The 260394-nt window shown below is 46.3% G+C and overlaps 12 protein-coding genes across 25 annotated transcripts in view; 8 read left to right on the forward strand and 4 right to left on the reverse strand.

Moving 5' to 3' along the window:
* The first annotated feature begins 8212 nt into the window (after positions 1–8212).
* On the forward strand, positions 8213–20586 carry LOC144129925 (uncharacterized). The gene is made up of 9 exons (XM_077663984.1): positions 8213–8316; positions 8836–9309; positions 10875–11100; positions 11966–12128; positions 14734–14855; positions 16100–16226; positions 17577–17771; positions 19283–19411; positions 20389–20586. The coding sequence occupies exons 1-9, from the start codon at positions 8286–8288 to the stop codon at positions 20584–20586; spliced, it is 1665 nt and encodes a 554-aa protein (XP_077520110.1). The 5' UTR covers positions 8213–8285.
* Positions 20587–22484: 1898 nt separating this feature from the next.
* On the forward strand, positions 22485–32423 carry LOC144130469 (uncharacterized). Its single transcript, XM_077664391.1, has 6 exons — positions 22485–22557; positions 26107–26133; positions 27200–27218; positions 27464–27570; positions 29674–30121; positions 32338–32423. Exons 1-5 carry the CDS (start codon positions 22554–22556, stop codon positions 30090–30092), a joined length of 576 nt encoding a protein of 191 aa, XP_077520517.1. The 5' UTR covers positions 22485–22553; the 3' UTR covers positions 30093–30121; positions 32338–32423.
* Positions 32424–41402: 8979 nt separating this feature from the next.
* LOC144129926 (uncharacterized) lies at positions 41403–73615 on the forward strand. The gene is made up of 12 exons (XM_077663985.1): positions 41403–41439; positions 41581–41607; positions 42008–42029; positions 43549–43664; positions 45037–45423; positions 47697–47922; positions 51503–51662; positions 51769–51896; positions 52680–52809; positions 53638–53835; positions 73075–73200; positions 73359–73615. The coding sequence occupies exons 4-12, from the start codon at positions 43598–43600 to the stop codon at positions 73566–73568; spliced, it is 1632 nt and encodes a 543-aa protein (XP_077520111.1). The 5' UTR covers positions 41403–41439; positions 41581–41607; positions 42008–42029; positions 43549–43597; the 3' UTR covers positions 73569–73615.
* Positions 73616–76498: 2883 nt separating this feature from the next.
* On the forward strand, positions 76499–93644 carry LOC144130470 (uncharacterized). The gene is made up of 12 exons (XM_077664392.1): positions 76499–76565; positions 76952–76981; positions 78054–78095; positions 79037–79140; positions 79630–79722; positions 82068–82320; positions 83377–83536; positions 86657–86784; positions 88950–89070; positions 90182–90340; positions 91077–91202; positions 93256–93644. The coding sequence occupies exons 4-12, from the start codon at positions 79065–79067 to the stop codon at positions 93442–93444; spliced, it is 1305 nt and encodes a 434-aa protein (XP_077520518.1). The 5' UTR covers positions 76499–76565; positions 76952–76981; positions 78054–78095; positions 79037–79064; the 3' UTR covers positions 93445–93644.
* Positions 93645–96889: 3245 nt separating this feature from the next.
* LOC144129927 (beta-galactosidase-like) lies at positions 96890–132489 on the reverse strand. Its single transcript, XM_077663986.1, has 17 exons — positions 131598–132489; positions 130272–130417; positions 122111–122254; positions 119884–120047; positions 118029–118179; positions 114783–114846; positions 113221–113315; positions 110665–110845; positions 108842–109022; positions 107039–107082; positions 104575–104690; positions 103142–103219; positions 101534–101620; positions 100026–100133; positions 99180–99314; positions 97418–97654; positions 96890–97122 (listed from the first exon to the last, which is right to left on the reverse strand). Exons 1-17 carry the CDS (start codon positions 132487–132489, stop codon positions 96907–96909), a joined length of 3039 nt encoding a protein of 1012 aa, XP_077520112.1. The 3' UTR covers positions 96890–96906.
* Positions 132490–133123: 634 nt separating this feature from the next.
* On the forward strand, positions 133124–168199 carry sgl (UDP-glucose 6-dehydrogenase sgl). Of its 11 annotated transcripts, none has more exons than XM_077662427.1 (13): positions 133124–133301; positions 135967–136128; positions 142369–142431; positions 145014–145151; positions 147822–147986; positions 150642–150839; positions 157780–157927; positions 158177–158271; positions 161386–161516; positions 161981–162076; positions 162167–162198; positions 162504–162595; positions 165217–168139. In XM_077662427.1, the coding sequence occupies exons 3-13, from the start codon at positions 142420–142422 to the stop codon at positions 165385–165387; spliced, it is 1278 nt and encodes a 425-aa protein (XP_077518553.1). In that variant the 5' UTR covers positions 133124–133301; positions 135967–136128; positions 142369–142419; the 3' UTR covers positions 165388–168139. The 11 variants fall into 11 exon arrangements, with proteins under 11 accessions (XP_077518553.1, XP_077518547.1, XP_077518551.1 ...); XM_077662428.1 differs by having other exon boundaries at positions 133273–133315; XM_077662421.1 differs by lacking the exon at positions 142369–142431 and having other exon boundaries at positions 133125–133195; positions 162167–162213.
* A 7850-nt stretch (positions 168200–176049) lies between these two features.
* On the forward strand, positions 176050–182392 carry LOC144128763 (thiol S-methyltransferase TMT1A-like). Its single transcript, XM_077662432.1, has 2 exons — positions 176050–176832; positions 180261–182392. Exons 1-2 carry the CDS (start codon positions 176290–176292, stop codon positions 180495–180497), a joined length of 780 nt encoding a protein of 259 aa, XP_077518558.1. The 5' UTR covers positions 176050–176289; the 3' UTR covers positions 180498–182392.
* Positions 182393–182536: 144 nt separating this feature from the next.
* LOC144128762 (cotranscriptional regulator ARB2A homolog) lies at positions 182537–186122 on the reverse strand. The gene has a single exon (XM_077662431.1). It carries the CDS (start codon positions 185956–185958, stop codon positions 184927–184929), a length of 1032 nt encoding a protein of 343 aa, XP_077518557.1. The 5' UTR covers positions 185959–186122; the 3' UTR covers positions 182537–184926.
* Positions 186123–188908: 2786 nt separating this feature from the next.
* On the forward strand, positions 188909–192189 carry LOC144130471 (thiol S-methyltransferase TMT1A-like). 2 transcript variants are annotated; one of them, XM_077664394.1, is made up of 4 exons: positions 188909–189210; positions 189297–189703; positions 191031–191250; positions 191746–192189. In XM_077664394.1, the coding sequence occupies exons 2-4, from the start codon at positions 189396–189398 to the stop codon at positions 192124–192126; spliced, it is 909 nt and encodes a 302-aa protein (XP_077520520.1). In that variant the 5' UTR covers positions 188909–189210; positions 189297–189395; the 3' UTR covers positions 192127–192189. The 2 variants fall into 2 exon arrangements, with proteins under 2 accessions (XP_077520520.1, XP_077520519.1); XM_077664393.1 differs by having other exon boundaries at positions 188909–189703.
* Positions 192190–194951: 2762 nt separating this feature from the next.
* Positions 194952–221966, forward strand: mesh (sushi domain containing 2 mesh). 2 transcript variants are annotated; one of them, XM_077662435.1, is made up of 21 exons: positions 194952–195330; positions 197107–197384; positions 200912–201123; positions 202009–202165; positions 202853–203049; positions 204901–205192; positions 206285–206569; positions 207999–208146; positions 208411–208608; positions 209341–209622; positions 210830–210962; positions 211721–211871; positions 213795–213950; positions 214170–214346; positions 214939–215075; positions 215794–215923; positions 216320–216468; positions 217146–217269; positions 217879–218055; positions 219003–219144; positions 220720–221966. In XM_077662435.1, exons 2-21 carry the CDS (start codon positions 197303–197305, stop codon positions 220796–220798), a joined length of 3408 nt encoding a protein of 1135 aa, XP_077518561.1. In that variant the 5' UTR covers positions 194952–195330; positions 197107–197302; the 3' UTR covers positions 220799–221966. The 2 variants fall into 2 exon arrangements, with proteins under 2 accessions (XP_077518561.1, XP_077518562.1); XM_077662436.1 differs by having other exon boundaries at positions 220726–221966.
* Positions 221967–225326: 3360 nt separating this feature from the next.
* On the reverse strand, positions 225327–234683 carry LOC144128765 (GTP-binding protein 8-like). 2 transcript variants are annotated; one of them, XM_077662437.1, is made up of 6 exons: positions 234325–234683; positions 233054–233152; positions 230529–230659; positions 230252–230351; positions 229986–230107; positions 225327–225601 (listed from the first exon to the last, which is right to left on the reverse strand). In XM_077662437.1, the coding sequence occupies exons 1-6, from the start codon at positions 234667–234669 to the stop codon at positions 225493–225495; spliced, it is 906 nt and encodes a 301-aa protein (XP_077518563.1). In that variant the 5' UTR covers positions 234670–234683; the 3' UTR covers positions 225327–225492. The 2 variants fall into 2 exon arrangements, with proteins under 2 accessions (XP_077518563.1, XP_077518564.1); XM_077662438.1 differs by having other exon boundaries at positions 225446–225601; positions 229991–230107.
* Positions 234684–250369: 15686 nt separating this feature from the next.
* LOC144129928 (cytochrome P450 2A3-like) overlaps positions 250370–260394 on the reverse strand; it is a 17815-nt gene continuing 7790 nt past the window's right edge. The window contains exons 5-8 of the mRNA XM_077663987.1: positions 259093–259208; positions 254610–254868; positions 252762–252952; positions 250370–251477 (exon numbers count right to left, since the gene is read on the reverse strand). Coding sequence (XP_077520113.1) covers positions 251302–251477; positions 252762–252952; positions 254610–254868; positions 259093–259208 — 742 coding nt within the window. The 3' untranslated portion in view covers positions 250370–251301. The remainder of the gene's footprint in view (positions 251478–252761; positions 252953–254609; positions 254869–259092; positions 259209–260394) is intronic.

Raw genomic sequence — 260394 nt, forward strand, 5'->3', positions numbered from 1 at the left:
AAAATCTTGCCTCCAAATGCAGGCGTATTGCTCATTTAGCAGTGGTAATGAGCACCTTCAGGCGTCCTGTATGAGTGGCAAGCCACTCCTGCGTGAAAGCGCATGGTGGTGGCTACCCACTTCTATATTATAATGCATGAATGAGAATGCATCACGATATTTCCGCAACAAAACGGCCTCGAGTCAGAAATCCCAGATTCACCTTTTTGGGTGAGTTTTCTGGCACTGGTTTCATGCCGTGGGCGTTTGCGAAATCACTTGGATAAAAGTGTCCGCAAGCTCATGTGGGAGAGCAGCAGTGCGGACGTCCGATCACGGCTGGACTCGAGTGCGCTCCAGCCCAGCCGTAGCCGCGGAGCTACCCCGAAAGAGCGACATAGCTGCCTGTGCTTAGGGGACCCACCACTGTGATGGCCCTGCGGTAGCCATTGTACTGAGCTCGTCAAGAAAAGTGGATCTCTCAGCCCGAAGGTCAAACGGTGGCGTGGCTCGAAGCGGGGAACAAAGCGACAGCGTAGCGGAAAGCCGTAAAGGAAGCGTAGTGACAGCAGCGAACTTATACTCCGTTTCAAACATCATGTGCAACGCAGTCGCTCTTCTTTGCGCTGTCTGCATCCGCGACCAAAAAGTAGTGCGTTATTTATCATGAGCGAAACATAATAAATGCTTTCCCTGTAGGCTTACTGCATGACACATTTGTCATGATCTTGATTATATGCACTGTTATTGCTGACAATAGGCTGTCGCTTTCTCGTGCCATAGACCATTAGGGCACAGAACAAGCGCGGTGTAACACGCCTCCCTTTGTTTTCCCGTCCGGACTACTTCCGTACCTCTCACAGCGCCGCACCTGATACATGAAACGGTGTACAGACGGCGGCGGAGTAGCAAGTGCACGATGCTCTAAGCAACCACGAGCGCCCACCACCACCATTTAGGTGCCTTCACCCCCCAGAAGCCCATGAGAGGAGCCCGCCATAAATGCACTCCCACACTACAGTAAGCCTCCACCCATTTCCGCCCTACAGCAGCCTCCACGCACAAGAAACGCACGCAGACGCGGAACGAAATATGTGACCTTAAAATAAAATTCAGGCACGCAATGGCGAGGTAACAAATTTAAAGCGAGAGGCAAAAAAGAAAAAACAACCTGCTGTGTCACTTTCCCCGCACAAGTTCGAACGATTGTCCGTGAACTCTTCCTTCAAAGCTGCGTACATCGTCTTCAGTCAAAGCCGTGTACTTTGAAAAGGACAACAACGACATTCATATAATAACGCCATTGAGACTATACCTTTACGCTGCCCTGTTTATATGATTACTTTGTGCTGATATTGTGCGTGTGTGCTGTTTTTTCTGTGTTGCGCTGCAATTCGTCATGGATCACGAACTTGCCCGCGAACTTACCTCGCGCTGGTATTATATACAACAAAACGCTTGAAGAATACGTGAGGAGAATAAGTAGAAACGCTTGGCAATAAGGAAACAGATCACAGAAAAATGCCAGAAAGTTCCCAGATGGTTACAGGCTTTCACTGTTACAAAGTTCGCACTGATCATCTGTTCCCGATTTAGTGAATAAAGAAACGTCATTGGCGTGTTTTCAACGTCCGTCTGTGACCAGTTTTGTCGCTGTGGGCCTCATTAACTCTGGTCGGGACAGGCATTTGTCCTGGATTCAGGTAGGGTGAGACTTTCGAATAATCAGACCGCATCGCATGCGCAGCCAACCAAAGCAGCAACAATTTCAACTGACCCAGCCTGTTCAACTTCCATGAGGTTCCTGTTTCTGTGCTAGACGCTAATATCTCAGAGGAAGGAAATCTACTCCTCTGAAGAGCTTGAGCAGATACTAAAGAGGTCGGATGCTCATGTAAATAACCTTCCTCCAGGCTTCTTTCACATTTTCATCATTATATTCACAAGCATGAAAACGTGTTTGCAAGCGGCAAATAGCGAAGCGAAGAACGAGTTTTAAAGGACGCCAGGGGTCAGAAGTGGATACATATTGTAGACAGTCTTAAAAAGAATGTTTGAAAGTTTATATTTTTTTTATTTGCTGTCCGGTGAGGTATTACATTCTAGCTGTGTTTCTCGTTTTTTATTATGATATTTCAATAAATTCTACTACCAAATCTCCTTTTTGTTTTGCGTTTCTCGTTTTTATGATGGTGTCCGAAAAAACTCCAAACGCTTTTGTTCATTTTATTATGTTTTCCTAAGATATTTTTACAGCACTATCGGTGTTCATGCCGTAATTTTTATTTCTCTGAAACTTGGTGTTTTTCCAATTTTTATTTAATTCTTATACTTTCTTATACTGTGAACATTTTGCATGATGAAAAACACTGCTTTAAACCGCAAAAACGTCATACTCATTACATCAGCTCATTGGTCCTGTCATTATTGCTACGCATTCCCTGTGTTCATTTTCTTGTCACTCTCCTATCCCTCCTCCCTCCCCTACAGTTATATAAGTTGTTCACTGAGCCTGAAGGCCTTTGTCGGATAAGGGCTTTCGTTAGACCAAGGCCCATTAGCGTTGAGATCGTGCTATGGGACGGCTTTCATTACTCCCCCCCCCCCTTCTTGACTTCCTGCTTTGGACAATAGTTCAACGTTTGTCCTGTTAACCTTCAACCTCCCTTCAAGATATATTTGCGCCAGTTGGTTGCAATTATGAAAGAAGTGTGTGCCCCCTTTTCACGACTTTGTCTTTTCGAACTATAGCACGTCGTTACTTCAGCCTCCCTTAATCACCTACTGGCCGCACCTCACCTAGAGCGCTTAGCTTCGGTTTGGATCGCCGGAAAGATCAATTAGCCGCGATGCACCACACCCTAAGCAAAATAATCGGATGTTCTTAATTTAGCAAAGCTAATTCCTTCATTTATGCGCACGATCAGGTGATTTCCTCCACCTCCCATCACAACAAGCCTGGTTACTGCGCGCAAAAGCAATGGGCCCGCTGTGGTCGTCCTGAGGCGATCAACTGCTTTCTCGGGCAGAGGGGAGGAAGAGTAGAAGAGAGCCGTGCGCAGTGGCAGCGGCGTGCATTAGGGTGCCGGCAGCTGTCCCGCTTTTCGCGGCTCGCTTTGGGTGTCGCCGCATCTCCGGCGGCGCGCGCCTTTCCCTTTAAGACGCGGCGCTCGCGGCCAAGGCGAGCCCACTTGGCAGCGGTTCAGGAGCCGCCGCAGCTCCCTGCAAGTGGGTCGGTCGGCCGGGGGGCTCGGGCGCGTGGTTCGACCCTGCCTCGCACTGCGGTTCGAGGTCGCTTCGCCCCCCCCCCCCCCCCTTTACGCGAGCGCGGTTTTATTACACATTCCTTTTTTCTTTCTGACGACTCTTCTTACTCTTTATACCACAGGACCCAGACGCAGAGCGGTGGCTAATGAACCGACGAAGGCGGTGTTTGGACTCCCTGACGACACGTGGTCAGGGAGTTTAAACTTCTTCGTTGCGGTTTCGCTAGCAGCAGCGGCGTCCGGTTATTGAACTCGGCCCTCGACATTGTGCGTTTTGGCTCGCGATCCACTGTCCTGCGCCAACGCGGGAGTGTTCCTTCGGGGGCACTTCGATAATGACGAAAAGCAGGCGGGGACATCGTGCGCGGATTTGGTCGCTCCATATGTTGCAACGAAAGCAGTGGGTTATGCAGCTACAAGGTAAAAAAAAATGGCGTCAGCGCCAGTGCCACTTCGTACCCGTTGGTTATGAATAATAATAAGTTAGGCGGAGAATTGAGAGTTGGTTCTGTGTTATCGAGAATTTTATCTTTTGTTTTGAGCAATACCCGGATTAAATCACCGATTTCGATGCCATTTATGCGCAACTGCCGTTGCCCAATTATTATCTTTACCTATGTGTAGAAACTTAGGTGGGCGGATGAGATCAAGAGGTTTGCGCGGATAGGGTGACCGCAGCTGGCAGAGGAAAAGGTTAATTGGAGATAGGTGGGAAAGGCTTTTGCCCTGCAGTGGGCGTAGTCAGGCTTATGATGATGATGATGATGATTTATTACGCTGTCTGGCATCCCTGGCGTAATTTGGTCGCTCAAGCGTTGGGAGCTACAGGCAAAATTTTAAAAAAATAACTAGTTAGGGTGACTAGGCCTTCAAGCCGCAGTATAGTACGTGATGATGGTCGTCATCTTTTTCACTGCACAGAGGATTGTTGCTTCCTTTACTTTAGTTTCAGTAACCAACTCATTCTAACTTTTATTGCTGGGCTCTATATATGATAGTGTGGCACGTGAAGAAAGCAAAATAACACCAGAAAGTAGCACAAAGGATATGTCGCTGACTGAAGCGAAGTTCTATGGCAGTTTTTTAAATATTTTTTCGAGGACATGCCATGTTTCAATAGATTAGAGTGCTTTTAATGCTACAGTAGGTCGTAGAGGCTATTATCGTCCAGAAACTTGTGCAGACTTCGGCCTTTAGCACTGTCCGTATTCCACAGTGAGAGGGCTTCCTCCCTTGTAGCGTTAGTCCAACTTCCTTTAATTCGTCCTCTTCTTGAGGCCAGTGTTCCGCAGCAGGTGGCGAACATTCACCTCATCGGCCGGCGTGGAATGTTTAGGGCATGTGCTCGGTACTGAGTCTTCTTGAGAGCCCCATCGCACACTATATAGACGCTATTTTTTGAGCCAGAAGAGAGGAGGAAGAAGAAGAGGCCCCAAGATTATCGTTTGGTGCGAACGCCAAGGGATTTGCGTTGGGTTCTATTTGTGGATGGGTTTCTCCACGATTACATAATTTCAACTGTTAGGTTGATGTGCTAATTCTTTTAAAGTTTTACGAGCTCTTCTTTTTTCACCAAAAGGCTGTCTGTTATTTAACTGTCAATATTGTTCTGTTGTTTTTATTCACTGATTTTTCAAAATTCACGATTGGTGCTACACTTTTGTCGTCATCTTCCATGGAAAGTTCTTTGTTTATTCAACTACACCTTGGCCAATCCCCCCACCTGGGTATGTGCCATATACCTGGGGTGAAGAAGAAGAAGAAGAGACGGCCGTTATGGGTGCGTTGAGACTGCTTTTCTTTCATACAATTTTTCGTCGATTGCTACTTCATTTAATTGGTAAAACCTACCCGGTGCCTTGAATACAGTCTAGTCAAATGTTTTTGCTGAAATTCCCCCAATGTGGAGATTTGTAATAGAGAAGTAGCTTCTCATTAGCATCGACCCGGACGCAGCGACACGGCTACCAAGGAAATCTATACAGCTTTCACAGAAATTTCGCAGCTGGAGAAATATTCGTCGTTCTCAGGGGATCGAACCCGGGACCACCACCTGTCCGGGGCAGTCACTCGACCAACCCAGTTAACCAGGGCGGCTTGCAGATGGCACGGCGAGAGCGAATGATCGGGAACTCGAAGTGAGAGCGGTGCTAGCCCAGTGTTTATACGAAATACCTTAAATGGGAATAGACTTGCAATAAGTTTGAAATGACTCATTAGCATCCATTCTGTCCAAAAGATTCTGTGCTAGCTTGTGCGAGCGAAGTCATGCAAGAGAGTCGAGGACTGGCACACTTGTAATCCGTACAATGCACTTGCAGTCATTAACTCATGATTTACGGCACTTGAGCATCGGGTTTGAGATCAGCCAAAGCACTTGCTACCGCGTTCCAGCTTCCAGACGCCGTAAACAAGCAGTACAGGAAAGAGTGGCACCCTACGATTCTTCATTAGTTCTTAGCTCTTCCTACCCTAAAGAGTAGCAACATGCATTGGCTGAACTGACATTGAACGTGAAAGCCTTTTCGCTTGTCATCATACGTACTAGACGCCCGAGTTCTGAGACAATGCCGTGATAGACCATTAAGACTGACGTCAATAGCAAAATGACTAAATTTCGGCAAAAGCTAACATTCCTTGAAATAAATCGAACAAAAATCACCATGTTTGAAGAGAATAGATTCTGATATGCATTTTTTATAATGTTAAACGCACCTGTTTATGCTTGTCGTGACAACAGTGTCCAGTCAGCGGCTCCATAGTAGGCTCCGACAAAACCTTGTCGATGTCGGGTGGTGTACAGCACGCCCATTCAAGTCAGCTTAATAGATAAATCCGTATCGACATTAGAGATATAGTGAACGGTGCGTGTGACACACTCAAGCTCATGTCGTTGTTCCTCATGTAACTACATTAATACGCTGTGACATTCTTCTGAGCACTTTATCCAGCAAGCAAGCTTTTAATTCTTATCAATGAGGCGAAATTATCACGTTCAATACCGACATGTCATTCCATTCCTTCTGTGGAGATATACTTCTGCAACAGACAGTAATGAAAAGGGCTCAATGCAGAGTGGGAAGCTTCGCCGTCTTAGTATATGTAAACGGAAATATTTCGCATTCATGTGCTCGCCAATTGGAATACTATCAGGTTTGGCAAGAGAAAGGACGCCCTCTCGAGTGTGCGCTCTGTTATCACGTTATCCTCTTGCTGCCTGTTTGCAAATCCTAGCCAGTACAGCTCGCGATTGCCACGCCTCCTACGGCAGCGACACGACAGTGTGAAATACGCACGTGAAACCCTTCTCACCTGGCGCAGCGGCGTATGACTCCGAAACTCGTCCCCAGCTTTTCGATGTTGAATGCTTCCATCCATTTCTTTTTACTTTTTCCGTGGTCAGGCGAATTTATTTCCTTAAACTGTGGATAAAATTTACGACGCCAACTTTGAGCTCCTTCGCGGGCATCCAAGTGCATATTGCTCACCAGTTTAACCCCAAGCACAAACTGGAAAATAAGAAGCTGCGCGCTAACCCGAACACGATTTGCAAATACTCCTTCGGGTGCTCTGCCCAAGGCCAACCTTGGCTTTGCAGAGGACGCTGCTATGCGTGCGGGGGAAAAGATTTAGAATAGCTTTCGACATCCCTTCTTCGTTTCTGAGGAGGGCAAGAACTTTTGGCGATACCATTCTTTTATTTGTTTCATCCGCGCTTGACAGAAATGTTGGGCAATGGCAACGCATAGTTACGCGCAGTTCGCAGTTGCGCAGCGACGTGGCACGACGTTCTCAGAAACGAATAAACTCTTTGTTAATATAGTTCGTGGGGTCCCGCATGCCAAAGAATCTCTAGTCCAGCGTCGTGGTTGTTCGTCCCAAGCACAGCTGACAAGCGCACTCAACCATCATCGGAATTGGCATGCCGTGGCTTATGGACAAGCCCCATTTATGCGCGTCATCGTACAGCTCTGCAATTTCCTAGTAATAACACAGATGCGAGTATTGTCGTCCTTTTCGACACTGCGGTTCTGGTCGACCTTCTGGTCCATACTCCTGTGACATTATTAAAAAACTGGAAAGCCGTACGTTCCAGTTCCTGGAGCAGTTATTCCGACGGTTAGACAAACTGCCAACACCGTGGTATGTGAGCAGGATGCCATCGCAAGCGGCGTTGCGCCGAACGGCGATGTGTAATGTTACGCGTCGACCGGCTGCGCGACGAAGTGAATGAACAGAGGACGTGTGCCAGACTTCGGGCATTAGAGAACGGCTTTGCATGTCCTATTTTTTTTTTCCTCGGTGAAGTAAAATTGCGGTTTCTTCTTTCTCGCTCCTCGTTAGATGAGTCGACACTTTTCACCACTGCGCTTTCAGGTGCGTATGTATTTTTGTCTATTTTTTATTCGGCTCTGCAGATTATAGTCGGCTGTAACCACGGTCGTGTTCCTCACGACTCGCAGGACCTCTGTAATAAATGCGCTAAAGTATTCTTTGTGCTTATTCTGCACTCAGAGTACGACCATCAACTTCAGAACATAAAGCCTTCTTTGTTAACTGGATTTTTCACTGAATCGTTAAGTTATGGCATAATATTTTCTAACGCAAAGATACTGGATGCGACGAGTTCCGCTCCTCAATGCGGATAAAGATCAGCTTCAAGATATCTTTCTCTTTTTTTTTCGTAATCGCGTCTAAAGTTCTTCCGTCGTCGGCTGGGAGGCACCAGCAGTTTTTCTTCGCTCTTATGGCACTTAAGGACCTAAAGCTGTTATGCGCTCATCCAGATGAACATTTGTCAAGTTCTCATCATATGCTGATTTCTTTTCCTCTAGAAAAGAGCACGTTACTGTAAGTATTTCATGCTAACATACCAATCGGCTGCTTGGTCTGAAACACCATGCAGAAGACCCGAGCCCATCTGCGAGTTGGTGTAGCGTTCGTGTGAATGCGTTTTGCAGGACACATAGCAAGCAGGAAGGCAAAGCAATCAGGAATCACAGTTTGTTGGCCACAGCAATATTTATTTTGATCATCGGCATGCTCGTTCTCTTCTTTGTTGCTGGCAGAGGTAAGGCTGCGTCGGGGATTATCTACCGTCTCTCTCTGTCTCGTCTTTGCATAAGCGTTGCGTTTCGGGCAAGTTGGTTCTTCATGCTTTTGGAATTTCAGTGCATACAATAGACAGCACATCAAAGGGGGACATAAACAGGCGCAAACTTCACCTGGATTTTATTGTGATTGCAAGAAATATATAACTTTTTTTACAATCAGGATGGTCAGTCAGAAATAAAAGAGACAACTGGAATGCCCCAAGAGCCGAAAACAAAACGCACCCCTGTCGCACCATTTCATCATTCAAGAAGTTCAATGTTTTATCAAGTAAAGCTACTGGCGCGACCAGGGCCATATATAATCATTTTCCTCGTCTCGACAATTTCCTGGGTCCGCTGATTCCTACGCGAGTACAAAATCCGCCCGTCATTAAAAAAATTCAAGGAGGCACCTAAGACGGCTTACGTGAGGTGACGCGAAAGCATTTGTGCTGTGTCACGTGACTGCAGCTATGAATGAATGGCGGTGATTTCAGGCTCTTCAGACCAAAGGAAATCCGAGGAGGAGGCGTCGGAGACCACTGCGGCTACGAATTACATTTTCATGCGAAGGCAAGCCACTAAAAAGCAGGAGCCCGCGACCCGCCACGGTTCCACCGAAGAGCTCCTAACAAGCGAGACCGAGACGCCGCCCACCAAACCCAAACCGTCGACATTTACCGCTAAGAAGCCTACCAGCGCCAGCACGCAGACATTGACCACCGAAAAGGAACTCTCCAGTGTTGCCGAACTCTCTGCAGCCACCACCATTACCAAGGTAGTCAGTGCCACCAAGCCGCCTGCTTCAACAGTGAAGAAGACTCCAGAAGTCATCAAGCCGTCGGCAACTACAACTAGGAAAGTGAGCAGCGTCAGCAAGCATCCGGTGACCAGTACCCAGAAAACTGAAAGAGTTACTCAGCAGCCTGGGAAAATTAACAAGACATTGTCACCGAAAGAACTACACCCCGGTGGGTGCTACAATAAGGGCGCGAATGAGCCGTCAGCCTACTACTCTTGTACTAGTATTCAGAACCTGTGCCGGCGAATATAGCGATGCATTCCCCAGCACAGCGCAAATAGACGAAAGACGTCACGAAAGACATAACTCAGTGCAGTTTATGTGTTTTTTTCTTTTTACACTAGGTTTGTAAAAATTTCATTCGCTTCGATCTTTTCGTGTCGTTTTGTGTATATCTGCGCTCGGCTGGAGAATCCATGCGTAGCGCCTCGCCTAACAGGCGGTGGTTATTCAGTTTATATAATTATGCTTTCTTTTTTCTTTCCTTTATATTCCGCTCTTCTGCGACGCATTAACTGGCATAGCCTGGCGGCAACGGGTGCCTGGCATTGTTTCAGCCAATGAGAAAAGTCTAAAACAAAAAAGAAATGGAATGTATTTGAAACATAAATTTAATACCATACCGGCCCTATTAATGAATACTTCGACAGGTGAAACCCGTGCGACTACTCTGAGCATTTCGATTTTAGTTCTCAGTGCACTGGTGACTACAGTCATGCGACTCAACGATCAAGTTTTTTTCACTCGGTTCCAGACCTGTCTACAAAGAGGAATGTTGTTAATGCTTCGTTCTTGGCGCTCTTTTGCCACGGCAGCTCTTGCGGCATAAAAGTCTGCAATCGTTATGACCATCTTCATCGGTTGTATCCAAAAGCTTCCCGAATCCGTTTCACTTTATTAGCTCGCACAGCGGCCACTGGTCTCGGACGATATGAAAGGGTAAAATACCGCCCCGCGTAGTATGCGCTCTATTATCTAACACTAGAAGCCACGACAGGTGCAGCTGAAAATAGCTCCTGTTTGGCTGCGGAAAAAGTTTCAGACGCAAACGAGAAGATGCGAAAATTTCTTTTTAAAAAACACGTGGCTGGGAAACAATAGACAGAGACGCTGCTAGTTTGTCGATATATCTATTGAGAGCATGTGAACTACCAGCTGGATGGATCATAAGAAGTTATGTTGAACACAAAATTCGACCTTAGCCCTTTTCGCAAGATGTGGCGCCCTCTGGGTAGTGGGAGAAAAGCGGTTGGAAACAAACGCAATAGTGAGATGCAGGCGCTATCCGGTTCCGCGGGGCGCCAAGTGCGCCTGCGCAGTGGCCAGTGACAGCTGCTGCCATTGGACCCCCGTACTTGTTGCCAACATGAACGGCGCATGCGCATTAGGAGCTGACAGTGTGTTTTTAAGCAACGAAGTTGGAGGAAGAGAGGCGTGCATGCGCAAAAGGGACGTAAATTGAGCGAGTTGGTGACCTGGATGCATAGCATAGAATAATTCTCAGCACAGAAGCGATCCATTGATGGAAGTGAGCGTTCTCGTCTATAAGCTCCATCTGGTTTGCGCTGTGCCCAATAATTTTGCTTAACTTTCAATTTTTCATTTGCGCTTTGCGCTGCCTTTGCGGCATTCGCTTAGTGAGCGTCAGCAAACGCTGTCACCGACAATGTAGCGTCGGTCGGATGAGAGATATAGGCTACTTCAACGTTCGTGCCTCTCCCGCTGTGCTCGCAGAGCTCGGGCCTCGGCCCCTGGTGTGCGTCTACGGCAACGGCAGCCTCGCCTCGTCGCCGTTCCCCGAGGACGGCCTGTGCGACGCTGCGCTCTTCGACTCGCTCTACAAGTACCCCGGCTACGCGCTGTCCACCGTGCACGACCAGAAGCTGGCGCACCTGCGGCGCTTTCTCCGTCGCGCCGAGGAGTACGAGCTCACCCGATTCGGCATGGGCGTCACCGCAGGGTGAGTGCGCACCACATACTCAACCAAGGACCTCATCGACTCCGCGCTTACACAAACCCGACGGGGTCGCATCGAGTCGACCTGACAAATTTTAATCGCTCATGTAAACGCCGTCGAGTCAGTTCGGGGAGGTAGTCCAGTCAACTAAATAGCAGGGAGTGGGCTACTGTTTGACGCGACTGGCGAAATGCGTGTCAAGGCTGTCGAGTGAAGAAGGCTCAGAAAAGAGAAGTAAGAGCATGAGTGTCGGCGCCTCCAAGACAGCGGCCTCGTACGTTGCACTGATATGCTCGCAGTGCTCTGTTTGACGCCGGACGTCGCTACGGGTTGCAATGCGACAGTGACTGAGCGCTATGCCTTACTATAGTCGGATACAACTCAAGAACGAAGCGTCAAATGCCCCTCAAAGCAGCACCTCCAGCCAATGATGTCGACCAATTCTCCATCTTGACTGATCCCTTTGAATCTGCTAGCGTGAATTCGCAAGGGGCGATAACCAGGGCTTAATCGGATTAACCACGGTGTCATGAAACCAGGTCGACGCCACTGGCTAGAGGGCGTTCTTTGAGGGGTATCTGGCGCTTCTTTCTTGAGTTGTATTCGACTGCAGTGAGTATCATAGCCCATTGTTCCTTCTGGCGGCGCGGGCAGGGCACTTTATTATCTTTGTCCAAACTAATCTCTGTAGTCAGTATCAGGTATTTTGGTGCTGTTGTGGCGGCGTTATTTTTCTCTATCTCTTTCGGTGTCTCAAGTTTACTTCAAGCAGTTGCTTACTCGCCTAAGCGCGCACGTGATGGTCCAGCTGTTACCGTTTGAGTAATAGAGACTCTCTCTTTTCTGTGCTCTTGTTTTCTTTGTTCAGGGCTGCTGAAATCGCTAAGGCCGAGTTCTCGTCAAACACAGCTGAGAAGCACTACCTGCCGTACTTGTGGAGCAACAATGTGTACGACCTCGGAGTTCTCGATTTCGTGCCTGACGAGAACACGAACGAGGAACAAGCCCAACGTATCTTCGATTTCCTCAAGGTACGTTCGTTATCACTCTTCGGTTCAGTTCAGGCAAGGTCATCTCCAAGGTTATCTGACGCCAACAAGCTTTGTTCGCAGCGTAGTTGATGATGTCTCGAAGAAAACCATTCAATACATAGTGGTGACCTTGTTACATAATGATCTTGTTAAAACTTAATAACAGACTCGATAAATATCAAAAAGTATGGTTGGTTTCGTTTATGGGGGTTCAACGTCCCAAAGCGACTCAGGCTATGAGGGACACCGTAGTGGAGGGCTCCGAAAATTTCGACCACCTGGGGCTGTTTAACGTGCACTGACATCGCACAGTACATGGGCCGCTAGAATTTCGCCTCCATCGAAATTCAACCACCGTGGCCGGGATCGAACCCGCGTCTTTCGGGCCAGCAGCCGAGCGCCATAACCATTTAGCCACCGCGGCGGCTAAAAGTTTGGTGCCGCTTGAGGTTCTGTAGAATTAAATCAAGATGTCTAGCTAGACAAAAGCCCGCCTGATTTTTGTTTGCCCCTTTCATAGCACATTAACAACTTAGCAGTTAGTCTCGTCGGCAATTTGCTGTTTTTTGAATCACAATCCTTTATAGCCCTTCGCGTTCTTTCATGGCATATGCTTTCCAAATCAAGTCGAGTCTGCTTCTTTAATGTTCTCGCAACCACTTGAGCTATAAGCATAAAGTTGTCAGAGGGTTACGGTACGTCAACAGATATTCTGCCCAGCACCAGACCAGTAAATTTAGATGAGGCTCGCAGATTTTTTTTTTCAGAAGCTCTACTTCATTTTGCTTGGAACTAATTTGCAATTGACGTAACTGCGCCTGGTAGAAAAATAAACATGCCATGACTGCACAACAACAAACATTGTGAGCTGCTTAGCTTACCGCAGCGCTCTCACAACCATCAAATGAACAGTCAGCTCCCCGCATGCGAACTAGATGCGCGTGTGTCATCTGTGTGGTTCAGAAAAGCCAACTCCAAGACCAGTCAAGGTTAACCGAAACCCCAAGCATCGCTTACGCTTAGCATTCATGTTTTGATACGACGGAAGCTTTAGCCATGTTTCTGCGTCGCTGTCTGGGCTAATAGAAATTTCTTTTACATGCAGCGTAATATGGTTCATTAGACTTCCGAGTTTGCTGGTGAGCACTTTCCTTGGACTAACACTGCTTGTTTTAGTGAGGACTTGATTTTTATGCAATGGAGTTCTACACAAGACACTTGCACAAGCTTGTGCTCTGGGAGTGTACGCATTTGTTTATAATTTTGCGTTCTACATAGGACGCCCATGAAATATTACACTGCACAATAAATGATGTCCGCTCATATACCGAACGCAGGTAGTGCTTTACACAGGAGAAACATTTAATGACAGGAAATATTTATTTCTGTTTTGTTCGAGTTCCTCGCGGGCCCCTAATAAAACCAACTTGTGTATCATGTCAGGGGGCTAACATAGGCAACTCGGGTGAGAACAGAACAAATTGAACCTCGTTACAGAATAGTAAACAAAACAGCCAACTAAAATTGTAACGAGGAGGAAACACGCCTCAGAACAAAATGTTGCTGATTTTTTCTTTGGAAATAACGGGGTCCCAGAGCTGCACGATGCTGTTGTGAACGCTATTCCAGTAAATAATAGCACGTGGCAAGGCTTATGATTTCAAAGTGGCGTTTCTCGCCAAAACCGTCTGAAAATGAAAGATTACGCAATATGTGAGGTGTCCGACTCGGCTGGGTGAGAGGTAGAGTGAAAGGATGATTGCTGTAAACAATCTTGTTGAGATGCAAGTGCTGTTTTTCTGCAGGATTCAAAAGACTTGAAGGTCAGCGATGGCTTAATGTGTGATGTCAGCTATATACTTGGGCAATAAAACGACCTGCACGGTTTTGTATGCCACCTACGGAATAAACTAAGTAACCTTTACTAGGTATTCAAATTGAAGATGTGTATTCTAGTTGAGGGTGTAAAATGATCGATTACAGCTTGACATTAGCAACATAAATGTTTAATATTCAGCTTGTTAGTCAAGCCTTTGGCTAAACATCGTCTCGTGAGGAGAAAATGTTCTTACGCAAAAAAAAATAAACATTGGCTAAATCACGCAAAGGTAGGCATAAAATGACGTGTTGCGAACTGTACGAGGTTTCTTTTTTTTTCGGTGATGCCGAAGAGATGGTGCCGCCGCTTAGGCCCGAAGTAGACGGCGCGGAGATCGCATGTAATAAGGACGAAGGGATAAAAAATATCGGGGTGAAATGGATGCAGAATGATACCTGCAGAAATATGAATACAAATCTTTATTTCGACGAGTACGTTAATGATCCTCCGGCGGGGCAGTGAACGCTGCATGCTCCCCAGGCCACCGCTTTTTTTGGCTTCTCACAGGATTTACTTGAAGTTTTAAGATTACTTCTAGAATGAAGTATCCCAGTCTAGGCAAAATATGTTCTGAACGACACTGAGGTGCTTAAGCACTTCCAAGTGATCTTCCCTTTGACTAGTTAGCCCTTCAGCATGTGTGGCAAGCATGTGCTACTTGAACACTTAACTTTGCAAAATCCTGCTTGTGCTTGGTGCCATATCTCCATTGTTTCTTTTTTCCAGGAATGTAAACGCCTTCAAGGGCTGATCCTTGAAAAGAAGGGACTAAAGGCATACATCGTGCTTGGAATTACGCTGTTCAAGAACTACGACAACATTTACGAAGCCTTCACTGTACATATGAGGTGATGAATTATTCTAAGCAATTGTCCAAAAATTTGGCACGAAAGAGAAAGCAATGGTGCTGTTGAGTACGCCAGGCTGTTGCCGCCTCGGCCATCTGCTCATATTATAGCAGCCTGGCCCCGCACGGTGGAGGCTTATCGCTACTAAACGAGAGTCAATCCTCGACAGCGAACTGCATAAATATTATTCGATTCACTCTCGCTTCCATATTCGTGGTTTATCTGGAGGGCCGAAATCTACACTCTAAAGAGAAAGAAGTAAAAGGGACTGAGCTATCTTCTAGCGCACACCCTTTTACAAAAGAGTGTGCGCTGGAGGACAGCTTACTTCCTTTTTCCTCCCGTATAGGCGTACTCTTGTTTAGAGTGTATGTACAATGTGTGGAAGGCAATACCTGGTTTTCCTCATTAAATTTTTTTATGTATCTCCCTTCGTTGAAGCACCGGGCACTGTTCACTTTGTTTATTATTCCCAACCGCACAAATGGTTTAGTTTTTTCTAAGTAGTTTCTTCTGGCGGTGAGGCGAATTTTCTCCAAAAGTTTGAATCCTCCATCTCCATCATGTCAATGGCGTGCTACTCTAGGGGTGGTGTTTATGGACACTATAGTCGGATACAACTCAAGAACGAAGCGGCTTTCCCCCGTCAAAGGACCCCCTTCCAGCCATTGGCATCGGTCGATTCTCGTCACCCTGCTTGCGTGACAATGCAGGGAGCGGCACGATAATTCAGGGTGGGGTCCATTCCAGACCATGGAGGGAGATGACTATCCCCTTTCATCTGCCATTCTTTGCATTCTCATGCTAGCAAGTCGTGAGAATCGGCCGACGCCATTGGCTGGAAAGGAATCCTTTTTAGGGTTTTTCTCTCTTTCTTGCAGTGTAAAAGCGCACGTGGATTGAAAACATAAACTAATGCCTCGTGCAGATTTTCTGCACTCCTTGGCTTTCACTCTCATCAAACTCATTCAACGAGGACCTTGAATACAAAGGCAGAAAAGTTTTCATGCCTCCGCGTGGATTATTTGCATCTATTGTTCGTATTAACGAATGGCGAGAATTTTTAAGCACTTATGAGGCAAAGTCCGGCTTTTTTCACAGAAACCACCAGCTTCTTTCCTATCCAATTAAGAAAAGCGGTGTCACATCTCCTCCAACTTGAATCCAGGCGCGAAAAGAACAATGCTGCCAGTCTGATATGAGTCAAAACGCACACTCTCCGTAAAGCATTCGTCTCCTTCCAGTGAGGAGACCGTGGACGTGTTGATACTTCGGACTCACTTCAGTGGGCGAGACGACACACGCACGGACTGCACGATACAGGGCTCCACCTACTGGAAAGGCTCCCTCACGAAGTACCACCCGAGCCTGGTCAGTACACTTTCCGAGCTCAGCACCACCCTTCGCCGATGGTCCCCCGTTTACCTCCCAAGTTTTCGCTCCCTTGCTAAATTCGTGGCGTGCTCAAAGCTGTGGGCCTTTTCAATCCTAACGCGGCACGAATATACACTGTTCTCGGGCATTTCGTTTTATCAGTCAGGTCATTTCTGCATGTACAGTCTCGGTCAAACAACTGCAGGCAGCTGTGAGTAGGACAGGCCGGCTGCACTCCGGCGGCGTTCTTAGCGCCGGCACAAGTTATTTTGGTCTTCTCAAGGTTGCGTCAGTCGCCCATTGGCCAGGCATTTTACCCTAAATAAGCCGACCACCAGCAGGACAGAGGAAAGCTTGTGTCCGTTGTATCACCGGTGGGTACCCGGCGGCAGTGGGGATCGAAACCCGCACCTTCCGCATGTGAGCGTATGCCCAGCCCACTATAGGCAACCGGTGCGGTCCCGGTTCAAGTTCAGTAGACTCTCAAGTTATTGTTCCACATGGTGAAACTGAGTTAACTACGAAATACTCAACTTTCACATTTCAGCTTGCTTCGAAGCACTCCGGGCCACAGTCTAGGAGCCGCCCTCTAACAGATGCGCTTGCCGGTTCGCAGGCCAGCTGGCACATTGTCAGTGGACGCTGAAAGCGTAGCAGAGGCGCCAAAAAGCTGAACGAATTTATCGGAGCACTACTGAGTGGAAATATCCCGCTACCCGTAGTGGCAGTGTTGCCTCGGCAAGTAGCTTGAACAAACCACAAACATCGCAGATTACTGAAAGTACGATACTTCCACCGGAGGAGAAAGACGACGCCACTGGTCATTCACACTGTTCATTTTTTGTCCACGAGCGGTAATTAGAAGACAGTCAAGCAGTTCCGCGGTGTTTGCAACTCAGTATTGGAAGGCTACCGAAGCCTGAAGCGGCAACAGTAGCACGAAAATATTAGCTGAATACGAGTTTGTCCGAGCTGATTGCACAATGTCCACCTGAAAAAAAATATTCTCGCTATTTTTGCAGTTGCAGTCAGTGTAATAAAGTACTGCGTCGCTGTACTCCGACCGTGGCTGATTTCCTCTCGTATTCGTCCTGTTCTGAACAAACGATGTATTTCAGGTATCGAAACCTTCATACACTTGCTTAGAACGTAGGGTTCTTGTCTTGTGTACAGGACAGCTCATCAATGCCACCAAGAGTTGTTAATGAAGCGGTTTGACATCTTCGGTTATCTGTGCCTGAGGTCGCCGTTGGCAGCTAAAACAAAAAATAAGCACAATCGCTTTGAAGAAAACTATCGTGGTATGAGACGGTACCTTCGGTTTCTTTTTCTTTGCCTTGATGCCAGAACTATACGCTGTTGTACATGAGTGAACACCAAGAAACCTTCGAAGATGCGAGGACAGCGGTATCGATGTCCCTGGCTGGGCGGTGGTACAGGTCCAAGAGTGGCGGCAAAAACAAGGCCGCCTACATGGTTGGTGCCAAATGTGAGCCGTACGAAAGTAAAGAATATCTCTACGAGCTGCAGCACTTCACTTACGTGAGTACCAGCCATGAGGTCACAGCCTCGCGAATTTGGGCTTGCAGTTGCACTTTTCATGGCACACGATAGCTCGTACCTTATCTAGATGGCATGCTGCCCATGTCTGTTTTCTTTCTCTCTGTAAATATGCGTCCCTCATCGAGGAGCGTTTCATTTTCCTGGCTATGATTCTGCGTTCCTTGTTATCGTTGTCACGGTCGTCCGGACTTGTTGCTTTTTTGGATCTTGGACAAGCGGTTTGAAAGGAAACAGGGCTTACTGCTGTCCTTTTACTTCAAATCAAACCAAATTATTTCGCATTTTTATAGCAAAAATGCAAAAATGTGAGGAACGAAAGAAAAAGCTTGTAGTTAGCAGCTTCATAAATGTTGCGCGCTCTTCAGCACTTTGAATGTAATAATGAATTTCGCATAGGGATTATCTGCCATGGTTGTAAATTATATTTTGTCTGAAAACCTTAATATTCTTAGTATACTGTATGCTATACAATATTATGCTATATTATACAACATTGCAGTATACTGCACAATACAATATTACGTCATGCTATACTACACTACTGCTCCATATTGCAAGACACGTCGCAATAGTAAAGTGGAGTTGACAACCAAATAACGCAACTGGATGAAATGTCACCTCAAACTGTGACAGCCGAAAACTTCAATAGTCATCTGTATACGTGTGGAGGGAGGATTTGCCTGTTTTCGTTTCTATTATTTGCAGTGGAAGAGTGTACCTGTCTTTTTGATCACCACCTCCTTGAGCTGCATTTTTGTTGTTATCTATACCCCTGGACTTCCTTCAGGGCGTTGTTTTGCGAAGTGAATTTCTGAAGCAAACATAAGTGGCATAAACCAAGAAAACAAATCCACCGTCATAATACACGCAAAAAAAAAGAATGCAGTTTCGTTTCTGTATAACCCGATAAAAGTTTACGCTATGGCTACGGCAATGTACCGCATAATCCAGAGAGAGCTAGAGGTGCTGGAGCTGTCACGCTTACGCAGCAGCAGTGTCTGTTCTAGCCGCCTTTCTCATCGTACTACGTGGCCTGTTCATTCCTGACTATTGACGTCACCCACTTCGCATGGTACAAAAAAAAAAATCCCCACTCACCGATACCAAATGCAGCCGGCTTCACACTTGCCAGCCCCCTGTGCGCATACCCCGCTTGCCCAACACCGTCTAGAACATACAGACCCCAGCACGACCTCTTCTCTCAGGCGCCTGCGTCCCTACTGCGTAACAGTAGTCATGGTAACGTGGAATTGGAAGGACTCATCCATTGAGAGACTGCAAGCACATGCGGGCGCTTGCTTGGTGCACGAGTACCACCCCGAATGGAGCCCGTGTGAGGGTCATCGCATGTGCGCACCTCCTCTCTCGGTTGCGCGTGACGCAGGCATCGCCAAGACCGAGATCTCGCGTTTGAGCCAATAACAGTTCTCAGTGTAAAAGTCTTATGCAATCTGATCTCACGTTTCCTGTTTGTGCTGTAAATTTTGCAGACAAAGGAAAACCCAGCCTTCGGCCCAAAGAACACTTTCCTCGACGAGAGGCGCTGGGTGATGGTCTCATACAGCCCGGATAAAAATTTAGCCCTGCTATTTGACTCTCCAGCCACCATATACATGAAGGTAAGTACAGGCAGCAGCTGCTACTTCCGTTACGCGTGGGTGCTAGGAGCAAGGGTGCGCATTATATTGCATGGCGGGCAATAACTAGCTTACAGAGTAGTTTAAAACCTACAAAGGGAGAACAAAGGCGGGAAGAGCCAAGCATGTGCATCGAAACCACTTGGTGCAGTGTGCCGTAGCATTTCGTTATTGTAATTCTCACTTAAGAATTCTGAAATGCCCAGCCAGTGCCCAGACTAACTAATCTTTGATTGCTATAATTTTTTCATACTCACCCCCACCTCCGACCATTGAGGCTTTAGACAAGGCTCCTTGTCTTTGGCAATAATGTTTCACCTAGTTTTATTCCTTTTCGAACGCATTTGTCTTAACGAACTTCATTAATTTCGTTTGTGAATCTGTACAGCATGTTTTTCTTGACGAAATCCATTTACCTTTTCTTAATTACGTGCAGAGGTCGCAGTAACCTACTGATTGACACGCGTTGGTTACATCATGTCAAAAGAACACCCCCCCCCCCCCCCCCCGCTTCTCGCTGGCGTAGATCATGATGTCAGATTGCTTAAACCGGCCTTTTTCTTCTCTGCAACAACCTAAATGTGTCGCACTGTCTGCGCAATAGATTTGTGCAGACGCTGCAGGCAAATGCCGGAAACACTGCGTTTCAAACTGGTCTATTTGGTTTTCATTCAAACTAACATCTTTACGTTTTCTTTTTGAGACTCACGCTTATTAAAAAGCGGGAAAGCAAAGAACCTCTAATCAAGAAGGGCAATTAGGAGGACGGGGGGTAGGAGATGCTGTAATATTATCACTTTGTTCTATTATCGTTGAGGCTTTAATCTTTGGGACTTCTCCCATGCGGATCTTCTGGACGCTTTTAGGGAGCTCATTTAGTTGCTTCAGTTTGCACAGCTCATTGTTCTCATTTGCATGCACATGTATGCGACCACGAGTAATCGTCTTCACTTCCGCAGATGTGCCTGTCCTACACGAGCCAAGGCAGGGTCCCCTTCGGCCTCGCGTTGTTCGATGCGGAGTACGACGACTGGTCCAAAACCAACGAGACGGCGGGCAGCTTCCCGCTCACCCGCGCGGCAAGAAAGGTTATTGAAGACATCAAAGGCGCCACGATGCGGACAAATTCCTCTCTAAAGTGCACTCCACACGAATAAATGCGCTTTCGTCCGTCGTGAGAATAGCGAGCGAGTTATTCGCAACGTCACTTCAACACCGGTTCCAGGCGTAACGGTAGTATTCGGCCGCAAATCACACGACGGGGACACAGGAATCATCACCTACTGTCTTTTGAGCTGAGAGAAGAGCATTGCCCGAGGACGCAACTGGAAAGTAAAAGGATGTCACAGAAATAATTTGCAAGGGAAACTTAAGCTCCGCCTTAAGGGTATGACACGGCATTTTTAGTGGGTTAATTGTTATTCTCGACTTTACGTTCGTAGATTGGGGTCCCCAGAGTCCTCATACCACTCCTGGTGCAGAGGTGCAGAGGTTAAGTGATGTGCCACTAACCTGCGATGGCAGGTGCTTCCACCGGTTGGACTCGCGCGACCCAGGTAGCTTTTCCCAAGCAACCTCTCGCGACCAGTCATCAACTGGCACTTGCCACAATGGTCAATTTGCTCACAATCCGGTGGGCAGGTTGCGATGAGGCCACAAGGCCCTGGAACCTAGGCGGCCCACCTAGGCTGCTTCTCCGGAGATTTTTCGCGCACAACGCCGACAAATACGTCGCCGAATTTTCCGAAGAACGGGATCGTTAAAGCTGTCGCGTTAAAACAGCAGCTGCGTATAGTTAAGGTTTCTATGGTCATTAGATGTAGATTGTTTTATATTTCGCAGGATAACAAGGTTCTAGACAGCAAACCGAGGCTTCCGGGTCTCGTTCTGCGGCAGCTAGGCATTATAGTGCAGCATTATTTACAAACAAAACATTGAAGAGGCAGCCGCGATGGGGCCACAAGTGAACTTATAGCACGACTTTTAGACAAAGCATCTAGTTATAAGGTTTACCCTGCACCACGCAGAGTAGCATGTCAGCGAGTTTTCATGCCAGCTAAAATCTTGTTTTTCAATAAAGGGTTTTTCTCTCTCTCTCTCTCGTTACATTGGCCCCTTACCAAACTGTGACATAGCTTCAACCCTTTATAATGCGCAAGCTCCACGCATGCCTCGCACGTATACAAATCGCAAAATAGCGCTCAAGGAATTGAATGACATCAGTTTAAAGCCGTTTGGACTGCTTGTTTTGTAGGGCAGAAAGGTACATAGTTGTACTAATTAATTCGTAAACGAAACCTCATGAGTGGCAAGTATCCGTACCTCGGTCTTTTGGACGGATAAGACAACTTGCATCATAACTGCAAATTGTTTCAAAAAGTATTATGAGGCACTTTACTGATGTAAAAGGCTTAAAGTCTCAAAAGCAGAACAATTTTTCTTTTTTCCTTTCTCCCGCTAAGATGGGTCGCGCGAAATATGGCACTTAGGTGCACTGTTTTCGGTTCGCAGGCACTTGAACTAAGAGGGACACATGTACCCCGTGGTCCTACATAAAAAAAAAAGTTGAATAAGAGGAAGTTCAGAATCTTCTCTACTGCAGAGAAATTGGCCTGGAAGGAAATGGCAGCGGAGTATTAACGGAAGGCTCAACATCGCAATGTTACACTTGAGCAATGAGGGACGCCGTAGTGAGAGTTCCGGATTAAGATAACTGGGTGCGCATGTTAAACGCGCACTGGTATCGAACCGCTCCCGCTTGTTTTTAGCATTTCGCCTTCATCAAGTTACAAAAACACGAGGCCGGAATTCGACACAACGGCCTTCATCCCTGCGGCCGAACTTGGTGGCTTGAGCCACCGCACAATGTTGCACGTGGCAGCCAGAACTGATGTGCTGAATCCTCGGTTAAAGCGAAGCGGTTGGAAAAAATACCGTTCAAAAAGCAAAAATTAGAGCGCAAGAATCTTGGCGTGGCGAGAAAATACACACTTGAAAAACGTTAATTTCTTTCGGGCAAAAGAAGAAAAAGAAAATGTTTTCTTGTTCCTTCTGTCCGTTGGCAGTGATTTCCCACCAGAGGTCACTATTAGCCGAAAAAAAAAACGAACAAGGTCAAGGCACCATGCGTAAGCACCCTGTTCTATTCATTTTAAGACCGCCGGTTTTTTCTTACTTCATGTACCGATCGAAGTTCTTAATTGCCCGTGAACTGACAGTGGGAACCCTGGCTCGGGTAGTAGTGTCCTCCAAATACAGCAAGATGTTTGCTTGAGCTACGAAGCAGCGCTTGGCTTGCGTCATCTCGCGACTGCCTCGTCTCGGGAGATTTGTGCCCCGACAGGTCCGATGCGCGGCACATAAACATTAGAGCAAAGACTATTTTCCCCATTCTCAATTCTTTAAGCAAGCCTGTATTAGCCATCTCTGTCGCCTTTCGCTTAAATTGACCAGGAACTACGCCCGACCCTAACGCGACTCAAGCTATGAGGGACGCCGTAGTGAAGGGCTCCGGAAATTTATACCACCTGGGGTTCTTTAACGTGCACTGACATCGCACAGTACACAAGCCTCTAGAATTTCGCCTCCATCGAAATTCGACCGCCGCGGCCGGTATAGAACACGCGTCTGTCGGGCCAGCAGCCGAGCGTCGTAACCACTCAGCCACCGCGGCGGCCGTAAGTAGTAAGGATATGTAACCGCTTTGCGTCATCTCGGAGACCACTAAAGAGTGCGCTCAGCTTGGGCAGAGATTTTTTCGTAAATCTCAGCAATATTCCTCCACCATCCGATAGCGCTGCCTTTTCGGTATACTCCACGAAGGCGCTTGCAATCTTACTGCGAGCGGCATGCAACCTTAATCGCCTCTGAACCTCCTCAAGTGCGGTTTGCATGTGCAGTGCGAACGTTGTTTGGGCGTGTGTGCAGCGTCATACTTGACCGCTGTCTTTGAACATTATCTTTCGGCATCTTTAAGTCATAGCTTGCATATAGAGCTGAGCCCATATGCTCCACTTCTCCCCTGTGCGTTGAATATTCAACAGTGTAACAGAAAGCGCTCTTTGCCTGACAAAATTTTTCAAAGCCTTTCTTTGTGAGATTACAGTATAGCTGTTATTCGTAACTAAAAAATCTTAGCTTATAACTTAGGTTTTAGTGGTAGCTGTCTAGCTTTAATATGGCCCTAGCTGGGCTCTAGTTTTAGGATCTGCTCCAAACTAGAGCCATATTAAAAAGTCAAGTTAAACACAGTCTTAACTGCGGCGCTGTGCAGCTCTTCGTTTTGCTGCCTTCAGTGAGGCACCGGCACGCAGAGGCCCACATAAACTGCTCACGCTGTAATTGCCAGCTATTGAACCGACTTCAATTTAACTTCATTTGCACTACCTCCACACTTCCCAACATAAACTTTCATCCGCCATGGTCTGTGACAACTTGGTTCTACTGGTGTGAAAACCTGCAATAATATCCCCTCTTCAAACCTGCCTTCAACTAGCACTACAAAAGCAGTTAAGCAACTTTTGCTTTCTTTTTAGCAATCCTGATTGCTAGCCTGCCCGTGTGACCGCTTTTAATAGATTTTTTTTTGTTGATTGTACTTTTCATTTGCCAAGTCTTTTCTGGTACCGGATAAATGGCTAGCCATCGACTGTCTAAGAATCCTTGTATCTCTTTAAAATGGTTACTTATGTAAGGTGAAGAAAGAAAGAAAGGAAAAGAAAGAAAGAAAGGAAAAGAAAGAAAGGAAGAAAGAAAGAAGGAAAGAAAGAGAGAAAGAAAGAAAGAAAAAGAAAGAAAGAAGGAAACAAAGAAAAGAAAGAAAGAAAGGAAGAGAGAAAGAAAGAAAGAAAGAAAGAAAAGAAAGAAAGAAAGAAAGAAAGAAAGAAAGAAAGAAAGAAAGAAAGAAAGAAAGAAAGAAAGAAAGAAAGAAAGAAAGAAAGAAAGAAAGAAAGAAAGAAAGAAAGAAAGAAAGAAAGAAAGAAAGAAAGGTTGCGTCGAAGGCTGTCACCTACATAGCTGTCGTGCGTGCCCTGACACCCTTAGAGCATGTGGGTGTAGTTGTTCCTGTCTCAGAGGACATGCTCTCGATTTACATGACAGGCTCAGCCGGAGTCCAACTATCAAGCAACAAAAGGGGGTGGTTGTTTGGTGCCCAGCTTTCGTCAGTCGCAAACCAGACAGTGAGTCAAAGTTAAGAGTTCAAAAAACAAAAAACAAGCTTTATAGATTGAAGAGACGACACAGATTAATTACGAAACACTCATAAGAACAGATGCAAGTGTTAACATTGCACTACATGCAAAACAATATTCACAACAATACCAAACATAGGCTGCAATATAAAAAGATCTTGTGACAACAGTGCTCTAATACTCAAGAGAGTCGAACAAAGGAAACAGTTCGTTATTCGGGGACTGCGTCAGTCCGACGAGCGGAGGACCACGATGTGGCCGTCCTGAATACTGGTGCGAGCTCCTTTCCTGGTCCGTGGCTCGGCGTCAGCGGCGTTGACCCGAGAGTCATGTGGAAGCACTTCTTTGGAGTTAAAACGGCCCGTGTATAAGGGCGCGCCCCGTCTGTTAGTCGCTTCGCGCCACGCAGACGCGCACACGCATATAACGTCTGCATTATGACCGCTCTCTCCCATCCTCCGCTGGGGCACGCGTCGCCATTGGTCAGGAGACATGACAGGTTCCGGAAGCTTCGAGGCGTTTCTTCTCCGACCGGGCGCCGGCACTTGCGAGCGAAGTGGGAAGGGCTTCACTTAAAACGCCCCAGGCTGCGTGCTGTACGAGTGTAATTAGCGGATTTTAAAGCGAAAGCTTTTACTGGCCTAGCGGCGCCGATTTCGCCGTGGGCTGCAGTTTGACCTTCATTTGACCGGAGCTGCGCTTCCGCCGGCTTGGCGCATGCGCTCTCCGCAGCTGTGTCGCCGCGCTGGCCTGGTCAGTGCGAGCTTGTCCATGCATAAGAGCGAGACTGGGCCGTCTTCTCTGAGTGTTGAGCGGAGGCGGGAGGCTTTGAGCCGTCGTCGGAAAGCGGCGTCTGACCACCCCGCGGATAACGCCCGGCGAGCTGCTTCATCGCGCGCGCAGCTAGCGTCAGAGACTGAGGAAGAGCGAGGATACCACAGCTCAACGGCTGTGTCTAACTCTCTGTCAACAATAACTTTGATTAACCAATCTTAACCAAAGCATAATTAAAGCTTTCGCTTGTATATCCAGGCTTAGCCACAGTTAAGCCACAGTCATTTTTCTCTGTCGTTCTCGATCCTTATATGGGGCGCGCACGGTTTCTCTTCGCGCCAGGCCGACTGCTTCATTGTGCTCCGGATTGCGTGACCCAGGTTTATTTATAGCAGGCAATCGTCTCTAAAGTGCATTAAATGACTGCCCGTCTGTGCGTGTGCGTGTTAGTGCGAGTGTGCGTCTGTGTGTATCTCTCTGTGTCTGTCTGCGTGTCTGTCTGCATGTCCGTCCAGCCTGCGGATACGCGCGCACCTTGAGGAGATAGCCGAGAGAAAAGCAGTTTGCGAACATACTGCTCACATGAAGTACTAGCCTCCGACTACTCAGATGTGCATTGAATAAGTGCGGTCACAATGTATATCTTCGTACAGAGCTCTCTTCTGATCGTTTCATCTACACGCACCTAACGGACACCATTTTTCTCGACAGCGTCCGAGGAAGAGGACGAAGGAGATGGTAAGCTACTCTGGCCGCTTGGATGAGCACCGCATGGAACGTTCAGCGTAATGGCCATAAGCCGCACAAATAAACGCCAGAAACGTTATTTAGAGTACAATAACATCTTTATAACGTATCGTGTCGTGTATCAACATACGATCAGTGAGCCTAATAGTTGTTCCTAAATATTAAACACGATGAAATGTCTTACTATATGGTGCAGGCACTGGCAGCTTTCTAAAACATTTTTGCTAGGACCCAGAGCATTACTTTGTATCTTGACGACGAAATTCGTTCAAAGCGCCTGTTCTATCCTCCGCCTGGTCAAGGAGCCTCAGAAAAGAAGGCTGAGAGCTCTCTGAAATAGAACAAATATTTTACACCCTAACTAAAGTGCAGTCTTACTTTCGTGATATCGCATACGCAAAGGTGGCGTTCATTTCTCAATATTTCGTTTTTTTTTTTCAAGGACTTTTAAACCAACTTTACAACGAAAAAAAATGACGTTTCAAGTTTACTAAATGCAGTTCCTAATCGAATTTTCATTTTTTCGAGCTCCTGTTTAAGCGGTTCGCCTCAAGTATGCTTCTCGGAGATAAGCAATTACGAAAACAACTGGGTTAGAACACATTCAGTGATCGCACTGTTTACTAAATATCAATGGGACATGTTGGACGTCTAAAACTGTTGGGCATCTAAAACTGTGGGACGTCTACAACTTTCAAATAGAACTAAATATTAGTGTAGATCAGGAATTTTCTTCGTCATTGTCTTTTCGAATTGCAATCGTACAGTCGTGAGCAACATGACACCGACCAAAGTTTCAGTATTCATTTATTGATTTCTCCATAATTATGTGTCGCAAGCGCAATTTTCCTGTTTTCCAACTAGTTTTCCTGTTGGCCTATGATATCGAAAAGTCATCCCAAATTTGCTGGAGAAATAACCGCAAAATTTACGAATTTTTTGCGAAACGTTTATTTTTTTCACTCACATTTCTCTCGGCTGTAGTAGGTTCCATGCAAGTCGATGCTTATTTGTGGCTGATTGCACTCTCAGTTTAAACATTATACTTCTTTCGCAGTGCCTCCCAAGAAAACCATGTAAGCTCAACATCAATTTCTTTTAGTTCTTTCTTTCTTTCTTTCACATTTTCTTCACTCGTTTTCTGTTTCTTCTTGATTCTTTATCTCGCTCTCCCAATGACAACCATGAACCACCTTTCACGTGCTTATCCTTCTTCCTGCTCTTCCTGAAAATTCCATTCGTCTTAACATTACCGCACTTCTGATTAGAAGCAATTCGCTTCAGAAACGCGATCAACAGTCTCCTGATTATAACCTCGCAGGAAACGGAGCAGTCCACGCTTCATCTCTGGCCGCGACATCACGCTAGGCGTCGTTGGCATCCTGGCTATGAGCACTCTGGCAATCCTCTTCTTCTTCGCCGGAACGGGTAAGCCCCGAAATACCCAGCGCACGTATACCGAGTGTTGTAACATGCGTAGCTCCTCCTAAAACGCTTCTTCTAGCTAAGCCTCTGGATTGTTTGCGCTCAAATTTTGTAAATAAATTACACCTTCAGACGAGTTTTGTTTCATACTGCGAGAGTATGGGGTATTTGCCTGTTTAGGTCCGAATACATCTAGATTCCGCATAATCTGCATCGAATATAACACCCAAGAACAAGATCTCACAGCAGCGGGTTTCGTAGAGCCATCTCTCGTCGGTTGCAGAGGGTTGAGAGCAGAGTACATGAAACGAATGCTATTCTACTCCTTCGGGGCAAGATGGCGCTGCGCAACAAATGCCATTTATTGGTAAACTCTGTTTAGAATAAGCTGGAAGTTTAGCCAGGTGAAACAAATTAGGAAGTTTAGCAAGGTGAAACAAAATAGAAGTATAGCCAGCTGAAACAAATTAGGAGGGTCTTTGCGTGATGCAGCTCCCAGTAGAATACCGAGCGCGGGCCCAGCTACATGACCACACCAGCAATATCTCTTCACGAAATTGTAAGTGGAAAACAAAAAAAAAAGCTATGCAGTGATGTCGACCTCACTACATGCCTGCGCAAAATGTCTACAAATACAGTATGCAAAGCAATTCCGGCCGTCCACACGTTGCCGCCTTTCCACGCGGGTTGCTTACAATCCCTGACTCTCTCGGACAGAAAGATACCTGCACTCGCCTTTGGTGTTGTCTATAAAGATATGGAACTCGCTCCCTTCAAGTATTGCCGTCATTCCAGAATTATCATCCTTTCAAGCAGCCCTCCTATCACATCTAGAATCTTCTAACCTGCACTGACGTGTGTTCTCATCTTTACTATTTTCTTCTGTCGGTCGTTATGTGCTTTGAGAGTTTACACTTATCACATTTTGCGTGACATCCAATTCCGTCATTCTCATTATCTTTTGAAACTTGTGCTGTGCTTGCTTATCTTCATGCACGCGTATTTTTGTTACACAACTTACACTCCTACTTACTGAACTTTGTGTTTCTTTGCGAATCTGTAGGCTTTTATTTGATTAATCCCCGCCATAGGTAACTGCTGCCAAGGCCCTTAGGTGTCTATGAAACGAATTAATTAATAAATACATTGCATAAAACCTGCAGACTTCGTTTTAGCTGAAAAACTCCTAGTGTGTGGTAGGGATTCAAGCTTGTTTCGTAGCATATACGATAAGGATTTACTGGTATGTATAGCTTCTACACGCGCATTTGCTGCATTCTAGGAATCACACAACATTTACCAACCTTGCACATTTGAGAAACGGGGAGTACCAACTGTTCCCGTGATCAGTGGTTGAGTTGAGGTGTCTTTCTTCACGTCATCTCGAGAGAAGTGCTACACTCCTGTTAATTCTGCGGCTGAGATAGTTAAATATTGTTGCATTTATTTAAACGCTGCCGTAACATATAAAAGCTGCTCAATGGCGAACCCCCATCCCGCCGAGTCGACTTGGCTTTCTTTTTCTTTTTCTTTTTCTGTCCCCCTGTGGTATCTGTGATTAGTCAATAGCGATGCAATTAACTGTACTGGCGAAGAGCACCCGTCTCCGTCGCTTTCGCGTTGGAACGCCGCAAAACCGTTCAAGATGCTCACTTGACCTTCATTAATTCGTTGTTCCTGGCAGCGTGCAATGACGGCTGCTTGCACCAGCCCTGCCGTAGACGCAGTGGAGTACCGAGCGCTGCTGACCCCCTTACGTACGCGCGTCAGCGTGGCCGGTTCATTTCAGGCACAGGTCCCTCGTTGTTTGCAATGCTGCTGCATTCCCATCGAGGCATTACCCGCCATAGCCACCAGCTTTTAATAACGCAGCGAATGAATAGTGGTGCAATCGCATTGCTATCAGCCACTGCGACGGCAACCGAAAGATGCTTCACAAATGTGAAACTTTTAGAAACAGGACCGTTTCGCTGATTTAGAAGTTAACGGAATTAGAGACAAGGACTTCAGTAGTAATGCTTGGGCAGTGTATTTGGTAACGATTATTGATAGTAACGATTACCGCATTAAACTAGCGTTGTGACATGCGTGAACTTACCCCTGCAGAACACCACAAGCGCCATCAGATTAATACGGTGGCCCCCCGCGAGGCGTCCGCGCCACCTACGCCTCGTTCTACGCCTACAAACGTCAGTGTGAGCATGACAACGCGCATGCGCACCAAGTCACCCACCAAAAGTACCCGGAGAGGCCCGAAGCGTTCCACTGCCATTAAGACTTCAGAAAGGACCAGAAGTACATGGAGGCGACCGACGCGTTCCACTACCACTAAGCCTGCGGGCGAGACTCGCAGCGACATGCCGAAAAGCAGCACGGAGATGACCGAGATGAAGACCGCGACGTTGGGTTCGAGCATGCTCACCGAGAAGAAGTCAAGCGGAACAAAGGCGAACATGACAATGAAAAGCGCTGAGACCGGCACTACGGAGATGATGACCACGCCGTCTAACTCGGCAGGCCCGTGACGTCAATTCCGGGCGTGGCCAGGATAACGGTAAATGATAGCGCAGTGTTTATTGCATGGCGCATATTGTGGCAAGATATTAGCGCTGTAGCGAAGGTGCATGTGTAGCTGAGCGATGTCCATATTCCTTATGATGTTTTTCGCTAACTATAAAGACAAAGGTCTCCTCCCGCTTCTCTAAAGACAAATGTGCCTAATGTAACTTTTTACTTAGTTTGACTGAACCTGAACAACGCTTACAGAAACAGGCATTTCGGTTGAAACAAGTTTTCCAGTCTTGGTGAAGCCTTTGAAGTGCCTTCCTCATACACCAGATTAGTCAACAATTAACTGTCAATTTTGGTTGTTTTTTCTCAGTGCATTCTCAGTCTTATTCCCTTCCATGCTTGTATATGAGACAACCAAACTTTCTAAGGTGTCAGTTCTCAACGCGTGAATATCGCAAGACGGGCTATTTAATCGCAAAAGTAGCTTCAGTGTGAACAGCCCCAAATTATTCAACCCTTCCATATGATCGGCAGCAAGCTCACAAAACACTGAAGCTCTACTGCACAGGTTCATTTCCAGCAAAACAAAACAGAAATGTCTAAAAGCAGCGCAGGTGAAGCCTGGTGAAGTGAAGCCTGCAGGTGAAGCCACGTGAAGACTGGTGAAGCGCAGGTGATATCAGCGCTTGTGTCTTTCTACGTCATTCGTCCTTCGCGCTGCTTTTCCAAGGCCGGGGTAAACCAATGGAATCTCAGTGAGAACAATGACTGCCAGTCACATGATGCGCCTCGCGAGCACAACCACTCACGTAGCATGTGTTCCCCAATCGATTCTCCAACTTATGCGTTCCTGCCGGCGGAAACGGCGCGCACGCAACAAGCAGTTCAACCGATACGTTCTGTTTGCACGTGCGTTGCTCTAGCTTCCTCGCTGCATCCGTAGAAGTTTATCAACAATCGAAGACTCGGAGGCCGACCTACAAGCAGTAGCCATCAATTTCCATATCGTAATTAGAGTGATACTCTGTCCTTAAGCCCGCTCAACGGCAGAAATATTTCGGGCGAGAAGCACATGAACAGCCTTAGAAAGCGTGGAAAACGCTGACACAGGGCCTGCATGAAGAGGAAGCCACGTGCATAACGAACTTTTAAAGAAATAAACGCCGCCTTTGCATGACTGCTTTTGTCGCTGTGACAGGGAAGGTCCCAATACTACGAACCTCGGATACAGCGAACTCGGTCACCGGGGCCGTTATTCGTTGTAAGAGGGCTCGACTGTAGTCGCTTCAGTGCTACCCCGACAATAGAGGCTGACGGGCATCTTCATTTCTATAGCGCCTGTAAAACTGACTCTATCCACTCAGAGCTCGAAATAGGCCGGTGGAAATGCGGGTGCGTTCCTTCTTCCCCAAAGAAAAGGACTTGAAGGGAAACCATTATATTCGTGTCTCGTGATCCTCTATAACAGTTAGTGCTACGTATGAACCAGAACCTTTCATTTTAATTTATTTTTCGAGCCCAAACGATTTGTCTCTGCCTTATCTCACAGCCTCAATGCTTCATTTAATCCATTCCAACGCTGCTCGACATTTTTAGTAAAATAGTTTTGTTCTGCCTGAAAAGACCCTGCAGGACTCAAGAAAGCCAATTGCCAGCAATTTGAAACGTGGATGGTTATTTTCTGTATAAAATATTTCTACATCGTGCCCCAGTCGTTGAAAATCTTAACTTTGAAAAACCAGGATTTCCAAAGCACTTGAAAGACTATGGGATGTCTTTTTTCTTCTTTTATACTTTTATCGAGAGAGAAAAATGATTATCTACTACAGCGCACCCTTAGAAGAAAGTGCGCTCGCGTAATATTGTCTACGCTATGCAGGCAAAAGTCTACGCCGTGTACACTATTGTGTACCCAGCGCCTGGCACGGCTAATGTCTGCCACTCAGCCAACTGAAGATTAATTAGCCTTAACATTATCAGTAAATAGAGATCAATGGTGACAGGTGCTAATCAGCCTGTGGAAACAATATTTCATTTGGGAAATATCTGAACAAAGGTTCATTTTATAGCTCACGCCTCCAGCAATAACCTACGCGGAGTGTGTTTGGGTCTATGAAATTAAAGGAAGACGATAAAAACAAGAAATCTGTTGGAAATATGTTTGCCGCGAAATATTTTCTCGTCATTTCAGACTGTTTTGTTTGTTTAAGGTCATCGCACTGCATCAGCTGTAATGAAAACTATTCTTTTCCGTTTCAGAGACAGTGAATCAAGACGGCTCGGTTGCAGAGCGAAGAAACGGAAGCCGTGTTTTCGACCCTTTTTTTTCATCCGGAAATGTCTCTTACCTGGTGCCTGTCAATAAAAGTAAGAACAGTAGGTTCGCCGTGTCTGGCACACATTTTCCAATTTGTGTTACAATATCATCTGCTATAGTGCCACATTCTATGTATTTCCACGTCAGCTATAACGTCAAGTGCAGCCTTGTTGTCTTCCGGGAAAAGTGAAGCCGCCTACGTAGTGACGCCAGCGTACGGAGCAACAGCTTCCGGAGAATACTTTGCTTTCGCTCAGCCGTCGTCGTCGCTTGGGCTAAAAGGGCAGCTGCGGTGGCTATGAGATACGCCGCGCCACGGCGGTCGTCACTTCGCGCTCGCCACCTTCTGTCCTCGGGAGGCGTGCTAACCTATCGCGGCCTGCGCATTCCTGGCGAGAAGTAGACAGACTGGGCTCCCAATGCACATGCACCACCGCCCTTTTATCGCCTTCCCCCTTCCTCCCCCCTCCCATCCTAAGCGGCAAACGAGAATATGGAGGCGAGGTCCCACACCCCCTGATTGCAGGACTCGCAGCATGCTCTTTCCTCTCCTCAAGGGGTATTCACACGGACGATGTAATCCATTTCTAAGTGACCGCGGCTGCGTTCATGCCACGCCTTCTAGATTTCTCGTGGCGACGCATCTTCCGGTTTTGCTCCAGCGGCCGCCGCCGACCGAGGAGGGGACCGTTCATTCGGCCAGTACGTTCAGTCCCACCACCTCCTCCTCTCTCATCATCGTCGGTCGGTCGGTCGGTCAGACGGACGGACGGACGGAAGGAAGGAGCGAAATAAAGGACTTTAAGAGCAGGTGGTCGGCATTCTTATTTCAGAATGCTGGTGGCTGCGCTGCTGCCTTGACTCAATCGATGAGCTTGAGTTTATCTTGCGGATCATCGCTGGGGCTACTGCGCCTTTTCTTTCCTCATATCCAATATATCTGCATAGGAAACGCCGCTTCATGGGACCAAAAACTCTGTGAGTGATAGTTGTTCGCGTAATTAATTTCGATCTCTTAACTCTACAGTACCCTAACTTTGAATGTCCCCTCCCAGCCTCCGTGACAACACTTTAAACTGCGATATGGGCTCTAAAGCATCTCAATATGCAGGCTAAAAAGTAACACACATTCAGGAAATACAGTAAATTTGATATTAATTTTACATAATTCTGTTCCCAACAGCACAGTACCCTACGGCCCTCGGCTCATATCGCAGCGCGATTACGGCAACGAAGCATCAAAGATTGCAGCCTAAAAGGTAACACATACCTTCGAGAGACAGTAAATCGTTTAAGGGTTCCTAAATCAGAAAAAAAGAATTTAAAATATTTTCCAACTAGGATATTCCGGCTGCTGTTTTTCGCTGTCAAAGAACCGATGATTGTGAGTGCATTTAATAGCGCTCTTATCCGTTCCAGTCTAATTTCTGCTATTTGCCACTGCAGGAGCACTGAACACCATTCCCTCATAAGTGCGCCTATCCCTGAACCCACATCCATCACAGACGTCACGTTTTCCACGAAGCTGACTTGCCGATGCGTGTTCACAAGAAAATAAACATTACACAGGACAAACACGCTACCTAACCTACACAAACAAAAGTGGATGCATCACGTTCATTGCTGCTCTAACACGTTGGCTCAGCTAAATGCCAAACATATCCTCCCGCGAAGTGGCCGTCAGTCACATACTTTACTTTTGAAGTGTAATACGATTCTGCAAAAGGCACAGAACTATACTTCCGTTTAAACAGTGCCAAAAAAAAAGATGGCATTTCATAACCATAGATTACAAAAGCATTAGACGAGCGGAAAGAAGGCAGACCAAATCCCTGCGGTGTAGTCAAAAATTCCCCCATCGCTATTTATATTCAAAAGCGCTTGCTCCGGCAGCACACACGCCCTATACGATTGACATGAGTACCCGCACACATCTCCTTCCTCCCCTAACAAGGCTGCCCGCAATCCAACCAGAGGATCAACGACCGGGCAAGGGAGCAACATCTTCCCCATTTGCTGAGGACGGCGAGGGATCGCATGGTTTCATATCGAGAAATTACGCTATCCTACTGTATAGCTCAGACCTGCTACCCCCCGGGACACAAATCCCCAACTGAACGTCAAGAAGTCCTATGGAAGCAGCGCCAAGCAGGATCGCTCCCTAATCCGATGCTGTATGCGGCCATATTCCCGGTGGCATACTCCCTCCTACGTAAACTTTGCAGCGAAAAAAAGTAAAAGAAAAGCTTGCCAATTACACATTTTATGTGCATGTCCCAAGGACCGACCACTTCAGGGACCGCAGCTCACTAATACCAAACAGCGGGAGGCCGCGTTGCTAAGCTCAGACCCGGGCACGCAAGACTAGGCCATGTATACAGAAGGAGGTCGTCGCTGGGCTCTTGACCATTTCACCGGCCGTACACCGTTTAGCTTGACATCCAGCGCCGGCGGCCGGAGGGCAAAGCCGGTGGTTATGACTTTCCATCGCTCACCCGTAAAAGTGCCAAAAATGGATTTCGGCTAATGGTAAAGTTATCTTACTAGGACGTGTTTTGTCGTAGTTCTCATTGCAATAAACTCAATACTTAAAATTATTGTTACGTGCAAGACTTGCACCTTTTCGCATTCTTTTCAGTGAGATGGGTTAAAGTCACCCCTCCGCAGTTGAGCCCAGTGCATCGCCGCTCCGGTCGGCAGTAGGGTCTCACGGGCGACTACACGGTCGGGCGTCTCACACTCCTGTTCCGGAGTCTCACAGGCCTGCCCGGTTTGATGTGGTCGGAGAGCGGGGTATTGCCACCTGAGAAGAGACGCCGCAATTATTGGCGGTGTGATTTTTCTATGGGCCTTTGTGGATCGCATAGGGGAGACAGTCGGTAGCACTGGCGGCTTCGAATGCGTCGGCCGAGCCCGTAAAGGCGCGCTCACATTAGCGGGAAACCGCGCAACGCCGGGCGTTTCCCGCGTGCCGCTTCCCGCCCAAGCCGGTTTTTCTCCCGCGGACAGCCTGCTCTCCCGTCCCGCGGAGCGATGGGTTCGGTACCTATTTTTCCCGTGCCGGTGACCAGAACAGCCAATGGGCGCCGACCGTGAACCGTGACGTCGGTCCCAGTTCAGTGACCCCGTCGGCGGAGGCGGAGGCTGCGCGCGTCCGGCCGGACGGCCCCGGCCGGCCGGGCACTCGGCGGCTGCTTTGCCAGGGCGACGGGAGGGGAGCTAGCAGGGTGCGCTTTCCAGTCTTCTCTAGTGTCACGTGACTATCCCCTTCTCTTTCTGCTCGTTCGGGTCCTCCCTCAGCGCCTCCTCTCTCCACATTCCAAGACAACCGCAGCGTGAAAACGCGCACAGTGTGAGCGTCATTCTGAGGAGCTGCGAGGCAGCGTCGACGTTGACGCTGTGCCGGCGCGGGAAGCTTCCCGCTAGTGTGAGCGCGCCTTAACAGGAGCCGCTTGAGCAGCCGTGCCGCGCTGCAGTTGTAATAAATAAGTTGGTTGTTGGGGAAAAGGAAATGGCGCAGTATCTGTCTCACATATCGGCGAACACCTGAACCGCGCCGTAAGGGAAGGGATAAAGGTGGGAGTGAAAGAAGAAAGAGGTGCCGTAGTGGAGGGCTCCGGAATAATTTCAACCACCTGGAGATATTTAGCGTGCACTCACATCGCACAACACACGGGCGCCTTTTGCGTTTTCGCATCCATCGAAACGCGGCCGCCGCGGTCGGGTTCGAACCCGGACACTCCGGCTCAGTAGTCGAGCGTCCTAACCACTGAGCCACCGCGGCGGGTCCGCGCTGCGGGAGCTTACGCTTTTGGGGAGTGCACCGCGTCGTTGATGCGAGCTCTGCTCTCTAAAGACAGCATGCGGGAATGAGAGCAAAGCCGTCTCCTGCGTTTCTGGCCCAGGTGCGGACAGCCGTGAGCTGCCGTAACAGGGTCTTCTGTAATTCCAGTCCCTTCCGCCACGAATGGCAATCAGCTCTCGCATATTAATGTGCTAAGCCACTAAGCTTAGCTCTGCCATTTTTTTTTTCATGATTGAAATTAACTGCGTCCATATCACTTTTGCATGTAAGGTGGCCGCTGCTAGATATAGGAGATAGGTATTTTCTCTGCAGTTTACGTAGCTGGGCTGCTGCTGTTTGTTAATGATGATTATGAAATTGATTACCGTGTTCCGTGGGTATTAACAACAGCAGGTGTGTGTTGGCTTCCAGGTTCGATGTTAAATTGTTTCTGCGCCTATTTTGGCATTTAGAAACGTGTGTGACGTACTGTGAGGCGCAACCGAAAGGTGCGTTCCTGTGCAGTTGACAAAACGGAATGAGGCGTTTTTAGAAGGTAGTGGAAACCAGACCCTGGCAGCGTATTTACCAATCAAGTTTAGCCACCAGCCAGGCATAAGCGCGCCTCTGGGTACACGCATCGTAAAAGTAGCCTAAAGGAGACTTAATCATCTGACCAACGTTTCAAAGAGAGGACTTGTCTTCGTTAAAAAATAAGTACTTTTGTCGGAACATTGGCTAGCGGATGGAGGCGTCCCTTCGATCACTGAACATTTTGTTTCATGCTCTCAAGAATCCCATCTTCCTGTCTTCCCTCTACTGTGAAGAACATCAGGGGCCGTACTCTATAAACTGTCCATTTTACAATGCAATGTTTATTCAACATCTCAGGGATGTTTGGGGCACGGGCAAAAAGCCAGAAGAAGGCTTTACTGAGGTCCGTACCTCAAAATACATGGCAAGCAATGTGCAGCTACATGCTGCAGTGGTTAAAAATAAAGAATGAAAGATGGGGGCGATAGGAGCACACAAGTAAATCATGAGCATACATGAAAATAAATCGCACTGTAATGAAATTATTAGAATAACAAGGTGAAGCATATAAATGCTTCCCCATACATACAACATGATCCAAAGACATCAGCAGTGAAGAACACAGCAAAAAAGAGTAAAACCGCAAACAGTTTCATAGTTTAAAACTCGGTGACATTTAAGTTCTATACATATTTATTGCGCAGGATCTTCAATAAAATATACTCAGAATCTGTATTACTGTCGCTCGCGAAAGCATTCAGCCATGTTGGCAGTCTAAAATTTAACATTTGCCTCAATATCCAGTACGGCATCTGGTCAATTTTCATTCTTCTCGGGTGCGCATTGGGTACATAGGTGTGTGTTTTTCAAGTTTTTCCCGTAACTTCGAGGTGTTATTCCCTTTGGTTCTTTCTAATCTGTACTGTTTAGAAAGTCTATAGTCATACATAGATTCTACGCTGACAATATTTAGCTCATTGTACATCTCCTGTGTGTGGCTTAAGTAGGGCGCTTTGCAAATTATGTCGATGGCACTTTTTGTAGCAAATGAAGCTCATGAATATTGTCTTTCGTAGTGGTTCCCCAAAACGGCCATTTCACGTATGTCTGATCCTCTGTCATTGATCACTCAGAAATACCCGTGGCTTTCAAGCCTCTGTGGAGAGCGACCCGGCCATTGCGTAGTTGGCGACCGGGCCTCCCCATTGGCTGGCATTTACCGCATTAAGAAGCCACAGGTGAGGTCCATTGCAGCGCTCTCTCAACAGCAGGCGACCGGACCTGCCCGCTGGCTGCCATTGGCTGCGACGTGCAGCCAACGGTGAGGTCCGGTAGTCCCCTACCCAACTGCCGGGTCGCTTTCCATAGACGCTTGAAAGCCCAGGTTACCAACGACAGAGGACCAGACGGACGTGAAGTGTCCATTTTAAAATAGACAGCTTATAGAATACGGCCCTAGAACACTTTCAAAACTGTGTAACTATCATAACGCACTGAATTTTCCGTAGTGACGAAAATAGAAACGAGGTCCCTTTCATATTGAGGAAAATAAATACACAGATCCCAAATAAATAAACAGCCTGAGAAGCGGAGTAAACTACTCATCGCAGGGCAGTGGGTATTATTTCCATAGAGCCTTAGCGCCAGAGAGTAGAGTCACCAAAAAATGAGCTTGTCATGGACATGTTAGGACGTGCTGTATCTGCTGGCTACTCCGGAACCCCTCTGCGTACTAACGCTGACTAGTGGGAGGCCGTCCTGCTCAACGAAGGTCCGCAGGGCCAGAAATGGCGCTGGTAAACAATGCCGCCGTAGTAGATTTGACCAGTCGAATCCTGAAATAGGGACTCCTACCACGGTGTTCATAACCAATTTGGGCAATAAGCATATTAAACAACAACAGTAACACCGCTGCAGTCGCCGACAGTACTTGATGTGCGTGGTAATAATAATAATTGGTTTTTGGGGAAAGGAAATGGCGCAGTATCTGTCTCATATATCGTTGGACACCTGAACCGCGCCGTTAGGTAGGGGATAAAGGTGGGAGTGAAAGAAGAAAGGAAGAAAGGGTGCCGTAGTGGAGGGCTCCGGAATGATTTCGACCACCTGGCGATCTTTAACGTGCACTGACATCGCACAGCACACGGGCGCCTTAGCGTTTTTCCTCATTATAAACGCAGCCGCCGCGGTCGGGTTCGAACCCGGGAACTCCGGATCAGTAGCCGAGCGCCCTAACCACTGAGCCATCGCGGCGGGTGGCGTGGTAATCACGAAACCGATTTGCAGGCTGTCCTTCTTCTAAAACCTTCGAAAACCTTCTAAAAGCTTTTAAAACCGCGTGCCACTGAAGGCACGTGGACGAAGACAAAACAGAAGAAGAGAGGCCCAATGACGCCCGTGAGCGATTTACCTGTCACTGCTCCGAAAATGGGTGAGTTTGAATTGTTTCATTGAGGAGACGCTGTGTTAAGTAGCGTTTAGTTCTGTATTGTACACATTCTGCACCAACTAAGCGCGGAAACCGGTTGTTGCTTTTTCTTTCCTTGATCACTGTGAACGACGGTGCATCGACGCGCCATTTGCGCAGTGGCATAGCTGCGCCTAAAAAGCGAAGAACCGCTCTTTCTTAAAGTTGTCCGCCAAGCGATTGACAAGCGCCAGCTGGCATCGTTATTAAATACCTCAGTATACAGCATTTGTATCTTACCGGTACTCACATATGGGGCAGAAACGTGGAGGCTAACGAAAAGGGTTCAGGTTAAGTTAAGGACAAGGCAGCGAGCTATGGAAAGAAAAATGATAGGTGTAACGTTAACAGAGCGGGAGAAGGCAGAGTGGGTGAGGGAACAAACACGGGTTAATGACATTCAAGTCGAAATAAACATGAAGAAATGGGCTTTGACAGGGCATGTAATGCGAAGGCAAGATAAATTATGATTCCTAATGGTAACGAAGCGGATTCCAGGAAAAGGCAAGCGTTGCAAGGGGCGGCAGAAAGTTGTGTGGGCGGATGATATTAAGAAGTTTGCGGAATACGGTGGCCGCAGCTGACAAAGGAGAGGGTTAATTGGAGTGGCATGGGAGAGGCATTTGCCCTGCAGTGGGCGCAGTCAGGCTGATGGTGGTGATGACGAATTTCTTCAAAGCTCTTTTTTTTTCTTTTTTAAGATCGCAGAGCATACAGGCGTTTTTGAATATCACCTCTTTTTAAACGTGCCTGCATTGGTCGGGATTCGGTCCCGCGACCTTTGAATCAGCATCTGATCGCCAAAGTCACTAGGTCACTATAGCGGGTTGAAAAATGAATGGGGGTTAAAATGAAAATCCACCCACGCACTTCGCAGCAGCCTGTTCTGATAAAAGCAGCTTACAGGCTGTCGCCTTGACAAGCGCCAAAAAGAGTGCGAACATTCTTCAAAGTGTTTCAGCCCACGTTTCTGCTAAATCTGCTAGCAGAATCCGGTTTGCTCATTTAAACGAAAATAACTAGCGCCCCAATTAACTCAAGCAGAGGGTGAACGCATGAACTGACAAATTGGCGCACTGCCGCTCTAAGGCGCATCAGCATTGGAACGTCATTGTGAAAAACGTCCCTCCCACAGTGTTCACTGTCGAGCGTTTTAGATGGGCGCTCGTAGCATCCATCCAGTTGCAGTGACCCGGCAGAAGCGGAAACGAGAGGATTGACCGTGGGCCAAAAATGTGTGGCCAAGCAGCTGATCCTGTGGACCGAACACTTCTGACAAAGGTTGCACGTTGTGACATTAGCAGCTTTTGCTTTCACGTTATACAAAAAGAAGACACTCCACATGAGCGAAAGACTGTTTTTGCTCACATAAAGCTACACTACACAAAATTCAATAACTTTTTATTGCGTTAGCATTAGATCGTCCACTATCACAAAAAGTGTCGGCCGTCGACGAGTGAAGCCTCGGTGCGCAGGGCGGCAAGATGGAGGTACCCCCTCTCCACATTTACTGGTGCGGAGGGAGAGGAAACCTGGGAAAAAGAAGAGAGGGAAGAGGTGTCAGGTGGCGAGAGGGACACGGCGGTCGCCAATCAGGCTCGAAGGGTGGGAAGAGTGGAGGGCGGTACGACGTGTCGCTCTCTGATTGCTTGATTATTAGATAGGGATGGTGGAGTAGGGCTGCAGCGTGTCGCACGGAGATTGATGGATTGGGCCGCGCCAACCACTCGCCCGGTCTGAACCCAACAGCTGCTTCTCTGTCCTGTAGTAGCCCTGATGTTAACGCATACTCTTTTGTATGAATCTCACTGATCGTCTGATTTTTTTTTTTTTTTTGCGCAGATACAGCTGTTCTACTGCAGTTCCATGTTTGGCAGGCCACTTTTTCATTTTGAAGGAAAAAAAAACTAGTCTGACCTGAGGTCACAGGCGTGCTCTGTGCCGGGGTTATAAGGCAACGTGTATAGTTCTTTTTTGCGTCTTCATATGCAGCACCTTATATCTGGACAAAATGCAAATCACTCAAAGCAGCACTCCTCAAAACTGCATTATAACACCATTCGGTATTCTCTAGCAGCAAAAGCTGTATTCATGGACGACTTCATTTTGTAACACCATCGTCACGAATTCACGGGGAATATCACTCACTTTCTTGGTTTCTTAACGCTGAGAAATTCAATCACTCAATACTTTAAATACTGACAGAAGTACAATTCTTTTCTTTGTTTGAAGACGAAGACGACTTGGAAAGCGCGGCTGGTAAGTAAGCCCCCTTTTACAGAACAAAAGAAAATTCTGAGTTGCATAGCTAGCTAAAGACAGCCGCAGAAAATAATAAATATTAAATTTAAAATTGTGGGCTGAGTGTGACAAATTTTTATTTTCCTCCGTATCCCGTAGAAGAAGATTCCTCCGACGACTCCGTAGGTAAATATTGCACTTTTTTTCAAGAGCTCCCTCCTACCAATCAAAGTTGCACCTGTGTTATATGATTCAGGTAGAGTTGCATGCTTTTTTCCAATTCGACATGTAGGTATTTTGCATTTTGTACCAACAGTTCTTGGCAATAGGCTTGCTCGTTGCGGAATATATATATATGAATTGATAGATAAATGTGAAATTGAGAATTCCCAAAGCATCCGGAATTGTGAAGACTTGTTCATGCATTCTATTGACGAAATAGATGTATAACCGAACATCTCTGCTTGAACGTGCGAAAACGATTGTGTCACAACTGCGGTACTGATACCATCCCGATCCAGTGCCCAACTGTTGTCTATTTATATCATCATTCTGTAACATTGTTTTTTCTCTCTTCTTTCTTCAGATTTAGTCTCGATACTTAAAGTGTAAGTACAAACCAGATTATGATTATGATGATGATGATGACGATGATGATGAATTCTTATGGCACAAGGGCATCTGTGGCCAAAGAGCGCTATGGCACAAAGTTTTTCTTTTACTCAAGGTTGGGTCAAAGACCCATTTCCCAAGCATTTCACCACAAATCAATCAGCTGATCACCAGACTAGGGGAAAGCATGTACCCGTTGTATCACCGGTGGGTACCCGTCGGCACTAGGGATCGAGCCCCGCTTTGCTTGAGACAAAGAAAGAACCCCTGTGATCGTGCCCTCTTCGTTTCTTGTCGTCGTCTTATTTTACATTGTAGTGTATTGTAAGTTGTACTGCCAGCTCTTTTTTCTTTAGTATGACGCTACCGTCAATCCGGCGGTGCGTCAGCTCCTTATCACGGTACAGAGCCGCAAAACCATTCGTTACTGGTTGGGCAGCCCAAAGAAAATAAAAATAAAATTGGCCTGTTCGCACAGCCCATGGCACAATTTAATATCAATAACGAGGCATGAGGCAATTAAATAGTATGAATACTAGAATACATATATATTAACACCAGCGAAACTCGGAAATGGAGAGCACGCCCACATCATGGCCACATCATGCAATAAAGAACGACAATAAACATGCACCGGTGTGTTCGCTATCACTGGCCCGTGACAGATACAATGCACAGCGGGAGTTGAGTTGTTTGTTAGTGGCCCTGATCTGTTCAACAAACACTGAATTTTCGCATCGACGATTGTGGGGGTTTCCTGCCGGGAGTAGCTGATCTTTCAGGTTTGAGCCGGACAAAGCGTCCTCCCATTGTTTTCCTGTGATGGGTTTTCTATGTTGTGGAGTGTATTAAATGTTGCGTTAGTAGCCCCAAAAGTTGTGATATAGTGCGGCCACATCCCCGCAGAGCGGACGAGCGGCCCTAAAGGCTGAACGCATAGGGCTCGATGCCCATCGCGGCCGTAAGAGCGAGCCGTCGCGCCTCGAGGTCCGGGTCCATTACTGCTAACTACAACAGACGACAAGCAAAGAAACCCGACGCGCGCCGCAATCACGCCGCCGACGCTGCTGCTGGGGTGCTAGGAGCGACAACCGGAAGTTGCAAAAGGAACGTCAGCGGACGACGTATTCATGGGCGGGACCCAGTCCCAGAGCTGTTTTCTTTATTTTTGTCTGGCGCCCCGCGTGTACGAGCTGAGGAGGGAGAGGAGGAGCGTAATTTTTAATCGTCTATATCTTGGTTGTTATTGATCCTAGCTCAAAAATTCTTCCATTAGGGTGACGAGTGATGAAATGTCTATCTCTCGTCTGCTTTACGTAATCTCAATTAACTTATTGCACTGTTCCTTTAAACCCCCATAACTTGCTATATTTCCATTTCCGCGCGTACTTGCTACCTTTGCTATTGAAGTGAGTGTCGTCTGTCTTCTTCGGGTTGAGGTTTATCTATCCTTCCAAGTACAATAATACGCGCACGCTTAATTAGGACGCACTGTCTGACAGAGACCCCATGCAGGAAGACGCCTGAGCAGCCGGAGCCGACCGACAACGTGTGGAGCGGCATCATGGTGGGCGCCGGCGTCCTGGTGGCCGTGATTGGAGTGGGCGCCCTCTTCGTCCTTACCGGAACGGGTGTGCGATCTACCTCCGCATGCTCGTGCAAAGATCATTGGCAAACTCCAACCCTTTCGGACGCTATGTTATTTTTAGCAGTATTTTTCAGTACTGTCACGACAGCAGCGACCAGACGGTCGTTTCGCGTCCCATGAACGACCGCAGTGGCGGCATGGACAAAATTCGCGCATGCGCATAGAGCGCTTGTCAGTTGCACCGTCGTCTGTAACACGATTGATCTGCTGATGTAGCAGAACAGTCTGGCATATATGACGCTACAACTGGCACGTGCTCTGTCTGGTCGACGCCGCTATGACAGTACCAAAATATTTGAGAGCTGCATCTAACTGCGAACGTACTAAGCGCGCAGCTTGTTGTCGGAGTGTGAGCTACCGTCGGTTTGTCTCCTTCAGACAAATTCACCGCTATTCGCATCGCTATTGCGGCTCTTTTTATGTTAGCTAGCGAACCCAGTAGATGATGTTTCTAAAACCAATGAGATTGGAAACATGTCATTTGACGGAGTCCTGTAGACAGCTTTGTCTCATCTGTAATATTGTTTTTCGAAATTTTTAGCGACTCCAGCATCGTTGAACAAAAAAAAATCACCCCACGATCTTTCAAGCGCATACTTCACAAAATCAGGTTTTTCGATGTTACAATTTCTAATAACGGGGCGCTTAGTACAAATTTTTGCACAGACCTGTAGAAAATTGACATTGGCCTTTCGCACTGCAAAACTAATTAGCTCGTTTTCTTAAAGCAGAAGGTCGTTCAGGCGCAAGGAAATATGTGCGACTTGAAATGAAGAGCAGCGTGCGAGTCAATAATTATCTCTAGAAGGTGTTTAAAATAACAGCCAACATTTTTGGCAAGGATGGCCGCACGTTCGCGCTGCATAGTCTCCCGTTGCTAGCATAAGAGTGAACAGTAAAGGGAATAGGAAACAAAAATTCCGATAGAGAGTACTGTGCGGGGAGGATACCTCTTAGTAGAGTTGCCGACTCATTGAGCAGCGTTTCTTAAAAGTCTGCTCTCTTATTACACCCAGCTAAGTTAAGCTGCGTTTGCTTCCCTTGTTATCTTTACTGGCAGTATCATTCAATGAAGCTAGGAACGTTTTTTTCCCCTTTAGCTTACGAAATTTTCAGTAAAAACTTATGTTACTGAAGTTATAAGGTCCAAGTCATAACTCAGGTCATACAGTAGCCGTAAGGTCCGTCGCAGTTCAACGCGAGACATTTCGTTCGGTTATATTCAGACTTATATTTGAGAAGACCACAATTCCTGACTTCTTGGAGGCTGCATTTTTTATAGTTATTTTTTTTTCTTGATGTCTTAGTGCGTCTGATAAATTAAGCATTTGACTCTCTTTCTTTCTGTCCCACAGGGTTCAGAGCCGCCAGGTCTGGCGACTCGAAAGCCGGCGCACTCAGGAACAGTGCCGGCGGCAGCGGCAGCAGCAGCGGCGGCGACGACAGCTCTGGCAAAGGCGTCCACATCAGCGGCGCGACCCGTAGTGTGCAGGCAAGGCACATACAAACTGTAGCCGTCACCCGACGCAGAGCTGCGGCCAAGGCAGGAGCCGACAGCTATTCCCTGAACACCACTAACGAAAACGTCACCGGCAGGCCCGACGAAGAAGAAAGATCTGACAACACCACACAGCTGGCCAGCGGTACACAAAAAGGCAGCGCTTCCAGCGATGGCTCACCGGCGGCCAGAAATGGAACGAGCACGAGGACATCTACGGTGCAGCCGAGTACGACGCCCGAGAGTAAGCATCCAGAAGTGGACGAGATAGGAAAGTGCACACGACGCCCGGACGAAGAAAAATAGGCGCCTTTAGAATACAGTGTACCGTGTTACCGTTACCGGTAACGTAGTACCCGGGAGCCCGCGCGCAGCCAATGGGCATGCTCAAATCGCCGCCAGATGGCGCCAGGTACTCGGCAGCTGCGCGCGCGCCCGCGGCATCGGAACAAATCACCGTTTTCTCAGCGGCAGTGGGCGGGCTCCCGGTAACGGTTGCTGTAATACGGTACATGCCATGTTAAAGGTGTCTAACATAAAGTTTGTGGTCCTTGAAGTGGAGCGGCGACCGTCCGCAGACGAATGGCTTTCAGCGTACCCGATGCGTATTAGCGGAGACGTATACAGTGTTGTGCGTTTTTATCGTGAACACTTGAAAAAATTTTCCCGCCTCAACCGCTAGCTCATTTGCCGTGACACTGCACACAGAGCTTGCGTATTATGGTAACTTTTGTATCGTAGCAAGTTTGACAACGGTACTTACTTAGTTGAGCCGTGCATGATGCGAAAACATAATCGTCTGCGTAGAGACCGGCAACCAAAACCCGCAGACGACGTTTTTTCACTGAAGGGCGGCAGTGGCGCCATCTGTTTTCGGCAGTGGAAAGCGTTACGACAAGGCCGCCGAGACGAGCGTTGTAAACAATATTCTTTGAAAGGTAAAGCCTCGTTAAATCAGCTGTTCTGATATTTTCTCCTCTCAGTTAGCCGAAAATGTTGTAAGCGCTTCAGTTGTAGCAGACGAAACGGCCGGAACGGCATATTCAAAGGGCCCGCGCTTCTTGCAACGCTCGCCTCGGCGACCTTGTCGTGACGCTTTCGACTGCCGAAAAAAGATGGTGCCACTGCCGCCCTTCAGCAAAAAAGCGTCGACTGCGGGTTTTGGTTGCCGATCTCTACGTAGACGATTATGTTTTCGCATCATGCACGGCTCAACTAAGTAAGTACCGTTGTCAAACTTGCTACGATACAAAAGTTACCTTAATACGCAAGCTCTGTGTGCAGTTTCACGGCAAATGAGCCAGCGGTTGAGGCGGGGAAATTTTTTTAAGTATTCGCGATAAAAACGCACAATACTGTATATACCTTTGCCGCCGCGGTGGCTCAGCGGTTATGGCGCTCGGCTGCTGACCCGAAAAACGCGGGTTCGATTCCGGCCGCGGCGGTCGAATTTCGGTGGAGGTGAAATTCTAGACGCCCGTATACTGTGTGACGTCATCGCACGTTAAAGAACACCAGGTGGTCTAAATTTCCGGAGGCCTTCGCTACGGCCTCCCTCATAGCCTGAGTCGCTTTTGGACGTTAAACCTCCATAACCCAAAACCATTTTTGCAGAACCCTTACTATGCACGAGTAGTGGCATGGGTGGGGCCAGGCGCTACCATTGCGCGTGCTCAGCCGTCCTCCGGTAAACTGGTATACGCCTACGCTAATACGTCCCCGCTAAGCTAAAAACGTCTAGATTCATGACGCATACGTCTTTGTTCCGCGCGGAATTTCAGAATCGGGCTAACATTTCTTGTCCTGATTTCTCCCTTATATATGGCAACGAGTCTGGAGTAGCTTGCTTGCTTATTTCCCACTTTTAAGTTCTTGTTTTTCAAGCAAATGAGCTAGAAAAATAATAGCCTTTCATATGCACAGTGTAGAGTTGTTACTGAGCATGCCCTTTTTATTGCCCTCTTGGAAGACTCTCCAATGTACTTCAATATCAGTTTCGTGTACCCTTACATGTCCGACATTCCCGGACAAAATTTCTGATTATTCAAAAATTTTAAGATACTGTTATGGAAATATTGACGATAATGATCATTTTTCTGATGTGTAACAAGATATTTTTTTTCGTTAACGTGTTTCTATCGATAGCATCGAGCAGTTAAGATTGCCACAGTATACCAATGGGGAACACTTTTGACGATAGCAAAACCACTAATAGCCAAAAATATTCGACTGCCGTCGGGTGGTCGGCGGATATACTGATTTTTATACTAAAATCTTACATGATATGAAAAAATTGCGTTCGCCGCTCAAAAATGCTTTTATTCCAGAATTATTTCGTACGGCATTCTCCCTTCTCGTGTCATGTTTTTGCACTATTAGTTTTAAAATTTGTTCTAGCGACTAGCTCAACAGTTTGCAGTTGTTAAATGAGCTTAGGTTTCTTATGTTCCTGAAAACTCCCCTTTGATGTTCGCACGTTTCTTGACTGTTTTACGCGTTGCCTTCGCTGCTCTTCAGAAAAACTGATGGCAAGAACACCGCTCGTCTGCGTGTTCGGCAACCGCACCGACTGGAAGATGCACTTCCCTGAGGACGGGCTCTGCGACCTCGTCTTCTACGATTCCTTGTACGGCCACGAAGCCAACACTTTCCGGAGCGGCAACTTCACGGCCGACCTGCGGCGGGTGCTGGCCGCCTTCAAGGCGTACAACGTCACCCAGCGCGGCCTTGCGGTGACGTCCACGTAAGACTCGGCCTTTGCTCCTCTGTGACCCGATAATTGAACAGTACGACGTATTGGGTTATAAAAAACAAGAACTCTGTGAAAAGGGGGGGGGGGGGGGGGTGACAAGAGAGACGAAGCACACAGGACCAGTGCACAGTACATGCACAGTTCTTGTTTTTTTATAATGTACCAACTAGCCCCTCACCGTTCTCTTCTGGCTTTCGTATTGGGGCCAGTCGGCTAACATGCATATTCCTAATTTAGCTCAACAGAAACGAAAGACACGCAAGAATTGACAATGCGGGAGGGAGTGTTGTTTAGGTTGAAAGTTACTGACCTCTCTTTACTAGTTCTTGATGAGTTCGCATCACTAGCGTCCACATGGAATACAAACGAAGTGACTTCTATGGCATGAAGGGGCGGCTCAGCAAGACTGCACGAAGTGGCCGGAGTGTCCGCTCATATTGAGCGGACTGCAGTGAGTGTAAAGGTTTACTGTACTGTAGTAGAGTGCACAGCGTAGGCATAACGTTTATCTTAATGTAATGTTAATAATGAATGAGTTTATTCGGCGCCCCCAATAGTGACTTTGCGGTGTGCATTCTGGAGCACAGCCGACTTAAAGATAGCAAAAGTAAGGGTACAGAGCAAGTAATACAATGCAGAATAACAGCCTACGAGTGAAATAACATCATCAGACCAAAGACAAATCACGATGAATACAACACCACAACACAGCACAGAAAAAAGCACTTCAAACGAAAGCATCACAGAAAGAGCGTGGGGTCATAAAGTTATTAACAAGAAATACAGATGACGCAAAATCGACATTGAAATTGATGTAGAGAGAGCACGAAGAATACAAAAGAGGAGAAGGTAATCGGTTTGAAGAAAGAGGTAAAGTTAATAGATACATTAGTCAGCTTTTTGAAAAACGGAGAGGACACTTGAAGATGTAAACGTCAGAAGACTGACTGTGTATGAATGAAGTCAGTTACTCGCTCTCTCGAGGTTGCAAGAGTAGCAAAAGAGAGAAGGCGCAACACGAGAAAGTTGCATTAATGTAGCTTGAAAGTCACCCTGCGCCCCTCTGCTGGAGCGTACAACCCTAGCAGCTGATGACCTCGCATATAATAAGAATCCTGGAGGCTAAGGGAAGGAAAGCTGTTACTGAACTAAAAAAAAGTTCACGAGATAGTCTATGCACTTTCGTAGACTGAGCAAAAACGCCAACATTGATCAGGAAAATAAAAGAGTCGCAATAAACAGTGCCGTGAAGGACTCTGTAAGCGCGAAACACGAGTACAGGTTCATTTAAAAAGAAAGGGAACGACCAATTGTCCCGAAAAGAAAAATTTTCTTTAATTACTTCTGCACTAAAAATTAAATGACTTAGATATAATGCAAGAGGAAAACTAGTTAGAAAACGGGAAAAACTGGACTCGTCCCTCGTCGTTATAGAGTAATCGATAACTGAATGAACAAATTTATTCTCTTTCATACTGCAGGGACCTGTACGTGCAATCCAGGCAGGTCGCTTATAAGGACAATGTTCTGCAGGTAGAGTCTGCACTTAATTACTGCAAAAAAAACTTCTAGACCCTTTCTTGAGTGTACTGCTAGAGATATGCTGTACCTGGCTAGAGGAAGTCAAAGTGCAGATGAAATGCACTCCAAGCTCGCTTACTTTATTCGTTTTGTGCAGAAGATCTTCATATATATATACTCGGTAGAGAAATAATAAACGCTGCATTTTCTCGTAAAAGCAACTACTTTCGTCCTCCGAATGTTAAGTATTCGTTTTCTGAAACAGAAAAAGATAAAACATACGTCATTTTGATGGGCTTTGCAGATTTGGGTTTTGCAGATAAAATTATCCCAAATACCTCAAAATATTTTAACATCGTTGGCGTAGGGGAAAGAAGTAGAGTTCTTGATTGCTGACGATGCGAGAAAGCAGAATAAGAGTGAGAAGTCATGTTCATTGCCACATTTACCGCGTGAATTTAGAACATGAATACGTCCTTCCGAAATCCTTCAGAGCCGTCAAAAATACCCCCGAAGTCCACTAGCCGCTGTTGCAAATGGGTCGCAAGCCCCAAGGGTAGCGTTGGCCTGGCGGCCTGGGGCACAGCTGGAAACATCCGAAGGTCCTGGCAAAGGATGAGTCGACTGCCAACAGAACAACTTGTTTATTCTAGCATCGCAAAAGAGCAGCCGGTCAGGGCGACCACGTTACTCGACGGAAGAAATCGAAGTCTCTTCTTGGCGTCCGGGGCAGCTGCCTTTATACCCTCGGAGTCGAGGGCAAGAAGGAACGGCTCGGGATGAGGCGCACGAGACGGCGACGCACGGACATGTTGAAACGTGACGTGACGCGTCCGCCGGGCCGGCGCCGGTCAGACCTCCTCGCCTCCCAGTTGGGGAGCTCCTCTCCCCGGCTGCCGCGCTTTGACAAGCGTGGGCACCAACATGCACACACACGCACACACGAAGACACGTGGCATTGAAACCTGCCTGGACGCGCTTGGCGGGAGGCGTTGCGGCAGCACTGAACGGGCCAAAATGACCGCCACTTTGAACGAAGCCCCGGCGTCCGTTGCATCCGCGCCGGCTATACCGCGCGTCGTAGGCGAAACGTAACACCGCCTACAAATGCTGCGCTTTGCTGTAGAGGCATAATGTGTTTTAATCTGGTCATGCCTGTTCTGAGCTATAGTGTAGGCATCCTGGCGCTCAAGCTTCATGTCCTGATTGTTTCCTCGTTTTTGTGAACACGGTGCGTTAGTTATAGTTTTATGTTCATTATAAAACTAACGCACATTGGGCTGACATATTCCGTAAATCGGAGGTGCAAACCGAGACCGTCTGCACTAGAAAAAGGCGGGAATCGCCACTGCCCGCAGAAGCTGAGTTGTAACCTAACAGTGGAGTTAGTACTGCAATTATTCTGCAGGAAATTGCTCGCAGTACTCATGAATTTCTGGTTGGAACTCGCGCAGTAACATGATATCAGGAGGAGTAAATTAATTTCCACCGTCTAAAGAGCTTTCACATAGCGAATATCAGCTGGAGAGAAAAAATAATTATGATAGCACTTACGTACATTATTTCCCCTCGAAGTATAGGCAATGGTGGAGGCCTGGAGTAGGCTGCGCTTCCAGAGCCCGACAAAACATGTTTTGTTAGTGGCAAAACAAATGTAAGGTAGAACTTCCGAAATTTTAAAAAATTAAATCAGATGTACGCAGAACCTGAATACGTACGTAAACATGAAACACGGCAAAAAGTGTCTTTACGAAAACAATCAACAAGTAAATCTTGTACCTATGTTCATATCCAGCGCTCATAGTGTGAACTGCATCACACTAAAGCTTACTACCCCTTTGCAACTGGTGTATGAGCAGTCTATAAATAACTCTTATGCGGATAACTATCTCGTCTGTTTCGGTTTTCATAGACTCGGCGGTAGGAAGCAACTAACGAGTAGGACCACTTTCTTAATGAGTGTTTTTGGCGTTCGAAGATTAAGGAGTAATGTCATCGATTGTATGACAGCATAATACCCTTTGCCTTTTTTTTTGCGAATTCTTCTCAGGAGCGTCAACAAAGCCAGAAGCGACCTCTCGTCGGCAAAAGGAAAAGCTACTTTCGAAAGGTTGTGGGCATCCGGCATCTACCACTATGGGGTGCTTGACATTGCTCCAACGAACAAAACGAGAGAGAACGACATACAAGTAGCATGCCGTCTTTTAAACGTACGTGAATCTTTAATTTATCTTGTACTATTTTAGGAGATCGGACTTCAATATAGTGTAATAAAATCTGCCCTGTTTTCATTTTTGTTTGTCTGATTCATCGCAGGAGATACGTAACCTTTCTGCCAGCTACGTCGCTAAAAACACCAGCTTGAACCAATATCTGGCCGTGGGAATTACATACCTCAAGACCGTCAACCAAAAGATATACAGGGTTTTTGAGAACGCCACGAAGTGAGTTTAGTTCGAGACATTCTGCAACTTGTTTTGAGTCTAAAAACGCGCTAAGTATATTTTCCTGTTATGTCAATTACTTTACTTCAGAATAAAACAATGACGATTATAAAGCTTTTTTGACTAAGATCTCTCGCTGTCCTAAGGGATGTAGATAATCAGGAGTTTATGTACGTAAAAGGTTACCGACAAAGTCAGCATTATGAGGTAGTATACGCGAACATTCCAAGAATGGTTTTGAGCAAAAGGAAGCAAGCACATTGCTAATATGAAGAAAAAGAGGCTCAGTAGATGTGGAAAGGGTTAACGTTCCGCTTTATTCACCTGAATATTGAAGGAATAAGACATACCTCTGTTAAACAGCTTGTGCACCTTACTTGACTTTCAAAATTTGCACACTCAATTGATTTCTATCAGTTATATCTGCAACAATTCTCGGTTATTTCGTACATGGCGGTGAAGCTTTGACTTTTCTCCTTGTCGGATGAGCCAATGAAGACACTGATATCGTATAGGCTGTCGCGAACTCAGCTTTTTAAACTTTTTGAAGCAAATATTTCCGCCCACACTAAAGTTTTCGCTTGTTTGTTTATAGCATATAGTTAAGCAGTGATGCAACGGCTGCGTAGCTGGATTATGTGCAAGCTGGTTTTTCTCTTCTCTGTTGCTGTGCCAGTTTTGTAAGGGGGCCAGGGCCGCGTCGTTGTTTTCGAAACTTTTTCTTCTGGTTCCATTTTTTGTGCGCGAGCGTGAAAACGAATTAAAACTTGGCCTGACCTGCAGTGAACACCAGATCCCACTGGTCATTCTGCGGACGCACCTAGGACCAAGAGACGAGGCAGGCAGAGGGGAGTGTCGCATCTCGGGGTCCACGGTGTGGGGCAAGCCAGTCGCCAACAGCCACCCCAACATCGCAAGTCCACACATTTTGCCTCTAATGCTTAGTGCGCACTGTGGCTGACGTCATCTTGACCTCGTTGTGCTCCGCCTTTCACGTACCATAATACTTTAGAAATGCTATCGGTGCTTTCTTTGGGAACAATCACGGCAATGTCCAGTTCTCCGAGCGAAATAGTCTAAACTACATCGGCCAAGGCGGTGCAACACAGGAGGTGGAAAGATTTTCAGTTTTTTCAACTTCCTGTGCACGCCTAAATATGTGTGCACAGTTTATTGTCTTCAATTTACCTTAATTTGCTAATTGTTATTTTGCCGAAATACATTTTTTACAGCTTTACCAGATTGTACAATAGTACGGCCTTCAGCCATAAAATTCTGTAAACTAAAAATTTTTATATCATATTTTCTCTGGCTGGGTATTGCAAGGGTAAAGTGCTACGGTCAATATACATCGGATGGTCACGTCCATTCTTGTAATATGTCCGACAAACTGCCGGTGGCTCACAAATTCGACCCACGCTGCGCGCCCTCCCTGAGACGCACCGCGGATTAGTTCTCACGCAGCCAGTAACATCAAAGGTTGTCCTGTGACGTCCCAGTGGAAACATGCCATCAGTTGCTCGTAACAAGCTTTCACAAACTGCGTGCAGTATATTGCCACAGTCGGGACCGAAGTCTCGCCATGTATAGCACACAAAAACATAAAAGTAGTGCTGCTGCGGCGTCGAAAGTACGGTACGCATCTCCACACACCTAGTATCCATATACTCCGGAGATGGAGTATGTGGATATGGAGGGTGTTTGGAGCAATGCCCAAGCAACAGTTCTATTCGGCCCGCAGGGAAACACGCTGGACTATGTGCGGCAGCGGCGATCGTCCTTCGGTCACTACACCAGGCTGTTGATGTCCGTGTCGTTGGCCGGCCGCTGGTACTCCTCTCTGACGGGAGGCAGCAACCGAAGCGCGTACGCCATTGGTGCCAAGTGCAAGCCTCTCGACTTCGGAGCCGGCATGCAGGAAATGGATTCCCGCGTAACTGTGAGCAAACGATAACACCATAATCTGCCCTCACGGTTCTGCAGATGTTAGCGCTAAAGTTATCGCAGGAAAGGTTGCTTTTTGCTTAATCATCGGCGTTGGCATAGCACATCGCATAACCAGTGTGACTCACGTGACAGCGACGTCACCGCTACGAGATCGCTCACGTGGCATGACGCCACATGGCTGATACCATTACGTAAAGTGATGTCATATTCTGTCCATGCTATTCTACTGTTGTCAGTTCAAAAGTTATCGCAGGAAAGGTTGCTTTTTGCCTAATCATCGGCGTTGGCATAGCACATCGCATAACCAGTGTGACTCACGTGACAGCGACGTCACCGCTACGAGATCGCTCACGTGGCATGACGCCACATGGCTGATACCATTACGTAAAGTGATGTCATATTCTGTCCATGCTATTCTACTGTTGTCAGTTCAAAAGTTATCGCAGGAAAGGTTGCTTTTTGCTTAATCATCGGCGTTGGCATAGCACATCGCATAACCAGTGTGACTCACGTGACAGCGACGTCACCGCTACGAGATCGCTCACGTGGCATGACGCCACATGGCTGATACCATTACGTAAAGTGATGTCATATTCTGTCCATGCTATTCTACTGTTGTCAGTTCAAAAGTTATCGCAGGAAAGGTTGCTTTTTGCCTAATCATCGGCGTTGGCATAGCACATCGCATAACCAGTGTGACTCACGTGACAGCGACGTCACCGCTACGAGATCGCTCACGTGGCCTGACGCCACATGGCTGATACCATTACGTAAAGTGATGTCATATTCTGTCCATGCTATTCTACTGTTGTCAGTTCAAAAGTTATCGCAGGAAAGGTTGCTTTTTGCTTAATCATCGGCGTTGGCATAGCACATCGCATAACCAGTGTGACTCACGTGACAGCGACGTCACCGCTACGAGATCGCTCACGTGGCCTGACGCCACATGGCTGATACCATTACGTAAAGTGATGTCATATTCTGTCCATGCTATTCTACTGTTGTCAGTTCAAAAGTTATCGCAGGAAAGGTTGCTTTTTGCCTAATCATCGGCGTTGGCATAGCACATCGCATAACCAGGGTGACTCACGTGACAGCGACGTCACCGCTACGAGATCGCTCACGTGGCATGACGCCACATGGCTGATACCATTACGTAAAGTGATGTCATATTCTGTCCATGCTATTCTACTGTTGTCAGTTCAAAAGTTATCGCAGGAAAGGTTGCTTTTTGCTTAATCATCGGCGTTGGCATAGCACATCGCATAACCAGTGTGACTCACGTGACAGCGACGTCACCGCTACGAGATCGCTCACGTGGCATGACGCCACATGGCTGATACCATTACGTAAAGTGATGTCATATTCTGTCCATGCTATTCTACTGTTGTCAGTTCAAAAGTTATCGCAGGAAAGGTTGCTTTTTGCCTAATCATCGGCGTTGGCATAGCACATCGCATAACCAGGGTGACTCACGTGACAGCGACGTCACCGCTACGAGATCGCTCACGTGGCATGACGCCACATGGCTGATACCATTACGTAAAGTGATGTCATATTCTGTCCATGCTATTCTACTGTTGTCAGTTCAAAAGTTATCGCAGGAAAGGTTGCTTTTTGCTTAATCATCGGCGTTGGCATAGCACATCGCATAACCAGTGTGACTCACGTGACAGCGACGTCACCGCTACGAGATCGCTCACGTGGCCTGACGCCACATGGCTGATACCATTACGTAAAGTGATGTCATATTCTGTCCATGCTATTCTACTGTTGTCAGTTCAAAAGTTATCGCAGGAAAGGTTGCTTTTTGCTTAATCATCGGCGTTGGCATAGCACATCGCATAACCAGTGTCACTCACGTGACAGCGACGTCACCGCTACGAGATCGCTCACGTGGCCTGACGCCACATGGCTGATACCATTACGTAAAGTGATGTCATATTCTGTCCATGCTATTCTACTGTTGTCAGTTCAAAAGTTATCGCAGGAAAGGTTGCTTTTTGCTTAATCATCGGCGTTGGCATAGCACATCGCATAACCAGTGTGACTCACGTGACAGCGACGTCACCGCTACGAGATCGCTCACGTGGCCTGACGCCACATGGCTGATACCATTACGTAAAGTGATGTCATATTCTGTCCATGCTATTCTACTGTTGTCAGTTCAAAAGTTATCGCAGGAAAGGTTGCTTTTTGCCTAATCATCGGCGTTGGCATAGCACATCGCATAACCAGGGTGACTCACGTGACAGCGACGTCACCGCTACGAGATCGCTCACGTGGCATGACGCCACATGGCTGATACCATTACGTAAAGTGATGTCATATTCTGTCCATGCTATTCTACTGTTGTCAGTTCAAAAGTTATCGCAGGAAAGGTTGCTTTTTGCCTAATCATCGGCGTTGGCATAGCACATCGCATAACCAGTGTGACTCACGTGACAGCGACGTCACCGCTACGAGATCGCTCTCGTGGCATGACGCCACATGGCTGATACCATTACGTAAAGTGATGTCATATTCTGTAAATGCTATTCTACTGTTGTCAGTTCAAAAGTTATCGCAGGAAAGGTTGCTTTTTGCCTAATCATCGGCGTTGGCATAGCACATCGCATAACCAGTGTGACTCACGTGACAGCGACGTCACCGCTACGAGATCGCTCACGTGGCATGACGCCACATGGCTGATACCATTACGTAAAGTGATGTCATATTCTGTCCATGCTATTCTACTGTTGTCAGTTCAAAAGTTATCGCAGGAAAGGTTGCTTTTTGCCTAATCATCGGCGTTGGCATAGCACATCGCATAACCAGTGTGACTCACGTGACAGCGACGTCACCGCTACGAGATCGCTCACGTGGCATGACGCCACATGGCTGATACCATTACGTAAAGTGATGTCATATTCTGTAAATGCTATTCTACTGTTGTCAGTTCAAAAGTTATCGCAGGAAAGGTTGCTTTTTGCCTAATCATCGGCGTTGGCATAGCACATCGCATAACCAGTGTGACTCACGTGACAGCGACGTCACCGCTACGAGATCGCTCTCGTGGCATGACGCCACATGGCTGATACCATTACGTAAAGTGATGTCATATTCTGTAAATGCTATTCTACTGTTGTCAGTTCAAAAGTTATCGCAGGAAAGGTTGCTTTTTGCCTAATCATCGGCGTTGGCATAGCACATCGCATAACCAGTGTGACTCACGTGACAGCGACGTCACCGCTACGAGATCGCTCTCGTGGCATGACGCCACATGGCTGATACCATTACGTAAAGTGATGTCATATTCTGTCCATGCTATTCTACTGTTGTCAGTTCAAAAGTTATCGCAGGAAAGGTTGCTTTTTGCCTAATCATCGGCGTTGGCATAGCACATCGCATAACCAGTGTGACTCACGTGACAGCGACGTCACCGCTACGAGATCGCTCACGTGGCATGACGCCACATGGCTGATACCATTACGTAAAGTGATGTCATATTCTGTAAATGCTATTCTACTGTTGTCAGTTCAAAAGTTATCGCAGGAAAGGTTGCTTTTTGCCTAATCATCGGCGTTGGCATAGCACATCGCATAACCAGTGTGACTCACGTGACAGCGACGTCACCGCTACGAGATCGCTCACGTGGCATGACGCCACATGGCTGATACCATTACGTAAAGTGATGTCATATTCTGTCCATGCTATTCTACTGTTGTCAGTTCAAAAGTTATCGCAGGAAAGGTTGCTTTTTGCCTAATCATCGGCGTTGGCATAGCACATCGCATAACCAGTGTGACTCACGTGACAGCGACGTCACCGCTACGAGATCGCTCACGTGGCATGACGCCACATGGCTGATACCATTACGTAAAGTGATGTCATATTCTGTCCATGCTATTCTACTGTTGTCAGTTCAAAAGTTATCGCAGGAAAGGTTGCTTTTTGCCTAATCATCGGCGTTGGCATAGCACATCGCATAACCAGGGTGACTCACGTGACAGCGACGTCACCGCTACGAGATCGCTCACGTGGCATGACGCCACATGGCTGATACCATTACGTAAAGTGATGTCATATTCTGTCCATGCTATTCTACTGTTGTCAGTTCAAAAGTTATCGCAGGAAAGGTTGCTTTTTGCCTAATCATCGGCGTTGGCATAGCACATCGCATAACCAGGGTGACTCACGTGACAGCGACGTCACCGCTACGAGATCGCTCACGTGGCATGACGCCACATGGCTGATACCATTACGTAAAGTGATGTCATATTCTGTCCATGCTATTCTACTGTTGTCAGTTCAAAAGTTATCGCAGGAAAGGTTGCTTTTTGCCTAATCATCGGCGTTGGCATAGCACATCGCATAACCAGGGTGACTCACGTGACAGCGACGTCACCGCTACGAGATCGCTCACGTGGCATGACGCCACATGGCTGATACCATTACGTAAAGTGATGTCATATTCTGTCCATGCTATTCTACTGTTGTCAGTTCAAAAGTTATCGCAGGAAAGGTTGCTTTTTGCCTAATCATCGGCGTTGGCATAGCACATCGCATAACCAGTGTGACTCACGTGACAGCGACGTCACCGCTACGAGATCGCTCTCGTGGCCTGACGCCACATGGCTGATACCATTACGTAAAGTGATGTCATATTCTGTAAATGCTATTCTACTGTTGTCAGTTCAAAAGTTATCGCAGGAAAGGTTGCTTTTTGCCTAATCATCGGCGTTGGCATAGCACATCGCATAACCAGTGTGACTCACGTGACAGCGACGTCACCGCTACGAGATCGCTCTCGTGGCCTGACGCCACATGGCTGATACCATTACGTAAAGTGATGTCATATTCTGTAAATGCTATTCTACTGTTGTCAGTTCAAAAGTTATCGCAGGAAAGGTTGCTTTTTGCCTAATCATCGGCGTTGGCATAGCACATCGCATAACCAGGGTGACTCACGTGACAGCGACGTCACCGCTACGAGATCGCTCACGTGGCATGACGCCACATGGCTGATACCATTACGTAAAGTGATGTCATATTCTGTCCATGCTATTCTACTGTTGTCAGTTCAAAAGTTATCGCAGGAAAGGTTGCTTTTTGCCTAATCATCGGCGTTGGCATAGCACATCGCATAACCAGTGTGACTCACGTGACAGCGACGTCACCGCTACGAGATCGCTCACGTGGCCTGACGCCACATGGCTGATACCATTACGTAAAGTGATGTCATATTCTGTAAATGCTATTCTACTGTTGTCAGTTCAAAAGTTATCGCAGGAAAGGTTGCTTTTTGCCTAATCATCGGCGTTGGCATAGCACATCGCATAACCAGTGTGACTCACGTGACAGCGACGTCACCGCTACGAGATCGCTCACGTGGCCTGACGCCACATGGCTGATACCATTACGTAAAGTGATGTCATATTCTGTAAATGCTATTCTACTGTTGTCAGTTCAAAAGTTATCGCAGGAAAGGTTGCTTTTTGCCTAATCATCGGCGTTGGCATAGCACATCGCATAACCAGTGTGACTCACGTGACAGCGACGTCACCGCTACGAGATCGCTCACGTGGCCTGACGCCACATGGCTGATACCATTACGTAAAGTGATGTCATATTCTGTAAATGCTATTCTACTGTTGTCAGTTCAAAAGTTATCGCAGGAAAGGTTGCTTTTTGCCTAATCATCGGCGTTGGCATAGCACATCGCATAACCAGTGTGACTCACGTGACAGCGACGTCACCGCTACGAGATCGCTCACGTGGCCTGACGCCACATGGCTGATACCATTACGTAAAGTGATGTCATATTCTGTCCATGCTATTCTACTGTTGTCAGTTCAAAAGTTATCGCAGGAAAGGTTGCTTTTTGCTTAATCATCGGCGTTGGCATAGCACATCGCATAACCAGTGTGACTCACGTGACAGCGACGTCACCGCTACGAGATCGCTCACGTGGCATGACGCCACATGGCTGATACCATTACGTAAAGTGATGTCATATTCTGTCCATGCTATTCTACTGTTGTCAGTTCAAAAGTTATCGCAGGAAAGGTTGCTTTTTGCCTAATCATCGGCGTTGGCATAGCACATCGCATAACCAGGGTGACTCACGTGACAGCGACGTCACCGCTACGAGATCGCTCACGTGGCCTGACGCCACATGGCTGATACCATTACGTAAAGTGATGTCATATTCTGTCCATGCTATTCTACTGTTGTCAGTTCAAAAGTTATCGCAGGAAAGGTTGCTTTTTGCCTAATCATCGGCGTTGGCATAGCACATCGCATAACCAGTGTGACTCACGTGACAGCGACGTCACCGCTACGAGATCGCTCACGTGGCATGACGCCACATGGCTGATACCATTACGTAAAGTGATGTCATATTCTGTCCATGCTATTCTACTGTTGTCAGTTCAAAAGTTATCGCAGGAAAGGTTGCTTTTTGCTTAATCATCGGCGTTGGCATAGCACATCGCATAACCAGTGTGACTCACGTGACAGCGACGTCACCGCTACGAGATCGCTCACGTGGCATGACGCCACATGGCTGATACCATTACGTAAAGTGATGTCATATTCTGTCCATGCTATTCTACTGTTGTCAGTTCAAAAGTTATCGCAGGAAAGGTTGCTTTTTGCTTAATCATCGGCGTTGGCATAGCACATCGCATAACCAGTGTGACTCACGTGACAGCGACGTCACCGCTACGAGATCGCTCACGTGGCATGACGCCACATGGCTGATACCATTACGTAAAGTGATGTCATATTCTGTCCATGCTATTCTACTGTTGTCAGTTCAAAAGTTATCGCAGGAAAGGTTGCTTTTTGCCTAATCATCGGCGTTGGCATAGCACATCGCATAACCAGGGTGACTCACGTGACAGCGACGTCACCGCTACGAGATCGCTCACGTGGCCTGACGCCACATGGCTGATACCATTACGTAAAGTGATGTCATATTCTGTCCATGCTATTCTACTGTTGTCAGTTCAAAAGTTATCGCAGGAAAGGTTGCTTTTTGCCTAATCATCGGCGTTGGCATAGCACATCGCATAACCAGTGTGACTCACGTGACAGCGACGTCACCGCTACGAGATCGCTCACGTGGCATGACGCCACATGGCTGATACCATTACGTAAAGTGATGTCATATTCTGTCCATGCTATTCTACTGTTGTCAGTTCAAAAGTTATCGCAGGAAAGGTTGCTTTTTGCTTAATCATCGGCGTTGGCATAGCACATCGCATAACCAGGGTGACTCACGTGACAGCGACGTCACCGCTACGAGATCGCTCACGTGGCCTGACGCCACATGGCTGATACCATTACGTAAAGTGATGTCATATTCTGTCCATGCTATTCTACTGTTGTCAGTTCAAAAGTTATCGCAGGAAAGGTTGCTTTTTGCTTAATCATCGGCGTTGGCATAGCACATCGCATAACCAGGGTGACTCACGTGACAGCGACGTCACCGCTACGAGATCGCTCACGTGGCCTGACGCCACATGGCTGATACCATTACGTAAAGTGATGTCATATTCTGTCCATGCTATTCTACTGTTGTCAGTTCAAAAGTTATCGCAGGAAAGGTTGCTTTTTGCTTAATCATCGGCGTTGGCATAGCACATCGCATAACCAGGGTGACTCACGTGACAGCGACGTCACCGCTACGAGATCGCTCACGTGGCCTGACGCCACATGGCTGATACCATTACGTAAAGTGATGTCATATTCTGTCCATGCTATTCTACTGTTGTCAGTTCAAAAGTTATCGCAGGAAAGGTTGCTTTTTGCCTAATCATCGGCGTTGGCATAGCACATCGCATAACCAGTGTGACTCACGTGACAGCGACGTCACCGCTACGAGATCGCTCACGTGGCATGACGCCACATGGCTGATACCATTACGTAAAGTGATGTCATATTCTGTCCATGCTATTCTACTGTTGTCAGTTCAAAAGTTATCGCAGGAAAGGTTGCTTTTTGCTTAATCATCGGCGTTGGCATAGCACATCGCATAACCAGGGTGACTCACGTGACAGCGACGTCACCGCTACGAGATCGCTCACGTGGCCTGACGCCACATGGCTGATACCATTACGTAAAGTGATGTCATATTCTGTCCATGCTATTCTACTGTTGTCAGTTCAAAAGTTATCGCAGGAAAGGTTGCTTTTTGCTTAATCATCGGCGTTGGCATAGCACATCGCATAACCAGGGTGACTCATGTGACAGCGACGTCACCGCTACGAGATCGCTCACGTGGCCTGACGCCACATGGCTGATACCATTACGTAAAGTGATGTCATATTCTGTCCATGCTATTCTACTGTTGTCAGTTCAAAAGTTATCGCAGGAAAGGTCGCTTTTTGCTTAATCATCGGCGTTGGCATAGCACATCGCATAACCAGGGTGACTCACGTGACAGCGACGTCACCGCTACGAGATCGCTCACGTGGCCTGACGCCACATGGCTGATACCATTACGTAAAGTGATGTCATATTCTGTCCATGCTATTCTACTGTTGTCAGTTCAAAAGTTATCGCAGGAAAGGTCGCTTTTTGCTTAATCATCGGCGTTGGCATAGCACATCGCATAACCAGGGTGACTCACGTGACAGCGACGTCACCGCTACGAGATCGCTCACGTGGCCTGACGCCACATGGCTGATACCATTACGTAAAGTGATGTCATATTCTGTCCATGCTATTCTACTGTTGTCAGTTCAAAAGATATCGCAGGAAATGTTGCTTTTTGCTTATTTGTTCACTTTTAGCTTCATCATCGGCGTTGGCATAGCACATCACATAACGAGCGTGGCTCACGTGACAGCGACGTCACCATCACGAGATCGCTCACGTGGCATGACGCCACATGGCTGATACCATTACGTAAAGTGATGTCATATTCTGTCCATGCTATTCTACTGTTGTCAGTTCAAAAGATATCGCAGGAAATGTTGCTTTTTGCTTATTTGTTCACTTTTAGCTTCATCATCGGCGTTGGCATAGCACATCACATAACGAGCGTGGCTCACGTGACAGCGACGTCACCATCACGAGATCGCTCACGTGGCATGACGCCACATGGCTGATACCATTACGTAAAGTGATGTCATATTCTGTCCATGCTATTCTACTGTTGTCAGTTCAAAAGTTATCGCAGGAAAGGTTGCTTTTTGCTTAATCATCGGCGTTGGCATAGCACATCGCATAACCAGTGTGACTCACGTGACAGCGACGTCACCGCTACGAGATCGCTCACGTGGCATGACGCCACATGGCTGATACCATTACGTAAAGTGATGTCATATTCTGTCCATGCTATTCTACTGTTGTCAGTTCAAAAGTTATCGCAGGAAAGGTTGCTTTTTGATTATTTGTTCACTTTTAGCTTCATCATCGGCGTTGACATAGCACATCACATAACGAGCGTGGCTCACGTGACAGCGACGTCACCATCACGAGATCGCTCACGTGGCATGACGCCACATGGCTGATACCATTACGTAAAGTGATGTCATATTCTGTCCATGCTATTCTACTGTTGTCAGTTCAAAAGTTATCGCAGGAAAGGTTGCTTTTTGCTTAATCATCGGCGTTGGCATAGCACATCGCATAACCAGGGTGACTCACGTGACAGCGACGTCACCGCTACGAGATCGCTCACGTGGCATGACGCCACATGGCTGATACCATTACGTAAAGTGATGTCATATTCTGTCCATGCTATTCTACTGTTGTCAGTTCAAAAGTTATCGCAGGAAAGGTTGCTTTTTGCCTAATCATCGGCGTTGGCATAGCACATCGCATAACCAGTGTGACTCACGTGACAGCGACGTCACCGCTACGAGATCGCTCACGTGGCATGACGCCACATGGCTGATACCATTACGTAAAGTGATGTCATATTCTGTCCATGCTATTCTACTGTTGTCAGTTCAAAAGTTATCGCAGGAAAGGTTGCTTTTTGCCTAATCATCGGCGTTGGCATAGCACATCGCATAACCAGGGTGACTCACGTGACAGCGACGTCACCGCTACGAGATCGCTCACGTGGCCTGACGCCACATGGCTGATACCATTACGTAAAGTGATGTCATATTCTGTCCATGCTATTCTACTGTTGTCAGTTCAAAAGTTATCGCAGGAAAGGTTGCTTTTTGCCTAATCATCGGCGTTGGCATAGCACATCGCATAACCAGTGTGACTCACGTGACAGCGACGTCACCGCTACGAGATCGCTCACGTGGCATGACGCCACATGGCTGATACCATTACGTAAAGTGATGTCATATTCTGTCCATGCTATTCTACTGTTGTCAGTTCAAAAGTTATCGCAGGAAAGGTTGCTTTTTGCCTAATCATCGGCGTTGGCATAGCACATCGCATAACCAGTGTGACTCACGTGACAGCGACGTCACCGCTACGAGATCGCTCACGTGGCATGACGCCACATGGCTGATACCATTACGTAAAGTGATGTCATATTCTGTCCATGCTATTCTACTGTTGTCAGTTCAAAAGTTATCGCAGGAAAGGTTGCTTTTTGCCTAATCATCGGCGTTGGCATAGCACATCGCATAACCAGGGTGACTCACGTGACAGCGACGTCACCGCTACGAGATCGCTCACGTGGCATGACGCCACATGGCTGATACCATTACGTAAAGTGATGTCATATTCTGTCCATGCTATTCTACTGTTGTCAGTTCAAAAGTTATCGCAGGAAAGGTTGCTTTTTGCCTAATCATCGGCGTTGGCATAGCACATCGCATAACCAGTGTGACTCACGTGACAGCGACGTCACCGCTACGAGATCGCTCACGTGGCATGACGCCACATGGCTGATACCATTACGTAAAGTGATGTCATATTCTGTCCATGCTATTCTACTGTTGTCAGTTCAAAAGTTATCGCAGGAAAGGTTGCTTTTTGCCTAATCATCGGCGTTGGCATAGCACATCGCATAACCAGTGTGACTCACGTGACAGCGACGTCACCGCTACGAGATCGCTCACGTGGCATGACGCCACATGGCTGATACCATTACGTAAAGTGATGTCATATTCTGTCCATGCTATTCTACTGTTGTCAGTTCAAAAGTTATCGCAGGAAAGGTTGCTTTTTGCTTAATCATCGGCGTTGGCATAGCACATCGCATAACCAGTGTGACTCACGTGACAGCGACGTCACCGCTACGAGATCGCTCACGTGGCCTGACGCCACATGGCTGATACCATTACGTAAAGTGATGTCATATTCTGTCCATGCTATTCTACTGTTGTCAGTTCAAAAGTTATCGCAGGAAAGGTTGCTTTTTGCCTAATCATCGGCGTTGGCATAGCACATCGCATAACCAGTGTGACTCACGTGACAGCGACGTCACCGCTACGAGATCGCTCACGTGGCCTGACGCCACATGGCTGATACCATTACGTAAAGTGATGTCATATTCTGTCCATGCTATTCTACTGTTGTCAGTTCAAAAGTTATCGCAGGAAAGGTTGCTTTTTGCCTAATCATCGGCGTTGGCATAGCACATCGCATAACCAGTGTGACTCACGTGACAGCGACGTCACCGCTACGAGATCGCTCACGTGGCATGACGCCACATGGCTGATACCATTACGTAAAGTGATGTCATATTCTGTCCATGCTATTCTACTGTTGTCAGTTCAAAAGTTATCGCAGGAAAGGTTGCTTTTTGCCTAATCATCGGCGTTGGCATAGCACATCGCATAACCAGTGTGACTCACGTGACAGCGACGTCACCGCTACGAGATCGCTCACGTGGCATGACGCCACATGGCTGATACCATTACGTAAAGTGATGTCATATTCTGTCCATGCTATTCTACTGTTGTCAGTTCAAAAGTTATCGCAGGAAAGGTTGCTTTTTGCTTAATCATCGGCGTTGGCATAGCACATCGCATAACCAGTGTGACTCACGTGACAGCGACGTCACCGCTACGAGATCGCTCACGTGGCATGACGCCACATGGCTGATACCATTACGTAAAGTGATGTCATATTCTGTCCATGCTATTCTACTGTTGTCAGTTCAAAAGTTATCGCAGGAAAGGTTGCTTTTTGCTTAATCATCGGCGTTGGCATAGCACATCGCATAACCAGTGTGACTCACGTGACAGCGACGTCACCGCTACGAGATCGCTCACGTGGCATGACGCCACATGGCTGATACCATTACGTAAAGTGATGTCATATTCTGTCCATGCTATTCTACTGTTGTCAGTTCAAAAGTTATCGCAGGAAAGGTTGCTTTTTGCCTAATCATCGGCGTTGGCATAGCACATCGCATAACCAGTGTGACTCACGTGACAGCGACGTCACCGCTACGAGATCGCTCACGTGGCATGACGCCACATGGCTGATACCATTACGTAAAGTGATGTCATATTCTGTCCATGCTATTCTACTCTTGTCAGTTCAAAAGTTATCGCAGGAAAGGTTGCTTTTTGCTTAATCATCGGCGTTGGCATAGCACATCGCATAACCAGTGTGACTCACGTGACAGCGACGTCACCGCTACGAGATCGCTCACGTGGCATGACGCCACATGGCTGATACCATTACGTAAAGTGATGTCATATTCTGTCCATGCTATTCTACTGTTGTCAGTTCAAAAGTTATCGCAGGAAAGGTTGCTTTTTGCTTAATCATCGGCGTTGGCATAGCACATCGCATAACCAGTGTGACTCACGTGACAGCGACGTCACCGCTACGAGATCGCTCACGTGGCCTGACGCCACATGGCTGATACCATTACGTAAAGTGATGTCATATTCTGTCCATGCTATTCTACTGTTGTCAGTTCAAAAGTTATCGCAGGAAAGGTTGCTTTTTGCCTAATCATCGGCGTTGGCATAGCACATCGCATAACCAGTGTGACTCACGTGACAGCGACGTCACCGCTACGAGATCGCTCACGTGGCATGACGCCACATGGCTGATACCATTACGTAAAGTGATGTCATATTCTGTCCATGCTATTCTACTGTTGTCAGTTCAAAAGTTATCGCAGGAAAGGTTGCTTTTTGCTTAATCATCGGCGTTGGCATAGCACATCGCATAACCAGTGTGACTCACGTGACAGCGACGTCACCGCTACGAGATCGCTCACGTGGCATGACGCCACATGGCTGATACCATTACGTAAAGTGATGTCATATTCTGTCCATGCTATTCTACTGTTGTCAGTTCAAAAGTTATCGCAGGAAAGGTTGCTTTTTGCTTAATCATCGGCGTTGGCATAGCACATCGCATAACCAGTGTGACTCACGTGACAGCGACGTCACCGCTACGAGATCGCTCACGTGGCCTGACGCCACATGGCTGATACCATTACGTAAAGTGATGTCATATTCTGTCCATGCTATTCTACTGTTGTCAGTTCAAAAGTTATCGCAGGAAAGGTTGCTTTTTGCCTAATCATCGGCGTTGGCATAGCACATCGCATAACCAGTGTGACTCACGTGACAGCGACGTCACCGCTACGAGATCGCTCACGTGGCCTGACGCCACATGGCTGATACCATTACGTAAAGTGATGTCATATTCTGTCCATGCTATTCTACTGTTGTCAGTTCAAAAGTTATCGCAGGAAAGGTTGCTTTTTGCCTAATCATCGGCGTTGGCATAGCACATCGCATAACCAGTGTGACTCACGTGACAGCGACGTCACCGCTACGAGATCGCTCTCGTGGCCTGACGCCACATGGCTGATACCATTACGTAAAGTGATGTCATATTCTGTCCATGCTATTCTACTGTTGTCAGTTCAAAAGTTATCGCAGGAAAGGTTGCTTTTTGCTTAATCATCGGCGTTGGCATAGCACATCGCATAACCAGTGTGACTCACGTGACAGCGACGTCACCGCTACGAGACCGCTCACGTGGCATGACGCCACATGGCTGATACCATTACGTAAAGTGATGTCATATTCTGTCCATGCTATTCTACTGTTGTCAGTTCAAAAGTTATCGCAGGAAAGGTTGCTTTTTGCTTAATCATCGGCGTTGGCATAGCACATCGCATAACCAGTGTGACTCACGTGACAGCGACGTCACCGCTACGAGATCGCTCACGTGGCATGACGCCACATGGCTGATACCATTACGTAAAGTGATGTCATATTCTGTCCATGCTATTCTACTGTTGTCAGTTCAAAAGTTATCGCAGGAAAGGTTGCTTTTTGCTTAATCATCGGCGTTGGCATAGCACATCGCATAGCCAGTGTGACTCACGTGACAGCGACGTCACCGCTACGAGATCGCTCACGTGGCATGACGCCACATGGCTGATACCATTACGTAAAGTGATGTCATATTCTGTCCATGCTATTCTACTGTTGTCAGTTCAAAAGTTATCGCAGGAAAGGTTGCTTTTTGCTTATTTGTTCACTTTTAGCTTCATCATCGGCGTTGACATAGCACATCACATAACGAGCGTGGCTCACGTGACAGCGACGTCACCATCACGAGATCGCTCACGTGGCATGACGCCACATGGCTGATACCATTACGTAAAGTGATGTCATATTCTGTCCATGCTATTCTACTGTTGTCAGTTCAAAAGATATCGCAGGAAATGTTGCTTTTTGCTTATTTGTTCACTTTTAGCTTCATCATCGGCGTTGGCATAGCACATCACATAACGAGCGTGGCTCACGTGACAGCGACGTCACCATCACGAGATCGCTCACGTGGCATGACGCCACATGGCTGATACCATTACGTAAAGTGATGTCATATTCTGTCCATGCTATTCTACTGTTGTCAGTTCAAAAGATATCGCAGGAAATGTTGCTTTTTGCTTATTTGTTCACTTTTAGCTTCATCATCGGCGTTGACATAGCACATCACATAACGAGCGTGGCTCACGTGACAGCGACGTCACCATCACGAGATCGCTCACGTGGCATGACGCTACATGGCTGATACCATTACGTAACGTGATGTCATATTCTGTCCATGCTATTCTACTGTTGTCAGTTCAAAAGTTATCGCAGGAAAGGTTGCTTTTTGCTTATTTGTTCACTTTTAGCTTCATCATCGGCGTTGACATAGCACATCACATAACGAGCGTGGCTCACGTGACAGCGACGTCACCATCACGAGATCGCTCACGTGGCATGACGCCACATGGCTGATACCATTACGTAAAGTGATGTCATATTCTGTCCATGCTATTCTACTGTTGTCAGTTCAAAAGATATCGCAGGAAAGGTTGCTTTTTGCTTATTTGTTCACTTTTAGCTTCATCATCGGCGTTGGCATAGCACATCACATACGAGCGTGGCTCACGTGACAGCGACGTCACCGCCACGAGATCGCTCTCGTGGCATGACGCTACATGGCTGATACCATTACGTAAAGTGATGTCATATTCTGTCCATGCTATTCTACTGTTGTCAGTTCAAAAGTTATCGCAGGAAAGGTTGCTTTTTGCTTATTTGTTCACTTTTAGCTTCATCATCGGCGTTGACATAGCACATCACATAACGAGCGTGGCTCACGTGACAGCGACGTCACCATCACGAGATCGCTCACGTGGCATGACGCCACATGGCTGATACCATTACGTAAAGTGATGTCATATTCTGTCCATGCTATTCTACTGTTGTCAGTTCAAAAGATATCGCAGGAAAGGTTGCTTTTTGCTTATTTGTTCACTTTTAGCTTCATCATCGGCGTTGGCATAGCACATCACATACGAGCGTGGCTCACGTGACAGCGACGTCACCGCCACGAGATCGCTCTCGTGGCATGACGCTACATGGCTGATACCATTACGTAAAGTGATGTCATATTCTGTCCATGCTATTCTACTGTTGTCAGTTCAAAAGTTATCGCAGGAAAGGTTGCTTTTTGCTTATTTGTTCACTTTTAGCTTCATCATCGGCGTTGGCATAGCACATCACATACGAGCGTGGCTCACGTGACAGCGACGTCACCGCCACGAGATCGCTCTCGTGGCATGACGCTACATGGCTGATACCATTACGTAAAGTGATGTCATATTCTGTCCATGCTATTCTACTGTTGTCAGTTCAAAAGATATCGCAGGAAAGGTTGCTTTTTGCTTATTTGTTCACTTTTAGCTTCATCATCGGCGTTGGCATAGCACATCACATACGAGCGTGGCTCACGTGACAGCGACGTCACCGCCACGAGATCGCTCTCGTGGCATGACGCTACATGGCTGATACCATTACGTAAAGTGATGTCATATTCTGTCCATGCTATTCTACTGTTGTCAGTTCAAAAGTTATCGCAGGAAAGGTTGCTTTTTGCTTATTTGTTCACTTTTAGCTTCATCATCGGCGTTGGCATAGCACATCACATACGAGCGTGGCTCACGTGACAGCGACGTCACCGCCACGAGATCGCTCTCGTGGCATGACGCTACATGGCTGATACCATTACGTAAAGTGATGTCATATTCTGTCCATGCTATTCTACTGTTGTCAGTTCAAAAGATATCGCAGGAAAGGTTGCTTTTTGCTTATTTGTTCACTTTTAGCTTCATCATCGGCGTTGGCATAGCACATCACATACGAGCGTGGCTCACGTGACAGCGACGTCACCGCCACGAGATCGCTCTCGTGGCATGACGCTACATGGCTGATACCATTACGTAAAGTGATGTCATATTCTGTCCATGCTATTCTACTGTTGTCAGTTCAAAAGATATCGCAGGAAAGGTTGCTTTTTGCTTATTTGTTCACTTTTAGCTTCATCATCGGCGTTGGCATAGCACATCACATACGAGCGTGGCTCACGTGACAGCGACGTCACCGCCACGAGATCGCTCTCGTGGCATGACGCTACATGGCTGATACCATTACGTAAAGTGATGTCATATTCTGTCCATGCTATTCTACTGTTGTCAGTTCAAAAGTTATCGCAGGAAAGGTTGCTTTTTGCTTATTTGTTCACTTTTAGCTTCATCATCGGCGTTGACATAGCACATCACATAACGAGCGTGGCTCACGTGACAGCGACGTCACCATCACGAGATCGCTCACGTGGCATGACGCCACATGGCTGATGCCATCACGTAACGTGACGTCATATCCTGCCCATGCTATTCTGCTGGTGTCAGCGCAAAAGTTATCGCAGGAAATGTTGCTTTTTGCTTATTTGTTCACTTTTAGCTTCATCATCGGCGTTGACATAGCACATCACATAACGAGCGTGGCTCACGTGACAGCGACGTCACCATCACGAGATCGCTCACGTGGCATGACGCCACATGGCTGATGCCATCACGTAACGTGACGTCATATCCTGCCCATGCTATTCTGCTGGTGTCAGCGCAAAAGTTATCGCAGGAAATGTTGCTTTTTGCTTATTTGTTCACTTTTAGCTTCATCATCGGCGTTGACATAGCACATCACATAACGAGCGTGGCTCACGTGACAGCGACGTCACCATCACGAGATCGCTCACGTGGCATGACGCCACATGGCTGATACCATTACGTAAAGTGATGTCATATTCTGTCCATGCTATTCTACTGTTGTCAGTTCAAAAGTTATCGCAGGAAAGGTTGCTTTTTGCTTATTTGTTCACTTTTAGCTTCATCATCGGCGTTGACATAGCACATCACATAACGAGCGTGGCTCACGTGACAGCGACGTCACCATCACGAGATCGCTCACGTGGCATGACGCCACATGGCTGATACCATTACGTAAAGTGATGTCATATTCTGTCCATGCTATTCTACTGTTGTCAGTTCAAAAGTTATCGCAGGAAAGGTTGCTTTTTGCTTATTTGTTCACTTTTAGCTTCATCATCGGCGTTGACATAGCACATCACATAACGAGCGTGGCTCACGTGACAGCGACGTCACCATCACGAGATCGCTCACGTGGCATGACGCCACATGGCTGATGCCATCACGTAACGTGACGTCATATCCTGCCCATGCTATTCTGCTGGTGTCAGCGCAAAAGTTATCGCAGGAAATGTTGCTTTTTGCTTATTTGTTCACTTTTAGCTTCATCATCGGCGTTGGCATAGCACATCACATACGAGCTTGGCTCACGTGACAGCGACGTCACCGCCACGAGATCGCTCACGTGGCATGACGCTACATGGCTGATGCCATCACGTAACGTGACGTCCCCGCGAGGAGCCGTCTAAGCGCGCTCCACACGTGTGGTGGTGCAGTCTCCCTATTTATTCGCAAATGACAAAAGCATGACTAGGTGGGCAAGAGTCATTGATTTTTGCCGGTGCACTGGTGGATTCGTTATACTGCTTTCCCGCGCCGAGTGCGCCACATCACATTGGGTGTATGTACTCCTTCCAATGAAACGAACCAGTGTACTTAAGTTCACAAGTTGGTACGCAATAAATTAAGACTGACCGCACAAGACCTTTGAAGCCTGTTTTATACCTTGACTATTGAAAGGACGGCCATTTGCTGAACTTAACATGTCCTGGTCAGCTCTTTAGTGCATATCTTGCGAACAACTAAGGATTGTTAGTGAGCGCTTGTGTTGTGCCATGAACGTTTGTCTTCTCATGAGCTGTATTTTAACCTAAAAACATTCGTTCAACACCCGCAGCGCTTGGCCGCTTCAGCCTAGCCTCGGTAGAAGTTTTAGTTTATTTGAGAAGTGACTAGCCTGTGATGATGTTACCAAAAGTAGAGATGGAATGGAGATTAACTAATGTTATTCTGGAGTTAATGCGAATAAATCCACATTAACTCGCGGAAGTTAGGGCTGGCTTTATTTTTATTGGATCTTTTAGTGTACCTAAACAGGCATTAAAGTGAGTTTCGGTTCACGCGGTGTACTGAAGTCATGACTTTGATTCTGTGCCGCTCTTATTACCTGCCCCGTCTAGAGACAGGTCCTCAGTGACGGAGGTATGGAGTCACTCTGGCTGGTGACGAACAGCGAAATAATCAACTCTGGAACTGAACAGATTTGTACATTATCCAAGCCATGGTGACTCTACCTTCACCAGCGCTTATCATGCTCCCATCGAATGTGAATACCTGCGCGTCTCCTCATCTAAACCTAAAATGAGCGGACGGACAGCGGTACAACAACCAAGGTGATGGTCCCATTGCGAGCCGTTAGTGCACGCGGTGGAGCTTTGCGGTAGCTTGCACAATGAAGCACGGTTTTACAGAGCAAACGTGAAGCCAACGTCCACGGGTATGTATGCTGCCCAACTTTCACAGGCGTGCACGGAGCATCACTACGTGGCGAACGCCGTCAGGAACCAGCAGCACGAGGTGATGGAAACCTACGACGACAGCGCCGCCCTGGCCTTTGTGTTTGACAGCGAGGGAACGTTGTTTGCCAAGGCGAGCATTTCAGCTGTCTTTCTAACGCCTTCTTTAATCAATGACAACGGTCGCAGTTCAATCAACTGTGACGCCACAATCGCTACACATGGGGCGCGTCAGGAGGCAGAATAACATTTTGATTCATTCTAGCACGATTGTCATCGTCCGCTGTGCAGGTATGTAAGGCGTGGAACACCGTGAAGAAAGGCGCCCAGCACATTGGCCTCACCGTATTCGACGTTGAATTCGACGACTGGTCCAACACGTGCTCGAGCTGGAACAAGTTTGGCAACTACACACTCGTACGAACCGCTCGCAAAGCCGTGGATGTCATCGCCGCACGTAACAGCACGCGCGCACTGGACTGCTCCGCATTGCCCAAGTGACGGCTCACTGACATCGTGAGCTAATAAAGGGGTATTTTGTTTGTTTTTCTGTGTTGCTTTCTTTCCGAAAAGAAAACAAAGCTTTCTTTACTTAAACCGGAGAGGATATTGTCATTTGTACGACCCATGAATGACGCAAATTATGAAAATGAAAGCAATATCCTTCGCATAACGCTCCTGTTGCTTGCTGTGCTAAATTTAAACTTCATCGACGCCGCTAATACATCCATGACACTACTTTAGCATTACCTGCAGGTGTGTGCCAACGCACGTATGGCAGAGGATAACGCAAATTTATGTGTACGACAAGAGGATAACAGAGGCTTATGTGACGCTCCTTGCCACGCCCCCCCCCCCCCCTCCCAATATCAGGTTACGTCACGCTTTCCACTTCCACGCAGAGCAAGTGCAAATGAGACTCAAGTAAAGAACAGTTTAATAAATAGCTTAAAACTTCAATTAGTACGGTGCGCTTATACGACGAGATGCGGTGATTAAGCATGCAGCAGTCAGAAATCTCGTTCCCGCTGCTGTGTAACAAAGCCACCGGATGTTAGCGTTGGCTTCGGGTCTACTGCAGTGGTGGCGGCTGCAGGCTAAAGTGGCGAGTGCGTGGTTGAAAGACTAGTCTAGTTTGCTCGAATTGAACCGGCTTCGTCACTCAACGACCCTAGTCGGGAACGAAACGGGAACCGTTCTAGTATAGTCAGACCTCGTTATAACGAAACAGTTTATAAAGAAGTAATTTATATAACGAAGGAATGACAATTCCCCTTGAAATCTCAAGCAACACGGGTTATAGCGAAGTAATCGCCGTTTCGCTTAATCTTCAATTCATTATGCGGTTCAACTGTATTAGACACCTTTAGCATACCGCGTACCGTGTTCCCGTTACGGGAGTACCAGGAGCCCCCCCCCCCCCCCCCCCCCCCCCCAGTGCGCACGCGCTGATTGGTCCCGATGCGACAGGCGTGGGCTCCAGGTACTCCGGTAAAGGTAACGGTAACACAGTATGCGGCATGCTAAATGTGCCTATTTATTGCGCCCACAGCGTTTCCCTGCCGGAACGGACCGGTGGGCGGTGCGGGAAGAAAGCTGCCCAAAGCATCTGCGCTCACCTTTTTATGCCCTTTACTCTGGTCGCCACATGAAAAAGTCGCATCACTCAAAGTTCGGGCGAACGGAAATCATTGACTTCATCTACGTACGATCCTTAGCGAGTACGTATTCGCTCTTCCCCTTGCTCTCGGGCTGGGGCTGGAGCTGCGGCAGTCGTGCCGTCCGAAGTGCGGCGAGTGACGCAAGCCATGAGCGTGCGCCTGAGCCGTAAGACAAGCGGCGGGTCACACATGCCATGAGTGAACATAGCTTACGTTCCTGCTGCGTTTTACGGCGTATAGGCACAGGGCGTGTTCTTTTCATCACACCTACTCCGGTCCAGTTTACTGAATACGAAGATAATAGCAGCTGTGCTGTCTGAAAGCCCAGCTGAGGTATTGTGTCCGCCGCGGTTTATTACTGAAAGCAGTATTATTCTGCCACAAATTTAAAGCGCTGACTGTGAGGAGTAATTGCCAAACTGTCAACCTTAAATTTATTCATTATCTCGTCAGTACTAACTTTAATTCAGCCATTTATTTTTAGAGAACCTTAACTATTCCGCGCATCAACGCCCTCAGCACGGTTCCCTTCCTCGCCTTAATCTCGTGTTGTTCTCCGGGGAAGAAAGAAAAATGACGGAGATGCATCGGTTTTATTTTTAATAGCGTTAGCCCTTACTCATCACGTTCCGAGGTTTCGTGGGGTCTTCTACCACCCTTGATGACAGCGCCATCTGTGACAGCCACTACTCATCACGTTCCGAGATTTCGTGGGGTCTTCTACCACCCTTGATGACAGCGCCATCTGTGACAGCCACTACTCATCACGCTTCGAGATCTTGTGAGGTCTCCTACCACCCTGTGATCAAAGCACCATCTGTGGCTGCAACTAGAAAACAGCGCATTTCGCATTTGTAGCACCATCTACAATAGAATTGTAGAAGCAACCACCTGCCTCGTGCCAATTTGACGTCACTGTTCAATATGGTGGATAGCGGAGGAACTATGCGTGGCAGCATAGTTCCGGTTTCTTGAATCCAAGATAGCGGCCATTAAAATTGGTTGTGACCTCTGATCCCTTTCTCTCCCCCCCCCCAAAAAAAATGTCCTAAAACGGGTACGGAAACTGTCCCTTTACTGGACCGCTAAACATGCAAACATTTGTTCCGCTATATATATCAGACAACAACGAGCACCCATTTGGGGACAGTTGTGCACCGAATTTGGTAGGCAAATAAAAGCCTATTGGTTGTGGTATAGAAATAAAACCACAGTTAAATAATAGGTATAGAATGTATACATGCAATTACTAATTGAAGCGTTACCATATCGCACTGCAAGCCGAATTCTAGGCCCACCTTGACCCCCCAAACGAAGCAAATTCCGTTTGGGACATATCTTAAGGGGGTGCAACTAGACAATGGGTAAACATGCATCGTAATTTCTCTGATAGATGGCGATAGGCGGCGATCGTTTCGCTAGGCGGCGTGTGTGCACGCGTAGCCGAGCATGGTGGTAATCCACCCCATTTCAAAGGGTATTAAATTCCGTTTCTCGAGACGAGCGGCGCGTTCCTCTTCGCTTTCTTCATCGAGTAAACCAAACAGCTAACGCTCGTTACTTCAACGTCTTCCAGACGGTGGTGGCCTTTTTTTCTTTCCAAAATTACTCTTGGGGTCCGCCTACTTATTTACTTTAAATTATTCGAGTCGTTTATATTTTGTATCGTGGGCTGTAGACTTTCTTTCCTTGATTTGAGTCGGGGAAATAGCGGCAACAGTCTTTGATAAATTAAGACACACGTTACGTGAAAAAGAGATCGACGAAGCAGAGAACAAAGACGTTCAGCTGTTCTTGATTCACACCCGAACGTTTGTGGGAATCGTCCAAAGAATGAGTGAGTCCTAGCCAAAAAAGGCCCTTTTCTATCAAACTTATCTTTGGACAGGATTATTGCATGATGATTTTGCGGTGTTTTTTTTTTTAGCAACAGCAACATTGGTGCTTGTAAGCAACGGAGTAGGAATTGCAGAGCTATCAACTGTGCCATCGAAACCTCAATAGAGTTACCCGCTTTTCAAGTCTTGTTTCAGATTCGTTGAGACCGCTCGATAAGTTCAAAACTCGACTTTACTAAGAAAAGTGTGGCTGCGTGGGGCAAACAATGCAGTTACAAATCCTTTACTCAATGCGACAAATCTATAGGCCAAGCGGATCTGCGATTTCACAGAAACTTTACGTACCTGATAACCAGCGCAATTTTTTTCTTTCGTCACCTTTTAGCGGAGTCATCCGAAATTGCAATCCTGTCTCGTAAGTACATATAAGCAAATACTGTCGTGAACTGGCTCTTTTCATTACGGTGAATCCGAACTCATCTAGCTCTGAGTACATGGTAAACTCGGGTGCAAGTGTAGGTCTCATACATCAATGCCATGGTAGAGATGTTATCAAAAGTGAACAGACCTAGAAAACCTGCGCAGAACTGTTTGCCAGCGCCATATATGGCGGCGCTTGCCTGTTGTCAAGCTATACGCAATACGCCTTTCTTGATATGTTGTCCTGTTCATAAACGCTTTTTTACCGAAAAGGCTGTAGGAACCACTCCACTTCCGCGGCGGCAGACTGTCTGAGCGAGCAAGTTACGGCACTTTAAACGTTTTATAGGTAATTTTCTATCGCAAACAGTTATGGCGGAAAAACTTTGCTGCAGGTTTTTCATGTGGCCCGGCAGGAATAATCCGTGAACCGCCAGCGCGGCGAAAACTTTCGTGCTGCGCAGCAACTTGTGAGCTAGAAGCAACGATCCGTCCTCCTCCGTTGACTGGCACAGGCAGCGACTTTCACAGGAAACACAGCTCGGCGCGAGAAACTGACTGAATAGCCTCACTCTGCATCATGGTCACGTGACAACAACTACTACCGAGTGGAAGCCGAGGAATGCTCTTAACAGCATGCAGAACCTACGCGAAAACTTGGGCTGCGATAGCAACTTGGGATAGAGAACGACTGATTAAACGGCTCACTCCCGCTATAACTCTCTCGCCTAAGACAGCCTGCCACTGCAGATAAGAGCGGTCCCTGGTGACTTCTGTGTCGAAAAGTCATGTCCTGCGAAAATACTTCTGCGAAAATTCCAGCACATTAAACAGTGCGCACTGCACATATCTCGAAGACAGGCACGCGCCTTCAGGTACCGCTGACAATCAGTTGTGCCACTGTTTCCGTGGTCTACCCCCTTTATCTCACGCCTGTACAACAATTATCTCGTGTGATTGAGCTTGTCGGCTGCTGAAGCAACCAAAAAAAACGCCTCGCAATGGCATTCTCTTTTCTCCAGCCTATACCAAGCAGCCATGCCCAAGGTACATTCCTTCTCTTACAGAGGCAGTGCTTCTAGCCGACAACAGGGAACCGCCACGTCAGGGTAAGCAGATGCGAATTATGCTTTTAAAATTTAAGGCCAATACCACAAAAGAAATAAAACGCTGTTCCGCTAATTCCCCGCTGAATGCTAATAAACTAAGGGATCGACATTTCCCTATTGATTCGAGCTTGGAGATTAAGGAAGTACTAATTATTGTTTATTAGAAACAATATATGCAATCGTATCGCTCATGAGAAATGGCGCACCAGAGTGTAGCTTGGTCGTTTAAAGCGCGCGTCTTCTGAATGAAGGTCGGCAGACCTCAATAATCGATTTACTTCCTAACTTGCTTTGAAATTTTGCCTAACAGCAGAAACAAAGTAAGTACGTACATACAAGACAACCCGGTATCACCATGATTGTGTATAAAAAGGTGATGCATCATAGGAAACATACTTTAAGCCTGTAATGATCGGACATTGAAAGTGGAACATAAAAGTTGCGAGCTCCCAGGATTTTATCACTGGTCCATTCAATACTGAAACGTAAAAGCTGAGAAATTTAGAAAAAAAAAGATGATCACAGTATAATTAAATCTTGCTAATTGTGTTTATTACTGAATATCTTAGAAGGATAAAAATGCACGCAAATACCAAGGCGTGACGATTAAATTAAAAAAATTCTAACGTTCTGTATCACATGCCAGTACAGCATTACGTCTTAGAAATTTCAATCTGTCCTTCCTTTGGGGTTTGCTTTTGCGTGAGTTTGTCCTACTGCAGACCTCTTGCATTTATGGCAGCTCGCACTTAGCCTTTTCGTTCATTAATATGTCTGAAAAGACCAATTTTGCCTCAGCGTTACGAGTTCTGCGGATAAAAATGAAAATTATTCGTATTTTTTCACTCTACGTCAAACGTGATACGCCGGGCATCACGAGGTTAACAATTTCGACGTCATACACCAGCTGATTCTTTTCATTTAAGCTATTTTTTTTTCAGCAGCAAGAGTGCATGGAAGCCTTTCGCCATGTGCAGTGCAGCACTGTTAATCGGCGGTTCTCTGATCGCCGGCGGCATCTTCGTAGTCTTGCGGCAAGGCGAAGGTAAAAAACTCTCATCCCACTGGAAGCCAACACATCGAATGCTTTATTTGTAACAGACTTCAATATCTTCCAGCTGTCCTTTTGGAACAGGTTGTAAATTTTCAGGTTAAACCAATTTTCTCCAGTTCTAATTCGCAACATAAAAAACCAGGCTCAACCAAAGGAGTAATTGCTATTAGCATCCACTCGGGCGCGGCCAAGCGACTACCAAGACTCTCTGCACAGCTTAACCAATCTTAGTAGTTGCAGAAATTTTTTATGCTCTTCCTAAACTCGAGCCCAGGATCACCTCTCTCCTGTGAAGTATATGTTCGAATTAATCTAACAGCGCCAGTTAACGCAAGAAACCACAGCGCATCCTGCGCTGACATAGGCGGGTTGTTTAAATATTATCGTATCGACGTCTTCTGATAAGCCGTAGGTTAGTGGCCGTGTCCAGAACCCTCCCGTTTGCTTTTGTTTATTTTTTTGCTTCCCTCACCTCTGCAGCCACGCAGACAGAACCAGACGTCACGGAGTCCTACCAGGCCCTCATACATGTTGAGCCTGAGGCCCAAAGCGTGACCTTGAACGACGCTCGTGGTAAGGCGCATCGGTAACGCGTTCTCGCGTTGGATGCGCTTGACATGTGGACGTGTTTGGGTTATTTTCGTCTCGCTTACAAATATGTGACGTAGGCATTTGGCGTTACTGAGTGACTGCTTGTGTGCAACGGGGTGGCACCGACAGGAGTCTCCCTGCGCGTAGTCAGCCTATCTGTAATCGTTAAAGCACAGCAACAGAAAATTAGAAAGCGAAGAAAAATAATTCGCAACTATTGCTTTGTTCACTTGCTTCAGTGACATGCTACGACGATTTTCTGGCCGTGTTAGGATGCAAGAGTATGGGGGCCTAAATTTGATCTGGAACATTTTTCTATCGTTTTATTGGTTCATCCCACAATAATCCTGTGTAGCACATACATTGTAAAGTATAGATGCGTAGGGCACGTAATTCTGAGAATGTTATAGCGTGTGCTTACTCACAGGCATTGGGCTGATTGAGGAAACTACGGGAATGACTGATGAAGATTTCTTTGAGCAAAGAAAAAAAAATCAGTCATGTAATAGCAAATATTAATGCCAGTGAGCTTTTACGAGTTAGCAGGATGCAGTGTTGTAAACACATGTGTCAACTCGTAGTTACCGCAAAATAGCGAGTCATGTGATATCTTAACGATGAAGTGAGACATTGAATGTAAATATCGCGAAACCGCTCGCGAGCTCAGTCCTGGCAGTATGCCAGTTAAGCCGACACGTGTCTGGGATCCTTAGACAAGTAATGAAATCTTTTAAGATTTGCGATTCTGATGCCGTGCTATTAAGGATGTCTTGCGTAATAACTTGGCAGTGGCTTAGCTTGGTTAACCTTGGAATTCAGCGAAAAGCAAGGAGGCTTGCTAAACGACTGAAGCTTGTCCATGGCATCTCCGCTACACGCTCGCAACAGCCGTTCTATATATACACCCAAACGACCACGTGGTTATGACGCGGTATCACATGGTCTTGCGACACCCCCATCGGATGTCATCAAGTGGCTTCACATCACCCCATCGGATGTTCTTAAGGTCAAAGGTCGAAGGTCAACCCAAAGGTCACCCAGTGTCAAAGATCACAAGTCAGAGGTCAAAGGTGAAAGAAAGATCATGGGTGAAGGTCAGGGGTCTAGAGTTTGACATCATAACTATATAACATATGGGCATACACAGCTAACGTGGTTGGGCTGAAGGTCGTTCAGGGTCATTATCCGGCCTACGCGACGACTGCTTTGCCTAGCGCGGTAAAGCTTTTCGCTTCAAAACAAAAATGTCGCTCCTGCGTTGTCAAGCACTGGCAAGATTACACTGAAATCAGCTTATGCTTTTAATAATGCATTAGGATTAGAAGGGTGTGTGCAAGCAGAAATGGAGAGTGCCGTCACGAGTATGCCGTTTGACGCGGAAACCTTGTGACGTCATCACAACCTGTCCACCGGATTATGAGTAAACTGCTCACCGTGGTACGTAGCAGTTAAATTAATGACTGGTCGCGAGATGTTGCTCCGCTAGAGCAACCTCATCGCTTAACAGCTGCACCACTACGCCAGGAATAAGCCCACCCAGCGAGATATGAATGCAAAGTGGGAAATGATCAATTCCGCTTATAAGGGCATTAGCTTCAATAGAATCAGCAAGAACAGAAAACGCTAACGCATTCAAACGATCCACCAAGGATCGCTTAAGAGTTTTTTTCTTTCTTCATTCTTTTTATTCTGTTACACTAAAATAGAAAAAATAATGACATGACATTTGTAAATTGCTCTTGTCCATTGCTCTCACCGTCTTATAAATACGACGGTAAACGAACCATAAATGAATAAAAGCTGTCAACGTCTGCGACCATTATATTCACTTTTCTAAAGTTCAAGGGTTGCCTCAAACTGCAACAAACAGGCATCGCTTGTGAAAGATAAAAAAAAAATCGCTAAATCAGCAGCTTGACTACAGAAAGTGAATCTGGTACGAAATATTTGGGCCGAGTCACAGATGTCAGGTCTCGGTGTGGAGGTTTCATTCCGGCTTGTTCTTCCATGTTTGTATGCACTGTATTCAGGCTGGTCGCTATCACATCACGTGCAGTATTTTAATCTCCCTCAATTTTGTTCTAAGTGACTGGTGACGCTTTTAAAAGCAAGAAATTTTAGCGCTAAAGTGCTTCCTGGGGTCCGGCTTTTGAGATTAATAAATTTGACTTTTCATTTTAACGCAGCTCTATTTACTCCTTCAGTCCCTAAAACACATCAGGACCTTCAACTCAGCAAAACAAATGAAGATACAAAAGAGCACTCGACATTGAATGATGAGCCCCAGCTTTGTTTTCAACAGGCATAACTCATCGCTACATTTGCAGCAGCGGAGACCCAGCTGTCGCAGACGCCCTTCGTGTGCACGGTGGGCCTGTCCTTGGACGTCTTCAAGCACGCCAGCCTGCTTCGCGAGGACGGCCTCTGCGAGTACCTCATCTTCCACTCCACCTTCCTGGTAGACAGCGAAGGCAGGGCGGACCTGTGGGACGGCCGAAACCGCACGCGCGCCTTCCACACGTTCCTGGCGTTCGCCAAGGTGTCCTCCAAGACAGCCTACGGCGTGGCGATTGCGCACAGGTCGGACCACACGGCCATTTCTTTACTGTGATCAACGTTAAAGCTGTTCAGCTAACGTTTTCACACTAAAGACCCACGCAGGAATATTACATTAGGAGAGGAATTTACAAACTAAATACAATGATTTCTACAAGGTTTCAACGCGTAAGACGATCTTGCAGATCTCGACAAGTCTGACGGGCAGGCGATAGCCGCGATAATGTAGTAAAGGTATTTTCGTTCTGATGCTGCAAATGGGAAGAAGGGGGCAGAAAATGCTCTCGTCCATATCTCGGCTATATTATAGCGCGATCTTCCGTTGACAGGTGGAAGCGGACAAACGTCCCTGACCCTCTGCTATACGGAGCCCTGCATGAGATTTGCTTGCGTGCTGCAAAGCACTCATACAAAGCACAACGAGTCATACACAGACACAACGCAATGTCCGTGTATGTCCCTTGACTGATTTTATCAGTTCTTAACAGCGCACGGCAAGTAACCAGACAGTCTCCGTTATAACACTGCACCACTTGTGAGCTCCTCCGTCGCGCATATGTTGTCTCAACTTTGCGCGTAATGCCAAATTGTGCGCCTGCGCGTGTCCCCGACGCTATGAACTAGCGCTAGCTAGTAAGCAATCGTATCTCTGCAGAGAATGCGTTAACACAGGTTTATGATACCTCCCCCTACTAACGTTTTCGTACCAATGTTGCTCCCGAAAAAAAAAAAACACGAAATTGAGAATTTTCGCCTCACTGTGACAAGAAGAGGCACCTGTAACTGCCACCATCCCCACGCAAGACACGAAGGAGCGAATACGCACACTTGCACTGTACATATATATATACAGCCAACACAGAAAACATCCTAATGCTACAAAGAATAGGAGGTTATTTGACGGCCATTAAAGGGTCGCCTTGTCTGATGCTCTCGCAGATTTTGCAGCTGCTGACCCTTAGGCAGGCAGTTGTGTTTGTGAGAATACATGAACTGCGGGTTTACGCCCTGGTTGGCTAGAGTGCAAAATGTTATAAGTTTCTTTGTAACCATGCAGCAGTTCTAATTGCGTAAATGCAGAAAATCTGGCGAAGCGCTGCGCCAGCTGGGCACTGCGGTGGGCATAGGAGAGTTCGTGACGTACTGGGCCAACGGCGTCCGCCACCACGCTGTCCTGGACGTGCACGAGCGCTACGTGAAGAGCCCCAGAGACTTGAGGCTCACCTTCGCCCTACTCAAGGTGGGCTGCGTCGAGGCAGGAGCGACTCCTACTTAAACCTAACGTTGCTCGCTTGGGCACAGCTGGTCACTTTTGATGCTTAGTATGTTGCGAACAATCTGAGCGCAGGGGAAAAAATTACTGGCTAGAGTAAGCTACAGTTTCTTCATATCCATTTCTCTCTCCACGTCCCTTCGTTTCCTCCTCTTCTCTTCTTTTCTTTCAGCCTTTTTTTCTTCTTTTCGTTATTTTCTTCCTCTCTTCTTTCTCTCCCTCTCTTGACTTGACATGACTCTTGTTTTACCTTGCCTTGGCTCGCCGACCCTCTTGTGTGCAAATACAGGGCAAGCCTGGGTCAGGAACAACAATGCCAACTACAACTTCTTTCTTCTCCGCTCTTCTCGCTCTTAGTTTGCATTAGCTTGGCACAATACGCCGGACGCCAAGTCAGGGCAAGCCAAACCAAAGCAATCCAAGAAAAAACTGCTACAAAGGGCTTGAGTTGCACGAGAAGTAATGGTGGGATTCCATTAGCAACTCTTGCCTTAATGTAGGACATGTTCTATTTATCTGATTATACTCCACACTCGCTTTTTTTGCGGCTCCGAGGTGATAAGAAAGCCCATTTTTGCTTCTGCATCAACGTGGTAACAATAGCGGTGATGAACCGTATATTCTATGTTCCCTCTTGAAGTTCGGCCTAGCTTTCGAAGCGAGAAAAACTTGCGGCAGACCCTTTCTAGCATGAAAATAATGTTTGTCGCGTGGGTTTTTCACAAGCTGCATTTGTCAAACTTATTCCGTCGGTTGAAAGAACCCCAGAAGGCTATCTATGTTGTTCACCCGAGGTAGGAAATACGTTCACTCAACTCCTGGGAACCGGGGCAATTGTGCATTTCGGTTCAAATCTTTAAGATTGCGGTTGAAAAAGGTGGCTTCCCATGCACAACTCATTTTAGAGCTATAGCCTTTAGTGCGAAGGTGTCATGGAAAAGCGTATTCGTCGTCAGAAAGCATCTGTGCAGCCAAGCCTGAGCGGCAGGAGTTGGACAGAATAGGCTCGGGATGCCACCCGACGGGGGTGCGATCACGGTACGGCTCTGGGCACAGAGCCCGGGCCTTGCGGCTTGCGCTCACTTTTCGAAACCAGAGATCTGCAAAGTCTTCCGGGAAGAGGTACCTTTGTGTTCTCAGTCATTTCGCGTTCATGCAGCCGAGCGTGACCGAAAGGAGGGAGAGGAAGGGATAAAAAGAGAGGGGAGAGGGGGAGACCAACGGGCTTCCATCTAACAGAGACGCGATCCCGACATCCCCCGTGCATATGGCCCATGCCTCACGCTAATCTTCACAATACAAAAGCCGTCCTCATTTGTTCATTTGTGGCAAATGCAACAACTCCATATCACAAGGCGGAACAGCTAGCCCTGATCACCCGCATTACCACAGGTATATCCACCATTAATCTTTCTTTTTTAGTTTTGTACTTCTCGGTCTAAAAAGGAAAGGGGGAAGGGTGGTCGCGTAAAGGGGGCGGGGGGAGGGGGGGGGGGTCGTACCCTCTTAAGCATCTACCGAAAACAAAGCTTGCGCAAGTATTACTCGAGGCGAGGGCACTCAACGGTGTTCTATCACTAATTCAGGCGGCCAATCACATGCATTCTTATGAGTGCGCGATTATTTTGTTGCTTTCTCATGTAAGCTATTTCGGCGTGCAAAGACCGTTGAAGCAGGATAGAAGGAGTGCTGGTTAGATGTTTGGAAGCGCTGCTCGCTTTCTGCACTTTCTCGGCCCGACTTATGTTCTGACTTGACTCCAAACCAAGCAGAAGCCATCACTGGTATTCGCGCTCTCGCCGAATGTTGCGCCCGCTATGACATGACGGGCCGCAGGAGTCTTTGCGGGAAAATTTTGAAAAGTGTGCCGCACGGCAAACAGTACAGTGGCCCCATCTATTGACAGATCTCGTAACGTGCGTCGTCTCGTTGGCGGGAAAAACGGTTTTGCTTTTTTGTACACGGTGAACCTTTCCGTAATTCACCAAGAACCAAAAATTTCCTTCGTGATAAACCTGACGTATTTTCTACGTGTGAAAATGTTTTAATGAATATGTTCAAGAAATAAGTTGGCGGTTTTACTTGATATTTGATCTGTAACGCGTCGACTATCTTTTAGGGTAATAAAAGCAACAGTGTAATCCTCTAGGGCAGAGGGATGAATCTATTAGCGTAGGGTAACCTGCCGCTTCCCTGTATTGTCCCTTAACGTCAGATGTGTTCATAACCCTCCTCTTTTCTATGTATTAAACAAACAAGTCAGCAAGCAAAAATTGGCAGTGGCTTAGCTCAGCTATGCCAGGATATACGTAGCGAAAGCTAAGGCATAGTTTGGTTAGCCTTGGTTAATCTTGATTGCAAGTCCAGGTTAGTCTGGTTGTCTGGCTAGTTGTCACGTGGTTCGTCACGAGGTTGGTCACGTAGCCAGTCACGTGGTTGGTCACGTGGTGTGGTGCGACCACGGTGGGAATGCGAGCACGGTGGGAATGCGAGTTCGCGTCCAATGTAGCTTTCACTACAAAATGTAGGCTATATTTTCTCTGCTTACTGCTCTTCCTTGCTCCAAATATACGCTTATCAGTTCATGACAAGACATCTCATTAGATGCAGTAACAGAATTCGTTTTTAGGACTTATGAGCACCGCTTCTTGCATTCCTTTTATATCAATCTCTCGGAATAACTACCGATTTTTTTCCTTCTCTGTCGTTGTTAGAGCCTAAATTGACTGCTCCTTTGAATCCTGCTGCTGTTTCTTGTTTTCTACGTAAAACAAAAATAACCAGTTTTACTAAATGTGTTCCAACAGACAACGGTCTTTCTCCAAAACTGCTACCAAAGCGCTGTTCAGACTTGCAAATATGCAAATGATCATCTTTAATTTTTGCTTCGTAAACTCTGTAACTTTGCCTTTTTGGTGTGTGCTTTCTTGCGCTGCTGTTTTATTTGTAACCTTTGAATGGCACCAAGTGTCCGTCACTTCCTGTACTTACAACGGCCCGAGGGCAGAGTAACTTTCAGCTGAGGAGACCGCCCAGTGCTGAGCAGAATAAAGATATGAATAAAAGTGTACCGACATTCGTGCACAGGCGTTCAAGTTGCTTCAGCAGGCGCAACAGGAAAACGCCACTTCCAACGCGGCCGTCATCTTCTTCGGCTGTACCTCCGTGCTGCCGAAGAAAAGCTTGCTACATGACGTTCTCAGGAAAGAATTACGGTGAGACATGCCGAAACTTTGTTGCCGTAGCACTTCATTATGGAACGCGTCACGGACTATACTAATGCTCCTCGGCCTCATTCCTCTGCGCCGGCATGGAAACATGTTCCATAACGCACCCCCTTTGTAAAAAGTTTAGAGCGCAGGGGGTTTGCTTTTGAGGCACACCGTGTGGCTTGTAATTTGCATATACAGTTGAACCTCGTTATAAAAAGTTCGAGGCCAGGCGATTACTTCGTTTTAGGCGTAGCTTTGTTATAGCACGTGCTGACCGAGCTTTCAAGGTGAATAGTCATCCCTTCGTTATATCTAATATTTTGTTATAAGTCGTTTTGTTATAAGGATTTTCGGTACAATAATGCCTATACAGTCAAGCATCTTTATAACGAGATAATGGATAACACGAAGACGTACCCATTACCCTTGGTAACTGCCATAGAACCGCATGTACATAAAGAGTGTCTCGTTTTTAAGAACAAAAATTTTCCTGGAAGGTGATATACTTAACCTCAAATGAACCCCACTGCTATCTCGGGCTGCGTATGTCGATTTGAACTGATGCCTTTATTTATAACACTTTCGTACCGATTCGATGTGACAAAGTTAAACAGCCGTGCATAACCTACTTTGTAGAGCGCCGCACAAAACATGTACCTCAAGCAGGGCCTGTATGAAGACTTTGTCTTGAGAACTCGTCAGCTTCTTCACCGAAAATTGGGTACGCGGCGCGCTGAACGATGCCAAGCTAAGCGATGCGCACGACCTAATCCGCCATGCTGCGTCCCGACTTAGTTGCCAAGGCCTTTGGAGTTTTGTGACCTCACCGCCGCACACGACCCATTGCTAGTGCGCACTACCTCTCCGGAGAGTTCCATGTGCTGTTTAATTTCTATTTTCGCAGCATGGTCGCTAAATAAAATATTTTGGCAGTGTGCTTGCTGTATCGACGTCCCATTGGCTTCACAGGACCAAGCAGCGGAACACGCAAGTGAAAAACAACTTCCCTTGAATAGAAGGCGGCTATCATCAAAACCTTCCTACTCGCGTGCGCATTCTTGACAAGACATGTCTGTCATGTGGTGAAGTCTTATAACCCACATCCTCGGGAGCCGTGCGGAGAAGCCAATCAAAACGGGCGCTCGCAATGAAATCGCCACCACGCGCCAATTTTACAACGGTCCGTATCGGCTTCGGCACCTACAAAACGGAACGAAGTATTCTTAACAGAATTCTCCCTCTCCTATGCGACATAACTGTTCCAAAACCCATTTTCTAAACACTAAAACCCTTGTGGGTCGCGAAATAAACGATCGCGCGTTGGCAAGGCTGACGTGTTACGTTGGTGCATGTATGTTCGACAGCGTAGTGGTCGCTCGGTGCGCGTATTGAAGGCTCCCAGAAAGCACATTGTCGGGACACTAAATGTCAGTTATGTCGGCATGAGAAAGTTGTAAGTAAAGTCTAGTATTGTTATAACTAAGCAATGGCTATAACGACGAAAACCGTGGGGTCCCTTCGACTCCGTTACAACGAGGGTGAACTGTTTTCACAACCTCGTGCGAAGCAACGTCTGTCTTCAGAGTGCGGAAAATACGCCGTTGCGTGTTCGCGTTTTACTTTGCCACAGGTGTTCCAAAACCAAAACTGAGCACGAGAACGACAGAAAAACTACATCGCGGTGCGTTCTATCAGCTGCTGCGCATGCGTACAGTGACGGCGCACATGGCACACCTGGCTGACCACTGATACCCTTTCGATGTCGCATTACCAGCAGCAGGTCGAGAGAAGCAGCACAGTTTTCTCCAATTCCTGTGCTTCTTTTCAGCTCGACAACAAATTTTAAGACTTGCGTGTTAGTTTTATTAACATCTGTCCATAACATCGGGGTTTGCTTAGCACTATATCCAGCTCCATTATATTAGTCGTTAATGTTAATATCAATGTTTGTCTGCTTCCCTTAAAACCCGATACAAATGTGTTCATTACTGCGCGCTGTTACTGTTGAAGTAAGGACTGTAGTGATACAAAGAACTTCGTTCCGATAAACCTACCCGTAACCTGCTAAGCTGCAGCTCATTTCTGGCTGAAAATCTTGCGGCCACTTGGCTCTGCCACTTCTGAGCTGATCTGCATCTGAAGCTTGTCCGTTTGATGCTATCCTACAGCCTCCTCCCCGTCGACGTCATGATCCTGACCACTCACGTGATGGTCTCCGAGGACAGCGAGAGGCTGGTTGTTCCGCCCACAGCCCTTCGTGCCTCGGAAGGAGGCTATCCGCCATCCCTCGTGAGTGATTATCTCTGACAGGCAGCTACTTATCTGCCGGAGCGAAAACGCTTGCTCCTGCGTCTCTCAAAGCAATCGCACATGCTTACAAGTAAATTCACGGAAGGAAGTCTTTTCCGCAACTATGTGCGAGCAGGTCCACCGTGCAAGTCGACCTCCGACAGAAGTAGTTGTAGACAGATGTCTGACGTATCTGCAGTGAGGGTTACAAAAGAAGCCGTATGCCTAATATTCGTGAATAATTTATGTGACCAGAATTTAATGTTAGTGAAGCTATGTATGCAGCCAGGACTTAGGTCCTTGAGTGTTAACTACAGCGTATAGCCATAAGCATTACTTTGTGAACAGCTTTGTGCACATCAAGTAAAATATCGATGGTGAAAAAAAAATAGACTGACCCGCTGTAGGTCAGTCAGTTCCTTAGGACAGCCCCTTTCGAGAAACTCCTTATAAGTTGTTTTAATTCAATGCAGCCCGAAGCCATAAAAAATGACATCTTCCTATCGCTCTTCTTGCCGCCCTATCCTGGCACCGCTTAATTAGGCGTTCAATTCTTTGCCATGTGGACACATCCATCTGACTTCAGTGTACACTCGATTCAAGATGTAAGACATGACGCTAACTGCAAACTAAAATGCGGTCACAGGAATTTTCAAATCTTCCGCAAACACCAATTTTCGCGCACGCCAGAAGTGCGCGAGCAACGCATTGCAACCCGTGAATACGACCCCACTTGATTTAATTTGATTTGATTTGATTTCATGGGACTTAATCTAACTAGAACGCATCCAGAGAGCTCGTTCCGTAAGGCCTCAGAGCGTTCCCGTGCCCCGCTGTGGAAGAACACTCGCTCGCAACCCTCTGCGGGTCAATCGATTCCCCAGCGCAGACCTTTCACGAAACTCATCCCCACCAGTTGCTAGCCGGCATCACCTCTTTAGCAGCAGGGAATATCATTTGTGTCAGCGCTGCGCGCGGTGCGCTGAGAGCAAAAGCCGGCCGCGGGGGCTTACGGCAGTGTCCTCTCTTAACCAGTTGCCTGAATATGCTGTGTATCACTCTATGGCCTGTATCCGTATGTGCACGGCGCTCCCATATCTCCTCGCTGCAGCTGGACGTGGCCCAACACGCCGCTGAGGCGGAATACATGAACCAGCCCACTGCGATCGCGTTTACGCTGACCGCGTCGGTACTCGCCTATGAGGTGCCCGAAAGGACCCGCGTGGGAGCGGCCTGCGAAAGGGGCCCCATCCAGGCCACCATGAAGGAGGTGAGTGCCTGTACCCTGGCTTACTCGCGTCTCGTGAACTGACACCAGCGGCAAAATATTTTTAAAAAAAAAAACTGATTTAGTATACATTACAGGTTTCCCAGGGTGCTGGTTTAAGTGGGTTACACACAAATAATAAACACAAAATGTACAAGTAACAAAACACACACGCATCGAACAGGAAGCAGTTACTTTCAGCGCTCATTTATGTTCAAGCACGAACCGAAACCATCCCTTATAAACAGCTGACATCGCCACCGGGACAGCGCAAACGTTCAGAATGGGAGTCTGGCTACTCTGAAGCGCTTGTAAGCGCAACAGCAGTTAATTCGGAAACAGAAGAACCGAGGTTTTGTTGGCTCGTATCTTGCAACTGGAGGCGCTGTCCGTGCCGCTATCGCCACAGGCACATTCGTGTAAAGCGCAGCGGGCGGACTGGCTGCCACTCTGTGGTCAATTGGCTTGCATGCCACTCAATACCGTATTTCTTGTGATGAAGAACTCCCTGGACATTTTTTAGCCAAATGTGAACACCAATAAAACCGAAACTTGATTCTATTCACACAAATTTAAAATGCAGACGGAGCGAATCCTGGCCCAGACGAATGCTGATGTAGAGTCCTCGCGATGTCTAATCACAAGTTGGCAACAAGGGACGCGGGCAAGCAAGAATTACGGAAAGATAACTTCTACTTTCCGGGCTATACCTAGTGTAACTTATTTTATTTTTCCGCAGGTGTGCGGGAAAAGCAACTACCCGGTTTATGTCAAGTACGGAAACAACACAATAATCGGTCGCTCTTACTCTCCAACGACGGGGCGTCTTTACCTTTTCGACACTAAGGAGACGTTCCACTTCAAGGTACGGCCCGATATCACAGACTTACGTTCAGCCATGCAGGTTCTATGCAGGTAATGTCAGTCATTTGCAAGAGCTCACAAATGACTGCCACAGCTAGCACCAGCGCACACTAAAGCACGACAACAGTCTCTTTTGATTATTGGTTTAGACTGTGCTGCTAGTAATCATGTAAGTCAAACGTCCTTTCCTTGTGGGGAATCTTGAAGTGGGTAGCAGCATAAGGTTTGGGAGAGGGGGAGCGCGTGGCGATGAATGATGAATGTACGGTAGTTAATATTCCTCCTCAATAGGAGGGCGTAGAAGTCCGGGAGAGTTACCTCTTTTTGTTCGCGGTGTTAAAGAGCAACTGCATAGAAGTTAGAAATCTATTAGCTGAAAGGTGTTGAATGTGTGCAACGCATGTCTGTAAAGAATGCGGAGTATTTTTGGGCTAGCATTTGAAATGGTGATGTAATCGCCGATTAAAATCGCGACGGCCTTCAAGCTTTTCCGCAGTGCACATTGCCAAATGGGGGGGGGGGGGGGGGGGGGGGGCGCATGATGGCGTCATCGAAGTGTCCGGTACATTTTCAACGCATAAACGCCTGCCTTGAAGGAGAAAAATACCCAGCGGCACTGAAGGCAAAGCCTGCCGAGCGTTGTGTGGCATCACCCAACGAGGCACAGAAGGGTGAGGTTGACTTAAGCGGAAGTTTGAAATCTTACCTTCCATGACGTCACATCAATCTTCCCCACATACCTCTGTGGTTTGAGGAGAAGCCTAAAATTAAATCTTTGATTACGTCTTTATTATAAATGCTAGCGCGAAAACACTTGGCATGTTTTACCTACATCCTATATAGATTTGAATGCTTGAATATATCGTAACTCTCAAAAATTGGTGCAGTCGCCCTTTAAAGAAAGTTTCGGCTGATGCTGGCTTAAAAAATAACGCCTAAGTTATTTCTACCTTCCTGAATTTTGCAATACCTTTCATGGTACGTTCCGCGCCGTTTTCTTGCAACTTGTGCGAAAGTCCTCAGCGGGACGGTGTTTTGTTGCAGCGCAAATGAATTTTAAATTTTGCCTTTTTGGGGCCTGAATCAGCGCGATTTCTACGGGCAACCTTGCGTGCGCGACGTCACAGTTTACTCGTTCATTTATATTCGTTCTGCGTTTGCTGAAGGACAAAATTTCAAGCTTGCTTACGGCCATTTCTGAAAAATAATGATCCAAGCTGTCACAGTCGTCAGTTTAGCCAATCAAACGCACACACGATAGGTTTTGTAGCAATATTCATGACGTCATATATTGGTCTGTTATGACGTCATATTTTAGACCAAACCCAGTTTCGGTTAGTGTTTCCCGGTTTTTGCTCTTTTGCGCTACTACTTCTCGTTACTTTAAGAAACATTTTTTTGTAGCTGAGAAAGGCGACTCTACGTAATGGGATGCGTTTATCAATTGAGAATGTTAAAAAAGAACTCGGAATTGCCCTTTACAGAGAACTGAGGACAACTGTATCTAATTATTTCTCTCTTCATCTTAGCTAATTATACAAATAAGCGGAATTTTAAAAAAATATATATACATTCAGAGGAGCTCGACACGATGGCAAACAATATGTCATTGGCTTCATCCAGCTGCATGCAGTTTACATTCTTTATTTTTTGTTAACTTTGGCTCATGTTATAAGAAACACTTTGTACATGTAAACTCAAGAGGCGTTCCCGCAACAGATTTGGCGAATAACGCTGGTAAAGCATATCGCGAACTTGTTCTTGAAGGCCACCTCTCCTATGTCCGCATATAACATGTGGCTCAGGCCTCGAAGCATAATTTTTTTTATTTTTTTTTCATTTTGACAGCATGCAAACTGTGCATCTTTCGTCTACCACAGACTGGAGCGCTGACGCCGACATTGTCTCCTCCCCAGAAAACGTCCCCTCATATAGATATCACAGTGAAATAAATTAAGAACCTCATACTGACACCTGAGCCGCCTTCAGCGACACAATATGCCTGGTTCCTTGACGCTCCCACTCTTGAACTCGTGCGTTCCCCGTTGCCGCAGATGTGCACCGTTCGCGAGGAGATTCCCGATTTCGTGCACGGCTGGGTCATCTTCAACGTGGATATGGCAGACTACGACGGCTCGTGCAACGGCGCCTCCAGGACCCTCGAGCGCGTGCGCGCCATTCGAGAGACCTTCGACGAATACCGGAAACTGGACGTCGGCCAGCCGCCCGATGAAGCGTGCTGACGCCGTCCGCCCTAAACCCGTAGCTAGAGCAGGAAAATAAAGAGCACATCAGCCGATTTCCATGACCACAAAAACCGCGTTAGCTGACTAAATAAACGCAGCCGCAGCAGGTTCGCTTTTAAGCTTATAACGTTACACTTCCTTGAAGCTCTTTGGGCCCCCTCTCAGTGAAGCAAAACAAATGACGAATTGTCCTACGCATAATTCAAAAAGTACAGACTAGGCAGCCCTATAGAAGAGAGAACACTAGCCAAAAAGATCTAGTAAAATGCGAAATATCGATTACGTTTAAGCCCGACTGCAATCGCACTTCCGACGCGTCGCGCCACGCGCTGGCGCGTTGAACGCCGAGAGAGGTACTCATCTCCATTCTCCGGGAGTTGGCTCTCGCCGATCGGGTTTCGGCACGCGTAGAGTCACGCGCTACGATGATGTTGCTTGCAGCACTTCGACTGCCAAGAGTGGTGAGGTAGTAATTAGAGTAATAAAATGATTTTAAAATGTGTGGGATGTATTTAGTACGCCTTTTCCCTGTGATCCTCTATCTCAGAACTTGCATAACCCGCAGCGCCATCGACACTCGTTCACTCTGTGCTCGCATCATCGCATCTTGGTCGCCTTTGTTTACCGTGGCTACGGAGCTTGGACGTCGAGCGTTTATTGCAGCACCGAGAAGTTGAACTACACTGGCGAGCAATAACTAGCCAGTGAGTGGGCAGGTTGCCATAACACTCTGTTTGGTCTCGTTCAATAATAATAATTGGTTTTTGGGGAAAGGAAATGGCGCAGTATCTGTCTCATATATCGTTGGACACCTGAACCGCGCCGTAAGGGATGGGATATTGGAGGGAGTGAAAGAAGAAAGGAAGAAAGAGGTGCCGTAGTGGAGGGCTCCGGAATAATTTCGACCACCTGGGGATCTTCAACGTGCACTGACATCGCACAGCACACGGGCGCCTTACCGTTTTTCCTCCATAAAAACGCAGCCGCCGCGGTCGGGTTCGAACCCGGGAACTCCGGATCAGTAGTCGAGCGCCCTAACCACTGAGGCACCACGGCGGGTGGTCTCGTTCCGGAAGTCGAACAATCCGTCAGTGCGCGGGAAACTGCGTGTGCAGCGCGCGCGCCAAATATCTAGCGGGGGCAGATAGTAGCGTCGGGGCTCGCGCCTGGCGCCGCGCGCATGCGCAGACTGTTTCTGGCTGACGCGCGGGGCGCCTGGCGCGCGTCAGCCAGAACCAGTCTGCGCATGCGCGCGGCGCCAGACACGAGCAGCGCGAGCCCCACGCTCCGATCTGTCCCCTGTGAGATATTTGGCGCGCACGCTGCACACGCAGTTTCCGGTGCACCGACGGATCGTTCTTTAACGCAACAAGACCAAGCACAGTGTTCTTGCAGCCTGGCCGCTCATTCGGCTTGTTGGACCCGGCCGTGCAGACAATCGCCACCGGCCGGGCTGCCAGTGTTATGGACCTTAGGGACATAAACACTTGAGTGCAGTGGGGTCGTGCGGAGACCCAGGGGCGTGCCCCGACTTCCTCTCCAACAATAAAGTTTTTCTCTCTCTCTCTCGGCTTGTTTGGTTTTGGGTTTTTGGGGAAAGGAAATCGTGGAGCACACGGGCACCTTTGCGTTTCGCCTCCATCGAAACGCGGCCGCCGCGGTCGGGTTCCGACCCGGGTACTCGTTCGTCAGTGTAGTTCAGCGAAGATGGAGGCGATGCTGGACAAAGATTTATTGATTTCTGAAGTGGAAAAACGGCCATCTCTATGGCTGGCGAGCCATAGGATGCGAACGCAGAGTGAACGAGTGTCGATGGCGCTGCGGGCTATGCAAGTGCTGAATACCGGATCACGTTGAAAAGGCGTGCTTAATTGTGTACTGAATGCATTCCGCAAATTTTAAAATCACTTTATTACGCTACTCACTTCCTCTCACCACTCTTGGCAGTCGAACTGCTTCTATAAACATCACCGTAGCGCGTGTCTACGCGAGCCCATACGCTAGAGGCACCAGCCAGCTCCGTGAGAGTGGAGATGCGTACCTCTCTCGACGCCCGACGCGGCGCGACGCGTCGGAAGTGTGATTGGAGTTACTACCGAAGGCGTAACCAAGAGTGAGGGAAGTAAGGAGTGCGAGGGGTGCGTGGGAGTCGCTGTCTCCCGCTAGCGCGTCTCAGCGCAGGGTCTAGCTGGCCCTCCTCTCTCCACTACCTTGTCGAGAGACGCGCGTGGACAAACGTTCGAGAAGGTCCAACCCCTCTCGAGAACACAGGGGGAGGGACTGCGGCGCCTCCTGCCCCTCTCAGCGCGCTTCCTGCTTCTGAAGTTCCCGCGTTGGCTACATAAGAGCTTTTGAGCGTGTTGTATGCTGTTATGCAGTTCTTGGTCAGGCTGCTTCGAAGTAGAGAAGCCCCAGATCTCTACTGGTACCATCGAGTGTTATCAGTCACACAGACGGGCCTTCGCTCAATGGGACAAGTAAGGCTTTCGCCTCAGTAATCACAGCCAGTTCTTTCTGCCGCTGCTGCTAAACGAGCTGCCCGAGCAGAGTCCCAGCGCAGTTATACGCCAGAATCCAGAGGAGCGCGCCGCCGCCGAGAGGACCCTGCCATTGACGTCACCAAAACAGACAGCTGCGCTGAAATTTCGCGTTATGGAGTACCTTAAATGTCTTTATATTTTTTTGCAGCTAGTGTCAACTAGTTTCAGCTGGAATAAACTGTTTGATCCCTTGGAATCTTTTCACCTGAGCCGGATATTTATTAATTACTCCTTTCATTCACTGCTGTCATCCTCATGTCCACGGACCGCCGATTTCTTTCAGTACCACCTTCTACCCATAGAAACGCCTCAAGATCGATTTTGCTCGGCTGATTCGTGATCGCGTCTTGAGCGCACAGCACGATAGCTGCATCGTGCTCGCATTTTTTTGCTAGCCGCACTACAGCCGCCAGACACCGGCGGCAGTATAAAGTTTTCGCACTCTCATCACTCTCATACAGTGAATACGCCAACTACGGTGCCTGTACGACCGCACGGCAAATGCGGGCAAGCACGGCGCAACGGTAACAACGGCCACGCCTTACCCTGTTGGCCGGGCGCGGCTGCGCAAAAGCTGCCTAAAAGAACCGAAATCTGTAGGCACGCAAAATACAAGCACGCAAATCGTCGGTGGTGTGCATTTCACTGTGATCTCTGATGCGCCTGACAACACTAGCTTTTTCGCGTGAGGTTCGTGTCCCTAATCAAGAAAGGGCGATCATAAGTTAGATTTCTTGTGCAAAAAAAAAACTCCGAATTTAACCCTCTAGGCCATGCAGTGCTGTCGAAACAATTCTGGGGCTAAATCGCAGTGTTGCCAGAACAATAAACGTTCCACAAAACGTGTACGTACGCTCTTAACCCAAAGGTCAATGCCACAGGGAAGCGCACTGCGCAGAGGTGAGGGCGAGGTTGTTTATTATAGCGGCCAGCGTACTGGCGCGTCGAAGTTTGGTTTGGATAAGAAGTTCACGCTGCATGAGTCTGGCGACGAACACTCGGTGGATTCCAACTCCAGCAGCACCAAGAGGTTGACTCCGCTCCTGAAGAGAACTCCAGGCACGTACAGCGTGCTCTGTGGGCCAGCGGGATTCCAGTACCGGCCCAAGTTGAAACCGTTGAGAAAGGCAACGCCCTGAAGGTGAACAAGGCGGCCGCTGTCAAAGTCGAACAAGAGGTTGCGCTTCCCATTTGTGTAAAACACAATGATGTCACTATTTCTCGGCGATATTATACCCTGTGCGAGGAAACATCAATCGATTCTCAGTGGGATTGGACTAAGCTTGCTAAGCTTGTACCTACCTGCGAGACTTCGATAAGGTCATGCGGAAATCACGCATATATGCCTTTTGTTAGCGTTGACTTAATGTTAACTGAGGCAGGTTTTGGGCCTCTTAATTACTATCTTGTCACTGCCCCGGTAGGCTTACCTTCCTGAAGTCGTTGAGACGCAGGAAGGTGTCGTAGGAGCTGCCGTCTTGAGGAATCGATATGTTGGCCGCGTACACCGCCAGCCCTGTGCTCGCATTCTTTGGAGAGCCGCCCTCGCGGCGTAACGCAGCCAAAGCCTCGCTGTCCCGAAGCCAGGATGCGCCGGACAGGTCGATGGGACGCATCTCCCAACCGGTCAGAAGGCGGTCGTCCATGGTTACGTTCTCGATGATTCCCTGCGATCACGGAACAGCCGGAAACCTCTTTTCATAAACAGTTCGCGGAATCATTCGACGCACTTATGTGCTCCAAAGGATGGCACACGCTTCTTGACCCTAAATTTTCACGATGGACTCAAATTTTCCACCCTCCCTGCATTCTCGTTCTCCTCAACCAATGTTCCAACATTTAATCACTTATTACTACATAAAGACAAATGACAGCATCCTAAAGCTTGAAACAAAACTTACAGGACTGTTACCGCTGTGTACATGGAGATACAGCGACAGGTACGTTACGGTGTGTCAGTGGTATGAACGGTTACTCTGTCATAACTGCAAAACCACTCTCCAAGTTATGAAAGAAGGCCTAGACTAATCGACTACTCGATTTGTCGATTCAGTGCGTCAACATGCTCGGAAAAATTACTGCGGCGACTTGCCACGTCGTCACTAGTAACTTCACTGCTTTTCGGACAAAAGAGTATGGTTAATCGTACCTGTTATATCAATTCTTAATAAGGGAGTAATTACTGACATCCACCCCAGCGCAGCCATACGGCTACAAAGGAAAGTTATACAGCTTTCTCAGAAACTTCGCAGTTAAAGAAAAATTCTTCCTGCGTGCAGTAGTCAATCGGCGATGCGCGACTATGTGGTGAATACCGGCGAAAATTTTCCCGTTTAATTTCACTGCGACAGCTGTTAACGGCATGTCTCTCGTTTCCGCGGCGTCGGCGTAACACAGCTCCTCACTGACTGGTCAGCGTCACTGATGACGTTACTGCAACCTGTCACGTTGACTGCTCCACATTCAGTGACGTAACGAGCACAGTGACGTCACGGGTGATAGCATAGTGACGTCATGGGCACTCGCACAGAGAGAAAGACAGTTATGAATAAAACAATATCATATTCACGACCAAGAACAGTGGTTGCTGAATGTCGTGTTACACAGTGGTAACTGTCGTGCGTTTTTTTTTCTAATTAATGAACTTTCTTTACCGCGCCGGCGACGGGTCAATTTTTCATTGCAACGAGGGACGAGTTACATTTTCGTGCTTCTCCCGGCTCTCCGTTTGTGCGATCACGCATCCCAAATTTACGACGCTACCCGCGAAGGTAAGGATAGTTTTCTTTCTTAACCCTGCGTCATGTTTGGAGTGGATTAATTTTAAGCGGTTTTAGTCAGTTTCTCCAGAATGAGTGACTTCAAACGCAGAATAAAAGAGCAACCGCACAGGCAGGCAAACTTTTTGTAATTTGTTTCAAAATTTACTTGACCATGGGGGTTTCCTCACGCATAATCGACCAAAATATTTCGGACCTCAAGTCGCTCATTCACTAGCCTGTCGCCAGCTTTGATTAGCTTTGTTGCTACAGTGACAGCCCTAATTCCGTCCCGAATGTTATTTTAAGAATGTTAAGAATGTTATTTTGTTATCTAAGAGGAGCTGAAAAGCATGTGTACTACGCCTAGGTGGTCACATAACGGCCTTCATATAAGTGGTAACTGCAATTAATTCTGCAGCTTGATATCTACCTTAGGGTCACTGATGTAGGGTCCGAAGTTTATGCGTCCTTGATTCTCAACGAGAATTGATAATCGCTGCCCCGGTTTAGCTTCAATGGTGATTTCAGACGTATTTGCCATCCGGGAAACAATGCCTATGAATGTCTGGAAAGAGGTGAAAAGAAAAGCGATTATTGAGGGCGTCATTACTTAGGCGCTTAAGTTCGATCACTCTGTACGTGAAGCTGACGAACAACTAATTCAGCCGACGGCCGGATCGATGAACTGGCGAAGTAAAAACTGCAAAACCGGCCTTATGGTTCGCCGTTAACGTTGACCAACCGGCTTACTTCTGACGCCAAGTCGAGGCACAGCGATCGAGTGAGTCCGCGTTTATCAAACCGTATGGCAGAATGCTCCAGCAGCACACTCGATTGAGCCTGTTACTACGTGCAAGGCATCATAAACTACACTGGAACGGAAACTGAGAGGATATATTTTCAAGTTTTACATAAGCTGCAACGAAGCAAACCACAACCAAGCATTAGATTTGACAACAAAGCAAGTGACGTATAAGTGAAATCAAGATGGGAACAGTTTCTTGTTTGCAAGTGTTGATAGTTGGTCATTCCTCGTACCGACATGTGAAATGTACCATACGCTGTTGCGTATTACGAGACTGGAATGGAATATTCCTGTGACGTCAGGACTGGTATATGCAACTGAATGTAACGAGAAAAAAAATACTTGCCGATGAGATTGGCAAGGCCGAAAGAAAAAATCTAGAGTACAATATACTGTATACATCATTAACGGTATTTCCTCGACTGGTTTCATTACGCAAGGTGAAGAATGAACAAACATGCAAGTACGTACATCATTTACATAGACGTAGCCGCGATCTCGAATACCAGGCACCTTCACGATCGAGGGAAGCTTGGTACCGAAGCGGACACTGGTATCGTAGAGCATAAAGCCATACGCCTGCAGCAGTGAAATAAAGCAGGGACATTGCATTTCGAAAGCGTTTTAATGAGAATAGTGCGTGGAATAAAGAAAAATAAAATCCAAGGCAAGTGCAGTTTGTTTCGCCTGGACAATAATATTTAAAGCTTTAAAATGTTCCAGCCAATTTTGCCTGTCGCCATAGCAGTCAAACGGCGCACCTGCCGTTCTCCAGCAGTTCTAGGCTCTTTAAGAGGAGTGGACGTTAGTCTGTACAGTACCGGGTTAAAAGCTCCAAAGGCGAATGAGTGCAGTAAAATTAAATAAGGTGTCTCGATGCCAACTGTCATGTTTAAGGTGGAGATGGGCACTTCTCGGTCGGGAGACGCCATTTTTGGGCTTTATTGTCCACGTAAAAGAGTGGCTTGCAGTTTCTAAACCTATACCTCAAATAAAACGGCGACGCCCGTCAGTATTGTAAATTGTAAACTGTGAGGTTCACCGTACCGAAGGGACACATTGGCTATGAGGAACGCCATAATGAAGGGCTCGAGATTGATTTAGAACAGTTTTTTAACGTGCGTAGACATCCGCTTTGTACGGTTAGCGCGCAAGACCGAAAATTAAACGATCTATAGTATAATCCAACTGCGCAAAACTACGTCTGGGCACAAGTAGCGGCATATATAGACGAATTAATAATAATAATAATAATTGGTTTGGGGGAAAAAGAAATGGCACAGTATCTGTCTCATATATCGTTAGGCACCTGAACCGCGCCGTAAGGGGAAGGATAAAGAAGGCAGTGAAAGGAGAAAGGAAGAAAGGGGTGCCGTAGTGTAGGGCTCTGGAATAATTCCATAAAAACGCAGCCGCCGCGGTCGGATTCGAACCCGGGAACTCCGGATCAGTAGCCGAGCGCCCTAACCACTGAGCCACCGCGGCTGGTATATAGACGAATTGAGCAGGCCGTTTTCATTTTTTTTTCAGCGTGTGTGTAGACGTGGTGCGCGCACGTGAAACTGCTCCAGTCGGAATGCTAGTCTTTCGAGGCCTGACCGCGATATTAGTATTAGTAATAGCGACGCAAATGTTTCCGGCTGGAGAAAATGAGAAACGCGTGCTTGCACCGCTTTTTCGGCGAAGCGAAACATCTGCGCGTTCTAAAACGGAAGGGGAAACGGAACGAAGAAGGAGCTTCACGGCGAGCGTTAAACGATGGGAGATTCGGCCAAGCCATTCCGACTACGTCCATCCCACGAATGTAAGCAGCAAATTTTTGGAACTGCTGATCATTTTTCGCCGGTTTTCAAGAGGGGAAGTGTATAGAGAACAGGCTTTTCTAACAGACGCTACCAGCGTCATATGGCTGGATGGGCATGAGAATCGAGAGTGGCACAGCCCAACATCTAGCTGCAGCTCCTGAGAGTGCGTCTTACGTGGCCGACTTGTTCGAACGTCTGAGGGTAGGGCGACACCACAATCCGGTCGACCATCAGCTCCCGCAGTTCCTTCAACCCGAAGATCTGCAATGGTACACACGCAATGTGGGCACGGTTACTTTTGCGGTGGTGAGGCACAGCCCACGAAACAATAAGAGTGAGCATTATGGGGCCTGCTACAAAGAGCTACGGTTAATATTCGTGTCTGTAATACCTTTTTATTCCTTTTTAGTCAGCTTTTCTTTAATGTATGTGTGTGTGTGGGGGGGGGGGGGGGGGTGTAGGCGCACGCGTATAGATTTTTTGTATTTAATCGTACTGTAGGCCCTTTTCGGGCCCATGCAGGAGTGTTTGCAAAATACTATTGTGGTAAAGCCCGGAAATATATGCACACACACAAAAATGGATGTTCTCTCATCTAAAAAAACACAAAAAAGGGAGAAGTTAAACATCAAAGTTAATGATCTTAATAAAATAAACAAATTAAGCAATGGAGGTACACTGCGCAGCTTTTTCTGCCAATTTATTCCGATAGGAAATAGCAGCTGGAAATAGAGAGTACTTCTGAATATTTACATGGCTGACTGGTTGATCATTGGTTCTAGATGAGTATTTGAATGGAGGGTGTAAGTATTGTCAATTTGAAAGAGGTAAGAATCTTTGTTTTGAGGGAACCCAATACAAAGGAGCCTTCTCTACAGCTGCTCCACAGGCGCCATGCGGGCCGAGGTAAAGCAGATCCTCGTGATAACAGAATTGCTCGATTCATTTTACAACTTTGTTTTGTAGCGATAGCTACATTACGGTAGCATTTCGAGCCTTCAGCGTGGCGGCGCCGCCACGCTGTCACGTGGTGCGGAGCAGCTGCCGGCGCCGCGGCGCCGTGGCTGATCACGTGGTTCGTCACGTAGTTGGTCACCTGACCAAGTACCACTCAGCCAGTTGTAGCTATCGCGTCACTCCAGGTTTAGCCAGAGCTAAACCACCACCATTTTTTTTTTTTGCTGTGCTATGCCCGTCTACGCAGCATGACGCGCGCAACGAAAATGGCTCTCTCTTCATCGACTTTCTTGCGTATCCAGGGCCGGCTGTGGATACCCGAAAAAGTTGCGCATATCCCGCATTTTGGTGCTGGCCAAACATCAACCATAGTATCAGAAAATTTTCCACCGTGAAGCAGCAACCTGCTGTGATAGGTTGTTAGAAAAACACGAAGCAACCTTCCCACTCCAAGTGAATGGAAATGCGGCTGTGATTACAAGCAAGTCAAACTGAATATCCCTTTATGCTGCAACACTTGCGGACAAATAATTAATCTTCCTGGAAATCGCTTTCTTAGGCTTAAATATGTAACATTTTCAACTACAGCGCCGCAAAAACCGCAAACAGAGGAAACAGTATGACATGCCGGTAAGAGTCCTTCATTTATTTGTCCCTTTAATACATTCATTATACGAATTTTTCACAGATATTCATGAGTAAATTTTCTAATTCAACCGATTAGTTGTTTTAAGCTCGAGGCACAAACTTGTTCAGAGTTAGATATATACGGTGTAAAGGCAAAATAAATAAAAACGAAACTAGAACTGGTATTTCCATGCTTACACGTTTCATGGCAATCTTTCCGAGGGCCATTTTCATCTTCGGGGCTGGGATTTCTCCCTTGACTCGGTGGGGAAAGAACTGTAAAATGCGGTATGAGAGACGGTCATTAAAGGGCAAAAGGCAGCTTGCCCAAAGTCAAATTTATATAATTATAGATTTATATAAACATGTATTACGAACAAATTCCTCATGACTGCCGAATGCGAATGAACCTGCAATTTCAAGTTCCTCGGACAATAACTTAAGCAAGGAAGTTGTAAAGGTTTGGCACCCAACAGGGGTTTGTCGCGATGGTATTCTGCGATCATGTTGCTTTTGTAGACTCTGCCAGTGTGGTGATAGCCACAGGGCAAGTTTGGATGCAATTTTCTGAAGCTGTGAATGACGCATTCTTAGAGTCTTGACTGGTTCGATGTGATGCGCTAATAGAAATATCGGTGTGGCAAATTATGGACGCTTAATTGTGCCGCTGCCGCTACTCATGCCGCTACAACGCGTGAATAAAGCGCAGTTGTTGCCTGAAAAGGGAAGCGAACAGACCAGTATCCAGGTGCCAAAACGTGACGGCACTGATCGAATGGATGCGGGCCTTCCACTACGCCATTTTGCGCAAACAAAGGGAAAACATTGCTGCTGCAAGTCTGTCTGCACAAACAGGATATGCTATTTTGCAGGATTAATTCATTTACTCATTGTCGAGATAATCGTCTAAGGTACACACATATACAATCATAAGGATAGACGAGGCAAAATGCGAGCTTCAACGCCCGACGAGGCCTCCGAACATTAAAATTGCACGTAAAGCTGCAGGCAACAGTATGGCTTTCTTTATAAATATTTTTGGGCCACACTCAAAATCACGTGAATAAAACAAAAACGCACCTCACAGATACAGCAAAATCAACAAAGGACAAGGCGGCATAACTATAAACGTGAAAATTTTCGATTGCACAATTGTGGGCGCTCAAAATAAGCTGCCAATAAAGGAATTTCTGATTAGAGAGGTCAGAACTCTCGAAGCTTACTCTTAATCCTCAAACGAAGTGCAAGAGCCCCTTGAGGTCCGGCCGCTTAACACGCTCTGGAGCCGTCTCAACCGTCGCTAAGCGCTGAACGCTAATGGATAGTTTAATTCATGGCTAAGCCCGCAAAGTTTCTCAATGCTCCCTGCGTGCCTTTTCCAACGAGTGTAACGAAAAAAAACGTTCAAAAGAAATCAGAGGTCCTTATGCCAGCACGTCGGCTTGCTGTTCTACCAACGTTAAGACGAAATTAAAGAATGAGATTTCTACTTTTTAGCAGTGGAATGAATAGCCTCTCGCACATGGAACCTCGCACATGGAGGTATAATTCATTTACAAGGTCCCCCATCCTGCGCGCTCCAGCTGTGCCGGGGCGGACCACTCACGTGCCACCGCAGGTGAGGCACTGACCTCGGCTATGGCGTCCCGGACAGCTTTGAATTTTTCGGTGATGTCGCCGGCCTCGTCTATGGGCGCGTCGTAGTCGTAGCTGGTGAGCTGCGGCCGGAAGCCGGCGTCGTGGTTGGCTGCACACACCAGCGAGCACGAAAAGTTGCGCGGCGCCAAGTCCAAACTGGACAGGAATTGAAGCATATGACCATAGAAGCAGTCAAAACGACACAGTGACTTCGTCAGAATGAAAACCTGAAATTGCGTGCATTCCCAAAGTTCAGTCCCCCACTGCAGCCACAGGCCTGCGCACTTTCACCTGACGAGGCTTGTGCGCATGCGGTTTGGTGGCATCTTTTTTACACCTGCCTCTGCAAAAGGGACCGTTGGTTAGACTGCTGTAACGTGAACTGCAGGACAAACGCCTCTCCCACTAGTCTCCCGCTAGCCCAGTCGTGCGCCACCTACTACCAGGGCTGTCTGATATTACCAGTTGCGAAACTTCCCAACGGATCCATGTATAAAAAAAACAGAAGTCCGAGTTGGCTAAAATTCGAGTGTTTACGGATTGCCGTGACGCCCGTGGTCAGTAATGTAAGCACTGTTCAAGTGGAAAACTTTGGAATTGTTAACGCGCAACCACGTGGAATAAAAATCAGTGAAACAAGATCTATTAGCAAAAATTCTTAAATACAACAGCCCGAGAGATCAACTAAGAGGTAAAAGAAGCAGAAATAAAAAAAAGCTTTTCCAGAAAATATTGGCAATATGGCGACAGCTTTTACTGGCCGCTTCCAGATGGCGCGGCCCTCGAAACTAGTCGCTTTTTGAAGCTAGGTTTCCCATGGTAAAAGAGCTCTGCCTACGACCACCGTGACCCTCCAAAGATCACCATCATCGTCATCAACCTGACTACACCCACTGCAGGGCAAATGCCTCTCCCATGTCTCTCCAATTAATCTTGTCCTTCACTGCAAATGCCGAAATAACTGCAAATGAAAATAACTTCACTGCAAAGTGCCCACCCGACACTCTGCCTCCCCCGCAACGCTTTCCGTCTCTCGTAATCAACTTCAGTATACCTAACGGAACATCACGTATCTGTCGCATTAAACCTGTCACCAATGTTCACTTTCCTGTTCCACGTAGATTGAAGCCTGTAATTTTTCAGCTTCCTTTCTCTTACACTTTGCAAAATAATCAGTGCTAGAATTAAAGCGAAAAACAATACATTAAAGAAAAAGAAAAATAAACCCGAAGCTCGAAACGGATGTAGACGAGCAGAGTGAGCTCAGGCGAACTCAAGCCCGCATTGACTTTGATCGTCTTCAAGATGCTGCATTCTTTAAAGTTACTTTTGAGACTATGTAGCGACCGCCATAAATAGAGAACATGCTTTTACTATTACAAACGGCATTTTGAAAGATTTTTTCAATTACGCATGTCACGCCACACATCCACCGCTAAAAGCTTTGCTAAGTTTTATAACACGCAGCAGCAGCAGCAGCAGTAGGAATATATTAGCAGCAGCAGCCGTGCGCGAGGGTTATGAAATAATGCAAATCTTCACTTATTATGTGTTCGTGTCAGTGTAGACGCAATTCATTCTGGGTAGGTGAGGCTATTAGAAGATGATGTTTGCAGATTTACATTCTAAAAAGCTAGAAAGAAATGCCTCTCTCTGTAAGAAAGCTTCGCTGCCTGCATCAGTCATGACAATTTAAAAAGTTACATAAGTCGTAAGTACTAACTTTTATGAGGTTCGTAACGATGAAAGTAATGCTGTCAAGCTTTGTTTTCTTAAGGTGCCACGATTTTAGGCTAGTAAGCGTCCTTTTTACAAACTCTGTGCAAATAGACATGGACAAAACAAGGCCTCACTCAGTATCTTGATAAAATAAAGAAGATTTATCCCAAACACCATTGGAACGAACGTCAACTAACGCACTATTCGGTTAAATTGCCGAAATCCCCCTCCCCTCTTCTCAGAAAAAAAAACTAATCGCGTACAGAGCAAAATGTATTTCAGTAGAACGAATTTCACTATACTGAAACTTTCACTTCAGCGAACATTTTATGAAGCATTAAGGTTTGCGTTCAAGTCAGAATGCATTGTTTCAGAACACTTACACAGCAGTTTTAGAGGGATAAACTTCGAACACTGGAACTGCGAGACTGCGCAACTAGCGATATTTTGCTTCACCATATTTTCGCTTGCAAAACTCCTGGATTTCATATCCGCTTCAGTTTCGTACGTCTACGCAACTAGCTTGTAGTTTGGGCCGCAGACGAACGTATTCACTAACTGCGCTTGCCTTCCCCTGTCTCAGGACGAAGTCAACTAAAACCTTTCTCGAAGAAAATAACATGAGAATTTTAGCCGGAGGCAGTAACGCGTCATTAAGTTTTGAAAGACTTTCCTAAAGATCTTCTTGAGGGCATGTCACACAAGAAGATAACTTGACCTGGAACCTGCAGCACTTACCCCCAGATTTGAATCCAAAGTTCGTCCCGCCATGAAACATGTACCTGCAAAAAAAGAAAAAGAAAAGTACGTCACATAATCAACTGTGCGAAATTACGTCCAGCGATGACATTCGAATTTGCAGAAGACAACCAGCCGCAGAAGACTCCCATCGCTATTTCGGAGAGCTCGTAACACTGGCATGCACAGTGGAGAGGAGGAGGACGGCACCCAGACCAAAACTTCCCGGCAGTGCAATGCGCTCACACGTTTCCGAAGCACTCGACGCGTCGAACAGGTTCATCGATATATGACTGTGCACTTTTACACACTATCTGACCTCTACTGGTTTTCACCGGCGCCAGGGCTTTCGATTTAACCTTTGGAGAAATAGAAAGCATAAACAAGCAAATAAACAGACTGCTAGTCTAGCTGTTTGTTAAAAGCCAGCATTAAAATTTTTGCGAAGGGCATAAGCTTAGCGAATGTCGCTTCTGGTGCCAGGTGAAGAATCCTCGTGACCTATAACATCAGTGCTTCGGCCTTATTAGTGCGTCCACAGCTATATTACATTATGCCTGCACCACAGAACGCGAAGCTTGTACTCCGAAAGCCAGAGGTTCAAACCTACTTGATTCGCTGTTAATCTCGATACTCCTCACGGTATTAGAACGACTTTTTTCTACATCAGGAACGAATAAATTATGAGTTATTATGCGGAGCTCGCTCCGATTTTCATCTAGACGGTGCCATTAAATTAGCGGAAGGCCGCTTATCAGAAAGGCGTGCTGTCGGGCTAATTGGTGTAGCATAATGTTACAGTATTCCCCTTTCATGGAGATGTTCATATGCAGGCCAAACTGGTTACTGCATCAATGACCGGCTTTAGGAACATGCAAAAGAAAGTGTATAAAAAAATGGCAAAACCTCGAACCTTGCGCTGCATTATTCTTCTTGCGTAAGCAAGGGTAGGGCTCGATTTGAGAACACCAAGATTCTGGTCAGGAGCTTCAATGTAAATGCTCGGCTTCTTCTTCAGGCCTTCAATATCAAAAATCTATCAGGTCGCTTCGCGAGGGAAATTTGCAAATTTATCATACTGAATGTGTTTTTTACCCGCCGCGGTGGCTCAGTGTTAAGGCGCTCGGCTACTGATCCGGAGTTCCCGGGTTAGAACCCGACCGCGGCGGCTGCGTTTTTATGGAGGCAAAACGCTAAGGCGCCCGTGTGCTGTGCGATGTCAGTGCACGTTAAAGATCCCCAGGTGGTCGAAATTATGCTGGAGCCCTCCACTACGGCACCTCTTTCTCCCTTTCTTCTTTCACTCCCTCCTTTAACCCTTCCCTTACGGCGCGGTTCAGGTGTACAACGATATGCGAGACAGATACTGCGCCATTTCATTTCCCCAAAAACAAACAAACAAACAAACACACGACCGACCGACCGACCGACCGACCGACCAATGTGTTTTTCTCAATTTTCTAAAGCCGAGCACCATAACCACTGAGCCATCGCGACGCCTTCAAAAAAAAAAAAAAAAAAAAACATTAGCGCCGCCTTCTGCCCTCATAATTTTGGCGATCAACCTGAGGAAGAATGCGGGTCGGATGCATGTTTCGGCGATTTCGTGATGCGTGTCCCTGTACTGCCCGCCATCTTTGAGCATCCTGATATTTTTTTTTTCATCTTATCTGTTTTATGCCTCAATAAAGCATTTGGAAGTAGTAGCGCTTGTTTATCATCATATGTATCTCCTCTCTTGTCCTTGGTCTCTGTTTCTGCGCTCATTTGTTTACATTGAGGCCGCTTATATGTGTTACTGACAGATTGAAGGATGCGTTCATGGCAAGCAGCTCGCGGATACGGCTCCCCAGCAGTTCCGCCTCCAGTCTGTTCTTGGGCTCTCCCCAGTGGTCCAGCCAGCCCGTGTACATCTCCGAGTTCATCAGGGGGCCCGCTTTCTGGAACTGCCGCTTCACCTCGAACATGGCTTTGGGCTCCGATTCTGCGTGGCCCGAGCGGTAGGGGAGGGCACGTGGCGCGTCATTTTTCGAATCCGTAACTCTATACTGCCGATGAAGAAAACGAGAACTCAAGCATCGCGACTGCCTTGTTTGCAAGGAGAGCTGCATGCCACTGTCAGCTGTCAGCGCCTGCCGGTGTCACGTAAGACCCCAGGTTACGTGCTTGCCGATGACACCGCCAGTAGTGAAGTTATTGTCACGTGACTAATACAAACCAGTCATTGCACTTTTACATTGCCATGGATAGGTCTCGCACAGTAGTGAGTGCCTGAGGAACTCGAGCGGAAGAGGCAACAGGCTCGAAAGCGCAGTCACGAATGTGCATTAACCAGTGTCGCTACCTGTCGACGAAAGACTGTAGAGAGCTCGGAAACTGCGCCTCCAGCTCGCAGCTATTCCTCGTCTGATGCCTCTGATGCAATTTACGCCACACAGTCATCATGAAAATTTACCATCAACAACACCGCAACCACGTACCACTGGTTTAGCCGTCATGAAGGCTACAGCTGTCACAAATAGCCGACGAATTTATTGCTATCTTCCACGCCAAGCTCAACTTTCCTTCAAACAGCGTATTCCCCATGCCAGTGCGTGACTCGTCTCACCTTGTAAGCTCTGCGGCTGCCATTGCGAACTCCATTTACCACCACAACGCCCAGTGCGGAGTGCAAAATTCTTTTCGCATAATTCTGTGAAAGGCTCCCGCGATTGGGGGCTAGCTTCGGTGCTGACCAGCTCTTCTCCAGTTTTCGTTCTCATTCCGCAGAAGACACGCGAACTAATCAACGACGACTCATCAGCGCGTACTGACCTGCCTGATAATGACGGCGCAGGTTGCGCCGTCGCCTGTGGTGCTGCATTCAGTGTGCGAAGCACCAGGCAGCTGTAGCAAACAGTACTGTTTATCGTTTAGTGCTTTCTAGAGCGTTAGCTCTACTCACCAGGGTACAACTTCAGAAAACTCCTCATGCTGGTGCTTGGACCTTCAAGATCAGCTAAGGTCAAAGCGGGACTTAGTAGATTTCTGTGTCTGAGTACAGTATCTCTCACGTGATCCGCCATGAGTCTCGACCATCAGTTTGGACCATTGGTTAATTATGCGGTTAGGTCGACTAATTACTGGGCCAAGTAAATTAGCGTTAATTAGTTCACTGCAACTAAAACCAGAATTTTCGCTATAGCACCCAGTTATATGCCATTGGAAATCTTAGGTCAAATGCATATGCACTGCGCTAGTTAGCGACCCGAATTAACTTGCATTAATTAGTTAACTACAATAACACCAATACCAATCATAACCACAGAGCTAACTCTCTACTAACTAGGATTAACAGAGTTTAACCGTTGCCAATTTTTTTAGCGCTCTTGCTGCTTCTCTTGACTAACGTGGCAGTTCGAGCCCCTTGGTTTGTCATGAGTGGCAAACAAATAAGCCCAACAAGCTTCTCTTGCGCGTTTTGATGGCAAAGCCGCAAGCCCAACACACAACGCCGCACCCAGAGCCCATAAGCAGCTAGCTCACAACCATACTGGCATCATGCCCTCGACGAACAGGTCTAATCCGGCTCTATTAAGTTTGCCGCTGGGGAAATTCGACGCTGGACACCACTCCAAAAGGCTTACGTGCGCTGAAGTCGACGGTGGTGAGCGTTCCACCGACACGACCGCACTTGAGCATTTCGTCTGAACAGCCGTCCGTGGTGAAGAGGACGACATCGCGTCCCAGGTGCGCCCTCGTCATGTCTCGCATGTACGCCATGTAGCCCGAGTCGCACGCGGGGTAGCTGCCGTACTCGTTCTCCACCTGAACAGACAGGCACAAGCATGGACCAACACCATGTTCGCAAACACAGTGGGCACTCACTGGCCTCAGAGGCGTCCAGACGTATCGTCTGCGCCGTGGCCTGGTACACTATAGCGGCGGTCGGCTTCGTTCCTTTATCATGATTTGAGAAACGCTTTCGTGAAGAACTGTCTAAACTTAGTTTCAACAAATTTCATCATCAACAGTTTAAATACGTCCACTGCGGGACAAAGACATCTGCCATTTATATCCAATTAACCCTGTATTTTGCCAGCTGCGGCCACCGTACCCCTGCAAGCTTCTTAATCTCTCATACATGGGTAACGAGCGCAGAAAAAAAGACGAAGACGCAGAGAAGACGACGAAAACACATTTATAGGAAAAAAACAGCAATATGTACATAAAAAGGCGAAAATACAAAAAAGCAAGAGACTAAAGTTCAATGACGCCACGCCAGGAATCTTAATCAGGAACGGATTACACCTGCATCAACAAGAGATGTAAAGCAATGCAGTGAACATCGGCAAGAAAGAAGAAATACACGAGCCAAAACCAAGTGTCATCAAGGAAAGTTGTTTTATGGCTTGCCTGCTAGGGTGACTGAAGTGGTGCTAATGCATTTGTCGATTGATTTTGCGATGTAATACGCTTACTTTAGCTCGCGTGTGAATTGATTATGGTGTGTAAAAAGAACAGTAGTGTTCTCAAATTTTTGGCGCACATCGCTTACGTTTCCCTAGCCGGTTACATTCCCGACAGTGATCAGACCGGCCAGAGCGGTCTTGGTTAAAGGAATCCTTGTGTTCCATAAGGCGTATGTTAAAGCAGCGGCCGGTTTGGCCGATGTAAGCATGGCCGCAGGTCGTCGGAATTTTGTAGACCCCCACCTAACTTTCTGCTGCCGCCTGCAACGCCTGCCTTCTCTTGCAATCCACTCCGTTACCCTTAAGGACCAGCGGTTATCCTGCCTTTGCATTACATGCCCTGTCCAAGCGTTTTCCTTCCTCTTGATTTCGACTATGATGTCATTAACCCGCGTTTGTTCCCTCACCCACTCTGCCCGCTTCCGGTCCCTTAACGTTACACCTATCATTTTTCTTTCCATATAGCTCGCTGCGTTGCTCTTAACTTGAGCTGAACCCTTTTCGTTAGCCTCCTCGTTTCTGCCCCGTAGGTGAGTACCGGCAAGATGCAGCTGTTGTAGCACCAGACAGCGGAAGTCCAGAAGAGCCTCCGGCGTGGGTGCACAGGCGGCGCGCGGTACGCAGCCCTCCTACAGTCACCCAGTAGGCCCTCTTAGGTCCTCTATACAAGAATCACCGTGAGGGCGCCACATAGCGCCACGCGTCGGCGAGGTGGGCGCATGCCTGCTTCATGGGGACCAATCAGCGGATGCACACTGGCCGCACGAAAGTATATCGCTCGCTGTTTCACACGCTATGCTCCTACAACCTAGCACAAAGGCATCGACCACGGTGGAACCTTCCACAAGTGCAAAAGGGTTGAAAATTGGGCGAGTTGGTCTTGCGCATATAACCGTTGGTCTCTCTCTCTCTCTCGCTATATATATATATATATATATATATATATATATATATATATATATATATATATATATATATATATATATATATATATATATATATATATATATATATATATATATATCCTGTGCTTCTAATAAATTTTGTCAGTTGATAGTGAGCACTTGTGTTGTCGCCACTCCGTCTACGTCCTTGTCCTTGTGGTGGCACAGCACTATGGCTTCCACAAGTAATGGTTACAATCGCAGAGAACCCGATCACCTACACAAGCGACAGGCAGGACCTTCACCACGGTAGACGACAGATAGCACAGTCGCTTAAAGAAGCGTAAGGCGAAACATTTTGTCCACAGAAGAACGAGAGCAGAACGCCTTCGGATGCGTTAACACGGCTCAGCACGCATGCATTCCTGCGATAGGATAGTCTAGGCGTAGCAAGGTTTACACTGCTACTTTTTTGTGTGTGACTGCTTCGCGCGTCCGGTTGGAGCCGGGGAAGAATTCTGTGGTGTTCAAGAGCAGCTCGAAAAATTTATGAGCGCAATGTTGAGATAGCAAGGGCTCATGGCGTTCAAACGCCATGAACCCTTGCTAACCTTCAGCCATGAAGTTTGAGCTATTCATGGTGTCAACTGCAACCGGACCAGCAACACAAGATCTCAAAGAGTAATGCTGCCGTCCGTCTTACTCATTGCTTCTAGGCAGAGAGATTACCAGGAAAATCGCGTCGAAGTTGGCGATCATTGTGGTTGTTGCCGGTTTCGACAAAAGCTTGCCTTCTTCTCTAAAATGCGCTTTCAAAATAAGCACCTAGAACACCAGGCACACTTACTTGTACCATTATGATCGGTCCCCCATACTTGATGAGAAGTGGTCTGACCTTCTCGAAGAGCTTGGCCATAAAGCGCTCGGCGTAGAAGAGGTACCCTGAACAAAGGACGACACACGTATGTGATCTCTACGCTAGCCAGCGAGCTTGGTATTAAAGCCATAACTAGCATCACCTCGCTGGTGGTTTCGATCCTGATAACGCGAAATCCCAAGCAATCACCCCGCGCTGGCTCAACGGTCAAGGTGTCTGAGCGCTAAGTGCAAGGACGCTCGGTACGATTTCCGGCCGCGACGGCCTCGTTCCCATGGAAACGAAGGGCGAAAAAGCGTAGTCTATATCTTAGTCGAGAGTAGATGTAAGCATGAAATGCATCGGAGAAAAGGCGTATCACATTCTAAGACGTCCTATAGATGGCGCTCAGGTATCGGCCAAGCTAGAGTGCCTCGATGGCTGAGGCGAGCAAGCATACATCAAGGAACCTCTTTCATCCATGTCTATTCATTGGCTTGGGCAGCGCGCAGAGCCTCCCTGGCTTAATGACATGATTCCGAGCTAGTGGGTGCCATTCCGTGTGTGCAGGACAGCTTGGACATTGGACACGGGCGTATAAGGACAAACAGTACACGTCGCTGTGTCCTGTTTGTTTTTATACGTCCGGGTCTCAATGTTTAAGCTGGTCCGCCCAAACGGACTCCCTGGCTGCTTTCGGGCCTCCGCTAACAGCCGCTTCTCTTCCTACTGAACAGGGTACCGTCGGCTCTAACTGACGAAAGATGACGAAAACTATGAATAAAAGCAGTAGCACGAGAGACAACCAGTTAGAACTTGAAACACACAACGTGAGAGAGGAGACGGCGGAGTGATCTATCGTCGGGAAACAAAGCTGTGCTATTTCCGCCTGCGATTGGTCGGTAGGAATCCTGCTAGGTTTTTTTTTTTTTTTCTACACTGGATACCACGCGGATGGAAGTGTTCGGAGGTTTTCGGATAAGTTCGATTTATGTTCGGTCTCAGTCCGGCTTCACGTTCGGAATGAAGCCGTTTGATCGTTGCTCGCTCTAATTAGTGGAGAATCGCAGCTTAGAGCATCTCACGCTTAAAAAACGCCTGTGCGCTGTGCGAGGTCAGCGCACGTTAAACAACGTTAGGTGGTATAAAATTAATCTGTAGCCCTCCACTGCGGTGCCTCTCTCCCTCTCGCTTCTTACACCCTCCTTCTCATTCTACGCTGCGCGGTTTTCAAGTGCCAACTGAGAGTGAGGCAGCTAATGCGCCTCACCTGGATGCGGTAGACATTAGCTACAGCACACTCTTATCTCCCGTATTAAACATGTGCTGGAAAAGAGCGGATCCCATGAAAACTTGGCGAAATGAGCTCCTGTCATTCTGTTTCTTGAAAGCAAAGTTTCAAATTAGTACTATTATTATTTTGGTGACAGTTCGGTTCTTCCACGCAAATTTTACGCAAATTAAAAGCAAATTACGTCATGCCGTTTACTGATCCACACACAAAAAAGTAATAATAATATGGGTGAAGGTTGCATAGGCTGCCCCGTACTCACTTTTGTCCGTGGTCCGCAGCTGAATATTAGGGTCGTGGCGTAGCAACCAGTATGGGAAGCCTCCCTACAATGAAAAGAAAAAACTTATCTTCAGTGAGTACAAAACGAATTCGGTGGTTTTATTTTTTATAGCGTCGCAAAAGGGAAAATACTCGGGCTGACGTTGGCGCCAGTATAATAAGAAAGTCAGGGAAAAATATAAAAGCTTTAAATTAGTCATGAAGTACCATCGCTATTTTTATGAACACTGCTGAGGCGCAAATTCCACCAGAAATTTCACTAAATAGAAATCCATAGCAGCAATAAATTTAAGATGTTTTTTTACTAGAAGCAAAATTATGTTAACAGAAATCGAGGTTAAAGCAGAAATTTTGTACACAACCATCGGTTTAAGATTCTGATGGTATTTTGTGATATGCTATTTATACGTGTAAAATGAACTACCACAATGTCATCCAGTAATTATTACGAGGGTATTTTTGCAGTTAATTATATCTAAAAATTATATTTTATTCTTACACATGTTATGTGCCGCCGCGGTGGCTGAGTGGTTGAAGTATTCGGCTGCTGACCAGTAAGACATGAGTTCGATCCTGGCCGCGACGGTCTCATTTCGATGGAAGCGAAATGTTAGAGGCCCGTGTATACTGTGCGATTTCAGTGCACGTTAAAGAACCCCAGGTGGTCGAAATTTCTGAAGCCCTCCGCTACGGCGTCCCTCATAGCCTCAGTCGCTTTGGGACGTTAAACCTCAACAAACCAAACAAAACTATTCTTCATAAAACTGAATAGCGCAACCTTGGTTATATTTGGACTTTGGAAACTTAATCCCCGCGGCATGTGTTGTAGTCACTGAGCACGCTAGTCCCGTTACTCCATTGTTCATGATATTAAAAAAAATCCTGCAGCGAATCATGTTTCTATGCTTCCCCGCCATTATTCGGAAAGAGGTTACCCGGAGCTTGCAGCTTCAGCTTTTTTAGAGCGAAATATCTACTACGCGAGGTACAACTACTGATTTAGCGTCGGTTCGTCGCTGTGACCTTTAAAGCCTAGCAAGGTAAAACTAGGACTTAGTCATTCTGCTATAGCCATGATATACAAAGCATGGCATGGAGGTATACCTAATTACCAACTAGCATAGCTTTCCTTTGTAGCCTTATAGCTGCGCTTGGGTGGATATCAATGAGTAATTACTTCCTTATTACCAACTAGCATGACCACTGACCAGCGGTAATGTGGCCTTTGACCTTGACCTTTAGAGCCCAGATTCACATCGCCTGATGTGACTTCATGCGATGACTTAGCCATGATGTCGCACTGCTCTTCGCTATAAATACCGCCGGCTTTGCTTCCGCTCGTCTAAGTTCAGCCGGGTTGTACCACTTCAGCCATTCTTTTTTTGCTGTGGTTTGTTTGCGAAATCCTTGGCACTTAGACAGCGCCACTAATTATTTAATTCAAGGCTCCTCAGTAGTCAGTATTTTAGCCTCGCGAAACACGGCCAGCTTTCAAACGGTGCTGAAGGACCTGATCAGGCCTGGATTCTGTACCTCTCTGCCTAAAATGCGTGCAAAAAAAAAGAGCATGCATAAACATAGCCCCCAATAAAAATGCCGAAACTCATTTAATAATGGCTGGCTACGTACTAAACCATGCGATGTAAGCCCACACAATATGATTAGCCCCAAAATAAAGCGGGTGCATGAAAAATAGGGTTAGAGCCAGCCGTGGACTTTGGCGCTTGGGGAAGCACTCTTGAAGGAACCCAAAGGAGCCACAGAACCCAGCTTGAAAACTCCTGCCTTATTCGTACTTTTCGTGTAGCGTTTGTTTCCCAGATTCTTGGACGCTTCCGTTTATCCATTCATTCGTAGCCACTTGCCTCCATCAAAAATTACTAGCGAGGAAGCCAAGAACGGGAAACAGTAAGTGCGGGGCTCCGTTTGCAAAGAAACGAGACATTCCCGTAAGCCTCCCACTGGCTCGCTACTCTTTCCTCGTATAGATTTGAACAAGCCTTGCACCTGGCTATGTTTACATTCGGAACGCATTCCTTCTAATGGGGCGGTGTACAAAGAATGGCTCATTTTGGCGGACTTCGTGGCTGGCCATATACCGCGTAGGTGCAAATATCGTACAAAAAAAAACCGCCACAGTTTCGGTTTCAACATTTGCCCAGTTTAAAAAAAGAACTTAATTTTCTAATTTTCGTAATTGCCTGGAATAGCTGCATAATTTTTTCACAAAGAAATTGAAATATTTTGTACGTTTTTCGCACAAAACAGTGAAGTCCTTTCCTTCAAAACCCATTACTCTCTCTCCAGAGAACGACTCAAGACAAACTGGCCTTAAGCGTTCTTTTTTATAAACTTCGCCAGAAGCAATAGAATTAGTCAGGATAGCAGAAGAATTTATCGCATGAATAATCCACTGTAGGGGAAAAGGGACATTTTATAACTGTCTTCAATCATTAGTGGGGCAATTATTGATACCACAGTACACTAATCAGGGGTTGCATCATGCATCATTCTCCGAAATTATTCATTCACCTGCTACCATTAGTTGTCTACGCGTGTGTCATCAGGGCTGATAATTATCGCGCAATTCATGCCGCCACCAAAGGTATCAAAATGCCAAGAACTGGCGGTGAAGGTGCAAAAATGGAATCAGAGAAATAACCTTTGCTGCCGGACACGGCCCTTAGTCGCTTAAACTGTCCCGTGTGCAATTCGTATGTGTTGCATTACACGCATCTAAAGTGAACTGTGAACTAGAACAAAGTCCCGAGATAACAATTAATCCCGTTTCACTTGTAGTCTATTTTTATCCCTATTTTCCCTTCTGCACTGCCTCAAACCACTCCGGGCCCCTCACCGCCAGGACCTTTCAGTGGAAATGAACAAATGAATCACTCACCTAGCCAAAGGTGATAGAATTGAGGACTCGGAGCAATCTACGCACGACCACTACACCCCATCTTCTGCATTTAAATACGGGACTACCGCCTGTCCGTCTCTTCGTGAACAAATAACCCGTATACGGGCTCCTAGACGTCAATTCCGTCATCTCTGGCTTAGTAACTGCATTTTTCTGTTCCCATTGTGGTACCGAACCAGAAGAAATTTCGTCGAACTCTCGACAACGGCACCTGTCAGTGTAGGCGAGGGAAATTACGCGCAAGGATTAGAAGATTGGACCGGCAAAGATTAATCGGCATGGTGTGTGGGTGGCCTGTATGCTCACGAAGTCCCGTTCGGCGCAGATATAGGGGCCGGGCCGGAGGATGACCATGAAGCCCAAGGAGTGAGCGATCCACAGGAAGCGGACCAGGTCCTGCTGCCCTTCGAAGTCGAACTGGCCTTCCTCGGGCTCGTGGCTGCTCCATTCAACATACCTGCGCGAGCGGACCAGCCAGCGTTGCTGGAGGGCCATTCTTTGACACACGCGACGCTTACACCACACGCACGTGCGAGTAATAATCATAATAATTGGTTTTTGTGGAAAGGAAATGGCGCAGTATCTGTCTCGTATATCGTTGGACACCTGAACCGCGCCGTAAGGGAAGGGATAAAGGAGGGAGTGAAAGAAGAAAGGAAGAGAGAGGTGCCGTAGTGGAGGGCTCCGGAATAACCTCGACCACCTGGGGACCTTTAACGTGAACTGACATCGGTCGCCTTAGCGTTCTGCCTCCATAAAAACGCAGCCGCCGCGGTCGGGTTCGAACACGTGTGAGTGCTATGTGAGTTTTATCACCGGGTGCATATCTATACGTCGACCTCCTCCCATGCATTATTAGTGTGAAGGCACTCATACGATCACCAACACAGACCAAGAATCTTGCGGGAGATTTTAAATCTGGGTTAGTTGGTACATAGTCTTCAAAAATAAACCAGCCAACAGACGAGGCACACATGCCATCTGGACTAACAAGCTGCACTTGCTTTATTGAAAAGAACACGTCATGTAGGAAAACTATAGTAGAGCATGCGCAGCACGACGAACAACGCACAAAACACGTGCGTTGGTCGTCGAGCTGCGCATGCTCTACTAGTTTTCCTACATGACGTGTTCTTTTCAATAAAGCACGTGCAGCTTGTTAGTCCAGCTGGCGTGTGTGCCTCGTCTCTTCTCAGTCTTCGTCTTTTGGCTGGTTTATTTTTCAACAGTCTTGTCATCGTACGTACTTCACCGTACCTACTATCTTGTGCCGTCGCCTAGTAACTCGGATAAGCTCGCGTAAGTCCGGAGAAGCCACGCGCCAGCTGCGCGAGAGGTTGCTGTGGAATTCAGCAACATGGGCCGCACAATTCCTACCGGTGGCTGCGATAGAAACAGCCACCTGCCAGTGCAGTGGCGCACTGCTTAACCGCTTCGCCACTGCACTGGTAGTGGTACGAGGACCCGCCGCCATCTATGAATGTTAAGTACAGAATGACCAATTCTGCATATATGGGCATTAACCAACCAAAGGTAACACGTCATACCCTTAAGGCGGAGGTTAAGTGCCCCCTACAACTGAAGAATGGCCACCTGCTTTCGCACGTCTACTCGATTTTTAACTAAGTTAAACCCCTGCCAATTTTCGTCTGTCGGTCGTACCGCTGAAAGGCGTGCTTTGTTCACCGCGCCTGCGGCACCTTCCGACTGCCAACGACATGTCTTCAGTGCATGGCAGACGGGGCCGCAGCAAAGGACCAGGCTCAAGTGGTCGGCGGCTGAACGCATTGCGGCTGAAACTGTGCTCACTGCGCTGCAGTAAGAGACAGAGGTTAGTGTGGGCAGAAAAGATAAATAAAAATAAATTGCCCGGCCCGCGCTGTAGTAAGAGACAGACGAAGCAAAAGCTGGCCTATATCTCTCTCATTTAAAACTTTCACGTTTTTTTTCTTCGTATAACGGTGAAAGCAGCATTGAAAGCAAGCTCCAGAAACACTAGAAGAATACGCGAAGCAATCCTCGTCACCTGGCTTTCTGAGATTAGTTTTTCAGTATCTCATGCACTTCCCCCGCTTCTGCGCGCTGTCGCGCAGCAGCGCATATCCTGTGCGATATACGATGAGCCTCACATTCGTGCTGATATGATAAAAAGGCACCGTACGTCTCAATGGTATTCAAGCCGGCCGCCTGCATGGTGGTGAGGCGGTCCTTCCAGAGCTCGGGCAGGACCCTGAAGTAGTGTATGGCACCCGACATTATCTGCACCGGTTTGCCACGCAGCAGGAAGGTGTTCCTCTTGTAGTCAACGGCAAACAGACGACGCTGCTGGAAGAGGAAACAAATCATCGCGCAAAAGTCATTAGAGGCACACAGAGTGCTGCGCACTAGTTGCTATTCGCAGGGAAAATGACAATGTCAATAAATACAGTACATCAGAGCCTATACAATAATGAATACAATTCAAATATTATACTGCGTATACAGGGACCTGCACATTATATGCACTTGTGACATAAAAAAAGAGCGTCAAGGACTCGCGACGAGAATTTCGGCGCATGCGCGGTTTGTCTGCCAGTTATAGTGCGATTTCGGTATACCACACACAAAGGCACCTGCTTGTCTTCCACGTGCATGAGTCCTGTCTCAATTTCCGTACGGTGGCGTAGCCATGTGTTTCGGCGGGCGCTCGTGAACAACAGACAGTCGACGTCATTTGACAGTTTTTGCGAACGGCAGCAAGCATTTGGGGCAGACGAACGTGTCTAAAAGTTGCCAGATGCAAAAAAATGTCCATTTTAGCAGATTAGCTTGCATTTTAGGTGATACAACGCGAGCGTCAAGGGAAGCGCAACTGAGGTGGGCGTGGGGTCAAGTGGGGAACCAGAAAAAATTGACTGGCATCGAGCAGCAACAGCTGTCACGCAGTACAGTGCTAGTTGGAGAACAGTGGGGGAGCTGTAGGCCTTAGCCCGGAAGTTGACGTACACTGTCGGATGATCGTTTGGTTTCGTTTGGTTTAGGGGGTTTAACGTCCCAAGGCGACTCAGACCTTGAGGGACGCCGTAATGGAGGGCTCCGGAAATTTCTGCCACCTGGGATTCTTTAACGTGCACTGACATCGCACAGCACACGGGCCTCTAGAATTTCGCCTCCATCGAAATTCGACCGCCGCGGCCGGGATCGAACCCGCGTCTTTCGGGCCAGCAGCCGAGCGCCATAACCACTCAGCCACCGCGGCGGCCTGTCGGATGACAGTGATGATGTGCTAATTGCAACGCGCGCTATTCTGCGCAGTTATAGCCTGCCGTTCAGAGCGAGAGAAATAACACTCCATATGTGCATCGCTGCATAAGAGGTGAGTGCCTTCACAGGCTTACCTTCAAACAATAGCGCTAAAAAAAGTGCCGAGTGCACGCTTAAGCTCTGCCGCATAACGCGCTAAACTCAACGAAAGCTGCTGCAGTGATGCAGGCCGTCTTTTGCTACGCTGCCTAAGACCTACAGACTTTGTAGCAACTTGGGCTACCAAAACGATTGCAAAGGGCGCATCCATCATATGTACTCATTCTACCTTGCAAAGCGATATAAGCATGACTCGCTTGAAATTCTCCGTACACTTGCTAACTTGACCCCTCAAACACGACACTACAATACACGCACTAATCTAATTTGGAAAATTCCTTACTCACGCTTAAGACTATCTGAACAAATGCTCCGTCATGCCCTACCGACCCTACTAAACCACCTACATTGTCAAGGAATTAACATAAGCACCATTACCAACAATATGCTTAAGTCCTTTGAAACGCGACAGTGAGCGTGTATGAAATTGTTTTATGTATTTTGGAAATTCTCTTGTAGAATTGGTGTGCTACCGTGGCTGCCTCCCTTGTACATACTGACCTTTATTTGTGGCTCAAAAATTAGTATATTATTTTTGTATTGCATATTACACATACTGACGTTTAAACTTTCTAATGTATAAAGATGTATGTTTCTTAATCTTCCACTGTATATGCCTCATAAATAGGGGGCCCGAAGCTCGTCAAGTGGAAACTTCCACTTTTTCTTCGAGCCCTCCTCGTCCTCCGCTAATCTTTTTGTGAGGAAGAAATAAATTTATTGATTGATTGATTGATTGATTGATTGATTGATTGATTGATTGATTGATTGATTGATTTATTGATTGATTGATTGATTGATTGATTGATTGATTGATTGATTGATTGATTGACGCTGGTCACGGGATGACAGGCAACCAGACGTGGACGGTAAACACCGTCAACATCCGCCGAAGACGACCCCTCATAACAGCTTTTGCTGTAAAATGTCATGCAGTGGCATGCAAAATTTATGAAGGAAATTTGTGTCATATGCTGCATTCTCACCGGGCGGGACCTCCCGCATCGCTCCGAGACGAACCAAACGACGAAGACCGCCAAGGCTGCAGTCAGCCATTTTAAGATCGTGACACGTCGAGGCCAATGAGTTAACCGGATCTTCCGCTTCATCCTGCAATTATCACCGTAGCGCTGAGTGAGAACATGGATAGAAAATGAGCAGCTAAACAGGGCTAAGCACAGCTCGCTTCGCCGGCTAAATAACTTAAATCTTAGCCTATAAAAAATAAATCTTAGCCTATACATTAAACCAGACGCATGAGTCGTCCGGCGGTACGCTCGTTCGTAAGAAGCGTCACAGTGCAGGTAAGTGCGGTGGATTAAGGTGGACAAGTCGTCGGCTCGTGAGATCTGTGAGAGGAACAGGTTCTATACTTGTGCTGGTACACCTATGAGCTCGCGAAACTCTATCCGGATCGCTCAAGCCCGTTGTCTTGTGTTTTTTTTTTCTGCTGCACCTACCCTATAAATGCTTCCCTGTCACTTTCACTTTCCCTGTCATTTTTATTTTAATGGTTATGAGTCCAACCGCACCTTTCTCTTCATAAATGTTCGAAGGTCGTTTGCGAGAGTATGTAACCTCAAATTATACGCAAAATTTAAAAGTTGCTAAAGGTCGTCGTATACCCCGCAAATGTAGTGGGTGGCACCTTCAAAATCGTACGTGTTTCGTGGGTCCACCTAGATTTCTTGACGAGCGCCTAACATTGCTGGGCAACCCGAGAAAATGGGATGAGCCGTTATAGGGCTTGGACTGCCTCAGAGATCACGAACTGAAAGGCGCGCGGTATATCGAGCTCCTTCTGAACTTCTTAGAGGACATAGACCTTATGGGGAAGTAATAATAATAATAATAATTGGTTTTTGGGGAAAGGAAATGACGTAGTAACTGTCTCATATATCGTTGGACACCTGAACCGCGCCGTAAGGAAAGGGATAAAGGAGGGAGTGAAAGGAAGAAAGAGGGGCCGTAGTGGAGGGCTCCGGAATAATTTCGACCACCTGGGGATCTTTAACGTGCACTGACATCGCACAGCACACGGGCGCCTTAGCGTTTCGCCTCCACCGAAACGCGGCCGCCGCGGTCGGGTTCGAACCCGGGAACTCCGGATCAGTAGCCGAGCATTCCAACCACTGAGCCACCGCGGCGGGTTGGGGAAGTGGCAGATGACGAAATACATACATTAGTGCGAAAACACTACTGCACGGGGTTGAACCCAACTAAAAACTTTTACCGTCCTTGACCTTGAGGTTGCGGAAATTAAATATTGCCGCCACTGGGTTTCAAGCCAGCGCAGGCGCGAACGGTTCAGCTTCGCTGGCCACTGCACGAGAGCATTATGCTGTCGCCGCAGCCGATCACGCCTCGTGTTAAACTGCAATACACTCTCGCGCTGTGCACTGCATGTCGTCGTTGTCATCGACTTCCACTTGGGGCACGAACAGATAAGATCAGCTTAATCTATATCGGAGCTTAATCAGAGTCTAATATCGTCACAAGACGTGGCGACGACCCAGCAAAGCAAAACCATGAGCCTACCAGGCTAAACGCACGCTTTCGCACGTCTGCTCGGTTCAACGAAGTTAAAACCCTTCCTCTTTTTGTACCGAAATCCACAGGTTATCCGAAAGCAGACGTCATTGTTGCGCCGCACCCTGCACATCGCGTTCCTTTCGACGCAGCTAGCAACAGACGACGGCATCCTGAGGCACATTATCGCGTGATGCCGTTCCCGAGATGATGAGTGCCAATTCACCGCTTTTGACCACCTGGAATAATAAAGAACATACAAAGGCTCCTTACCTGCCGAGACGTGTTCTGCTTCTTCTTCTTCTTCACCCCAGGTATATGGCACATACCCACGCGGGGGGATTGGCCAAGGTGTAGTTGAATTCGCACTCTTCTTTTTTCTTCTTGGGGCACCTGCGCGTTGCACGTGCATTATGCAGCAATGCATAACGAGTTGTTGTGAGGCGCAGGAACGAGAATCTTAGTTTGGGCTTGTCGGTCAGTTTGCAGAGCGCCTGTCCTGCCTTCCTTTGTGTGTTCGCCCTCGCCTTTTCGTGCTGCCCATGAGGAGGAGGACCGCTTACTTCGGTCGCATATACTATTTAAGCCTCCTGGACGTCTACATAGCTTGCCGCGTGAAAGCTAGTAAACGACAATGTTTATGATAATGATGGTGGGTTCCTGGTGCGCTATTAAATTACGACAGCGCGTAATATTCCTTTTCGGCCATTTCGTTCAATGGCTCTTTGCACTTTTCCGAGTCCTGCATTCTAATTCTGCCTGCTTTGGGGTCATGGAAATGTGTGCGTATGGGCGTACTCAATTTTTCCCTGCACGGCCTGATGAACCGCAGCTCGGTGCACGTGTTTTTGTGATATATAGTCGACGGCGTTGTATTGGTTTCAAGAGTGAACCCCTTTGACGCGACGCCGTCGACGGCGACCTGCGTGCACTTCATGATGTCGACGTTGAAGTCGCCAACAACATCATGTGAAGTGCGATCGAAACCGGTGCGGAAGAACTTGATGAATTTCAGGACGTTTTCCTGAAAGGCGCTTCAAGGCGTTTGGCCGCTTGGCCGCGAGGCAAGTGCCATGTTTTAAAAGGAAGAAGAGGAAGAAGTCTCCTGTCTCGATGGACGCCAACGCCGACTACGCGAAACCGGTATGCTACGGACTATAACAGCTAGCGCTGCAAAATGGCAGAGGATATTTGAGGTCACGTGTTGACTTCAGAACAAAAAGAAACAAAGCAAGTTAAGATTGTTACCTAAAGCGCTTTGAAGACTTAGTTTATTTTTCTTTTCTTTTTATTCATGTGGAGCTCTGAATGGATTCTGGCTTTCGCTTATGCGTGCAATCAACAACAAAATAAAACGTTTGCACACGGGCGCCTTTTTCGTTCCGTCTCCATCAAAAAACGGCCGCAGGCTGCCCGAGGACTCGCCATCTGGAAAACAGCTCGGACTTGAGCTTGAGATGATATGCCTAGAGATGAATTGCTCAAATGTCTTGTCATTCGATCGATGTTTTGCGTAATGTTGAAAAGTATAGATAGAGTTTCAACAGCAGCTGAAATGTGTAAAAAAAATGTTCAGAAAAGAGCTAACCCTCAGCCATAACTACTCCAAATCCCACAATACAATGGGCTCTATTAAGGCTGTAATTAATCTCCAGTAACCGTATTTCCCATGATGCACAAGACGTAAGCTGTCGATCTTGCGCCTCATATAAGTGGCAAAGAAGAAGCGAAAAACTATTAGCAAGATGATCCCAGGCTAGCGTGCATTATGATGTTTAGAATTGGAGTGGTGAAATTAATAGGTGCGTGCCTACTTCTCGGGGCTGGATCGCCAATCTTCCGTAGCATTATATAGTTGTTTAGCACCGACGAAAGATGCAAAAGTGGCCGTTTTTGAAAAACTGCCAAACTTAAGTGTGGCTATTGCTAAATAAAAAAGAAACAATTGCTTCCAATTGAGAATCCCAATTTTATTTCATCATAAAACCATATACTCACAGCGTATACTCATATACTCAATTGGTTCCAAAGGAAAGGAGTTAGAAAATTGGATATTAAATCTAGTGGCAATCCAGTTATTTGATTCTGTTGAATTATCCAAGTGTTTTTGCAGATTGGAATTCGTCATTACAAATGGTTTCTACAATTCCAATTGTAGCCTTGTCTCTCAATTGAATAATCTTATTCGGAGAGATGACATCAATTGTCACAAAATGTAATTTTCAAAAACAGTTGCATAAATCCAACAGCTTCTTAGCCAATTGGAAGGTGCGACTGGGTGTTCCAATTGGTTCTATATATGCAACTGGAAGTTTTCCAAATGCCAGGTCAAATTGGAAGTCAATGATTGCCTTGACTGGGACCTGCATATTGCTCTCCTTAACATAGAACAGTTAAATAATTAGGTTTTTTGTAAAACGAAATTAGCAGCTGTATCTGCTGAATTATCTTCCTCATTACCACCACCACAGAGGGCGGGATTAAATGATATAACTTCGCTAAACCGATGAGTGCCACTGGCTTCAGCAGGAGGGTCCCATCAGTGGAGTATATAAGTGGGAGAAAAAGTGTTCGCTGTATACATATGTGTTGAGCTTATGTCTCTTCTGCGTGATGCAGGCTTGTTTGCGTGACTTCACGTTCCTAAAAGCATATGCAGTTCTCATAAGTTCAGTTCAATTATAAAAACGCTGGCAAAAGGCAGCGTGTCCTCCTGCAGCCTGAGAGAAAACGAAATTGGTTCAAGTTGGAACCAACTAATTTCTGCACACCATTGGAACTAACTGGAACCAACTGGATGTGAAACCGATTCATTGCAATTCGCTTTAAACCGAAATTGGTTATAATAGTGTCGCATCCACTTTCAGGGTATGACGCGATATCGTTAATGGGTCCCTTCAGCGGCCTGGGGTACTCTTTGCATATCACTTCGCAGACGCGTGGGCACTCTTCTTTAATATTTTATTGATATTTATATATGTTATTATTTTATCCCTTGTTTACCACAAGAACCACAAGGCTTCCCTTTACCCAAGTCGATTTTTTTTTTATGAGAGGAGCTGCAGCAAGCCGCGCACTAAAACGAGCCTTAGGGCGAGCTGTTTGCATACTTGAGACATAATAGCAACGCAAGAATCCCATTCACATTAATAAGACACACACACGGACCGAAACACACACTTCATTCGTCCCTGTGCATGCGTCCTCGTAATGTGAATGTGGTTCTTGAGCTGCAGTTGCGCCTCAAGAGCCGCACACGAGCAGCAGACAACTTTTCGACGCTTCTGTGCTGCTGCCGTACGTAGGCGCTCCGTCATTGTCGTTCGCAAATGATTGTGCAAAGCTAAACTGCAGAACCACTGCTCCATTCACTCCATTCAAATCACCGCCGCAGCGGTGGTTTAGAGGTTATGGCGCTCGGCTGCTGACCCGAAGTTCGCGGGTTCGATCCGGGCCGCGGCGGTTGACTTTCGATGGAGGCGAAATTCTAGAGGACCCTGTACTCTGCGATGTGAGTGCGCGTTAAAGGACCCCAGGTGGTCGAAATTTCCGGAGCCCTTCACTACGGCGTTCCTGATAGCCTGAGTCGCTTTGGGACGTCAATCTCCCATAAACCAAACCATCCATTAAAAGCAAGCGCGCCGCCTTCCACGTCAGTTAGCAAGGGATGGTGGAAGGAAACTTTCTAGCAAGAGGAAGCTCCGGCTCCCTCGATGCCAGCGCCACCGTACTCTGCATAGAGGCACCCACTGAACTCCACTAGGTGGCTGGATGCCGCATTCCCGCTTCCTGAAGTGGGCGCAAGTGAAGCCACCGGAAGTTGGGTGGCATGTCCCGGAAGTGCTGGGTCTCCTGTACATTTCAATTCAAAAAGTCGCGTCTTTCGCGCCTTCGTTCTCAGTTATTTGTGTTGTTTTCGTGTAATATCTGCTGTTATATGAAGGGAACAAGCGAGAAATGTGAGCATCGTTTGGGGAACCCTGTAATTTCAGAGAAACCGAAGTAAAAAGACATACAGGTATCACCATGCCGCGGCAAAGGTGTACGTGCATTAAACACTATTTTCTGATCTGGTTCTTGTCTTACAAGCGTAATTAGGGGAAGTAGTGGAATGACGATGAGTCTATAGGTCATCTTAAAAACAAATTTTCGTGTTGCTAAGAAAAGACAATGGCGCGGAATCCCTGAAACTCGAACTGCCGCTGTTTCAGTTTCGGGTTGGTGGCGGACGATGTCTCTTCTCATCGACGGCAGGTGATGTTTATCGCTTTAGTGTGTAATTTACCTTCCACACGTGCTTTTAATCTAGCTCAATAGCACAGCCACGTTTCACCTACACAGCACGAGAGAAACGACTGACGAGAAAGACGAATGCAGCAGCGGATGTGACAAGCGCAGTTTGAAGTGAACTCTGCCAAGCATCACACGAATAACAGCCCATTCAGGCATAATTTGCTACAGCACGAAAGAGTACTTGATACGCTCCGTCGAAAAAGCAATACCATATACCTTTTGGACGCGCTAATGCGAACCAGCAGAACACCGACGGAACCTCAACAGATTGTGGCCTCGCCCTCGCTCCGGTTCGGTCTAAACATAATTCGGTAAAATGGTGCACTGCAAAGTCCGCTGCCTAATGAAGGTTTCCACCTATTCATTCTTAACTTTATCCCTCATTGATTGTATAACTTGGCCTTAGAGTGCGACAACGTACATCACAACAAAGAGCAGAGTTGGCGACGCTAGCGCAAAGGGACGACACAGAGCTGAGCAGACGAGGTTCCGTACGTACTGTGTGTAGCGACGTTTTTATCGTCTGCTAGTGCCGTCCCATAGCGATGCAATGGACCCTTATTTTTTAAAAGTCTTTCCCGAGGACTTTGCTGCTCTCCTCATGCACTTGGCGGCGCAACAGGTGGGCATTGCGCATTGCAACCTGTTGATTGCCTCACGATGCCGAACAAGTTTTCAATTTTGTCTTGGCTAAAACGATATGTCATGATATAAGTGTATCCTACCTCGGAACTAAGATATTTCAGAAGCTCTAAAGTGCTGTTGATCGACACTCTGAGGCCTTCCGTTGTTGAGGAACTTAAAAAGTGTTTTGTGTCTGCACGTTTCTACCACTGGTTTAAGAAATCTAAAAAATCCTCAAGCTCTCGTAATTTCGGCGAATTTGGCTTCAGGGCTTCGGCAGGGAAGCGTGACGTCATGATTTCGATCTGCAGTGACTGCATTCTCCTGCACAAGAAAACAAACAGAAAGCATAAATAAAAATCAAGAAGAAAACAGTTTCCAGTGAAAATACCATTAGACTGAAAACTTAAGGATGGAAATCACAGCAATAAATTTAAGTTTCAAAGACACCTTCGAAGCATCAGTTCATATATAGGTATATTATATAAAAATTCGAAGTACAAACCTGAAAATTTTTTGTGTTGCATGAATTTTTCCACAGTTGGTTTCTACTTGTGCCTTGAAGAGCTGAAGGCCTCTCAATGACTCAGAACTGAATAAATGAAAAGTATAGGCGACTCTCATTTTTTCAAAGTTGTTTGGCTCGAAATGTGTCCTAGTTAGCCGAGGCATTGCCTTCATGGTGACATTATTGGAGTCAAGCTTCTAAAGCTTTCCAAAGTGGCTCCAGTGATACCTGAAGTAAAAGCACATACTTAGTAGTTATTAAAAAACTTGCATATTATATGCAACTGATAAAAATGCACAAAATGCTCTTCTCTAATGCAGAAGTATGCATACCATTCCATCTGGTGTGTTGAAGCTTGATTGTAGCTGTCTATTGCGAATATTTTTCACCAAATGAGGAAAATCGGAGAAAAAATGGACGAATCTTGTATCGTCCACTGGGTGCATCCTTTTTCCCGATATTTGCGGTGAATTTCCTTTTATCCCCATTATTTTCCACATCTTGCGGTTCCAGGGTGCCGCATCACAAGTTACGTAATTAACAAATAATCCTGCTTTTTCTGCTAGCATGAGAGCTTCGAGAACGGTTTTTGACAATAAATGTCCTTTCACGTTGGTGTCTGTCGCAAATGTGCCCAAGATCTGGGTCCACCTTCCAGTTAGAGGCACAAACGTCACCACGAGGCCATGATTGGAAAGGACATGCTTTTCTCCTTTTGGTGTGTAGGGCCCGAGATCGACGAAACCAGCAACTTCACCCGCTGTGTCAGCAGAGAGCTAGATGCTCCGCGAGTTTCATCTCGTCAATTACTAAGCCCCCATGGCACTTGAAGGGGTGCATCCCTGATGTCTTTTGTTTTAATGTTTCAAGCATCTTTTCATTAAATCCAAAGCTACCCATGTAGTTTGACGTGTACTTCCGTATTGTCGTCTTTCCTGGAAGTACTAAAATGTTTTGTCTCCGAATGTAATTGTAGAGCTTGGGACTACGCATTTTTAGCAGAATACACTCGAGCATCCATTCCTTGCTGAAATTCATTCCTCGTGTGTTCTTTCGCTTCGCTGCCTCAAAACATTGCCTTACAGCCAGTTGCTGCTTTGGAGACAAGTGTTTAACCTGTCTTGCAGAATTTTCTCGCTTGTGGCTGCAGTTTCATTTTCCATCCTTGAAATGCTTTCGCTCAAGGTCTCAACTTTGGATTCTAGCCTCTTGATCTTCATATTTGCAGCTAGTAGTCGGTGGGATGTCTCGCAACTAGGCTTGGGAACCTTTTTCTGCAGGCGACATTTTCTTGTTTGCAGAGATTTACGTAGATACTTGCAACGTAAGCAAGGTTGCCCTGGAAAAAGACAATGTAATTTTTTAGGTAGGAATCAAAACACCTCACAGACATAAATGCTATGTATTACAAGAGCCTACTCGAACACTTTCGGATCCTTCTCACGCGTATGGGGGGGGGGGGGGGGGGGGGTGCATGTGTGCGTGCATGCGCCCACGTTGATTGTGAGATTGTGTTTTTTTTTGGGGGGGGGGAGGAAATGGCGCAGTATCTGTCTCATATATCGTTGGACACCTGAACCGCGCTGTGAGGGAACGGATAAAGGAGGGAGTGCCAGAAGAAAGGGAGAAGGAGGTGCCGTAGTGGAGGGCTCCGGAATAATTTCGACCACCTGGGGATCTTTAACGTGCACTGACATCGCACAGCACACGGGTGCCTTAGCGTTTTTATGGAGGCAAAACGCTAAGGCGCCCGTGTGCTGTGCGATGTCAGTGCACGTTAAAGATCCCCAGGTGGTCGAAATTATTCCGGAGCCCTGCACTACGGCTCCTCTTTCTTCTTTCACTCTCTCCTTTATCCCTTCCTTTACGGCGCGGTTCAGGTGTCCAACGATATATGAGACAGATACTGCGCCATTTGCTTCCCCCCCCCCAAAAAAAAAACAATCTCACAATCAACGTGCGCGCATGCACGCATGCATGCACGCGCCCACCGCCCCCCCCCATACGCGCGCACATACAAACACATGTACACGCACGCACGCACGCACGCACGCACACACACACACACACACACACACACACACACACACACACACACACACACACACACACACACACACACACACACACACACACACACACACACACACACTCTTCTGAAATGGAATAAAATAAACGGTGACTGCTGCCAGCGAGACTGAGATTTTTTTAAAGCTATTCCAGCTAGACGCAACGCGGAATTATTCTTTACAATTAGATACCTTGACGCATGCACTATAAATGACGAATTGCCTTAAAATTTCACTGAACCTGTTAAAGTCATGTCACAAACTAAGTTGAGCGGTGCTAATTTGACGGCAAGTTAATTCGTTCATATTTGAGGGTGGAAAATTTTTAGCGCAATAGAGAACACAGTGCCTTCGGTATACAGGTCGAGACAAGAGCTGTGTTGCGCTAAATACACTTTTTCTCCCTCAAATTAAACCTTAGCAGAACAGTTGTGCTCAGCTTGTGCTCACCTTCTTTTGGTGCTTTCCCAATGCAGTTCACGCTGAAATAGATGCCTCCATTAGTTTCCGTTTGTGCAAAAAGACCTTTCGTCAATTCGAACGATAACGACGACACTTCTGCTGTTCCGCAACAAATCGGAATGCTAGCTGCCCTCCTTAGGACATCTTCAGCTTGTTGAAATGACACAATATTACTCTCTTCTACTAGCTTGCCCAAAAGATGCACCTTGCACGTCACAGTGCTTTTGTTCTCAGTGTCGAAAAATACTGCTCTTGCGACAGTAATTTCATTCGTCGCAGCATTTAGTGCACAGCACACGTAGCACACTCCGGTAAATCCAGGGAACTCATGCAGCGCCCAAGATTTCGAAGGAGGTGTGAGTCCACGCAGGTCGGCGACATTAACAACTTTCTCCGTTGCGGCAACACCTTCGCATTCTTCGTTGCCCACTGCAACGGCCGCACCATGATCTCTCTCTCGATCGCGGTCCGAGCGGCCAACTTTACATCTGGTATCGCATGGCTCCTCTTGCTGCCGTCTTTTTCTTTGGAGCCCTGGAGTCGGAGTTGTCTTGCTCAAATAGGCGGGCAAGTTCGGGAGAAGGGTTGGAAGTGCATTAGGGGCGAGCTTTGCAGCCCCCCTCGGGTATCTGACTTCCTTTCCATCTATAACGTGGACATAATCCCTCAAAATGAGGTGCGGTTCAAAGTGGAGTTCGCAAACTGCACAATCGGGGCCAAGCGGCCTGTCATGCCTGCGCAGATTTCCCTGCCAAACAAGCCTTTGGGTTTCATCTTCGGGAGCCTTGAAAAGAGATAACTTCCGCTCTTGGGCTGTCCTTGCGTACCCAGTTGTGCAGCCTGGCGCGTAACAGTGGTTTAACCGCCGCTTGGGCGGCATCATCAAGACACTGAGGCAGAATAAGGCACGAAAGAGGCGAGGTGCCGCGACGAAAGCAATGCGAAGCGATGCGCAGTAGCAGACGACGAGCGCGCTCGCTTCAAGTGCGGGCGACGACAGCGCCGCGCTACTTTCTCCCGAAGGAGGCACGCGGCGGTGAGCCGGGCCTCCGCTCGAGCCACTGTATACGTTCTAATTCACTGTAACAGAGCTGTGTGGTGTGTCTGCACACTGAAAGGGCCCGTAGGGCATAGTGCTCTACAGCAACGTCTAGTAAAGTTGAGCAACGTTACTAGATAGGGTTGCTATACAGAGAGCTCCGAAATCACGTCGAATTGAAGCAGACGACATATCTCCCAGCTATGAAAGCAGTCTTCCTTGCGGTCGTCAGCATTTTGAATCACATGTTAAATCTGCTCTAAAATATTGGCAAAGTACGGTACTTTTGTTTATATATTTTTTCTTGAGTTTAACTTTCGTCGCACAGCACTCTCGTATGTCCACTTTACACCACAACCCTAACACAGCGTCTCGGAGGCAAGGCTCATAAAGGCAATGATTTATCCTTTACCGGCACTTTAATAGATGTCAGCAGCTACTTGCCTAAAACAGGGTTAAAGCAACTGGAGCTCACATCGAGCGCAATATGGAGTGATCAACGCAGTCGACGCAGTCGCATTGGCGTTGGATAGCGTTGGGTTTTCCCGCAAGTTTCGACGTTTTGTGTTTTGCTTTTCCGCTTTTCTCATTCAGCGGCTGCTGGCGTGTCGCGGTGGGGTTGCCGACGGAGTCTGACGGAGGTGACCGAAGCGGTAGGGTTGTAGAGGTGCGAAGGCTCTTGGTTCTTGGTTCGTGTGCGTAACGGAATTAACTGATGTAGTACGCGAGGTTAGCGTGGTGCAAGCTGGCTATAATCCGGAGCGACGCGCTGCTGGAGTCCGCTCTAAGACTCACTTTCTAGCTTCGATCACACAGCACCTCAGGAGAAAGTGTCAGTGCGGTAGGCGTAGCGTGCTGCTGTCAAAGCAGCCGATTCCGGTCAGGGCCACGTCGAGCGTTGCGCCACGGTCGTGGCCACATCGTGAGCGAGACGAACAAGAAACTGAACTTCGTACTGCTTGAGGTTTGTCGTGCTAAGCGTCGTGTGGCCTTCAACTAAGGTAAGCCGCTGATCACAAGTAAATCATCTTATGCTCCCGCTCTACGTAACGCTGGCCAATTCTTGGAATCCGCCTTCGTAGCTGCAGCGATGCAGGTCTTTAGTTTCTCAGGCATGTAGCGACGTGAGATGTAAGGATTGTGTTGCGGAGGTGACAGAACGGTTAATTTGATACTTCGACGGAAAGCGTCCGGCACAGTTCGCACTGCTGTGCTGCCTGCCGCGAGCTGTCTGCAATTAACCTGTTGCCAGCATCAAGTGAGCCACGTGCCATGGTATCCGTAATTAAGCACTGCAGCGTCTCCTTCGTGACCTCTAACCTCGTTAGAGCCCCCCCCCCCCCCCCCCTTTTTTTAGGGGATTTTTCTGGTTTCGTTCCCTATTACACCTCGAAGTAGGTTAATCATATATAGTCACTTGAATTTATATCATCGATAAAAAGTAGCTGGCCAACTTGCATGCCATTGGGCTTGCTTCCTGCTGTACAGTGAATCTGATTTAAAATAATTGTGCACCTGTTTCCATACATGATTGTACTTGGTACGAAGTGCAGTTGTATTAAATTCCTGCTGCCTTAGTCTGAGATCTTGCTTGTTTTCTTTTTCCCCTCTGGCCTGTACCCAGGAGTTCTACTTTGTCCAAAGCATTTCATTTTTCTGCAAGTCAAATTTTGTGCTACTGTTGGGCATGGTGAGGCTGGAATCTTTTTTTGCTGTGGAAAGCTATTGTAGCAAAAGGCAGCAGACACAGTAAAAGACTCCACAGCAAAAGGCTGCAGTATATAAGCATATTTTCAGGTTGGGTTGAAGTTATACTGAATATGTTGAATGCCAATATGTGCGGTAAATAATTTAGTATAATGGCCTTTGATCTCTAACCTACTGAGACTAAGTGGCAATGGCTTTTAATGGACTAAAATGACATCTTTCTATGCTTCAGTAAACTTTACCACCAGCTGTTATTTAAGGTGCCCTAGAACTATTTTCAAAGGCTGTTGTCAGTGGATCGTATGTGCCACAATCATTTGATACATGGGTACAGCACATCAAAGTACTGCAAATGGGTGCTTGTTCAAAAGTTTTATGCGAGAAGTTGCTTTCATCAGGTTAGAGTACGGCCATGTTGCACCATTAGGTGGCATCTTCATTTAATTTTGTTTTTCTCCGTTTGCCTGGCACAAATGAATTATTGTAAGCTATGCCTGATGAGCAAATATAATGGTTGTGCCAACAGTGAAACTTTTGACTACTGCACCGAAATGCATATTGTAACCATGCAAACAAACAGGGACATAGGAAAGAAGAGACAGGACCTGTCTCTTCGTTCCTATGTCCCCGTTTGTTTGCGCGGTCGCCTTGTCCTGTCTCTTCTTTCCTGTGTCCCCATTTCTTTGCGTGGTTACAATATGCATTCCAGTACAATCCATCAGCTAACCCACCTGTCCTTTTAACTGCATCGAATATAGTATGAACAAAATATGGTGCTCAGTGAAGGCTTTGAATCCGGTGGCATTTGGAAACCACACATGTTGAGGAGTATTTCAAAATTTGGTGGTGCTCAAGAATACAACATTGTTCATGGTAAAGTTGAGGATCCTAAGGCTTTGAATCCGGTGGCATTTGGAAACCGCACATGTTGAGGAGTATTTCAAAATTTGGTGGTGCTCAAGAATACAACATTGTTCATGGTGAAGTTGAGGATCCTATCACTTGGCAAATGACATAGATGTAGAAAACATTAAGATGCGGATGATAAGTGTCGTGATTTACATACCTGCATAGTGGCTTTTTCAGCATAATACATTCATTGTGCTGCCTTTTGCAGAAACTGCAGTGGCAATGACGCACGTGTCAGTAATTGTATTTTCGCTGATTTTTAAAGACAAAGTTGAGTTTGGGGCTTTTAGCCACTGCTTTGTACATACTATAGCGATCAAAAAGTTTATGGGATGCATGTTCTTAGAGCTGCATTTATCCTGGCGACTCAGTCATGCGGTATTGTTACAAGTGGATCAAGCATGCATGCCGCCTCATACTTAGACACATTTCAGGTGACTCGATTGCGTGACTGCACCGAAATCAATTTTTTATCCATGCATTCCTGTCCCCTAAACTCGAAACAGTATAAACAGTATCGGTTAATCGTTTTTTCTTGAATGCATGCTAGGACGTGTTACTCCCTTAAAGTTCGCTTCTGGGCTTGCTGTTTTCTGCTTCACTGCACTGCGTAGCCTTTAAGCACAAGCTAATCCAACATTCTTTTCTCAGTGGGATTTACCTTGGTGGTTTCTGGAGCCCATCATTGGTGCTTTCGTGCAGGCCATGGTGGTGAAAAACATCTGCTGCATAGGAGCCGGTTACGTCGGTGGACCCACGTGCAGCGTCATTGCCTACAAATGCCCGGACATCAAAGTCGTGGTCACGGACAAGAGTCCCGAGCGCATCAAGCAGTGGAATTCAGATGAGCTGCCTATCTATGAGGTCCGAAAGTCACAATTTTAACAATATTTTACTGCTGCTTTAATGAAACCTAATGCAAGAGTGCATGTGTTCAGCTGTCTTGTGATAAGTAGCTACTGCTATGATTGAGCATACCAGTCTACTTGTTATACTGCATGCTTTACTTCCCTAAAGTTTCTGGTAGTCATTTGTAGAGTTGCACATATTGAATCTATTGTTAGTTCTATCTCCTTCCTTATGACTGGAAAAAGCAGTCAGTAATTATTTTTTTTATTTTGCCCTTATTACTAAGGGTCTACCTAGTATTGAGAAGTGGCTACTCTGATCGGGTGCTTGGCAGTGCTTAGCAGGCATCTTCATGTCACGACCGAACCCCAAACACTTTCTTGTTTTTTTTCTGGATATGTGCCGGGGTACACACTATGCTAAAGTGTCTAATGTAGATAGCTTTTGTCCTGGCGTCCGATTTTTTATGTAACACTGCTGTAATGCAAGGAAGCTGCCCTAGCTGGCATTTAACATGCTGCCGCCATGTGCTGCAGTGCTGTGCGGCGAAACCCTCCTAACTGCTGTGTGGATCTGGAGTTTGCCACTCGGTTTTTTGCTGCCTTGGCAAAGGCGCAAGCGGCTTCGAAGCAATGCTGAAGCTACTATAGAAAAGGTCTCTCCCAGTTGCCGTTCTTTCGCCGACTAAATTTCGCTTCTCCAGCTTGAGTTTTTGCAAAATTTTACATTACGAATTTTGGCTATATTGAATCATTTTACAATTTTTCACCTATTCATTATGAAGAAGTTTCATTGTACTGACTTAACTACACTATTATATGTTGGACATAAGGTTCAATCAGATTGGCACTTTCTATTGATGTGAAGTGGTCACTAAATGCTTTGCAGATATCATCTGGTGACATGTGCATTATATTAATATACGTTACTTTATCCGGAAAATTTTGCTTTGTGTCCCATGGTATTTATTGTGGAAGCTCGAGTTTTTCTATCAGTGCTTTCTGTTAATGAGCCTGATCACTAAAGCAGGCTTTCTTTTGCTGCACGCAGTTTGTTTAAATTTTTTTACGATTCAGAATACCGTCATCTTAATGATGCATTAAAAGGTAGCGTTTTAGTTTTCCATGCATATTGCACGTCTCTTAATGCAGTACAAGACCGAATTCAGTACCCAACGATTTCATGGGGTTTTGTGCTTGGCCTTAACAGAGCAACACAGGTGGCTGCAGACACATCATTGCCTTTGTGCACAGTTGAATAAAATGGTTACAGCTGTCATTAGCTTAGCTAGATCAATATGCAGATGACCAGTCAGTTGCCGTATTTACCTGAATGTAATGCGACCGTTATTGTTGCGCAAGTGTCAACATTACATGCATGGAACAGGGAAAAAAAGTACACATGAATTTAATTCGAGGAACGAGGCCGCAGTATACAGAAAGTTGGGTGGATGTTTACGGACCTCAAAAAACGGCTTTCCTATGACACGTCTACGAGGCTGCCTTTGATGCGAACATGGTATGGCAGTTGCTGCCACCATTACCACGGGACGGTGTCATGTGCATTCCTTCTTTTAGAGCACTAGCTCTCTATGGGAAGGTTCCCAGGAAACATGTAGCATACGTGCTTTCTCCGCTGCCGCACCTGTGTTGTAAAGGAAACAGATATAAAGGAAGTGCACGCAAACACCACATCTAGGCTTTGAATTGAAAAAACAAGACACGGCAAAGAAACATGAACTAAAGCCATAAAACAGTGTGCTGGGCCTTGGCGAAGAAACACCGACTAAAGTCGCAATTGACCCTCTTAATGACCAACGACTCAGCAGGGAGCCGTTTTGAAAGCATCCTGCTCTTTGAAGTGGCCGCCACCCTACAACTGTGCGTACGTCCACCTGTCGACTGCATTGCACTGTCTAAAAGTACTGAACGGGGGCTTCAGGGGTAAGAGGAGGGAGATTCGGTGCAGGGGGGGTAGGGAACAGTCGCTGTTACCGTGCTATCTTCAGTCAGTCTATGTGCACTGGCTTTCATGGAATTTGGGTGCACCATCCCTTCCTTGTTCTATCCTAACCTCTCAGCCCCAATTGCGGGATTGACTGGCCTGGATGGAAGAATACATAAATGGTCTTAACTTGGCCTCTTAAAGTTTTTGTCTGTCTCTCTTACCAAGAACAGGAAACTTGGAGGAAGACCAGAACAGCCTGCATGAGTGGTAGATGATCAGTAAAAGGAATTGAAAAGTGATTGTAATCATCTCCATAGCCAGTGCTCATCATCGGCATTACTAAGAGTGTGATTTCCATTATTTTTTTTAAGGAAGCTGTACAAAAGGTTATCAGAAAGGCCGAAACTTCTCCCAGTCACTCAACCACTCAGCTAGTCATGCCTCCCGAATGGCAGTTATCATTGTTGGCGACATTTTTAAACAAGTCATCTTACATGGCTAAGCGTGGGAAAATTGCCCAAGCAGCATGCGAGTTCCGTGGCGCCGAAATGTGCATCAGGTATCAAAACCAGGGAAAGTGGTGAGAGTGCCTTTTCACGTCGAGCTTAACGTCCACCTCAAGCAGATTACTGCCGTTAGCCTGAGACATCGGCGGCACTGCAGACATTGAGGACCTATGCTAAGCTTTGTAAAAATGAATTAAGATTATTAAGTATAGCGTGTTCTATCGCATTTCTTCCGGACGATTTGTTGAATTGGTATTCAGTTCACAAGTGCGCCATCTCCTCTGAACAGTTTTTCACTGCTGCGCTGCTTCTGCGGTGTGTGATGCACCATGCTGGTCGCCTTAATTGAATATGTACGGCTCGGAGCTTGCATTGGCCGACCAGTTTGTCATTGTAATTTTGTTTTGTGTTCTCTTTTTTTGTTATTTCCCGAAATTGGGGGCCGACCTGCACCATGCACCAGCCAGATGCAGGTGCTGAGCAGCGCCGGAGTACGGTGTTTGCAGTCAACTTGCAAAATTATTTTCTTGGCTTGAAATAAAAAGTATTCCAATTAAACTTCCTAATTTAAATGCCATTGAATGGTACTGTGCAACATACTACCTTTCCTTTTTTTTTGCTAGGACCACCTCACTATGTAATTCATGATTGGATATGCTGCAAAAAACAACTTTTCTCAGATTTACTATTTTTTTGCTGACACAGCTTACATTTTGTAATTTCTGAAACGTTTTTATCATCATCTTTGCCTTCTGGACAACCTAGGAAAATAGTTGGAATGACTACTTTGAGATAAAAATGTGATGTGATAAAAAAATTTAAGGATTGCATAGTTTTGTACCTTTTTCTTTATTATTGTAAACAAAAGCGTAATGTCTTTTAAGCTGCATAAAAAAATTTCATAGTCAAGCATAAATTATTAAATTTTTACAAATTTTCTTGTTGGACTAGGTTTTGCTACCGTTTGCTAAATTAAAATGGAGGCCAGGGCACGAAAAATATTTCTTTGCCAGAACCAAGCCGGGATGATGTTTGTCACAGTAACGCATTAAACCATGATTTCTTTTAAGGAAATTGGAGATGTCTGAGGAGCACAAAGTCTGGATCAGTTTGCACAGAATAATCATTGTGTAACAAGAAACATATTCATAATGAGAGGGAGAATTATGATTTAATAAATGAATATTATAATCACTAATAATGATTATAAAGCATTGTTATATTAAAAAGTACAAAGGATGCATTCAACATTGGTACAGAGATCTTGGGTTGATGCTAATGGTTATCAATACACCCATTTGCAATAAAATCATGGCCCATCTTCAAATATGATTTAACTATGCATTCTCTGCAACGATTCTGAAATTCTCTGTGACAAAACCAACATCATGTAGACGTTTATGCCATATATTTTCGTCAGTATACAAAGCGACACCACTACGAGAAACATTTGAATCAAATCTGTTATTGAGACATTGTGCGTCTAGGTTCCAGAGTTTATGAAGTTGAATATTGAGTCCACTTTTTTTTCTCAAGCTTCTGGCATTGCAATTCAGTAGCACATCGTGTGATGCTATTCTGTGTTTGACTGATCAACCATCGCATACATCTCGAGGATGCTCATTATGACTATTTAGTTGATACAAGCAAGATCATCATTGCAAGTCACACGAACAACGAAACTACCTTTTGTGTTTTTGCACCTTAACCTGGCCTTGATCAGTCCGTACGAACTGCCACCGTTTTTCTTTTTTTGTCTTGTGTCCAGCTCATTTTTAACTGCTTCAATTTCCTGTCCCTAGAGGGAAGCACAAAATCAGCTATTAAACTGCCGTGCCAAGGCTAATTGTAGTGGCATTTTTGATGCTTACTTTTTATGGAATGAACATATACGAGTTTAATGGTGATGATTTCTGTGAGGAAAACAATAACATTTCCGTCTCAGAAGGCAGGGAAGACAGGGGGAACTCATCTGATAAGCCCGGTGAACCTAAAGGTGGCAGAAAAGAGGTGGCCGCAGGTTGTGCAATAAACACTTTGGCCTCCACCCAGAAAAATGCTTTGAGTAATTACATACAGAGTCAAATTATTGTTTAAGTTCCAAAAAATACAAGGATTTTGTACAGATTGTTTTTTTCTAATGTTTTTTTCTAAGCATTAATGCAGGGCAGTAGCATTATTCTGATGTCAAGCTGTGGCTTATTGGTTGGAGTCTTCATTGAAATTTTCAGTCATTGCTGGTGGAGTTAAGTATTTATTTATTTGTTTAATTAGGAACGAAATGAAGCAAGCAGCATCAACGAAAAGAAATGTCTGTCACAATACAAAGCTATGCTGTTGTAAGTCAAAGGCTAAAGTACAAAGTACACAAAACCTGGGCCTTACTCATAGCGATGAAGTTAAAGCCCACAAATCATGTGGAAAGCATTATTATGGCTCCTTTTGTAGCGATAGCTACACTACGGTAGCATTTCGAATTTTCGAGCCTTCAGCGTGGCGGTGCTATGGCGGTGTCAGCGCCGCCACCCTGCGGCTTCGCCACCACGCTGTCACGTGATTGGTCACATGGTGCGTAGCAGCTGCCAGCAGCACGGCACCGTGGCTGGTCACGTCGTTTGTCACGTGGTTGGCCACGTGACCAAGTTCCACTCAGCCAGCTGTAGCTATCGCATAACTCCAGGTCTAACCAGAGCTAGACCACCGCCAATTTTTTTTTTTTCCCCTCATAATAAAGTTCAAATTTTCCCTTGCTGTTAATTCTTTTTTTTTTTTTTTAAATTGTGGCATAATGATTCAAACAAATGCAGTGCACAGCAGCTCTCAAGATTGAAGATTACCTGAATGAGCCCCTCTTTGGTAGTCAGGTAGCTAAACACAGGTATTCATAGCTGTGTCAGAAACTTGAGGTGCTCCTCCGCAGCGGTGGCTCAGTGGTTAGGGCGCTCGGCTACTGCTCGGCTACTGATCTGAAGTACCCGGCTTCGAACTCGACGGCGGCGGCAGGGTTGGGATGGAGGCGAAAGCAAAGGAGCCCGTGTGGTGTGATGTCAGTGCACATTAAGGATCCCCAGGTGGTCAAAATTATAAATTAATCCAGAGCCCTCCACTACATCATCTCTTTCTGCCTTTCTTCTCTCAATCCCTCCTTTATCCCTTACCTTAGGGTGGTTCAGGGGTCCCTGGAGATGTGAGACAAATACCGCGCCATTTCCTTTCCCCAAACACTAATTTTCCATTTTTTTCTCCTCCCAAGGCTACCAGAAGTGTAACTGTTTGCTTGAGAGATGGGGTGATAACAGGAAAACAAAAATATTCTTAAAAATTCTAAGTCTCAAACCAATGTGGCCTTTAAACCAAACCAGAGCATGTCTCAAAACGCACATTCATCTGCGCTGCAGCTTTGCAGAGCACAGTGGATCAAGCAGATTATGCTGCCCATTTATTGTTGAGACCCTGAGTTAAAGTAAAGAGTTCTGAAGGCAATAAATATTCTGTTCACATCGCCACTGCCTAAAAACCAAAACACTAAGATAGAGCTTCATCACTGAGCACCTACCAAACTTACTCACTGGCATCTCTAACATTTTTCAGCTATTCTAATAAAGTATTGCTGAGTAATATACAACATGGATGTCTAGTGCGACTCCGCTGAACATTTTAATTAGCAGCAGTGGTTTTGCTGGTTAGCGAAATAAATGTTATTTTCCCAGTCACTTCAGTTAAGTTTGAGTTGCCCTCTCTTATTTGCTCTACCTTCGTATTAAATGTATTTTTTCAGCCTGCCCATTGCTCTGAAATTTAGGTGGAGTGACAAGAAAGATGGCCATTACTTTAAGGAGGACATGGAAGACAAATGTTACCTTTCGTAAGCCGCGAGTGATTCTTGCTTTCTATTCTTTTAAGAGCTACCTTCTTTCCTGCATTTTTACATCAGTGTTGGTGTTTTGACAGTTGTAGTTGACATTTATGAATGAGCACCATAAAGGCACGCACAGCTGCAACTGCCATCAGTCGTCTCTTTTTCAGCTGTCACATTGGTAATAGAAAGTTTTGTCAGGCAGGCTTTTGAATGGCACGCATTGTTAGTGCGCACACAGATAATTTTCTTGGCACTCTGTGTCCTGTTTTTTCAAGAGTGCAATCCTTACAGGTGCTCTCAAAGTGCTTGGCAGCGTGCAAACTTTTATTTTTTAATGAACGCATCCTTTCAAATCAAATACGCCATACTTTTTTAAGGTTCAACTTTCAAGCCCCAACTTGCAGCTTTTTTTTGTTTTCCAGAAGTGTATCTTATATTGACGACATTTAAGGTAACAGTCTGCACTAGGGCCCTACATTTCAGTTGAACTGGTATGGAACTCTAAATCTCTTAATGTTTCAAAAAACACTTGCAACCATGGTATACTGGCTTTAACCATGACAAAGATACTTAAATGTGATGGGCCCTCCTCCCTTTCTTCGTCTTCCTTTATTTATGAAGTTTCGTTCTTTTTTTTAATGTAGTAATAACAGTAAAACCACTCTACAGCAAAGTCACTTGGACCAGCAAAAATTTTTAATTGACTGTATTAGTGTCTTCTCTACATCAGTTGTTGGAGGTGGCATGGCTCTGAGGATGCTATCTGGTAAATTAGTTATATGCCTACTGAGCACAGTGTTGGTTTACAAAAGAAACGCTTAGAAATGCATCCCATTATGTTCCAATGATTTATTTTCATTTATCAAATTTTAGTATGTCTGCTTGCTTTTAAATTTTTAGTCTTTTGGAAGTACCGTATGTGCACTAATAGAACGTGGCCACGAATATAACGCGACAAGGTGGAGTTGAGTCCGTACGAAAACGAAAGCTTTGTGCAAGCACGGCATCGTCTTCCGTGGCCTCAGTGTCATTAAAAATGTACTCCACTTCTTGCCGAGAGCTTCGTGGTTAGAGCTAACCTGTGCCGCGACCCTTTTTATCTCTTTTCTACTTTTTCTTTTTCTTCCATTGTTTCCTCAGAATACTGCGCCACTTTTTTTTCCACGTTCATGGACAACTTCTCTTTCTTTTTCTTGTGCGTGCCATGCGCCTTATTTCTTGGCCTCAAGTCTTTCAAAAAGTTGGCTTCTTTGGGCAGCTCACCAGCCACAGGGTGAAGCCATCTCAATGAGCACATTTTGTCATCGTCTATATCCATTTACCTCCGACTGTTGGCCACGCGACTATGCCTGTACATGTCTGTTGCTCTGAGATATCCTAGACTGCGTGCGTGTCATGATATCATCATTACGTGCAAAGTGTGTCATCATGGCCAAACGCTCTTTACTATAGCCGTTTTTTTATTAAAGGGCAACTGCACAATTTTTTTTTAGAATTACGCACTATTCAAGGATTTAAATCTATATAGGCTGCAGGTAAAGCATGCCAAGTGTTTTTTTTTGCCAACGTTTAAAACGATGACATAAACGACAATTAAATTTTAGGCTTCTCCTCGTAGCACACCCTACCATCTCTAGTTGAACGCTGCCAAACAACACTCAGCGACCTTTACCTTCAGTCGTGTTGGTTTCTTTTTTTAACTTTTAAGCAAGTGCTAATGCGTTGGAAATGTACTGGTACCGTTGATGACGTCATGATGCGCCCCACACTTGGTGCTGTGCGCTGTGGGGAAGCTTGAAGGCCATCGCGATTTCAATCGATGATTAAGTTAGCATTTCAGATGCTAGCCCGGAAGGACATTGCGTGCTTTACCTGCAAGTTTCTCAGATTCGAACCTTTAAGCTCGTTATTTCTAAAATCTACGCAGTTGTCCTTTAAAGATGTCTTTACTCTCAACCAAAAAAATGTGCAGATGTCTATGGAAGACGAAAAAGGACCACGGTTTCACTTTACTGTAACAAAGTTTACTATAGCGAAGTATCTACTTCTACACATTTGATTTGCATATGTTCCTTAGTAATGAAATCATTGCAAAGCATTAACATAAACAGGCAAACCATAACTAGAGACTTTTCCTATGATCACTTCTCTCTTACAGCCTACACACAACTTGATTTGTTTTGTTTTTATAAAGCTGTGAAAGTTTATGCACCATTATCTTGTACAATGCCGAACACATAAATTGATCACTATGCCTCTTGTAGCAGCTTTGTTGAGCCCTAGTGCTCTGTGCTGACAGTTTCTGTGCTTTGTACTGTCCTGCCTTCTTGCCCTTCTGACCCACCTGGTCATGCACTATGTTTGAGGATACCTAGCACCCATCTCTTTTTGAGCGAAAATATTGCTCATGAAAGGGGGACACATGACAATGCACTGTGCAGAACAGTCTTCCTTAGCACTTCAAATTGTTATGTAATTGCTTGTAGAATTGTGTCTGAATTTTTCATTCTTATTGATATTATGTCTATAATTTATGAATGAGCTGATCGATATTGCACTCATAGTATTCAATGTTGTATTTCATTCAGCCTGACCTGGACGAGATCGTGAAGGCCTGTCGTGGACGAAACCTCTTTTTTTCATGTGACATAGACAAGGCAATTCAGGAGGCTGACCTTATCTTCATCTCTGTCAACACGCCAACAAAGAACTATGGATTTGGCAAGGTAATCAACTTTGCATGCTGCTGTTATTTTGCAGTATCTGTCTCGTGGGAAGCTGTTGGCAACAAAGCAGTGGTTCATAATAAATATAAATTTGTTTTGAGGAAAGGAAATGCAGCAGTAACTGTCTCACATATCTGGGTGGACACTGGAGCTGTTCCATAAGGGAAGGGTTAAAGGAGGGAGTGAAAGAAGAAAGGTGTCATAATTTCCCCGAATAATTTTGCACCAACTGGGGATCTTTAATGTGCTTGACATGGCACAGCACATGGGCGCCTTGTTCATTTCGCCTCCGTCGCCACCAAACCCTGGTACTCTGGCTCAGCAGATGAACGCCTTAACCACTGAGCCACCATGGCGGGTAGCATTGGGTCTCAAGGGCGGTCACATTATTAAACCATGTCCCCTTCAGGCACCAGTTAAGTGTGCTCAGAAGAAAATTTATTTATTTCGTAACCTCAAGACCTGTTGGAAGCAATGTGTAAAAAATTGCAGAATATTTATCACACTTGAGCTCATTTTTTCATCAACATATGTGGACATTGCGCTTACAGCTGTTGCATATAAAAAGCAGTTCAACATGTTCTTCAATTTTCTAACTTTTTATTCGACATTGATAAATGTGTATTTATGGCAGAATAGGCTTCACAGAATTAATCTTTAGTGTAATACTTGTAAAATAGGTAAAAATTGTTTTATGACAATACATGGAAAGTTTCCGCATTTTCTGCACCATGCATGGCTCCTTCATGTGCAGCCGTCGTGTCTGCACTGTTCCGCATTTGGAGTGCTCAAATGCTTGAGGTCATTGATTGCACCCGTCATCACGCATTGTGTTTGTCAGCAGCAGCGTAGAATTGTCAGGCTTCTGTGCGACTGTCTGTGGGCTTTCATTTTTCGCTCGGCCACGCTTCTTCAGGGGTGCTTTCTTGCAGGCATCTTAGCTATTAGCAATCAACTTCGAAGGCGAGTAAATCTGATGTGTAGTTGCTCTTTGTTTGCATCACTGAGATATTCAAACCAGCTGCTGCAAAGAACAAATGAAACAAATTGCTGAATGCTCCGGCCATTTTCTTGTTCTTGTGTGTATACAGGGACGTTAAAAAAAAATCACATGGCATTCACGAGTGTGTAATGCGAATGTTTGGGCATTAGCTGCGGTGTGACAGCAAAGAATGTTTTGCAGACATGCTCTTTCCTTCTTTTCTCACTAAGTGATACAGCTGGGGATGAACCCAGACTTTCACAGGACTGCAGTGATACTCTGATGTGAACTTGTTTCGAAAGATTGCTTACACCAGTGACAGCTAAGCTATACACATCTGTTTAGACACGCTGGTTAGAGCATACCAACTTGAACTTGAACGCTCGTGTGAACACGGTAATACGAACCACCTTTGCAGGATTAGGTGTTCTCAACTAGGCTTGCTGCCAGCAGGGCACAGCGGGGTTTGCAGAGTCTGTTTCAAGTGCGCACTCATAATAAAGATTGGCGCCGGGCTGGGGGACACTTGTACCAACCTTGTCGGGTGGTGGGCTTTGAACCAACCCCACCTTCCACAGCTGAGGCGAATACCTAAGCCACTAGGTTACGTGTCGCCTCCCACCCTTTTCCCTCTCCCACTTTCCCTTCCCTTCTCCTATAAATTTGGGGAGGGGGATTTTCTTCTCTCCCCTTTCAACCTGCTGCCTCCCACCCATGTCCAGCAGTGTGTTTCAAAGGAACTACCTCCTGCACCCAAGGTTGACGGCCAAGTCACTAGGCCACCACTCACATCCCACACTCCCCTAAAAGAGGAGAGGGAAGTTCCCTCTTTCTATGTTGCCACATTTAGCTGTAGCTTCAAGAGATGAAACCACAGGTTTGATAGGTAGGGTCTGAATGCTTACGGCACATAATGAAGCTCACCTTGCAATCATGAATATAATTAGGTTCTGGTCTTATCCACGTTTGTGGATGGCAGCACCTGATTGGGTAGTTTGCGCATTATTCTCATTCCATCAGGAAGTTATATTTAGTTGTCAACTGAGAAAAAGCTCATTTTTGAAAAATGTTATTTAGGTACCAAGCACTATGCAGCTTTCAATGAAGGTATTTCATTTACTGTTTCCAGCTTTGTGTTCAAATAATGTTGTGTGTCATCTGTACTTATGTTCTCAAAAAAATTTTAATCATTTTAGTTGGTTGAGGTTGTAAGCTAGAGATGGGATTATTCTTGGATTAATCTGTTGTCTATTGCTGCACTGCAGCGACGCATTAAATAGCACTTAGATGAGGATCTGTGGTATAGTTCTGTGACCTGGCATATCTCCGTCACCGCGCATATAAGCACCGCAAGAGTCGTCAGTTGCTACTGTTACCATTTGAAGTTCGGTTCAGTGTTCTGAAGTAATTTTAGAAGAAGCTGGGAGGCCTTCCTTCTAATTTTCCGGTTCCCACACAGGTAAACAATGTCTTGCAGGGAATCGCAAGGCACCCCTGCTCTTTTGAAAGAAAAAAGCTGGACCCGCCTCTCCACATTGTGATCTTGGCAGCACATAGGCCTCAAGCAAGGCCAACATAAGCATTGTGAACACTGTAGTAATGCAATACTGAACACATGTGGGTGTTGAGCATTAGAGGTCAGCACGTATGATGCTACAGCTACAGAAGAGCTGTTGCGTTTGGTGCAGGGAAGAGCAGCGGATCTCCAGTATGTGGAGGCAGCAGCCAGGACCATAGCTGAGAAGGCCAGCACACCAAAGATTGTTGTTGAGAAGAGCACCGTCCCAGTAAAGGCAGCGGAAAGCATCAGCCGGATCCTCAAGGCAAACATTTTGCAGGGTGCCAATTTCGAGGTAATTATCAGCGCTGCTCCACATGTTGCCGTTTTTCGAAAAATTGATGGCACACTCCAGCGGTGACGTAAACTAGTCCAAGAAGGATCAGCGCATGGAACAGTGTCATTTTCTCTGTTGCCTGGGTGGTTCATTAATACATTTAGATGTTGTTGTCAGAGTTTTGGTGTGAAAATATGTGAGAATGGTGAATGAATGGTGTGAGAGCACTTCTACATTAATATCTGCAAGCTAAAGAGGTAGAAGAGCTGCTAGTGTCATTGCATGATTTTTCTGGTGCCAGTGAAACAGATAGAGCATGTGGAGCTTTCCACACTGCATTGAAACATTTGTGGCACCATGACAGCACACTTCTCGTCATGCGCCCAGCCTGTATTTCTAAGAAGTTGATTTGCGTGGACTAGCAGGGCCTGTGTGAATATAAAGCTTTGTGTGTTAAAAAGAACAGTGCAGAGCACACATGACTAACGAACACATTTCAAGCGCAAAGAGTTTTTTGCAGGACTGTTTCTGTAATGACAGGCTTAATTAAATGCTGTATGGCGACACTGTGCTCATGAAAGGGGTAGATGTAATGATATCGTTTGAATTTTATATCATTGTGATTATTTTTGCACCTTGATTGCCCAGTGTACTTGCTGTCACTTAGTCAGGTAGACAAACGGGTGGATGACAATAACCTAATGGAATATAATGGATTAATTCTATTGCAGTGGCCTTACGTTCATTGCACACCTTCCATTCATTGCATACAAGCAAACAGGGCAGGCACAAAGTGCAATTAATTGCTCCGAGAAGACAGCACACAGAAAAAGAAAACTTCATTGGCCTCGCTTTCCACTTGAACACGCGATTAGAAGTCTGTACTAATTTATTGTAGCACATGTTAATAAAATTTATGGCTATGAAAAAATGGACAAGGGTGCAGTCTTATCAGTTACTAATAGCCAAGCGACAGTGAGACAGTGACTGCCAAACTTTTCTAGCTTGTTTTGTGCAAAGCGGCATGGCAGATTGACAATCGCTGGGTCTTGCTTGCCTGATGTCCTGGTATTATTATTCACCGACTCTACCAATTCATCATCAATGTAATTGATGTTAAAATGTGTTCAAAGCACACTTTGACTGTCTACCACTACACCTTCAGGCTGCCATTTTCAAATGCCAAACACCAATTTCTTTATTGCGTTCTCATTTATTTCTTTACACCCTTAAAAAAAGAGACTATTTGACTCATGCGATGTTGTTTTCATTGACAAACAAGCGTTAGTTGATCATGAAATTTTAAAACAAATATGATTCCACATAGGTTGACGCCTGGAGCAGTCTTCCATAACAGTGCCATATTGGACTGTCAGCATGTTGCTGACGAAATACATGCCGAAGAAACACATTCCTTTGATTCGTCGCGGTGACAGCGTCGACCCTCGGACAAAACGCACTTTCTCCGAATTAGTAGCCAGAGGAATGCAGACTCCCACGAGAGCTCACCGCACCTGGACATGCCAGAGAGACCCCGCCGGCTCTCTCTTTCCCCCCCCCCCCCCCCCCCCTCCCCTTTGCTTCGAAGGGAGAGAAGACACGTGACCGAAGGGACAAAAAGCACAGACTGGACAGACAGCGAGGGGAATCGACACCGAGTGGACGCGTCAGCAACAGTTCAGTTTGCACAGGCGCGATCTTCATCGAAAGCGTGGACTGAGATCTTTCTAAATTTTCTTACAGCGACCTCAATAAATTAGTTTTCCAATATCCATTGAGTGTCAGCTAACAGGACCAATTGAGGCAACCTCCCTCTAGGTCATGAAAACCGCCATTAGTTTCTGGAAACAAGAAAACCAGCACCAAGGTATATGTAGCTAATTGTAGGCAGACAAAACTGAAACTGCTTTACAGGAAAAAGGTACACTCCTAAAGAATTTCATTTTTAAGCACTAAAGTTAACGAGCACCAGCACCACTGTTAGGTGCTTGTAGGTACAGGTTTAAAGAGGGTGTTAATCTTGAGTTATGTTCATGCATCAAAAGCAGAGAAACTGTGGAAAAAGAAATAGCACACCCTTGCATACTCTCTTAGCTCTGATGGTGACAGTGCATAGGCCATGCCATGTGTTGCAAGATGTTTTTCCTGTGTGTGAAAATAAGCAACCCAGCAAATAATACACCTTTTTGTGTTTGTCTATTCATGTCTATTGCCTGTACATTACAATTCAAAAATATTAAACAGTTGCTCTTGAAATGTGCTAGCAAATAAATAAATAAGTTATTAAAGCTACGTATCTCAAATAAGTAAGCACAGCTCTCTCAGGTTTTGCCGTCTACCAAAGAAAAGTAGAGGCACTGTTTAAGAGAGGTTTTCAAGCACCTCAGGAATGTCATGATGTAACCGTTTCTAAGAGCAACTAGCCTAGAAGATATGGCTGACTGGGTTGCTCTTGGTATCTGTAACTGCATGGGATAGTTATTTTTACTGTTCCTCGCATCATTGATGCACATCATTGATGTTGAGGTGTTGTAATAGATTAGCTTTGCATAGTTGATAGTTCTTGTTTATGCACCTCAAACTTCTCAGATGGCCTTTAAGGCATTGTTATCGATTCTGAACCACTAATTATGGTGGCTTGTATGAAGCTGAGCTGGTTAGCATTGCTTCCAGGTTCTTTCAAACCCGGAGTTCTTGGCTGAAGGCTCAGCCGTGTCAGACCTCCTGAACCCGGACCGCATCCTCATTGGTGGAGAGCAAACTCCCGAAGGCCGGGCTGCAATTGAAGAACTCTGTTCTGTGTACAGGCACTGGGTTCCTGAAGACCGAATCATCACTATGAACACATGGTCCTCAGAGCTTTCCAAACTGGTGAGGCATGCATTGGAATACTTTCAGCTTTTTGCTTGTAATGTTGGGAGATTGAGAGCAGACTGTAGCGAATGTAAGACAGCCTCTAAATCTTCCATCGGGCATTCACGTAACTGCATCAACAATACTCTTTTTCTCTTCTTGCTGACATGATTTCATGTCAACAGTGGTCAACTTAATGCAGTTACAATTAATATATTGGGCTGAAAAAAAAAAATTTCATGCATGAGGTTGCACTAAATATTAGGTTGTGCTAGTCAAAATTTTTTTTTTAGGTGAATTCCCAAAGGTGGAGTAAATTTGTAATAAGGGAGTAATTACTCATTGTCATCAACCCAAGCGCAGCCATACGGCTACAAAGGAAAGCTATACAGCTTTCTCAGAAACTTCGTAGTTAAAGAAAAATTTGTCCTGCTCTGGGGTTCGAACCCGGGACCATTGCTTCACCGGAGCAGTCGCTCTACCAACTGAGCTAACCCCCAGACCAGGACAAATTTTTATTTAACTACGAAGTTTCTGAGAAGGCTGCATAGCTTTCCTTTGTAGCCATATGGCTGCGCTTGGGTGGATGGCAATGAGTAATTACTCCCTTATTATTAGGTTGTGCTAATTGAGTGCATTCAGGGGTTGTGAAATGGTTTTTGACTACAGTGAATAAATCTGCCCAGTCATTTGATCATGTTGTGATGGACTTCTGAGTCAGATAAATCCCAGCTATGCACGTCTCACTTATGCAGCAACAACCACCACTTTATGGAAAATTTTACAATGTTTGTATAGGCACCGCAGCATAGTAGTGACTTGTTTAAGCAGGCTAAGGCTGATTTTGAACAGAATGGCACCTCGCTTGCATGGTCATGCCATGTGTTATAGAACATGCTTGAAAATTCAGGGCAGCCATATAGCAAGATAGTAGAGCTTCTTTTATTTCACAAGGAGGAAAAAAAATGACACATTTTGACAGGCAGGACAGCAGGTGCATTTATTACACAAGTACAGTAATCCCTTGTTATAACAAAGTCAGCGGGACGGCGAAAAAATTCGTTACTAGCGGTAATTCGATATAAGCAACCACCTGAGAAAATCTAAAGCAGTCAAGCTTTAATTGCGCTGCAACTCCGAGGAAGTCAAAATACAATGTATTTAGTGAAGCAAAACTTTATTCAGGTGCAAAAAAGGCAGTGAACTTTGGCTGTTTCAAGTTCTTACCGGGCGCGTGCAACCCTTGCTCTAATCTGACCAAGCATTGCACGAGGCTGCGGTCACCGCGCATGCATTCAACCTTCAGGGTATTTCGAATCGCGAAGGAAGTGGCCGCTTTTATGGTGGGGTGGGGGGGGGGGGGTCAGGTAACGGAACACTACAAGACCATCGCGCTGGAAAGCGCTGCAAATGCCGTGGCTCGAGTCTGAGGTTGTGTTTCACGTGCTCAAAAAACGATTAGCCCCTCATTGTGAGTACACAGCGTGATTGTGAAAACTGAACTGTTTTGCACTAGGGGCTTTGCATGACTAGTGGCAATTTTTTCCCAAGGTGTGCAGCTGTGAAGTTTGCAAAACGAGAGTTTCGGCGAGAATTTTTCGGCACACCGTTGTCGACGACACTGTGCTAACTCTACGGTATGAGTGTCGGTGTTCGCACAGTGTCGCATCTGCGCCGTTGACAAATGTCTAGGAACAAAGTGCAATGACCTTACCACGCATTTAGACTGTCTAGTCGAATGGTGCGCATCGAGCATGACCGGCTCGAGAAAATCGCCGGGGAAACACCATGCCATGTTGACAGCCTGACTCGCCGCTGGCGATGCTCAGATTTTTTGTGTTATGGCAAGTTATTGGTCGATTTGCACCGTCAGATGTGCAACGAAGCCAGGGGCAGTGTTTTATTGCGACACAGGTCGATTATGGCGAACGGCGAATATATTTCTAGACCGGCTTCTCCAAAGTCGTCTTCCCGATTTGTTAACTTAGCTCCTCGCATCGAACATGGCAAAGGGCATGCGGCCAGGCAGCAGCTTGACAACACCACTGTTCACACTTGCAAGCGCGACCTGCGGGTCGCCTGTTTGAAGCGAAAACTCTTGGGAATGACGTTTGTGCACTTTCGAGAGTTTCGTCTGCTTTGGCCGATGTGAAATGGTTAGGCTTAGCGACGACTACGGCAGCCACGGAGCAGCTCAGTTTGTTGCCCGGCGCATCCGCGGTCGGCGTTGTCGCCGAAAGCTCGGCTCGCTCGCGACTCGCAAGTGTGAATGGGCTCATAATCGGAGGGTCACTTGTGCTTTCTGGCACGTTTCAGCACCAGAAGTGCTCTTTAGAGCGGTAAAATTTTGCTCATCGAGCGCACCCCATAGAATGCTGCGGCGCAAGTCTGCCTGCAGTCTTTTGGCCACTTTTCGGAAACCTAGAGAGTGCACTTTTCTGGCATTGCAAAGCGTCAGAAAAACTTTATTTTCTTGTGGCTTCTATCACGGGGGACACCAGCGATGCGATTGCGACCGATTCGGGCACACTGCACTATGGAATTTGGCAGCTTCCGTTCACTCAGCTGTACACAGTTGGGGGCACTTGGCATTCGCTTGCTACCCATTACTAGGCAGGTCATCGATCGTAGGTATGGTACTTTTGTGGCCTTTTCTGTGCCTGCATGAGACTAATTCGTCGGCAGTATTAATTTCACACTGCATGCTCAAAAGGGTCACCTCCGCTCGCTACTTCGCTCTAAGCGGGTCAGGCTCTTCGTGTGCGTCGAGTAATGCAGATTAAAATACATGTGTTGGGTAGGGACCGGAAGAAATTTCATCGAAAGCGATGCTTCGAGTAATGCGATTTCGTTATAACGAGGGACTACTGTACATCCGTTATGCGAGAATCTGATTACTGTCGAACCTGATTATATCCAACTCGGTTAAATCAAATTATTCTTTTTATCGAATTTCTGAGCACTGTACAACTATAATGTGAATGTGTAAGAAAATGTATGACTAATAAGGGAGTAATTACTCATTGGCATCCACCCGAATGCATCCATACGGCTGCAAAAGAAAGCTATACAGCTTTCTCAGAAACTTCGTAGTTAAAGAAAAATTCATCCTCGTCCGGGTTTCAAACCCGGACCACCGCTACACCGTAGCAGTCACTCTACCAACTGAGCTAACCGGGATGGCAAGCTTATGGTAGTGCGAGAGCGAATTGATCAATAACTCGAAATGGGAACAGTGTTGGTCCAATGTTTAGGGGAATCCTCCAAGGTGGAGTAAGGGAGTAATTACTCATTGGCATCCACCCGAACGCAGCCATATGGCTACAGAGGAAAGCTATACAGCTTTCTCAGAGTAATTACTCCCTTATTACAAATTTACTCCACCTTGGGGGATTCCCCTAAACATTTGACCAAAATGTATGACTACATTGTACAAAAATTAGCCCTCACGTCTGATAGGCCTAACTTTGGGCAACACCGGGCGACTCAAGAAGCTGGCTTTCTTTCAGCACATCTTCGGAGGTTAGCTTTTCCGCATGAACCTGCAAGTTCTATGGTGCTTCGCAGCGCATTCGTTGTCACACAGTTTGCACATACGATGCGTCGTGCTGTCAACGGCAATTTCGTATGGTTTTCGTTGTTTCTGTGTGTGCACAATGGCAGCCATGAGATGGCAGAACCTCCCATTTTCTTTGAAACTGGAAATTATCAAGTGAGTTGAACAAGGTGAGAAGAAATCCAAAGCCATCGCAGCGTACAAGATTTCGAGAAGCATGCTGAGCGTCATGATGGACAAGGCTGACATTCAGGTTGGAGCGGAGAAGGGACCTGGTGCTCGCGGTGCCAGACATGTACACACAGCTGCATATGAATATTTTGAGGCAGCTGCATACAAATGGTTTCTTTATGTCTGCCTCATTATAGGCAATGGCTTTGCCCACTGCTGCAGTGCTAGTTTCAGCAACATTGCCTTTCGTGGCTTTCTTTGGCAGCTGCCATAAAAATTCGCCTTTTTTGTACTTATTTTCAAAGGGCTAATGGTCGCTGAAAGTCCGAAGCCAAAATAGTTTATTCGCTTTACCTCTGTAAATCCCTTGTTCTTGAGCTGCAATGATGATCTGTCACGATTGCATTGCCTGTAAATCAGTTTGTTGCCTGTTTTCATATGTATTTTGTGTAATCCCCCCTCCCCCTCCCACCTACTTCAATGCCATTTGTGGCACTGTGGGTATTCCAGTAAATAAATATAACACAGGACTAGCAAGCATAACTAACCAAGCACAACAGCAGACACCGCACCATCTGCTCTTATGCACACTCCGCCCATTGCTAGGGGCAGCTGCTGAGAAAACTAATGCCAATGCAGGCAGTCATGTGGTAAGATCTTGAAACTTTTGCTTTTTGTGTGTTTGCTTCTGTCTGTGGAATCAAGCTGCAGCATTAGTTTTTAAGATGAAGAAACAAGTTTTATGCAAACCAAAGATAGCACCGCTTGGTCATGGCAGTGCAAAGATACCAGGGTCAAAAAATACCAGCATCAAATGCCTAGTTTTTGCCTGTTTAAAGTACCACCACAGCTAATAATAGTTTTTTTTGTTTTTTAGGAGTACTCAATAGATTTCAGCAATGGAACTTCGAGGCAGCATGGAAAACAGGTCATACTAGCAGATACTTGGATTTTTAGAAAACCGAATTTCTTTTTTCAATTTTTGCTGTTTGAAAGCGGCGTCTTCCCTTAACTGAGCAAGTAGCTTAACTCTTTCCTTATTGTGTCAGTTGAATTCATTTTGTTCGAACGGTGCCACAAAATGCCCCATTCTGAGCAATCCGGGTCACCTCTAGACAAGTACTGCCATTTAGTATGTTGCAAAAGGTCTGCACTTCAGTTTCAGAATCGGCTTTCTTGTCAGCCTCATGAGGGAGTATTTTGAAAATTTCTAACATGGAGCAATTGCACAAGCATGACGCCCAGCGTGGCATCCTCTTCTCGCACACCCTGCTCAGCAGCGATTGTGTTCTCGCGATTTCACAGCATCAATACTTGACTCTATAGGTGCAAGCGAAAGCTTTGTGCTAAAAGGTACGCATCTGTCTTAATTTAGTTCAAGTAGAGATGATTTCTCCTCACAGCTGAGACTATTGACAGATGCAAGATGGCCCCCCGGTTTTACCTTGGCACTGCACTGCAGAGTAGCCCAAAGCACCTTGCACGCACAATTGATCTTTTTTCTTTTTTTTTTTTGCTGACTGGAAAGTTTAGCATAAAGATGGTTTATGGTTTATGGTCTATGGGGGTTTTAACGTCCCAAAGTGACTCAGACTATGAGAGACGCCGTAGTGAAGGGCTCCGGGAATTTCGACCACCTGGGGTTCTTTAACGTGCACTGACATTGCACAGTACACGGGCCTCTAGAATTTCGCGTCCATCGAAATTCAACCGCCGTGGCCGGGATCGAACCCACGTCTTTCGGGCCAGCAGCCAAGCGCCATAACCACTCGGCCACCGCGGCGGCGTTTAGCATAAAGAGTTCTGTAACTTTGAATACTCATCTTTGGCATAGTAACTCACAAAACGCGTCTCTAGATTTTTTACTCTCATTGTTTCAATATGTTTAATAGTTTATATGTATAATATGCTTTTATTCATTATGTTTCATATTTTTGTAACTTTTTGTGCAAGTCTCTCAAATGTTGCCAGTCAATTTTTTTTTTTTCATAAGCAGCATATATTGTTTTTTTATTTCTGCATATCATTGAAAAGAGGATTCTGTTGGCTACACTGTGATGTGCTGCAATAAAGAAAAATGTTTTAATTAATTAGCGAGAAAAAATTTTATGCACACTGCCATGAGACTTCTGGTCTTTCTGTTGTTAGGCAAGAGTTCACTGGGGACATACAGGTTACCGCATTCCAATGACAGAGTTTACTTTCATTGACATTTGTGTTCTTCTAAGATAGTGAAGGCAAAAATATGAAATACAGGTGTCACCACTGCTAGCTGTTTTCGCAAGCGGTGTGTGATGATGTTAGAGTAGTATTTTTGCGTGCAGATACCTGAGCCTTGGCTGCACTGCCATTCACTTCCAAGTAGCGATCACAGAGTACTTTCTGGTAACGGGAGTTAATTCAGTGGCATGGAAAAAAAAGTGCTTTTTTTTTTTCAATCCACTTTTCTCTGCAATAAGTGAATATTTTCTGCCAAACAAACATCGGCACAGCTTGGAAGAAAAATTTGGGCGGAATTGTCCCATTTAATCTCGCCATTGTGCTCACAAAATGTTCGCAGTAATTGCTAGCTCAACCATGCAATGGAGCGTGACACTAGTCATAGCGGACTCCTCTCAAGCATGATTTTATGATTACTTTGGAGACATGGACACCAGTAATTTTCCAGGAACAGTCTGACATTTCAAGGTTTTGCTCTCTTCTGGCATGGAAGCACTGAGAATTCCTCTCAGGCCACTGCTGTGTATCCTATGGCTTGCTCTTCCACTTGCAAGCCACACACCTGTCTTTGCTCACTTAGCCATTTCACATTGGGTAACAGTCACTGACATGACAGCACTGGTGTGCGAATGAATTAGTGGAAGCATACTGTTTTGCTACTAGATTTTTTTCTGCAGTTTGAACTATTCCCTGCTTGGCCTAATTCACAATAGATACTGCAAAAAATTCCCCATAAAAATTAGCTTAATGCTTCAAGGAAACAATGCCTGGGTACTTGTGAGTTCATCATTGAAAGTGCTTATGTAGCACTGACAGTTAGCCCAATTGGTGAACGATCATTGCCAGGGAAACTTTGCACAAAATATTCAGCATGTAGGATTTTTTATCTCCTATGTCCTGTCTGTCTGCACAAAGTTTTTCTTGCAAAGTGTTTGTGCAAGGCTCTTCCTGAGAAATTCGCACTACAGCAAAGTTGTTGCTTCTCACTTTGCTCTGGTTCCATCTTTGCAGGCTGCCAATGCGTTTCTAGCCCAGAGAATCTCGAGCATCAACGCAGTGTCTGCCATCTGCGAGTCAACTGGTGCGGATGTTTCCGAGGTGGCCCATGCCATCGGCAGTGACAGCAGAATCGGTCCCAGGTTTCTGCAAGCCAGTGTCGGTGAGCAGGGCATTCTTGTTCTGCCCAGGGAGAGCTTGGATATGTCGTCTTCCTAATGATGCCTTTTTCTAAAGATCGAACACGACTGAGAAAACTTGCAGTGAGCTGTAGCAAACTGCATTTAATTCAGCTGTAGTAGTACATGTGCTCCTAGGCTCCCATGTATGTTTGAACAGCAGATATTTGTTGTAAATTTTGAATAACCTCAAAACTCCAGTTTTTATTTCTGCTTGTCACCCTCTTTCTAAGGTTTCGGAGGAAGCTGCTTCCAGAAGGATGTCCTCAGTCTGGTTTACTTGTGTGAGTGCCTAAAGCTGCCAGAAGTCGCTAATTATTGGTACCAGGTAAATTTTCATTTTTTATTCATATTCATATTAGCACATCCTCTCCCATGTACTTATTCCAAGCAAATAAATGGTCTCTATTGTCTTATCACGATTATTTTCCTCACATATGGAAAAACTGCTTGTATTTTCCATGTCTTTAAATCTGGCAGCAAATTCGAAGTTTCTAACTGAAGTCCCATTTCTCACCTGTGTGCAGCCTTTAGGCTTTCTTAATTAGCTTTATACCAAGTACTTTTCTTCCATCTCAAAAATGTTGTTAATACCTAATCAAGCATGGTTTCATATTGAGTAATTCTACTACAACTAATATAAAAACTTTTGTAACGCTGACTTCAGCTGTAGTGTCTCAGAGAGGTCACGTGGATGCTGCGTACCGTGATCTGGGTGAAGCGTTTGACAGTATTACCCCTCGCATCTGAAAAAGTTTCTACTCTCTGACATCAAGGTGTTTCATTTGTGATCCTCGTACTCAACTATATCTGTAGTCTCTCTGGCTTTGTTAGTAATAATGGACAGACTTTATTTGTCTACACTGCAACCAGTGGAGCTGTGTATTAGGCTGCTTCTTTGTTTTTATAAATGACCTCAGTTCAATGATATTCGCAAAGTAACACATTTTTTGTTCTTGTTGCTCCCCAATCTCTGCCCCATTGAAAACCATGTGCTTTTCTTTTCTACAATTTTACGAATTATTTTTATAGTGCACTTTCGATTTAACAAAGTCCTCACATATCGCATCCATATGCCAGAGGCCTCCTTGACAAGCAGATGATGATAAAAACTTAAGCCGGGACAGGCCATGATTTGCGTGCGCCCTTTTTACACAAATGCTGTTGGTTGGCTTTCAGTTTGTATATTCCTTTTTTTTTTTCTTAATCTAATTTCTTATGTCATTTCAGTATGTTTGCATTGATCCTTTTACTCTAAAGCCACTTTTTGGTGTCTAATCATTTGTGTCATGTTTGATTGTGTGTTGTATGTCTGCATTGATGGCTTTATTCTAAAGCTATGTTTTCTAGTATTATTCCTTAGTGGATGCTGTATGATCTGTACCTACAAATCTTGCTTTTTACTGCTCTCATTCTCTAAGGGACCCCTTTTTCATACAGCAATATTTTCCTCTTATGCTGTTAATTACATGCGAGTATGTTTTTGCAGGCTAGTTGGTGCCTAAGCATTCTGGGTTTTTTGCGCAAAAGACACGACACAAAAGAAACGAGGTAGACAGGACAAGTGCTTACTAACAACTCAGGTGTTTATTGATGGAACATTTGCTTAAATACAGCAGCTGCTCTTATCAAACAAGAAGAGGGAAAGAAGAGCCTTCGCATACATATGGAGTATACATACGGCTTTGGAGTGTGCCGAGCTGAAGGCTCGGCACACTCCAAAGCCGTAAAACGAGGCATTGTGAAATCGTGCCTTTCCAACGCTCTGAGCAAGTCCTGCCTGCATTTGGTAGGACGCAGCTTTGACATCCAGTTGCAGCGCCTTTCGAGCGCAGGCTGCCAGCCGGCCTTGCTGGCATCAACTGCCGAGAACCTGCTGAAGAAACCAGCCAGCATACCCGATCAAATTGACCGGACGAAATTGGCGGTTATTCCGTACATTCACGGAAATTCCGCATAATATTAAGAAGATCGGTGCTAGGGCTGGTGTTAGAGTGGTTTTTAACGCTCCTGAAAAACTCTCCAGGATTTGCAAGAGAGTGAATGCGGAGGATGCGGCCGTCGCTTGTTCGAAGCGGCACCAGCAGCGATTCGTGGCCTGTAAAAAGAGCGTTGTGTACTCGATACCACTTGCCTGTGGTAAGCAGTACATCGGCCAAACTGGCAGGTGCCTTAATGAAAGGCTGAGGGAGCACGCAAGAGATGTCAAGAGCAAGTCAGGTAGCAAAATGATTGACCATATTCGGAATTGCCGCAACTGCACTCCCGCGCTCGAAAAAACGTCAGTACTACGCCGGTGCAAGACACAACTTGGAAGAGAGATAATTGAGGCTAATGAGATAGGAAAATCGGGTAACTCGTGTGTCAGCAATCCTTCAATTGTGCTCTCAAAAAAAGAAATCAGTTATCTTGCGCAGAATTAGAGCTCGACCATGCCTTCTCTCGTGCGATGATGGGATCTGTGCTGATCTGATATATATGTATGCGAAGGCTCTTCTTTCCCTCTTCTTGTTTGATAAGAGCAGCTGCTGTATTTAAGCAAATGTTCCATCAATAAACACCTGAGTTGTTAGTAAGCGCTTGTCCTGTCTACCTCGTTTCCTTTGTGTCGTGTCTTTTGCGCAAAAAACCCAGAATGTTAATTACATTCTTATATATATGATGTGTTTGTGTGGAGGGGGGGGGGGGGAAGCAGAGTTCAATCCCCAGTGCCACTGGGCACGTACCAGTAATGCTTGGGTACAGACTTTGCGTGTGTGTGTTATATCTCCTCATTAGTGATAAAATGCTAAGTATGCATGGTTCCTGTGCACATTAAATGAAAATTCATTATTATTTCTTCAATTCTTATTGTCTTCAGCGTGGTATTTTTCAGATCTTGTTGTCCTCGTTTATATTTTAAGTTTGCTGTGTTCCATTTTGAGCAGTGTGTTATTACATGTAGCTTTGCTTCACTAGCATTATACTTGATTTGTGCATTCTTCTGCCTGTTTAATTTTTTTCTTCTTTCTTATGCCACCTCTACGTGTTTTTGCATTGGGTTGTAACACATTTTTTTTATTGTAGTTTGCTGTAAGTATGAATTGACCTTTTTACTCGGAGGTCTTTTTTTTTTTGTTATCATTCCTTTGTGGATGTTCTTCATGTGATGTGTATGCATAAATCATGCTTCTTAGGGCTTTCATTCTGTGCGAGTTTTCTTTCTTACTCACGTCTTTCTTGCTATTATTTCACTCTTCTATTGGCTGTTATCGCTTGATGTAATATATATGTGTGCATTTTTTATTTTCTCTTTTGTGCTGCAGTACCAAGACTCATGGTTGTTCCTGAACACGTTAAATAAATAAAGAGTTATTTATAATTTGTAAATCTTGATTATTGTACAGCAAACGAGACAGGCATAGAGAGGACATGTTCTTAGATAGTATCCTTAATATTGCAGGTTGTGGAAATGAACAGCTTCCAAAGGACTCGGTTTGCCAAACGAATTATTGAGCGGCTTTTCAACAATGTGGCTAGGAAGAAAATTGCAGTGCTTGGCTTTGCATTCAAGAAAGACACTGGAGACACGAGGTGTGTGCTGTCCTGTGAATTGTAGATACGTACTGCTGTGAGTAATCATCATGAGAACTTGGATACTATATGCGTTGGTGTTGTGAATTTCTGTAATGCTTGAGACTAACATGATGGCATCGATTTTAGAGGTAGTGGAAAATGCTACTGCACAACAAGTGGTTGGCATAGTGTAAGCTTCATTCACTATCATTGAGGCACTCTATGTATTAGTCCACGCTGCTCTCACTCTGCAGTTTTATTCTTTGGCTTTTATCTTCTGTAAAGTAAGGCAGTACCTTACAACATCTTGTGTTATGACCATGTTTGACCCTGTAGAGAAGGCTTGGCCATCTTTTCTGTGGCATTTACGGAGCCTGCATCAATAAAACTTTTGCTATTAGAGGGAAAGTGCAGTTTTGTCCGGGTGGTTTTTTAGGCCATATTGCTTTTTTCCTTCCTTTTAATTTCTTGCTCACGAACAGAGAATCTGCTGCCATCTATGTGTGCAAACATTTGATGGAAGAAGGAGCGTTCCTTAACATCTATGACCCCAAGGTCCCAAAGCAGCAGATCATCAAGTAAGGGTTGCGCTGTGTGCTCAGTGTTCCTGACCTGTGCCATGTGGATTAACTCTTTTTTTACTTCGCTTTTTCTGTGCTTTATTGCAGTGACCTCACTGGCACGGGAGGAGAAGGTGATGGTATGTATGTAACAGGTACATAGCCAGAATTTTTTTTCAAGAGCGTCTCGAGGCAGTTGTATAGGGCGAAGCCCCAAGGGGGTGGGCGTGCCTAATGAAAACACTGCTGGGGGGCAACCCACTCGCCGATAGCGGCTGACAATAAGATCTTGCATCCGGTTGCCTTTGAGGCGGTGTTGCCTCAAGTGCTTTTGCACATCCTGCTCAGTTTAACTATTTTATACTGCTGCCATTTTTTTTATATGTTGTATTGTCTTATTTATGTAATGGAAGTCTTAGGTCATAGATGATTTGTTTCTTTTCAGTGCTGAAGCAAGTGGAAATCTTTCAGGATGCTTACTCTGCTGCCCAGGACACTCATGCCATTGTTGTTTGCACAGAGTGGGATGAGTTCAAGGTAAGTGTGCAGTATTTACGGCCTCTTTCGTATCCCCACAGCCATATAGAGGCATTTTTTTTTACTTCCTGCAATACATTTTCGTCGCTGCGTGCGAACAGTGCTGGTAGCATGCTATTCGTGGCAGGTGTGGTACATCCCCACGTGCAAAAAATTCTCTGTGCATTTCAGGCGTTGTGCATCATAGAAATGTGCACTGAATGTTGCTCTTATGTTGGTCATGGCAGTTGATGTGCACATGTTCATATGTGGCCCTCACATGAAGTTGAAGTGCAGTGCAGGACTAAAGTCAGTTTAGTACCTTACACATCGTGTATAAAATAAGTGGTACTAACTGGAAGATTCATAAACAGAAACCAGTAACCAGAAATCGGTATCCAGAAAGTTTTGTAGGTTTTACTTATACCATGCATTGAATGTTTCTATTCATTTTTTACAACTCCTTTGCGCCATGTTTATGTTTTTGAGTGGCAACTGCATACCATGTACACTCCGACTAAGGGCCTCACTTTTTTTGCAGTTTTGGCAGGATGCGGCCCTTACACAAAAGTAGCATTTTTTCAGTTTTATTTTTTATGTACGCTTTAGGGGAAAATACTTTATTGCACCATGTGGTGTGGTGCTATCCGGTGCATAGTTGCAGATAACTTTAGGGTTCTTTGTCGATAACTGTCGCAACTGATTGGGCCCGGCACCTCACCGCCTTCATAAATGTGTCGTTTTGTGTTCCATCCATTGCATTCAAAATTTCTGCATTTTTAAAACATTTAACAACAACGTCTAAAGGGCACTTGACGCCATGAGTATAAAATCCATGAGCAATGTGCAGTAGTGACGCTCTTCGTAGCCATCCTGTCGGTGTCACTTCATGGTCGGCCATTGTCGTTTGGATAGAGATATGAATTCTGTTGTAAATGGCACACAGCTGCACAGCAGTGCATGCTAGAAGATAATAAAAATAACAGCAGTCAGCTGTCATTGTCTGGAACCTCACAGGGAGTGTATCTTGCAAGGAAATTTGTACACAAGTGAAACGCTGTTGCTCTCCACAGAATATTTTTCCACATTATCGGATCTCAAGTTCAGGGAGCAGCCTATACAAAAACGCAGTCCTCAGTCGGAGTGTATACAGTACTTTAGGCTACATATTTTAGTACTTCATAGAGTCATTCCTTTGCATTCAGTGACTTACAGGTCTAATATTTAACATCACTTGTGACCTTTTACGGTTGTCAGTTGATTGATTAGTATTGCGTATTTTTTTCTTTTGTTCTGTTTCACTACGCTACTGCCACTGTGATACAGTTTACAAGTATTAAAGACTGAAAAGAAAAGACCGAATTCTAGTGGCCTCAAATACAAACAGCCCTGCCCAGAGAGGAGGATCGTACCTACCTATACTGTACAATCTCGATGATATGAGCATGATTGATACAAATTTCGGGATGATGCGAATTCGTAAAATTCCTTGGCCAGAGTGCATTATGTAGAACGTGCAGAATTTTGGATGTTCCAAACACTGTCCCGCTCCACCATGGCCGATATGAACGCGCGAGCTAAGCGCTGCCCGTACATTGCCGGCACCGTGATCTCTATACTCTATTTCATCAGGTGCAATGCTGTGAAAGGTACGGAAGTAGTTTGCATGAAAAAGTGAAAAGAGGCATGCTACTTTGCGCTTGTTCCCTGGCCCAGGGGTCTAAGGCCCGGCAAAGGGAGAGCATGTCACCAGCGCGTTTATTCCAGCTCATGACTAACGTTTCACTTAAAAAGCCTGTAGGCAAACCATTAATATTTCTCGCTCACCACAAGGAATGCACTACTTTTTGATCGCAGATGTAGGCAACACAAACAAGAGTGCTAGCCTTAACAGTATTGCACCTTATGTATGAAACTGGAGTATAGTGGTGCGGCACGCACTGCAAGCAGTGAGTGGCGGTGCACAGCCCGCATAGCCCTGCACATTGCCAACTCTGCGATCGCCCTCGCGTTGTATGCACAGGGAGCAGTGTGAGTAGTAGCGTGGGAGTGAGCAGCAGTGCGCGGCCTGTGCATCACCAACATCGCAATTGCCAGTCGTAGTGAACTGTGGCCGTATGGCCATAAATTCCGTGAGCCGGAAACAGAAATGCATGAATGCATTTCCCCTCCTTCTGCATGTAGATTTTGTTAGTTTTGGATGATACAGACTTTTTCACAATCGTGTTAGGTTCTTATAATCGAGAATCTACCATGTCACAACAAATTTCTTGAATTTTTGCATGAAAAGCAGAAAGTGAATGCTGCTTTCCCATGAAAAATTTCTTACTCAGGAGGTGGATGCACTCTTGTAAATCTGCACTAGAGAGCCTGTCCTCAAACACAACATTAACCTGATGCTGAATTAGTGATTAGGTGCTTCCTGTGTGTTCTTTACATGGCTCTGGATAGATGCAGTGGCCAAGTCAGTAAAGACAGCAATCTTTATGCAAGGCCTGCAGCTCTCTGCAGAGGAGACTTCTATTTTCATGAAACCTTAAGTGAAAGTTGTGGCCTATAGAACAGTGGAGTAGTTAGCATACTTCTGCAAGATATTCAGGACATAGGTGTTTGATGATCGTACTCTTACGCACCTTATGCAGTCTCTGGACTACCAGCAGATCTACAATGCTATGGTGAAGCCTCCATTTCTGTTTGACGGGCGGCGCATTGTCAACGCCGCCAAGCTCGAATCCATCGGCTTCCAGGTTGAGGTTGTTGGCCAGAAGACAGCACGTCAAGGACTCAACCGTCTCTTTGCCAACCACATCTGAAGTGTGGTGGAAATTAGAACCCCACTCCGGGCCACACTGCCAAGTACAAGGCTCTTGCGGGTGCATCTAAGGTCCACCAATGGTTCATGAGTTTTTGGGCTGCATTTTTTTGTTTTCACAAGGCACCAGCTGCTTTATTTTAGCTTACAACCACACTTCAAGTTGAGGTTTAGGAGTAGCTTCCTTCCTTTAACTTGCTCCTGAGATGCATCATACTTTCAGTGTGATTCTTCAGTTTATTCTGCACAGAATAACGTTCATAAACAAAATTTTCATTCTTTGGAATAAAAAAATGTGGAATGGCCGTGAAAAGCCCCATTTCTTTCTGTCTTGCACCACCTTGCAAGAGTGCAGGACATGTATGGGGTTATAATTTGATGTACGCATAGGATCAAATGCCAGCTATGTTCATAGTGTTCTTGAAAGCAGTGTAGTGCTGTGCATGGCTTCTAATAGATTGTTCGCACCATCTAGCATTTTGCAGCACTGGCAGTGTAGTGCTAGGGAAACAACAATACGTATCATACAGATGATGCGCAATCCGCTGTCTTGTGGCTGGTAATCAGAATACGTCAGTCACAAATCAGCAAAGATCTGACTACAATATCATTCCTCACTCTCTGCTTAGACATTATTTAGCTCCTGGGCAGAAGTTGTGTAGCGTAATGTAATCAATTCAAGTGTGTTGCTAGCTGCTTCCATACAGGATGCATTATTTATGTTTACACTTTACAAGCCATGTTGTGTTAGTCTGAATGGCAGGCTTAGTTCGGTACCATGTACTTCTTATTTGTCTTCACTCGCACTTTACAAGGCTTTTATTGGGTTGTGCTTTCCTTGTGTCTGAAAAATGCAGACATTCTCTGTTCCTATATTCCGCTGTGTATTTAGGCATTTATTCTTTACTCAGTAGAGACAGCTTTCACCTCTAGCAACATTGTACACTGAACAGTACCTCTGTTTTTTACATTTTTATGAACCAGGGGGGAAAACTCAGTGCTGCTCATCACGATTATTGGCACAAGCCTCTTGCTGCTGTTAGTGCGAGGCAGGCTTTTTGTGTTTACTTTTTCATTAGATGTTAAGCATTTCTTTAGTGGTCGATGTGTTATTTACTTTAACATTCATATTGTTAACCAGGCAGTACCAGTTCATGCTGGCGCTTTTTTCAATGTGAGTGCATGCAGATGCACCATTCTTTACACTGGTGCAGTGCAGCCTTATATTTTGCATCTTGCTCATTTTTATTTTATTTTTGTTTCTCGCTGTGTGTTCTCAAGTTCTTATTTCTTGTTCACTTCATTTTTCACATGCTATGGAAACCAAATTTTGTGAGCAATGTAGACCAATGTCTTTCACCAGAACAGTGCCATCATGCATGCAAAGGCAGAACAAACTTTGATGTGAGCAGCATATCAAATCTGTTTTTTGTTAGTTTGAGGTTAATTTTAACAAAATGATGTTTTTGTGTATGTATTCTGGTTTCGAGCAAGACGGTGTGCCCACCAGTATTATTCAGCATTAATTCATGTTCAATTTGATGCTTACTTGGAAGTATGCATTTTTTTTTTGCACTGTGATGTTAATGTGAAACATTATTTTACCTTACTTCAGTGTTGTTGGTGCTTATCATAATGTCTTGAGTACAGATTGATAATAAAGTATTAACTGCCAGTTTTCTTTTTTGTTGTTGCTGCATGTAATGCAAATTTTGAGTGTATTTAAGCCAAGTGATAATGAAATTTAACAGTGCAACCAGCCTATTTGGTAACAGCGCAAAGAATGTGCAATGTCACCTTGTTTTAACCTGCTGAAGATAGTAATTTGAACGGAGGCAGTGTGGGGTGATCCGGTGATCTGTGTAACTGGTGGAGTTGTAGGTGCTGTTTAGAGGAGTTTTTATTTCACATGTGCAAGACGATCTCCTGCTGATGACTTTTCTTCTTTTAAGGTGTTATGTTATATATTAAATGTATCAATTGATGATGCTGGGCCACAGTTAAGTGAGGCTAATTTCTAAGAAATTCGTGTTACCCTGAGATGCTCTTTTGAAGTTGCAGGTGAATCGCAGTCATAGTCAAGCTTGTTGATTTTGACACACTGCAGCTGTAAACGTTCTTGTATGCTGAAGGTAACTGTTAGCATTGAAAATTTTCTTTTTGGTTGTCAAGTCCCTCTTATTTTTGGACATTTTTCAGTTAAGCAAGTTATACCTCATGCTTTTATGTCAATTTTTGTATTCCAATGGTATAATCTTATTGTGCTTTGGGAGGTTGTTGCACAACTCACATATTTTGTACACATTTTTAGTGTCTGCTTCCAGCTTCCTATATTATTTCATTCTTCTCATGTTTACAAATTCTGCAGTTTGGTTTATAGTAACAAAATATGGCACCTAATGCAAATTTATCTGCATTAATAATGGGGCAGTTTCTCAAATGTTGATGTGTGTACATGTTTCCTTGTGGCTGCATCCTTGAATTCCTGTTATATATACAAGATGACTGTTCAAGTTGTGGTAGGAAATATGGTTCAGGCTCTCTAAAAATGTACTCTAAGTAAAGGTACAAGAAACTTCAAGTGCCTGTAAACATCGTTCTACATTGGTCACTGCAGTCACAAAGTATGATCTTATCTTTCCCTTTTTATATTGAGGTTTTGTGGTTACGACTGCTGTCGTTAGCGAAGTAGGAAATCATTTTGAAAACATGTAATCAAGAAGCATTGAACTACAATAAATATATTTTTGTATTCCATGTAAGTTTTGTTCATGAAATGTTCTGCTATTTCCAAATTCATCAATTTGGTTCAATGCAATGCACTTGCTTGTTATGCTTTTCAGTATACGTGTATTGTCACGGTGTTGTGACGAGAGGCACACTGTAGAACTTGCGAACAAACTTGGTATCAGTGATACTGACAGGTGCACTGGACTGTTATCAGAATCATTTGGCAGAATCATTTGGCTTGCATCGTCCTGAGCAGCCACAAAATTTGAAATTTTTCAATGTGAATTTTTAAAAAACTAGTGCTTTCAGAACTTTTTGATCTTTAAGCATCCTCATACTGTTATGACTTTACTTGGGGCCTGCCAAGCCTACGATCGTGTGCACAACCCAGAGAGTGCATCGACAGGTAAGCACAAGTGCTTACCAACGATCATTTCAGCGTTACAGTTGTGCGGTCACCTCGGCACCTATTGTCCCTTCTGCGTGTTGGCACTTGTCGAAAGTGCTTCCGTATCACTGCCAGGATCGGCGGTTGAGATGAAATGCTGGCTAGCGTCCTTAGAATGATCGGGAAAGATTGAGGAGCTCCATGTCAATGTACAGAGCTTATTGGCCCCTCCATGAAGCGAAGTGACGAACAAAGCGGCACAAAGCGCAAATGGGCAATGGAAACACGCCTATGCCCAAAGTGCTGCCATTGTTTTGAACACTTCCCTGGGGACGTTGGAGGCATGATGGGGTACCCGTGTTGGAATGCACCTGCTTTCAACATACCTCCTTAGCCCCCCACAAGCTCCTTGTAGGGGCAGAGAGTGCATTGGTCCCGTTGATGGCTGGGGAAGGGGGCAGATGTCATGAGCGCGGGCTGCAGATAATCGAAGCATTCTTCACCGTTTATGCCAGTCAATCCGGCCGGCAGAGGGTGAGAGGTCTGCAGACACAAGTGACACCTGGTAGCCTAAACCCACGTCTGCCTCCATTCGGCACTGCGTGTTCCGTCTGAGGTTGCCTATGGTTGAAATACTGTAGCAGCTGCACTCAAAAATGCATTACCGAGAAGCGTAATCGTTGGCCAACACAGGTACAAAGCTAGAACCCCTGAAAGCGTCTGCTTCTCCCCGGTTTTTTTTTTTTTTCTCTAACGCCGTATCTTCCGTGACATAAGCTTGCCTTTCAGGGTGTCATTTAAAAACCACCCAGCCGCAGTGGCTCATTGTTTATGGCGCTCGGCTGCTGACCCGAAAGACGCGGGTTCGATCACGGCCGTGGCGGTAGAATTTCGATGGAGGCGAAATTCTAGAGGCCCGTGTACTGTGCGATGTCAGTGCACGTTAAAGAACCGCAGGTGGTCGAAATTTCCGGAGCCCTTCACTACGGCGTCCCTCACAGCCTGAGTCACTTTGGGACGTTAAGCCCCCATAACCTCTTCGCTTCCACATGTGGCGCCCTTTTCCACAAACCGAGCCTCCTCAACCCGGAAAAGGCACCCGCATGCTGCGCAACGCCAATGCACGTCCGACCGAACTTTTAACGAGCCAGGCTCGCAATAAGCCGGCTGTCATTTCACGCTCGTACGTTTCCCGGCACTCAGTGTCCAGTTTAAGGCGAGTAGAGCTCGTCCAAAGCATTTTTTTTTTTGCCGACAGATGGCACCACGGGTACTATATGATAATTTTAGGACTATATCTTTTAAAAAAACTGTGCATGCGTTAGGGAGTTAAAGAACCCCAGGTGGTCGAAATTATTCCGGCTTCCTCCACTACGGCATCTTTCTTGCACTCCCTCCTCCATGCCGGCGCGGTTGAGGATGTTACGTCCGCCGGCCGAGAAGTGGACAGTTACTGCGCCATTTTGTTTTCTTAAAACTAATTTTCATTTTTTTTAGCGAAAAGCTCCACTTTTAGCATGCAAAGCTGAAGCTCAAATGACGCTTGGATTTGACCTCTAACTGGAGGCTCGCCGCAGATGTGGCTGACGTCATACCACGTGACTTGTCGCAGCTGTTGCCGCTCGTTCCGCCGCTGCGCCAATCCCTAGGTGGTCGTAATTATTCTGGAGACCTCCACTACGGCACCTCTTTATTCCTTTTCTTCTTTCACTCCCTGCTTTATCGCTTCCCTTACGGCGCGGTTCGGGTGTCCACCAAGATATGTGCGACACGTTACTGCGTCATTTCCTTTCCTAAAAACCAAATTTCATTTTCCCGGGTTCGTACCCGACCGCGGCGGCTGCGTTTCGATGGAGGCAAAACGCTAAGGCGCTCGTGTGCTGTGCGATGTCAGTGCACGTTAAAGATCCCCGGGTGGTCGAAATTATTCCGGTGCCCTCCACTACGGCACCTCTTCTTTCACTCCCTCCTTTATCCCTTACCTTACGGCGCGGTTCAGGTGCCCAACGATATATGAGACAGATACTGCGCCATTTCCTTTCCCCAAAAACCAATTATTATTTCGGACCAACGCTCCGACCGCTCGCTCTCGCCAGTTGTGTCATATGACTAACACGTAATTCGTTCTAGCTGAATAAAGGCCAGCGCTCGCCGCCTCGACACCGCATGCAGAGACATAAAGCCAGAACCGGTCACTGGGACGAGTTCTTCGACTAAAGCATTGGAGGCGCCGGGCTGCTTGCTTCTGGCGATCACTACGACAGAGCGCGTCACGAAGCCGCGTTTGCTAGAGATAATCGTGAAAGCGGGCTCGTCGAGTTGATGAACCCGATGAACGGAAGTACGTCTGGAAGCAGCGGCTCAGGCAACAGAGTATTATCGATCAAGCGGAAAGGGGCAGCGGATGCTGCCAACGTCTCCGCGTCGACATCGGCCACTGGTTCGGTTGCCTTTCGCTCCGAATAACCTGGCTCAGCCGTGTTGAGCCACAGCCATTTTTTTTCCTCAACACCGTCTGTGAGAACAAGAAAAAAAATGGAGGAAATTAAGTATGACACGATGAGGGGTTTCTCCAGGAATTGAAGGTATTTGGGGGGGGGGGGGGGGGGGGGGGGAAGGAAGTAGAAGTGGTAGTCATCTTTTATTTGTGTCATTGATATGTCGCGTAGAACTAGTAATGTATGGGTTATGCTTTACGGGGATTAACGTCCCAAAGCGACTCAGGCCATGAGGAGCGAAACGGTTCTCAAAAATGGTCAGGATAGTTTCCGAACAATTACACTTACACAAGGAATAAAGTCGTATTTATGAACAGACAAAACTAAACAACAAGGACTATATTAAATGTGCTACTACTGTGCGGCAGTTCATACTAATTAGCTATAAGCATTATAAAAAAACTAGCTGTTAACACCAATCGCGCAACGCAGATGTGGAAAACGCTGTGAAACATAAGCACCTGCATGTGCACTAGGCATAACAGAAGTCGAATCCATGCTCAACATGTACACACAGGCGGAACGAGTATATCGGAGATTTGATATCGGCCACGACGATTTGTATGACACTGACACGCATAGGTATCAATTTACGGCTGCTATCATAGATCAACTGGTTGATATGTACAAGCACTGACATTTTGCACATCGTGGCGATTTACAGAATAACTAAACCAGTAAAAAATATAAACCAAGAGGTGAGCATGATATGTACTTCCTACTACTAAAACAAACCGCCTCAAATATACATGCGCTTTCTCAACGTACCACTTTCGGAACAGTTACATCTGCCCGGGTTTCTTGCTATAACATCCCACCATTTTCGCGATAAAACCGATTAAAAGCACGTCGGTCATTGTCAGTGGCATCTCGGGCATCTGGCAGTTCCGGGCTTTCAAAGGTGATGCATTAGCGGTTCATTCGCGCGGTTACAGAGGGGAACTCTTCTGTGACGACAAAACCGTGCATGGCAGTATAGTGATCGGCAGCAACAAAAGATGACATCTTGCACCTTGGGAAACAGCGATAAGTGAAGGGACAACTAGAAGCGAATATAGAAGTGCTGTACATGCAGTCGACGCAAGGTACAACTGTATGTATCACTCCGCATCTAAATTCCCCTGGTGTTCGTCGTACTTCAAGCCGACTGTTGGAAGGACTTCCCTCTGGTTTGCTGTCTCTTGCTTTTGCGACCGGCACTCGTAGAAAGATGGGCGAGCTCTGATGTGGCCGAGAATTAAATCGCTGCCGAAGGTTGTCGATAAACAGGTGTTCGTACTTGCTTAACTGGCGCGTCAGATTGCTCTTGTTCTCGCCTGTTAATACCTTAGTGAAAGTGCCATTTTCAAGAATCTTCTCTACTAACGTTCGTAGGTCTTTGAGCACTGCTTCCGCAGAAAGCTCCGCAAATGCCTCGGTGCACGTGGCTGCCTCAACCAAGGACAAACATCCACCGCTTTCGTTGACCTGCCCGGGTGGCACCGTTTAGAGCCAATGGCCTCAGAAAACTATCCGCAAGTGTAATAACAGAAATGGTTTTCTCTGAACCTGACGGTGATAGTAGTCCACCAGCTTCACACTGCAGCTCATGTGATCACCATCTTGGTAAACGCTTCCCAAAGCGCGTACCAGTGGCTTCAGTTAATACTTTCAAGATCAATGCCATCAATGTTTGCCTGGCCGGGACTACTTTCAGCTTCAGCTCTATAGCATTTACAATTTTTTCGATGACACTCAGGCGTTTAGGACCTCACCAACGAAAGAGTATGTAAAGTGATGAGACTAGATTAATAGTCCTGTTGATTTCCTTCCACGACTCAGTAGCATGTACTAGGGAAAGCTGGAGTAAAGACGTCAGCAGTGCACATGGGCGTAACAGAGATGAGCGTGACAATGCTGATTAAATAAAGCCTGTACCCTGTTGTCGGGCTGGCCGCACTTTCTTTTAGGGTTGAAGCCTTGCCTTCTTCCACCACAGAGCCAGATATATGGACTCGGTGTCCCTTCGCGTGCATGCCTTTCTTCCGGAGCTACTAAACGAAATTCCTCGTCGGGTGTGAAAAAAAAATCGTTGCGAATTAAGAAAAACAAGAGGGCGCGTATCCCCCCAGCCCTCCCCAGGGGGTGTGTAGAAGTCACTGGACGCGACACCACTAGAATGCGTGCGGAATCGGCCATTCTCTGCATTCAGAGGTCGCTGTGAGTTCTCATACCAGTTTTGGCGGAGTGGTTCAGCGGTTAAAGCGACGCCGATGTGCCACTGCCCCTGAATGTGGCTGTTTCAAACACAGCCACCAGTGGGGCTGTGTATCAGAATTTTTAAAGGTTATACATGATAACTGAACTAAGAATGCGTGGGCAGAATATTATAATAATAATAATAATAATAATAATAATAATAATAATAATAATAATAATAATAATAATAATAATAATAATAATAATAATGCTTTTTAAACGCCACAAAAAATCTTTGCCGTTTTGTGCATTGTTAAGTTTTGGGCAATATTTCCTGATTCGTTGAGAACACTTAAGTAAATTTTACATCGTTTAGTAGGTAAGTTTGCATAGAACACAGGGAATACTACAGTTTCGGTTTCAGTAAATCTGATTTTTGAGAGAAAGGCCTCTAAATTTAGCAAAGAAACTTCCTGTGCGCCAGGTATGACACACTTTAGAAACATTAATAAAAGTTTGAGATCGCTGGCAGTGATGGCGTACTCTAAGATATATTCCTTAATAAATTCAGCCATGTCCTTGCAAGATATTTCAAGTTATTCGCAACCAAAGTTGGCAAAAACAGCAATATGCGTAAGTTAGAATCTCTTCAAATTAACTGCACCAACTAAGCTACTCAACATGTTTTTAATGCTGATGAATATTCATAGTCTACAATATATGGATATAGAGCATAAAGTACATCAGAATTTTTGTTTTAAATCGCTATCCAACGTTCTTGTGGTCCTGCGCTTTCTTGAAGTTTGCACAATAATGTTCCCTTATCCCCAAGATATATGCCGGTGAGTTTTATACTCGATAAGTTTGTGCATAATGCAGCGTTAAATGTTTCCTGTTATGTTATTTTTCTTTTAGATAAAAAAAACTCCAAAGTTAACGAAAAACTTCGTTTGCCAAGTTTGAATATTTTAGAAAAAGAAATAGTAAAAGTCAGAAACCGTCAGAGATGACTGGACGCACTCTATAGCAGTCATATATTTGCTTTACAGATTTTAAGTGATCTTCTCGCTGTACATTTCCAGCTATTCGTAATCAAATTTGGCAGAAACAGCAGTACGTAAGCGATGGTGTACACCTCTTGGTGATCAGGGCTTTTTGAGCTTCGAAATATTTTTCTCCACAATTCCAGATCCCCTGCTTTTCTGGTCATCAGGAAATAACTTACCGGAATACTGAATAAATCCAAGTCGGCCATAAACACAATGCGTGACCTCATCTGATAACGCCCCACTATACCATTCGCTCTTGTGTCTACCGGTGTGTAATCCTTGCCATGGTTATAATTTTTTGTGCTTCTTATTTGATCTCTGCTTGAAAGAAAGTATCGATACCGCTCCAGTTTGGGCCCACTCCGAGGCTGGTGGTGTCATTTTCAATGACACGTGACAGCGAGTATTCACGATTGAGTTAAACGCCAGAATCACTGTTCCCACTGCCGCCAAATTTAACTCACTGATGGCTTTTCGTGGATCTCATGAAGAATTGCATTTCTTCCGAGCAGAATGAACATCCGTGCTGCTGCTGATGCGAATGGACATCCTAACAGGGCAAACAAGACAGTCAGCGCAACGTGGAACGTCTGAAATTTCGTCGTCTGCGCGTTCAGTTCCGGCCGCACTTCGTTCGATGGAGACGAAATGTAAAAAAGCGCACATGTGCTGTGCGGTGTCGCTCGCGGTGGTCAAAATTATTCCGCAGCCTCCCACTACCCACCCTCAATTCCTTCCTCATCGCGCGGTTTAGGTGTCCGCCAAGAAGTGACAGTTACTGCGCCCTTGCCTTTCCTCAAAACTATAGTTTTCATTTTTGCTCACTGCTCACAGCAGTATCAATGCTAACTATATTCCTCACATGACCACGTTATATATCAAGCCTATCTCGTATTATAAACTGTCGAGCCTCTTTTCACTTGCCATTTTTACATGCCTCTAACAATGCTTCCGCACACAATCCCTCAGGCATATAACCTTACACATCGAAGAAGACTCACTTTTTCGATAATGATTCGTGGAGAAGGTATCACTCATGTGCCCTAAATGACTTGCTTTGATTCGAACAAACGTCGAGCTAATTAAAACTCATAAGTCGTAAAAGACGATTCGAGCAAACATGAGTATAGTGGCAAAGCTCACTTGACCACGTGTCTCCGCCGATCTCGATCTAAGCGCGCTTCCAGTTTCCTCGCGCATCTCTGCATCACCGGTGGTTAATACGAGGAGCACAGCAGTTAACGATAGGACCAAACTCGAAAGTAAACACTGTATGGGCGTTTCCCCTTTCAAGTAACCGTGACGACACGGCGCCGGCGTATTAAGCATCAGGCTTTGCATATCGGCTTTCCTTTTTCCCTGCCCGCAAGGACCGAAGCCTGCCTGCTGAAGCCTTTGAGGTCACATTCCTTTTGGTGCGCTCTTTCACGTGTACACGGCGGCGGCGGAGGAACCCCAATTCGGAGGCTCCGGAGCGTCTCGCGCGGCCGCCGCTTTTCTTTCCGGCAAGGGGGCAACAAACCGGTTTCACTGGCGGCTTGCAGGGATCTTCAGCCATGGTGGTCACAAACATCCCCGTACAGTTCAAGGAACACGCTCATTCTACCTAAAAACGCACTTTGCAGCTTGTCGCGCCACCTGTGATATAAAACTTAAGTCATTTTCTGCAATTTTTTATTTGCAAAACGCAGTAAACAATTACAATGATAATGTACAGAGGCCGCATACAACAGCGAGGTCTAAAAAATTGCCTGCAGAAGATTTCACATGTTATAGGGGAGCTGCACACATAACATAATTTCGAAACTTGCGGCTGGTGCACCCTCGCAACGTCAAGATTCGAGCGCGGATGCTAGCGGCGTCTGCAAGAGCGGGCGCGACGGTAAGGAGGAGGTGACAGCGGCAAAAGGGGTTCCCGACCGGCGCAGCCATCCGAAAACGTCGCTGTTTGCGCTGCCACTTCAGGACTTCGGTTTTCCTTGCTTTTGTTCCTCGGAAAAGACGTTCGCGCGCGTGCTGCCGTTTATCTAAGAGCCTCTCCCAACCTGTCCTTGGAGAACATGTCCAATGTGTACGGCAGCAGGAGCCGCGAGAACTTCGCGCTGTACTTGGTGGCCGGCGTTCCGCTGACGCTGTTCGTGATGTGCCTGCTCCTTCGCCGGCAGCGGAAGGAGGCGCAGAGGCGCTTCTTCGCCTGGGTTTACGCCAAGTACTACGCCGACCACAATGCCGCGATTCTGGCGCCCCTCAAGCGCGAACTGTTCGCCGACATGAACCAGATCGTGTCCGCGGACCCGGTTCTCCGAGCACGAGGGGCCATCAGGATCGTGGAGATCGGCGTCGGCACGGGAACCAACCTGGCCTACTACCCGCCGGGCAGCAAGGTGATCTCGGTGGAACCCAACCCGTACTTCGAGAACATCTTCAGGGAGAACCGATGCGCATTCCCCAATGTGGAGATCGAGCGCTTCGTGCTGGGCAAGGCCGAGGACATGTCTTCGATACCGTCCGACAGTGTGGACTGCGTCGTGTCCACGCTGGTGTTGTGCTCCGTCGAGCACATGGGCTTCGCAATACGTGAGGTCAAGCGCATACTTGTCAGGGTGGGTACCTTGCCTTCGCATGGAGCTGGTGGCCAAGTGGTATTTGCTTTCGGTTCACCTTGTCAATATTCTCCTTTTCTGCATGCCTGCAGAAGTGTGTGGGCAGGATACGTCATATTGGCGAACGTAATGATTTTTTCTTGCTGTCGTGCAGCCCATTCCTGGTGAAAAACAAAAACAAACTGGAGTTCGCTGATCCTTGCAACTAGCACCTGAAGTGGCGCGCTTCATGTCCATCTTAGCCGCCGCGCATTTTTGTGCTGTTGCGTTATTTTTTTTTAAATACGTATGCGAAACACTAATAAGTGAAAGTCAAGAAATATTTGTTTCGGAGGTGAAACGATCTGCAATCATTCTAAATTGATGCATGTACTCGTATATGCCAGGCAGTAGCTGTGCGTGACTCAGTCAAGGCCGCCTTGATTAGAGCATATACCATCTTGTGAAAATAGAATGAAGGAGGCAGCAGTACAAATGTCCACTTTTTCACAGGCGCGTATAATAGAGGCTTCTAGCTTATATACCATGCAAGTATATCGGTTTGCCGGACGCCAGCTGCGCAGGCGCGGTGGCCCCGCCTGGCACCGTCCCTGCCTGTGCGCGTGCTCATGAAGCGTCCGATAAACCGGTACACGTCTACGCTAGTGCGTCAGCGTTATGCTAAAAGCTTCTAATGCTATACCGCACAAATTCCCCTTCGTTTGTCATTGACCGTTGCCGGGTCTACATTGTATGATAATTTGCGATTGGTCATGGAAAAATTCCGTTTTTCGATATTGATATCAACAGTGGCAGTGATCGTTGTCTGGCTTTGCCAGAATGTCGCAGTTCACGCATCTTTTTTTTTTTCAGTTCGTGTACCCAAAGACGCACTGAATTATTTGCGTTCAAAGACGGCACGTCCACATGCTGCAGCCTAATTATTTCCGCAGCATAGTTGCAGGCTTCATTATCTCAAATGAGAAATTTCTTTGTCTCTGCTCGCCAAGCACGTGAAGATGACAAAGCACGCGGCGTACATCAATTACGACTTCAAAAAACACGGCACCCGCCGCGGTGGCTCAGTGGTTAGGGCGCTCGACTACTGATCCGGAGCTCCCGGGTTCGAACCCGACCGCGGCGGCTGCGTTTTTATGGAGGAAAAACGCTAAGGCGCCCGTGTGCTGTGCGATGTGAGTGCACGTTAAAGATCCCCAGGCGGTCGAAATTATTCCGGAGCCCTCCACTACGGCACCCCTTCTTCCTTTCTTCTTTCACTCCCTCCTTTATCCCTTCCCTTACGGCGCGGTTCAGGTGTCCAACGATATATGAGACAGATACTGCGCCATTTTCTTTCCCCAAAAACCAATTAATTATGCGACGATAGGAGATGCACGGCGGTTGACTGCGACGTCATTACAATTAGGTCTACGCCATGCATTGGCTGGGCGGCGTTCTTTGAGGGTCGTTTGCCGATTCAGTCTTTAGTTATAAGAGAGTACGTATTATCGGGATTTTACGAAATGCTAACGGGAAAAACGCCACCGATCGAACCGAACAAGAGGGAATACAAACGCAGAACGATCGAGAATTGTCAGTGCCAAGAGCGGTCACTGCATGCAGTTCCGAATGATAGCTGACCAGGGAGTATATTTAATCGTCCTCACTTTCAACCTTATCATTTAGGTGCTCGCATTTCACGTGGTCAACCGCGAAGTCCCTAGCGAGATTCGTCCTCTCGGTACACATGCGTTTGCCTCGCAGTTCGTGCGGGCTCCATGTGGCGCGCGAAAAAGATAGCGACGCGAAGAGGCGGTGCGGCGACGTTCGCTCCGTCGCCTCCAAGAAAGTGAAGGCGACAGGCGACGTGCACCAGCGACGTGCACAGCAGCCTCTGTGTTTGCACACGCCCGTAACCTGCACTCTCTCATAAAATTTTGTGGACGTGTCTCACAGCCAGGGCAAAAGAAACATTTACGCTACGGCGGCGGTGTAACGGCAGCGGCGACGACCAAGCCGGCGTGCTTGCGGAGACTGAAGTTGCATCACGCATTAATAATAATAATAATAATAATAATAATAATAATAATAATAATAATAATAATAATAATAATAATAATAATAATAATAATTGGTTTTGGGGGAAAGGAAATGGCGCAGTATTTGTCTCATATATCGGCGGACACCTGAACCGCGCCGTAAGGGAAGGGGTAAAGGAGGGAGTGAAAGAAGAGAGGAACAAATAGGTCCGTAGTGGAGGGCTCCGGAATAATTTCGACCACCTGGGGATCTTTAACGTGCACTGACATCGCACAGCACACGGGCGCCTTAGCGTTTTGCCTCCATAAAAACGCAGCCGCCGCGGTCAGGTTCGAACCCGGGAAGGTGTGCTTTCGTTCGGTGCCTGCGCACTTCGGCTTAGTTAAAACACTCCTGTAAACTGTCACTGCAATCTGCTTGTGAGCAAACTATAATATGCAAATTAGAATTACGCGCCGCGATGTGTTTCTGCGGCGGCAGTGGATCGAGCGCCGGTACCCGTGGCTCGACATGCATCTCTACCTGCAATGCGCCCGCTCGTACAGCCCGCTCCAAATGTTGTTAGCCCCCCGTAACCAACAAGCAGATTGTTCTCATTATTTGAATGTTGCGGATCTGCCTCACAGCTACAGCAAAGCAAATATTTTTGTCTACAGCGGCGATGACCAAGACGACGCGCTTGTTGAGGCGAACAGAGATCTCTGAGGAGAAGCCGTGACAAACCGGAAACGGCCAGTGAATGTCTGATTGGCAAACAGCGGGGGGGGGGGGGGGGGGGGGGGGGGGGGGGGGGGGCTTAAAGGCGACAAGTGAAATTTTCTGTTGGTGCAGACCCGAGCGACGAGGCAAGCGATACGGCAAAAATGCTTCGCACGACGGCGTCGCATGTCGCTTGCCGCCGTCGCCAGTGCCGTGGTTACTTTCTTTCTTATGCCATAGATAATGCAACCGCGCTATTTTTGAATGTTCGAAGCCATGCGCCACGTCGTGGCAGCCAACGGAGATAGAAGCGCTCGTCCCGTTCTTGGTATTGACAAAAGACGAATAAGACACCCTTTTTGCATGGGCGTTTTCAACGGCAGTTAAGTTGACGGTCAGATGAACTTAAGCACTGCTTTATGCTTTTGTTCAAGACCTGTGCACAAGTGTCCCACTTTGAGTGGTCGGTTTGAGGCTCTTCGAGAGCTCAGTCAAAGGAAAAAGGTCATGCATCATACATGGTGGCACGAGATGCTGAATGCGGGAAAGGGAAGCATTGACGAAATGTTAGAGCGAGCGCTTATCCTGGTGCGCGGCGTGGATCCCCGTCAAAACGCAAGGCTGCGCAAGGCTGCGCACTGAGCAAAAGCGCGTGCACATAGAAAGTGAAAAAAAAAGTATTGAAAAGCTGTGATTGTTGTGTAATGCAGGGTGGCAGCTTCTACTACGTAGAGCACATCGGCTACAAGGAAGGAAGCTGGTCGTACCGGCTGCAGCAGCTCGTGCAGCCGCTGTGGTCATTGCTGAGTGACGGCTGCCAGCTGACGCGAGACGTGCCATCATATGTCGAGTTCATTGGCTTCCGTGAGATGTTCGAGAAGGTGCACTACCCGCCCGAGATGCCTTTCGTGGTCCGGCCGACGCTCGTCGGCAAAGCCATCAAGTAGACAGTGGCCGCAACCGGCAATGCGCAACCTGTGTGCAGTCACGTTTTCTGCATGCAGCCATAGCAGACCCTCAGCTGGAATCCTACTAGGGCATGCGCTGCTGCCAATAACAGAGCAGTGTGTGATCCAGATGTGCTGTTCTATGCGTTCTTGAGACGCACATGTTTGACACCTACACCAGAATGCAGCGTAAGCCCAAAACTGGACGAAAAATTTAGCACTCGAAGCATAGGACAAAAGTAGAACACACCATATTTACATGTGGTACCACATGTACATGTGGTGTCCTCTTTGTTTCGTCCTGTGTATCGAGTGCTACATTTCTCGTCATGGTATACCAACTCTGCCCAAACAGCTACCCTTACCAAAACTAGAGTGCATACCACCGATAAGACAAATTGAATCTCTAGCTCAACATTCCACTGTCACTGCTGAACACACTGCTGAATGCTCGACTACGATAAGTGCATGAGGTGGATGGCCTGCATGGCTATTCCTCTAAGACTATGTTTTGCTACCAATGACACTGTTTCTCCTGGCACACAAGATGAGTAAAGAAACAAGAGGAATGTCAGCTGGTTAGTGGTATGCTGCATGTGCAAAAAAGTGCTGTATTTACATGGACACTGGACACGTCGATAATGTAAAAGGTTCGCAGATTAAGTTGAGTGAAATTCTGATTAGGATCCTTTCACAGAGACCATGCCATCTTTAGTTTGCTGTATTTGTTTCAGTTCTCAAGAATGTCCATTTATAGGAAATGAAGAGCACCAAAATGAATGGCATCCTGCAAATCAGTTTGCTCGCAGTGTGGTATGTGCTTCCTGTTTTATGCTAATTCGTTTGGGACTGTTTGCAGATTTGTCCAAGGACAGTTTGTGAATATAGGCCATAACCCTAGAAACAAAATACAAGCGAATAATCAAAGCATGGTATATATTATACTGCCACTATTGTCTTAGCTTCTTATTTATGTTCAGCAGTACTTTTAAATATGCACATGCATGCATACCCTTCTGTAGGCTTATTTTTTCTTGCTATTCCATTTCTAGAGAGAAAAAAAAATTAGTAAAACCAATTTCCTTTGCAGCTAATGCAGAGATTATTGGTGATCGACTTGCCCGCTTTTTTTCTCTATCAGAGGCATTTGACAGTTTCAAAAGAGAAAATGAAGTGAATTCATTAAAGATCAGATGATGTAAATGCATGTAATGTTAAGTTTGTGTAGCTAGTGACTTTTGAACTGCCTGTGCATAGAATTAAACTGGTCTTGGCCGCGCCATTTTTATACAAATAGTTAAACTATACGCTATATGTTCAAGCGTTTGTATGTGCCAACTAACTTAATTTCAGTGCAGTAAACTTAATTGTGCATTATTACAAATTTAATGCCATTTGACTTGAAACATTGTATGTGTTTAAAGTTGCTAGCCTTTGTTAAATAATGAGAAAAAAGTTAAGTACTATTTAACCATGGTTATACCAAAACGTTGATTGATAGTGTTTTTGCAGTGGCACGGTCCAAATTTCGAGCGTGGTCAGTTATGGTTGGACATCGATTTTGGTTCAAATCAAGCAAGGTAAAATTTTGGGGGTGGGTCTAATTTTGGCTAGGAAATCAGTGAGAAAGCACAAATTTGTGCTATGTAGAAGATGACGATGAGTGGGCAGTGCGGCTGGATGGAGCAAATGGAAGTTGATGAAGAAGACGCTCTGTAATGTATAGTGCGAGAGTGTGGTGCAGTTTAAGACGAGACGTATTCGGCTGTGGCAATATATTCGGCTGTGGGAATAGCCTAGTAGTCTCGCACAGCGTCCTGTGAAGCTGATCTGTTCACACCACCGCGGGTTCGACACCAAGTCGTGGAATGATTTCTTTTTCTGCCTCTTTTTCTATCTAGCCACATTTTGACACTGTCTAGGCTGACGGTCAATTTCAGACAGCGGACAGGTCATGTGGTGATGAGTGGGGTTGGTGCATTGAGTAGAGCTGTCGATCTAGAACACAATGTGAGACCATGCATGGTGAAACAAAAGAGTGAAAACTGTAACAAAGGTGGTTTACTTTGCAAAAACAAGTAAGCAATGAAAGAACTTCTCGAACTTTTGCTCAGGTGACTAAACTGTGCAGCGCACAAACATGTACAGAACATTATACTGTGCTCCTATATTTGTCAGTGGCAAGGAAGTCACCCTTTGTATTGTTCAGTTTTGGAAAAGCAAAATGACACAATAAAGAAATCCTGCACTAAAAGTGCACTACCAAAACACATTTTTGTCACTCATTGTCACATCCAAACACTTTTCATCGTAAGATGCAACACTGTAGGAACTGTAGCAACAAATGCACCTAAAATGTGCTGAGCAACAGAAATATGCACATAATTGTAAAATATCAAAGAAAACATGCAGCAATTGGGCTTAACATCTTCATCATTATGCTTCACGACATACCCACTTCTCAGTGATTGGCCATTTTTAAAAGCTCCTAGTTGCATTGCTCGCGAGTTTTCTTCACACATTACATGATGTGACCTGAGGCACAGAAATCACAGCGATGTGGACAACATATTCCCAGAACATGTCTTATTCTGAAATAACATAGCGAACTCCTGATTGTGAGAGTTTTTCTTCCATGAGGTATTCGAACAGATTGGCTGGCTCACCCAGTGTTTTTGATTAAAAGAAAGCAGACAGGATGAGACAAGACTGAGATATCTGCTCATGACATGCTAATGTTCTTTTTTCAAGCACAATTAAGCACAACATAGCCTCAAGGTAAGTACTTATTCAGGCCATGCCCACACACTGCAGCAGAGAAATAACAATTTTCTATCATATAAGAAATTCCCTTTTGCATGTAGTGAACCCCACCTGACATGGAAATGAAGTTCCTTCAATGCAAGCAATATACTTTGCCAAGCACGATGTTGCATCTAAGCAGACTTGGTCCTTCGTGAATGTTTGGATATCAATAAGTATTCTTGGTCACATAATATGTAACAGGTGCCTGCTCTGCAGCATTCTAAAAATTCATGTTTCAAAAACAATTTCATCTGGGAGCCAGTGCCTGTCTGATTTGTTTGTATCCTTCAGTGATGCTGCTATCTTTAGGATATTCTCTTGGAGCTGTCGAACGGACAATTGTAAAGCACCATACCAGCATACTCATCAACAGTACGACAACTGAAGTGATCATGAGCCAAAATAAATCTTATCCAACATGTCCGTGCTAGTGCCTTTTAAGAGGTTGTCAGCAGTGAAAAAAAAAAAAAAAAGAAACTGGCCTACAATTGCTAGCTCTTCTGCCCAGAGCCATTCAATGTTTTTAAATGTTGCCTTTAACAAGAGGACACACTACACTTGAGATCAGACAGCTACCCAAAAGAACATCGCCAATGATTATATAATTAACCTACTTGTCCAATTTTAAGAAGCACCTTTTATCATGAAAAATCAACTTACCATCTCAAGTTATTGAAGTCAATATAAAACAAAAGCTATGAAAATGTGATCTCTCTTATGGCTACAAGAAAATGTAAGTCTCACAACCTCGGCTATGCCTGAATCGGGAGAATGCGGCACATACACTAACCTGAGTCCTGAGGTAGGCATCTGCTTCGAAACAAACTTCTGTAAGGTGTAATGAATGGAATGTCAACACAAATGCTGGCGCCATAGACTTGAGCACTAAAAACACTGACATTCGTGCCTCATTACTTTAGAAAACACAATTTCCTTTGCTTTTTTTTTACATCAAGCACCAAAAACAGACAACACTCCTATTTAACGTTGCTTATAGTGTGAACACCTCCAAAATTCTTGGCTATCTTCAGCAAAGAATATCAGCTTTAGAACAAACATAACAAATAGCGATTGTATTGTGATTTTTCCATTCTGCACAAATGTGCAAGGAATGACTACTGGCGAGGTAGCAAAAAGTTGCACCTTGAGCAGCATGCTTCAGGTCTTTTAGAATAGTAACAAAGACACAAACAAAAGCTTCTCACACCTCAGTGCCAAATAACAGGAAATTTAGGCAACAAGTGTGAAAATGCTGTAGTTGGAAGAGCCATAAAAAAAGGCACCCTTTTTTTGAATTCCTTGTTTAAATGACACCTTATATATTCAAGCATGATAAATCAGACTGGTAACAGCATTTCTTTGGAAGAACAAGCCCGACTAAACAAAGCCTCAAATGCAGCATGCATTGCCACTTGATTACCTTATGCTACAGATGTACAGGAAAGCCAAGCCACTAGAGGTCTGCTGTGAATACTCTGATCAAACCAGCTTTTGCTGGGCACACTGTGTGCATGCTTATCGGCGCATGCACAACCAACAAGGGAAGCAGTAAGGCAAACTGTGCAGCACATATCTCGGTGGCACTGCTGACAGGAGCAAAGGCACTAGGTGATCAGAAGCTGTGCTACGAATCGCTATGCTCTCCGTTCGCAGCCAACATTTTGTGGTACGCCGTCCCCAGAAACTCGAAGACGGACGCGAAGCACGACCACGATGTCATTTCGTGGGTCACGGTGCCAGCAGACACTCGCCTGACGTCGGCGGTGCCGTCATGCCTCTCCCTCAGCGGCCTGTCCAGCGGCTCCGGGCTCGACACCCAGTTTCGCCCAACTTGGTAGAAAAACTGCCCAACGCGCGGATGCACTTTCTGGCGCATGAAACTGTGCACAGAGTCCGTTAGCGCCACGGCAAAAACGCGACTGGAGAACGAACCGAAGAACTCCATGGCAACGTTGACCGCAACGACACCTCCGTAGCTGTGCGCTACAACGGCGATATGGCGCGCGGGTGCCTTCTTCTCCACGATGAACTCCCAGACGTGCCGCGCGTGTTTCTCAGGGGTTTCACACTCACGCACGGGGACCCGCACACCGTTGATGGTGCGGTGAGTGTCGTTCGTGTTGAGCACGATCACGGCGTAGCCCAGCCCCTGCGCTCTCCTTATGAACGGCAGCTGTGTTCCTTTTTTGAGCGAGTCGTTGATTATGAGTCGCCGCGACCACTGGCCGGCACGCACGACGCCGCTGCCGTGAATTAGTATCAGGAGACGGTCTTTGTTGGCGAACACGTCTTCCGACGCAAAGATAAACGAACTTGGCTCATCGTCCTGGGCGTTGACGGGCACTGTGATACGCGTCAGGCGTGTCTCCGTCTCCAAGAGATGGTAAACGTGTTCGGTGATAACGTCACCTAGCGCTTCGTAACGCCGCTGGTTGTAACTGAGATCGTCGGGGCGTACCTGAAAGAGGTACGGCTCGCCAGTCTTCACGTTCCTCAGCTGACCGAAATCGTTGAAGTAGTAACCAAAGTCGGCAATCGTGGATGGAAATGGACAGAAGTCCTCGTCATCGATGTCCGTTGCCTGACGTACGAGCGATCGCTTTCGTGGGAATCCCTCATTTCCCGCGTCCGCGGCACCATGTTTTGATATCGACATCACTCAAAACACCTAGAAAACTGTAACCCAGACAACAGTTATTCAGCGTCAACGTACTACACTGCACTTAACCAATCAAAATCGCTTATACATTACGCGCAAACTGTTTACGCCAGACAACAAATGACTTGGATTGTTTCCAAGTGGCACCAAGTGGTTTCTGCTAGGGCTGGTCTTGGATTGCAACGACATAGCGCAAATCAATCCTTTTCACAGTTTCGCTCCCGATTACGCAGCCACACACAATTTAGCATCGCATAATCCCGTATGCTCACCACGCTAAATAATCTTTCTAAAGAAAATTGTCTTCCGTCTTTATGTTGCACTATAGGCATTATGCGTCAAAATGCATTTCCACCGCGGAATCTACGAAGACGCTCCTGAAGTTTCAACCAACGTTCTTAGTTTAAACTGTTTAAACAGTTTGCCTTTTCTTGGAATCCACTCCGTTACCCTAAAGGACCAGCGGTTATCTTGCCTTCCTATTACTTGACCTGCCCAAGCCCATTTCTTCCTCATGATTTCGACTAGGATGTCATTAACCCGCGTTTGTTCCCTCACCCATTCTGCCCGCTTCCAGTCTCTTTAGCGGGCAGAATGGGTGAGGGAACAAACGCGGGTTAATGACATCGTATTCTCACGAATACGATCTTAGTTCTTGTTTAAATGAAGTAATTGTTCGCATTCTGTCACGAGACAGTTTAAACTGTTTAAAGGAAGCTGTTTAAGAACGTTGGTTTCAACCATTGCAACGCTAACCGCGCACAATGCGAAAGCTGCTTGTTTTGGGTCGCTAATGCTGCAGACGATTATAATTAATCCTTATCACATCATAAAAGTACATCATCTAAACTTGGTAATTGGAAAGCAAGACTTTCAAATGCCTGCGCGAATAAGCGAGCGGTTTTAATGGTAACATACAACAGCGCTGTATATATCTTACCAGTACTCACCTACGGGGCAGAAACGTGGAGGCTTACGAAAAGGGTTCAACTCAAGTTAAGGGCAACGCAGAGAGCTATGGAAAGAAAAATGGTAGGTTTAACGTTAACATACCGGAAGCGGTCAGAATGGGTGAGGGAACAAACGTGGGCTAATGATAGCTAGTCGAAATCAAGAGTAAGAAATGGGCTTGGGCATGTAAAGTAATACGAAAGCAAGATAACCGCCGGTCCTTAAGGGTAACGGAGGGGATTCCAAGAAAAGGCAAACGTAGCAAGGGGCGGCAGAAGGTTGGGGGCGGATGAGATTAAGAAATATGCGGGCATATATACGGTGAGCGCAGCTGTGAGGTGGAAAATCATGAAATGAGTGATAAAAATATTAAGGGTTTATGGGTTTATGGGGGTTTAACGTCCCAAAGCGACTCAGGCTATGAGAGAAGCCGTAGTGAAGGGCTCCGAAAATTTCGACCATCTGGTGTTCTTTAACGTGCACTGACATCGCACAGTACACGGGCCTCTAGAATTTCGCCTCCACCGAAATTCGACCGGCGCGGCCGGGATCGAACCCACGTCTTTCGGGCCAGCAGCCGAGCCACCGCGGCCACCGCGGCGGCTTGATAAAAATATTAAGAGGAACCCTGCTTCACAGTTGCTGCAGTGAGTGCCCTCCTAATCGTTAAACTTATCCTGTTACTTCTTCCCTTTCTTTCATCACGTACCATTAGTTGGTTTTTTGAGGAAAGGGAATGGCGAATCTGTCTCACATCTCGGTGGGGACAGTGGGCACCTGAACCATGCTGTAAGGGAAGGCTTAAAGAAGGGAGTGAAAGAAGCAAGGAAGAAAGAGGTGCCTTAGTGGAGGGCTCCGGAATAATTTCGGCCACCTGGGGATCTTTAACGTGCACTGACATCGCACAGCACACGGGTGCGATTTGCGTTTCGCCTCCATTGAAACGCGTCTATCGCGATCGGGTTGGAACCCGAGAACTCCGGCTCAGTAGCTGCTCAGTACTCGCTCCATGATGTGATTTCTCAACACACCTCCTAAGAGAGAGGGGGGGGGGGGTGTTTTTCTGAATGCACCCCGTTTTACAGCGTTTTCCTCGTCTGCGTTACGCGAGCGATATTGAAAAGGTAGTTCTGTTCATAATGTTATGCTAGTAGTAAGAATTTCAGCGCAGTTTCTCGACACATTTTTATGTAGTCCTTGTTCATTAGTTCTGTCTATTCATGAATACTACCTCAGTTCTTGTGTAAATGAAGTAATTGTTCGTATTCTGTCATGCGTGTTGAAAATCCTACGCGGCACATAAAGCGCACAAATAAAAAAATATTGAAAATGACTAACGCTTCTCTGAATTTCCTGTTATGGTTGACATACCACCGCTGCTGCTAGAGCAGGAGGGGGAGGAGAAAATGTTTACGAGCACCATGACTAGCACAAAAAGAGACGCGGATGTGGACGCCGTTCTAGTGGATTTAGGTGCTGCCTTTGCCTTTCTGATGAGCCATTCCTGGCTCTTGTGGTTTGAGCTGGACAGAGCTGCATCCTAGCCTTCAATCGTTGGCGGACTGCGTTGAGATCAGGTGTTCCTGACATGTCCATACCATATAATGTAGCTAGCTCTACTATTTCCCTACAATACAGATATTCTGATTAGAAAGTTCATGGGTCTATAAAGTGTAGTTTTTTAGGGCTGTTAATAATAATCATTGGTTTTTGGGGAAAGAAAATAGCGCAGTATCTGTCTCGTATATCGCTGGACACCTCGCCATAAGGGAAGGGATAAAGGAGGGAGTGAAAAATAAAGGAAGAAAGAGGTGCCGTAGTGGAGGGCTCCGGAATAATTTCGACCACCTGGGGATCTTCGATGTGCACTGACATCGCACAGCACACGGGTGTCTTAGCATTTCGCCTCCATAAAAATGCAGCCGCCGCGGTCGGGTTCGAACCCGGGAACTCCGGATCAGTAGCCGAGCGCCCTAACCACTGAGCCACCGCGGCGGGTGGGCTGTTGTGCGTGTTTGTAGTTTTCTGAGGCTCGTTTCCTGCTTTTTGTTCGGTCCCTTAGCAGGGGGAGGGTACGTTCTTCTTTAAATAACAGTGACGCCGCATAAACTCCCCACGTAAAACGTACGTGCGGAAAATGAAGAAGAGCTGTTTTCAACGCACGTGAATGCTGCATGGAGATGATGATGATCCTGCATTCGCTGACTGGCACTGCATGCTAAACGCTCAGCGTTTGACTGTACCAGTTATTGCCATTTTGCAGCGCCTGGGTTAGATTCGGGCACTCAAGGAAATAAGGTGAGAACTGCCAGGGCCAATTTTCAAACTATGAATATACATTTGTCCGAGCGTTGACGCTTTAAAAGGCCTCGCGCCACCGGCAGGTCATCGCGAGGGAACGTGCACAGTTGCCGAGGCGCGACCACAGAGAAAAAAGGCCGTTCTTCCCCTGCGTGCCGGTTCCTGGCTGAGACGGCGAAGACATGCTCCGCTCCGTGCTACTGACGCTTGCTACGTACCTGTCGGTGGCTTCGGTGGTGCCGGCCGCCGTGCTGCTTCTGGTGCTGCAGCGCAGCCGCCGCTGCCGGCAGCTCTTCTCGACCTGGGTGTTCTACCCGCTGCTGAACCCGCTCATCAAGCACGCATTCGAGGGCATCCGGCGAGAGATCATGTACGAGCTGAACGACCTCGTCTCGTACGACCCCGAGCTGCGCCGGGAGGACGCCATCCGCGTGCTCGAAGTGGGCGTCGGTTCGGGACGAAACTTCAACCACATCTCCAGGAACGTCAGGTATATGTGGTGGCGCAAAATGACCGCCAGTATGCTGACCATACTCTGCTGCTACAGCCTCTGCACTGGAAGCCCCTGTTCCATGACGTGCTGTCATGCTAATAACGCACGTGGCTTTTGCTAGGATATGACAAACAGTTTGTAACGTGGTGGTCCTGCCTGCGCTCTCTGAGGTGTGAAAATTGAGTTGCGCTAATCGGAAAGTGTAGCTGGCTGGATTCTGGAATTATTGGTCACTCCGCTAAAACAAAAAGAAAAGGTCGATTTGCGTAGTTAGGCCTAATGTGAGTTAGGTGCGCTAGCAGTTCGGTTTTCACTTCGGTCCTGGTGTTCAGATCCAGTGTTCATGGATGGCAGTTGTTGGGATAGCGATAACGGGTTAATGTTGATATATGCGGCATCGATAATCATTTACATTCAGAGATCCCTGGGAGTCTTCCCACAACTCCTTGAGCAGTGGTGCAGCGGTCAAGCGATGCGCCACTGCACTTAACAGCAGGTGCCTCTCACGATTATATGAGCTGCCCCCTGACACGGTGGGCAGCTAAGCAGCCTGCCACAAAGCCGCCTTCAGGCAAACACGCAACGACTAACTGCAGGGAAAGGCCACTGTAAGTGCCAGCGCACTAAAAACAGCGTAAGAGGCGATAGCGCAAGCATTAAATTTTCTGCGGAGCAATTTTCTTAACTTGCGTCTCGTTATTCTTGTCAGAAATCAAGACTTGTCGTTGAATGTTACTGATCGTAAATTTTCAGATGAACTCTCGTGCACACTACAGCTTTCGCGCGAATAAAGATGACTTGAGGCGCCGCGGTAAGATGTATTTACGACGCCGACATTCCTCTTGCGCGCCTTTTACATACCCGTGTTGTCATCAACAACAGCCCTTTTTTCTTAAATTTTCTTGTTAGTCCCAAAAACGCTTCTTCAATCAACTCTATCATGCGTTATCTATTCTCCCCTCCCAAGATTTTTAAAATCTCATCTTCAATTACCCGATTCGTCCCTATTGCCTCGTCGTTGTATTCGCTCGACGATCCTTTATGTTGTCTAAAGGACCACTTGTTATCTGTTCCACGCATCAAATGTCACGTCCAAGCTCATTTGCTCTTAACTTCTGCCATGATATCATCAGCTCAAGTTTGTTGTTCTGTAATGCATGTTGCTCTCTTCTTGCCTCCGATCACTATTCCTATCACTATTCATTCGCAAAGCCTACAGCGTTGTCCTGAATTTTAATTTCTTCCACAGTTTCCATTGTTTTGGCCCCACATGTGGGTACCAGGAGGATGAAACTATTACGCGTATCTTCTTTTAACTCTTGAGGTTCGTGGCGGTGGACCACAACACGTCGGCCAAGTCCAAGTTCCTGCGCCGCCAGAGCCAGTACGCGCACATCCAACTGGAGGAGTGGATCCTGGCCAGCGGCGAGGACCTGGCGCAGGTGCCGGACAGTCACGTGGACGCGGTGATCGCCACGCACGTGCTCTGCAGCGTCACCGACGTTCGCAAGCTGGTCAGCGAGTGCCGGCGGGTCCTCGCCCCCGTGAGAATAAGCCACGTTCAATATCCTCCATGTGCGCGCACCGAGCTCCGGCAGCCGCCAAGCTAGAGCTTTTTTTTTTTCAAACATTTACTGCATGTGCTCACGTCGTTTCATTGCTGACACCGACGGACATAAGTTCCAGTTAATCTTCATCATCATCATCAGCCTGAAACAACCACGCTGATGATAACAACTGAACAATAAACAGTTAAGACCGCTATCAGAGACATATAGTTTTAGACACAAATGACGATTCAGAGCCTATACGTGCTTCTTTCTACCAGGCCCACAGCGTCTGTCTTATAGCTGCAGCCATACGAAGCAGAGATAAACAAGAAACTAGCTACGCCGCGTTCTGCCGTACTGATTGTACAAATTACGCTTCCAAAAGAAGCAATTTTTTTACCTCCACGGAACATTTTCCCAGACGAGGTTTCTTCAAACCCTTTTTTCTCGGCGGGAGGCACCCATGGCTGCGTGCGCTGTGCTTAACAGGGCGGCAAGATGCTGTTCATGGAGCACGTGGCCTGCCCTCGGGACTCGTGGACGCGGCGTCTGCAGCTGCTCATGGACCCACTGTGGCAGCTGCTCACCGCTGGCTGCCACCTGTGCCGTGAAACGAGCGACGCGCTCGTCGAGGCCGGCTTCAGAGAGGTGGCCCTCAAGGAGGTCTACCTGCCCATCCTGGCGCTCATCAGCCGCCACATCTACGGAGTGGCCACCAAGGGGGGCGCGCCCTTCCCGCGACACCGCTCGCCGAGCCCGCCGCCCCTGCAGCAGCGGCTGGCCTCGCCGACCTTCGCCGAGACCCCGACCTTCTCCGAGCCGCTGTTGCCGAGCCTTACTCCGGAGGCCGCCGTCCCGTCGACTGCGTAGCGCCTCGCGTGCTACGCTATTCAGCGACGGTGTACATTAGTAAAACTCATGTTTGTCCACGCATGACGGTCGCCTGTGTTTGTGTAGCCAAAGGCGGCTCGTTTTGCGTGACTCCGGAAGATTGCCTTTTCAAACCAAGACACGCACACGCGAACTTTGCCATAGTCGGATACAGCTTAAGTCTGCGGTGAAGCCCCGGCCACATTTAGGGCCGACGAACAAAATTCCTCCACGGCAAAAAAAAAAAGCCCGTTCACTTTTCATGTCACCTAAACAAGAAGCTAATCGCAAGAAGAAAGTAAGTTCTAGAAGTTTGAATACTGGCTCGTTTGATACAAACATTAAAAAGCAGATTTCGTTTACTGTTCTGATTGGCTAGCGGAGTAATAAGGACGCCGCGGACCGTGGCCCAGTGTTAACTGTTCTTTAAAGTTGTATCCTACTATAGAGGGCTTCATTTTCTGCTTCCTTACCATTGCCGTTAACCGCGGCCGACAGCCACCAATGCGCACGTGCAGATGGCGCCAGGCGCCAAAAGCTGGTCCGCCGCGGTGCTACCTGCGCATGCGCGTTGGTGGCTGTCGACGTGATGACGGTACACTACTTTCTCTCTCATGCTGTGCTACACCATGCATCACCAAGCAGAGTATTAGACATGGACACACAGCACTTATACATGCCCAGCTGCACAAGCACTCGTACATCCTTAAACAGTTTGGTTTATGGTTTATGGGCGTTTAACGTCCCAAAGCGACTCAAGTTATGAGGAACGCCGTAGCGAAGGGCTCCGGAAATTTCGACCACCTGGGGTTCTTTAACGTGCACTGATATCGCACAGCACACGGGCCTCTAGAATTTCGCCTCCATCGGAATAAGACCGCCGCGGCCGGGATCGAGCCCGCGTCTTTCGGGTCAGCAGCCGAGCCACCGCGAAGGCTTCGTATACAAAGTGTTTACAAATTATGAAAAGGCATTCGTTTCATTTCAAACATCAGCTGTCCAACTTAACCGAGACGTTGCTCCACATGTTTTAGCGATTTCTGTATCTGGAACACGATCCGAATTACTTAAGCGCAGCTTTCTTTTTAAGTAGTTCCACATTAAGTTCCACTTACTAGAGGTAACCTATGTGGAACCAGATTAACAGTGATATATAAAGGAAACTCAATTAAATTTGCTAGAAATTATCTACAGGAACTCCACAGGCACTATAGTCCATAGTCCATAGCCATAGGCATTTCGGGCATGGCCTTTCAGAGGTTACCAGCACTGAAGCGCACCACTGTGAGCTGCTTTGCTGTCCTTTCCCATAGGCAAGGGCTTAATATTTTTCAATCCTTTTAGGTTGCCCCAACCTAATATATGTCCTTTCCCATACGTATAGCCACAGTTTCAGCAGGTGGTAGAAGGACGTGCGAAAATGACATGTTGCGTTGCAAACGACTGTGGTACATAAAGCCTCGAGAGCATCGCAAACGCTAGCTCAAGAAAAGGTTGATGTTTTTACTATACAGATGTAATTAGCCGCTCGTTATCATACAAGACGACAGTTCTGTGACCCAGCATGTCGCCGTCAAGCACACAATTGAACCCACAAGTCTCCAACCGCCACTGTCATCGTATGATGATCAGTACACTCGTACAATGAAGCTGTTCAAGAAGGCGGGAAGCCTCCCTGCAAACCTTGCATAGAACCGTGTGGCACCACTGCCTAGAGAGGCAAGCAGGGCACGCCCCTCCGCGTGGTATCAGGGAAACACAATTATGTAAATTGCCGAAAGCACCACATCCATGAAGAAAACCGCCCTGAAGAAACTGCGCGATTTTTTAAACAAAAAGTGTTATAAATCATTTCAGAGCCCTGTGGTGCAAACCCTGCGTCACCAAGGAGCTGAAGAGGTCTGCTCTACGACACCAGAATTCCGATCACACTCCAGCCTGGATATGTAAAACAAGCTCAAGAGAATTCCGGACAGCATGATGTTGAAGTACCGTCACCAGGCCTTTACGGATCTCGTGACGTGTTGCTCTTGGCGCTTGAGCTGTGGCAAGGAGCCGTGCCTGAGTCACCTATACGTGTGTGTAAGTCTGAGCACAACACCAGGACTTAATCGCTGTTAGGGCAAAGGTCCTGTAAGGCGCACTCAACCCATGAATAACTTCCGTCTGTTGTGACTCACAACTGCGAGATAAGCCCACTGCGTCGCCGCTGTCAGCCACATTCTTCCCGCCGATAAGTGCGGCGCCGGCTTATCTCTCCGATCGAACACAATGCCCGTATTTGGATACAGGAAAAAAGGCACTCCTTCCAAAGGAAGGCAGAGCATTTTCACTCAAGGAAACATACAGAGACAAAAAGAAGCTCACAGATACTCGACCCAACAATGAGCAAAACTTTCGAGGGCTAATATATAGCTTTTCCTCTTCCCGCTCCTGTTGTAAGCTATGATATTTTTTTTCATAGTGTAGCACATTATTCATTCCAGTTCGTTCATCGTTTCAAGCGCCCTGTCTCTGCTCATTCAAATGCGTATCAAGTTTTTTGAGAAAGAGTTGTAATTTTAGCCATCGATCGAGGTTCGCGTTGTTGCATTTCCTCTTGTTTGCTTAGCGGCAATGAGACGTCATCGGATCCCTTGTGGGCGTAGCTGCCCGCACACAGCAGTGAGAGTCGTGTAACAAGGCCCACCTTGAAGGCGACCGTTGCACGCGCTACGGAAGAGCTATACAAGCTGCGAAAGAGAGTACATTTGGTGCTCCGCTGTACTGCCCGAGTCGGTGTGTCTTTATCAGCCGAAACGCCTTTCCTGGCGAGGAGGCAGAGGGGACAAGGAGAAAGGAGGCGAAGGGCAACGGCGACTGCGTTGAAGGAGCTTGCCTATTCAGTGCACTTCGCTTGTCCCTCCGCCTTTAACACTCCAGCAAACACCTCAGAAGAACATAAAGGGCGATAGCGAGAAAAAGAACGCCAGCGTTTATCTCACGGTCTCCCGTGGATCGTATCCCGGGTGGCTAACGGTCGTGTCTCCTCGTAACGACGGCAGTGCTGCGGACACGCGGATACCAGCGTGTACGAATACTACGCGCAGAGACATCGCACTTCTACACGTTCCCGTGTGGTCACTTGACGGTGGTAAATATATAGGCCCTGGAACTAATCGGAATCCTTCTGTGAACGTCCTGGCGGAAAAGAGGACTAAGACGGTAAGCTGGACATTAGGCAGAGTTCTCGCTTTGTTTTGTTTATAGTGCTGGCTTGCTTTTTCAGCCGAATTCACAAAAGTGTTCCCTCGTAGGTACGAGCAGTGATTGGCTGCCTATTTGGTCATCTTATTTTTGAGCCCTGTAATTATGAAACGTACGGGCTCCGGCCTGGAGCTTGCCTTCGAAAAGGTTTATGGACTCGGCGTCCGATGCGTCTTTGTTCCTTTTTTATTTTTACTTCTGCTTTGCAACGTGCGTGAATATTTAGGGTGTAACGAGTCTGCGAAAGCCAGTCTGAGCAAGATAAAGGACATCACGCGTCTGCGGGGAATTCTATTATCGCAAGTGTTTATACTTGCACATTCCTGGGAGACTTCAGTGTTATCTCAGCTCATTTGAGTGGCGAGCCGATAATTCAGCTGGCTTTAGAGTAGGCCAGCACAATATAGCTAACGATTAATAATAGTAATAACAAAATGTGCACGTGAGAGCGTCAGCGATCCCAATACGAGCACATCCAGAAATAATTGCTTTGCTAGTTACGTGCACCTTTTGCAATACAGCGACAGCTCCCACTGCTACGAAAATCAGGCGCAATAAAGGCAGCACCAGCAGGAAGAAATTCAGCGAAGATCAAATCGCCATCAAAATGGTGAACGATGACCAAACATTGAATGCTCGCTTGCCTATATAATTACCCTTCCCCTTTTCCAATAAACACAGACCCTTCCCAAAGCTGCAGCGGGAATATAAGATAAAGCAATCGTTATCAAGGAATGAGACAGCTGTAACAATGCGCATAACTATATAACCAACGTGCTATCTTTATGCGTACAGTTACGACCGATCGCATAGTGCATAAACACCCCCATCAACGACAGATTCACTTAGCCGTTACAATTAGGGTGATTAATGTAAACAAACCTTACGTGCAGTCGCTTAATTGCGTTCGATTTTTTTCAGTCACCATATTTTCAACAGGTCGAAACAATGAACACACTTAATGTTATGAAGGTCACACTTTAAAGCCCTTGCCAATTAGAGCTATCGATGAGAAATGGAACGAAAAATTTAGCGTAGTAGCAGTTGTAGTGGTTTATTGAAAGAAAAATACAAAAATGAAGGAAAAGATCTAGCAGGTCGCAACAACTGCTAATATCATAAGCACCGTAGTAGCGGCCTCCCAATGCTTTCCGAGCTCGAGAAGGATAGCTGAACTGACCGCAAGCTTAAAACAGATGGCCTCATAAACGCCCATCTGGTGTCGTCCCTAGTTTGTAACCCGTATACACTCGAAACGCGCACCTTTGTTTGGCGGAACGGATAACAGAAGCATGTTTTCGCGATGGCCCGAGTCGTCGCATGCATGCAGGGAAGGCGCAGCACGAACTGGATAACAAGGCAGGCACGCACAAAAGCCTCGCCTCTCTCCTCACCCTCCCAACCGCGCCCTTCGCGTGCCGCACTCTGGACTCATCGCTCAAACACGGCCTCTGCAGGAAAACGCGGACCTGGCGGCGGCAGAACCTCAACGTCACGTACTATGCGAAGCGGCCCCTCTTTCTCAACGGAGCCGCGCTATACGTTACTAGTCAGGGCGCGTTTCTGCTCGCAGACTACACTCGTAAGTAGCGCGCCAAAACTTGCGTGCAATGAATAAGAAAGAAGTAATAGCGCGCGCGGAACCGAGTTCAAGGAACCAAGAGTGTTGAGACAGGCGGACCGGGACTGGAGTCTCTCTGACCGCCGCCGGCGCGTCGTTCTCCCCAATTTCAGAACATGCCGGGAGTTCTTCTGTAAAGCAAACAGCAGGTGTACTTCGTCACGAAGGCAACTCCTCGCTCCGTTATCGGGACACGCAACGGCGCCCTGCGATAAGATCCAGCGGGCCGATCCGAGCCAGTTCATCGCTGCGACTGGGCAGAGGGCACGCTGCCGCGGGATCGGCGGCGGTCGGATTTCGAAGACAAAGATGGCGGACGTGCGATGGACCATCGTCTGCTTGCTGTGGATCTCTTCGCTCTGCTGCGCGCAGGACGCGCGCTCCGGAAGCAGTAAGTGCACCGGTGAATTGTTTCAATGTGATTAGCCGTTCACAGGGATTGTACCGATGACGAAGGTTTACTTACGAGCTAAGCCTAACACCAACGGTTTCTTGGGTGTGGCTTCGTGATATAGCTGTCGCTGCTCACTGTCTGCCGGTAGGGAAACACCAGGCTGCTCACGAATAATGGACAAAGCTTCAATACTGATTTGGAATTCTGTGATTCGCTACTGTGCACTATGCATGTACATCGTTTTATTCCTTTGTGAGCGACTATCAAGCCGATCATTCCAAATTAGATTCGTCCAGGGCGATAATAGAAACAGATATGGACCATAGCAGAGGTTATTTAGCAGCCGTTTGCTGCAGGTGCAGTGTCCATCTACTCAACACCGGCGTTCTTTTCCCCCCCCGACCAGCACACCTGTAAACCCACCTTTCTATTTCTTTTCTCGTGCAAAACGCAAGCAAAAAAAAAAAGAATCTTAATTTTTCCACTATATGCTTTATATGTATGTTTTCCACTGCCAGCGGTTTTCTTTCTTTACCCATGCTATGCCTCGCATTCGTAAAAAAAACAACTTAGCAGGATATAATCTGTACAAGGTTTATAACGCCGATGGCCTTTGCTTCAGCGGCTTACTACTGCTAATGCAAGCTTGCCGGTGGGAATTACAGCGCGGGTATTCTCTGCGGTTATCGAAAAGCAGGCTGAGTTGATGACCTCGCTAATGATTCGTCATTTTGGTTGTGAGCAATGCCAACATTGAGAATAATATCAATGCACTTTCCTCATACATTTTCCTGCAGGAATTTTAGTGCAGACACACTGAATTTTAAATTTTTACGTAGGTATATTCATAACAACTATGCCACACCTTTTTCATACGATGTGAATCTGAACAACGCAACGCAGATAGGTTAAAGTACTCCAAGACAAATTTACGAATAGGCTTACTGGGGACTACCTCCAACTTAGTGCAGCACTTAACAGCTCACGCTTCAACACTCCTGTAACAAAGCTGTCCAGTTTGATGATAGGGATCTCGAAGAATTGCATGGTGGCACATGATAAGCCCATAGGCCGCGAATGCGAAAATTCCTGCGTCTGAGAAAAAACAAAAACGAATAGAGAATGCGTGCACCACCCTTGGAAACATAAGCCGCGACAATAGATGGCATAAGTGAGACAGACACAGACGAGTTTGTTGATTTACCGAGTCGGATAACAGCAACAGAAAGGAAGCGAAAAAATTGGCGCGATAGCGTTAATGGCATAATGCCTATGTACGGGGAATTGGTCATTCTAGACATCCATATATCCTTGTGAGGCCTTATACCACTCCCGGCGCAGTGGTGCAGCGTTTAAGTGATGCGCCACTGCCCTGCCCTTACAAAAATTTCTTGAGGCGCTCTATAGACTGTCTATAGACTTCTGTCTATACAGTATTTAGACAGTCTGCAGATAAACCCTAGAGAACATTATAAATGCAATACAAATCATGTAGACCGTCCATAGAGAATCTATATATTTATGGACATACACTTTTAATAGACTTCTTTTCTATAGACAGTCTGTAGAGCATGAACAGAAAAAATCAGTCTGTAAAAAGTCTATAGACAGTCTGTAGACCATTTTTATAAGGGTGCGATGGCAAGTGCTGCCATCGGTGGAGCTTGTGCGAACCAGGCTGATCTCACCGAGCAATCTCTCGCGACCAATCATTGATTTAACTGCCACCTGCCACGGTGGGCAGTATACGCTCACAATCCGGTGGGCTGGTTGTGATGACGCCACGAGGTCATGTGATCTAGGTCGCCCACATGCCACATAGGTGGCCCATCTAGGTTGCTTCTCTGGGGATTTTTCGTGGATTTTTCGCACACGGTCAATGACGCCGGCTTTTCTGCGTCAAGGGCTCCTTAATGCTCTCGCGTTAATAACAGGAATGACATATATGCACAAGCAAGGACAGCGAGATTCATGGGAATTCCGAAAACTCATACAACGGTCAGTAACAAAGCACCCAAAGCCTGCTTCCTGAAGGTGCCCATGGTTATGATGTCATGCGACCGCGGGAATGGCTGGGCCAAGTAATTTTAAATGCGACGACGCCATTTCATCGAGCGGTGTCTGAGCGCCAAACAATACAGCGTTTGCCCAGTCACACTTGCTAACTATAGGCTCGCATACGACATCAAGCCAAGAATGTTAGTTTATTGCTGGAATCTCTCCAATATCTATTCCACCAAAATATTCGTATATCTATATACAGTTTGAGCCGACAATTGGAGGGATTACGCAGCAGCAGTAAGCGCTATCTGCATGCGTGATCAAACTTAGCGATGACGCTGACAACAAAGCAAATGGTGGGGACCCCTCAACGTGGCGATAGCAGCCTTATTCCTGATGATTACTGAAGATACGAAACGGTCAGGTTTCTGGAAACTCCACAGATGTCGGTTAATCGTCCAAAAAGTAAATGCGCAAATGTAAAACGCTTAAGAAAAGCAGAGCTGCTGGAAGCGCAGCAGGGCCTACGCATGTGTAGGCCCAACAAGCGCAACAACTTGTACAAGCTTTACCTGTTAAGCAGTAACCGTTCTGAACGAATGCAGCCGTAGTGCGATCCCATATGCCGCACAGATTTGCGAATATTTAAGCGGAAGCTTTGATAGCCATCCGGGACTTCAGGTCCTCATAAGAATGTTTTGTTAATTATTACAAGTTTGCCCGTCGACATATCCGCATATATAGGTATATGTGCATATTGGATACAATAACTTTGCGGAAAGAAAATAATGGTGGTTGGTAAAAGTAAGACAGCTGCAGTAACTTCATCGTGACGACGTCACCTGCAAAAGACAGAATACGAATGAGAAATGCCAGTTATATATCCGTGCTTATATTGATAAACATATTAAGGGCAAAACAAGAGCACACACCACAATAAGGTCAGAGACTACTTGTTCAGGACCACTGCTTATGCACCCGCTCACGTCTAAGACAGGTCAACAAAGGTTGAGGTGTCCGCATCTGATTACGTTAGCTTACAACTAGTGCAGTCATGGGTAAGCTCAGGAGGAAGACAATGACACGGAGCGCCAGCGCACGCATGGTACACATAAACCATTAGTACCGCTCTGAACTTCTCATTCGGTCCAGTGTCGCCAGCCAGCCAGCCAAATGTCAGTTCTTTACTGCATGCTGTGAGGCTTGTCTCCGTTTAAATTACCGTAAAAACGACTTAATTTTCACAGTGACCTCATTTTCGCGATTTTCCCAAATCACGTAGAACACGCGAGAAATTAGTCCTGCGAATTACTCGTGTAAAATGAGAGTATATCACCTCTGCTTCGTGAAATATTCCAATAATTTGACATTACACGAATTCGTGAAATATTGAGCTCGCGAAAAATAAGTCGCTTGCAGTGTTCATCACCTTGGCCCTTCTGCTCACCTTCCGGCATTCAGTAAGCCCGGCGGAGCAAGAAAGTAAATGAAAAAGCAACCGCTTCTCTGCACGCCCACCGCAGGGGGCGGCGGCTCGCCCGATTTTGACGTGTACGCCATCGAGGACCGGCTGGTGTACCCACAGCGTCCGTCCGACTACCAGACGTTCCGCAAGACGCTCATGTACCCGTACGACCGCTATGACCTGGTCACCATCGACTCCAGCAAGCAGGAGAGCGAGGTCTCTCTGCAGGCCAGGCTTCCCTTCTTCGGCTTCCACTACAAGTACATCAAGGTGAAGGCAGCGGTTGCTTTTCTAACATGTTGCAACTCGAGGGGCGGGAGCACAAAGAAGGGCAGCAGACAAGACGAGTTCTGAGCGTCCCACTTCTTTTCCTTGTCCCGTGCAGTTTTGAAGTTCGTGAACCTAGAATACTCTAATTCATGATGTACTGCATCATGGCGTGAAATTGGACGCGTATTGTTGCACGGCCACAGCTAATTGGAGATGAATGGCATAGGCCTTTGCTCCACAGAGTTACTCAATATTACAGAGAAAGTTGGCGCCATCGTCTACGCGAGTTTCTTAAAGGTTCCCTGAAAAAGGTGTTCGAGGTTGGCTAAAACGCTTGCACATTGTAGAGTACAGGCCATCGAGCGTTCGAGCTAAGGAAGTCGCTGTAACGTCCGACGTTTCCGGTTTTTAGCACAATACAGATGGCTATGATATTAAACGCAAGTTCCAGATCACAAAGTGATCGGAGTGAAGTGTACTAAGGTATCGGCTTTAACACGTGCATTACAGCTTTCATGCGTAGTTCGTGTCTGATAATAGAAGACAAGTACGGAAGTAGTGATAATCAAGTGCTCAGTTAGTTTTGTACATGTATCTGTGAAAAAAAGCAAGAAAATAACATCGTATACCAGTAAGCGCTTAAAAACGTACGCCAACATGATTTTGGAGTTTGTGTAAAGTTTACGACTACAGAAACGCACGCATGTTGCAACGCAAAACGTCGTTTCGTATTCCTATCGTGAGTGCATGCGATTATGAGGTGCACGTGTATAAATTTCTTTGAACGTGAAGAATGCAAGGCATATAGAGGGCTCCTTGACACAAAGCGACGGTTCTCTTGTTCTATCTGGATATCTACAACTGTCTTCCCTCGGTACTGTGCAGGTTCACCTAAACGGCTACCTTCACTTCAGCGGTGCGCCAGCCACGTACCGGTTTCCCGTACGCTTCCCAATGAGGCCCGAGGACACCATCCGGGAGAAGGATCCAGCCCTGATCGCGCCGTGGCTCAGCTACCAGAGCATGGTGCGGGATATACCCGGTGAGCACAGTAACTGTCTTCCTTCTCAACGGACAGCTCAACCGCGTCGAGAGGGCAGGCATGAGGAAAGCAGTGAAAGAAGGAATAGAGGAAGATGTGTCGCAGAGGACGGCTCCGGAATTTCGACCACCTGGGGATCCTTAACGTGCACTGACAACACACCGTGCATGCAAGTGCCGCTGAGGAGATGGTGCCGAAGAGGCGCTGCAGCGTTCCATACATGATTTGTGACCTCAATCCCGTGCTACCATTGGCTCTGCTGCCATTAATGAGTCATATGTCATTTGTCCTACCACGAGCTGGAAACAATCGAGGGAACTAGCGAGGACAGGATGTGCATTTGAGGAAGATGACTCGAGATTGGGTGTTGGCGCACCCTCTGCGACTAGCAGCGGATGTTATACGAAAAATCTTCCTCAAATCCAAATCCTAACCATACTAGTTCCCTGAAAGTTTCTGCACAGTGCTTACAAGACGAGTGACACATTACATTTGTCTTACACTCTTATCTTTAAATCTGCTCATAGAATTCGTTCGACGACAAAAACTAGCACACACAAATCCCCTGTAGAAGCGCCCCAGTAATATTTCTAAAAAATGCACGTGACATGCAGCAAAGCGTTAGTTAAAGCGTGATAATGCACAACGATGCGACCAATCTATATGATGCCCGGCGCTGCTTCACAGAGTCGGGCGTCTACTTCCGGCTGTTCCGCATCGGCGACCACTCGGACCGGGACCCGGATCAGTGGCTGGAGCGGCGCGCCCTCGAGGACTTTCGTGAGGGCATGATCGGCGCTGCCGACTTCAAGCCGACATTCGTGCTCATCGCCACCTGGAGGAACATGACCCTCACGGGAATGCAGAGCAAGGAAAACGTCAAGGTCTGTCCTCACCTATTCTGCGCTTCACGTTTTCGTTTCGGGAAAGTTGAGAATACAACCTCGGTGGCGGCTGCCTAGCGTGCTAAGTAATCGGAGAGGAGAGTTTAGGGAGCGTTTCAGTAGCATCGTCTCCACGTGAAATGAACAGCAGTTCGTAGTTCAATAAACCGCGATGACCTGAATAACCCTGTTAAACGGAGTGTTCGCTAGACCAAAAAACATTTCCTGTTTATGGCACTTTCTTTTGCAGCGACAACTGCTAGGGGCACTTTCGGGGTTATGCGGCGTTGGAATAACACGAATGAGTGTGAGAAGAAAAGGAGTAGAAAATTAAATGCGACGCCCCACGATGATTGGCCGAAATAGAGTGACGTTATAATCACGGCACGACATTCCACCGGGTTCGTTCCTCAATCCCACCCCTCTTCCTCGACCTTAACTACGCCAGTTCCTATGGGGGCTCGAAAGAAATGAAACCAGCAGGCGTTATCAGTTTGCACGAAACCTGTGATTGATCAGGACAAAGCTTCGTGATTGCAGGTGTACTACACGACAGATAACTAGCCTGCTTTCTTTGTTGCCGTTAGGATATCAAGCTGGAGGTCCCAAAACGTTCTCTGTGCAAGACACATTACATCAATTGAGGCAAATGATATAGGTAGATGTACCAGCGATGGTGGAGAAACGTGGATTGCAGAAAATAACGTGTCCACAAAGTTCTGTAGCATGTGCGGTACTAAGTGGTACGTATTTTCAGGGCAAACTGCGCGTTTTATGCTTCAGGTTGGAACTCCACTTCGAAGAAGGAAATGACACTTCAGTCCGACTGCAAATCCCCCTTCTCCCCATTTTTTCTCGACGCCCGCTGAACATATGTCAAGCTTTAAGTTCTCACTGCCTCTATCAATCCATCTCGCCCGGGCGCTACATCGAAAAACAGGCTATAAAAAATTTGGAGGACACTTAAGCTTCGTCTTTTAAGAGTGATACGCGACAGCGTGTTGCAGCGTTGCCAAGGAGTGCACGGAACGGCATCGCCCGTTCGGCGCAACGCGTGGCCCGTTGGACATTTAAGGAAAGGACGCCTGTCTCTCATATCTCGGTGGACACCCGAACCGGGCCGTAAGTAAAGGAAAATGAAATGAAAATTGGTTTTAAGGAAAGGAAATGACGCCTGTCTCACAGTTCTCGCTAGACACCCGTACCGCGCCCTAAGGGAAGGAAACTTCCCTTCCCTTACGGCGCAGTTCAGGTGTCCACCGAGATGCGCCATTTTTCGCTCACGGCCAAGCCCCGCCGCGGTGGCTCAGTGGTTAGGGCGCTCGACTACTGATCCGGAGTTCCCGGGTTCGAACGCGACCGCGGCGGCTGCGTTTTTATGGAGGAAAAACGCTAAGGCGCCCGTGTGCTGTGTGATGTCAGTGCACGTTAAAGATCCCCAGGTGGTCGAAATTATTCCGGAGCCCTTCACTACGGCACCTCTCTCTTTCTTTCTCCTTTCACTCCCTCCTTTACCCTTCCCTTACGGCGCGGTTCAGGTGTCCAACGATGTATGAGACAGATACTGCGCCATTTCCTTTCCCCCAAAAAACCAATTATATCACGGCCAACGCCGCCGACGACACTGGCTTTTCTGCGACACGAGCTCCTCAACGTAGTCGCGTTAAAAGTTAAATATCTCAGCATAAGTTGCCGCATTACGACAATAGAAAAACACACATCGTGCATTTATCCGAGCCACCTGGTGTAAAGTGAGAAACAAGGAGCACATTTCAGCCACGTGTAGCCGCAGCGAGACGCTAAAGGAATGCAGTTTTCCTTTCTTTCTTCTTCCACCCATTTTCCGGACAGACAAACACGTACCAAGTGGTGCTGGCCAGTGACGAGCGGCGCACGTACGTGATGTTCAACTACGAGAAGATCGACTGGATCGCGGTGAACGACGTCAACAACGGCGAGAACGGCGAGAACCCGTTCGTGGGCTTCAACGCGGGCAACACGACGCGGTACTACGAGTTCATCCCCTACTCCCAGGAGCCCCGAGTGAAGAACCTGCCGCAGCATGGCGAAGGAAACGGCATCAAGGGCCGCTACATCTTCGAGGTCGAGGAGGAGATCTGGCACGGATCCTGCATCAAGTGGGGTGAGATGATATGCTGCATACCTATAGGTGACCTCGTAGTAAGACGATCGCGCAGACTTTGGCACTCGACAACTGACTAAAATAATCTAAGATCGCGAGAACAGTGAATACCAAGACAATGCATGCGAATGAAAGTACCCATTAGGCACTGTTAGAGATGAGGGGTCCTTTAGTGAGCTGACTCAGCGCCGCAGGTCCCTTCTACGAATGTCGTTGTCGGACTTGGTTATGAAGGAAACTGTACAGGGGGTTTATTTACATTATTTACAAGATCTAGGAACCCATTGGAGGGTGATGGGGGAAGGTCGGAGGATCTGAGAAGATCTGAGGATGATCGAGGATTCCTTCTCACGGCACTCGTCGTCCGGTTTTAAAAGGGTCCGGTCCCTAGCATTCCCCAGGTTCGAGGAGGTCTTCGCCAGGTTGGGCGTGGCCTAACTTGCGCTGTCGTACACACACACACAACGCTTCACATAGGGACACGCCCTGTCACATGTCTCGCCGGAGAGAGTGAGGGTGCCGCTGGACCATCGCCCCATCAGAGAAAGCGTTGTCTTCGCGTCCGAACGAGAGTTCTCACGCTGTCAAGCCGGACACGTCTTCCGGGAAGTCCGAATGGGCGAGGCGCCAGTGAGCCGGCACAGTAGAATGGATGAGCCACCCCTGCTCGGGTTGGCGGTCGCTAACTGCCTCCGTACCGCACAGGTCGATCTTCCGGGAACAATGTTGTTTACAAACGGCAGCAGAGTCCTCCGTCTCGATTCCAATAACCCAAGCGGGGACAGGGCGTGGGAACAAGATCCCTATCGCCGCGCAGGGACCCCGGCTGCAGGTGTCCCGGGCCGACTACGCAGCTAACGAGACGGGCTGTCGCCAGAATCCTTACAGCACTGAAACTCCCTTGGACGTCCTGAGGACATTTGAGACGTCCTGCGGACGTTCAGTAGAGTTTTGCCCCATTGGGTACACTTTCGAGAAAACAGATTAATAGGTTCTTCTGCGTTACTCATTGCGTTTTTTCTCAGGAACCTGAATGTTTTCCAGTACTGATAATACTTGGTCGTAAATAGCCAAACTGTCGTGGTTGCGCAGAGCTGGTGCCTCACCTGATCACGAGTCGACCGCGCCTGACGTTCTTCCCCAAGTACGCATCTATGCTGGGCGGCACGCTGATTAACGTCACGGGCCCCTGCTTCGACCCCAACGAAAAGATCGAGTGCCAGTTCCAGGACATGTCGGGCCACCGGCTGCCGGCCATCTACCGCGACACCAACCACGCCACCTGCCTCATGCCGCCCGTCATATTCCACGGATACGTTGATCTCACAGTTTCCCAGGGAAGCCGTGACGCAATGTTCTACGGACGCTTCTATGTTCGTGAGTAAACCGTTCTCTGAACGGGGGGATCGACACCGCCCTCCGAGGGGCATCGAACATGGTGCGGTACCGTGGAGGCCACTATTTAGAATGGGCAGTGGGGACTGCGTGTCTATTTACGCATTTACTCGCAGGGCCATTTAGGATAGGAAAAAAAAGCGGTTTTTAGACAAAGAACAAATATGCAGCTATCTACTAGTATACTTTGTATAATAACTGGTCGTGCAAATACCTTCTTGAAAGATGTGGGATCAGAAATGGAAACGACGGAGGCAGGCAGGCGACTCCGGTTCACGCTGGTCTGAAGGATTCGAAGTACTGCTTTGTTGTGCAGTTCAACGGGCTAAGTTTTAGATTGCCTGTGTTGCTATCTTTAACGGGGCCATGAAACACATTTGAGGAGAGCACATAAACTCGCTCAATCACTACATTGTGTTGTTATGAACGTTTGAGCCAAATATAATACACTTCTACACGCAGCCGAGAACTCATAATCGCATGCAAAAATTGGCGAGCCCTTACACGCGACTTTTTCACACTCGCGCCCTCCTCCATTTCATGCTTCTGCGTTTGTCGGTTAAGAGATGGATATCAGATTCTTTCAAATATCACGCACCTATAAAACCGCGGCCAGTCAGCCGCGTCGCCACAAATCAGGTGCTAGGCCGAGCGAATGGGGCCAGTGGAGAAGCGCCGAGCTTTCAGCGCAAAAAAAAATGTTACCAAGAGGAGAGGGAAAGATGCGAAAATGATGAAATTCAAATGCTGGATAGATAACTCAGCTTTTAATACAGCCATTACAAAAATGACAAGACCACTGTGTAACGCGAGATTCAGCGACAGCTGTTAAGATATTTAGATTTTTCGATATGTTGAGGCAGAGAATATGATGGTGACTTCATATCTGTGTAGTTATAGAACACTATTAGTTTTTCGCACACAATCGTTTTTCGACTAGCTCTCCTCTCCAGCCCGCCGCTCTAGGCACGCGGTGTTGCATCAAGCTGCTAGGCGGCGACGGTAGGGAGCGAAGACGTCACTACAACGAAGACGTCTGTTACAACTCATACGCTCTTAATTTTAACCAGCAGCTGTTTTGCTACGTTTTCGTCGGTAATTTTCTACGCTTACTCGTGAAAGCATAAGCATCGACACTGAAGACTATCTCGGTGTACGCGCTGGAGAAAAGGGCGACCTTGTAACGAACGAAGACCTCGCGCATCAGCTCTTATAAAGTTACGCATAGCGTCGGGCTTCGTTGTCCGCGCTCAGCAAAGCCGCCGAAGCTCACTAAACGTGACATTCTGTTGTGCCGTCGTGCAGAAATGCTCTAGCGACGAGTGACGCGCCTCACCCCTTGTTTAAAAGCCCGCACACGTTCCATTTGCACCGTTCATAACTAATGCTCTCCCGCAACGTATGCCTGCAGAACCGCCGGAACTTGCGGCTGAAGACATCGAAATCCTGGACGACAACGACAAGGCCGAACGGCCAGAACAGATGCGAATAAAGTGGAACCCACAGAAGCTCATCAACAACAACAACACCAACGTCCAGCTTCACTTGTGGGGATACAAGTGAGTCGACAAATTTCGTTTCGAACACCGACTGTGCCGCGGCCTGCTCTTCTGTGACCTGTCTGCTTGCGTTTTGGTCGATTTATGGCACGTGCTATGTTTCATCTAATCAAGCTCAAAATGACACTTCACAGTGTCCTTTTTCGGGATATGATTAAAGGACACAACGAAAGATGCTCGAGCACGACGCACCTCCCACCGCATGCATTTTGAGCTGCGTTCAGAGTAAGGAAAATTGCCACGTCTTTCTCTCGTACGATGCAGCGATGACCTGGAGTACCCGCAGCTGACGTACATCGACACGCTGTCGAGTGGCATGCGCAACGGCGACATGCGTTACACCATCAACATGGAGATGTACCGGGAACGCTACAACTGGGACAAAGTGCACTTCAAGTTCGGCTTCCTGAGCATGAACCTCACCGACGGCAACGCCATCGCCAAGGACTACAGGGGCTCGCCGTAAGCCTTTATTTGCACGCTCGTACGCGCTTTACTCTTCTCTCGCCCTCTGTTAATATAGTTAAAACTGAGAGCTGCAGTGGAAATTGAGGCAGTGCTCGCATAGGTTATACTTCTGATCTTCGAGCCATTCGCACGCAAGAAAAAGTACACTGAGACGGCGTCTTGATTTACATGAATCGATAACCAATAGTCTACGCAGCTATACCTTCCTGGCTTAATGCGCAGGTCCCTCCAATATGGAAGGGAAAAAAAGTTTGAGTTTTCAATTAATGATTACTCCATAATTATGAGTGACAAGCACACTTTTTTTCTTTGTTCTAGCTAGTCTTTCTTTTGACTAATAGTATCCAGAAATCATTTTGAACTTTAGTAGGGAAATGACCTAAAATTCGTGTTTTTGTGCACACTTTTCATTCAACTTCATATTGAAGGGACCTGCAAATACCAAGAATTGGCAGTTTTTTCCCCCACACAAAGTTTGTGCAAACAGTTGAATCGACAGACATCACGTGCCGGCCTGATGCGATATCCCGATCACGGAGGTATATAGCACAGATGAGTTTTTTTCTTGCCAGTTACAACTAAGTTGAGCAAAAATAAAACAAAAACACAAAAATGTGTGTGCACCCCGGTGCGCCGAAACGCGTCCAGCACGACGATAAGCGCAGCAGTACATCAGTTACTTGACGCTTGCCCCCCGCCGCGCCCCTGGTTCCCTTGACGATGCAGGACCATCTGGAGCCGTCCGATGCCGCTGGCCTGGTACTTTGCGCACCAGTGGGACCGCGCGTACGGCGCCGGCTGGAAGGACCGCTTCTGCAACGAGTGGTTCGAGCGCGAGACCAACGCGGACCGGTTCGCGCTGACGCTGTGGCGTTGCCCGTGCACCATGAAGCAGTCGGACTTCGACCGGGGCCGCTTCGCTCCCGACACCAACTGCAACACGTACACCAAGAAATGCGACCCGCTGCACAAGGGCGCCCAGCACTGCGTGCGCACCGGACGGCCCTCGTGAGTACAGCGGACTGTCCGCACGTGCACTGGTCTCGCCAGCTCCAATGACATCCGCCGATATGGAACGCGGGTGAATAAGGGTAACACCACAGAGAGAGCCAGAGTCGATACGGAACGAGGCTGACTGACAGCTGAGAATGTATTCTCGCAAGTCGTTTATGCGCGTAAAACAGGCGTTTGTACACGAGCCTCGTGCGTAGAAGATGCCGGGTTGGATCTCCAGTGCCGGGAGGTACCTCGGTTTTCCACTGGGCAGAATTGCTTTCTCCTACACTGGCGCTCTGTTTTCTCCGGGGAGAGAAGGAAGACGGCACAGGCGCGCCATGTCGCCTCGTTCGTTTCTTTTTTACACCACGCGAAGCACAGCGTTGTTTCCATTGCAAAGTGTGCCAATTAGCAGAGCTGAGTACTGTAAGAAGAATTCGTGAATCTGTTCGCACTGGTTGACGTCTCGACTATTGTAACAATTTAGCGAAATTGCATTGTTCAGTTATGAACTAGACTAAGGTACGAACAACTTAGTGAGTTTGACTCGCACATAGCTGTCAGGACCTTTAGCTTCCACCATGCTGTGCAATTTTAATGACGTGGCATAGTGACAGCATCACGCAAGCGATGCGCCAGCAATATGAATTCCAAACGTGTCTTTAGTTGTAACTTATGGAGCAACGGACCACACAGTTGTCCCGCCGAGCTCCGACCTGACGTACTCGGTCCCCACAGCCATTTTTCACCGCGCCCGATAATCGCCTGGTCAAGTTCGCGTGCTGGTTACGCATGCGGTAGTCAGAGGGAAATAGGAAATAACTGTCTCCAATCGCGATGGGCACCTCAACTGCGCAGTGGATGAAGGAGGGAGTAAAAGGAGAGAAAGAGGCGTCGTAGTGGAGGGCTCCGGTGTAATTTCAACCGCCTGGGGATCTTTAAAGTGCACTGGCATCGCGCAGCACACGGCGTCTTTTGCATCCGTCGAAATACGGCCGCCGCGGCCGGAATTCGATCCCGCGTCCTAGGACTCACAGCCGAACGACATAGTCACTATACGCTATAGAGCGACAGTGGCGACTGTGGTCCCTCTGGGAAAGGCATATGTGACGGGAGAACGCCGTACGCAACAGCGTGTGCCGCATAATTAAACCGCGACAGCACTGTCGTTGCTGAGAGCTACTCGATCAGCAGCTGTTGTTCTTCGCGCACGACGCAGTGTGGGCGGTTCTGGGCAGACCTGCTGCTACGACATGGAAGGCGAGCTGATGCTCACCGCGGACACCATGTATGGGGGCCGGCCGTCGCGGATCTTCAGCTACGGCATCCTGCCCTTCAGCAGCCGGATGAAGGTGAGGTTCCACTTCAGTGAACAAGCACAGCTTCGAATCAGCGAGAGCTATTGCAGAAACGACCTCAGACAATCGGATGACTGCGTTCTGCACGTTCGGCACCATTCTTGTGGGCAAAATGGCGAGAAAAAACATCGAGACCTTACGGGACAAAATAGATCCGCGCTATTTCAGAGGTCCATTAAGGCAGATAATAGGAGACAACCGATGGAGATTTAGATGCTGTAAAGACAGACCAGTTCCTAATGCGCCTTTAGCATGTTGCATCAAGCTACTAGGCGGCGGCGATAGGGAGCGAATATATCACTGGTCCCAGGGGTGCAACTTGTGCCTTACAGAGGCAGTGTACTACCTTCGAGGGCAATTTTTTTTTTCTTGGCTGCCCACCATCTAACAAAGCACAACGGCGCCGAATACAGTACTAGTTCTAAATAGCGTATCTTCCACACGGGAGCTCTATAGTTAAAACTATTCACCTATGGTGTCGGCATCCCGTGTCTGATTTTCCATGATGCCCATCGGCCAGATGGGCACATGCCTGACCTAGACCGTGCACATTGCAATGTGTCATGTACATTGAGAATCCAAACTTGGCAGCGATCGCTTAACCCAAGGTCAGAACAACACGCCAGGCAGTCAGTCCACAAGAAGGCAGGCTGCACTAGCAGCCTCATGGGAACTGTGCCTGTCACACTCACCAGGCCACTGTACAGGTCTAGCTGACAAACTCGTGTAATTCGCATTGCTTCCCCATGTAGGTTCCGTCGCTGTCCAACTGGAACATTGATACCATGCCATTCTTCTACTGCTGCCACTGGCAGCAGGCCAAGGACGACTCGCAGTCGTGCCAACAGTACAAGTACTGGCGAACCTCGCAGGACTGCACCGCCTACCAGCCGCCGGGATACGGTAAGGACCGCTTACTCCGAACCGTCAGAGACGCTGACGTTAAAAAAACAAACAAAAAAATGGGGCTATAAGGGACGCTGCGTAATGCGACAGATTACAAGCATTATGCCTATAAATGTGTGTTTCATGCAATGTACTTGTATAGTTCTCTTAAATGAATCTAGACACTTTATTTAAGTTGCATGGTTTTTTTCTCTCTGTAATGATGCACAAGACATTAGAACACATGGACATGCGGTATTTGCTTACGATCGCTAAATAATTTATAACTATTTCTTCCATCAGGCTATTTCAGTTTCACCACACGAACAATGGCCGTGACGTAAAAGATAGTTTCAGGTGTCCTGAGGCACGAAAAAATACGGTTTTAGTTCACTACAATGCTAGAAACCTGGCTGCTTCAAAAGCCGGAATTATAACAAACGACGTATCAGTGACAGCTGGTACCTGACGTCACAAGGGTCATGAGTGTGAGTTATGCATAGCTTCGACAGTGCAGGCCAGAAGAGGTTTCAATAACTGGATTATAGAAACGCGCACCTCCTGGCTAGCCAGCTGACGGCTGCTGCGACATCGGTGAAAGTTTTGTAGCCTCACGTGGATACGAATTAACTTTTGACACCACAGTCATCGTTCAGTTTGGCTTCAAGAACCGGAATGACAACTGTCAGCGACTTTTTTTTTTTGCACGCTTCATGTCGCCTAAAGCTACATTTGACGTCACAGCCATCGTTCAGTTGTTTAAACTGAAAAAGCATCAAGAAACTAAATCACAAATGTCGTAGAAGTAGCACGCATCGTTTCAAAGAGAAAAACACGCCAGCAAAAATTTGGTTCCTATGGTCCTTTAATGTAATTAATAATTATTAATAACCAATAATTTCCCGAACTTTGTTGTGGCTATATAAACCATAGTGTTGCTGCTAGACTTGTGACCTTTTAGTGCTGCATATTTAAAGGCCTGCCTACTTACCGTTTTTACTCGCGTAATTTGCTCACCTTTAATTGATTACTCGGGTTTGTAAAAAAAAAAGAAAGAAAAGCTTTCACTCGCATATTTTATGCTCCCTACTGCGCCAGACTGCCAGCATGCACGGATTGCTCGCAAGGTAGGCTTCGGAAGATCGGTGCGGCCGCGTGGCTGTGTGCGGCTGCGAAAGGTGCGAGTGGTGAAGGTTGAACTACGCCACTCGCAATGTTTTCCACCACCACCACCATCCCTGGAACGAACAGCTGCGCGTTCCGGAATCCGAAACTACCGAACCGTTTGCTGTTCGTTTTGCCGCTAGTCAGCCGGGTCGCATGCAAGGGCGTCCTTTTATCGCCTGCTATTTCAATTTGCCTCCGACTGCTGGCTTTGCGATTGTATCATTGAGCGTTTATTGCTTTTGAGCTGCGCACTGACCGTCATGCCATCCTGCGGGGAGTTAGGGAGGAGCGGGAGGGGGTATGCGTCTTATATTTTTCGAGTCAAATTTTTTTTGGCCAATGAGAAATGCGAGTATACAGTATATAAAAGTGTTATGACCTCGCAGGGTTTTTTAGGACGTGTTCGCAAAATTTTCGCGTAATTTTCGCATCCCCATTTGAAGTCTTAATTTAATGAAAAAAGAGCAAATTACTCGAGTAAATACGGTACGTTGTACATCACATGTTCTGCATTCGTGCACTGTTCGCGCGTTCTACGCAGGTGTAGAAGGCAAAAATGCATGGTTTGTCACAATATCTACAATCTGACGTTGCTGTCTGTTCTAATGAAAAGGTTTTTTAAATGCTATTTAGATAGCTAACACTTCGGTCCTAAAAATGAGCATGCAAGGGTCGCGCATCCCTGCGTGCGGGATTCTTCCTGTGGCGCACACTGGCGCCATCATCTGAGTACGGTTTTCTCCCGTCCTCGCATGCAAACATTGGCCCGTGCAGCGGCCGTGTTTGGCGACCCCCACTTCTTGACCTTTGACCGTGCCAACTACACCTTCACGGCACGCGGCGAATTCGTGCTGGTGCGGGTCAACGACCCCAAGGGGAAGCTCGAGATCCAGGGCCGCTTCGAGAGCGTGCGCCGCACGTTACTCACAGGTGAGCTTGCTTCTCAGCATTCCACGCAAAGATCGGTATCGACAAATGAACTAGCAGGTCACTCTCATATATAACTTAACGACATTCAGCAAACAGAAAATTCAACACGCGTAGCTAAACAAAGCATGCAGCTGTGGAATGAAAGCTGTTCCGCACGAATATCAAAATGTGTCAACAACGGACAGCCTCTGCGTCTACCACGCTGATGCGCATGCGCAGATCGCATGGTGAATGGCACCTTCCTGAGCGCGGTGGCTGTTCGAGACAACGTGTCCTCGACTGTGGAAATTCACCTGCGGCCCCTGGCGGCGAGATTCAACTACCAACTCTACCTGATCGTCGACAACGAGTTCATCTACTTCTGGGATGACACCATGCGCATCCAGAACTTTAAAGGTATGCCCACTTATTTGAGGCCTTTGAACGGTATTCAGATGCCCTCAGAAAACTGGCCAGGAAGCATTAAGCAACACCTCTGACAGATTCAATTTGTAGCTTCTACTGGCTGATGTCTGCCGCTCATGAGACAACAGTTTAGGAAGCAACAGCTAGCCAGTCTATTGTGCATAAAGAAATATCCAGACACGAAGCCCACATACGAACAGTAAAATACACCATGGACCACACGACTGGCAAAAAACAACAGCAGCATACATTTCCAATCGTGGCCAGTACCGTGGGAAAGTTCTGCTAGGCAAAGTGAAATGGACAAAGGGTGACATAAATAAGTTGCTTTGTTTGTAGTGTGGAGCAACACAAAAGGGAGAAGAAAGGAAGGCTAAAGTCTCTACACGTATAGATCTCGGAGCAAAATATGGAATGTAAATTCTGACAAAAATTTATACTGCCGAATTAGAGAGACAGTCTTGATGTATGGAAATGACGAGCATTCAGCTGGAGCTCACAGAACACTTATTATCCACAAGTGGTTGTCATGTGTATGACATCGGCCTGTGATGTAACTCTTTGGCTTTGTTTCTCCCATTAGGTGTAACAATTTACCAGCCAACTGGATACTACAACATGTCCAAGATTGTATGCATGTTTGATTCTGGGGCTGGAGTGGAAGTCTTGGTCAAGGACGAACAGCTCTCTCTGAATGTCTTTCTACCAGTGGAATTTAAAGTAAGTATATGCTTCTGTAGCATGATGACATGTTGTTAGCTATAAGGGATAGATAAATTATGCCACTACGTATAAGCAAAAAACAGCCACCTGTTCTCATGAGATCACCTATTATGCGACATTAAATAGCACTCAAAAAGAACATCAAGTTGCACTCTGCAAATACTTGGCCCATGTGCACGTTTAGCTCACTTGCAAAATCTTAAAAAAAAAAAATGATTTTTTCTCACTTCCCACAAAGTATATTAAGATGTACATAATTTTCAATGACACGTGGGATCAAATGAAGCTCCAAACAGTATTGATGCTCATTCAGTGATTAAGGCCTCAAATTCAAGTTCCGTGAAAGCAAAATGTTTGATGAGTAGCTTGAGGATGAAGTCAGAGTTTTGTGTGTTTTTTAGGAAAATATTAACACCAGTGTGAACATTGAACTCCATCTTATTCTAAAAAGCTTGCCTCATCATGCATGTTTGCACATATTAAACTTGTCATGTGTGCTGCAGCAGCAATGCACGGTTCGACACATAGTACGAAGCTGTCAGTCAGAAACCATGTCATATATTGTGTGTCATGTCATAGCTGAACAAACCGCATGGTAAAATATATGCGTCTGATACTAAGTACTGTAAAGCCCAGGTGATAATTAGCACCAGGTCTATGCAAATCTACTGGTGCTTTTTTGTGTGTTGAAAGTTGTGTGCTTTTTGCCTTTCAGAATATTACAAGAGGGCTACTTGGATACTGGGATAGGCGCATGGAGAATGATTTGATGCCTCCACATGGAAATGCCTTCGTGCCAGTTACAGCCACATTAGACCAGATTTACCATCAGTTTGGAAACCTATGTAAATATCCACTCAGATCTTCATTTTTACCTTATGATTCAAGCACCCGTGAAAGGCTGAATATTTAGTGAAATTTGCCATAGTAAGCCTGATGTAACATGTTCCTTTCCTCGATTTCCTTGCTTTACACCATCGAAATAGGAATATTTAAATGTAGCAGAATGCTGATTCCTCAGAACCTCAGTAGTCAGTGCTTGTAGGTGCAACATGTGATAATACGCATGAGAACTAAGAGCTATTTGCTCATGATCCCACGTATCCGCAGTGGGCTGCATATCGAATAAGGAGAACAGTGGGTCGCACAAGAAGACATACTAAAGCTCTCCTTTAAAAAAGAAAGTAAAGGATCACGATTATCAACAGTTCCTTTACTCATTGTGTTCTGTTCTCTTGCAGGGAGGTTAAACGAATCCAACTCTCTGTTCAACCACGACGTAATGGGCTACAAGTTTGGCCACTACGATGACCAGTCCTTTTTGCCGTACCTAGAAGACCCGCCAAGGATACCACAAAATTTCACGTTCAGGGCACAGGATGTTGCTGATGTAAGACCACCTAGCAATAGATGGCAACAGTGCCAAAATTAACAGCCAGCACAAAAACAGATGGCCATGTATATATGAAGTGATGATCAAGATCTATAATGCCCAAGAGTAGAGGAAGTACAAGGTAGACTAATTTTAGCATAACATGAAAGCTTTGCATGCAGTGGTTGTCCACACAATGGTGTCCACTGCAGTCTTGTGACAGTGGCGATTGAAAGCCCTCCCCAAAAGCAATGGCATTGAATAAGTTAAAAAGAAAGTTTAAACTTATTTTGATAGCAGATGGGATGCAATTTCACAATGCTATGATAACAATAAAACTTGTCATAATGAAACATGTAAGTTTAAATCAACAGAGAATCAATGTCTACCTAAATATAAGTGCAAATTTTACTAGCACTCGGTCATACTAAATGCTGCTTCTAAGAATCAGAGTACAGAGTGCAGCTTTATAGTTTTCCACTGCAGCTAATAGAAAAAAGAAGAAAATGTATTGATAAAAATATCAACACAAAAAAAGGCAGAAAATGTGTACACTCTAGACCTGTTGTACGCTCACTACTAGATGTCACATTTAAAAATATTGCGCATCAAACATACAAATGCTTGCATGTCTAGCTTTTATATGCTTTCATTGTGTAATGAATGCATGAATTACCCTTCCATTCTTTTCACAGACTTGCTCTGGATCAAAGGCCTGCATATATGACTTCATTGTGACTGGGGACAAAAGATATGCTGCCACCACAAAATCTAACGAGGCTGCTGTTCAAGCTGTGGCTAGGGAAGTCCGAGAGGAAGGTACAAGCATTATTCAGACTAGCAAGTCATTTTACCAAGCCCTTGAGGTTCTCCTCAACATTGGAGCACAACAGAATTGTTAGAAGCATCGTGAATCAATAGCATTACTAGAAAAGAAAGTAAAAAAAATGTAAATCAAAATTCCTAAACCACAACATTTTAATATTGGTTCTCACTAATACATTCTATGTTCCAATGCCTATGAGGAAAACATATGCACCAGTACACATGGCAAGCAGTTGCCATGCCAGTTACCTAGCTTTTGAATGACTTAGATTTTCCTTTCAATGGTGATGCACACCAGGCTCTCAGTATGATTAAAGATAGGGTGGATAGAGCAGATTCAGAATTTTAAAAATAAACAAACTTAGGTGCTGCACTGCATAGCTTTGTGAATGCTGTATTTCACTTCTTACCATGTTTTCAAGCTAGCAGCAGCCAGATCACCATTAGGCATTTACATGAAAATACTGTTTTATGAGTTCAAGCACGTCAGTGCCACCCTATCCATTACAAACACACCCCAGTGTGTCATCATTAAGTCACATTTGCAATTAATGACATACAGGGCTCACTGAATGCACTGCCTTTTTCTCTTTGCTATTGCAGTAATTCGATGCCCAGCTATTGACAAGCCTGCCAATGGTCGCAAGAGCGAGATCCGAAACTTTGTGGGGCGCACAGTGCGGTTTACGTGCAACGAGGGATACCGTCTTGTGGGGCATGAGGTGCGCCAGTGCAAAGAGTACGGTCTGTGGTCGTGGGGTGTCGACGTCACATGCATCAGTGAGTATTTCAGACTGGCACGCAAATATTTGAACTCTTAAATCATGCCGCTGGCATGTGGTGAAAAACGTGTTACAGTGCACTGCAATGAACAGTGCTAACAGCAGTGTTGCAGGTTAGGGTCACATTCTAAAAACAAAGAGACCACTCCCACCAAAAATGGAGCTTTTATAAGTTATAAAAGAACAAGAAAACAAAATATAGGTGTCGTCATCAGCGCCGATTTTGTAAGTAAAGAGTGTCCGTTGACACTGACTTTTGCGCGGATCCCAAACGCCACGCTACACTGCCGTCGGCTTCAAAACAGTGGCAATCCGTCATTTTCGATAATGATGTCGCAAGTTTGATTCGACTGGCGGGAAGATTTTTAAATTTGATTTTCTCGCCGATAAATGCATCTTTCTGTTGCTGGACAAACGTCAACATAGCTAGGAAATCAATTTTTATACAGAATAACAATTGGATAAAGCTGTCCTCAGTGCCCCTTTAAATCAGCATTTTCAAAATGTGTGCTGATATGCTTTCGAAACATATGGATAACTTTAAATTGTATATGTAGCAATGTTGCCTGGATGTAAACGCTACACCAAATATTTGCAGTAATAACTGTGCTTACTGCTAGCTTTATGTTATCCTTACTTCTAATGTTAAGAGTATACAAAATTGAGAACAAAAACTGCACTAGTTTTCTTCCTTAGAGATGAAACAGCAAAACTACCACCATATTATACATGCTTCTGGTTGTATGCTAACAGTTGCCAAACAGAAGCAAGATGCACAAATTAAACGTGACCACCTAGCCACGTAAACTAGGCAGCTTCAACTGAAGCATACATAAGAGAGGCAGTAAGAGAGTTCCAGAAATGTGTCTTTGTTCACAATGAGACTGGAGAGTTGGTCACTTTAAGTGAACAAGATTGGGAGCAAATTGATTTCTTATATTCCAGGCAATGCCAGCTATGCTCGCAAAATAGCCGGCATCACGTTGGGCATCCTGCTACCCATTGCCATCATCTTTTGCATCATATTCTTCTGCTTCTTCAAGCGTAATCGGCACAAAAACAGCCACTACACAGGCTCCAACGGAGAGTAAGTTCCTATTTACTTTTTCCACTAGGGACATTTCGCATAGAGTGCTATAAGACTGAGAGGCATGTCGCCTAAGCCAGGTCCACAGGGAGAGCAGCAAGGATGATGACAGTGTGCTTGTTTTTATCACTGAACTTCTATGCGGTGTAGGACAAAGATGCAGAACATACGGGTAAGACAAACACAGCACCACATCTGTCCTGCCGGTTTCTTCTTTGGCGTCTTTGTCCAGCTTGTGCTGCAAAATCCTCTTTGACACAAATAATAAGCATCATTCTTTCAGTCACGGTGTACAGAAATGCATACACAGCTTGTTTTGTGCCGGTTTTGGCTACTGCTGGGATATAATAAGCCGCAACTGGTTGGTGCTTATAATTTTTAACCTTCTACGATAAGCCACGCTGAGCCATTGAGCCACTGCATATGAAATGAAAGCAGAAAACGGTTTTAAGATGGCTGCCTCCACATTTTATGCAAGTGCTGTTGCAGCTCCTGAGAAATGTGCATCCGTTCAATTCTTTTGCATGCAACAGCACTTTCAAAATCAAAAGTCACAAAATAAGCTAAATTGTTTACACAATGACTCCTTACAGAAATGAATAAAAAAAGTACTACAACTGACATCCTGAAAACAGTGTAGAATCGAGACACGGAAATATCAGGACCAAATTTGGAAAGTTTCCTTTGGCATGGATCATAATTCATAACAAAAGGGCACAACTATGCTGAGGGGTGGTGTGTTTTGCATCAGCACTCCTTGCTATTCAAACTGTATACGGTTTGCAAAATTGATAATCTATGCCTTTGGATGTTCCCTTGTAGACAAATATCTGGCCATATGATTACCACACTGCAGCCTGCATTAAGTCTTCTTCCCTAGGATTTTTCTTTACGTGGCTTGCTTCTTACTCAAATGCTGCTTACTTCTCTGTCTATTATTTGCATGAAAATTGGTAACAATAAAATAGTGCTAATAGTAAGATTAATGCAACCCACCATGCTTTACCACACTATTCTTTGCACCACTTTGTGCAACACATGGCAGACTCAGTGTGCACAAGCAAACCAAGCAGTGCACTGCCTTGTGTACTTTTGTACAGCGCATTTGTGGGTGTGTGCTGCAGTACATGACTCACTGTGCCTGCACCACCAACGTGGTCTATGATGTTTTAGGAAATTATGTTGCTTCTTTTTGAGCACTACTAAAAGTCATCCTTATGATTAAATAGTGTTTATAGCAACAACATGAGTACTAGCATCAAAATGGTTAAAAATGACCACTTTGCTATTCATACCCATGTTATTCGTAATAATGCTATTAGTAACAAAAATGATATTTGTGTGCACAGTATAAGAAACTAAGAGAAAATTACACATACCCAAAACGTTGATTTCATAACACACGTGCCACTACTCTCTCCTCAGCCATAAAACTGTTTTGTAGAGCTGCAAGTTGTGACACTAACTCATGGTTATATTTCTCACGCCTACAGGCTGCAGTTTGCATTATATGTTTATATGTATTCATTTGCCTTCACTAAAGCATGAAGTGATAATCCGCTCTTTCTTCTTGAGTTTCAGTAAGTTCCCCGAGCGCAGTGCAAAGACCTACCATGGACCAGCACCAGAGAAGCTGAGCGAGACAACAACTTGAACAAAGTGTGCCATTTGGGGGATAACAGAAGGATGAGCATTTTGTAAATAGGCACCCTCTCATGTCCAGATTTTACAAGTCATACTTCACAGTCTGTGCACCCATAGCAACAATGACCAGCTTAAAATTCGTGCCAGTTTTTTTGCTTATTTAACATAAAATCCCCAATTCCAGAGCATATGGTACAGACACACACTGGTGCCTGTGTATGACACATGGCAGAAAACTCTCCTAAGTAGAAATAGATGATGCCAGTGGTCGTTGTGTCTTTGCCACAGCAGATTAAGGGGAAGCATGGCTCTTTGCGGCCGAAAATTGTTAAAAAAATTTTATTTCTGGTCTTTGTTTTCACAATCGAGAGGTCTTCGTGCAGCTATCTATGATTTTTGATTGAAAAACATCACCTAATTCGTGTGTTACAGCATTCCAAAGGCTAGACTCTGTGCACATGGCCATTTAAAATGAACATGTCGTCGCCTACTCTATGCAAAGCTCGTTCATCAAACGACTCTGAGAACTTTATCATAAGTTTTTGGGCTTCATGCAATTATGCCTGTGCACTGTTACATCACAACTAACTTCTTAATACGAAACATTCCTATGAACTGTAATAAACAGTAAAATTGTTGCTAATTTAGAGAACTTGGTCACAGTGGACGTAAAACGGATGCTAAAGTTTTCTTAATTCGAGAATAAGACATGCACAGCAACAGAAGTGATGGTGCACTGGGTTCTCCTTCAGCATCAAAGAAGAAACCTCTTTTGGACATCTTAATTTCTAATCTTTCAGTATGTCCCACGACCCACTGTGTCATCGGCAGTCCGGGCATGGCATTATTATTTTCCTATATTTTTCTTAGACCCACCCAAACAAATGCTTTGGGCTCTGATGTTGAGTGTTACTGAACTCTGACAGCTATGCTCAGGTCCCGCTGAGAGCCGGCATTTTCACAAGAAAAGGCTGCCATGTAGTGTACATAGAAAAGATTATACTATATCTATGGACTGTCATGAAAAACTTACACAAGTGGAGTACAACCACTGAGGCTATTTTTTTTACATGTGTGAAATGTTGCAAGTATTTACATCTGGAACAAATGCTATAGCTTTTACACAGTGTAGCATGTCCTATTCTTCTTATGGACTGAATAAATACAAAATATATATACCAATGGTGTTTATTTGATATCACCATGTACATCTAGTACCTGTTCTCAAGATGTGCAAATAAGTGGCACACTCGCATACACAGAAGCTTATCATACCAAAGGCAAAAGGAGCTCATACAGTTAACACGACGAACACTGAAGGACTTGTACAAATGAAGCCATCAGTGAATAAAACGGGGTCCTGTGAACCAAATTGAGTGCATTAGAAACTGAGAGGTATAACATGTTTGCACATAACCACAGTACTACTAAGGCAGTGATATGTAATTACCATATATTTGCTAAAATCTGCACTGTCATGTGCGAGTGGGCCCTGTTATGAGGACTGTAACTGTGCCCTCAATACATGATCTTAGAAAGTGAACGCAAAGAAAATCCTGATATGATTACTTAGTGGGATTCATTTAGGAGGCCTACTCCTTTTATGTAATCAACTTTGTGATTTTCAAAACAGCTCAAGCACTAAAGAATAGTAAATGTAATGCTCCAACAATGGCAGCCTCAGCTATAAAATCTGCAAATTTAATGTACTCAGTAACAAGATATCTTTGTTTATTTGCATCCTCATTCTGCTATTTTTAAATTTCATTTCCTGAACCAGCAAATAATGTATTAAATCTGGGTCACCAGTAACCGTTTGGATTGGATGCAATCCACCAAAAAGAAGTACTATATGATGAGAAATCAACACACAATTTGATGACCATATAATGCAAATAAAAATTGGTCCAATGTTAAGCAAATGTGCAATAATGGTCATAATAATAAGTACAGGAATATAAGTGAATGACATAAATGCCACCACAGAAAGTTGTGCAAACTAACATGAACCGATCTCCAGTCTTTTCCACAAAGCTCAGTGTAAGCACCTGTTGTTATCTGCCAGCATGAGCTGCTATCCACAAGCATAAGCTATCCATAAGCATAAGTATAAGCTGACTCTTAGTACCTGATCATACAGTTTCAGCCTTCCTGCTTTCTGCATGTTTCTACACTAGAATGGAACAAGCTGCTTTAAGAAATATACAAGGCACGACGATATGTCTCTAGCCTAGATGGGTAAAAGATATTAGCATTATTAAGTAGCAAACTACAAGCACAGCTTTTCCTCACAGCGCCCGATAAGCCTGACTTTCCTTATGAAGCTCTGCGTGGAGATGACAGCTGCAAACGTCAATCACAATAACTATAGTAGGATACAACTTAAAAAAAAAACAGCAGTTGTTAACACTGGGCCACGATTCACGGCGTACTGTATTACTCCGCTGGCCAGTCACAAAAGTAAACGAAATCAGCTGTTTAGTGTTTGACTTTATTAAACAAGCCAGGTATCAAAATTCTAGGGCTTATAACTTTTTCTCGTGATTAGCTTCTTGTTTAGGTGACGAGAGAAGTTTTAAAAATGGACTACTTTTTTGTCGTGGAGAAATTCTGTGTACCGGTCCTAAATGTGGGCGGAGCTTCACTGCTGACTTAAGTTGTATCCGACTATAGTTTCTCCAATGAGGACAAGAATAGAACACAAGTCCTCATTGTACTGCACTGTACACATTATAGGAATTAAGCCACACAGAAAGCTGTCTTCCTAGAATTAATTCTGATAGCTTCACACTTTTTCTACACTTACCTGATATCTTCAACTTCACACAATCTGAATTTTGAATTGTTACACACCACTGAAAATGCCTGAATGGGAAACGTTCTGTCAGTGCTGAGTGCTGTATTGGGTTTTATGGCACATTAATGGCTATCATGCGCCAAAAACGGTAAATACGCTTGTTTGTAGGAGCAGCGGGAATAAAAGTTCAATATGTTGCAGTTTGTTCAAATATATGTGCATATTTAATGAATCTAAAGACTTTTTCGGTCTGAGATTTTTCCGAGCAACAAAGCTGGAGTGGTAAGGTATGTGTTCTTTGTAAAATTGCGGATTTTAGCATTTTTTGCAGAAACTGTGTATTTCACAATACACGGTGCATTCTGGGCAGTGGGTGAAAACTGTTTAAAAACAAGCATACATTGGAGACACTGGCACGATCCGGTTCCAAGAAGCGAGTACCATGCCTGTGGCGAGGCAAGTATGTGCATGAGGGCTGCCACCACCTGTAGTAGCTTGCGCCTGTCGCTAACGTGAACTGCGCTTGCGCAGGAGGGGCTGGCGGTTTGTTTTCAACAAGGGTATTAAACTAGTAGAGCTGGACGAGGATTGTGAACATGTGCAGACCGGTCGTAAAAAAGGAGGATTGTGTGTCAGCAGTGCCAGATAACAGAATGATGGGAATGTGATTTAATTTAATTACCTGGATTGCCTTTAAATGTAGAATATGGTAACAAACAAAGTTCTGATAATGACTTGGTATGCTTATTACTCCTCTTCTCAAGCAAGCTGTGGCTTTGGCAGCAACGTGCTCACACTCCATGTATAGGAGGAGTCACGATACTGGTGCCTGTTGAAACCAATATTATTGTATTTGCATGAATATATGGTGTGAGCTTTTTTTCCTTAAATCACCTCTTCAGAAAGCACATTGTCATATCTGGAACCAGCTACGAACACAGCGCCAATTTGTTTTCCTACGAGGCTCCAGAACTGCGAAAAAAGGCCAACTTCTCGATGACCTTGGCCCATCGAGGCAAAGCACGCAGCATGCACTGGCCAAAACGAGTAGCTACATAGGTGCAAAGGAAACAGGGCTGGCAGATCAGAATGAAGAGCAGCGAAAGAGCTTAGAGAAATAGAGCACGAAAAAATTGGGCGAATGGGCAGAGAACTGTGCAGCACAGAATGATGAAGCAGCAAGGCAGGAGGCATCAGCATGGTGGCCGATGCTGTGCGAAAGACGCATGCTTTAATGCACTGGAGGCTTCCCGCAGAATACTGCAGATTCTGTTCCCAATTCGTGGAATTAAAGTCTTCCGTCGCAGAAAATTAGGGCCTTAATTATGTGCAATACGTTTGTCAATAATGCTCTTAGATGTAGTGAGTGCGAATGATGTGTTTAAAAAAAAATTGTTTTCCAGGGAATAACAAAGCTTAGGCATATAAGAAATTGTTTTCCAGGGAATAACAAAGCTTAGGCATATAAGAAAAAATTGGTTAAAAGTTGTAATGAAATGAAAAACATCATTTGTGAAGCTTGTCTTGAGCTGAATCAGCGCATCACAGATTAATGCTAACTTTTCAACCAGCTCTGGCACAATGAAATGTTAGAATACAAATTACTGGAGGAATTTTAAGAAATTAGTGGGCAGCTGCTTACCACCCAAACACGAAACAATAACTTGCAGATCACTGCAAGTAGAAACAAGGCACGCATAGTGTAGATATGCCCAATGTGTTGAAATAAAATAGAAATAAGTCTCCTTTTGTGCAGCACCTCGAGTTCTCCAATGCTACACATAATTTTTATTAATTCTTCCTCTGCGTAATGTATATAACAGCAGATAGTGCAGCAAATGCAATTAAAATCCATTACTACACCTATTATAACACTAGGTAATGCTCCTATACAAACCGGTGTACCATCACCTATTGCGCTGTGAGGACTGTGCATATTGTGCACCTTCAACCTGAAGCCCAGCCACATGTGTTATAAATGCTTGCAGAAAAGCGATGCCTTCATGGGTGACTGAACTGCAACATAGAGAAGAAAATATTGTCAGTATAAACAAAGCAACGAAGCATTTTGAAATACTGTAAATGACTCAAGTTTTGTGAGTTGGATATTTCGTGAATTTGGCCAAAGTCATAGATGGAGAATATTACCCCACTCCTCTTCTCAGACCACCCACAGTGGCACCATACACTACCCTTCCCTTCAGCTTCTTCTAGCCATCGCTCATGCCATCGATTTATTCCCCCAATTTCCTTCCTAGCCATGTCTGGAGACTCAATGGCTGCAGTTCGTGCTCTCCAATCCTACATTTTCCCAGAAGACCTCTGCAGTGAACTTTCTGGTGCCCTCCTCTCCCATAGGTCTGACATAGTAACCGTTAAATGGAAATAAATGGAAATCAGGCCATGCTGAGATTACAGGCAATGAGCTGGTATGCAGCTTGCCCGCGACACTCTACTCTAGGCACCTGAGATCCCTTGGTCAAGTCCACCTTCCAGTGACGAAGCCAACCTCCACAAGACGCAAATCGCACAAAACTACTCATGCATTTTGGGTGGAACAGCACTGCACCCAAAATGTACCTTTACAAACTAACTACTACACTACACTTATTTGTGTGAATCCCTGCTGACACTTCTTTCCCCTGAACCAAACCTCGCCAATACTCCCATCCACATCTTTTGAAAAATTCAGCTCAACGCACTCCTCTCTCCAGCCCTATTATTCCTCTTACGGGTGCGTTCCAACCACTCCTGTCCAAACTGCCCCCACCCGTAGGCCAACCAAGAATGCTGCCTCTTCCAATGCCCCCTTGCCCTGAAATGTCCATACTTCCCGCATCCCCTGCCACCCTCCACCTGGCGTGCTTGGCCAGGGTCAGCACAGCTGGCCGACCAAGTAGCCCAGATGCATCAGGCTGAAGATTTTCTGAGTGCTTAAATTATTGCCAAATAAAGTGTTTCTCTCTCTCTCTCTCTGAAGAGTATTTTGCGAGCACAAAATTTTGTGAAACAGAGGTGGAAAGCTTCTTGCTCCTCTCAGATGTGTTTTTGGCGGCTGTGAAGGCAAGAACATAGCTCAGTGCTATTAGACGTTTTTAGCATACCGGAGACATACTACCGGAGACGTATACCGGTTTACCGGACGCCGGCTGCGCACGCGCAGTGGTTCCCCCTCACCCCAACAATGCCACTGTGCATACGCACGAGGGGTCCGGTAAACCGGTATATGTCTCCGGTAGTACGTCTCCGGTATGCTAAAAACGTCTATTGATTGTGTCCTACTTTCGTGGCAACACCCATAATAAGAACTCAGCAGAAGACAAAAAGAAAGCACACTAATGCCTACTGTCCATGACACTTTTAGACGTAATTCGAAAGCCTGCTGAATTCTGCAGTCCATACCAGGACCTAACACCCCTTTTGTTTGTAAAATGTTACTAATAACAAAAATCTGACTCACAAAAAAATATCAAAAGCTCTAGTGGCTTTTCTGCTCATGATTGGGTTTTGGGTGTTTCACACAAAGGTGAGGAACTTGACACAAGAATGAAAGGAAAAAACTACCAACGAGAAAATCATGCGATGGGTTATGAAGATTACAATTTAAACGCTTTCCTTTCAGCACTAGCAGGTTAGCCGTGCCCGTGAGGAGTGAATGCAGCGATTTCTAGAAAAGGCTTCAAGAACAAAACCCGCTAAAGAGAGGTTTCGCTGTATTTTCCACTTCTAGCAGCCGATAAGCAGATTGTGCTGATCTCAGAGAAATGCATTTTGCCATATTGTAATTAAAAAAAAAACTGCTAAAATTTTTCGCACAGCCAATTTTTTGTGAATTGCATGCAATTAATGAAACTCTGGAAAACTAGGCTTTTTTACGTATTCGAAGGCTGACAGAGTACAGGGTCAGTCATGCTGACAGAGGCAAAAGAGTAACGCAAAAACTCCCCAAAAATGCACAAGCCTCTTTATAGAATTACTATAATTTCATTATTACTGGCATATACTAAATTACAAATGGGTTCAGGATTATTTTTAAGTTTTATTTTTGCAGTACTGAGGAGCTTCAGTATGATAGAAGCAAGAAAGGTGAAGGGCAAAAAGAAAGAAAATAAAGAATAACAAAATATCCAGCAAAAGAACACACCGTATAATGCAATGTCATTGGGGCACTCCACTACGACTGACAGCACATCCGTTATCATGCATGAAAAAAAAACCAATCCTTGAACACTTCTCTCTGCCCACCGTATTTGGTGGAACTTCCACAGTAGAGTAGAATTCAATCAGGTGCACATTAATGAGTAATTACTCCCTAATTGAATACATCTGTTTGCATTAAGTAAGGAGTTAATAACTCAGGATGATGGTGCTAAAAGTTAGTTGACGGACAGTATACGGGTTTAAAGAAGGTATTCCAAACAACATCCTGTTCAGGAGGAAATAAGAACGAAGAGTAGATATCAAGTGAAAGAAAAATATATTTCTACTGCTTTTTGCCACAGCAATGACATTTACATACAGTCGAGCCCACTTTTAATGTCCGCAGTTATAACAAACACATGCTTACTATGAATGATGATGATGACAGTGAATTTTTATGGTGCAAGGACATCTGCAGCCAAAAAGTGCCATGGCACAAGGTATTTTTGTTTGTTCAAGGTGGGGTCAGAGACCTATTTTCCAAGCATTTCACCCTGTTTAAGTCGAGCATCATGCCAGGGGAAGCTTGTACCCATTGTATCACCGGTGGGTCCCCGGCGGCGCTGGGGATCGAACCCCGCACCTCCCGCATGTATTACAAACAAGGACGGTGCTACCGACAAAATATGGATTGTGGCAACAGTGCCACATTTAAGATACAACGAAGAACTGTGACCTGACTACTCGATTATAGCGAATGAGGTGGGGCCGCCAACTTGCCCCCACAGTCGATAAACTTGCGCTTCTCGCAGGCATGGACGCCGCCCGGAAAAGAGCGTGGCAATCCAAAAACCAATAAAAAGGGCGGCATTAAAACTGTTGATAACCACCGGCCAAGCAAGCCGCAGACGGGCCAGAAGGGCCACCAACTAAATCTGTTTATATGAGTCTATTGGCTTGGCAAATTGTCTAAAACAGAACGAGAAGCGTGGTGGGTGCTAGATAGGAGGAGCGTTGAAGTCAAAACTATTGCGCTCAGTCAGTGATCAATCAATTGCAGCAATCTTAGAACTGTGGATACAAGGTGCTATGCCATGCTGGCCCAGCATGTTGCGCCTACCCAATTGGTCTCTACCGTGTGCGGAGATACCCCGTGCAAGAAATGCGCTGCGCTATTTTTTGGTCGCTGAATGGGCCCAGGAACGACAGACGACACATTCTAAAACCCACATGGTGAGACGAACATGGACGTTTCGTAACGCGTCGGTGATGCACACCTGGTTGGAGCTGATATCGCCAGCTGGGATAACTTCATTGGTGCGGATGGTAATGCCGACATCGTAGTGCCATGAACTGACGAAGCCGCTGTATGCGAAGTATGCGCACTTTCCAACTACTGGAATCTGAAGCATACGATAATGAGCAGGCTGACCTGGCACTAGCGGCAGTGTACAGTTGAACGGCGGTTAGTTATATCATGTCTCCAAAAGCAGATCATCGGTAGCAAGGATCTTGGCGAAGAATACGTGACTGTGTTGGAGATACGCGAAAGCAGCGTCAAGGGTCTCGAGTGGAGAAGCAGGTGCGACAGAGTAGCAGGCGTGCCCGAAACATTGTTTAAAGAAAGCGTGCCTGCTTTGTCTGAATCAGTATTTTTGGTCGTAATACAAAACGTCCACTTACTACGAACTTAGGATACAATGAACACTATCTGTGCAACCGTCAGGTTCATTATAAATGGGCTCGACTGTAAATGAATATGAAGTGACTGAAATCTGCTTTCATTTCTTTAGGAGAAGGAATCAGAATAACAATTGGTTATCAAGAGAGGAAAGGCACAGTATGTGTCTCAGTGTTGGCGGACACCTGAATCGCATTGTGGGGAAGGGATGAAGAGGGCAGGTAAAGAAGGAAGAGAAACAAAGGCACTGTAGCATTGTAGAGCGGATAGCTACAAATTAATTTCGGCCACCTGGGGTTTTTTAATGAAAGCTGACATCGCACAATAGAGGACAGCTACGGATTAACTTCGACCAACTGGGCTTCTTTAACATGTGCTGACACCACACAACCCATGGGTGCCTTTTGTGTTTTGCCTCCACCAAAATAAGGCGGCCGTGACCGGGACCAAGCCCACATTCTGAGGCTCAGCATCCGATAATATCTTAATAACTGAGCAGCTGAGCAAGTGCAAACTGGAATTACTTAACAAAAACTTTCACAAGCATGCCAGGAACAAATCTGAAATAATAATGTTTACCTGACCAGAAAAGGCTGAGGAAAGCATAGTGCTGACATGTAGCGATCTCGTAGTTCCTGAATGAACATCAGGTTCTTGAGTATGACAGAGTCTTTGGCCTTGTCAATTTTTGTTAGAACCAACTGCCAGAAAGATATCAATCATCAGGTGTAGCACAGACTACCATGCTGGTCAAAACAGCAGGCAATGTAAAATCAAACAGATGATCCATTTGCATGCAATTACCATCGGTTTTGCCACAAGACGAAAACAGAGTTAATACTCACAGCATATGGTGCCCTGAGAGTCTCCAGCATTTCTATGCCATCTTGGTCATAGTCTTGAAAACCTTGTCCAGCATCTATCACAAGAAGCGTCCTCTTCAAGCTGGAAAACCAGGATACAGTACAACAAAATAATAAAGGAAACAAATGTCGACCGGAAAAACCTACTTCATCTGAGATCTACAAAGATTCTCTTAAAGTTAGCAGCCTAAAGCTGTGAAGTGCACACAGCAAGCAGCTTCAGCTCTATAAAAATGACATGGACCTTTAACAAGCTTACTTTTTGCGACCAGAGAGGAATTGCGATGAAAACATGGCAAAGTCTTTTGGCTGTCTGAAACCATAGCCAGGCATGTCGACCAGACACAACTTCTTTCCAATACCAAAAAAGTTTAGTGTTTTTGTGTGGCCCTGAAATAAAAAAGTCCTGTTACTTTGAAAACACACAGAGCAAGGTGTATAAACCACAAACAGTAGAGCAAGGGCATTGTACAGAACCTGCTTTTTAGAACTAGCTTGACCCAATTAGCTCAAGCTCATGGCTTTATCGATTAAGCCAAAGTTTCAGTATTCCCTTTTATGTGACTCAAGAAAAGAATATTGACTGTTTTTCAGACAGGCAAAGCCTACGCGGTGCTCAAAAGTGGACCAAGCTTAATGATGAAGCCAAGGAAGTGATGCACTTCAATGAAAAACAGATGCAAAACAATAAACACGCCAGCATGCTAAAGATGGTTCTATTTATGTTTAATGCATAAAAATTTCTGAAATGAACGGTGATTGGTTTTAGTTCGGTTTTGTATAGGCTTAACGTCCCAAAGCGACTCAGGCTATTAGAGATGCTGTAGTGGAGGGCTCCAGATAATTTCGACCACAAGGGGTTCCTTACAGTGCACTAACATCACACAGTACATGGGACTCTAGAATTTCATTTCCATCAAAATGTGACCATTGCAGCCAGGATCGCACCCGTGTCTTTCGGGTCAGCAGCCGAACACCATAACCCCTAAACCATCGCAGCAGCCTATAAAGGGTGATAAAAGCAGCCATGTGCACACTATGGCGATTCCCATTCCTCTACTTCTTTGTTACCCTTTGAAATAAACCTTACTGGAAAGTATACACACTAAGTGATATACAACAACCACATGATTATGCACTTTGCTTGTCTTGAGGCAATAATACATTTTAAGGGCTTCATTCTCAAATCTCCTTGTCTGCAAATTTTTGTCCATCTACACCATGAGAAGGCTTGAAAAAGTAAAATGATGGTGATTAATTTTCTATGCCGCAAGGGTGTCTGTGGCCAAAGAGTGCCATGGCACAAGGTTTCTTCTTTTACTCAAGGTGGGGCCAGAGACCTATTTCCCAAGGACTACACCCTAAAGAAGCAGAGCACAAAGCTTGTACCCATTGTGTCACTGGTGGGCATCCGGTGGCAAAAATATAAAACACATTGAAGAAAAGCGTACATTTAAGTGGGATTAGAGCTCATGCCTCTTGGGTGCCAGACTGACACCTCTAACCACTTGGCCATCTCTGCAAGGTTGCTGGGTAAGTCTGCAGCTGGTATTTCTATCTACATGAACCATTGATGACTAAGTTGTCACTCTACAGATGGGCACTGTCAAAATTCAAGTAAACAGGGTAGGCAGAGAAGATGAGAGACAAAAAAGATAAAAAGAAGAATACAAGGAAGGCAGATTTGGTTAAATTAAATATAGATGAATTACGCAGATAGAAGAAGAGGACAACAAAGCAGCAGGCACAAAGTTTGTGCACTGCCAAGCAGATGGTGGAATTAATTGGAATGAGGACGGCGACGCTCTTGCCCTTGCTCTGGAGGGTGTTCTGACCTGGGGCTGATGCATTACCACATAGCAGGGAAGAGGCTCTGCTTGCTTTGCATTAGACCCATGGCACCATAACATGCTTCTTTGTGTGCTTCTTGTTATGCTTCTTTGTTATGCATTCTCTGCACCACCTGGGCGTGCAATTGTGGCCTGTCTTGCATGTGCTCGTGTATCCTGGTTGTTCTCTTGTTTTCTTAATTGATATAGCTTTTTTTGTGTGTTTGGATGTCTCGTCGCATGCATTAAATGTCTGCGCTTGTGTCAACACTTGTATTTTCAATCCTTTTAGGCCTTACCTGAAGTGTGTGACACCACCAGAAGGAAAATTAAAAAAAAAAAGGAAACAGATGCTTGCACGAAAACGCCAAGTACAGGTGAGGAGTTTAAGTAGATGTGACATAGATGCTAAGCCACCATTGTTGTCACTTGAGCGCTTACCACTGACGTAACGAAATGAGTGCATAAATCTTTGTTTAATGACACTATCTGCTATACATGCATGACGACAAAACACAGCACAGCATGCATGCATGCATGCATTCCTGCAGTAGGGTAATCCAGGCCTCGCACAGATTATGCTGCAACTTTAGTTTCAACAAAGAACAAGGTTACACAAGGTGCCTGACCCTCAAGACAAAATTATGAGTATATATGTAGCAAACCTGCTGTAAAATGCATGTGTAAAGTTTTAATGACAGCAAAATCAAGATCTGCCTTCTGGATGGACATAGTAACAGTGACAACAAACCCCGCTGTAATTCATCGTGTCTTCACAAGTATGCTTGGTAAGAGTGTGTGCGCTTTGACAAGAGATGGCATGGCTGGGAGAAATGAGGGAACATTTTTTAGAAGATCTAATATTCTCCTGGTAGCACACAAATAAATGAGTTGTACGAATCATGAGTCACAACTACGGCGTAATTATCAGCACCTGCATTCAAAAGAATCTTACTGGAGTTTTGGAGACTTTCACGACCACTTCAGGAGATTGAGAAAACATGGCTCTTAGAAGTGATGACTTTCCAACATTGCTAATGCCCATCACAGCGATCTGTAAATAAAAAATTGAAATATGCACTGTCAGTTTTCCAACAAACGCTAGAAGAAAGCATGCCGACTTCATTTTGAAGCATTAAGCGGCGCAAAAAACGAGGATGACGAAGAAACAGAGACATGACAGGAGCAGGTTACCAATTTTAGGTCCAATTAAAATGTTATCTCTTGTTGTATCTGAAGGTACGGCAACATTTGTGCTGTCATCTCTGTTTCTTTGGCGTCCTCATTTTTTCTGCTGCTTAATGTTGCAAGATGAATAACTGACTAGCCCTCACCAAGATATTAATAGTGATTTCATTTCGTCACGCGATTTCTTAAGCGTGCCGTATGCAGCCCTTTAATGCACAACTACGTTTGGCCTCCTAAAGCACTAAAACAGACTCAAGTATAAACATAGAGTGGTGCAATTTGTTGCTAAAAGTTTTATGAAACGTGGGTAAGTGATGAATCTGAACTTCTGCGGAGCTGTTTCGATCGCATTCCTTACCCCTGTCTGCTCACACAAGACTGAAGTCTGCATGCCTAGACCGCACGGAAGGTCCGATCTTTGGAAGTGACAACTTGCAGATAATCGAGTGCCCTCTACAATTTTCCAACCAAAAACCCTCGTTTGCAGACAGCAATCTTGCATTCTTGTTCAAAAAGGGAGAGGGAGGGAAGTTGTTGAAAGGACACAATAAAGCAGGCGTGCGAACGCGAGAAGCGGGCCGAGACAGGTACTCGTAAAGGGAGTGCATCACTATAACCTTTCGACAACTTTCCTTTAGACTCTATCTCGAAAGCTGGTGGTGAGCGTCAGAGCTTCAAGTTCATGCATATTAGGGAGCAGGCCCCTCAACTTTCCGAAGGAGTATACAGTGAAGGGCGACTGACTCATTTCCCCTCGCGCTAACCATTTCAGTCAGAAGGGCAGGAAGTGAACACGCGGTCTGTGAACGAGGGATTTTGGTTGGAAAACATCTTCCTGTAAGTCAGCCTTCCTGCAATTCTGCAAGCTGTTTTTTGTAAGCGTCATTTTTTTTTCTTCGTCAGAGAAAACAAAAATATTTTGCGAACATTCCGTTTTGTAAACTTTCGGCGTCGATAGTAACCAAACGAAACAACTTCTCTGCCCTGCGGCTGTCAAACTTCTGCATTTTTGTAACGATAGTTTCAGCAGCTTGTTACCTCCGGCATGTTGTGTTGAGGGTACTGATCAGGACGCACAGCAGAAGTTATAAAAGACAGTGCATGGCTCGGGCTGCTGACGAAGAGGGACTCGGCCTTCATCATTTCGTTGACACTGGGGACGAAAGGCGCTTCATTTTCATGAAAAAGCGGTACTTGCAGATGTTTTTGCAATTCAGTGCACCTGTTGACGTACTGAATGTTTGTTTTCTTAGGGACTACTTTTGCAGAGTAAGGGCGACAAATTTTAACTACGCACGAACGAGTGATTCCGTTCAGCACCATGTTTCTGCAACCACCAAAACGCATCAAAGCCCATGCCAAAAGCTGCGTGGGCGCGGCCATGTTGAATGAGTTGCCAGACTAATTATCTTCTTTGGTGGTTCTGGCAGGGCTTCTATTTTTGCGAAAGATAAAACATTGAAAAATGGTTTTTGAGGAAAGGAACTGGCGCAGTAATTGTCTCACATCTCCGCTGACACCTGAACCGCGCCGTAAGGGAATGGATAAAGGAGGGAATAAGAGAGAAAGGCAGAAAGAGGTGCCGCAGTGGAGGGCTCCGGAATAATTTGACCACCTGAGGATCTTTATCGCACAGCACAAGGACGCCTTGCCTTTTGCGTTTCGCCTCCATCGAAACGCGAGAGCCGCAGTAGGCTTCGAACCCGGGTACTCGGTATCACATCGGTGGGTACCATGGTGGATACATTTTGCAATCTAGAGATGGCCGCGCCCCTCAACGTCCTTTCAAGTTTCAAGTTTCAGTTACTGTTTCGGGTTCGAACTTTCCGGGTTCGAACCCGACCGCGGCGTCTGCGTTTTTATGGAGGAAAAACGCTAAGGCGCCCGTGTGCTGTGCGATGTCAGTGCACGTTAAAGGTCCCCAGGTGGTCGAAATTATTCCGGAGCCCACCACTACGGCACCTCTTCCTTCCTTTCTTCTTTCACTTCCTCCTTTATCTCTTTCCTTACGGCGCGGTTCAGGTGTCTAACGATATATGAGACAGACACTGTGCCAATTCCTTTCTTCCAAAACCAATTATTATTATTATTATTAGTTACTGTTTCAGTAGTTTCAGTTTCACAGCTCCGCTCAGTGGCGGTCGCGGGAAGTGGCGCTGTAGTCGAGCGTGTCTACATCGTCTGCTGTCGCGGGAGTTTCGTCCGCTGCAGTAACGACAAGCTAGTCGGGTCTTCAAGTTGGTCTTTGCGTGGATGGTGCTCGTAATGATAGTAAAAACTTCTTTGTGGTGCAGTCTGCCCACTTGTTGACTACAAGCGAATGTTAAATATGCCATCCGGCTTTGCACGCTGCTGCACAAGTGGCAAAAGACACGACGCCACTTCATTTTCTACCACCGCCTCCCGATGACAGCCAGTTTAAAAGCTGTGAACAAATTTTGCGTCGCAAGAACAGCTGTCTCGCACGCCTAAAGTATGCGAGAATCATTTTGATGATGTCGATATTATCAAGGACTGCAAGTACATTGTCAACGGACAAGAGATGCGAATTACATGCCTTGCGGATCTCAAAACCAAAAAATGTCACCCAAAAAGCGTGCTTTCAAGCAGGCTTACTAGTCCGAGATCCTTACACCGACGTACGTCGTCATCAAGCGAGCCTTTTAGTACACACTCATTCCGAATGAATTGGTTCCACTTTCCTGCTCTGTCCCACCAGTATTACATCTGCACTGACACTTGGTGGCCTTACGACTCTGAGACTACCCTCTATGGGCTGGCGACATGAAGCTATACACGATGAAAAAAAAAAACAAGGAAGGTGTGTGAAGTTTTATACTCCACAAAGCTATAGCTTCAGGCCTCGTGTAATAATTCCGAAGGCTGTTGTCAAGGGTGGTAGCTGCGTCGTGAATGGCTACAATTGTTGTACAAGCAGCTGTTGAAAACTTCACCATCTGTCGCCAACCTTAAGAGAACCCCCATGGAAGCAGGAGGCTAAAATAAGTTGGGAGCAGAAAACGTAGACATTGTTTGCACGTAACGGCCCCACTCCTCGCACGTTACGCTTCTCCGTAGCCTCCCTGTACGGGAGAGTGCTCGTTCGTCGGGAGGGCGCGTGATGGCGCTACCGGCATCACTGCTGCGAAAGCTCGCAGTTGTGGTTCGCCGTCGCCGCAGATAATGGAGATTCCCGATTAATTTTGACCGTATCAGGCAAGTACCCTACACTCCAAACGTAATAAAAAACAAAACTGACCGCCAAATGCCACCTCTGTGTGAAATTTGAGGCCGAAGATTCGGGCAGTTAGGCCGAGACCATTTTGCCCCCGATTCTCTCTTATTGGCGCGCAACTGTCGGTGTCTGGGCAGGTGTAAAGACAAATCTTGATGAACAGTAAAGACAAATCTTGATGAACAGGCGGCGAAGTCAGGAAATATTCATCACATACAACTGCAGCGTTACCCACGTAGAAGAAAAAAGAGCACGGTGCTGGCACTGTAGTCAAAGGCAAAGAGCACTGGTTAATTATCTCCTACCTTTGCAGCGCCTGGCGTTCATGTCATCAGCATGTGGCATGATATAGTGCACAGCTCGATTCTTGTACATTGAAACAGTCCTGTCCTTACATCCGATTCATGTGAAGTGCTGTAACCGACGGAACGAACACAGTGAAAAACTAAAGGGCTTGGATGGCATGGCACACACAGCATGTAAGAAGGCGAAGGTACGGAGAGCAGCTTGACTTGTCCTAAAAACCCGTTCATGGCGGTAGCAGGACAGGGATAACAGGGCTTAGAGAAAAACAAATTAAAAGTAAAGCAACGCAAAGAAAGCAGAACGAACACAAAAAATATCAAGCAAGTTAAATGAACTGACGAAAATAGCAGTTAAATAATAGTAATATAGATAGCACTCAAATAAATCACGGAATACAGACTAATAACAAGGGACTTTCATAGCAGTTATGCAGCAAAACTATAGATGTTGACATACCTCTCAAATAATTAAATCGACGGAAACAACAAAATTAGCACCAAAAACATTGTAAAGAGCAGATAATGCACAAAGGGAAATATTAACATTCTTAGAGTATCCACAGGACAGGCAATGTGTAGGCAATAATTTGCTTTCCATAATTAGTGCGTGGTTGCGTTACATACCAATACTCGGGAGATCGTGTTTGTTAATGAAATACATTTTGCTTTCGATTGGCTATTGAATAAATATGAAGATTATTCGATTTACACTCCTTAACATATGTAAGTGATAATGTGTAATTGTACAGATTGTGCACTTTATATATTCTAAGCTCTTGAAACAGAGGTTAACTTGGAGAATTATATGACACATCACGTACCGTGCGGGCAAGCTTTTTCTGAAGCATAAATAGCCGATATATGTTAGTGGCAGATATAGTAGCCCGGACTCGGCAAAATTTATTCAGGTGACTCATAAAAAGAGACTTGTATACAAGCAGATTAGTCCTACTAACTGTGATAATTTAATGGCAAGTAAAAGGGCATGGCTATTCCATAACATATCGTGATCAGAAAGGATCCCCAAGTTCAATTTTTGCTGCGTTAAGTGTGACGCCACCAGGCAATGTAGTATTTTAGTTCTTGACTTGGAACAGTATAGCTTTTGTTTTAGTTGTGTTGATTATGGGATCGTTTACGATGGACCATGCGTGAATTTTATCTAGGACAGAATTTGCACTACTTAAAAATTTTGAGGTATCATGAGAAGAAAACAGTAGGGTGGCGTTATCGGAGCATATTATTTAGTGTCATGGTCAACGCTAACTATCATTAACTTAAAATGTTGAAAATGAGGAGGCCAAATATGCTCCCCTGCGGCACTCCAATGTTTATGTTCTTTATGTGAGAATAAATATTATTAGTACATGTAATTAAGCTCTGGAGCACATATATGATGTAATTAATTTCAGGGCAAGGCCGCGAATTCCACGATGGGATATTTTCTTTAGTAGAATATTGTGATAAATGCAGTCAAAGGCTTTCGAAAAAAAAACAAACTTAATACTGCAAGGATAAGCAAGCATTTTCCAGTATTCCCCAGGATAAATTATTTTTGTTCTTCTAAAACTGTTGCAATAAAACTGGGGTTTTATTACTTTCTCTGTGGAGGGCTATGGTGACTGTGCAGCCATTATAGATCTTTTCCAGTACTTCTACATATGCCTCTTTTACACCCTGGTTCTGTAATGTCTTCATGCCTGCTGAGGTTTCGACTCAGTCAAATGCTTTATCGTAATCTGTGAAGGCTATATATACATATAGGGGCTGGTTACATTCTGCCCATTTCCGTATCACATGATTATCGCATATTGTCGAGTAGCCTTTACGAAAGCCAGCCTGGTCCTTTAGTTTATTGAAGTCTATAAGGTTGCTTTGATCCTATTAGCGATCACCTTAGCAAATACCGTGTAGACAGCGGGCAGTGAGCTGATCGCTCTTGAATTTTTCAAGTCCTTGACGTCCCCTTTCTTATGGATTAAGATAACGTTAGCGTTCCTTCAAGATGCCGATAATATGCACAAGGCGATGAGGCGTTGCGTATTCAGGGTGGCCAAATTTTCTAGCGCAATCTTCCCACCGTCCTTCAACAGATCTGCAGTTATCTGACATTCACCAGCTGCACCAGCTGTATTCTCCCTTCGCCGCAGCAGGCTCCTGGCTCCGACCAGAACTGACGCAACGATACTCCGGGATTGAACCAGCTGCTCCGCAGGCAGGTGCAGCGGGTGCCTACCGTGATGGTGACTCAAAGGTGATGCTGAGTTGCATCAGTCAACTTCGTGGCGGTTCGCGCCCATCCCGGGAACGTCCGGGGCGCATTGCCGACGCTCATACGGCAGAGAAATGTGTTCATGCTGCTCCGGTTAGCACGGAGCCTGGCATCATCAGGCGGACAACAAAGGGAACTTCGGTTGTACATGTTTTGGCACAACGATTTCCTGCATGCGTGAAAGGCATCGACGTCTAGATGCCTTGCCTACGCTTGTTCGAAAACCTTTCAGAGTTCAAACAGATGGAGACGAATTTTTAAAGCCCTCTTGGGTGACAAATAAAAATGATTTTTGTAGATTCTACGGATACAGTAACTTTTTTTTTCCTGCGGCTTTAACTAGAGCTGGGCCGGTCTTTTCTTTGCTTAATGAAATGTGTATTTTTTTCTAAAAAAGGAAAATTATATAAAAAATGACATCTTCATAGCATGGTTACCAGGCCAGCGCGTCCACGGCACGTGCACGTCGTGCTGTAGCCGAGTGCTGGAACTCTACACCATGGTGGTACGTACCCAACAATTCTGGACAAAAACATTTTTTAGAGGGAAACCTTTTATGAACGCACTTAATTCATATAATGTAAGATTTAACTGCAAATCCGCAGATCAACCGACGACAATTATGCATTTCTTTGCTATTAACGTTTTTGCTATCGTCAAATGCTTTCCTCGTTGGTTTTCTATAGCATGCAGTCTTAAATGTTCGATGCGATCGGCGGAAACACTTTCAAAGAAAGATTTTGCTACATATAAGAAGAACGGGCCATTCCCTTCAATATTTCCATGAAAGTATCTTACGTTTTCGAATTTTCATTTTTTTTGTCCGAGAATGTTGGACATGCACAGCTGTTCGGATGAAACGTTTGCTACCTCCGTGTTTCTTTTTTTTTTCTCAGAAAAAAAAAAGAAATTGAGCCGTTAGTTTGATTTTACGCACCACGCGGGGGTAAATGAAGTGAGCTGTAGACCGTCGTCCCGAATTTTCGGTAGCGCGGTTCACCTGGCGCGCAGGAAAGCGGGCTCTCTCGCTAATACTGTGCACACGCGATCCAGGAGTGCCTTTCCGTGCGGGGCTTGGAGCGGATGCTCGCGTGTGGTGGCAGCGGAGAGGCTGCCACATCATCGACCCCGAGAGAGGCGGAAGGTCTGGAACTTTTTCGCTGAAGTTGGCAAGTCAGTTGCAGCACGAAATCTAGCCATATAAACGAAATACGTCTGTGAAAGATTCGAGTATTGAACGAGAAAGCAAAACAAAATGCAGAAGATCGTACGATATGATGCGACAAATGTGCGTTAGCAACATTGGTTGTACACTTCTCTTTTGCACTGGTCGCTTTCCCATTTCGTCCTTGAATTTAATTTCGCCGTTAGGCTGCTCTTTGGTGGAGGCTTGTGAAAAGTAGACATGGGTGAATAGATGGAGGCCCTCTGGAGGGTGGAATTGCGTGGAGGGAAGGGGCTGTCATAGGTGGGAGATGCATTTTTACCGGCAGCAGCCACTGGACGCACCTCCTACGGGCAGTCGGGCAGGTAGCTCTTCGCGGAAACTTGGACTGTACTGCTGGCTCTACAAACTCACTCTTAATCTGGGGTAGGCATTTGAAAGCACGTCAGTGTGAGTTGAAGACCAAGGAAAGCGCGTGCTAGGTTACGAACATACCCTTGTCCGACTGCGTACGCACTGCAAGCGTCACTGGGAAATCCAGTTCAGGATATACCACGATGTGTCTCTGTCACATACTGCGTGCTCAAGTAATGTAGAACTATAACTATGTATCTATATTATCTGCGACACTACAGGGTATGCACATATATTTACCACTCGCACCATTCATGCTGCGCAACGACCGTTTGAACAAAGGGTGTTTTAAATAAAACATTTACAAACGATGAGGGGCATTCTCGCCTGACTGCAGTCAGGCGAGAATGCCCCTGATCATAATTCTTAACGTACTTAGTTTCACTTGTGTTTTTTCTAAGCACTCAATATTTTATCCCTTTCCTATTCTCTTAACGGCAGCTCCCTCCTAGATATAAACAGTCTCCCTCCTAGATATAAAACAGATATAAACAGGAGAGGAACCAGATCGAGTGTATGCCAGTGACGAGAGCGGGGAAACAGAGCAGTATCAAAGCTTCGAAGACCAAAAAGAAATCGGCAGAGAGACGAACTAAATTAGGATCTGTATGAGGCAATTCGTGGAAGTTTTCGAGTACGCCCGAGTGAAGCGACTGATTTTCCCACTGACTCTGCTTTGACAATGAAAGAGTGCCTCTGGAGGCAGAATTGCGCCTTTCAAATGAAGATCACGTCACCGTATTCAGAGGGCAATATTACAGGACCGTAGTCTCCGCTTTCATCAGCACGGAACGCCTTCAGTAACCTCAGTAATGGCCACAGGACTGGGCTAGCCACTTGCATAGACACTGCGGACGTTGGTCACTGGCCACAAAAGAGACACGGCCGCAGTCTACGTTCCATTACAACGACCAACCTAGCTTCCCATCTCGACTTTTCTCCGCCTCTTCCTCTATCTTCATCACCGCGGGCAGGATAATTAGCCGACTCGTTAACATCCCTGGGTTTTATCATTCTCCCTCTTTCACTCCAGAGACAACAGGTGCGAAACTGAATAGGCCGGCTCTGGTTACATGCAGTGTATATACAGGGTGTACCATTCCGTAGTGCAACCCCAAGAGCTGTGCAAACAATCGCGCCCCGCTGTTTCGACATCCGCACTCCGCATTGTCCTCGACGCCGACAATTGCGGTTCTCTGCACATGGCCTTTACCCTTCGAACGGAGCACAATAGCATGGTGCAGAATCCCCCAAATCCGAGTCCTTATCGCGCCCTGTTTGTGTTTTTCTACTCAGTTATCTCGCCGTTTTCCTTTCCCGTCCTTTTTATCTCGCTTGGGTAAGTGCTCTAAACTTTAACCCTCCCAGGAGCTAATCTGGAACAACCATTGCTCGGACAATTTCTTTTTTCCAATTTTGATCAAAATAGCTGCCAACGCAGGACTTTCACTTAGCTTTGGTTGCGACTGCTGCGCTTTTAATTTAATTACATGTTGGAGCAAAAATGCGAACACATCAAAAGCCAAGCCTCGGGAAGTCGGAGCGTGCACGACACGTCTCTCGACACCCGCAGCGTCGATTGCTTCTAATTTTTAAGGCCTGCTTGAACCGTGCTCTGGGCCCACAGCGGCGTTCTCTGTCCGTTATCCCCATGAAGCAACGAATCGCATTTAAAAGCATTTTCTATGAACTTTGAAGTTGATTGCAAATTCTGTACCCCCCCCTTTCCGCTATCTGCCGCGCCTCCGCTTCTCTCGGATGTTTTGGGTCACATCCTTTCCCGCAAAAGACGAAAACGAAGAAACCAGAATCTTATCCTTCGTATGAAGCGCAGGAGTAAAAATGACAGCGACACCTTTGCCATATGCGCCTCTCCCCCTTTCTTCCCGTGAGAAAGCCCGGTCACGTGACCACGCGGGCAACTCTTCCACTAATCTTCGACCCTCTCTGAACCGCCTTCTCACTAAGAGGCAAGCGTAGGCGAGAAATTTTGATCACGACGTACTACGCCGACGCCATTCACCCTGCAGAAACTCCCCCACACGCATATGTATACGCCGTCGTGGAAAGAGAAACAAGGAATGAAGCAACAAGGCGTATTCATAAGCCGTTTGTTTGAGAGCTAGAGAGAGACTATACGAATTACCCCCTCCCCCCCCCCCCCCCCACAAAAAAAACAACAAAAAAAAACGCGTGTTTGCCTCCGAAAGACTACGTCCGCTTTGCGGCTCTGCTGCGCCGCCTTTGTGAATTACAATAGGTATGAAGTGGTAAGAGGGCTCTGGAAAGGGGTGATGGTTCCTAGCCTGACTTTCGGTAATGCGGTCCTGTGCATGAGACCAGATGTTCAAGCAAGCTTAGAAATCAAACAACGCGGAATAGGGAGGCTAGCTTTGGGAGCACATGGCAATACACCAAATCAGGGGGTACAAGGTGATATAGCGTGGGCGTCGTTCGAGAGCAGAGAAGCTAGCAGTAAGATAGCATTTGAGGAACGATTGAGAAAAATGGAGGAAAAGCAGTCGGCTAGGAAAGTTTTCAGATACCTGTACATAAGGAATGTTGACACGAAATGGAGAAAGCGAACCAGAAAATTGACAAGCAAATACCTGGACAGCAGTAGGGAGGAAAATCAGCAATTATCGGTTCAGAAAAAGGTTAAAGAAATAGAGATAACTCTGTGGAAAACAGAGACGCTGACGAAATCGGCACTGGGAACATACAAGATGTTTAAGCAGGAAATTGCCAAAGAAATTATCTATGATAATTGTAGGGGAAGCTCTTTGTTGTTTGAGGCCAGGACGGGAGTTTTGCGGACTAAGACATATAGAGTCAGGCACCACGAGATAGACACGTTGTGCGTTGCGTGCGGAGAGGAGGAGGAAACGGCTGAACACTTTTCTGTAAAGGACTTCACCCTGCAGTGGAAAGCAGCGGGGCTGATTTATCCAAGGCATTGGGGTTTAACCTAGGACAGTGAAGGGAAAGTAGATTTTAAGTATTTTAAGCATTTAGACGTAACCAAGCGAAGGTCATCTGATTGGTGGCTAAAATGAAGACAAAAGTAAAATTTCACAATTACAATTGATGGCTGAACCCTTCAAATCGGGCGGTGTTCAAGCCACCTAGCCATAATAATAATAATAATTGGTTTTTGGGGGAAAGGAAATGGCGCAGTATCAACCTTCAAATCGGGCGGTGTTCAAGCCACCTAGCCATAATAATAATAATAATAATAATAATAATAATAATAATAATTGGTTTTTGGGGGAAAGGAAATGGCGCAGGAGACAGATACTGCGCCATTTCCTTTCCCCCCAAAACCAATTATTATTATTATTATGGCTAGGTGGCTTGAACACCGCCCGATTTGAAGGGTTCAGCCTTATCCATCCATCCATCCATCCATCCATCCATCCATCCATCCATCCATCCATCCATCCATCCATCCATCCATCCATCAGTCCATCCGTCCATCCATCCGTCCATCCATCAGTCCATCCGTCCGTCCGTCCATCCATCCATCCATCCATCCATCCATCCATCCATCCATCCATCCATCCATCCATCCATCCATCCGTCCGTCCGTCCATCCGTCCGTCCGTCCGTCCGTCCGTCCGTCCGTCCATCCATCCATCCATCCATCCATCCATCCATCCATCCATCCATCCATCCATCCATCCATCCATCCATCCATCCATCCATCAGTGCATCCATCCATCCATCCATCCATCCATCCATCCATCCATCCATCCATCCATCCATCCATCCATCCATCCATCCATCCATCCATCCATCCATCCATCCATCATGTATTGCACCATTCGAAACGGCTTCTCCTCTCGCCTTTCTCTTTTTTTCTCTGTCACGCACGAGGTGCTTGGTCCACTGCATTTGTTTCCGGCCATAGAAAACTCAAAGACCGCGCGGTGGTCGGGTTGGCCCTTGTTCGCTTGCGGAGACATTTCGAAGGCGTGGCTGGAACAATCGCTGAACATCTGGGGCCGCGGCGCAGCGCGAATGGCGCATTTCTCGCTCCTCGCAAACACCACCAGATGAGCGGGGCGCGCAGCCTGCGGCAAGAGCAGTACAACAGCAGGCGGTGTGATTACCTGGAATTTGCCCTGGTAATCTGCATGGGCGCCATCTGCAGACGCCGAGGGCGGATGCCGCATTGTGAGACTGGGGCATTCGATGCATGCAGCGATCCATAAAGCGTGGGGTCTCTGCAGCTTGGTGAATACTACGAGTTTGGTTCGCTTCGCAAAACAGGTTTGAGATGTTTGTGCTATAGGAGCGCAATCGTGCCGCAAGATGCAATATCAATACTTCGCGTCACGCCAGGGAACGCGGGCATATTGGAAATATGGTATACCCGAAAAGCGTTTACTCTTTGTAGCTTGCGTCTTCTCTCTAAGACAAAGGGAAGTCTCTGAGATTTTTGCGTTTTGTTTAAATATTTATTAAACTTTGTAATGAAACTACGTACAAGCGGAAGCAAAATTTACAGGATACGTGTAGTCGGGAACGAAACTTTTGTAGTGTTGCCTGGCGACCCGTATTGATATATAGCGGAGAGAGCATGGTCGTCCCGTCGCATCTGTAGGAATTTCAGGCGATTTATTCGCGTAAGAGTTTCAAAATAATTTTTTTTTCTCGCACAAGCCCATTCCATAAACTTTTGCTACAGAATATAGAGGAAGTAAATTCGTGCTCAGGATTCTTTTTGAGAAGTTTTGTAATGCGAGTGGTTAGCAAGTTTATACACGAACTGTTTAATCAGTGCTGTAGAGCAGCTGCACTGAGTTTTATGCGATGTTTGAGTAGTTTGAAATGAAAATTGGGACAAGAAATTAGTAACGAACGTGATGAAAAACCGCAAGTTCAGTGCCAGGCCGCCCGTGAAAAGATGCACGCGTACATGTCTAGATTACTGTATTTTGATCCTAATGTCGGTTACGCCTACCCTAAGGAACTATTGTGAATTGACAATATTGTAAAAAGGAGTTTTACGCGTGTTTCAAAACACCCTGGCCGTATAAAGACCTATAAGCGACGCTACATTTTATAAAATATTCTATGCTTAGGGAGAGCCACTTGAAATTAATTTAAATTTGTATAACGGAAAGGCAATAATTGTTTTACTGCTTCTAGTACCATCCCACAAGCTTACAAAATAATAGTATACGTCATCTGACTAGAAGAAACAACGGAAGCCAACTTACAAAGTATCAGGCAGTTGCTATACACCAGAACATTCTCAAAACTATTTCGATCACATTAGCGCCGTAACTGCAGATAAGTTTCTAACCCGTATTTAGAGAAAGCAGCACTGAGTTTAGCTAGCCCCAGGTGTCTTGTGCGCGTAATGCTCTGATCACTTCCCTCTGTGTAGGCATTTTACTGGTCTCTGGTTGGTGATAGGGCCCTGTAGAGGCCGGCGTTTTGTTGTACTTCCTCGGTTGTTGTATACTTTTGTTTGTTGCAGCGATATTTTATTTGGAGTAGTGTGCTGTGGGGGCTGGCGTTTTGTGGTACACTTTTTTTTCGTTATGTGCATGTTTTCTTCCTTTATGCATGCATATATGTTTTTCATTTGTGATCACGGACTCCAACGAGCTTAGTTCTTCTCTGGAGCACAACACTTTGAAAGAGTCTTCTATATGGTACTTCTATTGGAATCTTTATTTCCGGAGCCTTATTCTTTAACGACTGGTTTTTTGCATCGTGATGCCGCGTCACACCTCGCACTTAACCGATCTGATGCGAGAGGCTCTTAGACTAGGCGCAACTGTGACTATTGAAGGATAAATAGAATATCAAGAAGAGGAAACTTTTGTCCCAAGCATCTTATTTCACCTTTCCTGTGTTAAATCTCTAGACTGGCATGCAAAAGGCTACGGTCTCCTAATCCACTCGATCGACTAACCGCTGCCAATGTGTGGCCAGTCGGTTTAGTCCACCCAGGCAGCAAGGAAAAGGTGCGAGGAAAAGCGTACAGTCACGGACAAAAGTTTTGGGAAACATTTATTTGTGCGCAGTCACGAAAAGAAGGTCAGTGAAAAGTAAAGAAGCATGACGGGACATGCGTGCTCCGTTCACCGGAAGAAAGGCAGCTGACTCCGCAGCGAGGAAAAGCAGCACAACGCAAACTTTTGTCCATGACTGAACATCACACGCGGTGCTGTGGTCCCTTCTAGTTCGATTGGGGAAAGAGTGACAAGAGGAGGTGAAGAGAGATAATTCAACCACGTGCAACAAGCCAGTGAGCGGAAAACTGATTGTGTACTACGAAACTGAGGATCGAAATAAATAACAAGGACGGGAAAGTGAAATGGATATATATGCTACGTTAGCAACGGAACCCCAAGTTGAGCACAGCGAGTTTTAACATAAACGAAATTTGTACGTGATCTCGGTCATAGATGAATACAGGCGATTTATAGCAAAGTATAATTAAAGCATTGCAGAGCAGAGCGCCGTATACGAGAGAGAGAGGTCGACACGCGGCACAAGAACAGCGTGAAAATAAGGACACAGAATGAAGAATGTGCTGGTCGAAGATGAATAAATGTTCGCCAACATGATGAAGGATGAAGACGCGAGGGAGTCCGAAACTAGTATTAGGTCACCCGAAATTGAAAACTGAAGCGAATGAAACGCTTAATGGAGACACATGCAATAAAGAGAGGAACAGTCTTAAAGCAGAATAATCCCATGCTCTCACCCGGCAAGAAATTGAGCTGCAAAAACAAAACATAGCAAAACACGAGAAGGGGAACCAAATGGGATAAAGAGCCGCACCAAGGGTTTCCCGGGTTTTGATGGAAGCGACAAACGCAGTAGATCGAGATGGTAGCGACCCGCGCGGCCTGCAGTGCGCATGATGCGGAAAAGGTCGAAGTGTTCCCAGCACGCGCTGGGGAGAACGCTCGAAACCTTGATCCCCCGGTGTGGTTACGTGCAATCTTTTGATAGGCACAACAACAACAACAACAACAACAACAACAACAACAACAACAACAACAACAACAACAACGACGACGACGACGACGACGACGACGACGAGACGACGACGACGACGACGACGACGACAACAACAACAACAGACCTCGGCCAGGGCCGGACGCTGCCGCCGCCGCTCCCATAGGGTTTTATTTGCCTACCAAATTCGGTGCACGACTGTCCCGGGATGGGTGCTGTTGTTATCGGAGTATATATAGCCGAAAGAATGTATACATGTATAGCGGTCCCTTAACGGGACAGTTTTCGTACCCGTTTTAGGATATTTTTTGGTGAGGTGGGGGGAAGAGATGAGAGGGCACAACCAATTTTAATGGCCGCCATCTTGGATTCGAGAAATCGAAACTATGCCGCCATTTCGGCCAGCAGAACCCATCCCTACCCCCCATCCCAAACCCTACCCGATATGACTGGGAGGCGGCCCTGTCCGGCTGCTGCCCCCTCGAGACCCAAAGGGCCTTAACGCAACGCGCCCGGGCTGCGGCAACCGCCAATGGGGTGCCAGACTAGGCATCCCTCCTAGTGGTTGTAAGGGCGTCACCCTTCAGGTATCGACCCCCAACTCCTCTCTCTACAGTTAATAAACGTTTTCACCACCACCACCCCCTGACGTCATACTCACATAGTTCCACCTCTATCCACCATATTGGACCGTGACGCCATCATTGGCACGTGGCATTTGTTTCTACAATGCTATTGTAGATGGCGCTACACGTCTCAATGCGAGATGCGCTGTTTTCTAGTTGCAGCCACAGATGGCGCTTTGATCTCAAGGTGGTAGGAGACCTCACGAAATCCCGAAACGTGATGAGTATTTGCTGCCACAGATAGCGCTGTGATCAAGGGTGATAGCAGACTCCACGAAATCTCGAAACGTAATGAGTAAGAGCTAACGCTCTTAAAAGCAAAAGTTTGGGCAATATGGTCACCACCATTTCCTCAAACATCGCAAGGAAGACGGATGTTAGCGGTTTCTGTCCCTTACGCGGCTGTGCGCACGAGAAAATGTAGGCTTTGCTTTCGTTGGCGGACTTTATGCGAAAAATAAGAAACGCTGATGAGAGTTTCGTACCAGTATGAAAATTTGAATCCGCCACGTGACATGTGCGAAGGCGACCAATCTGAATCGCATTTCGGAGTTCCTACGTGCAATAAGCAAGCCTAACAGCAGCGTTCATGCATTTTTTTGTCTTATCTATTGCTTGCGCCTCTGTCTTGTAACCATGTAGCCTCAGAATTCTGTTAGAATGCCCAGAACGTCAAGTGATCACGTAAGTCATCACAATCTACGCTTTCTGCTGTGACAGGACGCGTGAAGTTCTGCAGATAACTAAGAGCATTAGTGGAAGCAGCTGTTACGAAATGAGAAAAATTGGCGGTCCCTGCACACACTGAAATCCTCGCCGAGTTCGGTTAACATAAGTTGCGCATGTCGAAGTACTTTGCGGTTTTAAAAGATAATTGTCTCCGAGACTCCTACGAGAAACTTGCAGGGCGGTCACAGTAGCCGACTGTTGACTTCTCGATTCACCAAAAAACTTTGTCATTCTTTCACCTTTCAATCCAAAGGTAGCAGATGCTCTTGCTGGACAAAGCCAGCTTGCTGCTTAAATGGCTCCAAGCGATGGGGCAAACGGACTTCAGGCATAGCAGCTGGCACCAGACAATGTGCTCAGCTCGCTTCGAGTCAAGCGCCTTCGGATGCTTCGGATCTCAAATGAACAGCATGCGGATCTGGAATACTACACCACCACAAAGTGCACAGAAAATCTGTGAAAACCTAACTGAGCATCAAAAAAATCCAATCTGTCAATCAGCAAGCCACCAGATGTCAATCCAAAGCCGCTATCATCCCGGCATGCCTCGGGCGTCCTTGGTGGATGAAATGCAGGGCTTCCAGCTTTCCCTTTAGTTAGTACTAAGAAACGCTATGTTCTGGGCTATCAGATTTAGCTCTTGCGCTGCAACAGTCATGGGCTCAGACTTGCACCTAAGCGATTACGATAAAAAAAGAAAGGCCGACGAAATAAAACGCTCGATTTAAACGCAGAAAAGATGCGGCCGCTCCCACCACACGCCACTACGTGTAGAAGCAAAGTGCTTTCTGGCAGTTTACATTCGTATCTGAGAGACGGTTTCGTTCAATGCCCCGTGCGTAGAAACCGCATTCAATTTGAAATGAAGTTTTCTTGGAACTTTTGTACTTTGCTCTGTATATCAGGCACGGCTGAATACTTGCACCTTCCAGTTCTGAGCTAGTGCTATAGAACCGGAAGGAAGTCCGCTCCCAGCCCTAAAGGGTAGAGGAGCGCTGTGAGCTCTTTGCGCGACACTGCCTTTAGTTGCACGTGTACTTACATCAATTTAGGAAGGTACTGTCCCGATAGAAAGAAATGCGAACAACACGGTGCCTGCGCGCTCCGCTGTTCGCATTTCTGGGTATCGCCCCTGTACCTCTTTGAGGAATGCGCACGGGATGCGAAACATATTGGACTAATCGTTCAGAGAGATTGGCTCAAGGCTACTAATGGATGGTTTCCTTAACTGTTCTCCGCGTACAGGTTCAAGAATAAGAAGACAGAAGAATAAGGAGACATTTGAGCAGTTTATTAATACTCGTTCAACACACTACTACAATTGATTTACAAGTGTAGAAAAGCAGTTTTAAAACTGCGATTGCTAATTAATAATGGTAAGGAATGAAATGAAAGGAATGAGGGAATGACCGAAGATAAGAACCTTGCAATTTGTTTTAAGCAATTCTCTTTAGGAACACCTTACTGCAGACTATTTCTGGGGTGCCCCCTGAGCGGTGAAAAATATGGCGCCTTTGAAAATCGCGTTTAAGAGCGCAGGCGAGGTGTAGAAAGATGGTTAGCGTAATAACCTGGTCTGGGTTCACTGTGTAGTGTTTCCGACCGGGGTCTCCTCCGGCGGTGTGGCGTACAAAAAGGGAGAACATCTAAAGGAGAGGTGTCACACTGCACGGGCACAATGCTCGCAATGTACGGAATGCCTTCACAATGTGAGTGCTGGGTTGTCCAGCTATTCCTTCATGGGTGGCTTGTCTGTGCAACTTCAGCGCGGGGTGCAGTATCTATCATAACACCCACACAGAATTCATTCGTCCAAGAAAACCGTGACAGGAAAACTGGAAGAGGGCCGAATACATTCTCGTCACGCTACTCTCTTATATGGCGAATACATGCCCAATACAATTAAATCTACTTCTGATCCAAATCAATGTACTAGCGAATCCACGAATCCACTCTTTAGTGCGATTTCGGTCGCTAGTGCACTGAACAAGAGGCGGAAAAATGGACAGTAGGCGCTGATGCTAGTCAGGTGATCAGTAATATAAGAGCGTTGAGGCTAGAATGAGTTGAGAACGTAGCACGGGTTCAATTTATGGCAAGAAGTGCATGCTGAAATGAATTAACCGATGAATGAAATAATGAAGCAATCTTCAACAGCGGGCGGTTATGAGCAAAGGAACCTCAGCTTTGTCCTATTCACTTTGAAACAAGGGCTGCCTTGAAGATGACTGGCAGGTGCTTCGCCGTAGCGACTCCTTCTTCATTGACTAGGAATAAAAGTAGGCCTATCGAGGCAGGACTCTAACTTTGTAGCGGTTGAGCTCCGCTAAGGGAATGTCGGCGGAGTCGAGACCCTGGATCTTTTCTTCATCGGGAAGGATGATGCACTTTTGAAGGAGGCAAGTGATGTACAGGAAGATCTCCACGGAGGCCAAGATCTCGCCGGGGCACATGCGTTTTCCTGCAAATGGAAGATTCCCACGAAACTACATTTTTGCTTCTGTCGCAAAAACATCGGGCACGGTTCGAAGGGAGGGCAGGGGAGAGAGTTTAATGGACGCGGAGAGCTCTAGGACTTAAGGTGGAATGTGTTCCACCAGACGAGTAAATGGGGCTTCTTAGTATAGGGCACTGTATAGGAAACGGCACACAACCGCTATACAGGATGATCAAAATTAGGCTTAAAATTAAAATTTCAAAAAAAAAATTAATTAAAGAGCAAACATCTTAAAATTAGGCAGTGGCTGGTATGTGAAATCCTTCTCCCCACACAAGTTATGCGGCCAGGGGCACACAAAGTAGATAATAAATGTCACGGTCACAAACAGTAATAACTGTCACTGTCAGAAGTTAATGATTGTCACTATCTGGCACCTAATTACCTAAAATTTATTGACGAACTTTTATGCCACTGCGGCGTGAATGTTTATGTTGTAAACACAGGGGCGGTCGCATCTCTAGACTACTCCATTTGGTACAATTCTTCTAAGCATGCGCGTTCCCATATATTCTCCAACACGGTGTATGTCGCCGTCTCTTGTGCGTTTACTTTTGTTTTCAGTTTCCTTATCTATTCATGATTTGAGCGGGGCACCTCAGCTGAATCCTTTCGAGAAACCGAAATTGGCACAAACAGGAATGACCCGCCGCGGTGGCTCAGTGGTTAGGGCGCTCGACTACTGATCCGGAGTTCCCGGGTTCGAACCCGACCGCGGCGGCTGCGTTTTTATGGAGGAAAAACGCTAAGGCGCCCGTATGCTGTGCGATGTCAGTGCACGTTAAAGATCCCCAGGTGGTCGAAATTATTCCGGAGCCCTCCACTACGGCACCTCCTTCTTCCTTTCTTCTTTCACTCCCTCCTTTATACCTTCCCTTACGGCGCGGTTCAGGTGCCCAACGATATATGAGACAGATACTGCGCCATTTCCTTTCCCCAAAAACCAATCATTATCATTAAACAGGAATGCTTCATAGATGGAAAGGAAATAGCGACTTTCTTGTTATTCAGGATTCTAACGCTTTAATATTGATAAGCTGCCGTTACGGCCTTCTTTAACGCACATTATGTATGTGCTATTACTGTGCAGCTTCTCCCCGTATATGATTTGTTGTGATGCCTTTATCGAAGGTTTTGAACAACCCTTAGTGCAAAGCAAGCGTGGTAGGCGGCATGCAGTCTAAACGTAGGTTGCTTCACGTAACTATGGGATCCAACTAAGTACATCGTGAATGGGGCTTCTCTTACCGATGGAGAATGGAATAAGGTACTCAGGCTTCGGTTGTATCAAGGAGCCGTCTTCCCTCAAGAAGCGGCTCGGGTCGAACTTGGACGGCTCCTTCCACAGGGTCGGGTCGTTGTGCACCGCCCAGACATTAGGCGAAACTGTGGTGCCCTTCGGAATAAAGTACTCGCCGAAAAATGTGTCCTCGCCTGCGCTGTAATCGGAAAGAGAGGCAGAAAATACGGGTAAATGATCAAAGTCGTAAAGCTGTTATTAATTAAATCACATTTTGTCACAAATTTTGGGACCTTATGCAGTTGACTCTTGTGGTCAACGCTCAAGAACAAGCGCAGAGAACTTTGAAATTCCAGCCTGTATTGAGTGCTTCTCGCTGGATATTATGTACTGCATGATATCTAAACACACTTTCAGGAATGAACCATAACGAGCCCTGCAATTGCTCCAACTGATTTCCACAGGACGCCTGTTCCTAAAGGATACCTGTAAGATCCTACAAGACATCGCTAGAACTTTCATGCATTCGTATATAAACATACTTTCAGGAATGAACAGTAACAAGACCTACAATTACTCCAAGTGTATCCTACAGGCCGCCTTTTCCTAAAGGATACCTGCAATATCCTACAAAACATCCCTAGAAATTTCATGCATTGGTATATAAGCATACTTTCAGGAATGAACAGTAACAAGACCTACAATTACTCCAAGTGGATCCTACAGGACGCCTTTTCCTAAAGGATACCTGCAAGATCCTACAAGACATCGCTAGAACTTTCATGCATTGGTATAAGCATACTTTCAGGAATGAACAGTAACAAGACCTACAATTACTCCAAGTGGATCCTACAGGACGCCTTTTCCTAAAGGATACCTGCAAGATCCTACAAGACATCGCTAGAACTTTCATGCATTGGTATATAAGCATACTTTCAGGAATGAACAGTAACAAGACCTACATTTACTCCAAGTGGATCCTACAGGACGCCTTTTCCTAAAGGATACCTGCAATGTCCTACAAAACATCCCTAGAACTTTCATGCATTGGTATATAAGCATACTTTCAGGAATGAACAGTAACAAGACCTACAATTACTCCAAGTGGATCCTACTGGACGCCTTTTCCTAAAGGATACCTGCAATATCCTACAAAACATCGCTAGAACTTTCATGCATTGGTATATAAGCATACTTTCAGGAATGAACAGTAACAAGACCTACAATTACTCCAAGTGGATCCTACAGGACGCCTTTTCCTAAAGGATACCTGCAAGATCCTACAAGACATCGCTAGAACTTTCATGCATTGGTATAAGCATACTTTCAGGAATGGACAGTAACAAGACCTACAATTACTCCAAGTGGATCCTACTGGACGCCTTTTCCTAAAGGATACCTGCAATATCCTACAAAACATCGCTAGAACTTTCATGCATTGGTATATAAGCATACTTTCAGGAATGAACAGTAACAAGACCTACATTTACTCCAAGTGGATCCTACAGGACGCCTTTTCCTAAAGGATACCTGCAATATCCTACAAAACATCGCTAGAACTTTCATGCATTGGTATATAAGCATACTTTCAGGAATGAACAGTAACAAGACCTACAATTACTCCAAGTGGATCCTACAGGACGCCTTTTCCTAAAGGATACCTGCAAGATCCTACAAGACATCGCTAGAACTTTCATGCATTGGTATAAGCATACTTTCAGGAATGAACAGTAACAAGACCTACAAATTGCTCCAAGTGGATCCTACAGGACGCCTGTTGCAGGCTATCGAAGAGGCACTGTGAAGTTAGAGGTGTCGGACGGCCACAAACTCTGGCGAAGTCCCTCTCTGCCTACCTTCTGGGCACGCCGAGCGGCGAGACGGTCTTCCAACGGTACATCTCCCAGATGCAGGCCATCGTGTAGGGCATCTTGTTCCTGTCCTCCCACGCGGGCTGCCGCTCCCTGCCCACCACTTCGTCGATCTCCCTCCGAATCCTCGCTTGCACCGTGTCCGGCTTGTCGGCGAAATTCAGAACGTGCCACTGGAGCGTGACGGCCACAGTGTTGGAACCGGCGATGAAGAAGCTCAGAAGATTGCCGACAAGGTGCCGGGCTGCGATGGTAACCAGCCCCGTTACCGCGTTACCACATCGATGCAATGACACCAATTCTCTGAGTTACGGATGATTTTTTTCTTTTATGAACTACTCAAAGGCACTAGTTGCACCTTTTGTTAAAACGTTCCTTACGACGACATTTGTAACTGCATATGATATCCGTACGGATCATGCGAAAATCGCACGACACACAAGGACACTGTACAGACTGTATTCACAATACACAGGGTAAGCTCAGTATGAACGCGGGCTCCGTTTGACATCATTCACGTAATGCGGAAATTATAAAGAAGCCGCACGAAAACCACACTGAAGTTACATCAAATGCACAGGTAACGTGCGGTTTTTCGCGCATCCGTATACGCTGCATTTGCAAATATTGCAAACCAGTAGCGTTTTACAGAGACAGCTATATGGGCAACATTCAGGAAAATTGTGGCTTCATCGCTGTCCGCGCTGCAGCACCCCCCCCCCCCCCCCCTCCTCCCTAAGTGTTCACTGCACCTGTACCATCTTTTAGGTCGCTGAAAGTCGCATTACCACAAAAGTAAACGTCGGATTAATTTTATTTAGGGAGCAATAAACTCGAAGCTTGAAAAGCATTTCACATGCCATACAGACTCCGTATTCTCGTAAATCCGTACGCGCGGCTAGGACGAAACGACTCAACTGACTTCGTTGTCATTCACTCCGGTGTTAGTTGAGACAAAGACTTATCTTTTTTTTTCGAGGATTACACGCTGTGTGCAGTGGCACTGCGTCTATATGAGGCTGTCACGAGAAGATACAAAGATTCGTTACGATGAGCGTAATGTGTCAACTCTTGCAGTTTAGGTATGGCGGTTGATTACGCACATTGCAGTTCATTAAGCACAAAGCACACACGCACATGCCTGCGTGTGTCGGCAGAGGAAGGAGCAAGAAAATCGAGACGAAGAGAAATGTCACTCGTAACTAAGGGTAGTGCGATCAGACGCTCGATCGACGCAAACACAATGGACGCCGTTTCTTTACTTCACGCCGGCGAAGGGAATAGACCACGCGAACAATAATCCGAATTAAGACGACGGGGGTTTCAGCATTCGCGAGGGACACCGTGTGAGTCAATCGCAGTGACCAGTGCACGTTCGGAATTGCTCGAACTTATGATGTGTTTCAGTCACCTGTGGCACGTATAGTGGCATACTATTATAGTAGCGACGAATGCTTTACGTAGCTAAAAAAAACAAACAAAAACGTAGAAGGCCTTTTGTGGTTCCATGCATGCACTAGACGGTGGGTGCTGTTGCTGAGGTCTCGCAGGTGTAAAGGTAGGCGTTTACCTCGTCTGCCCGGTGTGAGGGATACTGACTTGCTTGGCACAAGTTAATACTCCGGTCGGAGGAGATGGTGGATTCTACCGTCCTGTCGTGCTCGCAAACGCTACAAGAAGCGCAGTGTTCCGTGCTCACGAGTAACGAACGGACTATCATAAGTGCCATGCCGAACAACATGCCACAGAAAGCGATTGAGTATCTGTTCAGTTCTTTCTTCGTGAGTGTTGAGAGTGGAGAACCGTGTACGGACAGGCCTCATGGCAAAGACAGGCTAAACCTAAGCCACCGACCGTTTGTGGGGGGACGTAGATAGGGAAAATTAAAAGGTTATACATATTCCAAGATAAAACACTCTTCTCCGGAAATTCATTCCACATATCGTATTCATCTTTTCGTAAGCAGCAGCAAATATATATGAGAGAGACAAGCCGGCATTTATGGAAACCCAGGAAAACACGAGAGAATATTTTTATTAATTAAATGCTTTCGTTAATCAAATTGACTTTCCCACGACGTCCGCATGTCGTTTACGGTGCTCTACCACTAGATCTATGGCGGCTGCTGCCCAACCTTCTACTTTGAATGCTTTGTGTTGCGGTTAGCCTTACCTTAAGGGTGTACACCAGCGCCACACCCAGCCATAGCGGCAGGCGTGAAATGGTCTGTCACCCCGCGAGTGCCACGCCATAGGAGGCTATGGCTGCGCAGAACGTGATCGAACGAGCAGAAGCTGTGCGGGAACCCTCTTATGCTAACTATGGCATCAAGACTAATACTACGTTGGGAGTAAGAAAAAGAAATAAAAGAAAAAGTGTCCCGGCCCATGGTACCAAGACTGTCAGAACCAAGGCCCTTTAAAAGCGGTAGAGTAGACAAGGATATGCGGGTATGAGGGGTTCGCTAAACTAGAAATGTGAAAGAAGTCAACGGTCAGCGGGAAACAACTCCTCATGCGGGTGTGTCTAACCCAATATTAAACAGAGCTTGCTGAGTGAGATGGGTAGGAGTCACCGCTCTTCGACCTGAAACGAGGGTAGAAAAAATACAACCGGTAAACCGCAAGGTGCGATGAGAAATCAGTGCTTACCTGTTCGCGAAATTGTTAACTATATGCAGGCACGCATGAGTGCGCGACAATTGTGTTAATATGTTTGGATGCTTACAATGAGCCGCCACGGTGGCTGAGTGGTTATGGCGCTCGGCTGCCGGCCCGAAAGACGCGGGTTCGATCCCGGCCGCGGCGGTCGAATTTCGACGGAGGTGAAATTCTAGAGGCCCGTGTGCTGTGCGATGTCAGTGCACGTTAAAGAACCCCAGGTGGTCGAAATTTCCAGAGCCCTTCACTACAGCGTCCCTCATAGCCTGAGTCGCTTTGGGACGTTAAACCCCCATAACCCTAACCCTTTAAGGTGTAAGAAATGTGCGCGCACGGACTTAAGGATGTTGCCCTGAGTGTTTGCGGGCAGCTTCACGAGAAAGCCCGCCCACTATTTGGCCCGCCGCAAGTTTGTCGCTTCATCTCGCATAAGTACAGCGTTCCGACCACGACGCTCCGCCTCGGCTGCATTCCTCGTAACGCGGCTGTCGTTCCGATTCGCTACCGGCTTTGACATAACTGCTGCGGCCGCTACTGCGCCAGCGCGCAGGATTCCGCGCTGTTCAGTCACTTCAAGCTGTTCTCGTATTGAGAGGTGACTCAGGGCGTTTGGCGGCGTGTTGTTGCGACAACGTGTCATACCTGGTATCGACATAGCACGAGACGCGAGGCATGGACTTGCGCCTTGGTGTGGTAACGGCGAGGTCACGTGAGCATGCGCGACGGCGCTCCATCCAACGACGACGAAGGAATGCTCGAGGCCCGTGACAGCGCTTGGACACGGACGACTATGCAGAAACCGGATAACGAAGAAGAGACAGCCGGCGCTCTGGGCTATGCTGTTTCATGCGCACGGTTCAGAGCGGTTACAGAGAGACAAAACAGCTAGCTGAATCGAGTAAGAGAGCATGCGAATTGGCTGAAACGAGCCCACAGAAAGTATTTAGCAGGCAGCTCTCTTGAGGGCCAAAAAAGGGAGAATTGTGAATGCATCCCTCAAATGATCAGACAGGGGTGAAGATATTGTAGCGTGAGTTACACTGGCCGAGCTTGAGCAGGTTTGCGTGGCTCTTGGAGAGCCGTGCGGCGCATGCGCGAGGAGCAGTGACGTCACCCGGCACACAGCCGGCGCGCCGGAGCCGCCGCTGCCGCGCGCGCCTCGCCGGTCTGCACATTTTAGACGAGTGACGTCATAGCCGCGGCAGACGCACTGGCGCCGGCGCGTGCCCAGCAGTGCGCCTCCGTTGCGCAGTAGCCAAGTCTGACGCTGCGCCGGAGTCGCTAGATATCACCTCTCATTTTGTGCGCATGCGCAGAGGTATCAGTGGGGGTATACATATAGCGGGGCGTTTGCCAGTGTGGTATAACCATGGAGAAGGAGAGCGAAATTGCTGCTCGGCGTCTCAGCATAGCTTACGCTACGTGTATTCTGGCATAGCCGAGCTAAGCCACTGCTAATTTTTATATCGGCGTTTCGTCGATTGCACTCCACCGAAAGTAGCTGGCGTATCTTGAATGTGAGTGGATCATTGTTTCAACCTTCGTTATTTTCGCTTGTCTTTTCTATTTTCTTGCTTTTTTCCCCGTTGGCACTGCGTGCATATGTGCGCTTTTGAAGGTCAATAAACGTCGCTGATCAGCGTTTCCTTTGTGCCTGTTTTTATTTTGTCCCGTCTCTGCGTTGTTCCTTATTTACATTTTTATTAATAGTTTTTTGCGCCCTTACACACACAAGCATCCAATTCTCGATCAAAAGAGGGCTTCGGATCTGGGACAGCTACAATTGATAGGAAGCAACCACAACCTACTTTGAAAGTAGGAACCAGGGTCATTCTTGTTCTCTTCGATTGTCCGGAGGTACCCATCAATGAAGTCTCGGTTAAAATGCTCGTCTATAGTCGCCTTGTGCTCGTCAATCTGTTTTCTGAAATAAAAGAAAGCAACACCAAATATGCGTGTCTGCACGAAAACAGTACAAAGAGGTGCGTGTCTATATGCTCCATTCGCACTCGAAAGTTCCAAAAATAAAAAAGGAGGACTAGACAAGAGGCACAGCGCATTACTATTCAGCCAACGGCGGAAATCTACCACTGGAAGCGCCATCTGTGGGGGAATAATGGCGGGACCCTTCGCCTTGCCCTCGGTTGCACCTTCCGGTGGCTTAAACGGTGTCCAGGAAATCCTCGATATCCTACAGCTACAGTTACGGCAGAAATAAATATTCACAAACCATGAATGCGATGAATACGCCAGAGTATGCGCTAACGTAAGTGTTCCCCCGGACGGAGAAGCCGCTGCCGCTGAAGGGTTCAGACTGTGCGAGCGGGTGGCGTGACCCAGCTCATCGATCACCGTGTGACACGCCGTACCCACGGTACACTCTGCCCATGCAATTCAGCAATCGCAGCGCAACACGCCATTCACCTTCTCCAATCTCCCCACCCGGCCTCGTTTCTGAGTGGCGACCGTGGTGACCCTCTCGCCAGCACTCTAAACAGAAGGCAGTAAGAAGGAAGTAAGCTGTCCACTAGCGTACTCCTTTTGAGGGCGCTAAAGGTCAGCTTAATCCCTCATTACTCCCATATACGCGTATTAGTGCTTAGAGTGCACCAGTCGCCTCCTACTTCTTGGCTCTCTCCTAATTTACCTCTCTCTCCTCACTACCTAAGTGGTGAGGGGGCTTCAATCTGTCCACTTTGCCTCCTGCCGACCGAGGCTTCACACGTCAACGCTGGACAATATTTGCGATAATGGGTGTTCTAATGCTAACGCATTGAAATAAACGCAGATACATACGAGAAACGCTGGGTGGTGCTACTGTATAAATTCATTAACACCGACTGACCACGAAAACCTCTGTTCACTCTTTCTGGCGTTATTTCTTTTACTTCATGACCAATGCTGATCTGGATAGCATACATAACGTGCCCTACAACATACGCCGCGGCCGTGTATGTTTTAAAATAAGTCGATGGTATTTACTAACCCAGTTATAGTTTACTAGAAGGGGCAACGTAGCGCGCGACTGATGCTCAGCACTGGGCCGCTTGTCCCCGCCGCTGACGAGCGAAGCGGAGCTGGAGTCGCTCACTTCAGAGTTTCTCAACATT

The sequence above is a fragment of the Amblyomma americanum genome, chromosome 4 (assembly GCF_052857255.1).
Source record: "Amblyomma americanum isolate KBUSLIRL-KWMA chromosome 4, ASM5285725v1, whole genome shotgun sequence".
NCBI classification, from domain to species: Eukaryota; Metazoa; Arthropoda; class Arachnida; order Ixodida; family Ixodidae; genus Amblyomma; species Amblyomma americanum.

What these genes read in the sequence shown, in the direction of transcription:
- sgl (XM_077662421.1), top strand. Translation starts at nt 135,970, where the DNA reads ATGGTGGTGAAAAACATCTGCTGCATAGGAGCCGGTTACGTCGGTGGA. An exon ending in CCTCAGAGCTTTCCAAACTG is followed by an intron (nt 150,840 to 157,779) that starts GTGAGGCATGCA and finishes CCATCTTTGCAG; the next exon opens with GCTGCCAATGCGTTTCTAGC. An exon ending in AAAGACACTGGAGACACGAG is followed by an intron (nt 161,517 to 161,980) that starts GTGTGTGCTGTC and finishes GCTCACGAACAG; the next exon opens with AGAATCTGCTGCCATCTATG.
- LOC144128762 (XM_077662431.1), bottom strand. Translation starts at nt 185,958, where the DNA reads ATGTCGATATCAAAACATGGTGCCGCGGACGCGGGAAATGAGGGATTC.
- LOC144129925 (XM_077663984.1), top strand. Translation starts at nt 8,286, where the DNA reads ATGCTCGTTCTCTTCTTTGTTGCTGGCAGAG. An exon ending in GGCATGGGCGTCACCGCAGG is followed by an intron (nt 11,101 to 11,965) that starts GTGAGTGCGCAC and finishes TTCTTTGTTCAG; the next exon opens with GGCTGCTGAAATCGCTAAGG. An exon ending in CGAAGTACCACCCGAGCCTG is followed by an intron (nt 16,227 to 17,576) that starts GTCAGTACACTT and finishes CCTTGATGCCAG; the next exon opens with AACTATACGCTGTTGTACAT.
- LOC144128763 (XM_077662432.1), top strand. Translation starts at nt 176,290, where the DNA reads ATGTCCAATGTGTACGGCAGCAGGAGCCGCGAGAACTTCGCGCTGTAC. An exon ending in TCAAGCGCATACTTGTCAGG is followed by an intron (nt 176,833 to 180,260) that starts GTGGGTACCTTG and finishes TGTGTAATGCAG; the next exon opens with GGTGGCAGCTTCTACTACGT.
- LOC144129926 (XM_077663985.1), top strand. Translation starts at nt 43,598, where the DNA reads ATGGTGGGCGCCGGCGTCCTGGTGGCCGTGATTGGAGTGGGCGCCCTC. An exon ending in TAGCATGCCGTCTTTTAAAC is followed by an intron (nt 51,663 to 51,768) that starts GTACGTGAATCT and finishes GATTCATCGCAG; the next exon opens with GAGATACGTAACCTTTCTGC. An exon ending in AAATGGATTCCCGCGTAACT is followed by an intron (nt 53,836 to 73,074) that starts GTGAGCAAACGA and finishes CAACTTTCACAG; the next exon opens with GCGTGCACGGAGCATCACTA.
- LOC144130469 (XM_077664391.1), top strand. An exon ending in CTTCTTCTTCGCCGGAACGG is followed by an intron (nt 27,571 to 29,673) that starts GTAAGCCCCGAA and finishes TTACCCCTGCAG; the next exon opens with AACACCACAAGCGCCATCAG.
- LOC144129927 (XM_077663986.1), bottom strand. Translation starts at nt 132,489, where the DNA reads ATGCCGCCCAAGCGGCGGTTAAACCACTGTTACGCGCCAGGCTGCACA. An exon ending in GATGCGGGAGGTCCCGCCCG is followed by an intron (nt 120,048 to 122,110) that starts GTGAGAATGCAG and finishes TTCCTCTTCCAG; the next exon opens with CAGCGTCGTCTGTTTGCCGT. An exon ending in GGCTTGAATACCATTGAGAC is followed by an intron (nt 118,180 to 119,883) that starts GTACGGTGCCTT and finishes CCGCTCGCGCAG; the next exon opens with GTATGTTGAATGGAGCAGCC.
- LOC144130470 (XM_077664392.1), top strand. Translation starts at nt 79,065, where the DNA reads ATGTGCAGTGCAGCACTGTTAATCGGCGGTTCTCTGATCGCCGGCGGC. An exon ending in GACCTTGAACGACGCTCGTG is followed by an intron (nt 79,723 to 82,067) that starts GTAAGGCGCATC and finishes CTACATTTGCAG; the next exon opens with CAGCGGAGACCCAGCTGTCG. An exon ending in TCACCTTCGCCCTACTCAAG is followed by an intron (nt 83,537 to 86,656) that starts GTGGGCTGCGTC and finishes ATTCGTGCACAG; the next exon opens with GCGTTCAAGTTGCTTCAGCA.
- LOC144130471 (XM_077664393.1), top strand. Translation starts at nt 189,396, where the DNA reads ATGCTCCGCTCCGTGCTACTGACGCTTGCTACGTACCTGTCGGTGGCT. An exon ending in CACATCTCCAGGAACGTCAG is followed by an intron (nt 189,704 to 191,030) that starts GTATATGTGGTG and finishes TTAACTCTTGAG; the next exon opens with GTTCGTGGCGGTGGACCACA. An exon ending in GCCGGCGGGTCCTCGCCCCC is followed by an intron (nt 191,251 to 191,745) that starts GTGAGAATAAGC and finishes TGTGCTTAACAG; the next exon opens with GGCGGCAAGATGCTGTTCAT.
- LOC144128765 (XM_077662437.1), bottom strand. Translation starts at nt 234,669, where the DNA reads ATGGCCGCGCCCACGCAGCTTTTGGCATGGGCTTTGATGCGTTTTGGT. An exon ending in CTCAACACAACATGCCGGAG is followed by an intron (nt 233,153 to 234,324) that starts GTAACAAGCTGC and finishes TTTTATTTACAG; the next exon opens with ATCGCTGTGATGGGCATTAG. An exon ending in TTCCTCTCTGGTCGCAAAAA is followed by an intron (nt 230,352 to 230,528) that starts GTAAGCTTGTTA and finishes CTGGTTTTCCAG; the next exon opens with CTTGAAGAGGACGCTTCTTG.
- mesh (XM_077662435.1), top strand. Translation starts at nt 197,303, where the DNA reads ATGGCGGACGTGCGATGGACCATCGTCTGCTTGCTGTGGATCTCTTCG. An exon ending in CTACGGACGCTTCTATGTTC is followed by an intron (nt 206,570 to 207,998) that starts GTGAGTAAACCG and finishes GTATGCCTGCAG; the next exon opens with AACCGCCGGAACTTGCGGCT. An exon ending in CCATCAGTTTGGAAACCTAT is followed by an intron (nt 215,924 to 216,319) that starts GTAAATATCCAC and finishes GTTCTCTTGCAG; the next exon opens with GGAGGTTAAACGAATCCAAC.